Below are 237171 nucleotides of genomic sequence, written 5' to 3' on the forward strand. Positions count from 1 at the left end.
CTAGTCAGCAGCTCCCCACCCCACTCCTACCCGCCGTCACAGCCAGTTAAAAGGGAAGCTGACCGTGATCACACTCTTGATCTCTCTTGGAGATCAGTGATACTTAAGATAGTTCCATCCCTTTGCCATTATTAAAATCTGAGTTTCAAAGGTTATGGGGTCAAAGCTAATAACCAGCCTGCTTGCAAGTAGTTAACATTTTTGACGTTTCTTTAACTTAAATTTTTTCTATGTCACATAAACTTTTATGCATATCACAAATACTTTGTTACTTGAAGATAATTATTTTTTGATGCATCCCCCTCTCCCTTTCTTCCTCATCTTCCTCCACACTTGACACCAGCCACTGCTTTACTAGCACACGCCACCCGGACCACCAGTCAAATAAGCATTCACTCTTGTTTCTTTCTGGGTTCACAAAAATCATGTGTATAGATTTGCGGAAATCTCTCCCAGTCTGTTGGCTTAGGTTTAATTAATTCTTTTTAATGGCTGAATAACAGCTCCCAATGTTGGTACATCATAAATGATTCATTCATTTGCATCTTGTCACCACGAGTGAATCTGCCATAGCATGCGTATATGTGTGTCTATATGCTATTGGTTTTATCTCTGTGGGATAGACTCCCAGGCTTGCACCTGCTGGGGCAAAAGACTCATGAATTTTTCATTGTAATAAATGGATTGTCAGTTGCTTCCCTAGAGCCATCCCTCTTTTCCTCCTAACTCCCTACTATCCTTCTCTTTTCCCTCATTCTCCTGCTCCCTCTTTCCCCTGCTTTGTTTTACATAATTAAAAGGCTGAAATGTTATGTTACAAACCTGTATAGGTAGATTTGGTCTTAGTTGTGCTCATCCATAAAAACGCAAGAATGTACATTGTTGTAAAAGAATCAGAAGAAGCCCCCTTCTGCAAGGGACCAAATTCAGAAGGTGACTATGGGTGTGGAGCATGACACCTGTTCTCTCCTGTCTGTGTTTAATCAAGATATATGTTCACAAACTCTCGAGCACCATGGCAACTGACATCTTCAGCAGCAGATTTGTAATCGCCTGCCAATGTTTCCTAGGTAATTCATTACAAGAGGTACTGCTTTCCTGGGGCGCGCTCTGCCCCTAACACCCACTCCAAGGACTAATCATTCACTTGATGAATATCTACAGAGAAATAACCAGATGCCAGTCATTATACACTAGGTGGTAGATGTGTAGTAGCAAGTTAGAATAACAAAGTCCTACTCTCACACGGCTTACTGAGAAGCTGAAGAGAAAAATGTTAAACAACTGATTATATATGACTTTTTTTAGTGTGATAAAATATGCATAACACCAATATGTCATCTTAATCATTTTAAGTGCATAATTCAGGGGGCATATAGCTTAGTTACATTGTATTACAACCAGTCTCTCTCTCCATCTCCACACTCATTGAAACAATATCTTGGTGGGGGTTGCCCCAGCCAGGCTGACCCAATGCTGGGGACTCAGGCCATAATCACTGCCAAAGGGCAGTGACTGAGTTGTGGCTTTGGGCTGCCTGCTGGCCACCCAGCAGCAAACTCTGGGGCTTTTAGGATATGTTATTCCTGCCTAGGGACACCCATGGATAAGGCCAGTGTGAGTGTAGGTGAGGGATGAATTCTGGATGATTCCTAGCAATGGGGTCACAGAACTTTCTGGCAAGCATGGGGAATGACACCTGGTGGTTTGGAGGGGAGAGTCCATAAGTCTATTTGGGCCAGACTGATTCACTAGCCTAAGTGGGAAGCCTGAGATGGGCATAGAGCATCACTGACTGCCACACACCAGTCCACACCAAAGCTATGGATAGGGGCCTGTCTGGCAGGGCTAGGTACCAGTACCTGACTGAGTGGTGGAATAGTGGATGGGTCACACTTGTCAGGGTCAAAACACTAACCAGCATGCAAGAGAACCAGATCCGGAGTAGATTCTGTGGGAGAAAGTATGATCCAAACCCTGTGGAAATACAAGTCCTGTTGGTTAGCTTGTGAGCTGGGGTGGTGATGGGCCAAGCTAGGTGTGACCATGAAACCTGCCATCACTTATAGGTAAAGGAACCGACAATAGTCTGGGCAGGTCAAGGCAGCAGCACCCAAAAGTGCATCCTAAAATAGGATGTGGGGCGGACCAGGCATGGTTGAGCAAACCTCCACTCACAAGGAAGAACAGAAATCAGGATGGAGCACAGGTCACGCTAAACTAGGCTCTTATACACACTGGTCTGCATGAGCCAGGGATACTAGGCCACAGCATCGAAGGCAAAGGCTGAGACAGGTGAGGGGCTAAGCCAACTGGGTCAGAGCAACCACTGGCTCACACGCGCATAATCTAGGGTTGAGAATAGGCTCACTTGGGGAGCTGTGAGAGTATACCCTTGCTGGGTTGGGGTTCCCACGGGAGAGTGCGGGGGCCTGGGTGGGGGCTGCATTCTAGTCTGGATGTGGCTGCAATCTCCCTTGGCACAAGTGTGAACTGGGGCTGGATACACCTAGCCAGGCTAGATGCCAGCACCATCTGGTGTTCTGGAGGACCTGGGTAGATGTAGGACGGACTAGACTAGGTCTCTGTCCCTACCTAGCCATGTGTGAGCAGTGTCTGGGTATGGACAAGCCTTGGCTGGGATGGAATATTCAACAGTAAGAACCAGAATGGATTGAAGGCCAGCAAGGAGGGCTGGCCCATGGACCCAACAGTATGCACAAGATCTGTCATAGAGAGAGGTTTTGGTGGAGGAGTTTGGGAAACTCTGTTGGGACACAATCCCTGCAGGTGAGTGCAAGAACCACAATAGGGAGCAACCCAGACCAGGCCAGAGAAAGATACCCACTGGCATACATTTGGCATAGGTTGGGGGAAGACCAGGCTGTACCAGTTCACATCACCCACTGGCGAAGCCGAGCACCAGAATAGAGTGTGGGTCAGGCCAGATTCAGTCGCGACACAAACCAGTGCACATTACAGAATGCCAAGGTGAGGTGAGCTGTACCAGATGTGGTCGCAGCGCCCAAAAGGCACACATGAGAACCTGAAGGGAGGAGGCAAAGCCGGCAGGGGGAATGTGGACTCCCCTGTTGGACAACCACCCCCACTGGAGAGCATGAGTTGGGATGGGGGCAGACAAGACCAGGCAGGGCTACAACACTTGTGGGCCTCATGTGAGCCAGATCAGGGAAAAGCCAGGTTGTGCTGACTGTACCAACTGGTGCAAGAAAAATTAGAGTGGGTGAGAGCTGATTGGGCTTTGCTGCAGCATCAGCTGGCAACCATGACGAGACTATGTCAGCCAGTGGATTCTGAAGAGATTTCATCGTGCTTGGAATGGCGAAATTGGCAGCAATTCAGAACTGCTGGACTATCAAAACTGCTTTAGCAGGACCCTCAGAGCATGCCCAATATTGGGGACCTGGGATTGGTGGGAGGTTGGGTGGGGCTTCTCCTTTGTTTCTCCCCTTACCCCAGATACAGGGGGGAAAATAATATTAGAGTGGAAACAATGGTCATACCCACGTTCCGGTAACCCTTGACCCTTCGTACCCTAATCAACTATGTAAGATTATAAAAAAAAGAAAGAAGCAATAACTCTACTATTTCTTTTAAAAATATTTCCTTATTTTGCCACTTGAAAGGCAGAGAGAGAAGGAGGGAGAGCAAAAGAGAAATAGAGCCAAAATCAGTGGTTCACTCCCCAAATGCCAACAACAGTGAGATCTGGGCCATGAACTCCATTGGGTCCCCATGTGGATGCCAGGGGCACAAGAACTTGGGCATCATTTCTTCCCTCCCGGAATACATAAAGAGAAACCTGGATTGAAGTTTGAGAAGACAGGACTGGAACCTGCACTCTGATACTGTGTACAGATGTTCCTAGTGGCAACTTAATCGACTGTGCCACAACACCCACCTCCATTTCTGTCTCTCTCACCCCATTGGCAACTACCTTTCTATTTTCTACATTTAAGCAGACCCATACAGTATTTATCCTTTTATTTCACTTAGTCTAATGTTATCAAGTTTTATTTGTGTTGTAATATGTATCAAATTCTCTTTCCTTTTCAAAGCTGAATAATATTTCAACGTGTGTGTGTGTGTGCCTGTGCATATCACATTTTGTTTAACCATTCATCTGTCAAGGTACACTGAGTTTCTTCTACCTTCTAAATAACACTTGTCTTACTTTTTTTTTTTTTTAAAGATTTATTTGTTGTATTACAGAGTCAGATATACAGAGAGGAGGAGAGACAGAGAGGAAGATCTTCTGTCTGATGATTCACTCCCCAAGTGAGCCGCAACGGGCCGGTGCGCGCCGATCCGAAGCCAGGAACCTGGAACCTCTTCCGGGTCTCCCACATGGGTGCAGGGTCCCAATGCATTGGGCCGTCCTCAACTGCTTTCCCAGGCTACAAGCAGGGAGCTGGATGGGAAGTGGAGCTGCCGGGATTAGAACTGGCGCCCATATGGGATCCCGGGGCGTTCAAGGCGAGGACTTTAGCCGCTAGGCCACGCCGCCGGGCCCATTGTCTTACTTTTTGAAAAAAAAAAAAGATTATTAGGAGGCAGAGATACAGAGACTAAAGCATGCAGAGAGGTAGCGGATAATTCACTCCTTATTTTCCCATGACAGCCGGGACTGGGTTGGACAGAATTTGGCGACTAAGAACTCAATCCAGCTCTCACACATGGGTGGCAAGAACTCAGTTACTAGAATAATCACCATGTCCTTCCAGTCTCTACATTAACAGGAAGCCAAAATCAGGTGCTGGCACTAGGACTTGAACGTAGTCAATAAAATATGAGTTAATCAGTGGCTTGACCACTTGCCTGCTTTGGACAATATTTTTAATTAAAAAAAAATGTTTTCTCCTAAAGAGACTTACTTATCAAGCCAATGAAGACTAGTTAATTAATTCTTTCACACAACTTGTAACTACACATTCTCAGAGAGTAAATCTATGAGTGCGTTTAAACTACAGTCTTAAAGATATTGACCAGTGCGTTCTATTTCCTTAACTCCTGTTGTGTTCTCATTTCAATAGTGAGGCTGTGTTCATTGTCCCAGATGTGAATTTGCGGGATTAATGGCTTTTCCAAGGTTCTCCACGGCTCTTACAGATCAATAGCCTAGGTGCTCAAAGAAACAGAAATAAATAGGACTTTAGAATGGCTTAGTGGACTAATACTCTGCCTGCATGTACTGGCATCTCATATGGGTACCACTTCATGTCCCAACTGTTCTACTTCCCATTCAGTTTCCATGGCATGGGAAAGCAGTAGAGGATGGGCCAAAGCCTTAAGACCCTGCACCTGTGTGGGAGACCCGGAAGAGGCTTCTGGTTCCTAGTGTTGGATCAGCTCAACTCTGGCCATTGAGTCCACTTGGGGAGCGAACCAGTGGATAGAAGATTTGTCTTTCTGTCTCTCCTTCTCTGTGTAAATTTGCTTTTCCAATAAAAATAATCTTTTTTAATGGGTGTTTTTGTTATAAATTCCTTTTTTAAAGATTTATTTATTTTCATTGGAATGTCATATTTACAGAGAGAAGGAGATACAAAGAGGAAGGTCTTCTATCTGCTGGTTCACTCCCCAAGTGGCCACAATGGCTGGAGCTGAGCCCATTCGAAACAAGGAGCCAGGAGCTTCTTTAAGTCTCCCACGTGAGTACAGGCTTTGGGCCATCCTCTACTGCTTTCCCAGGCCACAGACAGGGAGATGTATGGGAACTGGAGCAGCTGGGACATTAACTGACACCCATGTGGAACTCTGGTGCATGTAAGGTGAGGATTTAGCCAATTGAACCATTGAAGAGGACTCTGTTGCTGCCTTTTTTCAATAGAATTGGGAAAAGTAAATCAAGTTTTCTTTCTTGCTCACCCAAGGGGTAAACTCAGAGCCCTCCCTTGCTCTGCTAATGATTTCATTACCTTAGTATTGCACACTGTGAAAGAAGGAGTGGTGTCCAACGGAGCCTATGCTGGTGGGGATCAGACCTGAATGGGTGAAAGAGTCTATGGGTAATCAAGTTCAATAAATATGCATTGAGATCTCAAGAACAGATATGAAATAACTTGATAAAGGCAAGTACTTGATGAAGTCACATCTCATCCCATATTGTGAGCAATAGCATTCCTATGCTCTCTCCACCCAAAATACATTCTCTACCATTGTTTTGTTACCTGAAAAATTCGTCCAGCTTCTCTTGGAAAAGTCTTAATTTCCATTTTTTTAAAAAAGAATGTATTTATTTATTTGAAAGTCAGAGTTACAGAGAAAGGGAAAAATATAAAAAGAGATCTTCCATGTCCTGGTTCCTTCTCCAAATGTTCACAGTCACAGTGACCAGGAATGGCCCAGGCTAAAACCAGGAGCCTGGAACTCTATTTGGGTCTCCCACGTGGGTAGTAATGGTCCCCAAGTACTTGGCCCATCTTCTATTGGTTTCCCAGGTATATTTGCAGTAAGTTGGGTTGGAAGTGAAACAGCCAGAACTCCAAGTGGTACTCAGATGGGATATCAGTACTTCAAGCAGCAGCCTCTCCAATTACTATCAGCAATTTCTTAAAGTTTAATTTACCTAAGCAAGAAACCGAATAACACAAACAGGTGGAGAGATCTTCTGTCTGCTGGATCACTCCCAAGATGACCTGGTAAAGAAGCCAGAAGCCAGAAATTCCATGCATGACTCCTCTGTGGATGGTCCAGGTCCAGGCACTTGAGCCATCTTCCACTGCCTTCCCAGGAGCATTAGCAAGGAGTTGGATTGGAAGGAGAAGAGTAGGGATGGAAATCCTCACTCTGATAAGGATGCTGGCATCATAAACTGTGATTTTACCCACTGTGCCACAATGCCAACCCCTTGCCAGCGCTATTGAGCACCGTGTGGAGATCAACATTTTCTAGGAGTTCTTCCCTGAGAATTCCTTAGGTGTCTGAAGTTGCCATCTTGCTGTCTACAGCATGTCTGCTAACCAGCTGAACATTCGTCATATGACACAGTGATTTTAACTCAAATATTTTTTCCTTAATAGTTGTCACATTCAAGCCGAACACTCCATCTCTCCCCATACAAAGCAATCATGCTGAGAAGCAAATAAAGGAAACATATTTTCCTACATCGTTAATTACTCCATTTTTAAGCAGACACAAATGCTTTTTCTCTTTGGCTTTGGACCAGCTACTATGGCTGCCAACTGGGGCTCCCAGGGGCTTGAAGAACATTAATCATCAGAAAAAGCTTTGTTCTTTTTGAAGGAAAATTAGTATAAATTAAAGGCATACCCAGATATCCCCCCAACACTCACATTAGACTAGGGACACAATTTGGTGATTAATTTTTCAATATCTGCTAGTGATGTTTTTTCAGTGACTATAATTTTGGTTAATTGGCAATGAAACATGGGCAAATTGTATATTTTTACATATATAAATATATATAACTGATTTCTGCTATATCATTATAATAGTACAGTCCTTCATAAGCAGTCATATGCCCATCAGTCTGCTATTTAAGTGTATCCTGACAATGCAGGTATGGATAATGGCAGAGTCCAACCAACCATTTTCTGAGCTCCAAACTCACATAATCAATTACCTAACCAGTATCTCCTTCTTTTAACCATGTCAGGGGCATCTCAAGGTAAAAACGTTCAAAACTGAGTTCTGTTCCAAAAATATTAACATACTTTATGTGAAAGAGAGAGAGAGAGAGAGAGAATGAGAGAGAGAGAGAGAACGATCTTCTATCCATTGGTTCACTCCCCAAGTTTTGGACTGAAGGAATTCTCAGAGCCTGTGATTTAAGGGACCCGTGATTACAGTGCCCGGGAGGAGATGTGAATGTGATTTTATGCAACAAGTTAAACTGCACAACCCTTATTTCACCAAATGTCTTTCAACATGAGTATTTGTGAACCATTTGGGAGAAATTCTAGCAATTGAAAATTATCTGGCATTTAATAGGTGCTCCTACTTAAAATACTTATTTAAGTTCTGTGACCATTATCTGAGCCTTTTTGCATCATCGTAACTACTTTCACAAGATCTCTAAGTTCTACATGATCTATAGAGTATCAAACGGCTGTGAGGCCAATGCGATGGTGCTGCAGGCTAATCCTCCACCCCATGATGCCTGCATCCCATGTGTACAACGGTTCACATCCCAGTTGCTCCACTTCCAATACAGCTCCCTGTTTGTGGGCTAGAAAAGCAGCAGAGGACAGCCCAAGTCCTTGGGATCCTTCACCCATGTGGAAGACCCAGAAGAAACTCCTGAATCATGCTTTGAGATCAGCTCAGCTTTGGCCGTTGCAGTCATTTGGGGAATGAACCAGCAGATAGAAGACCTCTCTCTATCTCTGCATCTTTCTTTTTTTTTTTTTTTTTTTTTTTTTTTTTTTTTTATTGTTAATTATTTTGCATTATGTGACAGTTTCATAGGCTCTGGGAATCCCCCCCTCCCTCCCCCTCCCCTCCCCCCTTCTATCTCTATAAAATCTGCCTTTCAAATAAATTTTTTTGAAAAGCATCTTGCTTTTGGAATTGATGTAGGAGGGGAGGTAGCTAGAGAGAGACCTAAGGTTTGACAACCAGGGCTCATCGAGCGACGCATGATAGCTCCAGGTGACACACACATGATCTGTGGATCCAGCCTGTCCAAGCAAAAGTGCTTCCTGGCTGATGCAGCCACTGCAGCCAGCCCCCATCTAGCAGTCTAGCCTGCCCCATATGACAGAGCAGCTTGCACCGTTCAAATGTACATCTCTGTATCTCTGTGCTCTACCCAAACCAGCCATCTCTGCAACCCCAGCCTCTGTATTTACCTGTAGTGGAAACTGCCAGTGCCACAATGTTGCAAACATACAACCAGTGCCATCTAGAAATAGCCAATATGGCTGCAAGATATGGCCTTGTGATGACCTTCATGTCATTATAAAAATTACTATGGCGGGCACCCCTACTCCCATCATGCACCTCTGGTACTTCCAGAAAAGGGCACCAGAACTGTTGGTACTGAAGCCCTGACCTAAGCTCCACCCTCTTTTGAATATTCAATTGAGCTCTACCCCAGATACCATCCCCTAGGACTCCTGTTAGTATAAAATGGCTGCAAGAATCTTCTTGAAGGAGTCCTGTATGTGTTTTGGCATTTTGTTCTTTCCCTCTTGCTCTCTCAAACTTGCCTACACTTTTCCTGGGCTTTGAATAAATCCTGTTTCCCTGTGTATCTCCATCCTGAATTCTTTCACGGCTGAAGGGAAAAGTCCTGGAATAAGCCCAGTTAGGGGCCCCATTGTCCAAAATTGAATTATGATGTAAATCTAGTTATTTTGAAGTGAGGTCTGAGTTCTTCATTACACTGCAATGCAACCTCTCGAAAATGTATCTTCTCCAATATCTGCACATGGAATGTTCCCAGGAGACAGCCGCAGTAAAACTACAAGGCAGTCTGACATGCCGAGTTTTCTCATGTTATTTGTTGTCTGGGCGTGTAGGAGATCTCCATTGTTGTCTCACAACTTGCCACAAACTTAGCTACTTAAAATCACATTCATTCCTGAGCTCAGGGTATTAGTGGCCCCAGGTTCTTTGAGTCACTTACAAATAGAAATTGACAAGAGGCCAATGTGCAAAGCAGGCAAGATTGATTTGAGGGCTTATGTTGAAACAGAAGGGAGACAGTGTGTGGGAAGCAGCTCTGTCCACTGGCTCTCCAACAAGAGCTGAACAGGTGTTTTTATAAGCTTGGGGAGGTATGCTGCTTTCCCCAGGGCACACATTGCTCCAATCTGTACCCAGCCTGCAGGTCTGGCTCCCCCTCTGGATACAATGCTCCAGGTTGCAGGCAGCTCAGGGCTCTATGCAGGCACCACAGGGTTTTGTATGTTTGTTCAGCACACAACATGCTCCAAGTAGCTATGGTGTTTAGTACTAGCACTCTATAAAACTTGTGTATTGATGACATTTAGCTGTTTTGGTCTGTGTGTGGGTTGCGAAGGCCCCAATAGGGCAATAGGGGGTCTTTTGCAGTTAGGGACCAGCTGGTTAGGAGACAGAGAGAGGCACTTGTGAGGTCAGGAGATGTTTGATTTAGTGAGCTCAATTCTTCTTCTTTTTTTTAATTAAAGACTCATTTATTTTTACTGGAAAGGCAGATTTATAGAGAGAAGGAGAGACAGGAGGATCTTCCTTCCACTGGTTCACTCCCTAAGTGGTTGCAACAGTTGGATCTGAGCTGATCCAAAGCCAAGAACCAAGAGCTTCTTCTGGGTCTCCCACGCAAGCTTTTATACTCATGCAAGCACGATACTCATTGCCCATGAATGTGCTGGAGACCTCTGCGTCGTCTTCTCTAGGTCGTAAATCAATCAAAGGCAAAGCCCGTGTTTTGTTTTTGTGACTTTTCTGTCAGTACCCAGCATCCAGACACTAACAACATTTTTAGATGGTTGGTTATTGCCACCCAGACATTGAATTGGTGCCATTGACGTGATGCCAGCCCTGCAAGCTGAGCCTCAGCCTACTACACCACAATGTCAGCCCCTCGTTTTGCTGTGATGCCTTTCAAAACAAAGACTAGAGAAGTTGAGTGATGAGATTCATTTTCTACCTTTTTCAGTAATTACTGGGAACTTTGGTTCAAAACTGTAAGACATTGGGAAGAGAGTTTCCAATTTCAATGGATTTTATAGAAGGTAGCTATGGATCTAGAAAACTCCATAATTTCTTTCTTTGTTTATTTCACGGTAAGGATGTCAGGAGATGTACTATTGTTTCAGTTACATTCATGACAAGTTTCTCTTGAGTAGATAAAATATGCTAAAATGAACTTAAGATCATAAACACTGAATATGTGTTACAACTAGCAGAGGGGTACATGTGGTACTTCCTGGATGACTCCAGCCAGGAAGTCTGGGGCCGACAACTGGATCCTTTTAGTTCCAAACTGTAGCTGTTCCTGTATTGTGATCAAGTGGCTCTCATCCCTGAATGACCCGCCTTCTCAGAAGTACTTTTCAGGACAAGAGTGTCCTTATTTGATGTGCAAAGGACCATCAGTCCCCAGCAATGGATTTTGAGAACAGGAAAAATCTGATACATCATTGTTATTATTAGTAGTAGTATTTTGCAAGTTTAAAGAGCTACATGGAAACTGCTGAGCTCTTACACTCGCAGCCTGTAGCTGCGGATCATACCCAGCCACATTCTTTTTTATAGTGCAAAAAGTGAGAGAGGAACGGAGACACATCACAAGGATAGCTCTCAACTATGACTAGGGCAGGTGAAGACGTAAGAAAAACGAATGGAGACCCTGAAGATGTAACTGCAAATTTGCATCCCATCCATCAAAGATCCCTGGTGCTCTTGAAACTCAGTTTCTCTGCTGTACCAACCAGCCTAATCCCGTCTCTACTCCCTCACATTTACCTGGGTCCTCCTAGTACCGTCTCCTTTTACTGGAAATAAATACGCTTTCCCGCAAAGACTAGTGGCACAGCTCGGTCTAGAATTAAGCCTCCCAACTCCCGACTCTGATAGCCTTGCCTTGTCTCAAGCCTTGGCTATAGCCTGAGCCATAGTCACTTCTTCTCAAAGCCAATGCAAGCTAAGGTGGACATTTTCAGGTTTACTCAATTCCTGGGGACTCAGGTCTATTTATGTTCTGCAAAGGAATGATGAAGAACATGAACTCTCAGGGAGTATATAGGAAAAAAGGAATTCGTGAAACCCGTGGAATAAGATAAGCAGAGAAAAACCAGTTTTAAAATGTTCAAGCTTTGGGTCTGGCATCCTGGCATAGCAGGTAAAGCCTGCTTCCTCCTGTGGCACAGGCATCCCACTGGGAACCAGTTCATGTCCCAGTGGCTCTAATTCCGATCTAACTACCTGCATATCTTGTGGGAAAGCAACGGAATATGGCCAAAAGCCTTGAGACCCTGTACTCATGTGGGAGACCTGAAAAGAGCTCCTAGCTTTGGATCAACTAAGCTATGGTCATAGAAACCATTTTGAGAGTAAACCAGTGAATGGAAGATCTTTCTCTGTATTTTTCTTTCTGCAACTCTTCCTTTCCAGTAAAAATTTTAAAAATCTTAAAAAAAAAAAAAAAAAAAAAAGCCTGGAACGGAATTGTACAATAATGGTCAACAGGAAAGGATAAGCTGAAGATGTAAAAGAAGAAGTGCAGAGTGACTGAGAAGGGAGGAGGTGGGTGACCTGCACAACAGGAAGACAGCCCAGCCCTGCATGGCACAATCATCAGCAGTCAAGCACGGAAGATGAAAGTCAGGCTTTAGTTGAAAGACTTAAAGAGGGTCAGACTAGTAATGCATCTTCCAATGAATAGGCATCTAGGAAGATATTAAAAGAATGATTAAACCAGAGGAGGCCAGTAGTACTAGGTGGAGGTATATTGGTTATCAGACAACATAGAACCAGAGTTCTATTTCCTATCCACTCTGGGCAGAGTCCCCATGCCCAAAGCCCTTCTCTCGTCCTGATATTTCCTCCTGCACTGACTGACTCTCGCCTGTGGTTATTACCCTGTTGTACTTCTGTTACGGACAATAACTGCATTGCGTTCTAATTGCGTGTTCACTTGCCTATCTCGCCTAAAAGACCGTGACAGCAATTAGTACAATCTTTGCATAAATTGTTGGTATATTTTTCTTTTCTTGCTTCTTAGATCTGCCAGCTAGTAATTATGAGGGCAAACTTTATGCAAAATCTTTTATTATGGAAATTTGTTTAAAAAGATTTTATTATTATTGGAAAGCCGGATATACAGAGAGGAGGAGAGACAGAGAGGAAGATCTTCCATCTGATGTTTCACTCCCCAAGTGAGCCGCAACGGGCCGATTCGCGCCGATCCGATACTGGGAACCAGGAACCTCTTCCGGGTCTCCCACGCGGGTGCAGGGTCCCAATGCATTGGGCCGTCCTCGAATGCCTTCCCAGGCCACAAGCAGGGAGCTGGATGGGAAGTGGATCTGCTGGGATTAGAACCGGCGCACACATGGGAAACCCCGGGGCTTTCAAGGCGAGGACTTCAGCCGCTAGGCCACGTCGCCGGGCCCGAAATGACATGATTTCTGTGACACGCTTTAAAAGAATCAGTGGAGTGGAGTGGGTAGAAGCACAGACGAAGGAGAACTGGCCATGAATTTATAATTATTAAATCTGCAGGGTGAGTCCATTCTGCTTTTGTAGGTGTTTAAAATTTTCCAAAATAGGGCCCGGCGGCGTGGCCTAGCGGCTAAAGTCCTCGCCTTGAAAGCCCCAGGATCCCATATGGGCGCCGGTTCTAATCCCGGCAGCTCCACTTCCCATCCAGCTCCCTGCTTGTGGCCTGGGAAAGCAGTTGAGGATGGCCCAAACCTTTGGGACCCTGCACCCATGTGGGAGACCCGGAAGAGGTTCCTGGTTCTCGGCATCGGATCGGCGCGCACCGGCCGTTGCGGCTCACTTGGGGAGTGAAACATCGGATGGAAGATCTTCCTGAACTCTGTCTCTCCTCCTCTCTGTATGCCCGGCTTTCCAATAATAATAAAAATCTTAAAAAAAAAAAAAAGAAATCATGTTATTTCATCTGAAATCTTCAAAAAGCTAATTCTGTTTTTGATACCATAATCATGACTCCATTGCCACATACATGAAATTAGCAATTCCTTCATATCATCAAATATGAAGTGAATGTTCCGGTGTGCTCAACTAGCTTACACAACTTTTTAGAGAATCATTACGATTGACTGATGTAGCTCCGAAATTTCCTTTAATCTATAGAATCCCTCTCCTGCTGTTTTAGTTTTCCGTGCAATTTTGTAAAAACTGCACTATTTGTTCTCTAAAGTTTTCCAAATTTTGAATTTTTAAAGGCTTACTTTATTTATTTGAAGATCAGAGTGACAGAGAGAGAGAGAGGGAGATCAATCTTCCACCCTGTGGTTCACTCTCCAAATGGCTGCGATGGCTAGGGCTACGCCAGGCCTAAAGCCAACAGCCTGAAGTCCATCAAGTGCCCTACATTAATTTAGCAAGTACTTACCAGGTGCTTGGTCCATCTTCCACAGCTTTCCCAGGAGCACTGGCAGGGAGCTGGATTGGAAGCAGAACAGCCAGGACTAAAACCGACACTGGTACAAGATGCTAGCATCACAGGCGGTAGCTTACCATGCTGCACCACAATACAGGTCCACATTTGCATTTTTGATGCTCGAATCCCCATTGTGTAATTTTATGTGTTTTTTTTTTAAGAGATCTGTTTCTTTAAAAATATAGCTCACCCTGCTACAATGGTCAATTTAGTCCTCATACTGTAATTATTGACTTGTTATCCTAGTATCCTGTGACTGAGAATCACAAGAACCAAAGTAAGCTATCTTGGCCACTGTAACAAAAATGCAATGGACAACTTCAACAACAAACACTTATTTGTCACAGTTTTGGACACTGGGGAAGTCCAAAGTCAAAAATAGAGCAGATCCAGTGTCTGGTGAAGACACTTCCTGGTTTATTGTCTCCCACATCCTCACAGAGCAGAGAGCCAAAAGCAAGCAACCTCTTTACCGACTCTCCTTAGGAGACCAATGCCATCACTACAGCATCACCCTCATGGCCTAAGGTCCCGCCGTCACATAGAATCACTTGGGAACTAGGGTTTCACAGCCAGGAATGAACAATTAAAATACAAATTCTGATGGCACTGAATGCTGTAGAGAAAAACAAAGCTTGGGCAGGGAGAGGGAGGCGAAGCTGCATGATTAAATGGAGTGGGCCGGGAAAGCAGAGGGCTAAGAGAAGTGTCATTTACATGACATATGGAAGGAGGGAGTGGGCTTCGTGAAGCAGTCTGGGGGAAGATTGTTCCGAGCCGAAAAACAAGAAAACAAACACATGAGCCAAAACCAAATGCCGAAAACAAATGCATGTAAGAAACAAGAAAACAAAATGACGGGTCACACTCGAAGACATCAATGAAGACTAAAAGCTGAAAGAAGATAGAACGTCAACAACAGTTACACATTCGGGAATGTCAATGAAACTAAAGCTCTCCTTCCTTAAAAGAGGACTGACAAAGCCTATCAAAGAGAACAACAGGCAAGAAGCAACTAAATCATCACGTGGGAGAAGTAATTCCCAACACAGCAAAATTTAAGATAGCAGAAGGAAGAAGAGTACTTGACAATCTAATTAAGTTTCTAAAAAGAAAAGCACATTATGCCAAAAATTATACCAACAGGAAAAGACACTTGAAGAGATTAAAAACCTGTAAAGAAACTGACTTGATGACAGAGCACATCTTCTACCTTGTCCTCAACAAACCCAGCTTTGTTTCCAGTAGTTGCACTGTAAAGTTTTGACAATTTTTGAAGAATGCATTATAGCCTTCTTACATAATAAGTCATTGCAAGAAATAGAAAAAGAGGGACAGTTTCACTTCTTGAAGCTGGTAAAACTTTGATTTCTAACCCAGACAGTGTCATGAGAGGAAAAAAGAAATGATCGTCCCTTTGTACTGCTGAACTTGGGTGCTCAGATCTAAAGAAAATGCTAGCTACCTGAATCCAACAGCGCATTCCAAATCAAATACATCAGATTCAAATAGGGTTTATGCTATGAAGGCGAGGATGGGGCAGGATTAAGACTGTCAGTGGGGGACCGTAACTGCTCAGTAAGTACCAGGGGTCTTCTAAAAGTTAACAAAAAGGTCATGTTTTATGTTGCTTCCAAAATGTTTTATACCAAAATAAACTTATAATCACTTGTTACAATCTGTCTGAAAAGGATCTAATTGGAAGTACTTAGAAGGATTAGATGTCATCAAGAAGAGCAGTATGGATTCTGCTAAAATTGAAGCCAAGACAGCCATTACATGTATAATAGTGCAGCCTCACTGAAGGACTGGTGAAATTGTCACTTTATGAGAAGCCGATGTGGAGGATGTCCCAAAGAAGTCACAGGGATGGACACTGTGTGACACAGCCTACATTCCTTATTAGAGTACCTATTCCAGGACTGGCTATTCCACTTCTGATCCAGCTTCCTGTCAATGCCCCCGGGAGTCAGTGGTTGATGGCTCAAGCAATTGAGACTTGAATGAATTTCTAGGCTTCTGGCTTCAGCCTGGCTCAGTTTCAGTTATTGTAGGCATTTAGGGAGTGTGTGAGCAGATGGAAGATCTCTCCTCTCTGTAACTGTAACTGTGCCTTCCAAATCAATCAATCAGTCGATCAGTCAATCTGCAAAGAAAAAAAGAAATCAGAAGTTCACAAATGGGGAACTGACTTTAAAAAGGGATGGAGCAGTGTTGAAGATGAATCGCACAGAGGCACAACATTCACATCCATTTCCCAGGAAAACACTTAATGTTATTTGTATCTTAACTGAATAGAAGTGATGATTAGTAGCAGAAAAAGGACAACACCATAGAAATTATAATTGGCTCAGCTTGTACAATTATGCTTGTCTGTTTCATTTTACTTTTTTCTGAGGCAAAGAGACAGATATAGAGAGCAACCAGGCATTGTTTCACTCTCCCATATGTACATAATGGCCAGGACTGTGTCAGGTTAAAGTCAAAATCAAGAGCTGGGAACTCAGTCTGAGTCTCAGTGCCAGTTTTGTGGCACAGTGGGTAAAATTGCCACCTATAATGCCAGAAGCCCATGTGGGCTCTGTTTCCAGTTTCAGCTGATCCCTATCTGGTCCAGATATCCTGTACTGCCCTGGGAAAAGCAACAGAAGATGTCCCAAGAATTTGGGCAACTGTATCCATGTAGGAGACCCATGTGAAGCTCGTATCTCCTAGCTTCTGCCTGGCCCAGCGCTGGTTAGTGCAGCCATATAGGGAGTGAACCGGCTGGATGAAAGATCTCTTTCTCTCTCACTTTGACTGTGTGTAACTCTGACTTTCAAAATAAATAAATCTTTTTTAAAAATCTGGTTCTCAGCACTTGAGACATCCTCTGATGTTCCCCAAGGTGCACATTAATAGGAAACAGATCACAAGAGGAGTTAGGACCCAAAGTCAGAGACTTTGATGTGAGTTGCAGGTATACCAAGTGGCATTTTTATTTAAAAAGATTTATTTTTGTTAGAAAGGCAGATTTACGGAGACAAGGAGACACAGAAAAAGGAAGATCTTCCATCCATTGGTTTACTCTCCAAATGGCCTTAATAGTAGGAGCTGAGCTGAGCTGAGCTGAAGCCAGGACCCAGGAGCCTCTTCCAGGTCTCCCACATGAGTACATAGTCCAGGACTTTGGGTCATCCCCCATTGCTTTGCCAGGCAACAAGCAGGGAGCTGAATGGGAAGTGGAGCAGTACCCATATGGGATTCCAGTGTTTGAAGGGGAAGGATTAGCCAATTGAGCTATTGCACTGGACCCTACTGTGTGGATTCTATATTGAGAACACAAATGGACGGAAGACAAGCAGGACAATGTAATAGGGTCAGGATGTGAAAGGTTTTGAATATCAGTCACTTGAGTGATCATAGGAAGTTTAAACCTGAAAGCTGGTGGAACATAGGAATGTTGCAATATCAAGCATAGTTTAGAATCAGAAATCCAACAGCAGTATGGAGGACTAAGCAGGAGTATAATTGCTAAAGTTCAGTGTCTAAAAAAAAAAAAAAAAGATTGATGACAGAAATCAGTTTTTGAATTTATTCTGGTATTCGACTTAATTGGTATTTATTGGCAAATATCTGAAAGAAAAAATCAGAGAAGTTGTTAAGCAATCACTGCCTTTGGCCGGTAAGCACTCCGTTTATTCACAGAAACCTCCTCCTCACCACCTGCAGAACAGAAGGCAGAACAGTGCACCGTCACCCCAGCATTGTTGGAGGACATCACAAACAAGGAGTATACAGAGAAGTTTCAGCAGGCTGCCCAAGGCAGAGGCAGCCTGACACGCTGCATTTACAGACTGCGCACGCACAGCAGATGCTCCAAAGGTTAAGTAACACAGGCAAGCGCCTCTAAGCAAGACACTCACAGTATTTCCCTGTCTTTGTTCTGTAAGGATGCTTTCATCCTAATCCATTGATGAGGCACCTTTCTGTGTGTTACTCTTGCTGCACTGAGCAAATCTGATGAACATGTGGTTTCAACAAGGGTTCAGGGCCCAATGAACTATCCAAAGATACTTTTCATAGAGACATGCAATCCATGTATGTATGAACTCTTCTTTTAGTGCATTTTCATTTAAGCAAACTTCACCATTTGTGTGCTTGCTGGGGTAGAGCTTGATTTCATTGTACAATCCTAAGTAGCTGAGGCACTGCCAGGTTTCGTAAAAGAAACAATAACCAGAGCGAGAACAGCACAGCCTTGGGTGGGCGTAAGGAGGAGGCAGTGGAGGTCCTTTGTGCACCACCTTGGCCCTTCAGCATATGTGGAAGGCTAGTGTGGAAGGCTAGAATAGACCTCCTCCAGGCTTGTTCCACAGTCTTTGTTTCTACCTGTCTTGGCAGAAGGGCACCCTCTTCCTTGCATAGTCAGGAAATTCAAGAAACAAAGACTGGAATGTTGAAACTGGATCCACCTTTCTTCTCAGCTCCCTGCTGTTAGGATGAGCAGATGAGAAGCTTGGAAATTCTCTCTTGTAAGAGCAAAACCTGCTCCTGCCAGAGCTTTGCCTGAAGGAAAAATCCTCAAGGACTCCTAGGGCCCTGAGATGAGGTCCAGAATGGTTGTCTGGCTCAGGGAGCTTTGCTGAGCTGGACCCATCTCCACAGACACCTGCTGTCTCTCAGTTGCTTCCCAAGGGGCTGTTCCTATCAGGGTCCCTCCCCACCCCTGTGGGCTTTCAATCAGGCCTGTGCCTCTTTCTTTCTCTTTTCTTTTCTTTTCTTCTTTCTTTCTTAAAGATTCCTTCATTTTTAAATAAGATTTATTTATTTTTATTGGAAAGGCAGCTATAAAGAGAGAAGGAAAGATAGAAAAGATAGAAATAAACAGAGAAATACCTTTTTGGCTCACTCCCCAAGTGGCTGCAATGGCTGGAGTTGAGCCAATCTAAAGCCAGGAACCAGGAACCCCCTCTGAGTCTCCCACATGGGTGCGGGGTCCCAAGGCCTTTACTGCTTTCCCAGGCCACAAGCAGGGATCTGGATAGGAAGTGGAGCAGCTGGGACATGAACCAGCACCCATATGAACAGTACAGGGGCCCCTGCTCATGCAAGGTTAAGATTTAGCCACTAGGCTATCACACCAGGCCCTCATTCATTTGTTTGAAAGCCAATGTTATAGACATGTGCAATGTTATAGACATGCACGCACACACAACCCCCACACACAGCATTTCCATCTGCCGGTTCACTCCCCCAGATGATCACAATAATCAGAGCTGGGGCAAACCAAAGACCGGGAGCCATAGCTTCACCCAGATCTTCCAGATACTTGCACTGTCTCTGCTGCTTTCTTACGAGCATTAGCAGTCAGCTGGATGGTAAGTGGAGCAGTCGGCTCTTGAACAAGCACCAACCTGGGATGCTGGCATTGTAAATGGTGGCTTAATCCACTATATCCAATGCTAGCTCATCTGTACCTTTCCTTCCCTGTTCCTTTCACCCTCATCTGCTGGGTGCTCTTCCTAAACAGGCCTTAGATACATGCACCCTCTCATAAGGCTGGATTTCTCAACAACAGCTCACTGGCATTTGCCTTTTCCTCTCCCTTTTTCTCACTCTTATGTTTAATTTTTGTTTGTTTTATTTGAGAGGTGAAGAGAGAGACATGGCCCAATACAGAGTGTGTCCATCCCCTGATCAGTCAGCAACTGCTTGCGGTAGACAGGGTTAGGAAGGGTCAAAGGAAGAAGCCAGGAACTCTACCCAGAGCTCCCTAGACTTCAGGAATCCAAGTACTTAAGCCACCATCACCGTCTCCCAGAGTCTGCATTAGCAGGAAGGTGAGGTTGGAAGGTGAAGCTGGAGCTGGGGTTTGAATCTAGTTATTTTGGTGTAAGACCTTGGCATCTTATAACTTTTTTTAAAAGATTCATTTATCTTTTTTGGAAAGGCATATTCACAGAGAGAAGGAGATACAGAGAGGAAGATCTTCCATCTGCTGGTTGAGTCCTCAAGTAGCCACAACGGCCAGAGCTGAGCTGATCCGAAGCCAAGAACCAGGAGCCTCTTTTAGGTCCCCCACAGAAGTGCGGGGTCCCAAGGGCCATTTTTTACTGCTTTCCAGGCAGACCACAACCAGGGAGCTAGGTGGGAAGTGGAGCAACCAGGACATGAACCCATGTCCATATGGGATCCTGATACTTGAAGGGAGAGTATTAGCCGATTGAGCTATTGTGCTGGGACTTTAACCAACATCTTACTAGCTAAACGAAATGTCCATTCCAACTCCTGACCCTTTCAGTGGGTCAGTTATTTGCCTGTGTGTGAGGGTCATCTTGTAGGGATGCAGCAGCAACTGCCTTTACCTACTTGGATGCCAGGAGCATACCCCTCCAGAACGGACAAGCAAAATGTCTCTAGCCATTGTCACCTGTTCCTTGGAAGCAATTTGTGCCAGTTGGAAACCACCATTCTGAGGCACTACCTAATTTTCCTTTCTCTCTTTTCCCTTTTCTTTCTTTCTTTCTTTTTTACTTGTTCTCTCTCTCTCCCTCCCCCCCTCTCCTTTTCTCACTCATACACTCTCAATGTAAGAGATGAACAGAGAGAGTTCATAAATATTGGCTTACTTCCCAAATATTTGCAACACCCAGGGCTGGACCAGGCTAAAGCCAGGAGCTAGGAATCCAATCCAGGTCTGTGACATGTGTGTTAAGACTCCAACCACCTGAGGTATTGCATACATTGGGGCCAATTGCAGTCCAGTTATCTGCATTTCCTTGCTCTAAATAAATATGTAAGTGCAGCTTTCTTGGGACAGGTGTTTGGCCTAGAGATGAAGATTCTGGCATCCTATATTGAAGAGTCTGGGTTCAATTCCCAGCTCCAAGTTTGATTTCTGCTTCCTGCCAACCAGGTCCTGGGAGGCAGCTAGCGATGCCTCAAGTAGTTAGGTCCCAACCACCCACATGGGAGTCCTGGATGAGTTCCCTGCAGTAGATGAGTTCCCTGCAAGTACTAGTCTTGCCTAGTCCTGGCTATTACAGGAATTTAGAGAATGAACCAGTGGGCGGCAGTTCTTTGTGTTCTCTGTCCCTCTGCCTCTCAAGTTAAAAATGCAGCTAATCGTGGTCTGACCTTGCTTTCATGCCACTAAGCCACCATTCTGTTGGTGACAGAAAACACTTGTTCTTGCTCATTTCAGGTCTCTTATTCGCTTCTGGCTTAAAACTTTCTATTGTGTAAAATATGAAAAGTTCCCTCTCCGAATTTCGATTTCATCTTTACTCATGAGAGCTGCTGTTTTCAAAAGTCGTTTATTTCTGGGTCGATGGTAAGTTGACCTCTGAGAACATAAAGGTCCTAAAGTTTTATTTTGTTCTGTGTGTCAGCAGCAGTGGGAGGGAATGAGCTGGAGCCTTATAAAGTGGCAGATGAAAAGGCCAGGCTGTGGGGTTAGTGGGGGGGGGGTCACCATTTCTGACCCTCCCTCAGTCTAGATCTGGTTACAGCATGCCCTCTGAGCAGGGTGTCAGACTGAGCATCTTTCTAAGGAATTTTCTATCATTGCAAACATGGGAACCTATCCCTGATCCACTTTCTCTGTGATCTCCCCCAAACATTTTTGCTTGTTTAAAATCTCTCCTTATGACTCTGAGGTGGACTATGTCAATCAGTGGATTCTGCAGCGATTTCATCATGCTTGGAACAGCGAGATTGGCAGCACTTCATACCTGCTGAATTATCAGATGAGATCGGGCGCGTTCAGGGTGGTATGGCCACAGACAACTGTTGAGTTATCAAAACCACTTGAGCAAGATCCTTGGAGCATGCCCCACATCAGGGACCTGGGATGAGTGGCAGACTGGGTGGGCTTCTCCCTTCATCTCCCTCTTTATCACAGATACTGAAAAAAAAAGTAATACTGTGGAAACAATAGTCTTACCCACTTTACTGCAGCCCTTGACCTTTTGTGCCCCAATCAACTATGTAAAGATTGTAAAAATAAAGAAAAAAAAAATCTCTCCTTATCCCGCAAGTCTGAGGAGGAAGCATGTGTGGGTTGCTCCCTATGCCTTATTCTTTCTCTGCATGCCCTCTTAGAAAAAACTGGAATCTTTTTCTCCTTCCCTGCCTATCTGGAAGGAATGTGTTACCCAGGGTCCAACCCCTCCCTTTTCAAAACTCCATTCTCTGTCTCGTTTTCCTGTAGCTCTGTGCTAGAAATGGCTGCAGTGAACGAAACCAGCTCACTGACCAGGAATATTTCCAAAGCACTGTCTCTTGATATATTCCTCAGACAAGATTTAATCACCGATTTCTTCATTTGTGGCCCCAGCACAGTAGAACTGTGCTTGCTTTTCAAGTCAGTGTATCCCCAGCCCTTAACTTAGGGCTATGGAATGAGTTACCAGGATCACCTAAGCTTGGGAAAACCTGTTTATTATGTGCAGTGAGTTTGGGTGGAGGTAGATCCACTCACTACTCAGGGGCTCACAAAGCTGCAATCAGGTGTCAGCCTCAATTGAGGCTCAAGGTCTTCCTCCAACCATCCAAGACTGTTGTTAGAATTCATTTCCTTGCAGTTGCAAAGCTCAGGGTGGCTCCCTGAGGATTTTTTTCTGATACCTTAAGACTTTCATGTAATATAGGCCTACCCAGGATCATTTCCCATTTGGTATAGTATGTATTAATTTTCAAAATCCTTTAAACTTGTCGTACGACAAGGACCACAGCCATCATGTTGATAGGGTCACATTCAAAGCAAGTCAATTATCCAAGGGCATGGAGTCCATGAGGAGTTATCTTAAAATTCTACCACCAAAAAACTTTTTTGAAAGAATGAAGTTATGCAATTGCTTGTGCTCATGCAAGAACCCTCGGCATAGTATTAGTTTAATTTACAGTGAAAGATAATCAATGTCAGAGACTGCAAATGATTTGTCTTTCTTTATTCAGAGGGAGAATAGCATGACCCACAGTCTAGGCTGAGGTTGGAATCCTTAGCCCTCAAATCCAGCATCCCTCCTAAACTCTAGGCTACCATGCTATACTTAATCAATGTTCTGACCTAAGGAGGCTTGGCTTTTCTGTTTCCTGTCAGTTGGCAAGGAGGAGACAGAGACCTCTGGGGCCAGGTGGTGCTCATCCTCCAGCAGGTGCAATCTCCAGAAACTTGGTTCCAGACCCCAAAGGCCATTCCTGGGTATGGTAGGGCTCCAACGGAGAGCCAGGAAGGAGCAACCTGCTCCGAGTACAGATTATACCTTCTGGTCCATCCTTAGATGCATTAACACTGTGTGACCACTCCCAGGATGGGGAAGGTGAAGACTGTGAGCCGTTTCTTTTAGTTTACACATTCCTCTGAGTATGTGGGTGGAGTGGACGGTGAAAGTTTCTTGGGGTTTTGACCTGCCAGCAGTGCCCCGAGGTCACTGAGGGTGGGGCAACAGTGCTCTTAGGTCACAGAAAACACCAGGAACAAGCTGGTGAGGAATGTCCATTTATTCAGTCCAAGTTCCAGGTTTATAAAGGTCTAAGAAAAGCAAGGTAAGAGGGCGTTTTCAAATAGTTCCTTCACCCAGCGATGACACTGTGATTGGATGAAAGGCATGCCTAATCCTGTTGACCTTCCAATCATATCAGATATCATGTTCTATATACAGGATTGGAAGTCACACCCTAGATCAGGGCATGCACGCTCTAGATCATGCCCACCAGGTAGCAATCAGAGACCTGGGGATGATTTCCCACAATAGTCAAGTCCAGACACGGAAAGGCAAGACTCCTGGGAAGCCCTGGCTGAGGTGTGGGAGCCAGTTTGAGCAGTAATGACAGCATTTCACACCGGGTCAAAAAGATCTGTTAGACCAGAGTCACAGATGAGGCTTCTCCAACTTGCTTCCAAATACCCCTTGCTATGTCTCTGGTTATACATGAGTTCTTCTTGTTGCATGCACCTGGCATACAATGGCTTATTTTTCCTGTCTGATTTTGATTTATCCCACTCTAGTTTTTATTTTAAATAAGCAATCCTGTTCAACTGTCTTTGTGTCGGTGGGTTTGCAGTTTTATCGAAGGGAAACTCCATCTTACACATGAAAGTCCCTCCATTCTAGCAGAATATGCATAATGCCAGCCCTATGCTCCTACAGTTTCACAGCATGCTAGCTGCAAATCCAAGACAGAGGATATTTGCTCGTATGTTTTCATACTCCTCTTGAAACATTAATTGCAAGGAGTCAATAAAAGAAAGATACAACTACTGGCATTTTTATCATCCACTAAAAGTTGAGGATTGCCATTGAAATTCATACAGTTCCTTCCATCAACAACTGCTCCTCAGCCAGCCGAGAGCATCCAAAACGAATTATCTGTGCCCTTAGGAAGATCTAGCTCATTCTGCCCTCCTTCTTTCTCCTGAGACACAAACAACAAAACCTTCAGGATATTTATGTGCTCAGAGGCAAACTTATCATTGGCTCAAAAAGTGAACAACTTTTTAGAGCAGCTACTCATTAGTCATGAGTAAATCTAAAATCAACTTTTGAAGAAGAACTGTTCACGTGTCATGTAAATAAACTTTCTAATTGAAAATTTATTTCTAATTGAAAACTAAATAGCAAAAAAAAAAAAAAAAAAAAAAAAAAAAAAAAAAAAAAAACCTTCCAGAGCTTAAACTGTCCAAAAGAAGTTTTTATAGATCTAAAAAAAAAAAAAAAAAAAGGAACATTTGGAACCAGAGCGTCTGTTCCCATTGTCTAAACCCACTCCTGGTAATCACTCCTTCCTATTGATTTCCCTTCTAGCACTTAATGAATTAAAACCAGAAGGGGGAACTACGTGGAGACATGGGAAAACCTTTCATTTTGGAGATGAAAGTAAATAATTGCAATTTGAGATCAGAGGCGATGGTGGCTGCCAGCACTGAAAAGAGAATTGGAGACATGATCCATCCAGGGTCTTTCACTAAGAAATTTGGGTTCTGTCCCAGGGGCCCTTCCTCCCAGGGAGCACTCTCTGTAGTGAAATGAATAGCCTCTCTGCAAAAGCTGTGGAAGCTTTTCTTCCACCCACCTTCTTCCCTACCCCCACTCGGGACCTCCCAATCCTAAGCAGTAGTCCACAAGGGTCCACAATCACCTCACTCTTATGATAAACATTAAAAAATTAAATTTAAAAGACATGTCCACACCCTAACCCCCAGAGCCTGTGGTGTGACTTTATTTGGAAAGAGGATCTTCCGTGTCTCATGAATTTAGGAAAGGAGATCATCCTGGGTTATCCAGGCTGACCCTTCATCCAGATGACCAGTGCCTTGCAAGAGACAGAAGAAGAGGTAAATACACCATGTGAGGAGGGAGGCAGCGATGGGAGGGAAGGGGTTCCAGCCCGAGGAAGCTAGCAAGCTTCAGACACTGTGACAGGTAGCGGGGTCTCTTCTAGAAGCTCCCGTAGAAGCACTGCCCTGCTCACGTCCTGACTTCTAGATCAGGGAGGGAATAACTTCCTGTTGTTGAAAGCCACCCAGTTTGTGGTCCTCTGTTGCTGTGGCTCTTGGAAACACACACACCCTTCCACACTCTGGCCTTTCTTTGGTGTTGGGTTCTTTATGAAGGCTCCTTGACCATCCCAGGTAGAGGGAGGTAAGGCCCTTTTTGTCTCTCTCTTATTAAAGATGTATTTATTTGGGGCTGGTACAGTGGCTCAACAGGCTAATTCTCAGCCTGTAGTGCTCTCTCTCCCTTTGTAGCTCTGACTTTCCAATAAAATTTTTAAAAATTAAAGAAATTTGTTTATTTATTATTGGAAAGGCAGAGTTATATAGAAAAAGGAGAGAGAGAGAGAGATTCAATCTGCTGTTTCACTCCCCAAATGGCCACAATGGCCAGAACTGGGCCAGACCAAAGGTGGGAGCCAGGAACTTCTTCCAGGTCTCTCACATGGGTTCAGAAACCCAAGGCCTTGAGTTAACCTCTTCTGCTTTCCCAGGCCATAAACATGGAGTTGAATAGGAACTGGAGCAGTTAGAACTTGGATCAATACCCCTATGGAATGCTGCAGGGTTTAGCTTGCTAAGCCACTATGTGATTCTTCTTCCCCACTGTCTTGCCCAAAGGTCTTCCACATTGGCTACAAACCTTTGCTGTACTGTTTCTGCTACTGCATTTGATGGTGACAACCAGCTGTCCACGGTCTTCTCTTTGGTACAGAGTCTAAACCCTACAGGGACTGTTGTCAAGGGTCCCTAGCTCCCTTGGCAAAGACTTGAATAAAAGCTTGGAACTTAGCTCCCGTTTACACAATTCCCTGCCTCCTTTTATCTATTTGCCTGGATTCTTGATGTGAGAGTAAAACCAGATTTAGATCTGTTACCTGCAAGTGTATCTAGAGCCAGACTTCTAATTAGCTCTCTTACCCAACAGGGGCAACGTCTCCTTACCTTCCACACATCTCACTGTCAGAAAGTGGCTCTCCTGGTGTCTCCTGGCTGCGCTGCAACAGCTTGTGAAAGCTGTACAGCTGCCTTCCCGGGAGGAAGGCCAGAACTAATCATCTCACAGTCTCTAAATGAGAGGTTAAGTACATATCCGAGGCACAAGGACACAGAATGAATTTCTGTGAACTACAGGGAATGCTGCACTTGCCTCCACAACTCCAATCCACTGCCGCTGGGACTGGGGTTTCTCTCTCTCTCTCTGTGCTTTCACCTCTTAAGTTCTGGGTCACTGGCATCCAGAGTCCGTCTTTCAGACTGTCCACCCTGAGTGCCAGTGTCAAACACGCTGCAACACGGAAGATGCTGTCTCCAGCTTTGTTCTGAAATGCAAGTTCTGAAAACAAAGAGGCCCATCTTCCTCAAGGAGCTCCTCACCAGAGCACTCCCATGTGATATCTGTTACCCACCCCAGCAGCTGACTCCCTGAATTTGACACAAACTTAGAGAGCGCTTTCCTTTTTCTTTTTTTAAAAAGACTGCAAACACACACAAGAATCAGGTCTGGGATCACCTCAGATGAGGTTTCTTTGGGGACCCCCCACTGAACTCAGAACTCCAACCACGGGGAAAATTGCAGGGTCCATGGTCTGACCATGGAGTGCTTGTGTTAGAACTGGGCCTCCTCAGTGGCTTAGATGAAACAGTGAACAGCATGGCCAGTTGCACATGGGGGGATACGATGGTACATTAGAACCTGCAGAGGACAGAGAATGGAGGACAGAACAAATTGATCAACTACCCCAGCCAAGTGTTGGCAGTGAAAATCTAGGCAAATGGAGATGCTAAGGTGGACTATGTCAACCAGTGGATTCTGGAGAGATTTCATCGTGCTTGGAATGGCAAGATCAGCAGCAATTCAAAACTGTTGAACTATCAAAACCACTTGAGCAGGACCCTTGAAGCATGCCCTGCATGGGGACCATGGAACAGGTGGTGGGAGGCTGGGTGTGGCTTCTCTGTTTATCTCCCCCTTTGCCCCAGATACAGAAAAAAAATGATATTAGTGTGGAAACAATAGTGTTACCCACTTTCCTGTAGCCCTTGACCCTTGTCACCCTAATCAACTATGTAACAAGATCATCAAAAATTAAAAAAATTTAAAGTTTTTAAATTTTCTTTACTTATCTGAAAGGTAGAATTACAGACAGATAAAGGCAGAGGCAGAGAGATCTTTCATCTGCTGGTTCATTTCCCAAATGTCTTATACCAGCCAGGGTTGGGCCAGGGCGAAGCCTTGAGCCAGGAGCTTCATCCAGATCTTCAATGTGGATACAGCAGCCCCGGGACTTGGGCCATCTTCCACTGCTTTCTAAGGCACATAAGCAGGAAGCTGGATAGAAAGTGGAGCAGCTGGGACTTGGACAAGCACCTAATTGAGATGCCAGCGCTGAAGGCTACAGCTTAATTCATTGTGCCACAGTACTGGCTACAAAAAGTGCTTTTCTTAGTAGCTCAAGGGAAAGAAAATTTTCATCTCTTGGAACAGAGAACTTCTATAACTAAAAAAAAAGTAAATAACATAAGGAAAATATAATGTGTATCACTTCTGACAGAAGTCTTTGGCATGGCTATTGTGAGCTTCAAGATTGGGAGCTTTCTTTCTCTTATCATCTCTGTCCCCGCATTTCAAACAAAATTAGTAAACACTTTTTTTAAAAAGATTTATTTATTTTATTACAAAGTCAGATATACAGAGAGGAGGAGAGACAGAGAGGAAGATCTTCCGTCCGATGATTCACTCCCCAAGAGAGCCGCAATGGCCGATGCGCGCCGATCCGATGCCGGGAAACAGGATCCTCCTCCGGGTCTCCCACGCGGGTGCAGGGTCCCAAAGCATTGGGCCGTCCTCAACTGCTTTCCCAGGCCACAAGCAGGGAGCTGGATGGGAAGTGGAGCTGCCGGGATTAGAACTGGCGCCCATATGGGATCTCGGCGCATTCAAGGCGAGGATTTTAGCCGCTAGGCCACGCCGCTGGGCCCAGTAAACACTTTTTAAAAGTGTAAATAACATTCTTATATTTTCTTAAGATTAATTTATTTTTATTAGAAAGATATACAGAGAGAAGGAGAGATAGAGAGAAAGATCCATGCGATGATTCTCTCCCCGGTTGGCCCCAATAGCTACAGCTGAGCCAATTCAAAGCCGAGAGCCAGCAGAAGCTTCTTCCAGGTCTCCCAAGCAGGTGCAAGGTCCCAAGCTTTGGGCCATCCTTTACTGCCTTCCCATGCCACAGCAGGAAGTGAAGCGGCACATGCAAGGTGAGGACTTGAGCCACCATGGTTCCACACCAGGTCACCATACCAGGCCCTCCACTACTGTCTTAAAAAAAGAAAAAATTCCATGGAAAAATCTTCAGAAGTGTTGACTGTAGCCAGGACAAATCATGCCTTGGGAATGTGTGTTCTGATGTGAAGGAATATTTACTCTTCACCTGGGTCGGTTTATAAATCACTACAGTCAGGGGAGCAAAGGGAGTACTGCTCCCCTGCATGCCAGTATGCATCTGATCTTAAAAACTGTCATGGCATGTGCTTACCAGGGTAAGAGTTAGTCAAATACCACAGTCTTAAGCCAATCCGAGAGTCAGCCATAGCAGCTGTTTTTCAACATGTTCAGCCTTGGCCCTGTCCAAGAAGTCAAGGTCCACGGAGAGGTGTGACTTGGGGAGCATACCCGACACTGGGCAGAAGGGGACCAAGCCTCCTGCTGTCCCAGGTAGGTAGGCTGGCGTGGGTCTGAGTCATTCCTAACTCCTCAGCCTCAATCAAACTCTCAAGTCCCAGGCCAAGCACCATAGACTAGCAGCCAAAGTCCTCACCTTGCATGCGCCAGGATCCCATATAGGCGCTGCTTCTAATCCCAGTGGCCTCGCTTCCCATCCAGCTCCATGCCTGTGGCCTGGGAAAGCAGTAGAGGACAGCCCAAAGCCTTGGAAGCCTGCACCTGCATGGGAGACCTGCAAGAAGCTCCTGGCTCTTAGCTTCGGATCTGATCGGTTCAGTTCCAGCCATTGCGGTCACTTGGGGAGTGAATCAGAGGATAGAAGATCTTCCTCTCTGTCTCTCCTTTCTGTATATCTGACATTCCAATAAAAATAAATAAATCTTTAAAACAAATAAATCTTTAAAGCAATTATGTCCAAAATGTCAAGTCCCTCCAATCTGTATTCCACTTTTTTTTTTTTTTTGCTTTTTAAAGATTTATTTTTTTGAAAAGCAGAATGATAGAGAGAGATCTTCTGTCTGGTGGCACACCCCCCAAATGGAAGCAATAGCTAGGTCTGGGTCAGACAGAAGCTGGGAGCCTGGAACTCCATCCAGATAGCAAAACATGGGTGGCAGAGATGCAACTACTTTGTGCTGCTGTCTCAGGCACTTTAACAGGAAGCTGGATTGGAAGCAGAGCAAGCAGGGCTTGAACCAACACTCCTTTATGACATGCTAACATCACAGGGGTAGCCTTCAGATGGATCTTTTTTTTTTTAATGTAAATCTAATCATGCCACTCCTTCACATAGCAAACTAACACCTCCCCACTTAGGAGACATACACAAACCTTAGCTCCAGCATAAAGATTGAGCTTATATCAAGCCTGACTTCCTCTCCCTTCTGATTTCCTGTAACCCCGTTTCTCACCCAATGCCCATTGTCCCTTCTTTTAATTTCTTGAATGTGTGCAGTTGCCCCAGCCATTCCTCCACCTCCACCTAAACTTAATTCCTGCTATTGCTCCAGATACATCCTCAAGGCTTCTCTTCATCTTTTCCGGGTTTTACATCACAATTTAACTTTTTCCAAAGTCCATATCACCACTGCAATGATATTGGTTTTCTTTTTTTAAGATTTATGTTATTTTTATTTAGAAGAGAGATCCTACATTAGCTGCTTTACTCTCCAAATGGCTACAAGATCCAGCGCCAAGCTGATCCGAAGCAAGGAGTGTCTTTTAGGTCTCCGTTGGTGGTTGCAGGGTCCTAAGGCATTGAATCATTCTCTGCTGCTATCCCAGGCCAGAAGCAGAGAGCTGGATGGGAAGCGGGCAGCCAGGACAAAAAACGGTGCCCATATGGGATCTCGGCACCTCCTGGTGGAGGCTTACTCTACTATGCTCCAATTGTATTGTTTTCAAGATACTTCTTGATGATGTTTAGGAAAGAATTGTTTTAATGTATGTATGTATATATGTATGTATGTATTTACTTGAAAAACAGAGTAACAGAAAAGCACACAGAGTTCTCTGTCTTCTGGTTCATTCTTCAAATGCCCCTGAAAACACTATGGTTGGATCAGGCTGAAGTCAGGAGCCAGGAACTCCATCTTGCTCTGTCACATGGGTGACAGGAACCCAAGCTCTGGGTCCATCCTGCTGCTTCCCAGGCTCATCTGCAGGAGGCTGGACCAGAAATGTGGAGAAGCTAGGACTCAAACCAACCCCAGCATGAGATTCAAGTATCCCAAGCAACAGCTTAACCCACTGCACCGCAACACCTGCTCTGTAAGATTACATGTATTCCGTTTGTGCCATGTATATGCACAGTGCAAGAAATGTATCAGATGTTCAATAATACAACCCTCTTAATTTCCTTTCTGGCTGATCATTTAGGTCTGTTTACCAGGTTGCTATTCCCACAGGGAATGCCTATTATCCAGCCAGTTTTTTTCCACTGCAGATAAATAAATCCAACTTCAATTTTATAAAGCAAGTGGAGAATTTTGGTTGTAATGAGTCAGTTCCCCAAAGCCCAGTCACGTAGGCCCTTGCAATGTTCAATTTGTTTCTTGACGGTCCCTGCCACAAATCACCACAAAAACAACACATTTATTCTCTTGTAGTTCTGGAAACCAGAACACTGAAATCGAGGTGTCAGCAGGGCTGTGCTCCCACTAAAGTCCTCGGGGAAGGAGACTTCCCTCTGTCTTCTGAACTCCTGGGGATTGCTCACAGCCTTTGGCTTGAAGACACATTGCAACTTTGTGACATCCTAGTCACCTAAAAGAACCTCACTTTGACTAGCAACACCTCTAAAGACCTTATTTTCAAATAAGGTCATGTACTGAGGTTCCAAGGGATAGATTTGGGGACACTAATCACCCTAGAACAAATATTCATTAAGTCATTATTAAATACAACTCATGCAAAGTGTTATTAATATACTTACAGCTAAAGCGGAGATAAACAAGGGATCACCCGTGAGATAATAAGAGAGGTTAAATTATGGACTGAATCTCAAAGAAAACTAAACTCTCCTTTTAAAGTGACACCCTAGGGGGTATCATCGCAGCGCCATAAAATAAGCTACCACCTGCAATGCTGCTATCCCATATGATATGAGCTCTGGTTCCCATCCAGCAGCTCACGTAAGCTCTCAGGAAAGTAGCAGAAGAGGATTCAAGTGCTTGGGGCCCTGCCGCCCTTTGGCAGACTCAGATGGAGTTCCAAGCTCCTGGCTTTGGGGTCTGTCCCTGGTTGTTGTGACTATCTGCAGGAAGAACCGGCTGATGAAATGTATCGTTCTATCTCTCCTGCCTCCACTTTCAATTCCAGCTTCCTGCTAACATGTAGCAGGGGAAGCAGATAATGATGGCTCAAGCACTTCAATCCCTGATACCCATAGATGACATGAAGTTCTAGCTCTTGACTTTGGCCTGGCCCAGCCCCAGCTGCTATGAGTATTTGGGGAGTAAGCCAGTGGATGGAGGATCTCTCTTTCTTTTTGTCTTTCTATGTTCAAATTGAATGAAATATATACATATACACATATAAAAGTGACAGCCTAGACCAAGAGTTCAGCCTAATGGTCAACATACCTTTTAGGACACCCTTGCCCCAAGTCAGAGTACCTGGGATCAATGCCTGGCTTTAACAATACAGACACTGGGAGGCAACAGTGATGGTGCAAAGAGTTGGATTTCTGTCATCCACATGGAGACCTGGATTGAGTTCCATCCTCTGGCTTTGATTCATGCCCAGTCTGGACTATGTCAGGGTATTTGGGAAATGAATTAATGGATGGAATGCTTTCTCTTTCAAGTAAATATGTAAATATTTTAAAACAAACACGTAAAATAGAAGTAATAGTGTTTGTATTTTGCTGACATAAAATAATGTTATTTTTTAAAAATGTGTTTTGAAAGTCAGAGTTTACAGAGATAGAGGGAAGACATGAGGTCTTCTATCTGCTGGTTCACTCTCTAAATGGCCATGATGGCTAAGGCTGGGCCAGCCAAAGCCAGGAGCCAAGAGTTTCATCCTGCTCTCTGACATGGGTGGAAAGAGTCCATGCACTTGGGCCATCTTCCACTGCTTTTCCCATGCCCTTAGCAGGCAAATGAATCAGAAGTGGACCAGTTGGAACTCTAACTGGTGCCCACATAGGATGCCAGTGTCACAGGTGGTGGCTTTTACCATTACATCACAATACTGGCTCCCTAAAAAGGTTCTCATTGTCCATCCAGGCTGCACTAACAAAAGACTTAGAAACTTACGAACAAATGGAAATTTGTCGTTCACAGTTCTGGAAAATGCAAAGCCTGATGTCAAGGCACGTACCCAGAATTGGTGTTTGGTGAAGTCTCATTTATTTCAAAGGTGATGCCTTGCTTCAATGTCACATGGCATGAAGGTCACACAGGTTCCAGTCAGTCTCTTCTCAAGGGCACCAATCCCATCATGAGAATGCCACCCTCATGACCTAGTTGCCTCCCAAAGTTCCTAGTTCCCAATACCCCGGCACCTGGCATTAAGTGGCAAAATAGGAATTCTGGAGTGATGCAAGCATTCAGATCCTAGCAAATGCTCATACAGTGTTGTTTGGTGTTTGTTTTCCTGTATTGGAGCAGAAAGGCCACTCCTACAACACTCGGATCTGCAAATATCAGGTTGTTCCATTGCTGTGTGCTTTAGCCTATGTCATCTCATGAACTTTTACCTGCTGCCAATGCTATAGAGAAAACAGTGAAAGGAAAAATTTTAAAATAAAACCAATGTTTTCAGACTGCAAACTTTTCTCCCTTTAGGTAATATTCACGATCTAATTACTTGTGACTTGAAGTTTTGCTTGCTTTTACATGTAACTTGTTATATTTAATACTTTATAAATGATCGGTGGTGAGCTTATTCTCACAGTACCTGGGTATCAGATTCTTTCTTATTTGTATTGCAAAAGGGAAAGCTAGAACTCAGAGAGGCAGTGATGTGAGGACACAGGGCAATTAAACAAGGCCCAGAGACAAGCCTAGACAATCCAGTTCTAAGTCACCCACAATCCTGTTCTGCTTCAGAGTGCGGAGGACTCTTGCTCCTGAAATAAGAATAACCCTTGAGCCCTTGGAACCTGTCAAATATCTCTTCTTGACAGAATCCTAAGGTCAGTGTTAGACTGGGCCTTTCTCACTACCGCATGGCCATTCCATATAATGCAGATTTTTGAGATAACAAAGGAGGCTGTAGGAGACATAGCACCAGTTTCAATTTTAGCTTTTTAAATGAGTTGGGTTTGGGGATATTAACTATAAAAGATATTTCTGAAGCATTTAGGGAAAACTGAAAGTGAGTATTAGATAACACTAAAATGTATTGTTAATTCTAAGGTGACAATATTGTTTCAGCTATGCCCTTAAATTTTCAATGATGCAGCCTGAAATAAACAAATGTATTTTAAGCCATATTTTGAAATTCTAAAAACTTTTTTAAAATAAAATGTTTAGCAGGTTACTTACGGTCAAGAGGTTGAAGGAAACAATTGTTTTTCTATGGACACATTTCAGTTGTCTGAATTCTTCCCATCATTTGTGTAATGCTTGGCCACTTTAGATTTTAAGTAAATATACTCCTTGGCTATATATGTAAGTGTGCATATGTATTTATGTATGTGAGTGTTAGTTATAGAGTCACATCCCAGTAATGCCATTTCGTGTAAGAACAGATTGCATACACAACAGTGATCCCATGAGATTCTAATGGAACTGAAAAATTTCTGCTACCTAGCACTTTCATGGTAACTTTTCTACGTTTCCATATACAAATACCATTGTGTTACAACTTCCTGCAATAATTGCCATTCACATTGGTAAGGTTAGAGCAACAGGTCACACGATATTACTTAGGCGTAAAGTGGGCCACACCATTCAGGCTTGTATTAGTATACTCTATGGTGTGCAAAGAAAGACATAGTCATCCCAAAAGAGTATTAAAACACATCCTTATTATAAAATGATACATGACGATAAATATACTGATGCTCATACATGCATACATACATACATACATACATACATACTTAAAAATGTGTAGAAAATGGAATTAAAAAGTAGGTTTGTTTTTGTGTTGTTACTTTTTAAAAACTTTTACATCTACTTATTTTTTATTTTATTTAAAAAAAGAAATGCGTAGAAATCTTTATTCCACCGGTTCATTCCCCCAAATGCCAGCAGCAAGGTCTGGATCAGACCAAAACCAGGAGCCAGGGGCTTTACCTGGGTCACACACATGAGTGGCAGGACCCAACTCCTTGACCCATCACCTACAGCTTCTCAGGATGGGCTTTAGTAGGAAGCTGGGATGGAAAGTAAGGCCAGGACTCACATCCAATCATTCCAATATAAGAATATAGCATCTAAGTAGCTTTTAAAATTATTATTATTTGTTATTGGAAGGGAGAGACAAAGAAGAAGATCTTCTGACCTCTGGTTCACTACGTAAGTGGCCACAATGGCAGCAGCTGAGCCATCCCATAGCCAGGGACCAGGAGTTTCTTCTGGGTCTCCCAAGCAAGTGCAGGGCCCAAGACTGTGGGCCATCCTCCTCTGCTTTCCCAGGCCACAAGCAGGGAGATGGCTGGGAAGCAGAGAAGCTGGCACACAAGCTCTACCTATATGAGATCCCGACGGTTTCAAGACAAGAATTTAGTGGCTATGCCACCATGCCGGGTCCCTAAGTAGCTTTTCAAAATTTAACTTGATCAATCAATTTATTTGAAATGCAGAGGTAAAGAGATTGAGCAAGAACTCCATCCAGCTTCTCCCATATATGTGATAGGGACCCTAGTCATCTTCCATTGCTTTTCCAGCACAATTAGTAGAGAGCTGGATCAGAAATGAAGCAGCTGGGATTCAAACCGGTGCCCATATGGGATGCTGGCATTGCAGGAGGTTGCTTAACCCACTGAGCAACAATTCTAGCCCCCAAGTGGCATTTTCAGTGCTGCACTAAATGCCTGCCTTACAAAAACAACTTTTCAGAAGAACAAAAACAGGATACAAAACCCTAGTCTCCTGAGTCAAACCCAGGTCAACCGAAGAGTTTGGTTTGCCAGTGTAGTAGCAGCTACCCCTGTCAGGACTAGGACATTTCAGACCAGGAAAGGCGCCACCACAGCTGCTGTCTGACTACGCCGCCTCTGCCATTCTCGAAAGCCGAGAGATGGCTAGAGCCTACCTTGCTCTCCAGAGTGTTCCAGGCGAGTTCATCCAATAGGAGATGAACCACCGCTGCACAGGAATCGGAGAATGTCATGTTTCCTTTTCCAGGCCATGTTACAGGGAAAGCCATACAGGAAGATGGCTGTGATGAGAGCGAAGGAAACCAATATCTTCAATAGCCCCCTTTGGAAGCTGTTTACTTTGCTTATATTGCCAAACAACCAAAGCTACTCAACACAGAAAAACAGTTCTCTGTACAATAGCTCTCTGCATCTCCCAAAAATGGGAAGCCCAAAGTCACATGAGTCCCGGAGTCTATCTCAAGGAGAGCTACATTCCTCGGCAGGAACAGTTACATCCATTCTTGATATCCTGGATCCTGCAAAATAAAGCAAAATTTAAACAAAATCAATGTGTATATAAAGAAAAGGGAAGAAGGGGAGGGTGCAAAGATGAGGAAACCTGCAGTTTATTATAGGAAACTATACACTGGCAGGTAGAGCTGGCTGAATGTTACTACACTCAATCTTAGCCAAAAGGCTGATGGGCAATTGATTTAACGTTTAGTGGCCAAGTGTTAAAACAAATTATTTGGTAAAGACAAGTTCAAAGTCAAATCCTACTATCACAGAACAAATCTTTGGAATGTGAATGTAAATCTGAAATGTTATTGTAACACTGCTTTTACCAGTATAAATTTTTGTTGACTTATTTAAAAATTATAGTGCGGAATTGGGCTCAGTTTCATTGGCTCAACTGGAACCTTCAAGCTCTGGGATCCCATATGGGCACCCGTTTATGTCCTGGCTGCTCCACTTCCCAGCCAGCTCCCAGCTTGTGGCCTGGGAAAGCAGAGGAGGATGGCCCAAGGTATTGGGACTTCGCACCTGCATGGGAGACCTGCAAGGGGCTCCTGCCTTCGAATCAGCTCAGCTCTGGCCATTGTGGCCATGTGGGGAGTGAGCTAGCAAATGGAAAATATTTCTCTCTGTCTTTCCTTCTCTCTGAAAATTCTATTCCAATAAAAATAAACACATCTTTTTAAAATTTTATTTTTCATGATGTTTAGATAATTGGTAAGGGTGGGAAAGGTTGAGGATTAGGGGAAAGTGGGTGAGACCATTGTTTCCAAATTTTCCTTTTCTTCTTTCTGTATCTGGGGAAAGGGAGGAGATTAGCGGAGAAACTGCACCCAGTCTCCCATCTGCCTTAGTACCTGGGGATGGAGATCCTTGTACCTGCTGATGTCATCCCAGCCTCCCCAATGTGAAGCATGCTCTGAGATTTCTGCTCAAATAGCTTTGATAGTTCTGAGATGTGTTGATTTTGCCACTCCAAGGATGAAGAAATCCTTCCAAGGCCAATTGGTTGACACAGTCAACCTTAGAGTGTCCATTTGCCAAGATATTTGCTGTCAATGCTTGGCTTAAGTAGCTGACCAATTTGTTCGGTCCTCATTATCTGTTATGATACCAGATGTCCTCTGCAGCCCCCAATAGATTGCAATATCCTCCATGTGCATTTGGGCATACTATCCATTGCTCCATCTTTGCCACTGAGTATACCCAACTCTGACACAAGCATTCCACCATGGTCAGATCACAGCTCCTGTGACTCTCCCAATGGTTGGAGCTCTGTGTCAAGGGGTTCAATTGGGTAGATTCCCAAAGAAACCTATTCTGAAGTAATATCAGACCTGACTTTTGTGTGTTTGCCAGAATGGATCCAGCTCTGTCCATCATCTACTTCAGCCTACACACACATTGGTAGTTAAATTGCTGTGTCAGTTCTTCTTTCAGCCCCATCTCTTACCTAAACTAATAGATGCTGCAGTCCAGTCCAACCCTGCCCACCACACACTCGGCCCTCATATACAGCAGGAGCAGCTGCAGCCCAGTCAGAGTGCCCCCAGTTACCCCCACTGGACACGCCCCCAGCCCTATTTCTCTGCTTGCTCATATGTGCAGCAAACTGGTCCAGTCTGTTCCACATCCCATTCAGCTTTTGCACACATCAGTGGGCACTGAAGCCTATCTCAACCCAACAGGCCCTACTATCCAGCCTAAATTCATACCAGTGGGTGCCACTGCCTGTCTAGCTAGTCCTGCCCCCCAAGACCTGGTTCTCTCTCTCTCTCTCTCTTTTTAAGATTTATTTATTTTTTTTTATTACAAAGTCAGATATACAGAGAGGAGGAGAGACAGAGAGGAAGATCTTCCTCTGATGATTCACTCCCCAAGTGACCACAATGGCTGGAGTTGCGCTAATCCGCAGCCAGGAGCCAGGAACTTCCTCCAGGTCTCCCACACAGGTGCAGGGTCCCAAGGTTTTGGGCCGTCCTCGACTGCTTTCCCAGGCCACAAGCAGGGAGCTGGATGGGAAGTGGAGCTGCCGGGATTAGAACTGGCAACCATATGGGATCCCAGCGCATTCAAGGCGAGGACTTTAGCCTCTAGGCCACGCCGCCGGGCCCCAGACCTGGTTCTCATTCTCACCAGTGAGAGTTGCAACCCACCAGAGAGGTGCCCATAATTTCCTGACTGGGTCCACTGCCAGCTCTGGATTTCTCCAGGTACTTCTGGTCTGGCTTGACAGGGCTTGCCCCCATTCCCAGCACTTGCCAGCTGATGCTGTGGCAAAGCCCAACCAGCCTGCCTGGCCTGGTCTGCACCCCCTCACTCCCTGTCCCAGTACTCAAGCTCGCCAGTGGGGGCAGTTGCCCAACAGAGGAGTCCCCCACAGGCCCCTATAAGTGGAACTTCCCCACTTCACACTCACGTGTGCTGGTGGGTACTGGAACCCAGTCAGGCATGGCCCGCCTTACCTCGGCATTTGCTGGTGAGTGCTGTAACCTGGCCCAGCCCGGTCTGCTCTCAGCTGCAGCTCATGCTGGTGGGTGCTCCAGCCTAGCCCAATCCAGACAGCCCCAATCCCAGCCCTAATGTGAACAGGCTGGTGTTGCAGCCTGATCCAACCTGCCCTGCACCCCATCCTGGTTCTCAGAGCTGCTAGTGGGTGTTATGAACTGGCCCAGCCTGGCCTGCCCCAGACCTGAGCTATGCATGTGCTTGTGGATACTGTAACCCAGTCTGGGCTGTCCCCAGCCTTGGTTCTTGTGCTCACCTGCAGAGACTGTGCCCTGACAGAGGAGTTCCCCAAGCTCTTCTATCAGGCCTCCTCCCAGTGGCAGATGTCGTGCACACCAGTAGGTCCTTGGCCCAGACTGGCTCAGTTCTCCTCCTGTCCTGGAAGGAACAGTGGCCAATCTGGTTCTTACTGTGTTGTTGTTTTGTTTGTTTTTAATTATACTGCAGAACTGCATCAGCCTTGGGTTGCTCCAAACCATGCATTAATGCTACTCAATTGTTGCTTTTAAAGAGAAGTTGTAAGGGCAGCAAAACATTTGTCTAATTCTGCCAAGAGAGTCTTTGGCTAATGGTGATGTTGCCAGTGCAAAACATGACTTTTTCTCTGTTTGTAACTAACCAACATAAAGACCTATTTTCAACTCTGGGTCTTGACGATGAATCGATCATGATAATACAATTTCAGTACTCAGCCTCACACTGTGAAGCTCTTGACACTGCAGAAAATGTTCTCTGCGTATGTCAGAGACAGATTTAAGACTACAAAAACAATTTGGGCTCTTTCTATTTTAATTTTTTTGCTTACTCTTGCTATGTGGTTATAATGTTTACTCAATCATGTTCTTTTGTACTTATTATGTGGAAGAGGATTCTGAGAATCTTAACTAAATAGTCCAGTGCTTTCCCTTAGGTTCCTTTTCTTTTTGTGACTATTTAGGTCTCTGTCTTTCAAGTTGGGACCTTCGTTAAAGATTCAGTGATCTCTTGGGCCTGGCGTGATGGCTCATTGGCTTAATCCTTGTCTTGCAATTGCTGAAATTTCATATGATGTCTGGTTCATGTCCTGGATGCTCCACTTCCCATCCAGTTCCCTGCTTGTGGCCTGGAAAAGCCTTGGGATCCTCTACCCATGCGGAAGACCAAGAGGAAACTCCTGGCTCCTGGCTGCAGATCAGCTCAGCATTGGCCATCGCAGCCACTTGGGGAGCGAACCAAAGAACGGAGGATCTTTCTGTCTGTCTCTCCTCTCTATAAATTGCCTTTCCAATAAAAATAAGTAAATCTTAAAGAGATATAATGATCTCAGTCTGTTCATTCAGGTTAAAGAATTAATCACTAAAAATTGCAGTCCTTTTTCCTGCTTCCAGATAGAGTAGAATAATCGTGATTTCATTGCTCTTCTATTTCAAAGAAACACAAAACCAGAAAAATACATTCAGTATCAAATAATACTGAGAATAGGAAAGCTAACAATGTAAATGCTATCTTAGCTCACTGGACTGAGCAATGTTACAGACACAAGATCAGCATCAAGAAATCAACTGTGTCTGTGTATATTGGTTCTGATCAGAAGTTGAAATAAAAACACTGTTTGTAGTGACATCACAAATATTAAATGCCTAAGAATATACAAGAACTGTATGCTGAAAATTCAAACTATTGACCAGAAAAATGAAAGACACAAACAAATGGAGGCATATACATTGAGAAGATTCAACATCATGAAGAGAACTCCTTCCAAATTCATCTTTGGAGTCCATGGAACTCTATTAAAAATCCTAATAAGTTTTGTTTTATTTTGCTTTTTTCAGAGTTTGGTAAGCTGTTGCTAAAATTCATATTGAAATATAAAGGACCTAGAATTACCAAAGCAATTTTGTAAAAGAACACAGTTAGATAACTTACACATTACCTAATTCTAAGACTTACAATAAACGATGGTTATCACAGCAGTGAGGTAGTTTAAAGACAAGATATTGGTGCTATATGAAACACTTGGTCAATTGATTTTTGACAGAGGTGTTCAAAGGAGAAAATATTTTTTCCCAATTAATTGTGCTGAAATAATAAGATTACCATATGCAAAACAAAAAGCAATAAACACCTTTAGCTAACATCAAAAATTAGCACATGTCTACATGAGAGTTAAAATAACGTTTCTAAAAGCAAACATGACAGGGTCCCAATATCCCTATATGGGTAAAGGATAAAGTAGGAATTACAAGATAAAGTTTCGATAAATTGGATTTCATCATAATGAAAGATTTTGCTCTTCAAAAGGCACCATTAAGAGAATGAAAAAGCAGCATATAGACCAAGAGATAATATTCACAAAACCCGTACTTGACAAAGAATAATGGTAGATAGAATTCTTATATGTCAAGAACTCTTTACAACTCAATATTACAAAACAAACAATCCAATTAAAAATGGGCAAAATATTTGAACAAGCACTTTACAAAAAAAGATGCTTGGGTGACAGATAAGTGCATGAAAAGATGTTCAACATCATTAGTCACTAGGAAAATGCACATTAAAATCACAATGAAATATCATTATACACTCACTTGAACAGTTCGAGGACAAAAGCTAATCATATCAAGTGTTGGAAGGACGCAGAATAATTGAAACTTTAATACAATGTTGGAAGGAAGACAAAATTAAGCAACTACTTTTGGAAGCAGTTTGTCAGTTTCTTTAAAAGTTGGATATATTAGCATATTCACCATTTGATTCAGTCATTTCAAATCGTGGGTATTTGTTCAAGGGAAACGAAAGTGTACATTCTCTTAAAGACTTGTATGTGAGTGTTAATAACATTTTATTTTCAATATTCCAAATATTTATCTATTGGGGCTTTTATAGACAAATCGTACTATACCTGTAGAGCAAAACAATACCTAGCAATGTACAGGAAGGAAAAAAAAAGAGAGAATATAGAAACGGTGATCTCACCCATCTTGACCTTTATCACCCTAATCAACTACGTGAAAAATCATCAATAATAATAAATAAAAACCTAAAAAAAACACCACTTACCAATGGATTGGATAACAAAAGACTAAGATAAAACATTTCAGGGTAACTCAAATGTTCATGACCTTGACAGTGACTTTGGTCTTATAAGTCTGTATATATACAAAAATAATTAAATTGTGAAATTTACATGTGTGCAACACATTGTCCATCACTTATACCTCACTAAAGTTGCTTTTTAAAAAAAATCCAAGTTAATTGAGTACTCTATAGGGGCAGGAGGAGTCAGGGACTCACTTTTGAACACTCTTTAGGGGTTTTTCTCCTAGAGAGAAATACTCATGTTTACTTGCATTTTGTCTAACCCAAATATTTTAACATTTAAACAATACTGTGCCTTTAAACATTCACACATGATTTATGTAACTGATGAATCAGTCGTAATTTTACAAACGAGTGTTTCCAAGCACCCAACACTAATCACAAATCTAACCAATTACATTCTTTTAAGTTTAATGCCTTACATTCCTTTAAACACAGTGCTTATTTTACAACCAAGCAAAACATTTATATACTTCAATTGTTATAAACTTGATCCTAATACTCATCATAAACAGATGAAGTATGGATTCACTTAGTACAAGTATAAATATATATATTTTTGCTTATGTGTATTCATTCTCCTTCATATTGCAACCTATCACTGTTTATTTTTACTTCTTCTGAGGAGTAGGGATTTAATTGTTTGGCTCAAGAAAGCAAGGCTTGCATTCAGACAGGCCAAGGTTGTGGATTTGGGCAGACAACTGGCCTCCCAGAACTAGGGACAGAGTAACTGCACGGTTCTGGCAAATTATTCAGTTTGTCACTCAGACACTCGGGTCCCTTAAAGGTTGCTGCATCTGCTGTTTGGCAATGATCAGCCCTGACCAACAGAGAGCAGTTGCTTTCTTTCACTCTGGAAAAAACGCCTTCTCCTGAACACCTTCTCCTGAGCAGACTTTATTGAAATTCATGTTCATTAGTTTGTTTCTAATTTAATTCAAAGGCAGCTAGAGACAGAGATTTAGATTTCCTCACTCTCTAAGTGCCTGCAGTGGCCAGCACTCTGCTGGGCTGAAGCCAGAAGCCAAGAACTCAATCCAGGTCTCTCTTGTGAGTGGCAGGCAACCAGATATTTGAACTACCACCACTGTCTCCCAAAGCGCACATTAGCAGAAAGCTGAAGTCAGGAGTAGGAACCGGAAGTAGAACAGAAGCACTCTATCTTAAAGCTGAATTTAAAAGCCTAGCTCACACGTGCTTGTTGCAAAATGAGGCCTGGTTGGCTTTAATAAAATCTTAAGCCTTTGGTCACTTCATTGTCCCTTAAGACTGAATGAGGATAAGGTCCGGCCTGATGGATCAATTGGATCAAAAGCCTGGTCTTCCCTTGCAAGTGCCAGGATCCCACATGGGTGCCGGTTCGTGTCCCAGCTGCTCCACTTCCCTTCCTGCTTTGATTGTGGTCTAGGAAAGCAGTAGAAGAGGGCCCAAAGCCTTGGGACCCTGCAACTATGTGGGAGATGCTGGCTCCTGGCTTCAAATTGGCTCAGCTCAGGTCATTGCAACTAACTGGGAGTGAATCAGCAAATGGAAAATCTTTCTGTCCCTTCTCTCTGTAAATCTGCCTTTCCAATAAAAATAAGCAATCTTTGAAGAAAGATTTCATTACGATATTAATGTCAGACAGTAACAGGAAAATCTGTTCCTTTGTCCAGGACAGGACACACTGGCCCCCTGATAGAAGCTATACCCAGCAGCTGGCAGGTGCTGGGCAATGCCCTCAGTGTACCACAATGCCACAGGCAAGTTCCCTCCTTTCAGACTGGATCGTCTCAGTTCTTCCCTCTGCACAATCCAGTATCACCTGATTTGGAGCATCTTCACTTGACATTTCCCTGGGAAATAATTCCTGCCTCCATAAAAGCAAGGGAGGGATAAAGTGCAGCTGGCAGGGTAGGGGTTGTGAGAAATGAGCAGCAAAGGTATTTGTCTGCCTTGATAATAGGTTCTTAACAAATTGCAAGGGTTTCACCCTGTTCCTCACCCTCCCTCCCACCATACCCGATGACTTTCAGGCAAATCACTCTCCTTGGGTCTTAACTGCCAACACTATCAGATACCATCATGTTAGATATCTGGTGTAGCCTCTTCCTTGCTCATAGGACATGAGTTATTACTTATTTTACTTGAAACACGGAACTACAGAGAAAGAGAGTGAAGGAGAAAGAGAGGGAAGGAGAAAGGGGGCTGAAGGATGGAGATCTTCTGTTCCCTGGCTCACCCCTTAAAACACTTCAGTGGCTGGACCTGGGCCAGTCTGAAGCCAGGAGCCTGGAACTCCATACAGTTCTCCCTTGGGGGTGACAAAGGTACAAGCACTTGGGTCATCTGCTGCTCTCCAAGACACATTAGCTTAAAACTATATCGTAAGTATAGCAAATAGGACTATAACAAGTACCTATATGGAATACTGACATCACAGGCAGGGGCTTAACCAACTATGCTATGTAGCCAGCCCCCATATGTTTATTTAATTTTATTATTATTTTTAAAGATTTGTTTATTTTTATTGGAAAGGCAGACTTACAGAGAGAAGGAGAAACAGAAAGAGCCTCCATCCTCTAGCCCACTCCCCATGTAGCCACCATGGCCAGAGCTGAATCAAACCAAAGTCAGGAGCCAATAGCCTCCTCTGGGTCTCCCACATGGGTGCAGGGTCCCCTTGCTTTGGGCCATTCTCCACTGCTTTCCCAAATCACTAGCAGGGATCTAGGTGGGAAGTGGAGCAGCCAAGACACAAACCGGTGCCCATATGATATGCTGGCACATGCAAGGCAAGGATTTAGCCACTGAGCTATCGTGTCCCCTCCACCTCCATCATTTCTTTTTAAAGTAGGCAAGGGCCCAGCCTCAGATGGGGTACTTCCTTCCTCAGACCACTTGGAACCATGAGAGAGCATATCTAATCATTTGTGTCCCTTAATGGAAGGATTCGGCTTGGCATGGCTGCAGCCATTTTGGGTATAACTGTCATAGTGCCCTTCAGGTAGCGTTGACAGTCATCTCAAACCCCATGGTCAAGTAAACATAAGCAAAGGATAACCTTCCAGGTCCTGAATGTCCCTTGTCTAATTCCTGGATTTTTTTTTTGTAAGTCAAGGTATGCTTAAGTTAGCCTGACATAAATCCCTGACTGCTGACAGGAAGCAAGGGGATCCGTTTGGCTCATGACCACCTAAGACCACACTGCTCTCTCTCCCCCTTCCTGTCCCAGTGAATTACACTTTGTGTACTCTTGGGTTTGGCCACTTCTTCAGCCCTGTGGCCCCTTCCACCTTTGTTGGCCAGTCCTCGGACATTGAATTTTCGCAAAGCAACAGAGAACTAAGCAGAAGTCTGCTGGAGAGACTTAGAACATATCTATTTTCTCAATAAGAAGGGGTGGATGTGACTGCCATGAGCCTTCCCCTTTATCTATTCTTTCTTGAACACAGAGATAATATCTGGGGCTGCAGGGAGCAACTTGGGACCTTGAGGTAAACAGAAGTCAACAAGCTAAAAATCTCAAGGCTCAAAGACAGAGCCTGGCGTGAGTGAATAGTTGAATCAGCTCTGGCATTTGCTTCCCCCTGAACCTCCTGGGATCTGAGAAAAACAAATCCTTCTCCACAGAAGTTTCTGTTTATTATGCACTACTTGCAGCTGAACACATTCTAAATGGAGGGAGAAGTCTTCTTCCCCAGGCAGTGAGACTGCACCTGTCTCCTCACGGTTAAATCTGTTTCTACTCTCCTGCTTGCTGCCTTTGAAAATGCTGCAGAAGTTTCTTATGTTGTTATATTTCTACACTACTCTCTTGATTCTTTTTGATATATTGAAATCCTGTCAGTGGTCATTTGGGGAAATTAGAAAGGATTGTGCAGTTGATTTACTGCCTGCACCTCCTAGTCCTTCCATGACCTCCCTGTTCCTGCTCCTTCATACCTGCTCCACGTGCTACTTTAAGTCTCTCTAAAGAACAAATCTTACATCTGCTTACAAGTGCTTACATCTGCTTACAAGTGAAAGTCTGTTTACATCCACATGCATTTGTTAAGAGATTTAGCATGTGGGGAGAAAGAAGACAGTGTGGTGGCTTAACTGGCTAATCCTCTACCTCTAAGTGTTGGGATCCCCACATGGGCACTGGTTCATGTCCCAGGTGCCCCACTTCCCATACAGCTCCTTGCTTGTGGCTTGAGTAAGCGGTAGAGGATGACCCACAGCCTTGGGGTCCTGTAGCCACATAGGAGACGCAGAAGAAGCTCCTGGCTTTGGATCGACTCAGTTCCAGCTGTTACAGCCACTTGGGGAGTGAGCCAGCAGATGGAGGCTCCTTCTCTGTCTCTTTTTCTCTGCCTTCCCAATAAAAATAAGTAAATCTTTAAAGAAAAAAAAAAGGAAAAAGAAGTAGTAGCAAGATTGTGGAAGCCGCTATAATAGGATACAGCAGGATTACCTGAACTAAACAAAGGCCAGGTCTGTTCCCATGGCAGCCCAGATGCAATAATGGAGAATATCTCAACTCAAGCAATTAAAATATCACAAGCTGGGTAACTTAAACAACAGACATTTCTTTACTTACTATCCTAGAGGCTGAAATCCAAGTTCAGGGTGTTAGAATGACTGGGTTTTTGATGAGGGTTCCATTTCTGGTTTGCACACAGCCACTTTACTATGTTCTTAGATATTATGTTCTTAGATATATATATTCCTTTAAAAAAAAAGATGTATTTATTTTTATGAAAAAGGCAGATCAGATTTATGGAAAGGAGAGACAGAGAGAACGATCTTCCATCTGCTGGTTCACTGCCCAAGTAGCCACAAGGGCTGGAACTGAGGTCTATCTGAAGCCAGGAGCCTGGAGCTTCCTCAGAATTTCCCATGTGGGTGTAAGATCCCAAGGCTTTGGACTGTCCTCAACTGCTTTTCCAGGCCACAAGCAGAGAGCTGGATGGAAAGTGGAGCAGCTGGGACACAAACTAGCCAGAGCCTGTAAGGCGAGGATTTAAGCCACTAGGCTATCGTGCCGGGGACTTCTTATTATTATTATTATTCTTTTTAAAGATTTATTTATTTTTTTCCTTTTATTATTATTATTATTATTATTAATTACATTGCATTATGTGGCACAGTCCCATATGCCCTGGGATTCCCCCCACCCCTCTCCAAACCCTCCCCCCCATGGTGGATTCCTCCACCTTGTTGCATTATCACAGTTCAAATTCAGTTGAGATTCTTTCATTGCAAGCATCTACCAGGCAAAAAGTCCAGCATCTTGTTGTCCAATATAGATCATCAGTTTCTTGGGGAAGCCATCTCTGATCTGAAGGTAGAGCCGGCAGAGTGGTTTTGTTAGTTCCACAGAACTGTATTGCTGCCACTCTTACCACTCCAGGCACGATGTGGTCTTTGGAAAATCCACAGACTGATATAGTCCATCATATAGTCTCCAGTTGCTCTGTCTTTTCATTGCCAACATATAGCTGAGGTAGTTGCTTGACTTGTTCTGTCCTCTGTCATTTGATGTTTAGCGTTCGGAGACCGAAAGCTCGATTGGGGGGAATCCCAGAAGAAACTTTGTGTGAGATGTTCCCAGACCAGATTCCTGTATGCACCAGCAGGCACAGGGCCCGGCACAGTCCATTGCCCCTATCAGCTGGTGGTTGCAGTTGCTGGGTTGGTTCCGCTTCCATCCCTGTTTCCACTGGAACTGATGGGTGTTTGCAGTCCAGCCTGGTTCTAACCATCACTTAAGATTTATTTAATTTTTGAAAGTCAGAGTTATACAGAGAGAAAAAGAGACACAGAAAGATCTTGCATCTGCTTGTTTGCCCCGCAAATGACCACAATGACTGAGGTTGATCTAGGCTGAAGCCAGGAGCCAGGAACTTCATCTCAGACTCCTACAAGGATGCAGAAGACCAAGCACATGGTCATCGCCACTGCTTCCCAAGCCATACTAATAGGGAGCTGGATTGGAAGTGGCAGCTCTGGAACTTGAAGCAACAGCTCTATGGGATGCCTAGCTGCAGGTGGTGGCTTAACTCAATGTGCCACAACACTAACCCCTTTTCTTTGTCTTAAGAAGGCATTAACCTAATCATAGGGACCCCATTGCCATGACCTTATCTAACCTACTTACTTCTCAGAGAGCCCCATCTCCAAATAGCATCACAGCAGGAATAGGATTTTAACATATGAGTGTTGGTGGGACATAAACATACAGTTCGTAACACAAGAAGAAGCGAAAGCTTGTCTTATTCAAGACAATCCTGTAGGAATGTTCTGGCCTCAGAGCAGATCGCCATATGGTTGGCCAAGGTGATTGTTGGGCCTGCACTCATTTAGACCTCAACCCTTCCCTCTTCAATTGCTTCCTTCTCTTTCCCTCCAGGAGTGCCAGTCCCTGGGGCCCTTACTACATTGCTGGTGGCCAACTTCCTTCACGTTTGTGCCCTAGGGGAATATTCATACCAGCCACAATCATTAAAATTTAGCTTGCAATTCACAGGTAGCTTTTGAAAACCTGTTCTCAGTATCCTCTTTAAGTCTTAGAACAACATTGCAAGATATTACAATTACTGTTATTTTGTTTTAGAAAAAATAAAACTGGGCACAGAGAGGATATTTGCACAGGGTCATACAGCTTGTTAGAAGCAAGGCTAGTATTTGGTCTTGGTCTCCTGACTCTGACTTTAAGGGGGTGGGCAGTTCTGTAAAAACAACATAACAAAACAAAAACACAAAACAAAGCAGGCCTGTGCCACATGCTGGATCAGAGAATTTGGATTCCAAAGCTGAGCTTGGATGCCTCTGTTTTCTGTAACAAAGCTTTATTGTCATTTCTAGAAGCATATTCTCATTTAGATGCCAACATTTTCACAAGTTACACTCTAAGGCCAGCGGCACACAAAACATTAAAGAGACCAGCAGAATCTTAAAATGTTGGCTACCTAATGACTTTTTGCTTTTCCTCTCTGGGAGAGTTAACAAGCAAAGCCGCTCTAATTCTTTCCAAGCAATGGGGCACCTAGGATGCAGAGATGCCAACAGTCTCCTTAGCAACCATCCCAAATCAGCTTGCTGGAAGATGAAATCCCCATCTCTATTCATGCAGAAGATCACATGGGGTCAGGTACTGTTTATCACTCTAGCTTTAGAAACCACTGAACACTGGGATTTTAACTGCATCGTTAAGATCAGTGGAAAAAGAAAAGTAAAAAGTAGGGACTGAAGAAATGAGAGCAGTTACTAATGAGCATATCGCCAACAAAAAGCATTCAGCCAGCTTCTTTGCAGCATGTGCTTTTGCAAATTGTGCTTCAGAAGCCACAGTGCCTGCTCTGTCTGTTTCACCAGAGGATGCTTACTCTTCATTATAATCTTGAGCTCACAAATCAAGCTCATTATAATTAGGTGCATGTGTGTTTGCTTGAGGAGGAATTTCCGGTCGCAAAGCTATTTGGCCTTATAAATGTGTCTGATTCAGCATTGCTTTTCAGCAATCTTGCCTTCTAAAAGGCCATAATGCTAACCCATCATGGATGCCAACGAAACCAAAGGCAGTAAATTAATGTCATCATTTTAGCTAGAACAGCTTTACTGAAGCAGAGGTGGTAAAGGGTCACCAAACCAATTGCCGGGGCCTCGACACACAGGGGTCTAAATGATATTTTCTATTGCTTTCCTGGAAGCTATTTATTATTTTAACACATATTTGTTGATATGTCTTTGATGTTAATACATGTCAAGTGCTCATGGAAAGTATCTGCACAGCCGTGTAATTAGTTAACAATGCTTGTTCACCCACAAGTCACTTAAAGTACCTGATTTAGCCACATTTATGTAAATTTTTGGTGCTAGAGATGTCCCTGGAAGACTAGCATCCTGCCTCTCATCCGCATAAAGCTTAATTTTATTGTAAGAACTCATAAAGGCGTGAGTTGTAAAATCCACATAGTCTTTCGTCTTATAAACCAATTTTGCCTTCAGCTTTTGAAAGCAATTGCTCTGAGAAAATCTAACCTCTCAGGGAAATGAAATGACATTTTAACATAATAGCTTTGGTTTGGCCTTCACTGGCTGCTAAATGAAGGAGCTAGACCAAAGACAGGTAGCCTGGTACACCTGGTGCCTCTGAACAGGCAGGTACAAGCAGCCAGCTCAGCCTGGTGGGATGTGACTGCTTGCTCTTTTCTTACTTTGTAGCTTTTTTTTTTTTCATCTTTCATTCTCTTCCCCATATTTTTTTCTGCCTAAGGGTTTGTTAATAAGATTTTTTAAAGGTTTCTGGTGGCAGGTATCAGCAGGTATAAGCTCACATAACTGGAGTTAAACCTCTATTACTTTTTCTAACGTACCCCATTGGCTGTTGTTAGAGAAACCTTGTACTTGTCAAATTGGGAAGTTACAACGGGACATACCAGACATGCTGTCAGAATCTCACTGTTTCTAAAATACTGCAGAATTTCCCAGGGATTTGTGGAGTAATTTTGGAAGTCAAGTCAATGAACCTCAGAATGCTTAGAGGGGGATTTTGTGGCAAGCTGCCAGTGGTGATTTAATGTGAGGATATGTTCTTTCACTCAGTCTTTGAAAAAAGATTTATTTATTTGAAATACAGAGTTACAAAGAGAGAGAGAGGCAGGGACATTTTCCATCTGCCGGTTCATTCCACAAACGACATCAGCAACCAGCATGAAGCCAGAAAGACTATTCCGGTCTCCCATGTGGATGATAGGGACCACAGCACTTTGGACCATCTGCTGCTGCTTTTCCAGGCTTGTTAGTAGGGAGCTGGATTGAAAGTAGAGCTGTCAGGACTTGAAGCTCTTGATCATATAGGATAATCACTTAACCTGCTGTACTACACTGCAATCCTTTCTTTTGCTCCAATCTTAAGGGCATAGGTTTCTGATCTTAATCAAAATTTTCCCCGTTTTCACTGGCAACATGTCTTCATTTTTTCAAAGATTTATTTATTTTTATCAGAAAGGCAGATATACAGAGAGGAGGAGAGACAGAGAGGAAGATCTTCCATCCGATGGTTCATGCCCCAAGTGGCTGTAATGGACGGTGCTGTGCCGATCCGAAGCCAGGAGCCAGGAACTTCTTCCAGGTCTCCCATGTGGGTGCAGGGTCCCAAGGCTTCTGGCCATTCTTGACTACTTTCCCAGGCCACAAGCAGAGAACTGGATGGGAAGCAGAGCTGCCAGGATTAGAACCAGAGCCCCTAAGGGATCCCACTGCGTTCAAGATCAGGACTTTAACCTGTTGCACCGGGCCTGCAAAATGTCTTTTTACACAAAGGTACACAATACAGTCATCACTGTCATGAGATGGTAGGTGAAAGGCCAGAGAAAAATAATTCTAATTATCAAGGAATCAGAGAAAAACACAACATCTGAGGTTGGCCAAGGCCTAAAATATTGATTTGCCTTATTCACTGTTCTGTGCTCATTGCAATGAGTCAATAAATGTTTACCGAACCGAATGAACATACAAATGAGCCATCTCACTCTCCTCTATTTTGCAGATGAACAATCTTTTGTTAAAACGATAAATGTATGCATCTACAAGCAGCACTCTAAAGCAGGCTTTTCTTTTTTCTTTTTTAAAGGGTCCCAAGGCTTTGGGTCATCCTTCACTGCTTTCCCAGGCCACAAGCAGGGAGCTGGATGGGAAATGGAACTGCCAGGATTAGAACCAGCGCCCTTATGGGATCTCGGCACGTTCAAGGCAAGGACTTTAGCTGCTAGGCCACACTGCCAGAGCCTAAACCAGGCTTTTCAACCATTCATGTGGACAGGACTCATGGAAAATACAACTAAAAGAGTGATTTATTTTGGTGCCAAAAAACTTTGAAATCCATGCACAATTTTTTAGAATATGTTTTTTCTTTGAACTTTAAAAATGTGTGTATTTGTGTGAGAGAGTTATTAGAAAGAGTACCTGAGACCTCAATCTGGGTCTCCCATTTGTGTGACAGAAGTCTAACTACCTGAGTCATTACTGCTGCTTCCTAAGGTCTACACTAGCAGAAAGCTGGGATCAGGAGTGGAAGCCAGGCTTGCTGACTGAGCTGCAGGTATCCTAAGAAGATAACCACTAGGTCAAACACCTACCGGTGCATATGTTCCTGAAAGACCTAGGTATTTTACTTTACTTATTAAAGTACAAGTTTAAGAATTGAATGATCTTACAATTGGTCCTTGTAGCAATACGAATGAGCATCTGGAAAATGAAATGACTCACCCAGTTGTTAAGAGGCACCATCAAAAGGGAGCGTTTTTAACCTGCTTGTCATTAGGAAATCATCATTTCCTATGTAACAAAATTTTGACTGATTCAGGTCTCTATGGGCACGTATTCCTAGAAGAAGCACATTTCCTCTCCTAGATGCTATTCCATTTGCCTCTTGCATTTTTTTTAAAAGATCTATTATTATTGGAAAGCCGGATATACAGAGAGGAGAAGAGACAGAGAGGAAGATCTTCCATCCGATGTTTCACTCCCCAAGTGAGCCGCAACAGGCCGGTGCTGCGCCGATCCGATGCCGGGAACCTGGAACCTCCTCAGGGTCTCCCCGCGGGTGCAGGGTCCCAAAGCTTTGGGCCGTCCTTGACTGCTTTCCCAGGCCACAAGCAGGGAGCTGGATGGGAAGTGGAACTGCCGGGATTAGAACCGGCGCCCATATGGGATCCCGGCGCGTTCAGGGCGAGGACTTTAGCTGCTAGGCCACGCCGCTGGGCCCTCTTGCATTTTAAGAAGAGATTTTTGAAGAGACATAGAAAGATGATTTTTTTTTTCTGTCTGTTTTTTTTTTTCTATTCATTTATTCATTAATTACATTGTATTACATGACACAATTTCATAGGTACTGGGATTCTCCCCTCTTCACCCCAAACCCTTCCCCCATAATGAGTTCCTTCACCTTGATGCATAACAACAGTTCAAGTTCCGTTGAGATTCCCTAATTAAAAGCTCACACCATACAGAGTCCAGCATCCCACTTGTCCAGTCAAGTTCAACGGCCTCTTAGGGAGGTCCTCTCAGGTTTGAAGGCAGAGCCAGCAGAGCGTCACCTCGATCAATTAGAAGCTCCAACATATCATCAGCAACAATCCAGGTACAATGAGACTGGTGCAGAGTCCACTGATTGACATAGTCCATCTTAGAGTTTCCCCTTGTCCAGGTTTTCGCTGCAAACATATAACTGAGGTGGTTGATTGATCTACTCCAACAGAAAGATGATTTTACATACACCAGGAAAGCCACATGTTGATAGGAGGAGTGTGTATAGGAGGTTCATGGAAAATATGTATTATATTTGCCTTTTTACTAAAATAAACATTTCTTTTTAAAAAAAAAGATTTAATTTGATTGGAAAATCGTATTTACAGAAAAAAGGAGAGAGAAAGAGAGATACCTTATATTTGCTGGTTCATTCTCAAGTGACCTCAATGGTTGGAGTTGAGTCAATCTGAAGCCAGGAGCCTGGAGCACCCTCCAGGTCCCCAACATGGGTGTCAGATCCCAAGACTTTTGGGCCATCTTCAACTGCTTTCTCAGGTCACAAGCAAGGAGCTGGATGGGAAGTGGAGCAGCCTGGACACAGACTGGTGCCATTTGGGGATCCCAGTGCTTGCAAGGTGAAACATTAGTTTGTTGAGCCATCATGCCTGCCTTATGAACTTCTCTTTAGATTCCATTCTCGCATGAATGTTTGTTACCCCTCACTGCTGGTCTCTGTGATGGCTGGGCTCTGCTAGAGGAGAGCTCCAACACAGAGGGTTGAGGTCCTCTGAAGTGCTGAGGCAAGACAGGCTGCTTCGTAAGGCGCTCACTCCCAGAGCTGGAAACTTTGGTGCTAGCAGCTTGGTTCGCCTCCATCTGGGCTCTTGACACATGAGCATCTCAGCACAAGGACTGCTCCACCGAGCTACTTGTGGTCATCCTCCCTCGCCCCCCCCCCCGCCCCAAATGAATGAGCTGACAAGGACAGGCATTTTCCCTTTAGCCTGAGTCTGCTGATAAGGCCAATCCTCAGCAGGATCCCCCAACTTTACAGAATGACAGGCTAGTTAAGATTAGAATTCTCTCTCCTCTCCCCCTCAAGTCCAGCTGACTATTGAAGGAAACCGTTCCTCTATTCAGATAACCGAAGCTTCCTCTGCTTGCAAATGAACCCAACAAGTAAACCATCCCCTAAATAACTTGTTTCTACACCAAGAAAAACATCTGTGGTACAAGCACCCTGCTGATGCACTCTGACCTTTAGGTTTAGACTGTTAGCCCCAATGTACTGGCCTGAATAAAATGAGAGAGAAAAAGCCATGTTTGTATGATGTAGCTATAGAAATCAGAATATCATTTTCACCTCTTCCTATTTGTTTCAAGTTAATCAGCAGGTTTATCCCACAACAAAGCTGCTAGGCTTCATGCTTTGAAAGAATATCAGAGACTTGGAACATTTGAAAACCACTCGATATTCATTGCCAATAGCAGTAGCAGTTACCCAGGAAGATAAGCCGTCACTCAGGCCCAATCATAGTTTGTTCTGGTATTCTTTCAACCTCAGTAGAGTAGTATAGTCTTAGTTTTCCTTCCTTGGCAGAGTTAAAATTATATGCAGGGAATTCATCTAAATTTAAATAGTACTGTAGCAGGTGCAACTTATTTCCTCTGTTTATCTCCTCACAGAAGATGATATTGATCAAGTCTGTTGGGAAATGGAGCCATTTTTATCCTAGTACTTGTCTTTCTAACACCTAACAACTTTGATGCCATAAGCAATGCAGAAAATCAGGACTGCTACATGCATTTTGGACAATCATCAGTGACCCACCATTTATGTTTAGAAAGAGGTTTTAGTCCCTAAAGGAGAGCCTGGATGAAGCCTCAGTGTTAACTAAGATCATGAATAAGCCAAGTGTGAGGATTCACAGTTGTTCTCTTTAGAAAATGTTAAAAGAAAATCTACTGAAAACAAATTTGCATTGGAATTAAATTTTTACAAAGGTCAAATTATAACTCTTGTAGAACTCACAGTCAATTCTTCCTCTTGGTTCTCTGTGGTTATTGGATTCATGATTTACAAAGAAGAGGTCTGATCCCAGGGAAAGCAATTAAGAGCACTTTCACAACATAACGTTCATTGCTCAAGGTATCTGAAAGCTGGAAGGAGTTGTAGAAGAATCCATATAACAAGATCAATTTAAAACTGTGATTTACATAATGCTCTCTGGATTTAGGAAATGGGCAAATTCTCATTATCTCGTTAATGAAGGGTACATAGGAATAAAACAATGCACAATAACAAGTAACTACTAACGGCTTTGTCTCCTGCCAAAGTTGAATCTGAGCCTTGAAGCTGGAAAAATAAATAGTAATGGAGCAGAAACACCATTAACTTCTGTTTCCTCTCAGGAGTGATTCCATCTTGATCAGTTCTGTCCTCGCAAGAGTTATCTGGTCCTGACACATAGCAGTGATGTGTCCCTGTTGGGCAACTGGAGATGGAGTGAACACTTGGGACTGAATTCTGTGTATTCCCTCTTGGTGGCCCCCAGGTAACGCATCCTTGTCCACAGCCTTGAGTGTGCATTCAGATAGAGCACTTACCTACTACCTGACTCTCTTGGTTTAACCATCCCAGAGGAGACCACCTCTTTTGTCTGAACTCTCAATGGGGTAAATGCTGCAGAAACCTGTTGTGGGCGGAGCAAAGGCACTTAGGCAATCAACCAATGGCGAATGTTTAGGTTTCAACATTAATGGGCAGTAGAGGCTTTTCTTGATGAGTGATCAAAGGATAGCATAGGGAGAAAATAAGCAAAAAGGACTGGTTTGGGGATATAAAGATTGCATGAGTGTGGGAAGCAAAGTGTTACGCCCAGATTGAGAGACGCTCTCTTTGGGACATCAATTGCTTATGTCATGGGAATATTGGTGAGGAAGTTTCTCTAAAGTAGAAATGTTAGGATATACTAACTTCACAGTGTCTATTGAATGATTAGGTTTAGATTCTAATCAGCGGTTGCCAATATCACAAAAAGAAAGTAAACCAAATTTTGTATACCTCATGCACAAGGCTATCTGTGTGGTCAATTGTGTCCTCTCATCCCCATCAGAATAAAACCTGAGCCTGATTGTTGTAGGCACCTGGCCTCCCAGCAGAGCTTATTGTAGGCTTTTTCCTCTGTGCTTGAAAGGTCTTGGGTGGAAATATACTGTATATAGGAAGGCAGGATTTATTTAAAACAAACAGTAAACACTCAAGAATTAACTGCAGGTGAGAGGGATAAATAACAAAGACAAAGCATGCAAAAAAGAGATCCGATCAATAAAGTTGGGGTCATCCATTTATCTATCTCATACTAACAGAAGGTATAGGAGGCAGTGTCTGGAATGGGACTTAACTGAAAATTCAAAAATCAATGGAGTTTGGGCAGTGCCCATTTCTGTTCCCTTTTGTGGAAATGTAAGAAATGTAAAGTGTCTGATGGGGGTGGGAGTGCTGGCCATGGTCATTATATTTTAATGATATTATAGTGACCTAAAGTTTCTCACAGGACACATCCTGCAGCCATGTTGGATCCTTTTGGCTGATGCTTGGTTGCTCAGTTTGCATTGTGGGATTTATGGTTTACTTTTGAAGGAAAAAGGAGGAGCTTGGTGGTATGCAGGGAAGGGGGTTTGGGCAATGCCAACCTGGCTGTCACATCAGCCAGGCCAGGATGCCACGCAGAGGCTGGCTGCAGCTGCTGTGCATGAGACTGAAGCCGTCTCACAGTGGATCAGGCTCCTGGAGCCATTACACTGCCTTGCAGGTCTCCTGGGGGCTGTCCTGGGGCAGCTTGGCTGGGGCTGTCAGATCACATCCCTTTGCTGCACAAATAGACTACAGCTGTCAAAGCTCAGCTCTTCTCTGTAGCTACCTAACCTCCCCCGTCGTGAGCATGCCTGGAAATCTAACTTATCATTTGTAGAAAATCTTGAGGAAAAAGAAATGCTATGTATAAGACTCTGAGGGTGGAACTGGAAAACTCCAGCACGCTGGAAACTGTGACAAGTAACCTAACCTACCTACCTCATTCTTTTAACAATGAGGGAAGGAAGGGGAGAGAGAAAGAGGAACTAAGAGACATGAACACCAATGACAATGTGTGATCTAATTTGGATTTCCATCTAAACAGACTGCAAAATGTCTTTCTTTTTAACTCTGGCCAAAATCATCTACAATCTATTTCCATTTTTTTCTTTTCCTGCTGGTTGAAAATGCAGACATGGTGCTCACCACATAGACAAGGACAACACAAGGATGGTAAAGGAATAGAATGGGAAGACACCAGCCCCCAGTAATGTCACACAAAAGAGCCACTGTGTCAGCTCAGTTGTTGGCACAACTGGAAAGAGCAACGCACACGGACAAGCCTAAGGCAAGAGCTCTACTTGTGGGAAGAGGCCTGTGACTGAGCATTTTTTAGCTGCACACAATGGCACTCACCTGTTATTCTCACCTAACACTGGATTTGAAAACCATCTATAATGTTTGTGCTACGTAGTTATGAATTCTGAACAATTAAAATGAAAGTTCCTAGCTTTTGCTCTTAGAGGAATGGAGCATGATTCCTTATTGATATTCAGCATGACTGGTTTCTTCAGCTTTGAAATCTGAACACTAGTAAAGATTCATCTGTTTAATATGATATTTTAGGACTCACTGCTACTTGTGATTTTTAATCTGGGCATTTTGATCAAGTATTCCAATGCTGGTTCTAACTATAATTTTATTTACTATATAAAGTGTAATAGAAATGTGTTGGTAAATTATACATGGAAATAAATTGGATTTAATTACAGCAATGACAAATTAGATTTTCTCCTGCTGTATTTAACACTTTATTCCCATAGTAATCCCCAGTGGGCAATTAAACTGATTTAGTGAGAACAAAGGCTTCTTGCGGACCACAGTAGCCATATGTTACATGAGACATAAGGCACTTAGTGGAAGCAGTCCAGGGCAATTGCAATTCATGTCATCCATCAGGCAAAATGCATGCAGGATCTTGTCTAATTCAGAAAGAGCAACACTGTGTGTGTGTGTGTGTGTGTGTGTGTGTGTGTGTGTGTGTGTGTGTTTTGCTTTGCTTTCTGGTCCTGAGTTGTCACTTCATAGCTGATGTTAATGTCCGTCCTTCCTTCCTTCCTTCCTTCCTTCCTTCCTTCCTTCCTTCCTTCCTCCTTCTTTCCTTCTCCTTCCTTCCTTTCCTTTCTCCTTCCTTCATTCCTTCCATCTTTTCTTTCTCTCTTTTCTTCCTTCTGTGCTTTTTTCTTTTTAAGGTTATAATTATTACTATTACTATTGGAAGGCAGATATAAAGAGAGAAGGAGAGACAGAGAGAAAGAACTTCTTTCCACTGGTTCATACCCCAAGTGGACACGATGGCTGGAGCTGAGCTGCTGCTTCTGGTTCTTCCCCACGGGGGTGCAGGGTCCCAAGGCTTTGGCCAGTCCTCCACTGCTTTTCCCAGGCCACAAGCAGGGAGCTGGATTGGAAGTGGAACAGCTGGGACATGAAGTTGTGTCTATGTGGATTCCTGGCACATGCAAGGCAAGGACTTAGCCACTAGGCTATTGTGCTGTGTTGCTGTACTGCAGCGATGGACTTGGTGCACAGAGCCAATAATAATGCACATGGACTCTGACTGGTGGTTGAAAGTCAAGGTTTATTAGGGGCATCAGACTTTATACAACGAGGGTCATATAGGATATGGGAGGAGGTATTGAGCTTATCAACAAAATCCATCAACTGTTTCTGTACTTTTGTTTGGAACTCTTGTTTTGTATATCCCACCAAGTGTTCTCATCACGTGTTATCCACTCAGCTGCTCTCATACAAATGATATCCATTTAGTTATGTGAATGGTACACACTCAGTTGTTCTCATATAAATGTTTTCCAATCAGTTATATAAAAGGTATCCATTCAGTTGTTTTCACACAAATATTATCCTATCCATTGTAATCCTGTAAATTCTGACGTTCTAGGGTCACAATGTCCTTCTACAGTGCTGAGTCAATGTTTGTTGTTGTTGTTTATTTGTTTAGATTTATTTTTATTTGAAAGGCATATTTACAGAGAGAAGGAGAGAGAAAGAGATCTTCCATCAACTGGTTCACGCCTGCATATGGCTACAATGACCAGAACCGGGCCGATCTGAAACCTGAAGCCTGGAGACTCTTTTGGGTTTCCCACATGAGTGTAGAGGTCCAAGGATTTGAGACATCCTCTGCTTTCCCAGATCAGAATCAGGGAGCTGGATTGGAAGTGGAGTTGCCAGGACATGAATTGGTGCCCATATGGGATGCTGGTGCTTGCAAGTGGAGGATTAGCCTGTTGAGCCACTGTGTGAGCTTTTTCTTCCTTCCTTCCTTCCTTCCTTCCTTCCTTCCTTCCTTCCTTCCTTCCTTCCTTCCCCTTTTCTCTCTCTCCCTCTCTCTTTTTCTTTCTTCCTTCCCTTATTTTTTCCTTCTTTTCTTCCCCCCCTCCCTCCCTTCCTTCCTTCCTTGACTTCTTTCGTGCCATGTTTATTTACTTAAAAGACTTACCGAGAACAGATAGAATATTCCATCTGCTGGTTTACTCCCCAAATGGCCACAACAACTGGAGCCAATTTGGTCCAAACCAGGAGTCAGGAACTTCTTCCAAGTGTCCTGTGTGGGTACAGGGGCCCAGGTCATCTTGTATTACTTATCCAGCTGCTTAGTGGGGAGCTGCATCTGAAGTAGAGTAGCCTGGATTTGAACTGTCACCCATATGGGATGGCACTGCCACAGGTGGTGGCTTTACCAGATTTAACACAGCACTGGCTCTGGTCCTAATCTTCTACACAACTAAGGATCAAAAACCTGGTCAATTCTGCCTCTTAAGTGTATCCCTGATCTATTTCAGATTCACCCATTTCTTTTTACCTGCACTGCTACTTGCCTAATCCAAACCACTGTACTATGCCACTTGGATTTTTAAAAAATTAATTTATTAATTAATTTGAAAGGCAGATTAGAAAGAGAGAGACAGAAAGGGAAAGTGATTTTCCATCCACTGAATCACTCCTCAGATATCCCCAATGGCCAGGTGAGGCCAGGCTTAAGCCAGGAGCGTGGAAATTCATCTGTGTCTGTCATATGTGTGACAGGATCTCAAGTACTTGGACCATCTTCCCTTGCTTCCCAGGAGTGTTAACAGGGAGCTGCATGAAAACGGAGCAGCCACGACTTGAACTAGCACTCATATAGGATGCTGGTGTTGCAGGTGGCAGCTTAGTGTACTGTACCGCAATGCCAGCTTCCTCTCACTTGGATTATTGCCAAAGTGTCTTTGCTGGTCCTTGGATTTCCATTCCAACCCGCTTCAAAACCATTTCCCCCTTAGCAATAATGGAGGTACTTTATAAAAATTTTCTTTTAAAAGAAGGGACCTTTTAAAAATGTAAGCCAAATTATTTTGTACTTAAGCTTAAAACTCTCCTTTGATTTGCATGTGCTTGGAATGAGGCTTTTATTGTCTGGCCCTCCTTTTCCAGGCCATGGTGCTGTCCCGGCCTCCCCACCTGCTCCCTGAGCGTGCTCACAGCATCCTCTCTGTTCTGCAGACACCAATACCCAAGGTCTCCCACCCTGGAGTTTGCCCTTTGTTTCCTCTTGATCAGAACAGTTTTGGTGAAATTAATTCTAATACCTACAAAAGCAATAAAGATGTATTGCTGCCTAGTTGCTTTGCCCATGGTTTTCAGGTTATGTTTAATGTAGCTATAGATAGGAAAATACTGCTTATTGTACCAGTATATTACATAACCCTATACAATATATAGATGATGTAGAACTCCACCCAATATACAAATTGTCTAAGGTACAGTTCATATCTTCGAACCTTAAGTTCAGTGATGCTTTCTTGATAGCTTGACATCACCTAGGTAGAAGTACTTACAGCATAGAAATTGGCAAACACTACAAATCAGGGCATTTTTTTGGCAGGGGGAGGAGGAAAGCAGATTGGGAAAGCCAACTGTTAAATACATTTCAGTACTGTACTTTCTTGGATAAAATTTTGTGCTTCCTTTCAATGACTTGACAATATAATTAATGCAATTAATTTATGTTATTAATTATACCAATTAATAACAATATATTCACTTTCAGTTACCAAATAGTTTTCACGTAAGAGTACTAAACTGCTTTGATATTTTCTCATTTAATTGCATAATAACGCTTCAGAGTGAAAATAATAATCCGTTGTTTAAGTAAGAAACAGGTGCAGAGAGATGAACATAATCAGGGTGGCATGTGGTAGAGCTGTGACTTCAGCACATTTTTGTCTCAAGGGCCAGCATCATGGCATAGCATGCTAAGCCTCCATCTGGAGTGCAAGCATCCCATATGGGTGCCAGTTTGTGCTCTACTTGCTCCACTTCCAATCCAGCTCTCTGCTAATGCCCTTGGGAAGGGAGTAGAGTATATCCCAAATCTTAAGGTCCCTGGATCCATATGGGAGACCCAGAAGAAGCTCCTGGCTCCTGGCTCTTGGCTCTGAAGTGGTCCAGCTTTAGCCCTTGTAGTTATTTGAGGAGTGAACCAGTAGAAAATTCTCTCTGCTCTCCTTCTCTCTATGTAACTGTAGCTTTCAAATAAAACAAAAAAAATGGCTCCAAATTTCATAATTTACACTGATCGATACAGAAGCTTGTATGCCTACATGTGACTGAAGAAGCAAGGAATCTTCCAAAGTCAGAAATTCTCTGAAAGAGAGAACTTAAGAGTTGGATGAAAATGTAGGGAGAATTCATAGGAGAGTTTTGGTAGCTTTGGGGTGATATTGAAGCAAAATTATCTACCCAGGGAACAGAAACATGATACAACAAATAAGCCACCACCACCAACATCAGCATCCCATACGGATGACGGTTCAAATCCCAGCAGCTCTACTTCAGATCCAGCTCCCTGCTAATGTGCCTTAGAATGCAGAAGACAGCCCAAGTGCTTGGGCTCCTGCACTCATGCAGAAGAAGCTCCAACCTCCTGGCTTTCTCTGTATTTAACTTTACCTTCCAAAATAAATAAACTTTTTTAAAGCTAGCATCTCATATAAACCTTGGCTAGAGTCCTCACTGCTCCATTTCTGATCCAACTCACTGTTAAAGAGCCTCAGAAAGCACCAGAAGGCAGTCCAAGAGTTTGGAACCCTGCCACACCGATGTGAGACCCAGAAGACACTTCTAGTTCCTGGTTTTAGCCTAATCCAGCCTTGACCCCTTTTGGGGAATGAATTAGCAGATGAAGATCTCTCTTCCTGACCTCTTCCTCTCTCTGTAACTGTGTTTCAAATAAATGAATAAATTACCCGTGACATCAAGACTATCAGTAAAATCAGATTAATTACTGCATTTCCATACTATGTAATTTTCAAGCTACAATATTTATTTTATTTTTTTAAAGATTTATTCATTTTATTACAGCCAGATATACACAGAGGAGGAGAGACAGAGAGGAAGATCTTCCGTCCGATGATTCACTCCCCAAGTGAGCCGCAACGGGCTGATGCGCGCCGATCCAATGCCGGGAACCTGGAACTTCCTCCAGGTCTCCCATGCGGGTGCAGTGTCCCAATGCCTTGGGCTGTCCTCAACTGCTTTCCCAGGCCACAAGCAGGGAGCTGGATGGGAAGTGGAGCTGCCGGGATTAGAACCAGCGTCCATATGGGATCCCGGGGCTTTCAAGGCGAGGACTTTAGCTGCTAGGCCACACCGCCGGGCCCAAGCTACAATATTTATATTAAGAACCAACAAATAATAATTCTGGTTTATAAGGAAGGACTTTCAGTGGTGGCTTTTGCTGATGTGAACTCCCTCTGAAATATTAGTTCCTTATGCAGGAATGTTCTTGAATGAATATAAACAAAAGGATTTAAAAAAATTTTTATTGAAAAGGCAGATTTACAGAGAGAAGGAGAGACAGAAAGAAGATCTTCCATCCACTGACTCACTCTCCAAATGACTGTAATGGCGGGAGCAGAACCTAGGAGCCAGGCGCTTCTTCTGGGTCTCCCATGCAGATGCAGGGTTCCAAAGTTTTGGGCCCTCCTCTACTGTTTTCCCTGGCTACAAGCAGGGGGCTGTATGGGAAATGGAAGAGTTGGGACATGAACTGGTGCCCATACAGCATCCTGGTGTTTGCAGGGGGAGGATTAGCCAATTGAGACATCTCACCAGGCTCAACAAAGGGAATTTGACTTGGAGAGACATCAAGGAGACCAACTCAGAGGGCAGACTCAGCCACCTGTTAATGTCATCCAAATTCCCTCAACTCACCTGTAGCAGCTTCTCTTACGGTTCAGCTACTAGAACTGTAATGGCTGGTTGATAGGACAGTGGTGTTCTGAATTTACAAGGCATGGAGGAAGTCAGCCATAAAGCAGCCAACAAAAAAAGGATTTGTCTTCAACTTTCTCTAGTGTCTGAAACCTGGGAAAATTGCCCAATTTCTAAGAAATTTACAGGTATGGGATTAGAGCAATGGTTGTCAGATTTTGCTGTGCTAAAGAAATAACCAGGAAGCTTGCTAAAATGTAATTTTACAAATGTACCTCTAGACATTCTGATTTCTTTTTTGGCAAAAATTTATTAGAAGACAATAGCAAGAGAGATGGAGAGGGAGGGAGGGAGGGAGGGAGGGAGAGAGAGAGAGAGAGAGAGAGAGAGAGAGAGAAAGAGTAGAGTAAGTCTTCTCTTTGTTGGTTCATTCTTGAAATATTTGCCACAATCATGACTGAGCCAGTTAAACCAGGAGCCAGGAACTCCATCTGGCTCTCTCCTATGAGTGGCAGGAACTGAAGTACTTGAGGCATCATCTGCAGCTTTCTGTGTGCATTAGCAGGGAGCTGGATGGCAAGTACAAAAGGACTGAGACTTAAACCTGTGCTCTCCTATGGGGTGTGGGTATCTCAAGTGGAAGCTTGCTCTGCTACAACACCTGATTTGGGCTCTGCATTTGTTCACCTGTACTAGGGCTCTTGTGTCTGACATCCCTGGAGATGGTCCAGGGACCAGACACTGGGCACACTCCTCTGACCAGAACAAGATTGGTTGTTGGTGGCAATGATGCTTGGAATGAGTTTCTGCTGATGTTACTGGTTTAGCAGACCCCTGAAGCAGGGGAACATAAATCTACCTATTTAACAGGGAGACCTGTTTAGGGTCTGGACCAGACTCCAAGCCTGAGATAAAGTTGAAGTTCACAAATTGGTCTAAACACCACTAGACTACTTGAAAACTTGTATGGGGCTTACAATCCAGCTCCCTGCTTATGGCCTGGGAGGGCAGGGGAGGATGGCCCAAGTCCTTGGGCTCCTGTCCCCACGCCAGTGACTGGAGGAAGCTCCCTGAGCCTGGAATTATATCAGCTGGACTGTAGCCATTGTGGCCATTTAGAGAGTGAATCAGCAGATGGAAGATTCTCTCTCTCTCTCTCTCCTATGTAAATCTGTTTTTCAAATAAATAAAAATCTGTTTTTATAAGAAAGAAAAGAAGATTTGTACTTGTCAGCAAGTTATTTAGCCCTCCAAGACAAGATTGCTTTTGTGCCCTAAATGATTTGATTAGAATTTGAAGAGTCAGTCCTCTGGTTAAGTCAAGAAGTATGGAATTAACTTTGATTGGGGGGTAGGTGGGAAGGCACTGACCTCTAGTATTGAATACTTGGCTGGGCACAATCCTGAGACATTGACTCAAGTTTTGAAAGTTTAGAATAACATATGGTGCTATAGCAAGTACAATAATTCCTAACCCAACAAGCTATTATCAGGACTAAATGAAATGATACGCATGAAACATCTTAGAGAGGAGCAGGTATAAATATATAGGTATGCAGGGGATCAGGCACCTGGCTGCAGTGTCTGCCATCCTGCAGATCTCTGGGGTGAACCTGTGGGTCTGGACCACAGAGGTCATGCTTTTGTTTCCTCTCATAGCACTGCAAACATCGTGTGTCCGGCTAGAAGGAGGTTTAGAAAGGACAGATGAGGGAGCTTGTTCTTTGTTCAATGGTGTATGCAGAAAGAGAGCTCAATCAATTGTTGTTCCGCACTCTATCCTTGTCCCTATAGAAAAACCATTTAAAAAGATTTACTTTTCAAACTGGGGCTGGGGACAGGCCTAGTGAGGGTTTGGCGGGGGGTTGTTCTGATTAGGCTCCACTTTCAGTTGGTACGTGTGATGGCTGGGTATGTGATAGGGTTAGGCTGGCCCGCAGCATCCATTTGTTTTTCTAAGAGATGGGGCTGGAGATAGAACTGACCAGGCAGCTCTAACCACCAATGTGCGTGTAGGCTTAAGTGGTTGATGAACTGAGCTGGACCCCATACTGGATGGCACAGAAAGGAGTCAGGTCTGGGGTCATCTATGTGAGATTTCTTTGGGGACACCCCCAACTGAACTGTTGGTCTCAAAACTCCATCACAGGGGAAATTACAGGATCTGTGGTCTGATCGTGGAGTTCATGTGTCAGAACTGGGCTTACTTGGTTGTTGAAGACAGTGCAGTGGATGGCATGCCCAGATGCCCTTGAGTGATATGACAGATCACTGAAGCCTGCAGAGGACATCTAGTACCATGTGTGGCAGAACAAACTGGACAGCTCTCCTGTTAAGCTTTGATAGTAAGTATCTGGGCGAGTGGAGACTATGACGGACTATGTCAGCTGATGGACCTAGGAAGGATTTCCTCAACCTAGGAACAAAGAAATCAACAATGCAGAACTACTGACACCACCTGGGCAGTGCCCTTGGGACATGTTCCATCCTGGGGACCCTAGGATCTCACTGAGTGGTCATCCCACATCCCGCTGATGCAGTTAGGCTGCTTGGAACCTTCTCTCCTCCCTTCCTGCAGATACAGGAAGAAAAAAAAATTCAGAAACAATTGTTTCATCCACTTTCCCCCCATTCCTCGACTTTTCCCACCCTAATCAGTGGTCCACATGGGCTTCCGTCCTCCTCAACCATGTAAACATTATCAAAAATAAAATAAAATAAGCTTTTTTTTTTTTTTTAAAAAAAAGTACATTTCCCATCTCTTCTAGCCTTTTCTCCAGCCATTTGATCTCTTGTAATCTCTATAAACACATGCTTGTATACTCAAATACACACACACATTTACAGCCTCCCATGTCTCATAGAGCAAGGCAGAGGTCCTAATCCTTTGCTCTTACTTCCATTTCTAAGACTCCCCAGATACGTCCCTTCCCTTCTCGCAGGATATTATATCTTAATTTCCCACTCTACTGATCATAGGTGAAAGCAATTACGTTTTACTGCTTGCCCTGTACACGTCGTAGGTCCCTTCCCAAGCTGTGACACAGGATGCCACATTCCTCTTCAGTCCATGCACGATCTCTCTCTCTTTCCTGTTAGTTCTGCAACGTGATCTCCTAGACCCGACAGCTTTTCCTGGCCCTATGCTGTGCAGAAATAGAATTTCATTAAGTGTGTGTAAAGCTTTCATGTGTGAACCAAATAAACTGTTATTTTTACAATGCCTTACTGTTTGCTTCTCTTCAACAAATTTGTTTCTCTTCAACAAATTTTCATTCAATCAAAGGGCCAATTTTCTGTAGAAATCTGACAATGTGTCAAACACTGTGCTAAATGTTGTGGGTATAAAATGAACAAAGTATTATTTTTTTAAAAATTATTAACAATTCCTCAATAAAGCTGGGAGAGATGACTATTTTCACTTAGGAGGAATTCATAGTCTAGAAAACAAAGGCAGACATGTAAAGGTGTTTATTACAGTACAGTGTGATGTGAAAAAAAATGAACTTCCTGGCACGGAGGGCTGATCGAAGGTTAGATAGTAGTTCAGGACCAGGAGGGCAGTTTTGGTTCTTGTCTCACTGTGAAGAGCGCATGCGCACGTGCACACCACAATGGCTCAAATGGTTTATCACTCACCTGCAAGCACTAGGATCCCTTATGGGTGCCAGTTCATGTCCGGGCTGCCTCACTTTCCATCCAGCTCCCTGCTTACGCCCTGGGAAAGCAGTAGAGGACGGCCCAAAGCTTTGGGACCCTGCACCCATGTGAGGGACCTGGAGGGGGCACTGTATTGGCTCAGTTCTGGCCTTTGTGGCCATTTGGAGAGTTAACTAGAGGATGGAAGATCTTTCTTTGTCTTTTCTCTCTGTATATCTTTGTTTCCAATTAAAAACAAAAACAAAACAGAATTTCCATACGGACAAGGACAGAGGCAAAGCAACACCACAGACTTCTGCCCCAGCAGCAGTTAAGTGGCCCTTCTGGGGGAAGGTTGTGAGCTTCGTTTTTATGCATAAAAGGTGGCTACTTAGATTTAACCAACTGGGGAGGAGCAAATAATACCTATCAACCAATAGAGGGTTGAAACATCATCCAATCAGAAACATCATCCAATCAGAGGGTGTGGATAATAACCAATCAGAGGCCAGGATAAAATCTCATCAGAAGATTGAATTGGTAATCCTTTCTAGCCTGCTCTCCCGGTAAAACTAAAAACCTGTCAGAGGGTGGGAACTGAAAATCCGATGCAGCCTATTCTCTTGAACCAACTGAGTTTGCTAAAGGCAATCTCTGGGAAGGAGCAAGCACTTTGCCCACTCATAAAGGATCATCTGTCTCATTGTGACAAGGACCTGACCTGTCCATGAGCTCATTTAACTCCTCACAATAGGAAGTGGCATTTACATTAATCTTCAAACACAGATAGGGGTTTCTGAAGTGGAGGACAGAGGCGAGAGTGGAGGGAAAACAGGGTATCTGAGGAAAGACTGTGAAATTGTTATGGACCTGGGTATCTTCATCTTTATTCCTGGCTCTCGCCCTCACAGAGATAAGCCTTCAAAGCAGAGGCGTGGACACGGCCCAAGCCAGAGCAGGACAGACATCCCCATGTGAGGGTTACTGCCCCCAGAGACAGCCGCCCTGCCCAAGCCAGAGAACATGGCCTCTAAGGAGAGTACGAAAGCGAGGTGCCCTGCTTGCTTAATCCGAACTCAGAGGCAGCCTGGGAGTTGACACCCCAGTTTCTTCTAGGTCAACATACTCAGTCCCAGTGCCAGAGGTCACTTGTATAAGTGGCCCTTGGCTCCAAGCGCCATTTTATCAACCTGACCCTGCCCTTCAAAAGCTGCCCCTACTTGGTTAGGATAGGACCCACATAGATAGCTTTCTTCCCTTTCAAGTTCCTTTTTGTTAATACTGACACTTTTTTTTTCCTGTTAGGCTAGCCTACCTTTGAAATGCTTTGCTGACCTGCTGACTCGGACCATCCAGAACTTGAATTCACCAGTCGCCACGCCCACTTGGAACTGAGCCACGCCCCTGGAGAGAAAGTTTGTCCACGCCAGCGCGCCGTACTGGGGTAGGCAGTGCGCAGGCGTGCTTCCGGCTCTTCCCGGTATAAAGTGCCCTGGCGGGTGAGCGGCACCAACTCCTGGCCGTCCGATCCCACCACGGCTGCCTCCGAGCGCTCGCCCCGCAGCGCCCCAGCTCCCTAGGACAGTGTCGCGGCCCACACGTCCGTCCACCGGCACCTGCCCCATGGCCGAGCGCGGGGAACTCGATCTCACCGGCGCCAAGCAGAACACCGGCGTGTGGCTGGTCAAGGTAACATCCACGAGCCTCCCGGCCCTTCCTCTTCTTCCTCCTCCTCAGCAGCAGTGGTACCAGGAGCCAAGACCGTCCCGCTTCTCCCCCGGACCGTGCCGGCTTGCGCTCCCGGGCCCCCCATTGCAGAGGTTGACTCCAGACGGAAGAATTCCTAGGGAGTCCCTGGTCTGTCAGAACACGAGGGAGGCTTGTGACACTTGACCCGGACTTGTTCCCGACAGAGACGCTCCTGGATCTGAGAGGAGAGGGATCTTCCATCCTCTGATTGACTCTGAACTCTCCGAATGGGCTGGGGCAGGCTGCAGTCAGGGGCCTGGAATTCCATCTGGGTCTCCCACAGGGGAGACAGAGGCCCAGGCACTTGAGCCCTCTTCTGTTGTTTGCCCAGGCCTATTAGCAGGGAGCTGCATCCCATGTAGGGGCACTGGAACTCAAGCCCGTGCTCAGATGGGGTGCTGGGGTGTCAGGCAGTTGCTGAGACAGCTGTCCCAGGACCTGGGCCCCTGATTCACTTTATCGTATTGCTGAAATTTCAACGTGTGTTTGAGAAATTTTTGGCACCCCAAGACTTTGATTTTTTTAAAACTTCTTTTTATTATTATATGATACAGCTCCAAAGGCCCTGGCATTCCCTTATCCCATCAACTATCCTTCCCCCTCCCCCACTGAGTTCCCCTGTATTTTTACTATAGTATAGTTCTTCATACACAGTCATATGTCCATCATTGCGGGCATGGACAATGGCAGAGAGTCCAGCATCCTGTTGTCAAGACATAGTAAACAGTTTCATTGCGAGTTCACCTTTGTCTAAAAGTAGAGATGCATACTGCATTGTATCCTCACATCTGGATATGACAGTTTACAGTTACTATACATCCCCTTAAATGAAAAGCCACAATACAAAATCAACTACAGGAAGAAAAATAGATCACTACTCGGCCTTTTGGCTAAGATCAAGTGTAGGAAGAAAAATAGAAAATTACAATGCCATGAAGTTAAATAACATGCTACTAGATATGTTAGTCTCCATTACACAGTTACTATACATCCCTTTAAATGAATAAGCCACAAAACAAAATAATAACAGCAAGAAAAAAAGAAATTAACACCATGAAGTTAAATAACATGCTACTGAATGACTAACGAAATGAAAAAATCAATCACTTTTTGAAGAAAATGATGCTTCTATATGATCTACGAGTCATTGAAGAGTTTATTCAAAAGAAAGTGTTTTGAAGAAATGAAACTCCTGTAGGCAACAAGTAGATGGGTTTTGTTTTTTAATCCAGCTTACTAATCTATGACGTTTGATGGATGAGTTTAAGACGGTCACATTCAGGGTTAATGTGAATGGGGATAATTTGATCCTGTCATCTTAGCAATGGGTTGTTCACTGATTTTGTCTTCTGTTGTTATTTTACTGGGGTGTTCTTTGCAGTTGCCTTTGGGTTTGGTGGGCATTATTCCTCTTCTCTGTCAAGAGAACATCTTTAAGTATCACTTGTAGGGCAGGTTTGGAAGAGGCATATTCTGTTATGTTTTTTGTCTGTGGAAGAAAATGATGCCACTGTATGACCTGTGAGTTAGTGAAGAATTTAATGAGAAAGAATTTTGAAGAGATGAAGTTAAAAAAAAAAAAAATCAGAATCCCTGAGCTGTAGTTTCCGCTAATCTTTGTTGGTGAGATATTTCTCCTGTAGGCAATAAATGGATGGTTTTTGTATTTTAATGAAGTCTACTAATCTGTGATGTTTGATGAGTTAAAGAATGTGTCACAGGAAATGAATTAAAAGAAATGAAGAATACAGTGCAGCAAATGAAAGTACAGTGGAGAGTCTCCAAAATAGAATGAAGGAGAAAGAAGAAAGACTCTCAAAATTAGAAGATATTTCTTGTCACCAGGGGGGAAACAATCAAAAAACTGGAAGCAGAGCTGCGTCAAGCTAAAAAAAGTATTCAAGAATTGAAAGACACTATTAAAAAGCCAAATGTAAGAGTTATGGGAGTCCCAAAAGGTGTACAAAGAGAAGCTGGGTTTAAAAATGTATTTAATAAAATAATAAGGGAAAATTTCCCTAATCTAGAGAAGAATTGGGAAACAACATCCAGGAGGGGCACAGAACTCCCAGTAGGCTTGACTGAAAGCAGTCTTCACCACAACACATGATAATCAAGCTCTCTTCAGCTGAACATAAGGAAAAGATCCTTAAATGTGCACGTGAAAAGAATCAACTGTCATATGAAGGAATGCCAATTAAACTCACAGGAGATCTCTCACAGGAAACTCCAGGCCAGAAGAGAATGGAGCAACTTATTCCAAATTCTAAAAGCAAAAAGTTGTTGACCCAGAATAATGTACCTAGCAAAACTTTCCTTTGTCTTTGCAAATTATTTTTTTTGTTTTAAACATATTTTTATTGCATTTCGTTTTTTAATTAATTACATTGCATTATGTGATACATTTTTTATGCACTGGGATTCCCCCGGCCCCTCCCCACACCCTCCCCCCACGGCGGATTGCTCCACCTTGCTGCATTTCCATAGTTCAAATTCAGTTGACATTCTTTCATTGGAGGTATTTACCAAGCATAAAGTCCAGCATCTTATTGTCCTGGTAAGTTCAATGGCTTCTTGGTGGGACCATCTCTGGTCTGAAGGTAGAGCCGGCAGAGTATCATCCCAATCAATTAAAAGCCCCAACATAATATTTCCAACCATTTACAACATTGTGGCATTAATTGACATGGTATTGATTAACCAATATGTTAACAGGAAAATGCAGGTTCTCAACCACAACCTGTGACTTCTTCATAGACATTTCAATTTTGGTTTATATTCAACCGTGTTCTATACACCGTAAAATGGCTTAGATTGCTATTCAGCTGTCTCATGCCTATTTTACTTTTAGTATTTAGCAGTTTATAGCATTGAAGCACGTTTTCACTGAACCTAACTATTTTTCAGGTGGTCTAACTATAATTCTAACATGATATATGTCAACAGTTTAGGTAAGCATGTTTAGGAGGGGTGTTACTCCTCACTGGGATATGGAAGATTTGTCTTTGCAAATTAAATAAAATTCTTCCACAGTCAAGAAAAACTAAAGGCAAATGCAGAGAACATCCCAGTAGACAAAATCAATGAACAACCCATTGCTAAGATGACAGGACCAAATTACTCCCATTCATATTAACCCAGAATGTAAATGTCTTAAACTTATTAATCAAGCACCATTGATTAGTATAACTGACTAAAAAAAGAGGTGTATTTTAACTTTATTGGTCAACCCTGTTGGGAGTTCTTTGCCCCTCCTGGATGTTGTTTCCCAATTCTTCTCTAGATTAGGAAAAATTTCCCTTATTATTTCATTAGATACATTTTTAAACCCAGCTTCTCTTTGTGCACCTCCTGGGACTCCCATAACTCTTATATTTGGCTTTTTAATAGTGTTTTCAATTCTTGAATATTTTTTTAGCTTGATCCAGCTCTGCTTCCAACTTTTTTTTTGTTTTCCCCTGGTGACAAGACATCATCTTCCAATTCTGAGTTCTTTCTTCTTTCTCCTTCATTCTATTATTGAGACTTTCTGCTGAATTTTTAATTTGGTCTATTGTGTCTTTCATTTCCAATAATTCAGCTTGATTTTGTTTTAGTGTTGCTATTTCCCTCATGACATACTCCTTAAATTCCTTGAACTCTTGTATGTGCTTTTCATAGTTGATCAGAAGCTTTGTAATGAGTTTTCTGGATACTGTATCCCCCATTTTCTTGATGTATTCCCCAGTTAATTCTGAGGTTGTCAAAGGTTTTGCTCTTTTGCAGGTGAGTCTTCAGTAACACTCATTGTTCTTCTGTCTCTTCTTTTGCTCTTAATCATTGTACTTCTGGTTGTAGGTTCTTCTCCTTGGGGCAGGTTTCTAAGCTGTGTCACCCCACAGATCTACAATTTTATTTTACTTATTGTGGTTGGTACCTGGTTCTTTGTTTGCAGTCACTTACGTCATTGCCACCATCGAGTGGGTATAATGCACTGAGCTCAGTGAGATTGATCCCAAATCAACACATGTGCAGCTCACTGTCGTCCTGCAGTCTTAAAACCTTTGCCAACTGTATAAAATGGTGCCTTATGTATGCCACTACTAGCGTTACCCAGACTTATTTGGGGTGGAAGATGTAGAATGCTACATCATTATAATTCACTGAGCCAGAAATGAGTTTACTCCCAGCTCGGTGCATGTGCAGTCCTGTCCCATAGCCTCTGCCTCCCTATACAAGATGGCATCCAATTTGGCTCTACGGTGCTGACTGGACTATGAAATTCACCCTGTTCTTGCACTGCCCGTTTGGGATCTGCTGCTCTGTTTCTGCCCCTGGTCAAATCAAACAAACCAGCAGAATGGGCAGTTTTTTGGGTTCACTTCATGTGTTCCCGGTGAACTCCTCTTCCCACCTGGTTGCTGGTAGAGTTCTGACCACTGGTGCAGTTACGATCGTCACTGGCTGAATGCTGCTGTGGCATCTGGTCACTGAAACACTAGACTCTTTATACTGCTTTCCCATATCTGTCAGTCTCCAGGTGCCTCTCTGCCTTTGGTCTGTGCTGTCCTGTTTGCTGGAATGCTTCACCCTTGCTAATGTTTCTCTGCTTAAATTTGTCCTTACCTTGTTTCACCATCTTGATTCTCCATGCCTTCTGTTTTCTTAACAGTGAGAAGATCAGAAAATGCCCCTTTGGTTACTGGCATTGCCCCCTACTCTCTTTAGGTGGATCTCTGAAATAGACTTACCTCTGAGAAGGAAATAAAGTATATTTAAAATTAAAGTCTGTATCCTAGGTACATTCTAAAATGGAATTGTGTGAATAGTAGCTAGATGCCAGGGATATGGCTGTAAATAAAACAGATACAGTATCTGCCCACACGTATTACATTGGAGGAAGAACAGCAAGTAAGGACATAGATAGTAGGTGGAAGGCGTAACAAGGCGAAGGATTTATTAAGTAACTGGGGATGCTATTTTATATGGGATAGGAAAGGGCTTCACTAATAAGAGGTAGTCCTTGAGCAAGACCTGAAAAAATTTACGGGACATGCCCTGTCTAGTGTGCAGATGGAAGGGACAGCAAATCAGAGGCCTCAGTGTTGACACTGCAGGGGATGATCACGGGTCTGTGGCTTGAGTCAGGTGAGGGAGAGCAGTAGCAACAGGGAGTGGATTAACAAAGACAGGGTTCTATTCTGAGACTCTGGGAAACCAGTGACCAAAAAGAAGCAGAACAACATGACTAGTAACATAGTTGTGGTGCTGGGCTAGAATCTTAGGCTTCAGGGCTAGTAATTGTCAGATGTTGAACAAACTTTTTTTTTTTTAAAGATTTATTTATTTGTAAAGCAGAGTAGAGAGAAAGAGCAACAGAGGATGAGATCTTCCATCCATGGGTTCACTCCCCAAATGGCCACAATGGGCAGAGTTCTGCCAGCCTGAAGTCAGGAGCCCCAAGCCTCTTCTGGGTTCCCTATGTGAGTGCAGAGGTCCTAGAACTTGGGCCATCTTCCACTGGTTTTCCAGGCACATTACCAGGTGGATTGGAAGTGAGATGACTGGAACTCAAGCTGGGGCCCATATGGAAGGCTGGCACGGCAGGCTATGTCTTTAGCCACTCTGTCACAGTTCTGACCCTTGTCTCTAATTTTTTTTTTTTTGGTGCTTCACTTTATTTATGAAAAAGGAATGACAATTGGGATTTATAGGATTAGATGAAGTAGTATAAAATGCTTAGGAAGTACCTAGCATATTTAGAATAAGCTAGTGGGAAGGTTTTGAGCAGATCAGTAGCATCTGATGGTCACTGTGTCCACTGTGCTGAGAATAACTGCGTGGGCAAGAGTGGAAACAGGAAATCAGGGAGGGTGCTGTTACAGTGATTATATAAGAGCTGTTATAGTGCTGACTTGGACTGCTGTAGGAACATTGGAATTGGTGAGAAGTTGAAGGTGTTATTGACAGGATGTCTGATTGATGTGAAGTGTTAGAAAAAATAATTCAGGGTTCCAGCCTGAATGCCTGGAAGAAAAGTTGCTTTTTATTGAGATGTGGAAAATTGCAGGGTATAGAGTTAATGAAAGGAGCATAAGGGTTTTAGTGTGCAGATGGAGCTTGAGATGCCTGCTACATATTCAGATGGAGCGTTGGAGTAGGCAATTGGATGTAGACTTTGAGGAAGAGCCTTAGCTGGGTATAAATATGGAAGTTGTCATTATATAGGATGGAATTTTTAAAAAAAACGATTATTTTTATTTGAAGGCAGAGTTACAGAGAGAAGGACACACACACAAAGACAGAGAGAGACTTTCCGTCCACTCTTCCACTCCCTATTGAGCTGATCTGAAGCCAGCAGCCAGAAGCTTCTAATGAGTATTGGGTGCAGGGGCCCAAGGACTTTATCCATCCTGTGCTGCTCTCCCAGGCCATAAACGGGAAGCTGGATGGAAAGTGGAGCAGCTGGGCCTCAAAATGATGCCTATATGGGATGCTGGTGTTATAGTTGGAAACTTAGCTTGCTACACTATGGTGCTTGCCTTAATTTTATAGATAGCAGTTAAAACCATGAGACTGGATAAGATTATGTAAAACTGAGTGTATATGAAGGAGAGATCTGAGGTGCATCATGGGCCTCTCAGAAGTTAGGATCTCAGGAAGATAAGAATGTAGATCAGAAAAGTCCAGAGAAGTAGGAAGATTGAAAGAATATAGTGACTCAGAAGCTCAGTGATGAAATGTGTGAAGGAGGAGAGAATTGATTCCCAAGTTTTGTTGATACGTGTGTAAGATGAGAACTAAGCATCGGCTTGACGACACTGAGAGCTTTGATAACTGCCATCAGTTTCAGTGGTGTGGTGGGAAGACCTATCTAGAGGGAATTCAAAACGGAATGGCAGAGCAGTAGATGTAGGCAGCCCATGGAGAGAACTTTGTCAGGGAGTTTTGCTGAAGAGAGGCAGAGAAATGGGATAGGAGATAGGAAGACTACAGTTATCCCTTAGAGTGCGGTCTTGAGCAAATCAGTTAATTTCCCTGTACCTCAGTTCCTCACTTGTAAAATGGAGCAAATAATGTATCTGTATAAGTATTAAATGATACGTTGGAAGTACTTAAAAGAATGTTGCTTAGCATGTTATCTACTGCTCTGAAACCCAGATCCACACACTTCATAGCTTTTCTTCATTGTTTTAAAAGGGGAAAGTAGGTAAGAAGATCTAACTGGCTGTGTGGTAGATGTAGGCAATTGTCCTTCCTCAGTGGAAAAGGAAGTTCGATTATCAGCACGGAGGGAAGCAGGGAAGAGGTGTTGTAAGTTGCAGGATGATGAGAACATTTGAATGACTTGGAGTCAGGAAAGTGAACTGACTAGTGATTTGTAGTTAAGTTGCCAGGTGTTCTCTTTGGGTTTGTTTAATGTTTAGAACCATGTATTTAAAGTGAGAAGTGTTAGCAGGATTGTGAGTTTTTCTTGTTCAAATGCAAACATGGTGGAAGAGGAAGAATAACAATAAAATAATAAATAGATCGAAGAGTAATCAAGTCGAGATTGGCTTAAAACAGGAGTAAGGCTCTAGAGGGCAGTTTGGAATGAGATGGAGCAAGGAAATGATTATATTAATGGATGTGGGAAGTCAAGGCTCACTGAAGATAGAAGAAATGAGGGGCGAGAGAGAGATTAGCTGCACTGAGTGAATTGAAGGGATAGAAGCATTGTTGGAGTCCTAGTTCTGAGGAGAGAACTGGGAAGTTAGGAGAGGGAGGTCAGAATGCTAGCTGGAAATACATATTATGGAAGGGATGGACTTACTGATGATAAGATTTTGGGAATATCTAAAAGTAGGACTCATTTGAGCCAGTAACTTGGAATACGATGATGAAAAGACAATTTCCTTACGTGCATAGTTATTAGGGAATGTAGCTTGTGATGGATTTGCAGAGTACACTGATATTCTGTAGAAGATAGTTTATCCACTACATTAGAGTAATTGACTTTGAAGTTCTCTGGAGTTAAAAATCAAAGACTGAGCAAGAAGCAAAGGCTGACTTGTTAGTCAGTTTTAAGATTGAGGACATTAGTTGAATAATTAATGTAGTCCAAGAATTTGGAGATTTTGTTTGATCTTACAACATTATACTTACACATCAATTTTAGATCCTGTATTTAGTTCTGACAAGTAATGTTTGTGTGTATTTGTTTCCCTCACCAAGCAGTATGTACTTACTCTGACATGATAACAGTATTTTGGTTTTCCTCAAAGAAGCCACTGCTTGCTTGATCTTTTAGATTGAGATGATGGTAACCACTCTCTAAAGATGTCATTGATAGAAGCTGGCCAGCGAATTTGTCGTATCATTGGCTTCAGTGATAGGGACAGATTGCATATGACTTTGGACAATGCCATGAGAGGCAAAGTTCGCTAGTAACTTTGGGAAGGAGGTTCTTGCTGTTTGGGAGTTGCTTGTAGCTCTTACTCTGCAAGGGGGAGGCCTAAGAACTGAGAACATGGAGAAGAAAAGAGATCAGAAGTCGTGGGATTCATGGTGGCATTAATAAAACCCTCATCAAGCCACTTTGATAAAGCGTCCTCTGAAATGTTTAGTAACTTGAGTCAGTAACAAACCTTCCCCCATTTTATTTTTTTAAAGGTTTATTTGTTTTTGTTGGAAAGACAGATTTACAAAGAGAGGGGGAGACAAGTATCTTCCATCTGCTAGTTTGCTCCTTAAGTAGCTGAGCTGATCTGAAGCCAGGAGCCAGGAGCAGCTTCTGGGTCTTCCACTTGGGTGCAGGGTCCCAAGACTTCGGTCCATTTTCTACTGCTTTTCCAGTCACAACCAAGGAGCTGGAAGGGAAGTGGAGCAGCCAAAACATGAACCGGCACCCATGGGGAATGCTGGTGCTTACAGTCATGGAGGATTAGCCGATTGAGGCATTGCACCTGCTCAGGATAGTACCTCCTTCCCCCTATTATCCTATAAACGTATTGAGTGAGTGAGTGAGTGAGGTGCAGTTGAAATCTTGTCAGTTGTGGGACTGACAAAATGCTCTTTCCCTGACATGTTTTATATATTCCTTTTTTTAGCATTTGTACTCTTGTGGTAGGCAGTATAGTGTGACAAAAGAGAATGTCAAGCCAGTCTTGTCTGGAATCAAGTTTTGTGTTTGATACTAGCTTCCTTTGTTGTCTCAATCCTCAAAGCCCCAGATTTCTCTTCTGTAGCATGAGGAGAGTGATAGTGATTTTGTAGGGTGGCTGGAAGTGTCAGATGGGACTATAGGGATGACATGTCTGGAGTGGTACTTGACACTGTTGGCTCCCGTCCCACTTTTTCTTTCCCCAGCCTGTAGCACAGTGCCTGGCACATAATAGTTTGTGTTAGTGGGAAGAATGCATGCATAATTGAAAAAAAGTCATCAGGGTTGTCTCTTGACTTTTCTGTTCATAAATTTTCACTGTGTTCAAGGCATTTGACTTATTTAACTAATAGGTAATTTGTTTTGCAGAAGAAATCTAAATCTGGCTAGGTAGAATTTTTCTTCTTTCTCAGGTTTGGCAGCTGTCTCTCAGCTATGCATGTATGTTCATGTTATTATCCTAAGCTCACTGTGAGATATAACAATGGTGCCTAAGTCACTGAGAACTTGTTTTGTGTAAGGCATCATGCTGCATAGTTGATCTGGGTTCTCATTTACTCTGCCTGATAGATAATCTTACAGGTGTGTACTGATTCTATGGTCCAGGGAGGAAAAATGAAATAAGGAGTGTGTAGTAGGAGCTCCGCTGACATGATTTCATTCTCCTTCTGGGGAATTAAAGCCTGTTTGATAATATGTATCTAGTATCTGGTTACAGGTATATATAGCATGTGGGTTAAAAAACAAACCCTGTTGGAGGCAGATTGTGTACATTGGAATCCTGGCTGCACCATTTACTAATTATATAACCTTTGGGGATTATTTAACTCCTGGGTACTCCAGGTTCATTGTCTCTAAAAGGCAGGTAATAAACTACACCTAGTTAAAGATGTAAGGGTTAAATGGGTGTTGATCTGTAGAATCCTTAGAACATTGTCAGCAAGGTGGTCCCACTTAAATGCTAGCTGCTATGTTTAACACTTTTTCTTCCAGATTCTTTATTACAATAGTTGAAGTCAACAATCTTCTTCTTCTTCTTTTTTTAAGATTTATTTAATTGAAAGGCAGAGAGAGAGGAAAAGAGATCTTTATCCTCTGGCTTACTCCTCATTTGGCTATGAAAGTCAGTGCTGGGCTAGCTAAAGCCAGGAGCCAGGAACGTCTTCTGAATCTCCCATGTGGGTGGCCGGGATCCCAATACCTGGGCCATCTTCTGCTGCCTTCCCAGGCGCATTAGCAGAGAGCTGGATTGGAAACAATTGCTGGGACTTGAACTGATGCTCGTGATATGGAATGCCTGTGTTGTAAGCGGTGGCCTAAGTCACTGCATGACGATGCCAGCCCCTGAAGTTACAGTCTTATACTTAATCAAACTTAACTTTTAAAAGTATCTTAAACTCAGATGTGTCTCTAAGTATCATAACTCTAGTCAAGACTGTTAATCTTCCACTGAGAAATTCTTTTTGGTAGTTTTTTTCTTATTTTATGAATCATTGTTATTAGGTTATTTGGCCTGTGGTTACTTTGTTCCACCAACTAGATTGGCTTTGAGCTCTTAGCTAAAATTATTTTTCATGTTGTCTTAGTATCATTCCTAGTGCAAAGCATACTTTATAATTAATGTTCAGTTATTAGACCAGGAAAATTAGGTAAAAGGAATATCTTTTCTGTTTGAAAAGTTCTGTTGGCATCAAAAGCGATCTTATTAATGTTTTGCTTCATTTTAGGTTCCTAAATATTTGTCACAGCAGTGGGCTAAAGCCCCTGGCAGAGGTGAAGTTGGAAAGCTGCGGATTGCCAAGTAAGTTACTTCTGTATTATTGAGATTTTGAAAAAGTGTTTTTGAAATTTTTAAATATCTTTGTATGTGATCATAGTTCTTGGTCAGGTAGAGAACTTACTTGGAAAACAAGAAGTTATGAACATTCCAGGCTTTTCCAGAGATGTCTTAGGTGCCTTGCTTATGTATACATACACAGGTCCATCCTACGTTGCCTCTCCAACTCTCCCCCCAGCCTCAGTGAGTAGCAGGTAGTATAGCTGTAATGTCATATTACAGTTGGTGAGGCTTAATGACCCTGGAGCAATAGAGTATGGAATTCCTCCGTCCTTCTCCTCTGTCCTCTGAGGGTCCAGTGTGCTTGGGTGGACATAACTGGATGCACCAAGGAATGTACTTCAGTAGCGGGACTTTGTCTACCTTGCCATTTATACTTATTTGTAGGATACTCAGAAGAAATAGGGAACATCTAGCACACAGTGTAATGGTGTCATTTCTTTGTTAGAAAGAGAAGTAGTCTCTGAAGCTCAGCTGGTGTTAGTGATTTCATTGGCTCTGACTATTAATTTTTTTTCAAAATTTATTTCATTTATTTGAAAGGTAGAGTTGCAGAGAAAGAGAGCGGGAGTGTGGCGGGGGAGAGAGAGGTCTTCCAAAACTTATGACACAAAACCTGCCTTATTTGCTTTTAATTTTATAGCTCATTGTGATTATGTGTAAAAGAAAAGATCTGGCTACCTAACATGATGCATCATCAGCCTGGTCTGGAGATTTAAGATCCTTTTAGTGGGCCCGGCGGCGTGGTCTAGCGGCTAAAGTCCTCGCCTTGAAAGCCCCGGGATCCCATATGGGCGCCGGTTCTGATCCCGGCAGCTCCACTTCCCATCCAGCTCCCTGCTTGTGGCCTGGGAAAGCAGTCGAGGACGGCCCAATGCATTGGGACACTGCACCCGCGTGGGAGACCCGGAAGAGGTTCCTGGTTCCCAGCATCGGATCGGCGCGCATCGGCCCGTTGCGGCTCAGTTGGGGAGTGAATCATCGGACGGAAGATCTTCCTCTCTGTCTCTCCTCCTCTGTGTATATCTGGCTGTAATAAAAAATGAATAAATCTTTAAAAAAAAAAAAAAAAAAAGATCCTTTTAGTAATGACAGTGGATTTATAATAATTGGGACCCCAGCGTGGCTGAAGAAATGCTTGAAACCAGCGTGTTCCCTAGTAGGTCTCCTGGCTGCATTTTCTAGATTGTTTTGTTTACATCCCTAATTTACCTAGTTTTCGTTGCTGTTGCTGAATTACCACATTCACAATTAAACAAGTGTAGGATGGGTGAGTGTAGGGATGCGTGTGGTTAGGTTATCAGCATTTTGATTTTGAGTGTAATATGAGTCATCACATTTATATGGCTATTAACAAAAGCCACTGGTAATAGAATTTGTTGTTGTAGAATGGAGTGAGATGGTGATCTCACTTTTTTTTTTTTTTTTGGCTGGTTTGCTCATAGTACAGACAGTATGTTCAGTTCTCAGTGCTTCTCTTGAAGAGACATGCACAAATAAGTTCCTCAGCAGAGTAAGACTAGAAAAATGGAAACGCTGAAAAATTGTCTTAAGGAACCTTTGCAGATACAAGGCTTTTAAGAAAAGTTTTAGGGAAGACCAGGTAAACTTGTTTTCAGATATTTTTAAAACTAGAAGATGTATAATCAGGTCTTGATTTTTGAATGCATTGACCAGTTTATAGGTTACCTGAGATTAAAAAAGAAATGTTCATTTGGGTAGAAAATATAAACACCTGAGGTTTTAGAAAGACAAGAGGATACTGGTTATGAGTATGGGCCTGAATATGAACTGATTTTGTTACTTACTAGCTGTCTTTGGGCCAGATGTTTGTTTAGTAGGACATGGGGCTGATGCAGCATAGATTCAATACATTTATAATTCTTATTCTGTAAGTCTTCGCCTGTGTCATTCCACACACACACAGCTGAGCAGAGGAAACTGCTGTTTGTGTAAGGCAACATGAATGTGAACCTCACCTTCCGACCAATCTCCCAGAGTTAGCTGTGTGGTGTGGGCTAAAAGCTAGGAGGATGTGCTGTGGGGTGGAGATGGGAGAGAAGAAATGGCAGCAGGGGGTGCAGCTCTTCCCCAGATTGGTTGTCTTTGATACCTGGAAAAAGGAGAATCCAATTATGAATAAGATGAGACAAACATAACAGTGGGTAAGATTTGGGCCATTATTGCCAAGCAACTTTCGTGATGTTCCTAAATTGTTGTACTTGAGTTATTTTTATAGTTTTGGACATTTGTGTGCCACGTTTTAATTATTCACTTACTTACCTATTTATGCTTGAGCTTGTTTGATTGTCACATCCAGGCTTCTTTGATATCACTATCCAGCCTCAGAATACTACAGTTCTCTCAATAGTTGATTCATGTCGTATTTGTTGACAATCACGAAGCATAGGCCACTACACTGGCTTCTCTGAAAGACTTTAATTTCTAGCTGTTTTTTTTATTTTAAAGACTTACTTTTATTGGAAACGTGGACTTACAGAGAGAAGGAGAGACAAAGAGAAAGATCTTCAAACCACTGGTTCATTTCTCAGATGGCCACAATGGCCGGAGCTAGGTGGATCTGAAGTCAGGAGCCAGGAGTTTCTTCCAGGTCTCCCACACAGGGGAAGGGTCCCAAGGCTTCGGGCCGTGCTCCACGGCTTTCCCAGGCCACAAGCAGGGAGCTGGATGGTAAGTGGAGTAGCCAGGACATGAACCAGTGCCCATATGAGATCCCAGTGCTTTAGGGGAAGGATTAGCCAGTTATACCATCACGCTAGGTCGTCTAGCTGTCTTTCTAAGCACAGTTAACAGACCCATGAGTAATATTTCTAGTGTGAAATTGAATTAGCTTAGAACAGGAATATGCCATTGATAATAGCAAACTTTTCCAAGCTAATCTAAAAATATCCATATACAGATATACTGATATATATACATATATACATATATACATATATATGTATATATAGCATTCATGCGACACATACATGGTATTGCTGCTCAAAACAAGGAAAGAGTAATCCCACTGTTTTCTGTGCCTCACAGCTCTAGCATTATGCTCTGTTCTTGGTGGTGTCTCTATATTGAGACAGAAATAAATGCATCAGCTAAGTGTGATGTGATAATGAGCAGAAAAGAAAAAAAAAATTGTACCTTGACTCAATCACTCATTAATTTTTAGGAACTATTCCACAGAAGTGGCAAGTTAGTGATACAAAGATATAAAATACATTAATTCAGCCTTGATTATAATACAGAAAAATAATTTATGCCTTCAGTTCTGTTACTAAAGGATTATTTAAGCTGTATACCCTTTTAAAGATATATTTTTATTGGGAAGGCAGATTTACAGAGAGGAGGAGAGACAGAAAGATCTTCCATTGTTCATTTACCAGATAGCTCCAACAGCCAGAGCTGAGCCAATCTGAAGCCAGGATCCAGGGGCTTCTTCCGTGTCTTCCACATGGGTGCAAGATGCCAAGGCTTTGAGTCGTCCTCTGCTGCTTTCCCAGGTCACAAGCAGGGAGCTGGATGGGAAGTGGAACTGCCTAAATTCTGTAGCCTTTAAAAACAGTGCTTTTATTAAAAAAAAAAAAAATCTGAGTATGAGAATTGGAAGGACAGTATAAAAATCTTTTTGCTTAACCAGCTGAAAGTCACCAACCTTATGCCATCACCCTCAAATATTCTAATTTTTTTTTTCCTACAAAGACACTCACCTGGAACCTGTGTTGTGATGCAGCGGGTTAGAACCGGTGCTCATATGGGATCCCGGGGCGCTCAAGGCAAGGACTTTAGCCGCTAGACCACGCCGCTGGGCCCGATGCAGCGGGTTAAGCCACCAGCTGTGACACTGGATTCCAAATGAGCGCTGGTTGGAGTCTTCACTTCCCTGCTTTAACCAGCTCCCTGCTAATGTGTCTTTGAAGGCAGCAAAAGATAGCTCTAGTACTTGTGCTCTTACCAACCATTTGGAAGATGTGAATGGAATTCCATGCCTCCAGGCTTTGGCCTGGTCCAGTCCTGACTTGGTGGCCATTGAGGGAGTGTACCAGTGGATGAAGACAAATTTACTCCATCTTTCCCACTTTCTCTGTCATTCTACCTTTCAAATCAATAAAATAAGTCTTTAAAAAAAGCATTCTCCAACCTAATCACAATATACCTCTCACAATCAGTGCTTTAACTGAATTCAGCTGTTACTACTACCTGATCCTCAGATTTCATCCATGGCTCATCAGTTGAGTAACACTGAGGGAAAAGGAGTAGAGTCTGAGGTTTCATTCTGTTATGTCTTTTTTAGTTTCCTTCACTCAAGAACATTTCAAAGTCCTCCCTTAACTTTTGTAGTGTTACTGAGTTGTTCTGTTGGTGCAGGGTGGTTTTGTCAGATCCTTCTTTGTGATCAGATTTGGGTTATAGATCTTTGGCAGGAGTATAGAAGTGGAGCAGTTAGGTTGTTGGTTCTAGCAACGTTTATGTGTCTTCAGCTTGTCTCACTATTATTAATGGGTAACACTTTTCGCCTGATAAGGGTTGTATTTTTTTTTATATTATATTTGTTTGAATGGCAGAATTACACAGAGACTGAGAGACAGAGAGGTCTTCCTTCTCGTTCACTCCCCAAGTGGCCTGAATGGCTAGAGCTGGGCCAATCTGAAACCAGTAGTTAAGATCTTACAGATCTCCCACATGGATGGAAGGCCCCAAACACTTGGGCCATCCTTGCTTTCCCAGAGCGAAGCTGGGAGCTGGATCTGAAGTGGAGCAGCTGGGACTCCAGCTAGTGCCCATATTGGATTCTGGCATAGCAGATGCAGGCTCAGCTTACTATGCCCTGATGTTTGCTCTTTTAAGGAATGTCTTCTCAGTTCCTTCACTGTAAATGTGCTCTTCCCTGTACAGTTAATGTATTTATGTGTGTGTGTGTGTGTGTGTGGGAGAGGGAGAAACTGTTTGCTTTTGCTGGATAACTTCCCAAATGCCCATAATCCTTGAGATTTGGCCAGGCAGAAGCTGAAAACCAGGAACTCAATCCAGGCCTTGCATGTGGGTGGAAGGGTCTTAACTACTTGAGCCTTCCTTGATCTGTAAAGAGCAGAAAGCTGGAATCTGGAAGCTGGGATCTGGTATCAAACGTGGACACTCCAATGTAGAACCCAAGTCAAGTATAGGACTCCAATATATAACACAATATAAGGACACAAATGCAGCTTCTTGACCTCAGTGCTAGACATAACTCCTACATAAATTTTAAGTATTCAAAAGTTGACTTTTCTTCCTAGAAAATTAATTCATCCAGGACTTACTACTTTGATTATTCTAGCTAACATGCTGTTCTATATAGATACAAGAATGAAGTTGTTTTCCTCTTGTGTTCCCTAATTTGCACTTGAGTGATTTCCAGTTACCCAGACTGTAAATGTCAACATGATCTGTTTTCTTTTCCTGCCCACTTCCAGTCATTTCCTTTTCTGTAGCCTCTCACAGGTCACGTATGACCCAGCCATGGACCCCTGCTTTGCATTTGACCACACTGTGATTCAAGCCTTCACCATTTTTATGTGGGTTTTTGTATTTACCTCCATATAGAATTTCGTTAACCTTATGAGAATGTCTTCTTTAGCATTGCCTTTGTTCTACTGCCCCTCTGTCATAAAGTTAGCTAAAATAAATGCTTCTAGAAACAAAAGTCAAAAGTGACAGTGTTGCTGAATGATATGGCAAACTGACTGGAGGCGTTGTAGAATCACAAACTGGGTCCACTCGCAGAAAAACGATCACTGGGCCTCATACAATGGCTCTGTTGGCTAATCCTCCCTCTTAAAGCGCTGGGATCAAATATGGCTGCTGCCTCATGTCCCAGCTGCTTCACTTCCTGTCCAACTTCCTGCTTGTGGTCCTGGAAGAGAGTAGAGGATGGCCCAAAGCCTTGGGACCCAGCACCCACATAAGAGACCCGGAAGAAGTTCCTGGCTCTAGGCTTCAGATCAGCTCATCTTGAGCTGTTGTGTCCTCTTGAAGAGTCTCTCTGTCCTCTCTGTAGATCTGCCTTTCCAATAAAAATAAGTGAATCTTTAAATTAAAAAAATAAAAGCCAATCACTTACATCAGGACATCAGGGCGGTAGAAGAAAGTAGGTCTTTATTTCAGTGTGCAAAGCAAGGAGCTTGGCAGCTGTTACTTAATTCCCAGGTTCCCTGAGGAGTTGGGGTGAAGGTTTCTGTAGACAGAAAATTGGGGCTGAAAGGTGCACACATGCAAGGTTCCTGATTTGTCAGCCATGCTGTGATCTATAAAGGACTTGCAATATTCTAGTGGGCTCCAACTCTTGATGTGAGGAATACTTAAATCTAGTTTCAGGATTTCCTTGCAGACCATACTCGCCATTAAGGTACCTATCTGTTGGAGAGGCAGATGACTCTTGGGGAATCACTCCCTTAAGTCAGTGACACCTTATGCTAAGGGGAGACAGACAAGGTCATGTGGGGCTAATGGAAAGGAAAGCAACTGTGATAAATTCAGTGTCTGACCTAAATGCATGTCAAGGGGATTGTTGTCATGTCACTCTGGGGACACTTGCTGCCAAATCTTCCAGTCTACACAGAGATGCTGGAAATTCTGAATTTTATATGAAATCTTAAAATATTCTTACTTCTTTTTTACATACTTCACCAACAGAAGGAATTTGACATTGCATTTTAACATAGGAAAGACTGAGAAGAAGTCCTACAGTAAACAAATCTGTTCTAAAATGTGGACTCCTTAGCCTTACCCCGAGAGATTCTTAGCATCCAACCCCAGGCTGTCATTCACAGGTGTCAGAAAGAAGGTGCTAGGCACTTTGTCATTTCTGCTGTTTAGCTGGGCTATTCTCTTAGGCTAGTATGCCCCTCACTCATATCCTCTTTTTCTGGCTTCAGATTCATGAAAGCTTGTATTCCTGTGTCCTGCACCCAGCACAATGGTGCTGGATATATAATGTATTTGTTCTTAATGATTGAGTAACAAAATGAGATTAGATTGGAACTAGCCTGGGTATTAGGGAGAAAGCAGTAGTTTCCTGATGGGTCTTCATGTCTATTTACCTTTAATCCATTATATGTATGTTTTCTGTTGCCAACTTCCAGAGGTACATCTTTGTATTGGTGTTTTTTTTTTTTCTAACAATGTCTGTGGATTTCTATGGCCCAAAGAATGAGGTCCATATTTTTGAGCCATGTTATTGAAGAACTTCCACGGTTTAGCCCTGGTTGTCCTTGGTAGTTCATCTGCTGTCCTTATTTCGCTCTTTGGCAGCCAAATCTGATCACTGACTTGTTGTCAGACCCATTCGTGGTTTTGCTGAGCTGTTCACTCCTGGAACTATATTTCCCAGTTGCAGTCCTTCAAGGCTCAGCTCAGAGCTACCTTTTAAAGTACTCCCTTCTAGTAAGAATGATTTACTTTGGAGGATTCACTTATTTATTTACGAAGCGGAACAACAGAAACAGAGATCTTCCATTCTGCTGGCTCACTCTCCAAATGGCTGCAATAGCCAGGTCAGGGCTAAGCCAAAGCCATAAGCTAGGAATTCCATCCTGATGTCCCACATGGATGATGGTGGCTCAAGTATGTGTGCAGGAAGCTGACATTTATTAAAAATATCTAGGAATCAAGCCAGTTCTGCAACAGTGTAATTGCTATACACTTTTTAAAAAATATGTTTTTTATTCATTCATTGATTGAAGAGGTAGCAAGACAGAAGGTGAAGAAGAGAGAGAACACACTTTTCCACTGTCCTGCAAAAGTCTGGAAACTGAAGCTGGGAGTTGAATATAGATGTTCCATTTCTACAGATGACTTTTGGGATCTGAGCTGAGCCAATCCAAAACCAGGAGTCAGGAGCTTCTTCCAGGTGTTCATGTAGATGCAGAGTCCCATGGACTTGAACCATTCCCTTCTGCTTTCTTAGTCCATAAGTGGAGAGCTGGATCAGAAGTGAGGACAAAAACTGGTGCCCATATGGGATGTCAACACCACAGATGGAGACTTAGCCTACTACACCATGGCGCTGGCCCCTAAATTGGGTATTTGTGAAACTTTTTTCTAAGCTAATTTTTACTTATTTGAAAGGCATGGTGACAGTTCACTCTTACATCTGCTGGTTCACTTGCCTAAGACCTTCAACAGCTAGTGCTATTGAACCCAGGCGCTTTGGTATCGGATGTTAGTGTCTTGAGTGTCATTTTTACTGCATGCCAGATGGCTGCTGTTCAATTTGATATTAAGTAGATGTTCAAATTCTGCTGAATGAAAAAGTTCTCAAAAATAAAGGTAAGTATTATAATGAGATAATTATTTGGACAAAGGATTGTATGACAGATTGTGAAAGCATTAAATGACACAGACTCATAATATCTACAGCGATCATGTGGAATTAGTATGACTTTGTTTTTCCTATAGAATCATAAGTAGGGTAGTTGGAGAGATCCCAGTGCAAATATCAATATATTACATGTAATGTTTTATGCAAATGTGAAGTACTGATATTTCTTTAGCTTTTAATTCTCATTTGAAAAGGAAATGAAAGCTAAACAATTTAAAAGATTTCTTTTGCTCTTTTTTTAGGAATCAAGGAAGGACTGAGGTAAGATTATTATTTTTATACAACTTATTTGAAGGATGAACTTGTTTTATTTTTCATTACATTTAGTAAAGAGAATTATTGTTTGCCTTCTGGAAAACTCTGTATCAGCTGAGTGACTGACAGCAATGCATAAAGATACAGATGCCACCAGTGTGTGGATGAGTGAGCTCTTTCCTAGTTCATTTTCAGCATTTTCCTCCCTTGCCTTCAGTATGTCTCTTGTCAGTACTGTGAAACAGAATCCGACTTAAGTAGTACTTTTGGCATTCCCTTCACTGAGGCACGGGCATTAACTTTGAATGTTTGAGGGCTTAAGATTTTAATGTGCTAAGTCCAGTTCATAATTTACAGCATATATCACAGTATTGAAGCTATTAGGTACTTGATAGATGTTTATGATCTTTGAACCTGGGCTGTAATTGTATGTTTAGCAATCATTCTAATGTAAAATTTGACAGGCCTTTAGAGAGATGTAGTGAATAGTAAAAATCTTTTTGAAAGAACACTTGTGTTTTATTCTAAACCTTAATGTTATATTTTCTTGTAAATATTTAGTTGTATTTGTTAAAGTGTTAAAAAATCAAACAGTACCATGTATGTTTCCAGTAATAATTAGAACTTGAAAAAGAACTCAACCCTCCATTTATGGGAGCATTTAACTTTTCAGAATGAATACCTCACTTTTTCTTTTTTTTAAAGTAAGCCTTTTAAATATTCTTAAAATACACAAATTCTACAAACATTATTTTCTTTCCATGTGCTAGGAATGTTATTAGGTCTTAGCATATGAAGATAATAACACATGAACTGAGAGCCCTTTGGAAAAACATAATTTGACTTCTGTTTTGAGAATATTTCTTTAGCCACAGACCAGAGAAAAGAAGCTGTGTTTCTTTATAGTGTTGGGAAAGCTCTGTATGGTTTTGAGAATTGGGAATAAATTCTCTTTATGACTAAGTATTAACGGTTTTAAAAATTCAAAAATGTTTACTAGACTAGCTGGAAAATTTATTTTTAAAAGTGTTTGATTTCTAATAAAATTTTTTGTACAGATACTTTCAGTTCTTGGGTCTATATTAAGAAGCTTTGGTTAATGTGACTCGTAGGTGTCCTTTACTTTGAATGAAGATCTTGCAAATATTCATGATATTGGTGGGAAACCAGCTTCAGTCAGTGCTCCCCGAGAACATCCATTTGTTTTGCAAAGTGTTGGAGGACAGACCCTAACAGTATTTACCGAGAGCTCATCAGGTAAGGTGAAATGGTTAATTCACCTGTTATTCTGCTTCTCATATCATGCTACTTTTCTGTTTCATGTGTTTTGTTGTGTTTCATGAAAGACTGTTTCTTGAGAAGGGTTTAACTTCTATCGTGGGTATAAACATACAGAACAAAGAAGGTAAGAGAATCTAGTTCATTCAGCTGCCTTCTGAGATATTCAAGAAACCATAATCTTGAGTTTTTCTCAAACAGGTAATCCGTGCTGATTTTGCTAAATTGACATCTAGCAAATAAGAATTGTAGAGGGTACTGCCTGATATTAGAGAGTATTTCACTCTGAGTTTTTGCTGTTACTGCTAAGGGCTTTTTTGTTGTGTAAAAAACTTTTAATCATGATCAGTTTCCAAATCATTCAGTGCAAATGTTTTAAACTGTGCATTTTTGTAATGAGGTGTTTTAATAGATCAAGAATACTTACTTGTAAATTAACTAGCTGGAAATTTCTTCCAGTTTATATTCAGCATGATGTATGTGTTTATTTTCACTTTTTCTTAGTTTATTATTCATTGCATTTAGAATATTACAAATTTTTGAAAAAGTTATATGTTTATTTGAAAGATACAGAGAGAGAGAGAGAGAGAGAGAGAGAGAGAGAGAGAGAAAGAGAAAGAGATCTTCTATTGGTTAGTTTTTTCTCCAGATGGTCACAATGGCTGGATGGTAGGCTAGACTGAGGCCAGGAGCCATGAACTTCATCCTAGTCTCCCATGTGGGCAGAAGGAGTTCAAGCACCCTGATACTTTCCCATGCACATTAATAGGGAGCTGTATCAGAAATAGAGCATCTGGTACTGCAGCCAGTGGTCAAGTGGTATGCTGTGTTACAGGCAGTGGCTTAACCTGCTGTATTATGCAGGCTCCTTGAGTGTTATTATTAAAGTAACACACTGTCTTAGTTTAGCCAAATGAATTTTTTAAAAAAAGATTTATGTACTTCAATTGGAAAGACAGAGGCAAATCCATCCGCTGGTTCACTCCCAAAGTGACTACAATAGCTGGAGCTGAGCTGATCTGAAATCAGGAGCCAGGAGCTTCTTCCAGGTCTCCCATGTGGGTACAGGGTCCCAAGTCTTTTGACCATCCTCCACTACTTTCCCAGGCGATAAGCAGGGAGCTGGATGGAAGGTGGAGCAGCTGGGAGCTGGATGGAAAGTGGAGCAGCTGGGGCGGGAATCCATGCCCATATGGGATGCTCACACTTTAAGGTAGGAGGATTAGCCATTTGAGCATTGCACTAGTCCTGAAATGAATTTTCTTACATTAGGTTTTTAAAAACTGATTGAGCAGACCTTTACCTTAACAGTGAAGGCACTTGGATCCCAGTTTTAGATTACCCTGGGGGGTCTAGTTCCTGGTCCTGACTCTAAGTTCCTACTCAGCAGACCCTGTGGAGTGATGGCGATGAGTCAAGTAATGGGTTTCTGCCACCCACATGGGAGCCCTAGACTGAGTGCTCAGCTTCCAATGAGCTTGGTCCAGCTCTAACTTGTGGGAGCATTTGGGGAGTGGACTGGTGGATGCAGGAGTCTCCTGCCCCATTCTCTAACTCCTCCCCATTTCCCTCTCCCCCTCTCAAATGTTAATAACATCAGTGTTTAAAGAATATGCTCATTAAAAATTTTATAGCTTAGATTACCAAAAGCCACATAAGCAGACTTAAACATTTATGGTGTTTTTTTTTTTTTTCTCTGATGTGACTAACAACTTTTTGATACTATTGGCTTTTTGGTCATATGGTTTAAAACAAAGGGTTAAAAAAAACAAAAGATGGATTTCACAAGCTTATTTTGGTGCTATAGTAATGTGTGGTATCGTCCTAGTGTTACAATTGGTAGAAAATACTAAAATAACTATCTTCAGTACATGCATACTTGAGTTGGTGAGCCAACCATTCAACAAGTAGTTCTTACGTGCTAATTCATGGCTTAGTATGCACATATCCAAGGATTTGAAATCATTGAGATTTTCTTTAGTTTTGTTAGTGTCCCTGGAGTGAAAGAGTCATGGGCCTCCCAGGTGGTAAAAAAGGAGGTGGAGTCTTGTTAAAATTTGAAGTAAGGGAAAAGAAATTTGTTACTGTTAATTTAAAAAAAGTACTTTTCTTTAAAGCATCTTATTAGGGACTGATTTTTCCAAAGCATAATCAGTTGTTAATAATAATACAAAAATCAGAGATTTGAAAGCTAACATTTGTTATCCTCAAAATTTTCACTTTGATGTTTTAAATTCTTTTACTGTTGTGCTCTTTTTGAACATTTTTAACTCCAGTTTCTGGTTATGGTGTAATCCGAAGTGAAGAATATGGTTTTGTACGGATTATCTGGCAGGGATGTGGAAATAGATAAAGAAGATTGTCATTTTTATTCTAGAGTTTGGACAGTATGTTCTTGCTTTGTAGAATTGTATTATGTTTTCATAGAACAAAAACTTGCTTTGTAGAATGGAATTTTTTGCTTCTCAATCTTGTTAATTATTTCTGTTTTCATGTCTTGTTCCTTGACTCTGTTTGTACCTATCTGTTTTAGTTTCTTCATCTGAGAAAGGAGAATGCAAGATATTTACATTTATATGTAAATGTATTAAAACTCTTAGACATTGCTGGCTGTATAGTGAATGTTCATTAACTGTTATTATTATTACCTCTTTATACTTTAGGTTTCAAGCTTAAGGTATCTGCATGCATTAAAAGAAGTGCACTTCATTTCATAAATCTCAATTGACAGATTGTTTCTGATCTGTGTTTCTTGACTGCCTGAATGTGTGAGAAGAAAACTCATAGAATTGTTAACGATTTATCTTTGTCTGAGGGGTATTATTTGTATGTTTGCTGCTTTTAGTCATTAAGGCAACAATCATGCAAGTGGGTTACTCGGATGTCCAAATGCAGATTGCAGGGACTCACTGGCTACCCCAGCATGTTTGAGGTGAAGTATACATGGGCCTGTCTATAGGACAGAACCGTGGCATTGGCTGGAGTCTCCAGGGAGCATGCTGTGCAGAAAGCTGCAGTTTCTCCTCTAGGTTTACTGCCTTGGTTGGTCATGGGCCTGCCAAAGTGTCAGTGAAAGCTGTTTTACTCTGAGCAAGCTGTTTTACATTGAAATGTAGGTAAAAAATATTTTGAATATTTAAAACATGTCTATCATTAGTAATAGTTGGGTTTTTAGGCTCTCCATTTCCTTTTAATGGTGTTCAGGTATATAAAATATTGGGATTTTGTAAGGAAAAGCTGTTGGAGTTCAGTACATTAGGCATTTTTTATTTTAATAACGTTATTCCTTCTGTGAATTTAACTGTGATAGATTTCAGAGGCTTCTTTGAGCCTGTTTGTGTATTAATGATTCAGTTCCACAGATTTGGGATCTTTGGAGATGATATTAGAGGAGATTGATGATTTAAAGTACTTTCTTTTCCTTTGATTAAATAATCTGCTCATTAACATTTTATGAAACCAATTAATTTGTTTCTAGATGCATATTCCTGTTGGAAAGTATGTTGCTTTGTAAGTTAGGCATTTTTCCACCTCTGCATTTCTGTGAGATTCTAAATGATCTGTTTTTCCACCAAATGTTTCATAGGGGAACTCTATTATCTAATACCCCATCTCTGTGGAAATGTTTCCTACATTTTGCCATTATTCTCTGTCCCTGAAATTTTACTTTAGCATTTTTAATCTACTGTTTATTGATAACTATATAGTTCCTAGTTTTTTCAGTCTCTGGTATCCATCCTAGATTTTATTGAAGCTTAGATTTTTCTTTGTAACTCCAAGTCATATACAGAAGCATTCAACAGATATTTTTGAAGTAAGGCTCTGTGTTAGAAACAGACTAGACTTCTGTTTAGTAGGGTAAATGGATGTGAAACAGATAATTAGCTACAATAAGTGCTCTAATTGAGTTGTACACAGAGAGGAAAAATGAGTGTATATTTTGCCTGAAGAAACTTGGAATGACTTCAAAAGTAGACATGATACTTGTCTGAGTTGAAGTATATGGAAAAGTATGTAGGAATAAGTGGAAAAAAAGCAAAAGTAAAATTAATTTACTAGCTTGCACGTATCCTGTTCTTTGTTTTGCTCTCTCCTGTCTGTCATACTCTGCCCTATCTATCCAAGACTCATTAAATTAGATTCATAGCAACAAAGTTTAGCTGTGGAGTTTGTCTGATTTGGGGATGGGGAAGCTTGAAATGGTGCTGTGGGAATACAAAAAAAACATCCTGTCCTTAGAAACAAAAGGAGTTTTGGTGATAAATTGGCTGTGAGGGAATTAGAAGAATGAGACATCTAGAATAGTTTCCAGGCTTCTTGGGTTTGAGCATCTGGGTGGATGGTGAGAACATACGGAGTTAGGAAATTTGGAAGAAATGGGCAGTTACACGATCTAAAATAAAAAGTGACTTTTTTGTTCTTAGTTTTCATTATCATTATTATCTCTGACCTCTTTGTAACAGTTTATTAATTCAACAAATTGATTTAAAAAATATTTATTGAAGATTTATTTATGAATTTGAAAGGCAGAATTACATATGCATAGAGAGACAAGAGGGATCTTCTGTTTGCTGGTTGACTCTCCAACAACAGCTAGGACTGAATCAGACTGGGATCCTGGAGCTTCTACGGGTCACCCACCAGAAGGTCAAGGCCTAAGCTCTTGGGTCATCTGCTGTTTTCCCAAGCCAATTAGAAGAAGCTTAATCAGAAGTGGAGCACCTGGAACTCAAACAGGTACCCACACAGGATGCTGGCATTACATGCAGCAGCATAATGTACTATGCTGCAAAGCCATTTATTTATTTAAAGATTTATTTATTTATTTATTTGTATTGGAAAGGCAGATATACAGAGAGAAGAAAGAACAGAGAGAGAAAGATCTTCCATCCACTGGTGCACTCCCCAAGTGGCCACAGTGGCCAAGGCTGAACTGATCCTAAGCTAGGAGCCAGGAGCTTCTTTCTGGTCTCCCACATGATGCAAGGACCTGGGACCACTTCCATTGCTTTCCCAGACCACAGGCTGGGACAGATGTGAAGCAGCTGAGATATGAACTGGCACCCACATGGGGTGCTGGGGCTTACAAATGAAGGATTAGCCTAATGAGCCACAACCTAACTGGATAGTTTCTAAAAGTGATAGCATGTCAGTGTCTCACATGATGAATATTTTTCCTTCAAAGATAACATTTTTTTTCTTAAGACACTTAAGATTCAAAATTGAATGTAGAGGTTCTTTTCCCCTTTATTTTTTGATTATTATACTTCTGTTTTGACACAAAGGAATTTTTCAAAACAAGGGGTTTTTGTGCTAATCAGATGAGCTAAGCAGTGTTTGGTAACACTTGGTTAACCACTGTATATAATACAAGTTGAATTCCCACTTGAATATAGCAGTGGTTGTGGCCTGCCTTTTTTTTTTTTTTTAAGATTTATTGTAATTTTTTATTGGGAAGGCAGATAGAAGGAAATACAGAGAGAAAGATCTTCCATCTACTGGGTAACTCCCCAAGTGGTTACATCCACTGGAGGTGAGCCTATCCAAAGCCAGTAGCCAGGAGCTTTTTCCAAGTCTCCCACATGGGTACAGGGTCCCAAGTGTTTGGATCAACCTCCACTGCTTACCTAGGCTATAAGTAGGGAACTGGATGGGAAGTGGAGCAGCCAGAATACGAACTGGCACACATACGGGATCTTGGCAAATAAATGCAAGGTGAGGATTTAGCCACCAGGCTATCTCACACCAGGCCCATGGCCTGTCTTTCAAACCTGAGTTTCATATCACATGGCAACACGTAGAGGTTTTAGAAGTTATCAGTTTGTATTTGAAAAAAGTAATTTGAAAAATTTCATTTGCTGGTTTGCTCTCCAAATGGCTGCAATGACCGGATCTGAGCTTATCTGAAACCAGGAGCTAGAAGTTTCTTTTGGGTCTCCCACATGGGTTCAGGGTCCCAGGACTTCGGGCCATCCTCTACTGCTTTTCCAGGCCACAAGCGGGGAACTGGGTGTGTTTGGAGCAGCTGGGACACAAACTGGAACCCGTGTGGATCTTGGTGCTTGCAAAGTGAGGATTTAGCCATTAAACCATCACACCAGGCCTTTCAAACTGAATTTTCATCTCCACTGCTGCATTTACTCTATAGCAGTATGTCCTTTAGTTGAAATATCTGAAGAAACGATCTCTTAGAAATACATTGTGGGAAAAGGGAAGAGTAATTAACTGTAAATGGTAGTTTCCTAAAATCTTTTTATAAGTTAGTTTTAGGGCCCAACGTCATAGCCTAGTGGCTTAAGTACCCACCTTGTTTTTTTTGTTTTGTTTTTTTTTTTTTAAAGATTTTATTATTATTGGAAAGCCGGATATACAGAGGAGGAGAGACAGAGAGGAGATCTTCCATCCAATGATTCACTGCCCAAGTGAGCCGCAACGGGCCGTAAAGTACCCACCTTGTATGTGCTGGAATCCCGTGTGGGCACTGCTTTATATTCTGGCTGCTCCATTTCCCATCCAATTCCCTGCTTGTGGCTTGGAAAGGCAGTTGAGGATGGGCCAAAGCCTTGGGACTCTGCACCTGTGTGGGAGACCTGGAAGACCTCCTGATTCCTCGCTTCAGATTGACGCAGCTCCAGCCATTGTGGTCACTTCGGGAGTAATTCATTGGTCTGAAGATCTTCCTGTCTGTCTCTCCTCTTCTCTGTGTATCTGAGTTTCCAATAAAAATTAATAAATCTTTTAAAATTAGACTTATTTTTATTTTATTTGAAAGACAGAGCTACTGGCAGACCTACACATATAGAGAAAGAGAAAGAATCTTCCACCTGTTGGCTTTAACAGCCAAGTCTGAGCCGTGTCTGTGCCAGGAACCTGAGAATCCATTCAAGTTTCCCCTGTGAGTGGCAGAGATACATGTAGTTGGACCAGTTTCTACTGTCTTCCCAGATGCTTTAGCAAGGAGCTGGATCAGAAGCAGAGCAGCTGGGATTGACAGCAGCATCACAATATAGCATGCTGGCATCAGGCAGTGGGCTTAGCCGGCTGCACCACAATACTGGCTCTAATTTCCCCCATTCTTCCAGTTGTAATGTAGAATGTAAAATCCTATAGTCTCCCTTTTATTAATCCACTGATATGTCTTTTGCTTGATGGAGTGAATCTTTCACTCATGTATAATTTTGTGACACCATGCATCGAGACTATTAGTTCTGAGAGTTATATAAGTCTTTCAAATATTGACACATCTCATTATACAATATCAAAAGTCTCCATCCATTGACAGCATCACGATTTCATCAGAAAGTCTGGAAGTATTGTCAAGCTCTTGAGCTCATGGTCATGAGTAAAGATTTTTCAGGCTTACAATTTTCACCTGAAAATTTTAATTTTGTTAATGGAAGTGATGTTGTTGATTGTTTTTTTTTTTTTTGAAAGGATGGATTTTTTTCATTTGTTTTTGAGAAAATGCCTGAGATATTTGAGTCAGAATGTTTTGTCAATCATTATTCCAGGTAACAGTGATTGTCTATGAAAAGTTACCTGATTTAACTTACCAACTTTCACACAGCATTTCTCTTTATGATCATTGTATTACAGTGGTACCCAGAAGCACTATGTGCTTAATTTTGATAATAAAGATTATTAAGGGAGGTGTACCTAAGTGTTGAAATCTTTGCTGTTCAGCCAGGACATACTTAGGGCTTTTTTTTTTTTTTTATTTGGTAAGGCAAATTTACAGAGAGAAGAACAGACATAGAAAGAGAGATCTTCCATCTGCTGGTTCATTCCTCAAAAGGCAGCCAGGGCCTGAGTGGAGCCAGTCCGAAGCCAGGAGCCAGGGTCGTCTTCTGGGTCTCCCATGTGGGTGTGAGGAGCCAAGGACTTGAGCCGTACTCTTCTACTGTCCCAGTCCTTATGCAGAGACTTGGATCGGGAGTGGAGTAACTAGGACTAGAACCAGATGCCAGCATTGCAGGTATAGGATTAGCCTGTAGAGCCGTTGTGCTGGCCCTAAAGAAAATTTTATTTTAAGCTGCAAATGTTCATTAGTGAAGAATACAGTGAGGCGTATTACTTGGTATCATTGCCTTGATTTATGGTGAAATGAACAGTTTTACCTACCATTGATTTTCATCATCAGTGCATAATGAGCAAAACAAATATCTGAATGAAAATAGTTTTTACCTTGTAGAAACCCAGATGGCTTCGGATACCACACAGGGACCTATAGACCACACTCTGAGAAATGCCTGATGCAGTATGTTGTAAAAGGATTCAATTCCTGGACCCAGCGCAGTAGCCTAATGGCTGACTCCTGTGCAAGGTAGAGGATCATGCCTAAGTGCACATGAAGAATGAGTTGACCTGCTGCCTGTAAAACATTTTGAGGTCCCTGGCTGCTGCATCAAAAGACTAAAAAAGGCCAGCAGCTTTTTGGCGTGATGATGATGATGAGGGGTACACAGCCATTGGCCCCAGCCTCACTTCCTGTGGTTTGTGGGATGGGTGCATTAGATGAGATCGGGAGAGACTTCTGAACCGGGCATGTAAGACCTATACCCCTCATCAATAGGAAGTAGTCACGAGAGATGAGATGAAAGTGTATCGGTTAGCAACCCTTAAGAAGGGTCACAAATCTCAGGAGGGAGTGAAATGGGACAGGCAGGTAGGACGCTTAGACCTCTACCTCCACCCTATTTCTGTATACTCATCAATCAAATGCCCCCTTCCTCAAATTATACTCCCCCACTGCTGGGCCTGGAGGTTGGTGTCCTGTAACTTCCCCTTCCCATGCTCACCAGAAGCAAGTCATCAGGGAGGGGCACAAGATGAAAGTTGGAACATCTCTCTGTCCTACCTTTCCCCTCTCTGTGCATTTTATCCCTGGATGTGTCTCTGTAATTTCCTCACCTTTTAAATAAGCTTGACAAAACAATGAAACAAATAGTATAATACACCTTTTTACTGGATATGAGCCACTGTTTAAAATTTAAAAAAAAAACAAAAACCTTTCAGTATTTATTACAGTTCAGTTGGTCTGCCTTGGCATTACTGTCTTATTTAATTCTCCCTTATAAACCTAAGAAGGACTTTTAAAATTTTCTCAATGCAAATAAGAGAACAAAAGCTGTAAGAAATTGAGTAACCCCTTGCTGTTTCCTCGTGTTTAGGTTTAGCTCATGAAAACAATGTCTTTGTACAGTAGATAACAGAAATGCCCTAGTTCTACCTGGGTAGATGCACTTCAGGTTCTGAGGTGCCCTGTTCCTGGTCTTACCGCTCTAAACTGGGTAGCCCTCTTCGAGTCCCATCTACCTTAGCAACCACACGGAGCTTCCTTGCTTTTGCATAGTGAATTATGTGCAAAAGCTTCTGCAGAAGAATGGAGCTCTGTGCTTTGGCTAGTCCTTCTAAGTCACAGCCCCACCATTGAACACAAGCTTACACTCATGAGGAAGAAATGAACTGAAACCAAAATATGTGACTAGAGTTTTTGTATTTCCTAAACTGACACTGAGGTTTATAGCTGACTTGGCAGAGGTTAAGTTTTATGTATTACAACTAGACTGCCTCAGACAAGTCTACTCTGAAAAATTAAGCCACACATGGAAATATTCTTTTATTCAGTGGCTAGCAAAAGTGAAAGGAGTGTCTGTGCTGTGCATGTTCAGCTGTACATGTACGAGTGCACTGTAGCTTTAGTCTGAGGATGGGGATAAGGAATATTAAGAAAAAAAGGGATATAGGAAAATGTTAAGGTTTGACATTATAAATTAAACTCATTAGAATATAGAATTTACTCTCCAGATCTCCCTCCCTCTCTTCTTCCTTCCTTCCTTTTTTTTTTTTTAATTTATGTTATTAGAAAGGTTTAATTACAAAGAGATATGTTACATCTGCTGGTTCACACCAGATGGCTTCAATGGCTGGGGCTGTGCTTGGCCAAAGCTGCTAGCCAGAAGCTAGGAGTATTTCCAGGTCTCATATGTGGGTAGGAACCCAAGCACATGGGCCATCTGCTGTTGCCCTCCAGATTATTAGCAGGAAGCTAGAGGAGGAGGAGAGTCAGGGCATGAACTGGGGTAATAATGGGATGCTCTCATTGCAGGCAGCAGCTTCACTGGCTGTGCCACAGTGCAAGCCACCCATCGGTTTTTAGGTAGTTTGCCAAGAAATCAGGATAACCTGCACCCAACAACTGGATCTCATACATATTGGCATTTGTAATATTTTTAAAATCTATGGAAACATTTCAGGTGCAATTGACATTTCATTTTCGTTTTTCTGATCCCACTCCCACTTCCCTTTTAAAGGTAATTGTTGGCTTGGAGTTGGCATGCACTATTGTGAGTCATTGTGACTTGTCTGCAGTTGCCTACAATAGTCTTTACAGTGTAACTAGGGGGAAAAAAACAAGTCCTAAAGAGTGTCTGCCAAACTGTTAGCAGTTTCAAAGTTCCATACTTGGATTGAGCAGAAATTTTCAATGTAGGGGTTACAAAAATTTAAATTTAGTCCCATGCTTTATGGTGAAATATTGACTGATTGGTGGAGTAGAAGAATGAATGAAGATATTTAAAGTCTGTTCCATCCTTCCCAGCCCTGTGTTTACTTAGTAATGTAATCTCTTCTTCATCTGTATTGTCATAATTGCACTGACAATGTTTTGAATATGAACTGGATAATATTTAAAGTATTCTTCTTCAGAAAACTTGATCTTTAATTTATGCAAGGAATATTGGCACATTTGTTTTTATTCATTTTTAGTCATTGCTATGAATTTTCAAATGTAACCTAGACTTCCAGTTCAGTAATTTTTAATTCCATTTAAATAGGACGGGCTGAAATTTGTGAAGTTTGGGTTGTGGTTTCTGTTACATAAGTAACTCTGTTTGGGGCTTGTTTTGGGGATATCCTTGTTAAGATTTTTATGGTCAGTGTTACGGAAGCATCATCAGGGTGTTAATGTTGAGAAGTGTTGTACATGTATTGGCCATCTCCTGAAGTTCATAATACTTAGCTCATTTTTCTGATTGGTAGAATAGTTGGAAGAAATAGGAAGTTTTTCTGGTTTTGTTGTAACTAGAGAGAATGACAGGCTATTAAAACATGTTTCTCTTTCTTCCGCTTATTTTTTAGTTTGTAGCTTGCAAAGTTGATTCTTTGTTTTGATTGCTGTAAACCTAGGATCTCAGAAAGAAATTGACTTGACATTTATAAACCAAACTCTGCATAGTAAAATCAGGTTACAAATCTGAATTACATACTTGAGGCATTAAGACTGTTTTAATATTGTAAAATTTCATTTTCTTTGGCTTTTTGAGATAGTGTTTTTACTGTTTTAAATTCCATCTAAGGTTTTTTGTTACACACTGGCATGATCTCTTCACTAGCTTTTGAGTAAAAGTTTGTCCTTTTTTTAAACCTTAAAGTGGAGAAAATGCCATGTAGCTGATTGTTTTTGGTTGCAACATAGCCTTATGCTGTAGCAACAGAAGACAGATTATTTGGTTGTTTTTAACACTTCAAAATGTGGTCTTGTGATATAGTGATAGTACTAATTTAATACTTCCCTTGAGTACAAAGAAAATAGACTTTAAATTAGTTTGTTATTTTAGAAAGCATTACTCTTTTTAAAAATAGGTAAAGCACTAAAGAATCTGTATAAGAAAAAAATAAGTAAGAAAATAGTCCCCTTCTTTCTGAGCCTCACTGCCCCACTTCCAGGATCCTTGATGTTGGCCCCAGGGTTACCCAGAGAGGGGCTGTATCATAACAAAATAGGAAGGCTTCCCAAAAGAAACTGAAGCTTACATTTGAATTGTATTCTTGGTTACATTGACTAATACAAGATGCTTTGCACCACTTTATATTGTCATAATCATTTGGACTGAAAGTTTTAAAAATTATTACAAATAAATATATAGTGTGTACATATTTATTAGGCAGTGGGCTTTTTTTAAAAAGATTTATTTATTTTTATTGGAGAGGCAGATCAAATTTATAGAGGGAAGGATCTTCCATGTACTGGTTAACTCACCAAGTGGAAGCAGTAGCTGGAGTTGAGCCATTCAAAGCCAGGAGCCAGGAGCTTCTTTCGGGTCTGTCACGTGGGTGCAGGGTTCCAAGGCTTTGGGCCGTCTTCCACTGCTTTCCCAGGCCACAAGCAGGTTGTTGGCTGGGAAGAGACAGAGTTGGGACATAAACTCAATGCCAATATGGAATTCTGGCACTTGAAGGGAGAGGATTAGCCAACTGAGTCATTGTGCCAGGCCCTAAGCAATGGTTTTATGTATTTTAAAGCAATGACCTTATTATCATTGAAACAAATAGATGAACTAATGAGTACTCATTTAGTTCATTATGTTGAGCACTCATTCATGTTATTAGTTTTTTTTTTTAATTCAACAGAAGACACAAGGAGATACAGAAAGAAGGAGATTTGTTAACCACTGGTTTACTCCCCAGAGGCCTATAGTGGCTGAGGGCAGTCCGAAACATACCAGGAGCCTGGAACTCTATGTGGGTGTCAAGGGCTGAAGCCTTCTGCCTGTCTTGTGCTTTCCCCATCATGCTAGCAGCATGCTGAATCAGGAACAGAGCTGCTGGGACTCTGAGCAGGCACTCAGGTAGGATGCTGGTATCACTGGCAAAGGCTTAAGCGTCTGCACTACAATGCTAGCTCCACAGATGGATGTATTAACAAGGGAAAAAAAGATGTCAACCCAATTTGAATAAACAGAGGACTTTTAAAATGAAAGTTAATAGTAAAATAGAAGTAGATTGTATATGAATGTATGTGATGGATGGAATAAAATGCTATTTAATAGAACGAATATGGATAGGGACTGTATTGATATGTCAGTATAAACAATAGGAGATATATACAACTTACATGCAGACCTCAAGTAGACTACCAGATTCTTGGAAAATTAAAACATTTGTCGAGAAGAATAAGAAAATTGATTATACATGTTGCATTTATTTTTTGTTTTAGAAAATTGCTTATTTGTTTGAAAGAGTTACAGAGAAAGAGAGGGAGAAACAGAAATCTTCCATCTGCTGGTTCACTTCTCAAATGACTGCTCTATCTAAGGCTGAGCCAGACTAAAAAAGCCAGAGGCCAGGAGCTTTCTCTGTGTCTCCCTAGTGGGTGCAGGGGCCCAGGCACACTTAGCCATCTTTTGCTGCTTTTGCAGGTAATGAACAGGGAGCCAGAGTGAAAGTGGAGCAGCCCAAACAGGAAGTGGCACCTTCACTGGATCCTGCCGTTGCAGGCTGCCGCTTTCCCTTCTACACTAGCACCCCAACCCATGTTTCAGTTTAAAATACATTTCTTGAAAGTTAGTTTACTTCAGTGCACTGATTTACTAAGTAAACATTTATGTTCCGAAATGGAATCTTACTCTTACGTGTTCCATCTAGCTATTAAAAACTATAATCTGGCCAGAGATGAAACGCCATTAGGGAGCATGTTCTGGAAGACTGTTGTGTTTGCAAGGATTCAGCTGAAGTCTGTGTGGTTGGTTTCTTTTTAAAAGAACTCTGTGTATGTTTGTGTGTCAGTCCACAGATCCTTGCTTGTGCCGACTGCATCATTAACTATTCCAAAAAAGGAAGAAAAAAGCATTGCAGAGGCATACAGTTTTCACTTTTTTCCTCTTTCCCATGAAAGAACCTTTTTTGAGAATTTTTTTATGGTTGAAATCATGGCCTTCTCTGCTTAGAAAAATTGCGTGGTGCCCAAGGCTGTTTACAGCTTTGGCTTCTTTTATAAAATTATGCAGAAGTAGTGCTTGTGTACCACAGATGGTTTCTTGAGGGTAACGCCTATACTGCCTGGTAAAAGAAAGAAGTCTGATTTAGAGTAGTTCTCTTCTGCTTCTAGGTAAGGTTACAGTCTTGCCTTCATAGATTAGGGTCTGATCCCCCAGTGGAGGATGGCCCAAAGCCTCTCTTTACCTCTTTTACTCAAAGAGGAAAAACTGATGCCTTTGTAGGCATAATTTACATACCTCAAATGCATTATGTTTCGAAATAGTGGACCAGGGTTGGATGTTTGGTGGAGTACTGAAGACAGTACTTGGGAACATTTGCGATCTGGCTGCTCTCCCAACTCCCAGCTCCCTGTCAGTGCGCATCCTGGGAGGCAGCAGTGATAGCTCAGTCACTCCTGCTACCACCTAGGAGAATCCTATGGATTTCTGGCTCCTGGCGTCTACTTTCTACTTGATTACTCCTTTGTGGGTAGAAGGGGAGTGAACCAAGTTATTTGGTTCTCAAATAAGTAAAGATTTTAAAAAGCTTGGATCACATTGGTGCTGTGATATGTAGGCTAAGCCTTTGCTCATGCCATTGGCATCTCATTTGGGCACCAATTCTTGTCTCAGCTGCTCCACTTCTCATCTAACTTCCTGCTTATGGCCTGGGAAAACAGGAAGAGGGCTCAAGTCTTTAAATCTCTATGCCTGCATGAGAGACCCAAAAGAAGCACCTGATTCCTGGTTTCAGATTGGCTCAGCTCCAATGTTGAGGCCATTTGGGAAATGAACCAGTAGATGGAAAATCTCTCTGTCCCTTCTTCTTTCTCTTTGTAACTCTGCCTTTCAAATAAAATAATAATAATAATAAATCCTTTTTGAAAAGCCTTCTGTGTTTGGGTTTTGAACATCCAAATGTTTTTGAACAGTACCCTAGGGGTATTGTATAAAAGATGTAATAGACTCAAATATGATTTCACTATTAGCTTATTCATGTCTGCTGTAGGGGACCTGTGTTCCACTGAGTTACACTCTGAGGTAACTTTTTGAAGGTAGAATCTGTAAGGACCTTGCGGCTGTGCCTGGGACTCCCTCACTCCATATTGGGAGGTCTGGATGGTGTTCCTGCTGTGCTGGTAGTCAGCTTCCTGTTAATGTGCCTGGGAAGGTGGATGATAATCCATATACACAGCTGACCTAAATGGAGTCTCTGCCCTCTGGCTTTGCCTGGCCTAGCCCTAGCTGTCACAGGCATTTGGGGAGTGAACCAGCGAGTTAATGGTCTCTTTTGGTCCCTCTGCCTTGCGAATGAACCAGGAATGGGAAATATCTGGTCTATGGAACTCACGAAACCATTTGGTCTGGCCTTGCCAAAGCAACCGTAGACAGAACTCATAATTTTAAGACATTCCATACCATGCTAGTCTTAAATATAAAGTTATATGGCTCACAAATGCTGTTATGAATATCCAAATGACCCTTGGCAGGAAAAAAAATTCGCATTGCTGAATAAACACATAAATAAATCTTTAAAAAAAGAGGTGATTAATTGTGTTTTTAAACTATTATTTTTTTTAATTAGCTCAGAAGGCAGAGTTAAGAGTCAACAGAGAGAGAGAAATCTGCCATTGTTTGATTAATTTCTCCAAGTGGTGCTGCAACAGTTGGTGTGTACCAGACTAAAGCCAGGAGCCAGGAGCTCCATCCAGGTCTCCCATTTGAGTGACAGGGATCCAAGCTCCTGAAGCAGCTTTGTTGCTTTCCCAGGCACATTATCAGGGAGTTGGGTTAGAAGTGATGTAGCTGGAACATGAATCAGTGCCCATATATCATGCTGGCATTGCAGACAGTGGCTTCACTGTGCCACAACTCCAGGTCCAGGAAGTTACAAATTTTAAAAAGGTAGATTTTGGTAGACCCTAATCCCTGCATTGATCTGATAAGAAGAGGAAATTCAACGAGACCTGCTGCTGGGCTTCCAGCCTCCAGAACTGTGAGAAAGTATGTTAACACTGTTTGAGTCTTCCTCTCTATGTTTTTTTATATGGCATGTTGTACAAATAGTACTGTGTGCTAATTCTGTGGTTTCAATTTGTTTTGAACCAACCAGATGGCTTTTGATAAGTGTTCTTAGAAAAATGTGGGTTTTGGCCATATTATGTCTTACTAAAATTTTTATTGCAGCATAACCTGTGTTTAGGAATAGTAGACAGATCAGATCTCAAGTTTGCAGGTTCCTTGAGTTTTCACAAAGTGACCACATTTCATGTAATAGGAATCCACCACACAGATAATATTACCAGCTGTACTTTAATTTTCAAATTTATGAGTCCAATGTTAAACTCTGTAGCCTCCGGTATTCTCAGTAACTGTTTTCTTCTTAAGGTGAATTATCACTTATTCTTTAACTTTCAAGGGTTAATTTTACATGAACATGACCAGTATTATTTAGAAATATTGCAAGGCTAAAAATATTAAACTCATTGAGATTTAACATGTTAAATAAACCGGAGAGTTACAGGTTCTCTTTTTTATTATTTTTTTAGTGATTTATTTATTTTTCTTGGAAAAGCAGATCACATTTATGGAGAGAAGGAGAGAGAAAGATCTTCCATCTTCTGGCTTACTCCCCAAATGGATGCAACACCTGGAGCTGAGCCAAACTGAAGTTAGGAGCCAGGAGCTTCTTCTGGGTCTCCCATGAGGGTGCAGGGTCCTGACACTTTGGGTCATTCTTCACTGCTTCCCCAGACCATAAGCTGGGGACTGGATGGGAAATGGAGCAGTGGGAACACTAACCAGCGACTATATGGGATCCCAGTGCTTGCGAGATGAGGATTTAGCCATTGAGCCATTGCGCCGGGCCATTTCTTTTTTCTTTCTTTCTTTTCTTTCCTTCTTTTTCCCCCATAAGATTCATTTACTTTTATTGAAAAGGCATGTCAGATTTACAGAGCATTGGAGAGACAGAAAGAGTTATGGGTTCTAATACACACACATAATGTGAGAGCTTGAATGAATTTCCATTTGCTGGTTCATTCAGTTAAATGTCCTTACAGCCAAGGCCGGACAAGGCTGGCGACAGGAGGTAGGATCTCCTTCTGCATTTCCCTTCTGCATGGCAAGGACCAAGTACTTTAACCATCATCATCATCTTCTGCAATATGAGATGCATTAACAGGGAGCTGAATGGGAAGTAGGGGAACCAGAACTTGAACCAAGAACCATATACGAGAAGGTGACGTCAGCTACAGCTTAAACCCTCACCATGGTACCCATTCTTTCAAGATCTGTTTTTGTTTTAAAAAAATTTTTTTGAGACACATAGTGTAATGAAGTTACCGTTACATAGGATCTAGTTTTTTTCTCTCACTATCTTAATATTTTTATCTGACAAGGCTTAGAAGGAGGTTAAGGTTTTTGTGGAAAGAGAATGTCAGTTGAATCAGTGATGCAGGTAATTTATTTGAATTCCTTTTCATGAATTTTACATTCTTGAAATCATTTCCAGCATATGACATTTCTTTCAGCTAATGAGGTACTCTGCACATCGAATAGTTTCCCCTTGCAACTGTCTTTCTGAAGGAATTATATTCTAACGGAAAGGTTTTGTGGCTTTGAGGTAGTTATTTTGGAAACCTGCAGGACTAATTTATAGAAAAACAAGGAATCTGCATGCCTGAAAGGCTAGGGACTGGTGTTATGGAAAAGATCAGCCTAGATACCAGAAAACAGAGCCACCTTGAGGTCAGCACTTTGATTCTTGGAAGAACTGGTGAGGTACAAATGAGGTAAGGGCAGAGCTGAAAAGGCCATGGGCAGTCCAGTGGCTGGAGGGTTTTTGGTCATGAGAATACAGTGACAGTGGTGACAGTGCGGTTATTTGAACTGAAAGGATCATGGAGGTGGTGGAGGAGTGCGATGGTGGACAGTCAAAGATGACAGGCAGTTGACTATTTACTTATTTATTTTGATGTAGCAGATTCAGTTTGCTTTTGATGACTAGAACCAAATAATCACTTCAGAGCTGTGTTCTGGCTTGTCTGCCTTGGAAACAAGTAAAGAGATGGCTAAGAGCTCAGTTATACTCCTTCAGACTTGAAACAGAATGATTATGTGCTCTAGAGGTGTCACGTCAGGAGTCCTGCCAAAACATGAAAAGGAACAGATTTTAAGTAACTTGAGGGTCTTGCATGACTGTTGCCAAGTATTCTGCTATTCATTTTGCATCTGTGCGACAAATAAAGCACCCCATTAGAACATTCCTTTTTTCTGAACTCAGGAGAAGCAAAACAAAACCTGGGATGGGAGTCTTTATATTCCTGAAGATCACAGGTTTGCTTGGATGTGGAATCATATTCTATCTGATTAGGTAATGAGGAATTTTTAACAGGAGAAATTAATGGGGTGTTTGTATCCTCCACCTCTAAATTGGCAATACTTGTATGAAGGTAAAATCATTTGATCCACTACCTAAAAGATAGGCAGAGCCTGCAAGAATATCATTTGTTCAAGTTTTAAAAGTGACCTGTGCAGTCTCTCACTTGAGCCTCAAGAATCCTGGGAGAAGATGAAAAAAATAGCATGAGGTGGCCTGAGCAGGTTTAATTTGACCAACTGCTGTGAGAATGTTTGGGCATGAAACCCTGAGAACCAAATGTGTTCAAGAGACAACTCTTGTCCTCAAAGAGCTTCCGTCTATAAAGAGGGGAAGGTGTATAGTTAACAAGTAAGAGAAGCCAACAGATTATGTTGGGTAAGTGAGAGAGGTCTCAGTGAGGAGCTGGCCTTTGAGTTAAGCATGTATTTTGAGGAAGGAAAGCTAATTGAAATCCTGAACAGACAGGGTTCAGTGAACATCATGGATTTACATCGTTGCCGGAGAGCAAGGGATGCACTGTGGCATGATTAGACACTAGGCTGGCCATATGTCTGCACAGGGGAGTGAATCCAGCAGTGGTGACTGATAAACAAAATGACAGCTCGTGAAAATTGTGTGAGTCTTGGAGAAGAATACATGGTGAGTCCTGAAAACTGGCCACAGCCTCACAGCCCAGGAAGTATGGACTGTGGTGGAGCACCTCACATCCCAAGCTGTGCCCCACTTGAGAGAGAAAAAAGTAGTACTTAATGTCCTGGGTATCACATTTACTCAGTTCTGGGGACTCGGCCTCTTTTGCAGGAGCTACCATGTTTTCAAATGAGACCAATTCACTTTCATTTTGGAGTTAATTTTTATATAATAAATGCTTTATATACATTTATAGCTTTTGTATTAAAGACTAGAAATGTAGGCCCAGTGTGGTAACCTAGCAGCTAAAATCCTCACCTTGCACATGCCAGGATCCCACATGGGCGCCGGTTCTAATCCCGGAGGCCACATTTCCCATCCAGCTCTCTGCTTGTGGCCTGGGAAGGCAGTCAAGGATGGCTCAAAAGCCTTGGGACCCTGTGGGAGACCCGGAGGAGGCTCCTGGATGCTGGTTTCTGATCAGCTCAGCTCTGGCCATTGCAGCTACTTGGGAAGTGAACCAGTGGATGGAAGATTTCCTCTCTGTCTACTCTCCTCTCTATATATCTGACTTTCCAATAAAAATAAACTAATTTTTTGAAGACTAGAAATGTGTCTGACATATTGGACATGGCATTTTTCATTCCAGCCATTCTCTACTCGTGACTACTTTCCAGAGCTATCTCATTATTTTTTTCTCAGATAATGCACAGTGCCTCATATTCCTTAGCAACTTGAAAATATGTAACTTTATAATATAATTTGCTTTAACTATTTTCTTGAAAGATTACACATTTTACCATTGTTGTTCCCTGCAGTTATTCTTCAGTCAAAAAGAATTGGCTTTAAGTATTGATAATTCTTTTTTAGTCCTCTGAGTTGTATTATTAGCCCTCGTTTGCAACCAGCTTTTAATTGATTTGGTTGATGTATTGCGTGATTGACTATGCAGATTGATTCATGGGTATAATGATGTTTTATAAATACTAAGAAACACATTTCTTCTGCATTAGTTCTGATTGGATGATATTGATACAAGTTAGTAAGGATTTCCATTTTAACGTGGCCTGCGTTGTTTTGTAGGATACTGTAGTGCTGTATATAAATTGTTAATGAAGTCATTTGATGAGCATTTCTGTGGAACCATTTGTAACTTTGGAAGGTTGATTTTATATTTTTTTTAATAAATATTCATCTGGAAGTTTGGGGCTTAATTCAGAAATAGAATAATATATGAATGTCCGTATACTCTATAACTCAGCTTCAAAAAAGTAACAAATGGCTGAACAAATCCTCCTTATTCATCTACTGCTGGGCAATTTAAAGCCAAGGTTGGTCACTGTGTCTGTACAAATATAAATTTTCATATAGTTTTCAAATCTTCTCACTCTTAGACAAGTGCTCTTCTCCATCCAGTTTAAGATAACAGTAATGTAAAATAATAATTACCTGCAAAATGAAGGCTATCTGCTTGCTTATGGAGTTGGATATTGTTGGATATTGTTGTTGCTGCATATTTCACATACTGTAGTGCTCTCCCATATATTGTATTTATATCAGTATTGACCTCCATCATCAGAATCAACTTTGGAACACTTCCATTACATCAAAAGGAGAAAAACCTAAACCTGTTAGCAATCATGTGTTATTCTTTGCCCCTCCTTTTTTATTTTTTGACTTTATTCATTTGTATCTTATCGGTAGTTCATATAAATGGAGTCATATAGTATTTGATCTTTTTTGACTTTTTTTTTTTACTTAGTGTGTTCAGGGTTCATCCTGATTGTTGTGTATGTTAGTACTTCATTCTTTGGTATTGCTAAGTAATATTCCATTGTGTGGAGGTATCATATTTTTTTGATTACCGTTGTTGGACAAATGGATAGTTTCTATTTTTTTGCTATTAATGGATAATGCTGTCAAGAATATTTGCACATTATGTGAATTTATGTTTTAATTTATTTGTCTTGGATATGTTTCCGGGTAGGATGCTGTATATTACAATAACTGTGTTTCAGTTTTTGATTAACTGCCAGGCAGTTTTCCAAGCATTCAAGCCATTTTTCATACCTACTAGCAACGTGTGAAGGTCCACGCTCTCTGCATTAGTCGCTGTCTGCCTTGATTGTAGCCATCCTAGTGTCTGTAGCATAGCATTTTGTTGTGGTTGGTGGTACTGATTTGCATTCCCTGGTGGATAATAATATTGAGTCTCTTTTCATGTGCTTGTTGGTCTTTTGTATGTCTTCATTGGACCTATGTCTATTCCAGAGTCTTTGTCCATTTTCGAACCAGGTTGTCTTTTGATTATTTGGTTGTATGACTAATTCTATGTGTATCAGACTCCCATGCATCCGATTCCTTACATGACACTCAGATTTTTTCTTCCATCCTATAGACTTCCTTGTTCACTTCCTGATGGTACTCTTTGAAGCATTGAGCCTAAGATTTTTAAGAATTTCAGTGTACCTATTTTTTCTTCACTAGCCTGTGCTTTTGATGTCTCATTTGGAAATGAGATAATGTGGATTTAAAATGTTTTCCTCTAAAGATGTGCTTTTATTTATTTTTTTTTTAAAGACTTTATTTTTGTTGTAAAGTCAGATATACAGAGAGGAGGAGAGACAGAGAGGAAGATCTTCCATCCGTTGATTCACTCCCCAAGTGAGCCGCAAAGGTTGGAGCTGAGCCAATCCGAAGCCAGGAGCTAGGAGATTCTTCTGGGTCTCCCACGCGGGTGCAGGCTCCTAAGGCTTTGGGCCATCCTTAATTGACTTTCCCAGGCCACAAGCAGGGAGCTGGATGGGAAGTAGGGCCGCTGGGATTAGAACTGGTGGACATATGGAATCTCGGTGCGTTCAAGACGAGGACTTTAACCACTAGGCCATGCCACTGGGCCCCATAAAGATGTGCTTTTATTTTTTATGTATTCGTGTGTTTGGCAGTCTTAGCTTTTTCATTTAGGCTATGAGCAATTTGGGTAGGTTTTTTATATGGTATGAAGTATGGGTCCAGTTTCATTCTTTTCCAGGTTATCCTGTTGTCTCAACACCAGCTGTTGAAGAGATTATTCTTTCTACCATTGAATTATCTTGGCATTGTTTTGAAAATTAATCAATTAAAAGTTGTTTAGAGAAGACAGGGAATTTTGGTATAGTAGGTTAATACAAACTTGGGACACCTGATCCAAAATAGATGTGCTGATTTGAATCCTGAGTCTTCTGTTTCTAATCCAGATTCCTGCTAATGATCCTGGGAAGCAGTGAATGATGGCTAAAATACTTGAATTATTGCCATTCATGTGGGAAACCCAGAGTTCTTGGTTAAAGCTTACTGCTGCAACCATATATTATGAAACTGTAGAACAAACATCTGTCACTCTGCCTTTCAGATATAGTGGGGTTTATTTCAAAGATTTATTTTTGTTGGAAAGGCAAATTCACAGAATAAGAGATAGAAATAAAGATCTTCCATTGCTGGTTCACTCCCCAAATATAGCTGCAGTACCCCGAGCTGAGCCGATCCAAAGCCAGGAGCTTCTTCCTGGTTTCCCACACGTGTGCAGGGCCCAAGGCTTTGGGCCGTCCTCTGATTTCCCAGGCCACAAGCAGGGACCTGATAAGAAGCAGAGCACCCAGCATGTGAACCGGTGCCCATACAGGATGCTGGCACCACAGGGAGGAGAATTAGTCTGTTAGCCATGGCTCTGTGTTACCTATCCTTATGTGCCTATAGCCTTGAGGACTTACAGCTTTGTTCAGTAAATTTCAACTGAGAAACTGAGCTCTTTATCTTTCACATGTGTGACTACTCTGATTCCCATAAATTTCCTGTAGATTTTAGGATTACCTTGCACACAGGCCAACTTGGTGTGGTAGGATTGTGGAATCCATAGATCAGTTCACAAAATATTTCCTTCTTATCAGTGTAAATTTTTTGAGCCATTAGCATGTCTTTTATTTACATACATCTTTAATGTTCAAAACTTTATAATTTTAAGAATATAAAACTTGTATTGCCTTTTTTTTAAAAGATTTATTTTATTTTTATTACAAAGTCAGATATACTGAGAGGAGGAGAGATAGAGAGGAAGTGGAGCTGCCGGGATTAGAACCAGCGGCCATATGGGATCAAGGCGAGGACCTTAGCCACTAGGCCACGCTGCCGAGCCCAATATTGCCTTTTTTTTAAAATGTACTTTTTTATTGGAAAGTCAGATATACAGAGAGGAACAGAGAGAGAAAAATCTTCCATGCACTGATTCACTCCCTAAGTAACCACAACAGCCGGAGCTGAGCCAATCCAAAGCCAGGAGCCTGGAGCCTCCTCTGGGTCCCCCATGTGGGTGCAGGGTCCCTTTAAAATAGTGGATGATGCTATTTCTTTATACAAAGAGAAGTATTATTAATAGGAACATATGTATCATCTGGAGTTCCCCCACCAAGAAATAAGCAGTTACTCTGTATGTCAGTTAGGTGGTTCTATCTATACTATGCATCGTAGAGATGCAGAGGTGTAGAAACAAGGTAATGGAGACAGAAACTGCATGTGTATGGGGCTTTTAAGGTTTATTGTGTATCTTTGGGAGGCAGAGCTTCAGGAGGAGGAGAGGCACACTGGTTCACTCTCCAAATGGCTGCAGTAGCCAGTGCTGGGCCAGGCTGAATCCAGGAGCTCCCCCATGTTCTCCTCACATGGGTGGCAGGAAGTCTAGTACTTGGGCCATATTCTGCTACATTCCCAGGTGCATCACCAGGCAGCAGGACCTGAAGTGGCGCCAGCCCTTGTTTTGTTATTTTTTTTAACTAAACTTTTTATTCGGGGATGATTGCAGATTCATATGCAGTTGTAAAAAGTAATAGAAAGATCCAGTGCTGTAGTGCAAACAGTTAAACCACTGCCCACAGTCCTAGCATCCCGTTGGGGTGCCAGTTTGAGTACTGACTTCTCCTTTTCTGATGTAATGTACCTGGGAAAACACAGAAGATGGCTCAAGTCCTTGGGTGCCTGCACCCTTGTGGGAGACCCAGAAGCAGCTCCTGGTACATGGCTTCAGACTGGCCCAGTCCTGGCAGTTTTGACCATTTGAGTAGTGAGCCAGCCAATTAAAGATCTCTGTCTCCTCTTCTTTCTGTCTGTAACTGCATTTCAAATAAAGCAATGAATTAAAAAGAGAGAGAGAGAGAAATCCAATATACTCTTTACCTTGTTTTCCCCATTGGTAACACTGCAGAACTCTATAATCTATTGTTCTGTGCAATCCACTGGCATTGATATTGACATCTGTGTGGTCTACTGATCTTATTCCCATATCCCCAGATTTACTTATGTTTATTTGCGTGTGTGTGTGTGTGTGTGTGTGTGTGTGTGTTTAGTTCTCTGCAGTTTGATCACATGGACTTTCATTTCCCTACCACCATATTCAAGGTTCAGAATACATCCATCACCATGAAGTTCCCTTTGTAACAGTTCTGCCTTCCCTGAGCCCATCTTTAACCCTTGAATACCAAAGATTTCTTTTTTTCCCCTATAATTTTGTGTTTTTAAAAAGTGTCATGCAGGTATTATGTGGACGAATATCACATTAGCCTGCATTCCCCAAGAATTCATCCGAGATTTTGTGTGGTCCAGTGAAAGTTCATTTCTCCTGTTGCTAAGTATTTCACGGTGTGGATGTACTACAGTTACTGGCTCCTCCTGAGGGGGTGTTTCTAATTTGTGGTTATTGCAAATAAGGGTGCTGTGATTTGTGAATAGATGTTTGTGTAAATGTAAGCTTTTTTTTTTTTTAAGATTTATTTCCTTTTATTGGAAAGTCAGATTTACAGAGAAAGATCTTCTATCCACTGGTTGACTCCCCAAGTGGCTGCAACAGCCATAGCTGAGCCAGTCCGAAGCCAGAAGCGTCTTTTGGATCTGCTGTGCAGGTTAAGGGTCCCAAGGTTTTAGGCCATTCTCGACTGCTTTCCCAGGCCGCAGGCAGGGAGCTAGATGGGAAGTAGAGCAGCCAGGACACAAACCGGCGCCCACATGGGATCCCAGCACATACAAGATGGGAACTTTAGTCACTAGGCTATGGTGCCAAGCCCAAACATAAGGTTTTGTTTCACTAAGATGAGTTCCTTTGCTAGATTATGTGGTAATTGCCATGTAAATTTTGTAAGTGGCAAACTCTGTTTCAGCATAACTGGTTTTAAAAGAAGAGTTAGATAGTTTTTAAAATATTCTTTTGAAAATGTTACCACAAAAAAAGATGGATTAGTTTAGTCTTACAGAGTCCATCTTAATCACAACTTACTCCTTTTGCTACACTGATAACCATTATCATTGACATTTATGATAATCACTATTTTTCTTTCATAGTTTCAGTACTAAATCCTTCATTCTTCTACAAGATATTTTAATTTGCCTGTTTTCAAATTGTTATATAAATAACCTCATACAGTGTGTGCCAGCGTTTTATCGAAGTTTTTGAAAGAGCACTAGTTTTTTTTTTAATACCAAATCCATATTATATGTAGCAGTGATTCATTCTGTTTCTGTGCTGCATTGCAAAGTATTATTTAATGTCGGTAACTGATTGTTACTGTTAGTGAGTGTAGTTTTGTTTACAATTTTGAGCTTATTAACAGCTCTATTACATTTGTACTTGTATACCTTTATGCATAAAATTTTTTAATTATTGATTTATTTGACAAGCAGAGCAACAAAGAAGTAAGTTGACATAGAAGGGGAAAGGGAAGGGACTAGAGAAGGAGAGAGAGAATATTTTCTATCTTGTTGTTCACTTTCCAAATGGCTGCAATGGTTGGGCTGTGCCAGGAGCCTGAAATTCACTCTCATAGTCTCCCATTTGGTGGCAGAAGCCCAAGTACTTGGGCCATCATCTGCTTCTTTCCCAAATTCTTTACCAGGGAGTTCAATCAGAAGCCAGCTCCCGAAAGTATTTCTTGGTGTACATAACTTATTTTAAAGATTTATTTATTTTTATTGGAAAGTCAGATATACAGAGACAAGGTGGAAAGTTAGATATACAGAGAGGAAGATCTTCCATCCAATGATTCACTTCCTAAGCAGCTGCAGTGGCCGGAGCTGAGCCAATCCGAAGCCAGGAACCTGGACCCTCCTCCAGGTCTCCCACGAGGGTACAGGGTCCCAAGGCTTTGGGCCGTCCTCAACTGCTTTCCCAGGCCACAAGCAGAGAGCTGGGTGGGAAGCAGGGCTGCTGAAATTAGAATCAATAGCCATATGGGATTCCAGCACATGCGAGGCGAGGACTTTAGCCACTAAGCTATCACACATGGCCCACATAATTTATCTTTAATGTACTCTAGTTTGTCACTCTTGATTTTCATGTTTTGTGCTGTTTGTTTTCTCATTTAAGAGACTTTATAGCCCCTGAGCTCATAAAGATATTTTTCTCTATCATGTTCTAGAAGATTTTTTGTATACTCTTTTATATTTATGTTTGTAGTTTACCTGAAACTGTTTTTTCTGTGTGGTGTGAAATGGAAGTCAAATTTTACATATTTTTCTTCCATGTGGGTGAGTGTTGTGCATTTCTCATACCATTGTTTCTCTCTTCTGTATGAGTATAGTGCCAGCTTTATTGTGAACTAAGTTTCCACCTGAAGCATGGATATCTTCAAACTCACTCATCATTGGGCTTATTAATTCATTTTTCCTTGTTTTGGCATCAGCATTGTACCAGCTTCATAAAACCAGATGAGGAAATGCCTTCTTACTGTATTTCCAGAAGAGAAATACAGAAATTTATGTAAGACTTGTCTTTATTTTTGGCTTAACTGTTTAGCAGAATTCACTGATTAAGCTAAATGGCCTTGAGATGTTCTTTGTGGGCTTATTTTCACTCTTGGTGGAGTATTGATGGACATACCTATGACTTTTCTGTGCATCTTGTGATAGTCCTTCCACCACCCCCACCCAAGGGTGGCTCAATAGCAGAAAAGCTTGAAAAGTAGAAATGACATCTTCCTACAGGGAGAAAAATGGATGGATGTACTTTTTAGCCCCTCTGTAAGATTGGGCCTTCCCTAATATTGGTATTCCCAAGCTGTTAGAAACCCACTCTGGCATGCCAGAGGATGACTCTGGCGTCCTCGTGGACTGCTCTTTCTCTCATGAAGACTTTGAAGGGCAAAAGGAAATGGCATAAACATGAAGTTCGTGCTGCTTACTTTGCTGTGAGTAAAAATGTCCTTTTTCCCTGACCTATGAATTTTATGTCTTGTCAGCATCTTGCAAAAACTAGAGCAGGCCAACAAGTAGAGAGAAATTTCAGAACCTTCACAGTGCTTGACATGGAGGTTTCCTTAGTTCTAAGACTATTTGAATTTTCTATATATTCTTGTGTCAGCTTCAATTTTCTGAAATTCCCTCATTTCATCTAAATTGTTGAACTCAGTGTTACAAATTTCTGCTTATTTTTCTTATGTCTAAAGAATGTGCAATAGCTTCATTTCCATTCCAGATACTGGTCATTGGTATTTTTTGTTGGACTGTTATTAGTATTGCTGCTACTCATACGTAAGGAAGCAGGGGAATGTCTCAAATCGGCCTCCTCTATTAGGGATGGGGAGCGGTTATACGAGGAGAAAGCTGATGTTGTAGAAAGGCCTGGCCAGGCTTCGATCCTCTGCACACACCCAAGCATCAGGGCATGGCCTTCCTTGCTCTGGGTTTTCTCTGGATGTGTGTGGCCTTGTCCTGAAAAGCTGGACTTTAAAACATGTTTTTGGTTAGATTTGTTGTTGAAGCATGAAATTGGGAAATCTTATGGAAGAAGGCACAGCAAGAGGTTTTCATCCTTGGGAATACCAAGGGGATGCCTAGTATAAAGGTAGTCTGTTATTGAGAGGAAAACAAGGAGGGAAGAATGAAACGGGGAGAGAGGAATCCCTGTACTTACAAAACTGTGTCATGAGAAATAATAGAGTTGAGTTGCAGAACTGGAAAAAAATGGTAGTTTGTTATCAACTGAAGATAGTCCGTAGTCTTCCGTGGTTTGGGGTTTGAAGTTCTGCTGTTAGTGTTGTGCTGCTGCGTTGAGGCAATGTGCCTTTTCTGTTTCCTGTAGCTACTTAAAATTCCCCCTGTGTGTCTATTTTTGGACTGTTTTTATTGAAGTTGACTGGGATTTATTGAACATTTTGTTTTATCTGGAAAGCAGAGAGATAGAGAGCTTCCATCTGCTTGGTTCACTCCCCAAATGGCTGCAAAGGCCAGGGCTTGGTCCAGGCAAAAGCCAGGAGCCTGGAATTTCTTCTGGGTTTCCTATCTGGGTGGCCAGTATTTGAGCCATTCTCCTCTGCTGCTTTCTCTGGCACGTTTATAGGGTGCTGGATTGGAAAGGGAGTCACCAGGACTTGAACTAGGGTTCTGAAGTGGGATGCCAGCATCACAGCTGGAAGTTTACCCATTTCATTGCAGTGCTAGGCCCTGAAGTTTTTATGATCTCTTAGTTGTGGATTGTTTCACTGGTACTTAGTTAAGTAAACCAGTTTTTCTTTATTTATTTGATGTGTACAGAAACAGAGAAACAGAAACAAAAGCATAACTTCCATCTGCTGGTTCATGCCCCAGATGACTTAAATAGCCAGGATTGGGCCAGACTGAAGAGCCCAAAATTGCATCTGGGTCTCTGTCATGCGTTATTGGAGCCCAAGTACTTTAGTCATCACCTACTGAATCAGGACATGTATTAGCAGGAAACTAGCTTGGAAACAGAGCCAGAGCAGGTGTTCCAAGCAGTTTACACACTGTTCTGTGGACCTGGCTTGGTAGCCTAGTGGATAAGATCCTCACCTTGCACACGTCAGGATCCCATATGGACGTTAGGTCATATCCTACCGGCTCTGCTTCCCATCCAGCTCCCTGCTTGTGGCCTGGGAAAGCAGCAGAGGATGACCCGAAGCCTTAGGACCCTGCACCCACGTGGGAGACCTGGAAGAGGTTCCTCGCTCCCGGGATTTTGAATCGGCTCAACTCCAGCTGTTGGGGCCACTTGGGGTGTGAATCATCAGACAGAATATCTTCCTCTCTGTCTCTCCTCCTCTCTGTATATCTGCTGTTCCAATAAAAATAAATAAATCTTTTTTGAAAGTACTGTAGTGAATACCCACCTCAGACTCTAGTTGTGTTTCACCTTTCCCTTCCTTTTCCATCCCTTCCTTTCCCTTCCCCTTCTCTTTCTTCTTCCTTTCCCTTTATTCTTCTCTTTCTCCTTTCCTTTCTTTTCTTCCTTTCAAGGGTTTTATTTATTTTCATTTTATTTTAGGGGTAGAGGCTTCCATCTGCTGGCTCACTTCTCAAATGGCCACGCAGCCAGGATCCTCTACCTAAGTCTCCCACTTGTAATTGAGCCTTTATCGCTGCCTTATGTGTGTGGCAGGAAGTTGGGTTGGAAGTAGAGTACCAGGGACTTGCACTAGGCACTCTGACATGACATGAAATGATACAGTGTAGCAGTGACTTAAGCTGCTCAGCTGAATGCCTAACCTCAGAATCTAGTTTCATTGGTATGTTTTTAAAGATTTATTTTTAGGGCCCGATGGCGTAGCCTAGTGACTAAAAGTCCTCGCCTTGAACACACCGGGATCCCATATGGGCGCCGGTTCTAATCCCGGCAGCTCCACTTCCCATCCAGCTCCCTGCTTGTGGCCTGGGAAAGCAGTCGAGGATGGCCCAATGCATTGGGACCCTGCACCCGCGTGGGAGACCCGAAAGAGGTTCCTGGTTTCCGGCATCGGATTGGCGCACACCGGCCCGTTGTGGCTCACTTGGGGAGTGAATCATGGGAAGGAAGATCTTCCTCTCTGCCTCTCCTCCTCTCTGTATATCCAGCTTTCCAATAACAATAAATCTTTAAAAAAAAATTTATTTTTATTTGAAAGGCAGTTTTAGAGAGAAGCTCAGGAAACAGAACTGCCGTCGATTTGTTCACTCCCCAAAGGCCACAACAACAGGAGCTAGTTGGATCCGAAGCCAGGAACTAGGAACTTCTTCCAGGTCTCCCTCATGGGTTCAGGGGCTCAAGGACATTGAGCCATCCTTCTCTGCTTTCCCAGTCCATTAGCTGGATCGGAAGTGTAGCAGCCAGAATTCAAACCAGTGTCCATATGTGATGTCAGCAGTACAGGTGCAAGTTTAGCCTACTGTGCCATAGCACTGGCCCCATGTTTTTTGATATCATATGTGTAAAATTATTTATATGACTAACATGTAACTTTCAAGGAAAGGATTTTCTTCTAAAGAATTTATACTTGCTTCCACTTGGTATTTGAGATCATTACCAAATCTGATGAACTGTTTTAATAATTGATTACTGTGTAACAAATCACACCCAAACTGGAAGCTTAAAAATAATGACTTGTATGAATATGTGGGTAGTTTGGACTAGCCTGGACTGGAGTACATGTGCCGTATCCAAGACTGACTCACTTATTCTTGGAGGCTGGGGCTGGGATGAGTGCACCTTGATTGTTCCCTCAGGGGCGCTCCAGTACACATTGTTCCGAAGTCTAACCCGTTTCATAGGAAAGCTTTTTCCAAGCTGTTTCCCAAGTGAGAGAAATGCTGCTGCTGGGTCTCGCTAGGGCTAGGTTTAGAACTCTTATTGCCTTATTTCTTCTGTAGTCAGTTGATCATAACTAGTTACCGGCCAACCCAGATTCAAGGAAAAGGAAAGGAAGTAGACTCCGCCTCTGCCTGAGAGTGTTAGTGCTAAGGACCGAGAGATGACCTTTAGGAGTGATCCTCAGACATCCTGTCCGAATCTCATTAATCCACGCACCAGGTTCTTTATAGTCCAGAGGAAAGAATCTAGGTGACTGTGTAATTTGTCGAAGCTCAAAACTTGTCCAAGTGTAAAAAGGAGCCCAAGTGTCTGGGTATGCCAGACTGCTGGAGTATATAACCAGACTGTTTGCAGCAAACTAGGAATAAATAAGAATTACAGGTCAAAGGTGCAAGAGTCCATAAGGGGAGAAAATTAAAGCGCTAAAGTCATCATGTTGCCAGTTTCTAATTTATGTTCCATGTTTTGACAATCTGCTGATTCTGTTAACAAAAATTAGAAAATTATTTTCCTTGAAACACGCTTTTCAGCTTTTATTGGTTAAATTATGGCATTATCAATGTTTTAAAGGTTAGCACTCTACAATTATTTTCTCAATTGTTTAATCTTAGTATTAATTATAAACAAATTCATACTGTCTTCTGATAATACTACTTAATTTTTATATTGTTTATTTTCATTTTTTGTCCAGATTTCAACTTTCACAATATTTTTAACATAGAAGTTATGGAAGTATTTCATAACGTATGCGTAGTTTCTGTTCCAGTCCATCATTTACAATTTTGATCTATACTTTAGATCTATCCTTGCTATTTCTATTTTAGATTTATAATTATAATATTCTTATTTTTTATAATATCATATGTTTTAATCCTTAAGGAGTTCCAGCTGCTTAATGTTTATTTTTCTAACTAGCTGTATACACTGAATGCTTGTTACGTATTGGGTTACTTATTGAACAATACCTTTGTTTTCTCTCTTCCTTTTATTTCCTCTATTTATTTCCGTTGTTGAAATCTGATTTTAAAAATAATACATATTTTTCTCTTAATTGTAGTCTTTGCTCTAATTTTGTCATATTGCTTATATCATGTAAAATGATTGTTTTTCTCAAAAATTGCATTTTTAGCAAAATGAATATTTTACTGTTAAAAATTATTTCCATAAATTGTTTATATTTGATATCTGTCATCCAAATTATCTTGATATGTTGCTTTGATGTATTTGCCCTAGCTGATTCTTCCTTGTCTGTCTTAATGATTTCTGTGGAAAGGTGTAGTGACTTAAAGAAGGCACAATTTTTTCTTTAAGTATGTTTTTGTATTAGCACATTGCCAGTCTTTTAGCCTTTTGTCACATTGTTCTGAGAACAAAAGTGTTATTTTGAATATTGTGGCATCAGTTCTGTGCATGTACCTTCCTCTCTTGTGTATTGGCAGCTTCAGAAAGGAAATGGTTTTTCATTTTGGCTAATGGTAATTTGAAATGTACTTGCTAAGTCACAGTAATTTTAAGGAGTGTCAGTGCTGTTAAAACACCTGGTAAGTCAGGGCTGGACCTTTGGCGCAGTGAATGATGCCTCTTTGTATGCCTGCCCCTGATACAGAGTGCCCGGGTTTAGTCTGTAGTACAGCCTACCCAGGAGGCAGGAGGCATTGCTCAAGTGTTTGGTTCCCTGACACCCACATGGGAAACCCAGATTGACATTTAGCTCCTGGCATCAGTATGCCAAGCCTTCGCTGTTGTGGGCATTTGGTAAGTGAAGCAGTAATTAGAAGATCAACCTTAAAAATAAGTTTTAGTTGGTCCAGGCATCTTACTTCTGAATTATATTTATGGTATAAATGGAAAACAATGCCTGTTTTGTGCTTTTTAAATCCAGGGACAGATTTAGGTTGAGGAATGTACATCTGTTATAGTTGTGGAGAGTGAGTCTTTGAGCCTCGTCTCCCCTCAGTCCCTCATTCTTGGTTCTGAAGCACTAGGCTCACTTCTTTGCTAAGCTTCAGTTTTCCCCTTTGTAAATCACACATGATTTCTAGCAAGGCACTTGGCACTAGTTACTGCTCTGTAAAAAATTAGTAACTCTGTCATCTTTTAAAATTTATTTTGTTTTATGCTTATCTTATATTTTTATTATTCTGCTTATAAAATACTTGTTCATAAAAGCCTGGACTAGAATTTTGAGCCGAGATGAACAATTAAAGGTTCTAGCCCAGGCTACAGAGAAAATTTTTAAACCAGTGATCAATATGTTTTTAAAACAGAATTGTAAAAATTATTTTCTCCTGTGTCACATTATTGTATACCATTTAGTGTTCAGGCAAAGATGGTGTTATTAACTTTAATTGGGTGTTGTTCTGTTCAGCAGTGTTCACTACCATTGGTGCTATAATTCTCTTTGGTTTTATGAAAGATTGGTAGGACCTAAATTGTCAGATGTTTCTTAGAGCACTTTAGAATACAAGCACTTTCCTATCTACCGCTATTTTGTTTTAGTTATTTAATGCAATGTAAGTAACTACTAAAAGATACTTGGGTTTCATTGTGATGGTCAGAGCTATTTATCTGTATTAGTCTTGTTGGATATTATTATTTATGTTTCTAATGGGCTCTGAGAGTATTTTTGTGTTTTGAGTCATTTAAAGTTATTGGAAAATACATGTTAGATAACTGTCCAAACAATAGTTCCACGTTTTGTCTTACAAAGCTGTGTGATACAAAAACAATTTTCAAAGGTAAATATGAAAATCAATTTATTAACCTACAGATAAAGTGCTGTTGCCTAGAGGGGTTGGTAATGTTCAGCCTCAGGGCCTTATGAGACCCACAGACTCATTTGGTCTGGGGCCTGCCAAGGCAACTACAGATGGGACTTGAAATTCAGTAAATCTCTAGCTAGCTTGCAAAAGAAGTTGGAAATATCCAAACAACTGTTCACAAAAGCGAGAAGTTCTCAATTTCTGTTTCAGGAGCCATCATATTTCAGCTGTTTAAGTCAGGAAAATTTACTTAGTATTGTTCTTTGGGTCATTTGTAATGTCTTTTTTGTTGTTGTTGTTAACAAAATAGTATGTAACTTTCAGCCACCAGAATTTTAGTTTGTGTGTACAAAATCGTTCTGCAGCTTTTCTTGGTGTTCCTATAGTCATACTATTGAGGCAAACTGCCCAATTGTTTTAAGTATTGACAAAAGTGTTTTGATTTGGAAAACTGGAGATAATAATGCAGCTACTTAGGGAGCAGATGAGTCTCCGACTGGTTAGTCTTGTGCACCTCTCTCTGCTTGGAAGGAGCTCTGTGAGTTTCTTCATTCATACCTTACTTTTTCTCAGAAATTGCCGTGTCTGTTCCCCTCCCTTGTACAAATTCAGTTGCTAGAACTACAGTTCTTTTCAGTATTCTTTTTTATTTCCAGATGACTAGAAAAAACTCAAAACACTCAAGATATTGTGGGTCCTTTAATATTTTTTAAAATTTGCTTGATGTGGTAGGGCCCGGTGCAGTAACCTACTAGTCAAAGTTCATCCCTTGCACACACCAAGATCCCATCTGGGTGCCTGTTCGTATTGTGGCTGCTCCACTCCCCATCTAGCTCCCTGCCTGTAGCCTTGGGACCCTGTGCCCACATGGGAGGCCCAAAGGAAGCTGACTTTAGATTGGCTTAGCTCCAGCCATTGTGGCCATTTGGGGAGTGAACCAGCAGATGGAAGATTTTTCTCTCTGTATCTCCTTCTCTCTATATAGCTGCCTTTCCATTAAAAAAAATAATAAATTTTAAAGTAATCTTAAAAAAATGCTTGGTGTGTTAGGAAAACAGGGTTATACTCTTTCCACATCACCACTTCCAAAGCAGGGACAGTAGATTTCTGAAATCTATAGTTATTCCCGGGCTTACTTAATACTTAAATGCCTTTCCTCTTCATATTTACTTAAAAGATACTCCTTTTTTCTTTGTTAGATGTTCTCTGGAAGAATTGTAGTTCATTTTTAGAAATCTATGTTAGTTACTCCCTGTTGGAAGATGTTCTCCCGGATTCAATCGAGTAATGATTCTGTGTGCATGAGGAAGTCTGGCCGGCTCACAGAGATGTCTTTTCTGGACAGAATTCCTCTCCCTCATCTTCCAGGCACTGTTCCCCTTTTCTGGTTGTGCTTCCACAGGTCTCAGAAATGGGCTGCATACTCACCAGGCAGGCCCAGCTCCCTTTATGTTAGCTATCTGTTCTGTTATGTTTAAAAAAAAAAAAAAAAGCTGGCTCTTTGTGCCTAGACTACGGAGTTGAGCTGCTGACCTGCCTTCAGCTTCATTTTGCCCGTTTTCAATGCCCTCCTGCTCTGCTGAGGTTCTCACTTCCAGTGCAGCCTGAAGGCAGTATAGCAGAATGGTTAAGAGATGGGCACTTTAAAGGTTTCTTCCTAGCTGTGTGACTGTGAGTCTCTCTTTTCATCTGTAAGATCTGGGTTCTCACACTACCTACCTCTGTCAGAGTTCACTATTTTAAGCGACAACTCAATTTAATGTGACTTAAACATAGCTGCCTTCTTTGCATGACTTAAACGCAGTTTTCTCTCTGTAAAGGACATTCTAAGGAACACTTGGTGCTTTCGTGGCTGTCAGCTCTCTGTTGTCATTGGCTTATAACTTCTCCAAGTGATCCAACGACACTGCTGTAGTTACAGGCATCACATCGACATCACAGGCACCAAAATGGAGGCCCCAGGAAGGCAAGGAGCTCAGCCAACTTTGTGACTCTTTACAGGAGCATGTCCGAAAGAATTTAGTACCTTGGTGATACCTAGCAGCCGTAGATGAATAAAAACACTCTGGGTGCTGGTGCCAGCACAAATCAGGCTGTGGTTCTAACCAAGAAGGTGAGAGAGTGCATCAGGTAGTGATTAGTAATCCCTACCCCAGGACCTCCTGAGAATGTTTTGTGTTGGGGGCTGTAAAGGGTATCTAGTAATTCTTCTAAGTGCTCAGTGCAGGGCAACACCTCAGCCCATACCAGACCTCTTCAGCTAAAGGATCAGATCCACCAGCACTTCGCACATAGCTCTTTCAACTCGCATCAAACTTCCCCCAGAGGACTGATCTGTTTAAAATAAAGCCTGGCACTTAAAATTAAAAATGATTTCCTGGCAGGAAAGATGTAGGTAAATAGGTGGGACTGTTCCATTCTTGGAAAATCTACAGTTTCTTAGAAGAGGTTTTAGCGTAATCCGTTAGTGGCATTAGTAACTTTATTTTTTTTAAACTTTGATGTTGAAATTTGTAGCTGCTTTTCATTGCCAGTGCCTTAAATCAGAAAACCTTTTCTTAAATTAATTGTTAAAAATCAACATTTGTTTGAAAGGCAGAGTGGCAGAGAGATCTTCTGTCGACTAGTTCAATCCTCAAATGGTTGCAACAGCCAGGTCTGAGCTAGGCCAAAGCAGGAGCAAGGAAAGAACTGCTTCCTGCTCTGCCATGTGGGTGTCAGGGGCCCAAGTTCTTGGGCCATCTTCTGCTGTCTTCCCAGGCACATTAGCAGAAAGCTGGATTGGAAGCAGAGCAGCTGGGACTTAACTTAATGATCCGATTTGGGATGCCAGCATTGCAAGCAATTGTTTAACCCATTATATCACAACTCAAGTCTCAGTTTACATTCATTTTTAAAAATAGAGTGAACTAAAAAAATTGCCCAAAAATTTAAAAATCCCATCTTTTATTTAGATGCTGGATGGAATTTGAGAATCTTACGATTGCTTCTCGGCCTTTTGGCTAAGATCAAGTGTGAGAATCTTACTTACTGCATACATAGCTTTTGGCTTCACTGAATATCTCAATTTTTTTTAAAAGATTTATTTATTTTATTACAAAGTCAGATATACAGAGGAGGAGAGACAGAGAGGAAGATCCTCCGTCCGATGATTCACTCCCTAAGTGAGCCACAACAGGCCGGTGCTGTGCCAATCCGATGCTGGGAACCAGGAACCTCTTCCGGGTCTCCCACGCGGGTGCAGTGTCCCAATGCATTGGGCCATCCTCAACTGCTTTCCCAGGCCACAAGCAGGGAGCTGGATGGGAAGTGGAGCTGCTGGGATTAGAACCAGCGCCCATATGGGACCCCGGCCGCTAGGCCACGCCGCCGGGCCCGAATATCTCAATTTTAACTGATGAAATTTTAAATTCTTTTGGTTTGTTCAAGCATAACTTTTATTTTCTCTATATCTGTCATCTAATGATTTTTGTAATATATACAATACTTTGTTTTGTAATTGCAAGATGTATAATTGAACTTCCTCTTTTGACCCGATATCCGAATTTCCTTTAAGACATAGAAAAAGGAGAGGGAAATTTAATTGGGAACCAAAACAACATTTTAGTAAAGCCTGCTTCCCTCTGGCCAGGTATTGTGGTGAAGCAGGTTGAGCCAGTGCTTATGATTGCATCCAACGTTGAAGTTTCTGGTTCGAGTCCCAGGTGTTCTGCTTCTATTCCAGCTTCCTGCTGATGTGTCTCGGGAAGCAGTAGCTGCTGGCTCAGGTGTTTGAGCCCCTCAGTCCACATGGGAGACCCAGATGGATTTCTGAGCTCCTGGCTTCAGTGTAGCACAGGCCTGGCCATTGTAGCCATCTAGGGAGTGAATCAGTGAATGGAAGATCTCCCACTCTGTTACTTTGGAGTTCAAATAAATAAATAAATCTTTTTTTAAAAAAAAAAATGTTGGTTAATAAATATATGCAAATATGATCTATCCATTAAATGTAAACAGATTTGTAAGACTAAAATATACTCTTAAGAATCTCCTATCAATTGTAGATGTCTTTGATATTTTTCTCTACTGATCATCTAACCTTTATTAACAATGTAGATCTTGAATCATTGTGTATTTTTGCAAGAAAATAAATAGGAATATAAATCACTTACTTATAAATAACCTCAGGCACATTTCAGATTGAATCTTAGATATTTATCTCTGCCCAGTACATACTTTTTTTTAATCATTACTTCATTGGTGTTTTGACAAAATTAAATTAATTTTAATGTTGGCTTAAGCACAACGTGATTAAGAAGATAAGCCTACTACAGAAAAAGCAACTATAGTTTTCAAAGGTAAATACAAGCAATTTCTCAGCTACATGCTGCTTTGGGTAGTCCTTATTACATCTGTTTTCATTAGCAAGGATAATTATGATTCAGGTGCTGTAATTTTAACCCTAATACCACCATTGCAGTTTAAGATATTTAATCATAGTTTCTTAGATAAGCATATCTTTTTTTAAAAAAAATCTGGTCTGAATTGTCAACATTTCTTTTTTTTTTTAAAAGATTATTTTTCTTGGAAAGGCAGCTAGATATACAGAGAGGAGGAGAGACAGAGAGGAAGATCTTCCATCCATTGGTTCACTCCCCAGGCGACTGCAACGGCTGGAGCTGAACCGATCCAAAGCCAGGAGCCAGGAGCTTCTTCCGGGTCTCCCACGCGTGGGTGCAGGGTCCCAAGGCCTTGACTGCTTTCCCAGGCCACAGGCAGGGAGCTGGATGGGAAGCAGGGCTGCCGGGATTAGAACCAGCACCTATATGGGATCGTGGCGTGTTCAAGGCGAGGACTTTAACCACTATACTATCACGCTGGGCCCAATAAGCATATCTTTAAATTTTTTTTTTAATTAATTTGAAAGAGTTTCAGAGTTGGAGGGGCAGAGAAAGAGAGATCTTCCCTCCAATGGCTTACTTACTACACAGGGAACCACAGTTACTTGTCCTGGACCTGTCTGAAGCCAGGATCTAGGAGCCTCTATCAGGTCTGCCACATGGGCAGGCGCCCCAAACATTTGAAACACCTGCTGCTTTTTCCATGCCATTAGCAGGAAGTTGTTTCAAAAGTGGAGTATTTGGAACATCAGCTGTTGTCCATATGGGATGCTGGTATGGCAGGTGGCAGCTTCACTATGCCACAGTGCCCTGCTCCAGTTAAACTTGTTTTAAGATTACATTAGAAGTATTACAACTGACAGATTTTAAATAGCTGATGAAATAGTAGCTATGGGTTTGTTTGTTTTTTTTTTTAAGATTTTAGCATGAAGCTAGAAAATAAAGTCTAAGGAAGCTCATAGTGTGTATTTTTAAACTAATGAAAATGTTTGCTTGATACAATTTACATTCTTGTGTCTTTTAATATTTGTCATAGAACTAAGCATGAGTTTGTTGAAAGTTCCCCTTTTTGTTCATGACCATGTAGAAAGCCTAATTAATGTAAATATGCAGTTTTGTCCATTATTTGTGTTTATGTCATGAAAGTACCAGATAACAATGCTTTTGTTGAAGGCCTGTGAATGGAAGTTCTTCCTATACAATTCTGAAATGAATTTAAATCTTACCAAAAAAACTATTTCCAATAACCATTATTATCCTCATTTTTCTGTGAAGATACAAAAAATTTTTTAAGCATCAAGAATCTTGCTTATGTGATCATGTAATGAAGTTGGTGGTCAGTAATGGGATTTTAACTTAAATCTAACTCCAGAATTCATGTGTGTTTCACTGTGCTGTATTTTTTCTCATAATAATCAGTCTATGGATTGTACAAGTCAAAGTTAACTCGTTTTTTTGCAAACTTGGTATGCAAAAATCTAGATTCATTAACAGACAAATCTGAGAGATGGATGATTCATGTTCTTTAAATGATAAGATGTGACATTAAAAAGATTATTTGCTTTTTCAGAATTCAGTTTTTCACTCAACATTTTTGGAATGTAGGCATTGTGGGATTGTTTCAAGTGAGACAAACCTTGATTATATTATTTTATTTATTTATTACAGGGTAGGAACAGGAGTGGAGGCCCAGGGGAGAGAAGACGAAGGGACACGTGTCCTGCCTAGGTGGCAGGATGAGGGGCTGCCAGCAGGGGAGGATGGGGGAGATCCAGGAAAGGGGAAAAAGGCAACCTTTATTTTGATATCTCTCTTGTATATCTACTTGGTGAATGACCGTTTTCAAGCAGGTTCTAGGAGTTATAGAGACAGAGTGATTCTGGTGTGGAAACTTAAACCTAGCCTTCGAACCTTGGTTCCACTTCATCTCATGGAAGGAGACATGAATAGTACCTTTCTCAGGCCTGTTTGAGCTTTTGAGAATTGAGATAATGTGTGCTTGCAAAGTGATTCTTGGCACATAGTAAAAAAGATTTAATAACTTACTTTCTATTGCTATCTTGAAAGTGTATCTGACTTTGTAATAAAAAATAAATCTTTAAAAAAAAGTAGTATTTGAAATTGGGTAATTAAAAACACAAACAACATGCTTATTCAGTGTCATCTGCAATGTAGGATGGTAATTTTTGTATTATTTGAAAAGTCTTGTGTTTCATATATTCTTTATGTTGCATTATGCATTTTAAAATTTAGTAACAGCCATTAGCTGGTTTTTTAAAATTTTTTTTCAAGATGTGTTTATTTTATTTTATTTTTTTTAAAGATTTATTTATTTTATTACAAAGTCAGATATACAGAGAGGAGGAGAGACAGAGATCTTCCATCCGATGTTTCACTCCCCAAGTGAGCCGCAACGGGCCGGTGCGTGCCAGTCCAAAGCCAGGAACCAGGAACCTCTTCCGAGTCTCCCACACGGGTGCAGGGTCCCAGAGCATTGGGCCGTCCTTGTGGCTTTCCCAGGCCACAAGCAGGGAGCTGGATGGGAAGTGGAGCTGCTGGGATTAGAACCGGCACCCATATGGGATCCCGGCGTGTTCAAGGCGAGGACTTTTAGTCACTAGGCCACGCCACCGGGCCCCATCAGCTGGTTTTATTTTTCATATTTTAAGGATGGTAACCAGAACCACTGTATGGAATCCGTATGGAAGAATTCCATGATTGGCTCATGGCAGCTGTAACTAAGAACAAATCACAAGGTGACTATCTTTTCTTCTTTTTAGAAAAGATAGTCACTTTGTGATTTGTTCTTTGAAACAATATTTGCTTTAGAGAAAAGATTGGAGCAATTTTTCCATGACTGCAAACAAAAATCTGTGTGGGTCTCACTCTGACACTGTGATTGATATTTTGTGTAGGTTTTTTTAAATGGTATTTTTGAATAGTTTTAGACAGAAAAATAAAAAGTAGGAATTTTCTATATGAACAGAGCATAGTATTTAGGTACTTAAATTTGTATGTCCAGGTAAATCAATTTTTAATTTAAGAGAACATTTATTGTAAAGTTGTGAATATCAGTTTTATCAAAAATTCTTTCTTCTTGGGCCCAGCGCAGTAGCCTAGTGGCTAAAGTCCTCGCCTTGCACATGCCAGGAACCCATATGGCGGCCGGTTCTAATCCTGGCAGCCCTGCTTCCCATCCAGCTCCCTGCTTGTGTCCTGGGAGGGTGGTTGAGGATGACCCAAAGCCTTGGGGCCCTCCACTCACATTAAGACCTGGGGAAGGCTCCTACCTCCTGGTTTCAGATTGGCTCAGCTACAGCCATTGCAGCTGCTTGGGAAGTGAATCAACGGTCAGAAGATCTTCCTCTCTTACCAATAAAAATAAAAATAAATCTTTCTAAAAAATTCTTCCTTATACCTTATTAAATTGTTTAATAATGTTGTGATTTATCAAAACCTTGGTGAGGAATTAAGTGCAGCCAGATAAAATGTTTTGAAATGCTACATAAAATTGAATCTGGTTTCCTTAAAAGTTTCTATCAGTAATAACTTCATAACAGTTAACTTCTCATTTTGTGAATCAATACAAAAACCTTATTTGTGATATTTCCAAGGAAATAGGTATAGTGCCTGTTAAAAGATATGTCTGGGCTGTTTTTATTATCTGTAAAGAAAACCTTACTTTGACTTTAAATCACTACCTTTTTTTTAATACCTATTTGAAATGTCAAGGAAAAATCAAATCATGAGTGCTGGCATGGCATCTAAACAACTCTAGTGATTTCTGAAATAAATTTGCCCTATTTTTATAGTTTCTTTAAGTCTTAATTAGGCCATTTAGAAAGTCTTAAGAGATAATTACATGTTTAGTAGAAGCATTCTCTGCTTAGTTTGCATAAAGAAAGCTGTGTGGTTAATGTGGAGTTTGTTGTTTTTAATATGAATTTTTATAAGAATTTTTTTATATAACAGATTTGGAAGGTTTGTTTATTATGTGCTGCCAGTTTTATGTTTACCTTAGTGTTACAACTGAAGTCAGTTACAGTTTTGGGAATAAATACTGACTTTATTCACGTATTCTAAGTTTTTACAAGTGCCCAAACTTAATTGACATATTTGCTAATTTAACATCAGTCAGGATTTTCAAAAAACTATTGTGGAAGTTTATTAAAAACTAAGGTTTTGTTACCAGTTTTAATGATTTGATTTTTAATGAAATTATTTTAAAGGGGGCTAATTTATGAGATAATTTGCTGTTAGAAGCCAGAGTAAATGGCAGAGACAATTTAGCTCTTTGTGAAGGGAAAGAAATACATTCTAATAAAGTTTATAGATTATTTTCTTCAAGCAGCCATATGTAAACTCAATTCAAAAATAATTTGTCTAACATGACATAATTAACTTGGTGCTGGCATTAAAATATTGAACAAAACTCTTCATATTTAGTGATACTCGTGTAATATTTTTGAGATTGAGAAGCAAACAATATTTAGTATTATTCTGAGAAAGAAATCTGTCATTCCACTAATACAACTTAGTCTACTGAGATTAAGAGTCGTGTTGCACCCTAGCCTGTAAAGAAATGGATTTGCTGATATTTGTCACTTGGAAGACCAGCCAGAGTTACTGTAGTCTGCCTGTGGACTACCGTAACATACACTGTTGTGCAAAAATCACCCAATGGTCTATTCATTTTTGAAATGACACATGTAACTTTTTAATCACAATGATAAATACAAAGAAGCTAGCAGTGTTTTTATTTTTTTTTTTATTGTCATCAAGCAGTTCTCTAGGAATTTTTAGCAGAATACCATTTCAGCCTATATCCTCTTCTGAAATACAGAAACTCTGAATAGGCTGTTAGTGCCTGCTAATAAAAATCAAACCAGTAGCTCCATTACTTTGTTACAATCCATTGTGCTTGAATATAGATAGGTTTGTTTTAGGTAGATTTGCACATCTCTTTAGCCCTCAGTGGTTAATTTTACCAAGTTCAATTTCTTTGTAGGTTTTTCTGATTAGTAAAGATTTTAAATCTTATGGCCCCTTAGAATGCTTTATTACCATTAACTTAAATCAACAATAGATCATGTACATGCTTGTTTTTTGTGCAAGTCCCCAACACATTCTAATTGAAAGACAGCTTAAGGAAAAACGAATAGCAAAGGCATTCCATCTTTATTTACAGTGTATAGATTACTGTTTTCATTGTAGGTGAACCAGTCTGAACAGCAGGAATACCCCCGGAGAAGGACATCTTTAGCGATAAGATTTACATACCGTTAGCTCACAGTAATTGATTAGCAGCAGGGCTCTGTAGTTAAGAGCTAGCTGGACACGTTATTTGGGATTCCTTGGATGCTGTGGTTTTCCAAAGCTTGCTGGCTGCATGCTTGTTGCTTTTGTCCAAGACACAGGTAATTACTTGATAAAATGAAGTGCATCGCTGTGAACAATTGACCCTTTGGAACAATCCAGGCTGGTCAGCAATCTAAAACCACACTTTAAAGCCATCATTATAGCTTCAAACTTTAGAGTTTCCAAGGTGCAGACAAAGGTGTTGTCTTCCTTTAGTACTAGTCGAGTGCCATTTTCAGACTTGATGAAATATTTGAATTGAATGATGTTTGATGATATGGAAAACTCCTCCGGAAACCCATCCAGCCTACTTTTGGACACCAGCACGATGCGAGATTTTATTTTGGATATGAAATCAGGAGCATTGCAGAAGATTCTCAGTCCCTGTGAGCGATCATGGTTATCTGTTATTTCTAAGAAAGTGGTCTCCCGGGGTGTTAACTGTTCTTTTTCCCACCTGGATTTCACTTCTTCAGCCAGTCCCTTGAGCTGAAAGAATTCTGCCTCTTGTGCAAGAAGTTGATTTTCTCGAAACCCTTCGGGCAATAGAAGTTCTCCATTTCGTAGGAAGTTTAGGACGTGCCTGAAAAGGAGCCCATCCCTGTCTATGAAGTAATGACCGTCAGCGTCGAACGGGCAGAGGATTTTTCCGTTGACTATACCTTCAAGGAAGGTGTCTGGGTACTTGGTCAGTGTTTGTTTCTGAGTAATGTATAGATATCCACCAACGTTGAGGGTCATCAGTGTGGATTTGCAGTTCTTTCCTTGGTCAGCATCCTCCAGGCTGTTATGTTTCCCTTCGTACTCCTTTTCTTTTTCTCTTCTGTTTATTTTACGCTCCATTTTTGAAGATGCTATTTCAGCTTGTTCTTCTTGGCTTGGAGATTTTTTAGAAAGAAATACTGCCACACAAACACGCCTTTATTCAGTCCCAGCCTGGCGAGGGAATGGAAAAGCTGGCAGCATCGCCTGCGCTGTCAGCTCAGCTTTGCAGTAGGTGGCGTATCAGCTATGTGTGCAGGAGCTTTCTGGAGTAAGACGGGAGGGAGAATTTGCATTTAACTGTATCAGGGAAGGGATTTGTTGGGAGAGGATTTTCATGCATAGTCCTTCAAGTGAGAGCTCCTCAGAATAAATCTAATTTCCTCTTGCCAGCTAAGCAGTTACAGATGTTTAATACTTCAGTCACATGTGGAGTATTTGCTAAATGGCTTTTAAATTATTTCTTAGGTAGGTTTAATACTGAATAATAGGGTCATCTTTTGAAAACAATGCACATTTAATTAGTGTTATTTTTAAAGTGAATCATAAATAGGAAACCTAAGTTGAAAGAAACTATAAATGTATAGAATTTGCTATCCTATAAAACAATACACATTTCACAGTGGAGTACTCATTTTTGAAACACAGCTAAGAATATTTAAAGATGTCATTGTGATGATGCAGTTGAATTTAATTGAGTTTGCATAGGAAACTGACTTGGACAATGTTTGATTTAAATAAATCAGAATAAATTTTCCTGACAGCTTCCATAACAAAAGGATATCATTTTTTTTAACCTAAGACAAAAAAAACCTCAACTTTTGAGTAATCTTTTTATTTCTTAGTTAAGATATCCTGTGGAAATTCACAAGTTTGTGTTACCCTAAAGCTGCTTCAGAATGGAACGAAAATGTGACTACTGTAACATATACTGTAACTGTGTTGTGTTTGTGCCTGTGCGTGTGTCTGCATATGTGTGCACCTTGTCTTGAAACAATAGGAGCAAGATGGAGAATGGAAGTGCCTGCTAGAAAATAATGCCATGGACGAATCCGTGTCTGTTTCTCAAAGGGTGAAAGAGAAGTCCAGCGCCTAACCTTTTTTGTTTTTTGACTTGGGAACCAGAATAGAGTGGGTGTGATGTCCTTTCTACCTCTTAGCCTCCTGTTGCTATAACTTGCCGTTCCAGGCATTTTTAAGGTTCTGAACTTTGATTTCTAGAACTCGGTGACCCAGTGATAAGAAATGTGGACGCTGTCCTCAGTACTTTGTTTTTTGTTTGTTTTGGGTTCCCCCCTCCCAACTACTGAATTATTCTGAGGATTGCTTTGTTTTTGAAGTTAGTCTACAGGGTTTATATTACTCTGATGTGTGTATATACTTTATTGCATTAGAGGTGTCTGAAAAATACTAAGCTTAATGCTGGTTGAAGTATTGGAGCAAATGTTTCCAAAAATACCCTTTATTTTCTTTAAATAATATTTTCTTCGTTTATTGAAATCTATGTATTATTAATTATGGCAGATTTTGCATTTATCATTTATCTGTTACTGAGATTTTCAAAAGCCCACTGAAATTAAACAAGAGAACTAAGCTGTAACATTCTTTTTTTTTTTTTAAAGATTTATTTATTTTTATTGGAAAGGCAGATATACATCGAGGAGGAGAGACAGAGAGGAAGATCTTCCATCCGATGAGTCACTTCCCAAGTGAGCACAACGGCCAGTGCTGTGCCGATCCGAAGCCAGGAACCCGGAACCTCCTCCAGGTCTCCCACGCAGGTGCAGGAACCCAAGGCTTTGGACCGTCCTCAACTGCTTTCCCAGGCCACAAGCAGGGACTGGATGGGATCCCCGCGCGTTCAGGGCGAGGACCTTAGCCACTAGGCCACGCCGCCGGGCCCAGCTGTAACATTCTTATAGCTATGTTATTGTTTGGTCCGTGAAATTTAGCTTACTCATTTTACCAAAGATAAAATTGCATCCTGGAGAACTTTTGGTGTTTTGTCTGGGACTTTACAGCTTTCTAGTGGCACAGCCAACACTTAGACGTGTGCTTCAGTTCTACAGCATTTAAGAAGCAGTAATTCCTGTGTTCTGACAATCTCGTGTATGTTGATTTTGCTCTTTTAAGGATCTTTTCTAAGGCTATGCCTTTTTGAGACACATTGTTCTCAACTTTGGAAGTGCATTTGTAGAAATTTTATTTCTCATCACAAATGGCTACTGCATGTCATTAGCATCATATAATAGGAAAATCAACACAGTCCTGGCAGTTTTATTTATAGATCTTTATGGGACAGAATCAGTATAACATAGCTGTAGTGTAATGGTGAAAACCTTGCTGGGGGTCCTTTGGTTTTTTTTTTTTTTTAAGATTTATTTGTTTTTATTGGAAAGGCAGATATACAGAGAGGAGGAGATACAGAAAAGATCTGTCCTGATTCACTTTCCAAGTGCACACAACGGCCAGAGCTGAGCCGATCTGAAGCCACTTAGACACGTGCTTCAGTTCTACAGCATTTAAGAAGCAGTAATTCCTGTGTTCTGACAAATGGCACCCAGTAGACCCCACCTTACCTCCTTTGCCCCACATTGCCCCCATTAAGGCAAGATTACTGCAGTTCACAGAAATTGCAGGAGTTTTGTTCATCATTGCTGCCTGTTATGGTACACATACCTTTCTTTAGAAGGCTAGCTTGACTTCTCTGTGGTCTTAAGTTTGTATTTAGTTGTAGGCCCTAAAAAGGTAATTTAGTACATGTACCCTGGTTTATGTGACTTTTTACTCCCCCACCTGCCCAGCAGACAGAAACTGCAATGAATCAGCTCAGTGGTTTCAGCATAAAGGTTTAATCCTGTGCATCAAAGACTAGCTCTCCTAGATGAACTTGACCATTAGATTTGAGGCTTTGTTCTGCCTTTTCACGCAGAAGGATTTAAAATTGTAAAACGTGGAGGCCTAAGTATCTTAACCTAATTTAGAGTTTGATCACCTTTTATTTATTTGTTTTTAAAGATTTAGAAAGAGAAGGAGAGACAGAGATCTTCCATCTGCTGGTTCCCCACCCTCACCCTGCCCCCCACCTCAATATGGCTGATATAGTCAGGGTTGGGCTGATCCAAGGCCGAGATCCAGGAGCTTTTTTCTGTGTCTCTCATGTGGATGTGGGGGTCCAAGCACCTGAGCCATCCTCTGCTGCTTTCCCAGGGCATAAGCAGAGAGCTAGATTACAAATGGAGCAGCCAGGACATAAACACGTGCCCATACGCAGTGCTGGTGCTGCAGGCAGCTTAGCTTATACACTCTAGTGCCAGCTCACCAAGTTTTATCACCTTTATCTGAGCCATCTAACTACTCATATAAAAGAGCCCATAAGCCACCTTTGAGTATTTAAATAGATCCATGGTGTTAGCATAGCCTATAGTTAATTGAGCCCAATGCCTAATCAAATTCTGGCAAAACTTTGTACTATAAGGTAATGCTGTTCTCTTACCATGTGGATTATTCAGACCTTATTTCAGGACACTAGGAAGAATTTTTGTCTGTCATTATCTACACATGACATCATCATAATATAGGCTTGCCATTTATGTATCCAGGCCACTTCCTTGTCATAGAAGGAAGTAGATCTTACCACAAAAGTATCTCCTGGTTGTAAGATAGCAAGATTTGATTATTTCTTTGGATTCACCAACCCTGCCTCCTTGAAATTCACACACTGCTTTTCATGCCTTTGGTAAGAACACAGTGCTTCTCTATCCACATTCTGTACTTCTACCAAATGATTTTTGTTTCTGTGCCAACTTTTTAAAAGATTAGTTCTATTTCTTAGAAAGAAAGTAAAAGCAGCCACAGTTGGAGAAGCACCTTTAGGTTTTACTGTTTCCCTGCCCTGAACTTCCTCACATTTTCAAGGTCATTGACCTGGGCTTTGCCCTTCCTTCACCTTTCACAAGCTGCCTGCCTGCCTGCCTGCCTGCCTTTCTCCCTTATTCCCTCCCTCCCTCATGCCCTCTTTCTGTCCTTTCTTCCCTTCCTTCCTTCTATCCCTTTCTTACTTCTTTCCTATCATCTACTCCCTCCCTCCCTTCAGATTTTTTTTTAAACATATGGCTGGTTTCTTCATAGTTTCCTTTATTGAATAGTATTGAGTGTGAGAAACATTTATTTTTGTATTCACATGAATATTTTACATTAGTTTTTGTGTATATTTGTTAAAAATAACATGTATCATGTAATATTGACTTATGTTAAGAATTGGGGATTTCTCCATGTACTTCAATTCTACTTCATTGGCAAAACTTCAGGCTCATTTTGAAATTCAAGATTCATCCTCATTAGTGTTGTCTGGGGCTGGTAGAGGACTAACACAAACACTATGGCAACTTTCTTAGGTGGCTGTCTACGACATCACATAATGCGTAGAGTGCTTGCACCTTTCTAGGATTCCTTGGACACAGCTTGTGGATAAAAACCATGTGACTATTTGATTCCACTCTGATGAATGCTCCGTCATTGTATTGAGATGTTGAACTGAGCTTGTGGATAAAAACCATGTGACTATTTGATTCCACTCTGATGAATGCTCCGTCAATGTATTGAGATGTTGAACTGAATGTTCAAAGAAACTCAAGAACCTTGGCTGCATAAGCCAATTTAAGCCTCATTTGAGGAATATAGAAAAGAATCAAACACAAATGACAGACTAGCCAAGAAGCTCAGATAAAATTCCATTCCACATTTCTTTCCTTTTCACTACATGGGTAAACTTGACAATTTACAAATTCTGTTAGTTCCTATTTTGAATGTACTTTGAAACAGTGTTTCACGGAGACCTGTTTTATAATTTTGTAAGCAGAAGTCATACATTAAGTTGTTTAAAAAATCATATAAACTAGCCTATGCTTAATTATTCACTGGAAATTTTCATTGTAACCCGATGAGCAAAGCACTTCTGTGTGCCATTTCAAATGAACATTGAAATTATAATGTTGCGCAGAACTCATTTCTATAGTGCTGTTTAGCAAATTGAAATTTTACCATCTCTGGAAAGAAGGTATTTTAGGTTAATACCCATTATTTACAGTCTCAAGATGAGGGACTGACAAGACGATAATACTATGAAGTCATTGACCAGGGAGGCTCTTTTCTCCTAAACGCTGAACCTTCCCATTGAACCTCCTGTCACTGTCTTCACACCCTCTGTGTCTCTCAGGGCTGGTTTATGTAAAGGAGAGAGAAAAGGACCTGGAGAGATGGAAAAGCTTTGTGGCTTACGGGAGCAAGTGTACTTTCTTATTCATCGAGTAAAGGAGTTTTAACTTAGGGTTAGAAACTCTAATGTATTTTACATTTTTTCTTTAAAAAAAATAGGTATAGATTTGTTTATTTTCATTGTAAAGGCAGATTTACAGGGAAAAAGATCTTCTTCTTGGTTCACTCCTCAAGTGCTGCAACAACTGGAGTTGAGCTGATCAGGAGCCAGGAGCTTCTGGTGGGTCTCCCACACAGGGGTAGGGTCCCAAGGCCTTGAACCATCCTCTACTGCATTCCCAAGCCACAGGCAGGGAGCTGGGTGGGAAGTGGAGCAGCCAGGACCCGAACTGGCACCCATATGGAGTCATGCCATGTGCAAGGCGAGAATTTACCCACTGAGACATCACGCCAGGACCTGTGCATTTTGCATACTTGTTTCTGATATTGAAGTCTATCTTTAAATGATTGACTTATTAAAGTTTAATAGTATTTTATCTTTCTTAGTGGTACATTAAATAATTGTGAATAGTACGATTGATGTCATCTTTGAGTTAATGAAATATTTAGGCAGCCCTATGAATTATCCCCCTCATATTATGAGAAAATTAAATTTATGGGAAGAGAGGAAAGGAAGACGTGTTTGTGTATAGGTGATAGGAAGTGGAGGGAGATAAAGAAAGAGTTAAAATGATCTGTAGGGGTTATAAAAATGCTCCCACAGCAGAGTAAACACAGAATCTTTGGGAGTGGGTCCAGTCAGTGTTGTGTGTATTTAAGTTCCACATGATGGATGGTAAAACAGAGTCGAAGCATCATATTAAGGAAATGAATGTGTTGAAGAATGGTGATTGACCTCTACCCTTTTATTGTGGGGGTCTTTAATTTCAGAGTACTTGAAAAACCATAAATAAATAAGCTACTACTACTACTATAACTAATTATGCACAGTAAAAAGAATAAGAGCATCCCAGATGGGCAACAGCTTGAGTCCTGGCTGTTCCACTTGTGATTCAGCTCCCTGCTTATGTATCTGGAAAAGCAGCAAAAGAAAGCCCACGTCTGTGGGTCCCGTACCCACGTGGAAGACCCAGAAGAGGCTCCAGGCTCCTGGGAACCTGCGCAGCTCCAAGCTTTGTAGATGGAAGGTCTCTCTGTCTCTCACTCTGTCTCCATAAATCTGCATTTCAAATAAAATTAAATAAATCTTGAAAAAAAAGTTTCCACTTTGTACCTTAGCTAGCCACTTTACTTTCTATTCCTGGGTCACTGTTTTTTTGGGTTTTTTTTTTTTTTTTTTTTTTTTTTTGCACAGTGACTTTTGTTAGCATTGCACCACAAGAAAGTACCTTCCTTCCCCTCTACTGCCATTCCAGAGTGGATGAGTTGATATGTTTTCTAAATCCTAAATTGCAGCTCTCAAATTATAGTTTCAATATTGGGTTCAAAATTGGGAACATCTGTCACACTGAACATATGAGAGACCTTCAAAAAAGTTCATGGAAAAAGCACATAATATGTGATTGCTTATTCATTACCTGTAAGATAATCAAGTGCTAACCTTGTAGGTTAGTTTTCTTTTTTTTTTTTTTTTTTTATATAAAACCTTTTTTATTTGGCTATTTTTTTTTAATTATTTATTATTTAACTTCAGTAATTACATTGTATTATGTGACACAGTTACATAGATACTTGGGTTCTCCCCACCCCTCCCCAAGCCCTCCCACCATGGTGGATTCCTCCAATAGGTTAGTTTTCTTAAAATTTGTTCATTATTGTTTATTCCTAAAATTCTTGAAGATTAAATAGAGATGCAAACAATAATTTGCATAGCTGAGTACAGATCAACTTATAATAATACAGGGGTAGGAAGTTTACCTCATTGCTTAAAATGCCAAGTGACTTACCATAGGCCTCATCTGAGAATCACAGGGTAACAATAATTAAAAAAAAATGTGAAGAAATTATGTTGCATGAAAAGAAAGCAAACAACTATGAAATATTAAAAATGGTTTACCTTTCAAATGTACTTGCTCTTAGAGAATATTACTTCTGTCTTTTTCCAGTGAGTGTAGGCACAGGTGTGATGTAAGGAAGAATCAGGGCAGTAACTTGAGTCTTGAGGATCTCTCCAGTGTCTTGGTTACCAGCCTTCTTGGTCTGTGTCTTCACTGGAGCTGGATGAGCTCTTGCCGACATTCAGCTGGATCCAGAATGATTTATGCGGAATTGAATGCCTCTAACCTCCTGATGTCTGTGACTTCCACACATACCTGATCTCATTGTTTACATGCCAATGCTAATAAGCACCCTTCTCCTTAGTCACTACTTGTTCAAACTAAGAATTTCCTTGACTTGTAAAAAAAAAAATGCTAGTCAGCCTTTTCAGTTGTCCCAAACGAGAATATCTTAAGTTCAAAAGCAGAGGAGAAAGATTCAGCCTGGAGGCAACACGTTAACCTTTGTCACTTCTTGGGCAGTTTTGGTTTTTGCAGTGGCTTGAAAGAAACATTTTCACTCAATTAAAATTTAATTACATCTGAGTCCTTTAGTATATACTAGAGCAAACCAAACAAACTCCACTGAAATAATAAAATGTCTTCAACTGATCAGGAAAGCCAATGTTTTTCTAGTTAAATATAAGTAGAAAAGATCTCCGAGGTTCCAGTAATTGCATTATATAGACACCGTGGCCCAGAATTTACTTCTCCAAAGTAACAGTGCTAATTCATAACAGAAACATAACTGGAAGCCTTCCATTCTTTTTATAAGACATATTTTATGTAACCTGATCTTTAAATTTTTCAGAAACTAAATGACAGGGTGTACATTTTAAAAAAAGATAACATTACCAATGGTGTTTGTACATACTTGTTCTTTTGGTTTCAAGGAGCAGAAATTTAGTTAGCAGACCAAGCTGGACAAACAGGGAAGGTGACCATGGGAAAATTTAGAAAGGATTCTAGAATATGTCCCAGAATCTAAGAATTGAACAAATGTCCAAGCCCAAACAAAAGTAGGAACTGAGCCCGTGTGAGGCCTTCAGTAGGATGTGCTTATGTAGCTTTTTTTTCGGAGCACTGGTACAGCCATGTGATTTGAGTCCCTTAGTTGAAAATTCCAGGTCCAGAAGACCATGAGAAGCAGCATTGGCACATACCAACAGCCTCCACCTTTCGCACCTTTCTTTCCGACCTTCTTCCCAGTGAAATCTTACATGTTTTCAAGTTTGGACATATGCTTGGCTTCTCTTTCGGAACTCTTCTTTGGGCTGTGAATAGTCTGTCTCTGCCTGCTTTGTTCTCCGTATTTTATAACCTTAACACATTCCAGTTTCTGCCATAGAATGCCTTAACCCAAATGAAAGGACCAGTAGTCAGTTAAATTAAAAGATAGGAAATTATTTTTTGAATCTCAATATGTGGTTCTGTCTGTCTCATTGGAACAACAACCAGGATCCCTGAGCGGTCCGCAGAAACAGAACAGTAAACTTCCTTCAGGACTAGGGAGGGGAGCTTTCTCTGGTCCTTGTCTGCTTCCAATTTTGGGTCCCCACCCCCTTTCGTAATAACCATCAGGAGCGCTCCAGAAACCCCTCATAACAAACAAACAAACAAAACTAGAATAGATAGACAGAGAACAACAAGGAAAGCTTAGAAACAGACAGGAAACGGTCAGCGGGGATGCACTTATAACTCACTGGGTGGGACACAAAGATTAGTTACTCCTCACTGGGATATGGAAGATTTCTCTGCACACCCCTCCTAAACATGCTCACCTAAACTGTTGACATATATCCTGTTAGAATTATAGCGTTACACCACCTGAAAAACAGACTAAAAGTAAAATAGGCATGAGACAGCTGAATAGCAATCTAAGCCATTTTAAGGTGTATAGAACACGGTTGAATATAAACCAAAATTGAAATGTCTATGAAGAAGTCACAGGTTGTGGTTGAGAACCTGCATTTTCCTATTAACATATTGGTTAATCAATACCATGTCAATTAATGCCACAATGTTGTAAATGGTTGGAAATATTATGTTGGGGCTTTTAATTGATTGGGATGATACTCTGCCGGCTCTACCTTCAGACCAGAGATGGTCCCACCAAGAAGCCATTGAACTTACCAGGACAATAAGATGCTGGACTTTATGATTGGTAAATACCTCCAATGAAAGAATGTCAACTGAATTTGAACTATGGAAATGCAACAAGGTGGAGCAATCCGCCGTGGGGGGAGGGTGTGGGGAGGGTAGGGGGGAATCCCAGTGCATAAAAAATGTATCACATAATGCAATGTAATTAATTTAAAAAAATGAAATGCAATAAAAATATGTTTTAAAAAAAGGAATTATAAAAGTACATTTACCAACTGATTGCATGTGCAAGGCCTTTGAGCACGGAGTGCTGATTGGCCATGTGTTTTTTGGTTTTTTTGTTTTGTTTTTTGGTTTTGTTTGTTTTTCTTCAAAAAATGAAACCTGTAATTTAGATTTTCAGTTTTGGTTACTTCAAAAAGGAGCAGGAACTTAAGACACTGGAACACAGTATAAATTCAGGTCCTTCATGCTTCTGTTTCAGTCTCTGATTATCCCACCCACACCTAATTTGACAGGTTTTTGTTTTGTTTTGTTTTGTTTTGTTTTTCTTGCAACTGATTAACAAAGCTTACCCCTTCGTAGTACTGATAATGTGGTGGGCTAGTATGTTATGTAATCAGATCCCATAATCATGGAAACTAGCATAAACAGATTCCAGTATACTGTGAGCAGAAGTATGTGGGAGTATCTGAGACTAACCCTCTACCCAGTATTCTTTGATTGACTTTTGGCATCTGTCCCTACGCTTGGTGTTGGGGAACTGAAAGCCCTGGTGAGTCTTAAGAGTTTAGTAGAGCTATATTGTAAATGCTTCTGTTGTATTAAAATGATTCATAGCATGCAGCTGAACCAGCACCTCTCAAAATGTTGCCTGGGAACCAATTGGCTTAGGATTCACGGAGACATTTTTCAGAATTCTTTGAGAGCAATATTATTTTCATAATCACATTAAACATTTTTCATGCTCATTCTCTGAATGCTTTTTAGTTTTAATTTCTACTGTGGTAGATTTTGATAGCTAAAAATTGAACAAAAATTCTTTAGGTGTTTTCCGAACTTTTCTTTAAAAAAAAATCAGATCCCAATTTATTTTGTATGCCTTGAATATTTGCCGCCGAAAAATGAAAAAAAAAAAATATTTGCCATAGATGATGTGTGGCATTTTAGAATGGCTGCACTTAACTCTACTTCTTGAGGGCAGGAGCCATGTTGCCTTTATCCTGATTGTTTCTAGTGCTCCCTTGAGTAATTTCTTACAAGATGGCCACTCAGTAAATAAATTTAATAACTGGATGAAAATAGAAATGAGTGTAAAGTGATTATGCTCTTTCAGGTGGGGCCAGCAAATATTTTAAGTAAGGATTCATAAGTAAGTGAATAATATCTATAATTAACATCTAGAGTGTGCAAGTGGGTTTTTTAAAATAAAATTTGATACCTAATATCTTAAATTTAAGATTGTAAGCAATATTTTGAAGAAGTCTGGTTTAAGGTGAAGTGTATGAGAATGTGTTTCTGTGTGGCTTTAGGAAGCATTTCAAGATTTTAAAAAAGAGCGTGTGAATCATGCCTGAGGACTGTATCACAAGTAAATTAATAGTTTTTTTTTTTTTTTCAATTACTTGGTAATGACCCAAAGATTGGGGTTAGGCTGAGGCCTGTGCCAGGAGCCAGAATTGAAGTCCGAGTCCCCAGTATGTGGGTGGCGGAAATCCAGTTACTTGACCTATCACCCCACATCCTAGGGTCTGCATTGGCAGGAAGCTGGAGTCTGCGCATGAGCTGAGTGTTGAATCAGGAACTGTGGTGTGAGCTGCAGGCAACTGAATTGCCGGGCTCAACTCCCACCCCGGCTTTATTTATTTGAGAGGAGAGAAGGGAAGCAGACTGTATATGTGACTGAATTATATTCAGGAATAGTCATCTGCATTTCTTTTTTCAAAAAAAGTTAGTTTATATTCCTTGTGCACTTAAGACGCCATGCCTCAAAATTTGCCAATTCTTGCCATTGGTATAATGATGGAAGAATTTTTATGATAATTTATAGTGCTAGTAAAAGGAAAAATTTGAATACAAGATACATTTTCGCTTTAAGAACAATTTAAGTTATAATCTTATTAAATCCACTAATGAGAAGTATGTTTAACTTTCTAAATTTGAATATGACAGACATAAAAATATGACATAAAAATTATTATGATTTTTTGTTATTTCCTTCCTGGTATATTTTGGTATAAAATAGACATGCTGCTTTTGCTAGCTACCTGGAAGCCTGTGTATGAGATTGTCTTGAGGGGTCCTGTAAATACTGAATATACCCAGTATCTTTATAATTAGCAGTTATGATTTGGAATATTCCTAGATTTGTAGAAAAAAGTCAAGAAGGGCCCAGCTTGATAGCGTAGTGGTTAAAATCTTTGCCTTGAACGCATCGGGATCTCATATGGGCGTGGGTTATAATCCTGGCAGCTCCACTTCCCATCCAGCTCCCTGCCTGTGGCCTGGGAAAGCAGTCGAGGACGGCCCAAAGCCTTGAGATCCTGCACCAGCGTGGGAGACCTGGAGGAAGTTCCTGGCTCCTGGCTTCGGATCGGCACAGCACTGGCCTTTGCGGCTGCTTGGGGAGTAATCCCCATCTGTCTCTCCTCCTCTCTGTATATCTGACTTTTCAATAAAAATTAGTAAATCTTTAAAAAAAAATGTTTATGTCAAATGGAATTAAAATACAGAAAATTTAAAATGTAAACTTCATTTTTCAACCCACATTCCATAAAGTTCAAGCCATGTTTATAAGCCATATCAACCATTTAGACCATCCGTAAGGTATATCCCTCATAATTTCCTGTAGGAAATATCCCCCTAAGTGCCCTTATTTGTTGAGAGGATAAAGTAAGTACCTGGTTGGAATGGAGAACTGTTAAAGTCTTCTTGGGTATATTTCTGCTAAATCTTTGGTTAACATTCTTAAGTAACTCTTGCGTTAAACAGATGTTCTGTTTGTGTCCTCCAGAATATCAGCAATCAAATGGCTTGAGTTTCCTAATTGTATAAGCTGAACCAGTTGAGGTGTCAGTGGTGTTGGCTATTGCTTCTGTGAGAGCATGAAAAAGATGACCTTTTTTTCCTTTAAAAGTTGATTTGTGTGTATGGTTTGCTGCTGCTACAGGATTCATATTCAGTTATCATGTTGTTAGTGTGTCAAAATTCTGCCTTGAAGATGATAAATGTTGTCTCTGAACGTAATTGTTATTTTTTTCCTTTTCATTCAAGATAAGCTGTCTTTGGAAGGAATCGTGGTCCAAAGAGCTGAATGCCGCCCTGCTGCCAGTGAGAACTATATGAGATTAAAGAGGTTGGTGTTTTCTGTACTTTCAAAGTGATTACCTGATAGTTCGCTTTCCAAATTGACATGCATATTTTAAATTTTTCCTGTTTACTGTGGGCATTGGTGAGATTGTTTGCCTCAAAGGTTGTATGGTTTTAGTACCAAGTAAGATTTCTTTGGTACTTTAAATACCTTGACTGTTGAAGGTATTTTAAGTTACACTGTTAATATATCCTGGAATCTGTTTTTAAACTGTTTTTTAGTTGTCTCTCTGAATCTTGATTCTCCAAAGATATAATAAGATCTATGTGCTATTTTATTTTCAAAAGCTGTAATTTTCCCATAGTTACTGTGTAATCAAAATACTACACTTTATAAAACAAGTATGGTTGCTAAGGTATTATCCTTTTTTCTTGATCTACATGAAACTTTCATGAAGGTGTGTGTTTTGGTAGAGATCTTGCTTCAGGATGCCATCTCTTCCTGCCCCTTAGCAACTTTTATATGCAGTTGGCGTTTTATAATTGATTACTATTCAGTGATGATGATTGTAAATTCCTGCTGCCCCAACTTTTATGACTCCAAAGCAATACATTAAACCTGTTTCATAGCTTAGATTTAATATATCTCAGCCTGGTGTGATTTAGCATTTTAAGTTTGTTCCTTCTTTCAGTACTCAATATCCTCTAGGGGCTTTTTAGCAGCTAGAGAAATTACTATTTCTCATTACTGTGAGCAGAACAGAAAATAACCTCTGTCTTCGTGGAGCAACCATTCTAGCAGACGGTGGCCACCCAGACTGGGGGTTGAGAGCACACTGCTGTGGTGCCAGCAGCAGCCTCCCCCGAATCAGAACTCCTGTCTGTGCAAGCGGCTGGTTGAACTACATTACATCTACATTTCATGACATCTCCCATTTTTACCTTTTCTCAATTATATTAGACTCCATCTCTTAGGAATGACACCTAGAGACCGGCATCCTTGTCCAATAATTCTTGTAATTTAAATGCCTCCCCAGGGCAAGTAAAAGGATAACAATAAAAATGCAAAAAAAAATTTATAACAAAAAAACAGCTTTTAAAAGCTGGCAGAAAAGATCTTTCTGGGTTTTAGTATGCATAAAGTTTATTATATAATTCAAAAAGATTTATCTTCTTCAAATAACTCTTGATATTGAAAAATGCACCAAGCTGGTTGCCAAGATCTTTTTCTATGGTTTTAATTTTCTTTAAAGGATTTCTAAAGAGTTCTGATGATGAGATCAGACAAATCACCTGCTGTTTCTATAAAATGACTGCTTTTTTTTCTTACTAAAAAAAATTGCTTAACTCTTTTAGTATGGTACAAGTTTTGGGAAAGAATGAGGGAAATTTAGGAAGTAATGATCATTTAAGTTTCATGAAATAGAAGATAGACAACCTAAGTCTTAAAGGCAGACTTTTTTTTTTTTGAGCAAGCGAAAATGACAGAGTGTATGAACATTCAATGTAAAGAGACAGATATATAGACATGGGAAGTCTTCGGGAACCTACATGAACTCCTAGGTATCTGGAATACAAAAATTTTAAGGGTATGGCAGAAGCTGTAACTTGGAACTATTTTGAACTCCAAACTTAAACACTAGGTGTACAAGAGCCTGCTTGAAGTTCCAGTAAACATTTCAAATATGGCAGAAACTGAATTCTAGATCTTTCTTTACAATCCTGCTCTACGAGTAATCTCTCGTTTCTTTTAACACCAGTGCCGTCTTTTCATTTTCTTAGTCCAAAAATCTGAGTTCCATCTTAGTGCCTCTCACACCCAGCATCAAATGTGTCAAAATCTTGTTGGTTGTATAGTCAGAATATCACAAATCTCTAGTTTGGCCATTTCTCACTGCCCGCATAAGCTACCATCATTTCTCACTGAGATTACTGCAGTAATCTCTTAATCTGACAGTTCTGCTTCCATTTTTATCTCAGTGCAGTTTCTTCATAACACAGTGTCCAGAGCAGTTCTCTTAAAACCGTATTAGCTCCTGCCATTCCTTTGTTCACATGTCACTTGCAGTGTTTCCTGGTTATTCAGAATAAAATTCAAGTCACTGTAGGGTCTACAGGAGTCTATGATCATGCCACCTCCTGTGCCCTGTCTCCATCGTCTCCCCTTCCCTCCCATTGGACCACACCAGTGTCCTAATAATCCACAGTGCTTCCGTCTCCTCTGACGTGGCTTGTTCTCTTCTGTCTGGCACAGCCTTTTCTAGGTAAGTGCATGGTTCCCCTCTTTCAGGACTCACCTTACATGACATTTTTGTTGATTGGCCTACATACTTTACTTATACTTTATTCATAGCATATTTAGCGTCTTCCTAATTTATTGTCAACTTCTCCCTGCCACATTTTAAGCTCCCAGGAGATCAGAGTTTTTTTGTTTTATTTTGTTTTTGTGTGTATAATGTGTTCTATTTATTTAATTGACACATAGGTATAAACATAGGATTATCTAAAGAATTTTCTTTGTGACAAAATAGGAGAGGAATAGAAAAGTGATGGTGTTATTTGGTGTAAAACAGGCAGATTTCCAGGTGAAGGTGATGTTAAAGCAGAAAAGATTTGGCAAATCAGTACTTGAAATATGCTGTACCTAGATGTTTTACACATGCACTCAAAATTTTTCTGCGGGATCGCCTTCTATCTTCCCACTCTGAATGACATTTACATATGTTTTTTTAATGTGGTTTCTTACCTAGTTTGCTGGCTTCATTTTCAGTTCTTTCCCATATATAATTTATCATTACAAGTTTTCTCCCACCTGAGATGGTCTCTTTTCTGTCTTATGCCTTTATTGTTTATATATACATCCTCTACCTGAGGTGTCTTACCTGCTTCTGCCAAGATCCTTCAGACCTTTTAAAATCAGCTCAAGAGAAAGCCTCAGAGCAGCGCCTAGCTGCTGGCTTCAGCCTGGCCCAGCCTTGGCCATGGCAGCCACCTGCACAGTGAATCAGCAGATGAAAACCTGCCCCTCTGTCTCTCCCTCCTCTCTCTGAAACTCTGTCTTCTGAATAAATCTAAAAAAAAAAAAAAAAAAAGAAGGAAGGAAGGAAGAATGAAAGAGGGAGGGAGGGAGAAAGGAAAATCACCCCACTTACCTTCTGACTCATTACCTATTCTTTTCTTGGGCTGTGTAGATGTTTATGCTGCCTACTGCTCAGGAAGTACAAAACTGCACCTTGGTTTTGTTTTGTTTTGTTTAAAATTATGAATGTCAGTAACAGTGGGTTTTTTTCTGCTTTGATTTATCCTCATTTCTTGTATTCCCAATATTTAGTACAGTATAAATGAATAATAAACATTCAAAAGTAGTTATTGGATTGAAATGGACAAAAATAGCAAAGGTTTGTACTGAAACATGAAAGTCATTCAGATTCTTAATTTCTTTAACTCAGAACTATAGTTGAAACCTAGACTTGTTTTGTCAGTTTCATACATACACTCTTACATGTATACACATGTATCCATATACACATTTTGCTCTGAAAAGGAGAAAGTTGTTTACAAGATGTAGAAACATTTCCTAAAATAAGATTTTCAAAATATAAAGAAATGAATAGTTTCTCTATTTACAAAGAGCCAGAAGAGAAAGCCTTTTTATCAGATAAACATTTTTAGCAAATAGCTGCTTAACTATACTCTTAGCAACATAAATGGCTATATTACAAAGAATATTTAATAGTTATGAATAACTTTCTTTAAGGAAAATTAGCCTTATTCCAGTGGGAATTTAATTTTAGTAAATAAATTCCTGTAATAGCTCTCAGCTATTAAATTAACCAAATGTTATAAGAGTTATATATTAATCAAATGAAATTTCATGAGATTCTGTCATTAATTTAGATAAAGATGGAAATTATATACATAGTAATATTACAGTAAGCCCAGGAAATAAGTAAACACAGTAATCCATAAAATTTAGGCCAAGAAAAAATGATTATATTATAATTTTTTTGTTTGTTTTGCTTTTAAAAATTTTATTTGACTGGAGCAGCTGGGACTCACACCATTGCTCACGTGGGATGCTGGTGTCACAGGTGGCCACTTAAACTACAGTACCACAACACTGGACCTTATCATTTTCTTTTGGCACATCCTGTCATAAAAATATCCTGTAAGAATTCAACTAGCCAGTCTTTGTTTTCCAGTCTTAAAATTGTAACCAGCTAATTCTAAATATAGAGAAGCAAAATGGTGCCCCTATTTCTGTTCCTTTCTTTACCAACCAACCATTAATTTGGGCTGATCTGAATATTTTATTAGTGAAAAGTTTATTTTGATTTGGTAAAATATTTCATATGCGGCCATCTCTTATGTACTCATTTTAATGATTTGAGTTCTATTAAGTATAACTTTTATTTCAGCCTCTTGAAGATTTTCTTGGTCTTTGAACTGTAAATTGTATGGCCACTCTATTTATAATTTGTATTATACTTCTTTTCTAAAAATAAGAGGACATAGATGTGACACTCATCTTGACATGCTTTCCTGCAGGAAAGACACAGCAGGTAGAAAATACAAGGCTTTTTAACTTCTGCCTATTTATGTCACCAACTCCTCTAAAAATACTTGTTTCAAAATTTTTTCTTTGAGCCTCTGAGTTTTCTTCCAAAGTCCTAAGAAAACCCATTCCCCACATGGGAACATGTGAAAAGTGGGAGACAACAAAATCTGAGCCTCCTTTTCAGACTTGGTTTCCAAGATCCCATACAGTAGGAACAAGTTGTGGCTCACATTCTTCCTGGCTGGAGGGGGCGTTCCCTGCTATCCTGCCTGCAATTTTTGTGTTGCTGTCTGGTTACAGATATCTTAGATTATCTTGCTCTAAAATTTGAGGAAAAGAAACCCAATATCACTAGATCTTTATTTGCTTTGTGGGCAATGTGATTCTTGCCCAAAGAAACTTAACATCTTACTTGAAAATAGTTTGTGGTTGATGTTGAGGTTAATTGTTAGCATATTTGAATCCATTTGTGTTTTCATTTACAATTGTAAAAAAAAAAAATCCCCATTGCAAACTGGTGTATTCTTAAGAGATTGTTTGGTTCAGGTAATCAAACCCAGTGTTGCCATGAGCTTTAGCCACCCCTCTGACTTCTTGAGTCCATCTGTCTCCAGCTTGACTATCCTCAGCATTACCAAGCCTTTTCCTTCTTTGTGTATATGGAGCCTTGGGTGTTAAATGATCTTGCCTTCAACTTCTGGTTAAACAGAATCTTCACTTCCTTCAGTGGGCCAGCTTGGGGTCCAAAACTATCCATAAACCGCTGAGTCTGTGAAGAGGAGATTACATGGACTGGTTAGAGTGCTCCTATGGCAATGTCCAAATGGCACGTTCAACCCTTAGCACCAATCCCAGAAAGCAGGTGTTAGTCACAGCCAAAGCAGGTGGCTGCTGCTCAGCAGGGGATGGGTGGAATGGGTGCTAGAGACTCAGTCATGAGCTGCTGAGCAAAACCTGTCACACCAGAAAAGTATCGTAGGAATAAACAGCATTCAGCAGGGCCAGTTGTATTCTTGATGACTTCCCTTGAGGAGGAACCATTTTGTCACTCCATTATGGAGTCTGGACTTCTATTAGAAAGCAATTGTCCATCTAACACAGTGCCCTGAAAATAGGATCAGGGAAAAAAGAAAAGAAAAAATCAAGTAGGATCAGGTAGTTAGGAAATGGGGCTCAGAAGTCTGCTGGGATTCAAAGACTGGCTTCTCCAGCACTCCCTGTGTGATCTGGAGCAAAGTGCGTACTCCTTCTTGCCTTTGTCTCCTTATGTGTGTGACATGACTTAATGAGATTTACCTAGGTACATTGTCAAGAATGAAGTGGAATAAGACGGTTTATTTCTAGGGTGCCAAACATGAAATATGTAGTCCCGTGTTCATAATCAATCTTACCACAGCACCGGAGTGAGAATTATCCTGAAAGTCTTCTGGAGATTTTCCCAACCCCATCTGTTTCTCCTGGTAAAAGAAATTTACACCTGGGAAGGATTTACTTCAGTTCCCTGCATTCAGGTAGGAAAATGGCTCTTGTGGGCACTGGGGTGTTAGCAGTGGATGGGCAGTCTCTCTTTCCCTCTCCCAGTAGACAGGTAATTCTCCTGTTCCCTCGCTGTGTGGTATCTGTGTGGGAGCATCTCCTTGTCAGTGTACCTTCTAGTTAAGTTTTTTTTAATGTGTGAAGGATTACGTGAAAAGAGCAAAATGCAGTCCCAGGGGTGGGTATTGGTTGCCTCTATTAAGTTGCTGCCTGAGATACCCAAATATATTGGAGTGACTGATCTCAAGTGCCTGGCTCCTCTATTGTCAGTCCAGCCTTCTACAGCCATACAACTGGGATGGTGGCTCAAGTTGGGCTTGAGCCTCTGCTACCTATGTGAGAGACTTAGGTTAAGTTACCATCTTCTGCTTTCTGCCTGACATAGCCCTGGCTGGTGATGGCATTTGGAGAGTGAACCAAAAAATAAATCTATCTTCCACACAGGTCTGTCTCTGTCTCTCTGTCTCTATTTTATTTCAAATAAAATAACTAAAAAATTTTTAAATGTAATGTACAGTCCAAAATGTATTATAAACAGCTGCAATATATGTTTCTAAGTACCGGTGAGATAGAATTAAAATAGCACAGAAAGGTAGGCTAGATGTTTTCATGTACTTAGTACAAGAGAGATTCCATAGGGAACAAAGAAGGTAAACATGGAGCTCCTGAGTTGCAAGCTGTTTCTAAAGATTAAGTATTATGGTAAAACAAGGATTGTAGACATTAATTAATGCAGCAGTTTTGTGGCATAGTAATAAAACCACCATCTGCAACAACACCATCCTATCCTGGCTGTTCTACCTCCAGTCCAGCTCCCTGCAAATGGCCTGGGTAAAGCAGGGAGGATGGCCCAGTTGTTTGAACCCCTGCACCTTTGTGGAGGACCTGGATGTAGCTCTTGGCCTCAGCCTGGACCAACCCTAGTTGTTGTGGCCACATGGGGAGTGAACCCCTGGATGGAAAATCTCTCTCTTTCTTCTCCTGTAACTGTGCTTTTCAAAATAAGCAAATATTTTAAGAAAGAAAATGTTTTTTAAAGAAATAATGCACTAACATACTCAGATAACGAACAAAGGTTTTATTTATATAATTTTCTCTTTTCAGGCCCTTTGATATTTTCACTTCGAGTTATGAAAGAGAATTTTCAGTACCTGAGCACTGTCTCACCCTGAACATTTTTGTCCTTGAATCCCCCTTGTCTTCTGCCCTCTTTCATGTGTCTCTTAGGTGTTGTCTCTCTTGAGACACTCAAATTTGTGATTTCTTTTTGAAAGGGTGGCCTGTAGGTCTTTTTAAACAATCAGAAATGTGTAAAGGGCAGAGAACAGGAAGTTCCTCTGGGTTGTAGCCTCCTCTTACTCTGCAGTTACCAGTATGCCGATTCACAGGTGCACTCTCAAACCCCAGTCCTTTTCATTCTGTCTCAAGTGTCCCCCTCCACCACGCTCTTTGTTTGCTTTCTGGTCACAGAGCCCTTATTCGTCCTGTAAGGCTCAGCTCAAATCAGCCAGCCATTTCTCACCATAGAAGAAAGCACTGTCTCTCCAAGCTCCTGCTGCACACATTTGTGATAGACCACTAACCACCTTTTGGTTTTCATTGTACTTTTACTGCTTTTGAAATCTTTACGGTTGTGAGCTCCTTGAGACCAGGGAATGCGGGCGTCTCGTTCATCCTTGTTCCAACAGCTTCGTGTTCCATGAGCTTTCTAGAATAACTGACAACAGATCCACATTTTAAAGAGTCAGTTTTGTGTTGATTAATGAAATCTACAGAATCAGTGCTCTCTTGAAAATGCATTTAGCTGCTGTAAAACTTTTCATTTAACATGGAAAAATTGTGCAGTTTTGTAGGGTGCCATGTGATGATGCCTACAGTTGGGGGTAAACAGATCTTCTCCTTAAACATTTTGATGGGTCCTTATGGTGAAAACTTTTAAAATCCTTTCTAGGAGAGTGAGAAAGAGAGAGACACAGCGGTGTTTAAGATTCCAGTGATTAAGTCCTGGAGAGAAGGGGGTTGGGGAAAGAGAGTTAGAACTGTGTTGAAGATTCCGATCATTAAGTTCTGGGAAACAGTATTGGCATGTGGTGGTGTTTCTACAAAGCCTCATGATAAAAATACCTCATTACACAGTTCCTCTTTGTTCAGTCACAGTTGAAACTCTGAGGGCTAACTGTGAAGGATGGAAAGTTTATCTTTTTTATCTGGGCATTGTTTTTTTGCGCTTTCCCCTTAAGCAGTGTCTGTCTTTAGGCATCTACTTTTTTATCCTGTTCTGATCGATTCTCGCCTCCCAGTTAAATATGTTTAAAAAATGAATTGCATAAGTCAAATCAGGCATACGATTTTAAACCCTTTACTACTGTAAATGATATATTGCCATTAGATTGCCTGTTCAAGGTATTTGACTTGGCATATTCTTCCCTGTGGAAAATGAAGAGATGTCATTGAAATTGTGCCATTTCTAGGTTGATCCCAAACACAAAATTGAGTAGTTGTTTTAGTTTGCTGTGGGGATTTGTCACCAGGACAACCATCTCTGCTTCCTGGGCCAAATGGGCAGATCTGGCCTAGCTGCATGTGGGGAAGATCTGTTCTGAGGATGTATAACTGCCTGCTGAAGGTGACCCCCAGAAATGGCAAATCCTCTTAGGACAGACCCAAGGACCATCACTGCCTAGACTGCTTAGCCCGTATGGTTCATGCCATTGCACTAATTAGAAGAGGTGCTCTTTTCCAAAGTATTTTTTATTTTTAATCTGCCAAAAAAAGTGGTAATTTATCAATTCTGTTTAAAAAAGATTTCACTTGCCATCTGCCAGAAAATCCACATTCGTTAATGTAAATCCTTGCTATCTCGGATGTGAATGTACCTCTTCAGTGCAGCACTGTTGTGCACTGCAAGACGACCTGACCTGGGATGGGGCTGTGCTCTTCAGGTAACTGCAGCCACCTGTCTAATTTTCGTAACAGTTTACTTAAAATGTAAATTCTCTGCGTGACTCTTACAGGCACTGGAAATTTTCAGATGTTGTTCTGTGTTTCTCTAAAACACGTGAAAAGACCTAGGAAGAATGCCATAAATTCCCTTGTTACAAAACAAGAGTAGCATGTAGTATATTGAATCAGTAGGCTGCTAAATGGTCTGGGATTGGTAAAAGCTGTTAGTGCAGTCTGTAATTTATAATTAGGAGGAAGAAGACTAGACTCATATGTTTCTCACGTACTTTGCATCTTGTTGAGATTCTAATGCAATTACTATAGGATGTCTTATAAAGCATTTTTGAGTTACAAATAAAGAAGATGGTGATTTAAAAAACACTACTTAGAAGAAATTACTTTCTTTTTCTAAATATTAGCTACTTTTTAAAAAGACTTATTTTAATGTTTTATTGGAAAGGCAGATCTACAGAGAAGGAGATACAGCGAGAAAGATCTTCCATCCACCAGTTCATTCCTTAAGTGACTGCAATGGCCAGAACTGAGATGATCTGAAGCCAGGAGATTCTTTTGGGTCTCCCGCATGGGTGCAGGGTTTGGGCTATCCTCTACTGTTTTCCCAGGCGACAAAAAGGAAGCTGGATGGGAAGCAGGGCGTCGGGGATTAGAACCGGTGCCCAACTGAGATCCAGGCGCATGCAAGACAAATATTTCAGCACTAGGTTATCATGCCGCTCCCTAGAAGAAGTTAACTTTCAAATGGTTAGCCTGTGTAGTGGGTTTCTTTTTCAAATGGCTTTGTATTATATTTTCATAAGCAAGAAAACTGAGTTGTGGAAAAGTTATTTGCAGAGCTGGCTTTGTGCTGCAGTGTGTTAAACATCCCCTAAAAGCACTGGTTCAAGTCCTGGTTCCTCTATTTCTGACCCAGCTCCCTGCTCTCATGCCTTTAAAGGTAGTGGAAGGTGGTCCAAGTACTAGGACTCCTGCTACCCACATGAGTGACCCAAGCGGAGTTCCAGGCTTATGGCCTCACCCTGGGCCATCCATGGCCTGCTTTAGTGATCATTTGGAAAGCAAGCCAACAAATAGAAGATCAATCCTTATCTAACTCTGCCTTTCAAATAAATAAATCTTTTTAAAAATAGAGAAACGTTATTTGCTTAAAATCACAGTTTGTAAATGACAAAGCTGAAGTTTGAACCCAAATCCAGTTTATTTCAAGGGCATGAAATGACATAGTGCTCTTTGGCCTTAACAGATTCGGAAGTTAGCCTGGAGAGAGAAGGAAGCTTGTGCTTTTTCAAGTACTGTAGTTCTGTTACATAGTGAAAATAAGCATGATAGCATTTAGGGACCGAAGTAGATATCTGTTTCATTGTTTTAGTTTGTAATTTTAATCTGGTTTTTGTGGTCTTACAATTTAAAATGAACTTAGATAACATAATTGAATTTCAAAACTTCCTACAGGAGAACAGTAAAGTGAAGTTTATTACTTTACTCTTATGAAGTTTAGGTGGAATATGTAATGCTCTGGGTAGTTTTGATGAAGTTGTACTTGTGTCATTTTGAAAATGTAGTGCTCTGTAACGTATTCCTGTTACCAACATCACCATATATTGCACACTGTTTTTTTCTGTGACCTGAAGGCCTGAACATGTCTTAAAATCCTTTCTTGTAATGTAATACATATTTGAGAAAAATCTCAAGGAAGAATTGATAATATCACTGTTCAAGGAGAAGTTTTTCAAACCAACAAACAGCAGATATGTGAGACGAAGAGGCAAGGATGTGGCTTCCTTAGCTTGTACAGAACAGCATATGCCCGTGATTAGTATTCCCGGTAGAATGCAGCTCCATGAGAGCACAGCTGTTTGGGTGCTTCATCCTGTTATGCGTCTTTGATGATTGTAGTCATTCATTAAAATGATGCTGGCTCTTAGTAGGTGTACAGTACTCACTAAATTAAAGAATGAGGATGTGAGGCTTGGGTTTAAGCTTTTGTCTTCGGTAGATGCTATAGGACTGATCACGGTGAGTCATTTTGTTTTAAACCATTACATGTCAAGTTGATTTATTCACTTCTGTTACTTCCCCATATTTCATAGCTTCATTGTCATTTAAGGGACATACATTTGATGTCATACGTAAGATTCCATGTGGGATGCTTTGGAATCTGAGCTTTGTTCGCAGTTTTAGCTCACTGCTAATGCCTTCTGTGGAAGGCAGCAGATGGTGGCCACTTGACACTCACATGGGAGACCCAGGTTGAATTTCCTGATCCTAGTGACAACCTAACCCAGCCTTAACCATTGCAGATATTTGGGGAATTGAACCAACAGATGGGAAATCTCTATTTCTGTGGTTTTCAAATAGATTTTTAAGTGTCATTTATTAATCTCTTGTTCAACAGATATTTGTGTAGGATCCTAGGTGTAACTGAACAGATAGTTAAAAAGCAACTAGAGTATATCTGTTCTGGAAAATGGATCATACTAATTTATTGCAATTAATAGTTTAGGACATTATTTCATGCTCTGTAGGAGTTTGGCATAGATAATAAATACTAATTTTCAGAAAACATGAATAGAATGAGTCAGAAGAAAAGCTTAGGCTTCTAGTAGAAGCCTAAGGGGAAAAAGTCCAGACACACCGTAACAGGGGATTGAGCAAAATGATCATCCAAAGCAGAGAGAGATGAAGAAATACTTTAATTTGGCTGGTGGATTAGGATGACTGCAGAGTATTTCAATCCCACAGTGTGCTGAGTAGACTTAATCCAGTAAGAGTCACAGCTTGAGTATACATTACTGTGAGTGAGGTTCTTCCAACTCCTCCAGAACTCTCTTCTTGGTATGATTCCCGTCCATTACCGATCTTCACCTTTGTAAACTCTTTGCTATCTCCTGAACTTGTACCATCCTACATTTTCTTGTTGAGTGCTACAGTCCACATTAAACATTTTATAAATGGATGCCCTAGAATGTCATGTCAAAGTAGATTTAAAAGACAATATGCATTTTCAGTGGTCCTTCTGAAGTCCCTTGTATATATGGAAACTCCAGCCTAGAGTTCACCATGCTTCATTCTGGGAAATTCCAACATTCTCTTGACAGTTCCACTTGAATTGTCCCACAGGCATCTTAACTTCACATGCCTAAAATTGAGTTCTCCACTGTTATCCACCGCTAATGTTGTCATCCCTGTTTCTACTCAGTGACTCCAATAAGAAATCTTGGGAGTTATCCATTATTTTTATTTTCTTGATGAACTGCACCTAGTTCATGATCATGATCTGTCAGTTGTACTAACACAGTACACTGAATCCTATTGCTCTGATCTCAGCTGCCATCTTTGCATCTGAATGTAGTTTCATTACTGATTGAATATTTACAAGGAATTTGGTGTGAAATTTAAATATGGGTCTTCTTGCTTATAAAATTGTAGAAATCTGAATATACTGATGATGAGACATTAAATCAGACATAAGTCTTCTAAATGGGACCTGGGGTGACTATACCAGGTGCCTGTCCATGAAGTTGACACTGCTAGAAGTTGACCAGGTTAGTGGCTGCGTGCTTCTACCCTATGAACTGTTCTACCCTGATTAGTCATTGGTGTAGATCTGAATCTGTCAATCCTGGTTTTTGCAGTTACGATTAGAAGATGCTGCGCAGCCTGCCTTTCTAACTCTGATCTGATCCTGAAGTCTGTTCAACTGCTGCTTTCACCACACTTGTCTCCCATTCAGTAGGCAGAAGCCCAAGTGCTCCCCTTTGTATCCATCAAATGAATAAGAACAGCCCACCTCAGGCTTCTTCTGTCTTCCTGAGCACACTTGTGTCACCAGATCTTCAAGTGGCAGGTTTATAAGGTTCTATCTTAGCTGTATCCTCACCACTCCTCTATGTGATTAAGGTAGCCTTTTTCCTCCTGCCTAGTTACTTGCTGTGCCATTACCCAGGTTAATTGTACTCATAACAGTTTGTTGTTCTGCTGTTGTTGAGCTCTCATTAAATTCAATGAGCAGTTTATCGAAAATTTTAGAATTTCAATGACAGAAAGCCTTTGCTCTTCAACATGACATGAGTCTGTTGACACTACAGTAACCAATGTGCTGTAGATTTCCCTCAGAATCCATGCTGGGTTCTCTTAGACTAAAGATCTCAAAGCCTAGTGTGACTCCTTTCAGTAAACCTTGAGCACCTTTGTGTACAGACACTCAGAAATGAAAAAATGAGGAAGACATTTTTTCTGTCTTTGAGTTGCTCACTGTGGGTGATTCGTTCTTTGATGTGCAACATTCTTTTTTTATTTTTGAGAATTTTAGGGTTTTGTTTTTTTTTATTATTTTTGACCATCTTTACATAGGGTAAAAAGGTACAAGGGCTATTGGAAAGTGGGTAAGACTACTATTTCCATATTGTTTCCTTCATGTTTAAAGGAGGATATTAAGGGAGAAGCCCCACCCAGTTTCCCACCCACCCCAGGTCCCGGATATAGGGCATGCTCCAAGGTTCTTGCTCAAGTGGTTTTGATAGTTCGATGTGCAACAGTCTTTAAGTTTCAAGATTCAGTCATATTTCATACCCCTTTAAAACCGCCCATTATAATCAAATGATGCAGTTGTATAGAAGAATCTCTCTCCTTTTCTCTCTCACACACACACTTAAACACACTGTAAGAAACAAATGTGAACAAGAAATATTTAAAATTAATATACAAATCTGTTGTTTGCCAGTGCTATCTGGTACACATGAACCAGTTTTGGAGGTGGTGGGTGTAATAATGGCCAAATGCTATTGTTCACAGACTTTTAAATTCTTATTACATAATTACATCGAATGCCATATGGCATTTTATCATAGCTCATTAAGTTACTAACAGTTTGTATTTTTATTTGTGTTATCATTTGTGCATTTCAGTAGCACTTTCTTATAAACTTACTCCTTTCGAACCAAAAAAATTGTACCTGAAAATAATTTCTGATATACAGTACCATGACTTCTCCAAAAAATAATCCTCATGTGAGCTTTCAAACTATTGCTAAGCACATTAAAGAAATAATTTAGCTTTTTTTTATTCAAGGGCATGTTGTTTTACAAATGACCTCTGTTGACTTGCTACATTGATATCTTTTCTCTTGCATAGGTAGCTGTTTCTAATAGTTGAATTTTCCAGGTAGCTGCTGTTAAACTCCTAAAAATTCTATGACAAAAATCATGAAGTTTAGTGAACAAAAATCATTCCAAACTGTGCTATATCCAATATCTATATTGATGCCTCATACACAGAGTTTATTGAGAACATAATTTAGCCTTCTCTAAGTTAGTTTTTCATTTGAGCAACTGTTTTTGAAGTTCTGAGGTACATGTTTCAAAGACCATAAAGAAGAGGCGGGTTGTTTACCCCTTCACAGGATCCCCAAAGTGTCGTAGTGTGCACGTTCTTTGGCTTGTTTTATGCAGTTCTTCAGTTCACTTTCATCTGCTGTCATTTTGTCGTGTTGATTGTGTTACTGTCTTGCAGCCCCTCTGTTCCTTCTGATTTAGTGTTTTTAATTTCCTGTGTGCTAGGAATCCAGTTTTAAAATTCCATTAAGATGAATAGTGTGTGTAAAAGAAGACCGAATAGTCTCAGAGTGAAGGTCTAATGGGTTCGCCTGTGAGTCAAGTGCCTGGTGCTGTCATGCTTGGCCTTGTAACATCTGTTTCGGTTGCTGATTTTTTTTTTCCTTCCCTGGTTCTGATTAGGGCAGAAGTCATTATATTTAATCAATCACAAAATATAGGATGTCCTGTTTTAGACCCCTTCCTTTGGATCACTTGGTCTTTTTTAGTGGTGTGATACACTTCTACCATCTATCTGAAACAGAATATAATAGGAGACTGCTAATTAAATTTTTCTGACATCTTGCCAAGTGCCTTGCTGTGAAACTGATTCATGCAAGTAAGTGAACTCTTATTAAGCTGTTGGTTGCCAAAGCTGGTTGCTCTACTTTTTATTCAGCTCTCTGCCATGATAAATCCTGCAGTTTCCAAATCGTTTGGGTGTCAACAAGATATCAGCATGCTCTGCAGAATATCCTGATGTATGCGTGTTCATTGAAACCCCCAACAAGGGCCCTGTGCAGTAGCCTAGTGACTAAAGTCCTCACCTTGCAAGTGCCGGGATCCCATATGGATGCCAGTCCTAATCCTGGAGGCCCTGCTTCCGATCCAGCTCCCTGCTTGTGGCCTGGGAGGGCAGTCGAGGATGGCCCAACGCCTTGGCACCCTGCACCCGCATGGGAGACCCGGGAGAGGCTCCCGGCTGCTTCCTAGCTTCGTTTCAGCTCAGTTCTGGTTGTGGTTGCCACTTGGGAGTGAATCAGCGGATGGAAGATCTTCCTCTCTGTATGTCTGCCTTTCTAATAAAAATAAATAAATCTTAAAAAAAAAAAAGAAAGAAAGAAGGAACAAAACCCCCAACACAAATGGTTGGACACTCTCATCAGCCATCCTGCTAAGCACTGTGTCTAAAGTGAACAAGTCAGTGTCTGTGAGACGCTTACTCTACCTGTGGTCATACTGCTGTGTACAAATCAAGTGAGGCCTTCATTAAAAATGTAGACTTGGGTGTGGCTCCATAGTTTTTGACTCAATAGACTGCAACTATGCATAGTAAACAGGCAACTTGATGACTCTAATGTAGGTTATCCATCAAGTGCCTTTTGGGTAAGACTACTCTAGCAGCTGGAGAATTCTAAATCAGGACATGAAATTTCCAAGTAAATATAGATACAAACAATATGATGGTATATTGCTGTTTCATCTGTAATTTAAACTATCCCAGAAATGTATTCTCCTAACCACTGACTTTTTTAAAACTTATTACCTATATATGCAGAAAAAAAACAAAATGATTTTTTAAAAATTTTCTTAATATCCCATCAACTTACTCTATTTCATATAAATAGCATTCTCTTTTGACAACATATCCCCAGAGACAGCAGTGGTGAGAGACTTAGAGCAAAGACATACTGTCTCAGCCTGCTTTAGGAAAGGTCATGGACTGAATGTTGAAATATGCGTCAGAAAGTGTCAGTGGTTACCTCCAAGGAGAGAGGATTAGGGATGGTTAGATGAGACTTCTTTTTAGTTTAGTATTTTGTATCTTACTTTTTCTTAAAATATATTTTTGTTTTGAATTTTGAATTATGTGGTACAGTTTCATATATGTATCTTACAAATTATATTGTTTGCAAATGCATGCTAACACTTAAAGTATTCACTAGCTTATGAAATTTAGGAGAGCCTAAATTAATTATAGTTAATTAATGCAAAGTAAAATTTTAGAGATTGTTAATCAGAGATAGCAACTTTTTTGAAATTCATTTTTGGTTTATTGATTGCTTCATAAAGAAAATTAAATTCCGCTTTGAGGGCATTGGCTTGTCTAGGCAGTTATTGATTCTACGAGTATAATGTAAACTAAGTTATACACTTCAATATCTGTATTTTGTTCTTCAGTTGTATCTCAGTAAAACTTTTTTTTTAAAGATTTATTCATTTTATTACAGCCAGATATTCAGAGAGGAGGAGAGACAGAGAGGAAGATCTTCCGTCCGATGATTCACTCCCCAAGTGAGCCACAACGAGCCAATGCTGCGCCAATCCAAAGCCGGGAACCTGGAACCTCTTCCGGGTCTCCCACACGGGTGCAGTGTCCCAATGCATTGGGCCGTCCTCAACTGCTTTCACAGGCCACAAGCAGGGAGCTGGATGGGAAGTGGAGCTGCCAGAATTAGAACCGGCTCCCATATGAGATCCCGGGGCTTTCAAGGCGAGGACTTTAGCCGCTAGGCCACGCCGCCAGGCCCTCAGTAAAACTTTTAACAAAAAACAAGTAGCTTAAGTTGCTTGAGTTAGGTTTCCTCTACTATTTTTGCCTTCATTTGCTTTTGCTCGCTGCTTCCCCTAGAGTTTTTCTAATGGACTTGAAAAGAGTGTAGATTAGTAGTTAATGGGGTCCCTGACAGGTAATAAACACTCTTGAGTGTATTAAGAATGTGATTGAGTTGCACGGGGAATCATTGGTTCTCCTTCAGCACAATGCTTGGGCCCATTTTTCAGGTTGCTGTGAGACTACTGAATCCTCTAGTAGGAATTGCAGTAGAATGAGGAAGGTTCATGGGGAACTAGGACAACTGCTTGGGGAGTAAAGAAGGACTTCCTGGGGAGTGATGGCTCAAGGAGGAGTTTGCAAGGGAGAGACTGGGAGATAACAAACAGGTAACAAGTTCCAGGGAAGAACGCTCAGAAGTTCCTGAGGCTCGTTGAAGTGGGTCTGGCTCACTGCTGCACTTTGGTTTCCCCAGCAGTACTTGGCACTGACTCAAGCTTTCCTGAAATCAGCCTGTTAGTCTGCTTGCTGTACCCATCCCTTAATTCCCTGCACCCGGCTGGTGCTTAGCAGCTTCTGAATACACCTCAGTTAAGTGTTCTCCCAGTCCGCTGATTATGGCTCATTCTCCTGCTTTCTGTCTGCAGACTGCACCAACCTTCATTTTAAAAGCAGCCCTTTCTTGGAACTCCATATTTTAACAACAAACTACTGTTAGCATAGTTTGTCCTGGAAGAGGTTTTTCAAAGCTGGATCTTCAATGTCATTCTTTCTCTGTGCTCCCTCCTCCCTTCTCTTCCTTTGTTTCTGTTTGACTCCCTGTCTCTGTCTCTGTCTTCTTGAACTTCTGAAGATTCCTCACCAGTACTGGAATCTGCCTGCTTGTTTTCTGCCACTTGGCCTCCCTCGTTCCTTTTGGAACAAGGCCATCACCTCCCCAGCAAAGCCTTCCCTTCCTCGTCCTGCGGTCATTCTCTCTTAACCTTGTGCTTTGCTCTTCTTTCCTTGCTACTCTTTCCTCGTTACATTACCTATCTCTGTAACTTGCCTCAGCCTGTTGAGAGAAAATAGAGATGTGAGGTAAGTTTGGAAGCAGACTTTTATTTGGGATGGAAGCTGACTGGTAAAAAGAGCACACATGCATTTGATAGTGATGTAATAAGTGTTGATAATTTGCTGGGAAATAAAAAGGTGGGATCACAAAGACTTTGGAATGGTGAAGGTGAGATGTTGGAGAACTGTTGATAGGAAACCTGGTCAAAACACATATGCTGATGATAGGAAGTTTTTTTTATGTCTCATATTTTACTTTAGAACTAGAACATTAGCTAGGCACTAGTCTGAGCTTACAAAGAAGGACTGCTGTCTATATAAGATACTGGTGACACTCACCACCCCCCAAAGAAGTCCTTTCCATTTAAAAAGGAAGGTAAAATAGGTAGCTAAGAATTAATGTTTAGCCTCTTCTGTGTGGTTAGGATGCCTTCTTAAGGAAAGAGACTTCCAGCACCAGTGTGTATGTTGTGAGCAATTCTGATGAGAAGCTAGAGAGGTGGGGATAAGGAGAGACTATTGTGGGGTTGTCTGCACAAGTCATTCAGGTGAATAAGTCAAGATTGCAATGATCTCTCCTATTAAGGAGAGATTAAGGCAGAGAAGTCAAAGCTAATAAGCATAGCATTTTATTATTAATGTGTTTCAGAGCAGAGAGATAAAGTTCCCATCTGCAGTAGTCAGGTCTAGGCCAAAATGAAGCAGGGAACTCAATTACTAAAGCCTTCACCACTGTCTCTTAGGGCCTGCAGTAGCAGTGAATTGGAGTCAGAGCTGACGCCAGGTGTTAAAACCAGGTACTCCAATATAGGACTTGGACATGTTATGTTAACCTGCATTTTAACTGCTAGATTAACTGTCTACCATGTTGTAACCATGGTTTTTACGCTGCAAGAGTCGTACTTAGCAAAGCAAGGTTTAAAACAAGCATAGCGTTGCCCAATGTTTACTAAAAGACAGTTTTGTATGTTGACAGTTGTTGGGTTTTTTGTTTGTTTTTAAATTTTGTTGATTTTTACTTACTTGAAAGGCAGAGCAGAAGAGGGAGGTCAGGCTGCTAACTAACTGCCCAGATGACCACAAGAGTCAGATCTGCGTCAAGCAAAACCAAAAGCCAGGAACTTCAGCCTGGTCTCCCACGTGGGTGGTAGGAATCTGAGTGCTTGGGCCGGCTCCTGCTGCTTTCTCAGATGCAGTAATAGGCGGCTGGAACTGAAACAGAACATCTGGGACTCAAAGCAGCACTGTGCTGTGGAACACCAGCAGCCAAAGCACAAACCTAACATGCTGTACCACAGTGCTGCCCCAGATGGTCTTCATTTACTTATTTAACAGTGATGGCATTTAAAAAAAGAAAAACCTAAAAAGAAGCATCATACCTAATGTACTTCCATCTTAAGATGTTATAAATGTTCCTAATGATAAGCTATACTTAACTAACTACATAGTATATAATTGTAACAGTGCTTCATTCTAAACTAGGATTTTATTTGTGGCATGGTATCATCAAATAACATCAACTACACCGTAAGCATATTTTTCACTTTTTTCTGTAAGAGGTCTGTTAAGTTCTTAGTGCTAATGTTCTTGAGGAAAAAACGAAAGCTTTTAGGATTGCAGTTTTCTTTGCATCTTTTTCTTTTTGAGACAAGAGTAGGTAAATGTGGAATGCTAGCTAATTTAACTTTTTCAGGGGAAGTCCAATTTTAGCATTTTCTGTACTCCAGAATTCATATTGAGCCCTTATTTTCATTCGTAAAGCCTAAATTGGTTGAAACATATGCAGAATTCATCCTGCCATCCATCTTCTTGAATGAGAAAGTGAGAAACCATATGGCCTAGCCACAGCACAGTCGCCTAACAGCTGGAGTCCTCGCCATGCACCCGCCAGGATCCTATGTGGGCACCGATTCTACTCCTGGCAGCACCGCTTCCCATCCAGCTCTCTGCTTGTGGCCTGGAAAGCAGTAGAGGAATGACCCAAAATCCTGGGACCCTGTGTGCACGTAGGAGACCCAGAGGAGGCTCCAGACTCCTGGCTTCAGATCAGTTCAGCTCCAGCCTTTGCGGAGTAAATCATTGGAAGGAGGATTCTCCTCCTTTCTGTATATCTGACTTTCCAATTAAAAAAAAAATACATCTTTAAAAAAAATAGATAAATGAGCCAACTGGCCTGCCACCCCGTCCACAGAACAGTGATTGGGTGTGGGGTCTTTGTCCCTGCTTTGTGGTTCAGAGTGACCAACTGTGACTTTTCCCTTCTTTACTGACAATGTTAAGAGCATAGCAACTCTTCCTAACTGAACTCTTTCCTTTGGAAGCTTGACCACACCACTTAACTTCTATTTAGTTTTCTCTTGGCTTGATTTTGGCTTTAAGTACCCATAAGAATTTCTCTTTTTAATTTGTCAAGCAGTAAATTACAGTTAACCTTATTTTTAAAGTTCTCTCTGAATTCTAGCCCTCCTTCGTGTCCACATACTGCCAGATATTCGCCATCTATTCTAGCATTTATGGTTTCATGGAGTTACTAATGAAGTCGCTATTTGCTGCATTTGTTTAGTCACCATAGCGACAGTGTCCAGATTAGTGTAAGCCTGAGTAGCTTCCTACGGTTTGGCATGATATGTAGCTAATGATCTTGATTTCTATGCAGAGGCAATGGGAATTTTGCAGGATAGTAGCTTAAAATGTGCTGAAAAGAAGTTGCTTGATTTTACCATTGTGTTCTCTGGGCACTCATCACATAGTCATAGGGTCATAGAAATTTAATTTGCAATAATGGTTTATATTTGCAATGTATAGCAAAACAGCTGGCTAAAGAAGTGTTGCTTCCATCCTCATTAGCTTCTTGCATTTTTAGGACACACATTGGTCAGAGAGTTGGAAGTTAGGGATGCTTAGTAATCTTAGGTATTCAAACAATTTCAAATGATTTTTACTATTAAGCTTTTAGTTGTTAATGTTAAGTATAAAATTGGAAATTATTTCATATCACAGTTTTCCCTTTTATTGTCTAACTTCTGTCAGTTCAGCCTCCTTGAACTATATTAGCTCATTCTTTCCCTCCTACACACTCACTTTAAGTTCCTTCAGTCACTACTTAAACAGTTACATAAGTCTATTTTCACCTTTTAAATGTGTTTCCTTCAGATTTCCCGTAGTGTACACTTGTGACTTACTGAAATACACATTCTGTAATATGCATATTTTGGAAAAGATAATGTAACCTATTCATGGTCATGGTGTTTATGGTTTCAGAACCCTTATTTAATCTTAATTAGTATTAAGATTAGTCCTGTACCATCTGGTATAAACACATAACGGCTCACATTAAACCACCAAGTTTATTTCATATCTTAACTGCTTTTATCAAAATTATTCCATACTTGAAAGCCTGCCTTGCATGTGAATTAAATCTATGGAAGCCCATTTTGCTTTAGTCAAAATTATTCTCATTTTGGCCTGTTATAAAAATCCAAGATGCTCAGCTCCTTATTAACTTCTTACTTGGCTATATACACTGAACTAGAAGCATGAGCATGTCTTAGGTTGTATTTATTCACATACACACGCAATATTTTCCGCTTGTTCCCAACTCAGTTGTTGAATGGATTATGTTAGGTGACCAAGGTTTTAGGTTCAGTTACCATTTAAGCATGTTACCTTGGACTGTTCCATGGACACAGGCCGCTGCCTTTCGCCAACAGTGCTGTGATGAACCTCTGTCAGTCTGGAGGGAACTGTGGGAAACAAAGTAGAAAGTAGAAAGATGTCACCCAAAGCAATGTTATGTAAAAATGGTTGTAACTGAATCAGAACTTTATACCAAATACTTAAAAATGGATTTCATCTGTTATTCCTTGAACATGCATCATAATAGTAAGTTGAATATTTTAAGTGTTAAACATACTTGCATACTGATGAAGCAATGGTCATAGAATGGGTCTATAAGAATAGTCTTTCTGTGATTAATGAGAGCTACATGGTATCTCTAATATTTTGTAGAAACTATAGACTAAAATCAAAATTGCCTCTTTTTTTTCATAAATCTATCCATTGGTTTTATGCAAGGTAAAAATTTGGATGTTAGCCAAATAACTTACTTTTTTTTTTTTTTAAGATTTATTCGTTTTATTACAGCCAGATATACACAGAGGAGGAGAGGCAGAGAGGAAGATCTTCTGTCCGATGTTTCACTCCCCAAGTGAGCCGCAACAGGCCGATGCGTGCCAATCCGAAGCCGGGAACCTGGAACCTCTTCCGGGTCTCCCACACTGGTGCAGGGTCCCAAAGCCTGGGCCGTCCTTGACTGCTTTCCCAGGCCACAAGCAGGGAGCTGGATGGGAGGTGGAGCTGCCGGGATTAGAACCGGCGCCCATATGGGATCCCGGTGTGTTCAAGGTGACGACTTTAGCCGCTAGGCCACGCCACCGGACCCTAGCCAAATAACTTAACGTTTGCATTGCATAGCTCATCAGATGATACTGCAAGTCTGGAGCGTAAGTCACTGGATCGGCAACTAGGAAATGTGTTAATCAGGCTTTTGTTACTTACAAGGAAATGCTTGAGACAATCTGCCACACAGTTTTGGGGGCTGAAAATCTTAACAGCGTGTTGCAGACATTGGTGAAAGCCACTAGGGAGGCCACTGAGAGGAAGAATCACATGGTGAACCTGGGAGCAGGGAAAGGTGAACTGCAACTTGGACTTTCTGTAGCCCTCCTCATGAGGTAGCCACTGCTTGAACAACCAGACGACCTCACACTAAGTCCCACACCCTGTTGTGTTCCACCAACTCCCTATTTTGCTGACCAAACCGTTAATATGTGGACCTTTCGGGGTTACTGAGGCACCTGCATTACAAAAGGAGTCATAGTAGAATGCTTGTCAAAAGCATTAGTGAACTAAACAAAATTGTGAAAGCAGAAATCCTTACTGTATTAATTATTCTCAATACTTTATGTCAGCATGGTAACCTTGGCATTTGTGTTTCTATGCTGAAGCTGAATTAATGTTGCCATATTATTGGTAATTCTCAGCAGGATTTTTTTAAACTTTTGAGTAATTTTGTCCATAAGGATAAAACTTGTGAGACTGAACTGTGATAACTACCTTCAGCCTTAAATTAATGAATTACACAGATGGGTGTTTGGTATCATGGTTAAGACACCTGCTTCCCACATGGGAGTTTCTGGGTGTAATTCCCCATTCTGGCTCTTCATGCTGTTTTGCTGCTGATGGAGACCCTGAGCGGCATCAGTAATGACTCAGGTAATTGGCTTCCTGACCACCCATAAGGGAGACACCTGGATTGCATTTCCGGCGGCCGTCCTTGGCTCTGAACCAATCTTAGCTGTTGTGGATTTTGGAGGGTAGACCAGTGAGTAAGAGTTCTCTGTTTCTCTCTCTATGTCAAAAAATTTTAATAATAATACATTTCAATCCTTAATGAAAAGATTTTTGTATTCTATATATTTCACAAGTAATGCATTATACAGTTTATCATATTGCCATAGTGAAAGCCATAATTTGAGTTTTCTTCATGATGCTTTATTACAAATTGAGGGGGAGAAAGGCACTTTATATTTATTTATAGCGTTGGCAATTCCAGGCTAATGCAATCAACAAAATAAATCTAAAAGCGTTTTTATGAAATACTTTTAAAAAGATTTGCTTAATTTGAAAATCAGATACAGAGGAAGAAGCAGAAAGATCTTCCATCTGCTGGGTCAGGCAGTGCCAGGAGATTCTTCTGAGTCTCCCATGTGAGTGACAGGGGCTCAAACACTTGTGCTATCATTCACTGTGTTACCAGGCAGCTTAGCAAGGAGCAAAGATCAGAAAGGAAACAGCTGGGAGCTGAACCAGTGCCCATATGAGATGTTGTCATCGCAAATGATGGTATTTACCGTAACACTATCCTGAAATACATTTTTTAGTTTTCCATATACCTTACTTTCTGTATTAGCTTTTAACTGTTGATGTAATGCTTTATTAAGTATAAAACAAAATTGCAAACATAAAAAATGAAACTGAAAGGAATTATTATTGTGGTGGGTCTTATCCCTAATGATACTTATAGAGTTCATTTAAATCCTAGAGAAATATCCACTTCTCAGATGTTTCTGATCAGGATGTGTATGATGAGAGTTCAGAATGTTCAAGGGCCAAGCACCCTCAGATGCGTCACGCCTAACTGCAGCAGTGTCTGCGACTGGCATTCCCGAGTCAGACCTGGCTCAGGCAGCTCCTTATGGGAATCTGTGGATAGCAGAGAAAATGTCAGCCCATGCAGCCGTGGATTCCTTGTCTAGATGGGACAGTGTAACAAGGGGGAGCCTGTAAATTAGCATGGAGGCACAACTCACTTTACCTTGATGAAGGGAATCTTGAAGAAATGGATGGTGAATTCTGAGTTGTGCTTAGTGAAATGATAGTGTCAAAAGATTGCAAAGGGCCCGGCGGCGTGGCCTAGCGGCTAAACTCGTCACCTTCAACACACCGGGATCCCATATGGGCGCCGGTTCTAATCCCGGCAGCTCCACTTCCCATCCAGCTCCCTGCTTGTGGCCTGGGAAAGCAGTCGAGGACGGCCCAATGCATTGGGACCCTGCACCTGCGTGGGAGACCTAGAGGAGGTTCCAGGTTCCCGGCTTCGGATCTGCGCGCATTGGCACGTTGCGGCTCACTTGGGGAGTGAAACATCGGACAGAAGATCTTCCTCTCTGTCTCTCCTCTCTGTATATCTGACTTTGTAATATAATAAATAAATCTTTAAAAAAAAAGATTGCAAAAATACCATTTAAACTGATTTCTCCCAAAAAACCCGCCTCCCACACACACACGCACGCACAAGTTCAGTATAGGTAAGTGTACCTAAGAGTTAGGAACATCTACAGTAATCTTTTGTTTTTATGAATGGAAGCAAGCCTGTTACTATTTAGTGTTGCTTGAATGTACTAACCCATTTGGTTACTGGAGTAAAATAATGACTCTATAATAATGCAGAGGTGTATAGAAAGTCTAGATAAAATCATTTTAATATGTCAGGGAAAGGGAAATTAGTAATACCAAAGTAACATGGTTATTTACAAGCAAGGGCAGGCGAGCAATAAAATACTTTATTCAGTTGTAACCACCATGCGGTTTATCTGACGTCACTTTGCTCTTAAAAAATTATATAACCTCTTGAGCCATATTTTACTGTGACAAGGAAGGTAGCGGAATGACTTTTATTGTAGTTTTATTGTAGTTGTTTTAAATGTGTTATGAGTAATCTGTGTAAGATGTTTTACTCAGATATATACGATGTATACTTTTGTTAAATTCAAATATACATTTTAGTCACTGCTGGTTGAAAGTCAAGTATGAAGGATTGTTTAGATTATCTTCAAGGGTTAAATCCCAGTATACGTTGCTCACAACTACTGCTCAGTGGATTTTTGAATCAGAGTATAAAGATAGTTACTCAACACTGAAAGCTCTCATAATTTATGCACTTTTGGGTTTTATGGTTAAATTATAATTAGTTCTAATTAGCAATTTTTGACCATTATATGTTTACTTGTAGTTGAGTGGCAAATAGAAAGAAATTCTGTTATCTTTGAAGATGTTGGATAAGATACAGAAAGTGTTTTTAATCTGGCACAGCAGAATATTTATCAGAGTAAATGCAGGATGAATACAGATTCTATAAGTGTTGATTCTAAAACCTAGTCTGTAGACAAAGTAAAAATGTGGCTGTGCAAATAACTCTCATGCATGTCTCTTCAGTGACTGTGGGAATGATGACAAGAGATATAATAATAGCCAACATGTCCTGAATGCATGCAGTGGGACAAGCTATCACATCGGCTCTCTTGCCTATTTCTGTTGTCAGCCTTGTTTTTTCCATGAGGTGCCTAGGAATTAGAGATGACTAACTTGATGAAGTTATGTCGCATCTAGTGGAGTGAATAGAACTTGAAAGCTGCGTCTGATTTCAGATTATGTTACACCGTGCTATGATAAATTTGCCTAGTCTTTGATATTTTTCTAATGTGAAATCATCAGTATGAATTTGGATGCCAAAGCTATTTCTTTTTTATTGTTTTTAATACAGTTATAAATATTATTGGTCCTTTTAATTTAAAAAAACACGTATACTAACCTTTCACCCCACCACCACCACTTGGGACCATGCCAAAATTTTTTTTTAAATTTATTTATTTTTATTGGAAAGGTAGATATACAGAGAGAAGAAACAGAGAGAAAGATCTTCCATCCGATGGTTCACTCCCCAAACGGCTGCAACGGCTGGAGCTGATCCTATCCGAAGCCAGGAGCAAGGAGCTCTTCCGGGTCTCCCACGCGGGTGCAGGGTCCCAAGGCTTTGGGCCGTCCTCGACTGCTTTCCCAGGCCACTGGCAGGGAGCTGAATGGGAAGCGGGGCTGCTGGAATTAGAACCAACGACCATATGGGATCCCAGCACGTTCAAGCATGCCACAATTTTTAAGCGTTTAACTTTTGTTGGAATTTGGAGAAGGGAAGTAAAATGTAAATTTCCTCAAGAATTAAAATCAAGTCTTTTTAGTCATTCATCATCCATTGCAGTTTAAAATAATTGCGTCTCTAACATTGAATGAAGAACTACTTGTTCATGTAGTGAGAAATAATAAGTAGTCCCCAATCAGCTCAACTTTTATTTTCCTCGTGTAATTCTACTTTATTCCTTGATACATGTATGAAACTAGTGAATAGAGTGTATTCATAGCATAAGCAATAATAGGGTTTCCTCCATTAGTTGTCCTTTACTTTTCTTCCCCTCTCGCTGTGTGTGTGTGTGTACCTGTTTCTCTCTCTCTCTCCTGTCTACACACACAGAGAAGAGTCCAGACCTTTCAGAATGTAAAACACTTCGCATTCATGAGACAGCATGAGAAATCAAGTCTGACTTGAGCTAAAGAGAAAAGTACTACAGAGGACAAACAGAAAGTAGCCCAGATTTATAACTTTTTAGTGAAACTTTAGGCTTTGTATACATTTGATATTTCGTGGCTCCCAAGTTCTTAAGAACCAGTTGTTTGCTCCAGCTGTAGGCAACAGCTTAGGTTGCCCTGTACCCAGGCAAGTGTTAACACTGCTAGGAGAAAAGCAGTCATGGCTGGCAGGCATTCTGGGCTTGGTCTGGGCCAAGACTGGGTTAACTACCAATGTGCGAGCATGGTTGCCGTTTTGATGTTATTGTAAAAGATGTCTAGGGAAGGTAGGGAATGCTGTGCCAGACAAGAGGCTGCAGATTGCTCAGGGAGGGGGTTCTAGGGATGAATTGGAGTGAAAACAGCTGGGGGCCTATTTGACAGGGGAAGGATTTCTGTGGGTTTCCACGGACCAAGCAACTGCACTTGCAAATAGGCAAGGGAGATGAGATGGAGTGGTTTAGAGCAGGGAAATTGGAGGCCACGTCTGGGTCAGGCCAAGGCGCCCAACCACGTGGAAAACTTGAGCTGGGCTAAATAACATCATCTATAGCCCACTGCCACATGCAGAAGCTGAGGTTGGGGAGCAATGCCTGGCTGAGCTAGGCCAAAGCACCCCCAGAATATAAAAGAACACATCTGGAGGAGATTTTGTAGAGCATTTGTGTGCTTGCCTCCATGGGATTGCAGCACCTGCCAGTTTGTGTGTAAGGCTGGGGGAGATGACAGGCTGAGCCAAGCTGGGTGTTAGGGAGAAAACAGTAGTTTCTTGATGGGTCTCACCAGTTCACATGAGAGCCAGGTCAGGGGATGGGCCAAGCTGGGTTAGTCTGTAGCATCCACTGGTGAGAACTGGGACTATGGGGCTGGCCAGTCTGGAGGCAGTACAGCTGGGTTAGACAACCACACCTGTTGGTGTGCAGGAGAGCCAGAGAGGGTACAGGACAGTGGGGCTAGCCCGCAGCACCAGCTGGCAAGTGCCAGGACTGAGAACATATGAGATCCCAGAGGCGGGTGGGCCTGGTGGGGGAAACTTGGGAAACTTCCCTGCTAGGTGGTAGCTCCCACTAGTGAGCACAAGAGCTGGGGCTGGGGGTAGGCTGGCCCAGACAGGGATACAGCACCCATCGATGTATGTGTGAGCCAGATCTGTGGGTAGGCTGGACTAGACCAATCCATAGCACATACTGACTTGAGCAAGAGCCAGGATGGAGCTCAAGCCAGATCAGGTTGAGCTAGGCTGCTGCACCCACTGATGAGTGGTAGGACTTGGGACAGACTATCTCAGACTGAGCTGCAGCACCTGATGACACACACAAGTCCTGGGGCTTAAAGTGATCCTGGTGTGGGAATTTTGGGCACTCCCTTGCTGAGCTGGTGCTCTCACCTGGTGAACATGAGACCAGGGTTTGGGGACCAGCCGGACTAGGCAGCAGCACCTGCTGGCAGGTACCGGAACTGGATACAAGTCATGTCAGGCTGAACTGCAGTACCACCTGGCAAGCACAGGATCCAGGACTGGGAGTGGGCCAAGTAGGAAAACTAGACATTGCTCTGCTAGGCTGCAGCTCCCTTTAGTGTGAACACAAGGTCTAGGGTTGGGGCAAGGCAGCAGCATCCACTTGACCTGCATATGGGCTAGGTCTAGGGTTGGGGCTGGCTGGTGAAACTACAGCACCTATTGGTTTGCACGAGAGTCAGATAGGATGTGGGACAGACTAGGCTGGGAGTGGGCCTGGTGGAAGTTACTGGGGGTATACCCTCACTAGGCTACAGTGCCTGTCAGTTTGCATGAGAGATGTGGCTAGGCCAGAAGAGGGCATCAAGTGCTTTGTCAGAGGATGGTGAGCAGAACAGGTTGAACAATTCTGCTGGCCAAGCTGGTAGCGTGTTCCTGGGCCTGTGGGTGCACTAAGGTGCACTTGGCCAGCCAGTAGACCTTGGAAAGATTTTTCTCAACCCTGGTGCAATGAAGCCAGCAATGTCTCAAAACTATCAAAACCACTCAAGTTAACACCCTCGGAACACTCTTCCCCGCATTGGAGTCTCTGAGGCGTCATCAAATGACCATCCTCTTGTTCCCAGGTGTTGTTTGACAGCAAGGAGTGATTCCCTTCTTTTCCCTCACTGCTGACACAGGAGCAGGAAAGAAAATTGGAGCATTTATCCCACCTACCTTCCTCTGTGCTTCAACCCTCCCCACCTTGAGTGGAGACCTGCATGGGCGTGCACCCCTCTCAACTATGTAAACAATGTTAAAAATAAAAGTTGTCTGTGGGTATACTGTCTCTCACCTCAGCGTACATCAGCTGTGCTTTCATGCAGCCACAGAGCCACTGAATTACACGTAATGCTGCTGGTTAGCATGAGGAAAGACTATACAAAAGAAAAGGAAATTCTATGAGATGATAAACATTTTCTGGCCATGAAATAATATATTTATATTTGAGACTGCGGAGATTTCATGTTGTCTAGCTAACAGAAGTAAATAGAATATTATATTCTTCCCAAAGAAGTGAAAATTAGAAAAGGAATTGACACAGTCTTTAGTGAAAACCAGAAGCTAGGCAGTAATTAAAAACAAAAGCCAGACATCTACAAAGAGCCTGCATTACCCTGTTGTTTATTTTGCTTTCTTCAGAGCATTGTGAAAACTGCTGGGTGGCTGTTGCTTGTAAGGAGAAAAATGAAGTCAACTCTGAGTCATCATTTCCTGGCTAGGTGCAGACCTCCCTTTTGAACACCTTGCTGGCTAATGTGGTAGCTGTTTTGTGGACATCATTTTTTTTTTAGAACATAACTACAGATATTTTTAATTGGGATTGCAAATATTTTTGGAAGTTTAAAAGCCAGCCTGAATTGCTTCATTTTATGTAAGTCACACTTATGATATAGATGGCAGCACTAGACAAGGAATCTTGGATTTTTTTCCTTTAGTCTGTCTCTGACAAGCATGAGGTCTTAGGCGAGTCACGGTTATACTAGGACTTAGTGATTGGAATTGTATTATTCTCACATAGGATAATTGAATTTAATATTAAGTATCTTGTTGAAAAAAAGTAAGTTGAATTATATGAAGTTGTTGATTTTTTAAATCGAAAATGATTAGATGCCTATATTATACTATATTATAGAAGGAGTGTTTTTATTCCTAATCTGAGCACCGCTGGAGTGCACTTCTCTTAAGTGCTGTCCAAGGTAGTACATCACTTAACTCAAGGCTTCTCCAAAGAAGGGTGTGGAATTAGGTGGCCATAAACATGCTTCCTTCAGTAAAACTATAGTCTTGATGCTGGAGGTTCTTTCTCACTTGTATCTTGACTTTACTAAGTAAACTAATAATTAGTAATAACTACTTAATCTTGAACTTGCTTTGAGTAATAATTACTAACTACTGCTTGCTTTTAAAAAAAAAATCCTGGAATGTAGATGCACAGATCGGAGAGGGCTTCTAAATAGTGATCTGATACAGCCAGTGCATGTGATTTTGGTTTTGAGGAGTTTGGGGTGTTAATTTGAGATAAGAAGTTACCCATCTGCTCAGTTGAGTTAGTTGATAATGTTTGATCAGTGACTTCACAGCAAAATTTGATGCCCTTTCATTTTCTTTTAGAGGATGTGGAAATACTGTGCGTTTCTAGAGTAGCAGTACCAATCAGCTGGAGCCGAGGACTTGTTGCTCCCCCATCCCTTTGGTGAGCCATGTGCTCCAGTTCTCATTCACCATAATTCCTACCTCTCACACTTGGTTTCTTTCTACTTTACTTTCAGGCCTCCGCTGTAGGGTCTCTCAGTCTGCAGTGACAGAAATAGTCTGTGTCTTTGCTCCTCACTATGGGGGCAACCAGCTACATGTGCCTCTTAGAACTTGAAATTTGCATAGTGTGTCTGAGGAACTGAATTCCTAATTTTATTTATTTTTCAATTAATTTAAATAGATGTATATGGTTAGTGATCACCAGCTTGGATAGTGCAAGTAGATAATGGATTTTTTTTTCCTTTATTGGGTATTTCCTACAGATAGAAAAGTAAACCGTAATACATCTGGTACCTTTTCTAGTTCTCAGGTCTAAATGTTACAGATCCTAACTGCTGTAATGTCTGATTGTAAATATAATTTATGGATGATTGGATTTCCTTCTGTGATTATATGCAACCTGAAATATTTCTTCTTTTTCTTTTTTTTTTCCTCATTTACTTATTCAAGATGGTATAATTCCATGCCTATCTGAGCTTGTGAACAAATTCTCTGTTCTCTTGAGGCTTACAAATAGTAAATATTTGCAAGAGATGTTTGTACAAATATTGTTATTCAGTATTTTCCGTCATTCTTCCAGTAGCCCTGCCAATTAAGGATATATTCAATTCTTGTAAATTCTTAGAGTTAAAATTTCATTGCCACTTAGATCTACATTCTGATAGATTAGCATGTTCTTATTGTATTATTCTGCCTGAGAATCTAGCTCTCTTTGTCCCTCTCCCTAAATATTGGTATTTACATAAATGCACTGTCTTAGAACCAGGCTTTGGCCAAGCCTGTTCAGATAAGGCAATCAAGTGGACCCTAACTCTTCCCTGCCCTGGCCTTTTCTCCCAGCCCTCTGTCTACCTGCTCCTTCTTGCAGAACTTCTTTTGCAAGCTTGCTTGGGCTGCGTGTGTGCTGGCCGCTCTGGCTGACTGTTCCTGCCCTGGGACTTCGTTCATCCTGCAGATGTCAGCTCTCACCTCCCACTGGGGAGGCACTGTCTACCTCCATTCACTACCCCACACTCTCCCTTTCAAAAATGATCTAAATCTGAAGGAAATGCACGTTCTTTTTGTAAGACATGGCATTTTAAGAACAACATAAATCATCATCAGATAATATTGTAGTACATACAAAAGATGGATGAATAGTAAAATGGTTTTACTCCTACATTGGCAGTTTCTGGTAGAAACATTTGTTGTTCAGTACTGTTTCACAATTGCCTAATTCTGTTCTTGTTAACCAGATTAGCAAGGCAGTATTGCTGAGAATTTTTGTTGAGGCATGAAAAGATTTTGCATGTATAGCATCAGGCTTTATTATGGTGCTTGTTAATATGGGATTTTTTGCTTTTTCCTTTGTCATCTAATTGTGCAATAATCATGTCATGTATTCATTTGCTCAATAAATATTTATAGAGCTGCTGTTGTATGAGAAAGATTATATTTAAAGTGAGGTAAAGGAAAGATTTGTTGACTAAAATTTGTAGGCTTCTGTTCCCATATCTGTGAGCAGTTTACAGAAGTAGAGCTGAGTATTTCCTTTTTTTTTTTAGTTTTAAAGATCTTGCCACTGTTCTTCCTTTATATATCTCTTGGTCATTTTTTAAAAAATGATTTATTTTCGAAATATACTAGGTAATTTGAATTGAATTCCAAGCATAATATGTGACTGCTAATAAAGTACAATAATGAGATATTTATGTAATTTTGATAAGGATTATGAACCTTGGCTATGGCCTAACTAATGGTGACAATGACTTACAGGAGACTGTTTTTTAGCGTGGTAAAGGAAAATACAGTGTGTGTGTGTGTGTGTGTGTGTGTGTGTAGAATTGGATTAGTCCCAGAATGGCTGATGAGTGCCACTGGGAAGTTGCTTTCTGAACTAAGTTCCATGGGATTTTAATTAGATTTTTTGAAGTTATGTGGGCTTTTGTGGGATCATGTAAGTGATGATTAACTTGTTAGGCTTTCTAGTAATGGGGTGAGGGGAAGAGATCAAGTCCCATTCTGTCTGCCTTCTGTGTGGAAAAGCTGACATCAAGATGACATAGATAAAGCTGTTAGCACAGCATACCTAAGAGCTTTTGCCGTCTATGTTATTATTGCTGTTACAGTTGTGACACTTTTCCAGCTGTTAGGTCATGTGAACCTTGAACATTTTCTTTCATGGGGAAAATATGAACTGAAAGTGATTTTTAAAAAATGAGAATCCTAAAAAAATAATAATTTATTAAATTGACTTTGACTTTCCTTAACATAGTAAAAAAAAAAAAAAAACTTAAGAATTTTACTCTTGATCTTAGCCAAAAGGCCGGACAGCAATTAAAGAATTTGATATTACCAAGGCTATATAATGATAGTGATTGTTAGTCATTACTTCCTTCCTTTTTTAAGAAAAAAAATATTTTTTATTGGAAAGGCAGATATACAGAGAGAAGGAGAGACAAAGATTCTCCATCCACTGATTTGCTCCCCATGTAGCTGCAACAGCCAGAGCTGAGCCAATCCAAAGCCAGGAGCTTGTTCTAGATCTCCCACACGGGTGCAGCATCCCAAGGTTTTGGAGACATCTTCTCCTGCTTTCCCAAGGCACAAGCAGGGAGCCGGAAGGGAAGTGAAGCATCCAGGATATGAACCACCACCCATATGGGATCCCAGCGCATGCAAGGCGAGGACTTTAGCCACTAGGCTGCTATGCTGGGCCCTAAATTTTAAAAAATATTAAGACTCATTTCTAAAAATGATTTACAACAGTGAAGTTTTTTGTTTTTCCAGTCCACCCTACCATCTCTGTAGTTTGCTATTCTGCTTTATTAGCCAATTTTTTGTAACATTTATTTATTTATTTATTTGAAAGGAATACAGAGAGAAAAAAGACAGTGAGAAAGATCTTCATCACTGGTTCATTCCTCAAATAGCTGCATCAGCCAGAGTTGGGCAAGTTTGATTGCCAGGAGCTTCATGCAGGTATCCTAGAGGAGTGGCAAGGGCCAGACAACTAGACCATTAGCAGGGAGCTTGAACAGAAGTACAACAGCCAGGACATGATCTGGGGTCCACATGGAATGCTGGTGTTGCAGACAAAAGGTTTATTTGCTGTGCTGCAATGCCTGCTGCACAAACCCAAGTATTTCAGAACTACATTATTTTCTGTAACCCTTAGCTTGACTTGGAAAACGTGTTTTATTAAAGTATATTGTTCCCAGGTGAAATGCTGCAAACTGTTCTGACACTTCCTGAGATGATGTCAAATACATTGTTTAGTGTTAAAGAACTGTGCCATTATTTTAAACAATTCAAGGTTAATTAACATATGTAAAGATTCAGTTCTCTAAAAAAATGTTATTTCCAGTCCAATGATTATCCTTTTGAGTTTTGAATCATAGGAAGTTCTCGTTAATTAAAACTCTTAAAAACCTTCAAACTTTATAATAGGTTAGATTTTTATGTATGCTCTTTATTTGGGGAAAAAAAAAGGCCAAATCAACTTTTTCCTTTATGTGAAAGATTAAATAATTGGAAGATAACAATGGCATGGCACTCTGGTGAAATTGGCTTTTCAAATTGTTGAATTTGAAAGCAAAGTATGCCACAGGGCAGTTCATTAAGTGCATAAAGAGTATGATAAAAAAAAAAAAAGTGAGCATTTGTAAAGAAGCTGTCTTTCCTGAGGTGGCATTTTGAATCATTTAAATTTAGGTGGAATCCTGCAGTAGTTCAAGACCGGTGCTCTTGCATGGAACTTTCTGTGGTAATGGAAAGAGTCATTCTTTATTTGTGCTAGCCAATAAGATAGCCACTCTTTACTAGATTTCAAGTACTGACACATTTTTTGTTTAATCTTTTTCTCTTCCTGGGTGAACGGAAGAGTTTGGGCAAAGGAAATAGAGAAGTAGGGGAGGAGAAAGAATTGATGTTGCCTTGTGGTGTTTCTCGTTTGTTTGAGAAAAAGACAGAGCTTCTATTTACTGATTCCCTCCCCCAGATGTCTGAAACAGTCTGGGCTGCCCTGGGACAGAGCAGGAGCCGGAAGCCCAGTCTAAGTCTCCCACATGGGTGGCAGGGACCCAACCACTTCAACTGTTGTTGCTGGAGCCAGGGATCACACCCAGCCACTCTGATGGGGGCATGGGCATCTTAACCAGTGTCAACCATTAGGCCGGATGTTCAACCTAAAGAGAAGTTTTAAGCAATACTTAATTATCTGTAGGTAATAATTTGAAATAATTAACATATAATTCAGTTTTATCTGTGATCTTATTTCCCTCCCCCACCCCAGAAATGCAAAGCTGACTAGCTTCCCAGTGTTAGTAGTTAAGGACTGCCTATACAATATAAAATTCGAAGTAAGTTTTAGAATTACAAGTAGATAAGTTTTATGTTTAGCTTGCAGCCCTTTTTTCTACATCATAAGCACCTATATTTGATGTGTGTTTTTTGGAATACTGTGTTGAGGCTAGGATATCTATTTCTGAAGTTTCTTGTTTATTTTATTAATCCACATTTACTGATTAAAAATAATTGTATACATAAATCTTCAGGTTCCAGCCTACTGAACAAATGTATTAATAATTAATGCCTTTTTTTTTAGGTTGCAAATAGAGGAATCTTCCAAACCTGTAAGACTATCACAACAACTGGATAAAGTTGTAACAACCAATTACAAACCTGTTGCTAATCATCAACACAATGTAAGTCTTATACATGTCTCTCTTCATTCTATTGAATCTTTATTCTTTCCTGTATTGTAAATTCTTGGGTTTTGAAAAGACCCCAACAGGCCTACACCTTGCAATCAGGTGCTTCAGTTGTAGAATTTCATATAGATTTAGTACAGAATTTGACAATTTGACAAACATATGAGAGATGCTAGCTGTGTATGGTAGATTATGCAATGAAAAAAGACAACTGTTCAAACTGCTTTTGAGAATGTTTTCCAAAGAAAGAAAAAAATTCACTTCTCAATGGTTACAGTGCTTTAATCATAGTATTCTGAGTAAACATTGTTTTACAAGTTTTTTTGTTTTTCTGTACATTTAAGACCGACTATAGTAGTTTTTACTGGTTGGACCAACAGCACCCACTCACCTACTGATTCACTCCCCGACGAATGTTCACAACAGCCAGTGCTGGGCTGGGTAGGCACCAGGTCCCCCACAGGAATGGCAGGGACCAGCCACTGACTGTCACCTGCTGCTGCCAGGGTCCTCTTTGGCAGGAAGCTAAAGTCATGAGCTGGGATTCACATTCAGGTTCTCTGATATAGCTGTGAACAGTAGAGCCTTGTCTTAACCACTGGACCAAATACCCCACTAGACAATAAAAGTTCAAAGTCATGAAACAATAGCAAATTTTTCCATTGATTACTAAGATTGTCTTCATTTTCACAAGTATTTTTTGTTTGTTTTATTTTTGAGATTTATTTCCCTGTTTGAAAGGCAATGCGACAGGGAGAAAGAGCTATCTTCCACATACCAGTTCACTCCACAAATGCCTGTGATACCAGGGTTGGGCCAGACCACAGCCAGGAGCAAGGAACTCCATCTGTATCTCCCAAGTAGTTGATAGGGACCCGAGTACCAGCCATTTTAGGAGGAGGTTGGATTGAAAGTGTATGTAGGTGTCCTGGATGGCAGCTCGACTCACTTTGCCAAATGGCCACCCCTTTAAAAGACAATTTTATAGTTTCATACTATCATGCAGAATAAAGACTACCTGTAGGTTTTTAAATCTTTTTATTGAAGTAAATTTTATATATACTGTACATGTTATACAATGCATAATATATACATCTATTGTCCATATATACTTTGTACCAGGCACTGTTCTGGGTGCCTCCTATAAATTCTGATTTTAGGGCCCGGTGCAGTGGCCTAGCAGCTAAAGTCCTCGCCTTGAACCCGCCAGGATCCCATATGGGCGCCGGTTTTAATCCCGGCAGCTCCACTTCCCATCCAACTCCCTGCTTGTGGCCTGGGAAAGCAGTCAAGGATGGCCCAAAGCTTTGGGACCCTGCACCCATGTGGGAGACCTGGAGGAAGTTCCTGGCTCCTGGCTTCGGAATGGCGTAGCACCGGCCATTGCGGTCACTTGGGGAGTGACTCATCGGACGGAAGATCTTCCTCTCTGTCTCTCCTCCTCTCTGTATATCTGACTTTTCAATAAAAATAAATAAATCTAAAAATAATAATAATAAAATAAGTACATAAATAAATAAATTCTGATTTTAGCTTCATAGTAACCCTATGAATCCTCATTTTACAGAGGAAGGTAACTGAGGCAGTGAGCATGGCCGACCTGAGGTCATACAGTCAGTAATGAACTGGTCCAGATGTTCAACCAAGGCACTCTTGCTTGGGAGCCATGCCTCTAACTACAATGTGTAGTGTCATTGTCATTAGCATTGCTAACAGTGCTAAGAGTTTTGAGTGTTATAATACCTGTGCTATAAGAGGAGCTCTGATTATTTCCTAAAAGTAAAATGAAGTGTAAGTTAAATACCAATTAGCAGTTGAAGTGTTATATCCCACCTTATTGCTTTCTTAAAAAATGTTTTTAGGGCCCGTCTGAAATGACTAAACCCTCACCTTGCAAGCACCAGGATCCCATATGGGTGCCAGTTCGTGTCCCAGCTGTTCCACTTCCCATCCAGCTCCCTGCTTGTGGCCTGGGAAAGCAGTCAAGGACAACCCAAGGCCTTGGGACCCTGCCCCTGTGTGGGAGACCCGGAAGAAATTCCTGGCTTCTGGCTTCAGCTCAGCTCTGGACGTTGTGGTCACTTGGGGGATGGGCCAGCAGATAGAAGATCTTTCTGTCTGTCTCTCCTTCTCTCTTTAAATAATTGATTTGCCTTTCCAATAAAAATAGATAAATCTTTTTTTAAAGGCATTTATTTATTTATTTGAAAGACAGTTACAGGGAGGGAGAGGCAGAGAGCGAGAGTTCCTCTATCACTTCCCCTCCCCAAATGACTGCAGCAGTCAGGGCCGGGCCAGGCCAAAGCCAGGAGCATCATCTGCGTCATCCATGTGGTGCAAGAGTCCAAGCACTGGGGCCATCTGCTGCTTTCCCAAGTGCATAGCAGGAAGCTGGATCAGAAATGGAGTAGCCATGACTCAAACCTGTGCCCATATGGAATGCTGGCACTGCAAGTGGCAGCTTTCACGCAAACTTCTGTGTAGCAACCTACAATAGTAAGACAAGTTCTCAAAAGATGTCTATACAATAAAATGTTTCCCTCTGTTGTTTAAAATAGGAAAAGATTGGAAATTAATGGCTAAAATTGAGGTGTGAGTGGAACATTTTAAGTCATTATTTTTTGATAGTAGACTCTAGAGTGATTTTCCCTAATTTTTCTTTTGAGCTGTTGGAATTATCTCATTGCGCATGTATCTGTCTGAGTTGTAGCAGAGCAGTAGCTCTTCTGTTGATGGGAAGGGGAAGAAAACCAGGGAGGAGCCAGCTGTGATAGTAATTCCATTCTTTTAGCAACAGATGCTTTTTAAATGCCTGCTTTGTGAGATTAGTAAACCAAACCGTTAAAATCCCTTTCTTCAAGGAGCTGCCACTTCTTTCATTCTTTGGTGTTGTGCCTTTTCAGATCTTGGTAGAGGAATGACTTGTATTTCCTTCAAAGGTGGGCAAGGAGTTTAGTTTTTATTCCAGATTCTTGCTGTGTGTGAAGAATTCTTATTGCTGACATATATAAATTATGTTTTATTTAAAAGGTGAGGAAGTGAGCATACACACACACACACACCTGAACATAGGTTGCCCCACCCAGAGAGATACCTGTCACGAGTGGGCAATGGACCCAAGCTGGGAGACACATTGAAGAGGGAAACAACACCCAAATGCCCTTCCTTAGAGATTATCTTCTGTGAAAATACATTAGAATGGCTGGTGGTGTTTTCAGAACTTTCAGACATGTCTTCAGTTTTATATTTAATAGCTATAGAAGCAGTATTAGAAGTAGGCATTTAGCCCAGCAGTTAAGATGCCCTGGTGCTACATTGAAGTACCTGTATTTGACCTGGTTCCTGCCAGTGAAACCCTCGGAGGTAGCAGTGATGGTTTGAGTAATGAGGTTCCTGATGCTTCTGTGAGACACTTGCTGGCATTCCTGACTCCTGGCTTTGGCACCATGCAGCCCTGGCCATTGAGGAGAGCTGGGAATGTAAGTGGAATCTAAGTTAGTGGGTAAGAGCTTGCACTCTCTTGCCCTGTCTCTCACTGTCTCTTGCTGCCCGTCAGGTAAATTTTTCAAAATAGTTATTTGAAGTGAACATTGAGTTTTAAAATATAGAGAAACATCAACATAGCTAAGTTGAAATGTTTAGATCAAGATGTTAAATAAATATAACAGTATAATGTTGAGCTGTTTCAAAGTGTTTCAAGGAGGAGCTGTAAAAATGTGAAATCCATCATTTTCTTTTAACAGTTAAGGTTCTTTGAATGTAATTTTCAGAATACAAACAAAGAGAAAAAATTGTACAAAAAACAGGAGGTGGAAATTTCATATATATTTGTGAAATTATAAAAAATATCCACCTTGCACTTTTTTCCACAGACTATCACCCACCCACCAATGACACATAGATATTTATTTCTAAAGATTTGGAGTTTTTTTTATTGTGAAGTCAGATATACAGAGAGAAGGACAGACAGACAAAGATCTTCCATCCACTGGTTCACTCCCCAAGTGGTCACAACAACCAGAGCTTAGCCAATCCAAAGCCAGGAGCCAGGAGTTTCCTCCAGGTCTCCCACATCAGAGCAGGGTCCCAAGGCTTTGGGCCATCCCAGACTGCTTTGCCATGTCACATGCACGGAGCTGGACAGGAAGTGGAGCAGCCAGGATATGAACCGGCACCATTATGGGATCCTGGTGCATGCAAGGCAAGGATGTAGCCACTAGGCTATCACTCTGGGCCAAGGTAGATAAGTTTGCATGTAAGTATTTATACAGAGAGAATATCTAAATATTCAGCTTCCCTGAACTCCCACTTTGTACGTGGAGCTATTCTAAGCATCATATTCTGTTCGCTGTCCTGCAGCAGTGGATTTGGTACATGGAGCCTGAAATAATGTGTGTGGATTGCCGTCTTGGTGAGATAGCCAAAGTTTATTGGTGGCATCAGACTTATAGACTGAGGGTCACATAGGATTAAGGGAGGAGATATTGAGCTTATATATCTGAGATATAACACCTGTTACACTTGCCATTCAGAACGCATTCATTGAGTCAAGAAGAAACAATTACCATTCTCTCCCTAATAGCCCTTCTTTTTAAAAAAAAAAAAAAAAGATTTATTTATTTTATTACAAAGTCAGATATACAGAGAGGAGAGACAGAGAGGAAGATCTTCCATCCGATGATTCACTCCCCAAGTGAGCCGCAATGGCCGGTGCTACGCCGATCTGAAGCCGGGAACCTGGAACCTCTTCCGGGTCTCCCACACGGGTGCGGGGTCCCAATGCATTGGGCCGTCCTCGACTGCTTTCCCAGGCCACAAGCAGGGAGCTGGATGGGAAGTGGAGCTGCCGGGATTAGAACCGGCGCCCATATGGGATCCCGGGGCATTCAGGGCGAGGACCTCAGCCGCTCGGCCACGCTGCCGGGCCCGTAGCCCTTCTTTTAACCAAGATGTTACGCATGAAGTTTCTCTTTTAAGTAGCTTTTCTTTGCCTTCATGAAATTGTAGAACTTAGCAGCTCATGTTGGTCAGCATTTTCCCAAGTTTTTTGATAACAATCATTTTTGAAAGTGTCCTTGAGGGGAATATTTTATGATAAAAGGATTCTGTGTTTAAAATTGTAGATTCTGTCTTCCTACTATTCAAAACTGGTCCTGTTAATGCTTGTGTTGTGGCACAGCACATTAAACCACTGCTTGTGATACCAGCATCCCTTATTAGAGTGCTTGATTCAAGTCCTAGTTGCCCCCTTCTCATCCAGATAACTGTTAATGCACTGGGAATATAGCAGGCAATGATGGCCCAGTGCTTGAGCTCTGTCCCTCACATGAGAGATCAACATGCAGTTCCTGACTCTTGACTTAAGCTTGGCCTAGCCCTGGCTGTTGCAGCTCTTTGGGGAATGAACCAAATGGTGCAAGATTTTTCTTGAAAAATAAAATTAAATTAAAATGTCACTGTATTTTAATACATTAAAGATTGGAAACCTTGAATATTTTGTTTAATCCTGTATTTTGCAAACATTGGAACCTCAAATTCTCCTTCCGTTGTTTTTTGTTATTATTATCATTATTATTATTATATTAAGGTGATTTATTTGTTTGTTTTTTTATTTACTTGAAAGATGGAATGACACTGAGTGAGTGAGAAAGGATTTCCATCCTCTGGTTGATTTCCCCAAATGGCCACAGTGTCTGGGGGGTCAGGACAAAGCCAGGAGCCACAAACTTCATCCTGGTCTCCTGAGTGGATGGCAGTGACCCACTTCAGTATCTTTACAGGAAGCTGTACTGGAAGCAGAGCAACTAGAACTGGGATTAGCGCTGTGATGTAGGGTACTGCTTCAGTAAGCACAGCGTAGCTGCAACTATGCCTTACCCATTCCCTTGTTCTTTGAGATAGTGAAAACAACCTTTGGAATACAACAGGGTTATCTGAGGAAATACAAGTCATCCTAATGGTTAAGAGAGGAACTCTTGGATCTTGTACTTATCTTGCTTTTAGTCCCTAATGACACACACAAAAAAGAAAAACAAAAACTTTACACATGTTTACTATGTGAATTAACTCAAGCACCCTTGTCACTCTTCTAGTCAAACTTTCCTCAGCAGAAGAGTAGTAGCAATTGTAGAACATGGAGGAATTGGTCATTGTGCGCTCACATTTTCATCTCATTAAGGTGGCATTAAATTCATAGATTTAGAGAACACATTATCTATTAACTCAGTCTCAAAGAATGAGCAGATGATTTTTAACAACCATTTAAAAGATTTAGTAAGCTGCAAAAGATTACTACAAAGAAGCTGTGAGTTATAGATAATGCTAATAAAAAATATAGATGTGAACAAGGCAGTCAAAAATTTGACACTTTTTATTGGTCTGTCAAGTAGAAGGATGATGTGATCAGACCTGATAAGAACTTGGCTCTCACAGGAAGGATATTATCAGTATTATTTTAAACACGGCTTGTCATTCCCTGTTTTAATGATGAGGCAGTTGCCTATCACAGAACCAAAACAATTCTAGATGTTTGAGAAAAGGTTTAATGTAGGGTTTGGTTACATGACTTGAGAATGCAAAATGGAAGGACTGGAATGCACAAGGGAGAAGGAAGTTGGTGACTGGAGGTCAGGGGGCTGCTACAGGAGGAAGTGCTCCTGCTGTTAAAAAGAAAAACTTTCCCTTCTTCCTGCTTTCCTTACACTCAGTGAAAATTAGTTAGCAACGGGATCTTAGCAATGTGGCCCACAGGGCCCAGCTCAATGACTTAAATGCCTAATCCTCCCCTTGGTAAGTACCAGGATCCCCAAGTGGACTGCAGACCCTGTGCTAAAGACTAGTTGCAGATAACTAGCATTAGTAACCTTTGATCTTTGTGGTTGTTCTGCCTTATGTCATATTAGCCATTGGTGTTTGCAACACATTTAAAAATGAAGCATCTCTTAGGGCTCACACCCTTACACAAAGTAGGCTAAACCTCCATCCACAAGCTCAGGCATACCAGGTGGGCACCACTTCACATCCAAGCCACTCAACTGCCCATCCAGCTCACTGCATATGGCCTGGGAAAACAATGGAGGATGACCCAAAGCCTTGGGACCCTGCACCCATGTGAGAGACCAGGAAAAAGCTCCTGACTTCTAATCAGCTCAGTTCTGGTTGTTATGGCCACTTGCAAAATGAACCAACAGATGGAAACTTTCTCACTCTGGCTATCCTCTCTGTAAATCTACCTCTCAATAAAAAGAACTATTTTTTAGATAAATGAAGCATCCAGAGCATGAACTCGCTATGGTTGCTTTTAATTTTGATCAGAAATTCACAAAGAAGTAACAAAACTTAGCTAGAAAGCAACAGTTTGAAGAAATTAAAATAAAATTACTACCTAAAACTTTGAGGTAAAGAAAAGCTATTTTTATAAATAAGTTTTGAATGTTTTTGATTGAAGTCAGTTCCTGCAGGACTATAGCATAAAGGTTTTTCAGCAGTGCTGTGTCACAGAGTGCGAGAGAGATCACACCGAACCCAGATGTAGGATGTTCAGGAGGAATCTTTATTGCGCAAGCCTGGGGACAACAGCTCCTGCTACACTCCAGGAAAGGCTGCACCGCACGGCAGACGCCGGGGTTTTTAAGCTCTCACCCTCCAATTAGTTTAAAAGGTACACAGAACAAGGTTTTAGCAGCAAGGAGAAAGGGAAGGTCCGGAGACACTGAGTACTTCTCACAAAGAATATAATTAACATTTCAGTGCTGTTAGGCCCCCGCTTCAGGAACTCTTTGTGAGAACACAATTAGCTTCACTGACTCCACCACACCAACAGAGGGTGGGGAACATAGCCACATTCCATTTGCCTAATGTCAAGGGGTGCTGGCAATCCAGGCTGCACCCCATAACACTTGTGTATTATTGAGTAAACTTGTACTGCATATGGCTTTGTCCATTTGAATTCACACAATGAGGACTGGCCAGTGCTAAAGAATTAATTTCTTCCCAAGAGAGGATGACACACTGAGCTGAAATAGAAGCATTGGTTAAAGACACAGGGAAATAATCTTTCCTAACAATTTAAAATGCAAATCTGTGATATTTAAGGCTGACATACGTCAAAAGTTAAAATAAAAGCCTTCACAAAGAGTGCCTTGACAAAGCAATCAAAGTATTTTTGCAAACAACAATCTAGAAATTTACAGACATCTGAATTACAATGTTTTAATTGGTAGTAGGTGGCATTTATAATTTTAGCCAGTGATTAAGATTTCGCTAATGACAGTTGAACAACTCAGTATGACATCCACAGTAGATTTTTGTTGTTTGGTTGCATTTTAGTTTTGAATGTTTCATTTTGTCTTGCGTAAGAATAATTAATCCTATATGATAGATTTTTTTAAATTTGCATATGGAGATCAAATTTAAAGTACTTTTTGAATTGACATTTCTGTGCAGTTACTTACGTAGTGATGTATGATCATTGGTGATAGACAGAAGAACAGCAGCTGGAGTAAACGTATAATAGCTTTTCTGTACCACTAACTATATTAGTAATGTTTTATATTGGTTGCCCTCATGTTAGGTATCTGATTACTCTTGAGTGTCATTTCCTTACAGTGCCTATGTACCAGTAAGAAAATAAACAGAGAGATAAAAACCAATTTCATCTGGAATCAGTTCTTTCATATCATAGTGTGTATTTACAATTAATTTTATTTATATAGGCAAGCTTGTATGATACTAAGGTTATCATTAGGGACAGGCATTTGGCCTAGAAATTAAGACACTGGTTAAAAAACCGGCACCCTGTAGCAAAGTCCCTGGGGACACTATTTGGCTCTAGCTCCTCCTGTTCTAGCTTCCTGCTGGCATAGACAGTAATGGCTCACGTGATTGGGATCCTGCCACCTACATGGCACGACCTGAATTGAGTTTCCTAGCTCCTGGCTCTGACCACAGCCAAGGCTGCTGAGGGATTTGGAGAGTGAAATGTCAAATGAGAGATGTTTTTCTTTGTGTGCCTCAAATAAAATAATTTTTTAAAAGCACACTATTTTTGTTAAAAAACACATTGAAACAAAAATTATCATTTGCATACTACTTTTTTTTTACAAAGAAAAACTTGTAAAACTCGGAGACCCTAGTTTTGTAAAATTAGGTGTTAAAAGTTTAATAACTATGGAAATATCTCTCACATTTGTGCTTATCTATACAATAGAACTATTTATATGATACCACAGAGAATTCTAATTATGAGCCTATATCAAAAAAGATCTAACTAATGCTGTATTATAAAACTAAAACTTTTTGTTTCAAGACAATCTTTGGTGTAGATTAGACATTAGTTAGACATGAAAGTGATGTTCCGTCTTACTTTTTGTTCTTAAATAAATAAGGATGAAGGGGTTATCTTTGATTCAAATTAGTAATAAATCCATATTTCAGAGGGCTCCATCCAGAAAACATGTTACCCCAAAATGCAAGTCTTCACCTTGGAGGTGGAAGGACAAGTCTCCTCATTGTCAACAAAAGGATTATGAATGTTAGTGCCAGCCCACCTCTAAAGTGGAAACCATCTCCTCGCTGCTAAGTCCTACTCCTGTGTGTCTTCGACAGCCTTATAAATAAGCCAGAATTTTGTTTTTGCTTTCCACATTTCCCATTTTAGCCATTAAACAAGTCAGCCATTGTACCCGTGATGAGGTTCCACACAGAGTGACATTCTCAATTAGGTCAACCCAAAGAGGAAAGATGTGCATCACTGCCTGCTATTTGGCAATTGCAGAAAGGTCTCAGCATTTCTTTAGGAGTCTGGACTCTTAAAATGGAGAAAATAGCAAAAACACCCAAGGGTGTCTCTTGATGGAGTGGATCTTGGGGGTATTTCACAAAGGGAAATTCAGTACTATTTAACATGAGGCTTTTAGACTTCTTCAGAAAGTAAATGTTGGAGAGATTGGTATTAAATCCTAGGTCTTTTTCAAAAAATAAATAAATCATTACATTTCTTTCTAATATTAATTTTATTTACTTAAAAGAATTACAGAAAAAGAATAGAAGAAATAGAGAAATCCTCCATCTGCTGGTTCTCTCCCCAAATGGCCACACAGCCAGGGCTGCGCCAGGCCAACTTTAATAACAACCGCCAGCTAGAACGTGCGCTCTCACTGAAGTGGGCCATCTTACTGTACCAGGGGGATATGGTTATTTGAGACATTTTTTTTCTGCTGTTAATCTTGTTAGCAACTTCAATCATTTTACATTAAAAATAGCCTACTACAGGTAGAACTGAATGTACCGTCACTTCTCCTTTCTATTTCTTGAATTTAATTTCTTATTTTTTAAAATATGAATTTAAAATGAGAAGAAAATACAAACAATGTTGTATAGCTAAGACTGCATACAGAGAGTACAAAAGCTCAGCTTTGGGTTTTAGAATTTGGGTTTTTTTGTTGTTGTTTTGTTTTGCTTTGGTTTGTTTTTTGGTTTTTGTTTGTTTGTTTGTTTGCTAGCGTACCCACACGCTTTGCATTGTCTTTTTTGAAGTGTTGGCTTTGGCTATAAATGAAATTCCACATCCCACTCAAGCCTGTGAGAAGAGAATATGCCCACCTCTCCTTAGTATGAATCTGTCTTCCACAGTTTCCTAGATCCCAAGTTAAATTTCTCTTACCCTTTATGTTACCAGAATAAAGGATTGCACTATCCTCAACCCTCTGCCCACACTTTCTGCTACTTTTTTAGCAGGCTCCTCTTCTAGATTGTCCAATGCAACCCAAAACATAAGCCCTTCAAGTACAGTACAACAGGGAAAATATAACGTATTTTAGTCATTGGTCAGCATGTTTATTTCAGAATGCATTCCACTTTTTAATGAAAGAAGCAGTGGATTTTCTTCTGATCTCTTTTGAGAATATGATCATTTTCTTAGTTCTATCTTTTGTACCCTAGAGAAAGAAAATTCTTCCTCAGGTACAATTCCTTCTGCTTCCCTCTGCTGAATCAAGGAAGAATCTGGACTTCTGCTTTAATTTTTCTCCCTTAAATGCATTATATAGTCTTTTTCTATCTTCCTGGATTTCTCTGGTCTCCCCACTCCGTTTGCTTCTGGCTCTTCTAGTCTGTTCATCTCCAAATCCTTTGTAACTGCCTGTCGCTGTTCTTTTTCATGCTGTCATCTAGAAAATCTTGAGAGTGACTGATGTCATTCCTTTCCGACACTACAATCTGTAGTTCTATTGACTGTGGCTACATTTAAAATGTTTGAATTGTCTATATTCATTTTAACAGATGAACCCTAAGAAAAAGATACCCTTTGAAGGAGAAGACTATCATATTTATCCCATACCTTAATGTAGTGCCTTACACATAATGCATGTATTCCTCTGCTGCGGGAGTAAATGAATTTTGAGTTTTACTTCCAGAATGTCCATACTAAAAAGTGATGATGATTGAGTTAGTGTTTTTTGTTTTTATTTTGTTTGTTTTGTTCCCGTTTTCCATGGATCCTAACTTTATGTAATTGAAAGCTTGGGGCAGGTGCCAGGTTAAGCCTCTGCCTATGATGCAGGCATCCAACATAGAAACCAGTTCTAGTCCAGGCTGCTGCTGATCCAACTCCCTACTAATGATTCGGGAAAGTAGCAAAAGATGGCCCAAGTCCTAGAGCCTCCTGCACCTTTGTGGGAGACCCGAAAGAAACTCCTGCTTTAGACCAGCCCAGCTCCAGCCATTATGGCCTTTTGGGGAGTGAACCAGTGAACAGAAGATTATCTTTCTCTCTTTCTTTCTCGCTCTGTGTTGTAGCTCTACCTTTCAAAATAAATCTTTAAAAGAAAGAAAGAAAAGGAAAATCAGATACTCTGTTGTCGACATTATCTTTTACCACTAAGTGAAAAGTCTCTTAACTGTGTGAGATATATCTTTAGTTTACTATCATCTTATATTTTTATGATACTTTTCTGTTGTTGAAATATGGAGAATAAGCATAAATACAAGACTGGCATTGATATGGTAATTTATGTGTAAGTTTTGTAATGCATTGTGTATTTATGAAGACAGCCCCAGATTATAAGCAAGCTCTCTGGTGGTTTCCACTCCACCTACTGATGATGCTTTGTTGGCTCTTGCAATTTATATGTATCTGAACTTTTATAGAAAGAAATCTTTAGAACATTTTAAAAATTAAGTGTTCTGAAAGAAATGAAGAGAATTCAGTTTACAAATGAAAAGTCTCAAAACAATAACAGTGGAAGAGAACCTGTCCCTTCTCTCAATGCCACTGCTTCCCAGAGAGGCCTGAATGCAGGTGCACAGAACTGCAGGATGTGCGTCCATCTCACCCTAGAGTGACATCTTTATTTGGATGAGACATTGTGGGGTGTGTGTGTGTGTGTGTGTGTGTGTTAGAAATACCAATGCATTACACAGCTGGATGGAGGCCACAGGAAATTTTAAGATGAAATGGGTTTTCAGAAAAAGGTCTTGGGCCCGGCACAGTGGCCTAGTGGCTTAAGTCCTCGCCTTGAACGCGCCGAGATCCCATATGGACGCTGGTTTTAATCCCGGCAGCTCCACTTCCCATCCAGCTCCCTGCTTGTGGCCTGGGAAAGCAGTTGAGGACGGCCCAAAGCCTTGGGACCCTGCACCCGTGTGGGAGACCCGGAAGAGGTTCCTGGTTCCCGGCATCGGATCGGCATAGCACCGGCCCATTGCGGCTCACTTGGAGAGTGACTCATTGGATGGAAGATCTTCCTCTCTGTCTCTCCTCCTCTCTGTATATCTGGCTTTCCAATAATAATAAAATTAAAAAAAAACAGAAAAGGTCTTGTATCTGATATTGAGTATACATTTATCCCTTTATGTTGATAAATTAAATTTTGTTTATTTGATATATATAAATAAATATATATTTTTTTAAGAAGCTTGTGGGTAAAGATGAGAAAAAACTTTCTGTCTCTGCCCAACTATTTCTTTATTATTACTATTTCTGAGCTTTTCACTCTCTGAAGAACCTATTCTGTGATCAGCCTATTACTGTGTTTGGTTAAACAAAAAGTAAAGGAATTCTAAGTTTCTGATCACCACAGAATAATCAGTTAGAAACACTGAATTGATAAAAATTTTGGCAAAGAAAAACCTTTCAGGTGAGAGATGAGGTAGGATAGACACATACATAAATCTATAAGAAATAATGCAGATGATTTATAGTTTATAGATCAGTATTGTTATTGTCCCAGAGCCTTGAAGGTTTGAGATCTCTGGGAGTAACAGGAACCCCTGGTTCCAAACCAATCTTCAGAAGCCTACTTCAAATCTATTGGTTGTGGAATGACTGTAAAAAGAATGCTTGTGTTTCAAACTGAACACATTGAATGGATGCCTTTGTTTCCTTTGTTTTTTCCATATAGATTGAATATGAAAGGAAGAAGAAGGAAGATGGAAAGCGAGCTCGAGCTGATAAGCAGCAGGTGTTGGACATGCTGTTTTCAGCCTTTGAGAAGCATCAGTATTACAACCTGAAGGACCTGGTGGACATCACCAAGCAGCCCGTGGTATGTGCATGTTCAAGTCCTCCAGTAACCTGTCATTAGAATGCATCTGACATGTGTTAGGTTCACATACACCATTGCTAATAACAAATCTTACATCAACATTCAGAAAATTTCTCTTATTATAGCCATTTTGTGGTAACGTGAGCTTCATTATTTTAGATTTTAAGTACATTTAATTTCAACAGTTTCTTATCTTCTTGATTTGTGCTTGCTTTAAGCCTCATGTCTTGGTTATACATCAGCCTTTCTGTTTTTACTAAGAAATTCATTTAAATTTCGAAAGATCTAAGTACTTTTTCTTTCTTTTTTTTTTTGTAAGTACTTTTTTCTTTGAGAAGAAGAAAATGCTTGTGTTGTAGTATTATTAACTCATCTTAATGACTTCATTCCCTTTGGCATCAAAGCCATACATAAAGGCATTCCAAGCCATAAAAATTTTGAAGTAGAACAGTTCATTAGCTGAGCTGTGTGTCTGCTGGTTTTAATGAAGTTTATCTTTGTATGCATGCATATCTACAAACATATCTGTATGAAAAGGCCATTCCAGAAACTCTGAAAGCATATGAGACACTCTCATGGAAGAAGGCACGAAATGATTTTGAAAGGGAGTGAGCATTTGTAGAGGGACATTCAGATGATGGGGAAAGCAGCTCCTTTGCCTTAATGGGGTGGAAGTTCTGTTCTTTCTGCATCAAAGGAAAGAAATTACTAGAATGTCATGCAGTTTTGTTTAAGCTTTTTATGGTGTCATTCAGTGGGTCTCTTATACTAGATCCACTTACTTAGCTCATGAGCCTGGATAGATTTTAGGGAGTCAGTCAGCTTTCTACCTATGGGTAAAAGTGTGTGGATTTTTCTGGGGGAGCAAATTCATAGTCTGTTAGATTCTTACAAAGGATAACTGAACTGAAAACTAAATTGTTATGTAATCATTTGTTATTTGGTACCTAAGTTCTCAGCAAGCAAAAGATTCTCGAAGGTAGAGTTGTATGGGCTCTCTAAATAGTCATGTACCTCACAGCATAAACAGTAAAAATTATGTAAATATGAAGTGAATTGCTTTGAAATATGTAATGAATTGCTTTGAAAAAGGAAAATTCTCAGACTCCAGGGACCACCGTATTTTCCTCAGGTGGATTTTGACAGGCCTTATGTGTTTTATGGTAAGGATGTAGACCAAAGTGCCAAGTACAAAATGCCTTCACCAAGGTAGGGGTAGTTCAGGGCTAGAGTTATTATCCCCAAGACAAGGACAGGAGTGGTCAACATGGTTTGCAGTCCTGCTGTTTTGACAGGGAGTTCATTCAAGTATGAAGAATAATGGTCTAGAGAAGAGGACTTGTGATACATGAGGATAAGACTGCGTTTGGACAGAGATCTCAGTCAAGTCCCAGCCCTAAAGTTTGGCCAAATAGTCCTGGACAAGGCACTTGCATATATTCACAATGTTATTTATATATTTAATTTACTCAACGGATGGCATACTTAATATAATGTGCATCATTATGTTCAAATTATGTTTACATTATAAAATTATGTAATAAATGTTTTAATGCCAATTTATCAGATCCTTGTGATAGTTAATGTTAGTGAAAAATATTTTGTCAACTGCATATTATTTTCTGTGATTTATTGGTCGTAGCATTAAATCTTAGAGCTCTGTAAAAGGGGAGAACTCTTGTATTCATTGGTTGTTTAGTATGTGCATTTAATGGCATGCTCATTCATAGTGTTTCATTTTGTGATGGTACCCACTTCCCACTTTGATAATAAGTTTCTGTGAAACCCTCACTTTAACACATCCTCTTAGTGCTACAAATCCCATCTGCATTCTGACCTTTATAATGTTGTTTTTTACATATTTTGAGTGAATTGGAAATACTCTCTTCATGTTTCATTTGCTTTGTATATTACTTCTGCTTCCCATAAAGCATTATTCCTACAGAAAAGCTATTGATGGAGATATTGTCCTTAGGCCTGGTCTTTTCCTCTTTGTTGTCTAGTATAGGACTTGCATAAGCAACCAGAAAGCACTGAAGTAACTCATTGAGGCTAACTAAGCCAATTTGAAAAGGCCAAGCTTTGATACTGCTATCACATCAGGACTGTGATATCCACTTAAAGGGGTGTTTTTGTAAGGCTTAACTAGGCATTTCCCTCCTCTAAAATGAAAGATCAGAGGATGCCTGTTAGTTCTCCTTTTTCACTCTTTGGTCTTCAACCTTGAATGTCTTTCTTATTATCATTTACAGAGTTGAGGGGGATGCATGTCCATGTGGACCTCTGATTTGGGTGGGTAGGGTCAGGTATGAAAGAAGGTAGGTCAGACAATGTTTCATTTTTTATTTTTCTTTCTGCATCCGCAGGGAAGGACGGGGAAGGGGTTGTTCCTTGCTGTCAAACTACACCAACACCCAGGGGTCGGGGGCAGTCTTTTGATGATGCCTTGAAGACTTTGATGTGGAGGAGTGTCACTTGAGTGGTTTTGATAGTTCTGAGATGTCATCAGCTTAATTGCACCAGGGTTGAGAAAATCTTCCCAAGATCTGTTGCTTAACATAGTCCACCTTAGTACATCCACAAGCCCTGGAACATGCTACAAAGCTTGGCCATGAGAATTGTCCAGCCTGTTCTGCTTTCCATCCTCTGACGAGGCAATCAACATCCTCTACTGGCCTCAGTGAGCTGGCCATTATGTCTCCTGTGTGCATCTGGGCATGCTGTCTGCTGCACAGACATCAGCAACTGAGGAGGCCCCGTTCTGATACATACACTCCAAGGTTAGACCACACATTCTGTGATTTTTCCCTTGAGACCTCAAGAAACCTCTCCAGGGGTAACCTCAGACTTGACTCTGTATACACGTGCCAGTGCAGGATCAGGTTCGATCTGTCACCTACAGCAGCGAACGCACATACTGGTGGATGGAACTGCTTAGTCAGTTCTGCCCCAGCCCCGTATCTCACGTGAGCCAACAGGTGCCTCAGCCCAGCCCAACCAGCGCAGCACAGCGTCAGTCTTTACGCATACCAGCAGGTACTGCAGCCTATTTGGGATGCATCCCCCTCCAGCCCCAGTTTTTGTGCATGCCAGCCTCTGCTGCAGCTTGGCTCAGCCCAGCCTGCCCCCAGACCCAGCCCTCATGTGTGCTGACAGGTACTGCCACCTTGTCCAGGCTGGCCTCCCCCCAGCCCTGGTTCTTGTGCTAACCAGCAGTGGGTACAACCTAGCAGAGAAGTGTCTTGCATTTAGTATCTGGAAAACCAAATGCAGCATTTCCTTTCAAAGTGCAAACCATTACAGACTTGATCTAATTGTTCTCTTTGAAACACCAAACTGCCAAAACCACTCTGAGTCCTGACACACTGTTCTTAACATGGCACTCGTATAGCATATACTGTACATGTTAACCATGCATTTCTGTTAGAAGTGTCATTGAAATTACCTCTGATTACAACTGAACCCCTTGTGCTGCATCTACTCAGATTCAGAACAGGACTCAGAAATTCAGCTTTAATTATTTATGATCCTTTCTAGATAAGTAGTACAGTGGATGATTTTTAAATTCAGAATGTGTATTTAAACAATTATTAAGCTTTTATTAGAGTAACTTTACCTTCACAGGAAAAACCAGGCATAGTTCAGTGTCCATATTAAAAATTTCCCAACTTGAAATAATACCCAATAATGTTTATCTGTAAGGTAGGCTTTCAAAAAATAAAAGTTACACTGCTGCATCAGCATTAACAAGTGGTATTAATCTAATTTAAGACTTTGCTACCAGAATAAACTCTGGAAGTAAGGACTTCAATAATAATAAACAAAATTTATTATCTGTAAGGTAGGCTTTCAATAAATAAGTTATATTGCTGTATCAGCAGTAACAAGTGGTATTAATGTAACTTAAGACTTTGCTTCCAGAGTAAACTCTGAAGTAAGGATTTCAATAATAATAAGTAGGGACTGGCATAGTAGCCTAGCAGCTAAAGTCCCTACCCTGAACATGCCGGGATCCCATATCAGCACTGGTTCTAATCCTGACAGCCCCACTCCCATCTAGCTCCTTGCTTGTGGCCTGGGAAAGCAGTTGAGCAAGGACGGCCCAAAACCTTGGGACCCTGCACCCATGTGGGAAGCCTGGAGGGGGCTCTTGGCTCCTGGCTTCAGATTGCCTCGGCTCCAGCCATTACAACCGTTTGGGGAGTGAATCATCAGAAGAAGATCTTCCTCTCTATCTCTCCTCCTCTCTGTATATCTGCCTTTCCAATAAAAATAAATAAATCTTTTTTAAAAAATCATTAATGTAGAGGTGGAATTTAGCTTTTTCTTGTTCTGCATTCAGAAGTAAAAACATTTTTTTAACATTTGATGCTCGTTCTCAAATTTGCAACTTAAATGCTATTCTGTTTTTTTTATTATTTTTTATTTTTATTATAAAGTCAGATATACTGAGAGGAGGAGAGATAGAGAGGAAGTGGAGCTGCCGGGATTAGAACCAGCGGCCATATGGGATCAAGGCGAGGACCTTAGCCACTAGGCCACACTGCCGAGCCCCAGTGCTATTCTGTTTTAATACTTTGTGCTCATGTAAACTTTTTCACTTAATTGCTTTTTCTTTTAAAAAAATCTGTATTATTTTAATTTTGTTCTTAAATTATCTTTCAATTCTCCTTTCCTTCTCCCTAGAAATCGTAGTTATTACTAAAACTTTAAAAATGGCCAGTTTCCCAAGAGTGTATTAATTAATGACAGCCCTTTTTGAGACTTCTGTTTTCAAGAAATAATTATTTGCTGACAAGGCAGAGCCTTAATTAAAAGTTTTAGAATATGAAGTGTCATACTGAAATAAATTACTAATTGTGTAGAATACAAGTAGATAAAATTAAAGCACATTTATGAAATTTTAAGACTTTTTTAAATAGGAGATTCTAATACCTAATAGATCTATAGAACATTTTCTCATAACTTCCTGTATGGATTTGCTTCAGTCTTTTCTCTTTTTAATTTCCAGAATTAGGCAAAATTTGTAGTGACTTTAGTAATACAAGCTATTGATTGAAGATTTTCAGTAAGCTATTATGTACATAAAAGCAGTATCTGAGACAGGCATACAGTCAATGAAAGTGGGATTTATTTATAGATTAAATTTATATACCACTTTGAATTAAATTATAGGCTGCAGAACTTATATCAAATCTGACAGTGTCATCACCAGCAAAATCTCCTTACCAACCTATTAATCCCATTTGATTTTAAAGAGAAGTATAGTTTAAAAAAATTTAAGTTTATTAACTGCCTTATGGTTTATCTATTTAGTGCCTGAACAAGCTGGGAAGATTTGTTTTTAGGCTTGCCATCTCTATGGAAATAATTCTCCTCAGGAAACGAATAATGTTCTTTGCCCTGGTCTCTGTGTTGGAGAAAGTGCCCTGTGAATTTGGCTCAGGGTTCCAAGACTCCCATTTCTCTCTGCAGGTAGATACGGCTGCCAGAGGAAAATCCTACTGGCATAGCACCTTGTAATAGCAACACTGGCCCTCCTCATATTCTAGAGCATTCTTTCTAGACTGTCCCAAAACAAATGTTTTAGTTATGAATTACTGTTCAGAGCCAGCCACTGTTTATTGGATATATTACTTCACTCAGATAATTTGGCAATTAAAAATAGCACTATCTTAATTTGTTATGAGTGAAAGAAGTCCCTTTTCTCCCTTAGTTTACAGTTAAGTGTACAGCCAAATGGATGTTAGTATACTCAGAGTTGTGCAACCATCATCACAGTCAACTTTAGAACATTTTCAGCATCTCTCCCAGAAAACGCATACCCATTTGTAGTCACTTCCCACCTGGGCAACCACTAGTCTATTTTTTTTGTATGTGGATTCATATGAATGACTTCTTTGACTTACATCTTGTGTTTTTGTTTCATCCATGTTATGGCATTTATCAGTACTTCATCCCTTCTTAGTGCCAAATACATCCCATGGTGTGGATATATTTTGTTTATCCATTCATCTGCTGATGCGCATCTGCGTACCTTCTACTTTTTGACTACTGTAATAAGGCTATTTGCTACAATGTAGGACTGGGTTAGGCGGTTGGATCTATGCCTTGACCATTTCCCTACCTGTCAAAGGGAGAAATGCAGCTTCAAAAGAAGACAAGACAGGCAGGGTCTAGCAGAGAAGAGGAAGTAAAACTAGAAGGGCAAGGAGCAGAGTAGACAAGTCCCCTACGTGCCTTTCCTCTCCTGTGCAGTTTTCTCTATTAGAAGGAGTGGAAGCATCTGTTGCCTTTGTTCATCATCGATTCCTCATGTGTAGCTTGCTTTTTTTAGCCTTGGAACCATTAACATTTTCATTGGTAAATCCTCTGCTCTGCTGATGTCTCTTATTAGAGAAGTCACATTTCGGGTAAAGTGATGCCTTAAAATTGTCACACAAGCAATTAGACCTTACTTGCTGTTGATTCACTTCATTAAAACATACAGCATATTTCTCGTTGATGAATTTTTGTGCCATCATTGGTATTAATTTGCATGTTACATATTAGATTTAACCCTTTGAGGAAGATTTTGTGTCTGGAAGCCTACTTAGGTTCATTGTATTATCTTGTTTTGAGCGTTAGTAGTTGATGATCAGCTCCCTGTCAAAGATGTTTTCTTTTGTTTTGTTTTGTTTTGTTTTATGGACTTTTTTTTTTTAATTGGAAAGGCAGATTTGCAGAGAGAAGGAGAGAGAAAGATCTTCTGTCCATTGATTTGCTTCCCAAGTGGCCGCAACAGCCAGAGCTGAGCCAATCCAAAGCCAGGATCCAGGAACTTCTTCCAGGTCTCTCATAGGGGGTCCCAAAGCTTTAGGCCATCCTCTACTGCTTTCCCAGGCCACAAGCAGGGAGCTGAGTGGGAAGTGGAGCAGGATGCAAACCAGTGGCCATATGGGATCCTGGTGCCTGCAAGGCAAGGATTCAACCACTGGGCCGGCCACCACACAAGGCCCATATGGCCCTTGTTCATGCAGCATCACCTCTTCGGGTTTCCTTCTCGGACACCTGGCACCAGTCTATCTCTCTCCTTCCCTAACAACCTCCAAAACTGTTTTCTCTGCATTAGTATGTTGAGTCTCCATGAAAATACAGAGGGAAGAGAGAAACATGTGAGTAAAAGATTATGATATCGTATATTAAGAGCCATTTTGTTACAGTATGTGCAGTGTGGAAATAAGAATATAAGGGCCATTGCGCTGAAGCAGTCAAGATGGCCTGGTTTTCCTGATGGCCTAATGACAGTTGCAACATAAAGGGTATAATCTTTGCAAAGGGGGCATGTTTTTTTTTTTGTTTGTTTTTTGTTTTTTTACCTTAAGTCACTTGGCAAGCCAGCTGAGACCAAAACTAGTTCCTGGGTTAATCAGTTTATTGTGATGCACACAAAAGTAGCATACGTAAAAGAAAACTATTGTATAGGCTGAAATAGGTACGAGTTAGTAACAAAGTGAATACCTTTGCATCTATGGAGGAAATCTTCCAAATAATACAGGGAAACACACCCCTTCAAGGACTGCTCCGTGGTTCCTGATGCTGTCAGGCTGGTAAGTTGTCAGCAAGAAAATAAAGGGATGTTTATTCCCGCAGAGCCTCCAGTATGCTGTTCTTTATCATAATGAAGTCTTGCATGGAATGGGGTAGTAGTGAGTTACATCTCCATTGGTGATTCGAAGGCACTAGGGTTTAATGCCCCAGCTGTAGTACCTACCTCCAGATATCAACCTTGGAGAAGAAGTACAGTTGCCTGTGTGGCTGTCCACCAGCAGCTTCCTTCCTGTCAGTCCACACTGCCTGGCCCTGGGACAGCTTATATTATAAAACTCAAAATGGAGTTTGTGCTCTTATTGCACAGTCATATTAATCATAATTAAAATAGCAATCAACTAAGATTCATAAGAATCAAAATATACCACGATAGGAGTGAAGTGTTCAGCTGAAGTTTGTCTGAGAAAATGACATTTGAGCCTGGGATTCTGGCCCACAAGCCCAGTGCAATGGCTCAGTGGCTAAATCCTCACCTTGCATGTGCTGGATTCTGTATGGGCACTGGTTTGTATCCTGGCTATTCCATTTCCCATCCAGCTCCCTGCTTATGGCCTGGGAAACCAGTAGAGGATGGCTGAAAGCCTTGGGACCCTGCGCCCACATGGGAGACCAGAAGCTGCTAGCTTCAGATGAGCTCAGCTGCTGCTCTTGCAGCACCTGGGGAATGAACCAGCAATCGAAAGATCTTTCTTTCTGTGTCTCCTTCTCTCTGAACTCTGTGTTTCCATTAAAAATAAATAAATCTTTAAAAACGAAAGAAAAGAAATGCTTTGACCTGGTCCTGCTGAGGCAAAGAACAAGAGAGAGAAAAAAGAAAAATCCTTTGGTCTGGTCCTGCAGAGAGAGAGAGAGAGAGGGAGGGAGGGAGAGGGAGGGAGAGGGGCAGGAAGGAAGGAAGGGAGGAAGGAAGGGAGGAAGGGAGGGAGGGAGGGAGGGAGGGAGGGAGGGAGGGAGGGAGGGAGGGGGAAGATGGGAAGGAAAGGAGGACTGAATAGAAGGGGAAGGGAAAGGAAACTTTAGTCTTTTCTTGCAACCACAAGTGAGACCTGAAATTCAGTTAATTAAAGCAGACTTTTTTTTTTAAGTTGACAGTTGTATATGGCCTGTGAATTATGTTATAAATACCCAAATGGCCTTGAGAAAATCTGTTTCTCCACTGTGTGACTTAAAGAACAAAACATTGGCTTTGGAGAGAACAGGAACCCCATGTGGTAAACCCCTAGATCGTGCCAACAGGAAGTTTAATATGGAAAGAGTCAGAACAGGAGCCAGGGAAAAAGCACACCTTTGGGGTGTTTGTGAAGAAGTTTGCAATTTCACCTGTAGGCCACAGGGGAAGCCACTTTAGACAGGAGAATGACATGATCGCACTGCTCTCTGTCCGTGTCTTCTTCCTTTAGGGATGATCTGACCTTACTTCTTACATCCATGATATTACTACCTGTGCTATTGCTTTATGCCTACTCCCTTGTCGAGCTAATTTATTTGACTGTGGTACAATGGAATTGAGTTGCGGGTTGAGATATTCAGAAATCCAATGTTTGGTCCCCTCCCCAAAAATCTGAACTATACATACCATGGCTACACATTGTAACCTCATTTGTTTGTTCCTTATCAAATGGGCAGACTTTGTATTATCCCATTCTTACTACTACAGAGGTTAAAGGTAACATCTGTACGTGAAACAAATGAAATTTGTGCACTTAACTTTCTTAGTATTTTGTGTTTAACTCTTTATAGGCTTTTAATTTGCTCTGCCTAGTTTTTAATTGAAATGCCAGACCTGAAGACAAGAGCTGTTTTTTCTCTTGCACTATCAAATTGCTCCTACCAATTGCTCTTTTCATTTTTGACCCATTGCAGTGCGTCCTCAATTGTGTGATTGTTTGTGCAACAGGATCTTAGCCAGTCTTACGATAAACCATTCTTTGGAATTTTACAAAGATGTCATTCTTGGCACCTAAACTGAGAATCATTTGTGCCTAGCGCGTCATTTTTCCATTTATGAATCCTGTTCAATTAGAAAGTAGTTTATAAACAATGTCCCATTTTTAAAATGTGACTTGAAGTAGCAGATGGCAGACATGCATATTACCTGGATGCCTCAAGCCTTTGCGCTTACTCATTCACAGTGGTCGGCTAGTGAAGCCAGCTGAAGGAGGTGTGGGAGGCAGGCAAGTGCCTGGGAGAACCCCGTGTCCATTTGATTCATTGCTGCCACCTGCTGCTTGGCTGGTGGAATGGGAACTCTGTCATTCCCAGCACAAGTCAGCTGTGAAGTGTCTAGAACAACCAACCCTTGACTGAAAGGACCTTAAAGCTGTGCAGCACCATAGCAGTCTGTGTCAGTATCTTGGTAACACATTCTCTCAACCTATAGTGAGGCTCAAGCAGCAGATCATGCCAAGGACTCCTGGTTCTCATAGAGCCTCATTCGAGCAGATACAGTACAACTTCAGTGGAATTAAGTGAGCCACTGCAGGTTCCTAGACCCAACCTGGGGCCGCCTTCCTTAGCTTCCCACCAGATTCAGATGCAGGTAATCTGGCATTGTGTCAGATAAGGGCACTGCCTATTATTATTATTATTATTATAGATATGAATGTCTTAGCCATTTTTCTAATTAGTGCCTGATTTCAGTTAATAAAATAATCTTCCATCAATAGGATGAGTTGTGATTATGTGACTGTTTCTTTGAAGCATACACAATTTATTCCTTTGTTGATTCTGTAGGGGGAAAAAAATCACTTTGAAATTCTTTCTCATCCTCCAAGGAAGTAGTATAATTTATATTAGCTTTACTTTTCAAGCTTGAGCACACTGACAGGCAATAATGGTATTTTTACAGTAACCATTGCCATCATTTCTGTGAACACAGGAGTACTTCAGAAAATTCATGAAAAATGGAGTCCAAAAGCACGGTCTTTGGGAACAAACATTATTTAAACCAAGCACATTTTGTCTGTAATACTCATTTTCTAGGAACTTTTTAAAAAGATGTCTTTATTGCAAAATCAGATTTATAGAGAGAGGAGGAGAGACAGAGAAGAGAGGAAGATCTTCCATCTGATGATTCACTCCCCAAGTGACCTCAAAGGCCAGAGCTAAGCTGATCCGAAGCCAGAAGCCAGGTCTTCTTCTGGGTCTCTCATCCAGGTGCAGGGTCCGAAGGCATTGGGCCATCCTCGACTGCTTTCCCAGGCCATAAGCAGGAAGCTAGATGGGAAGCGGGGCTGCTGGAATTAGAACCAGCGTCCATATAGGATCCTGGCGTGTTCAAGGCAAGGATTTCAACCGCTAGGCCACCATGCCGGGCTCTCTATACTTTTTGAAGACATGATTTGGTAATGTTAATTGAAATTTCAGGGGCCCAAAATACAATGTATTACACAGGCCAATCCCAAGAAAGTCGCAACCCTTGGGCACAGGGTGGAAGCCTATTAGCTACAAGTCCTCACTTTGCATGCGCTAGGATCCTATATGGGCACCAGTTCGTATCCCTGCCATTCCAATTCCCATCCTGTTCCTACTTGCAGCCTGGGAAAGCAGTAAAAGTTGGCCCAAAGCCTTGGGACCCTGCACCCGTGTGGGAGACCCTGGGGCTTTGGATCAGCTCAGCTCTGGCTGTTGCAGCCACTTGGGGAGTGAACCAGCAGATGGAAGATCTTTCTCTCTGTCTCTCCTTCTCTCCGTAAATCTGACTTTCCAATAAAAATAAATAAATAAATCTCTAAAAAACAAAAAGAAGTTGCAACCCTCTTGGATTTTAACAGGTCTTACCACTTTTTCCACACCCTGTGTTGGTAGGCTTGGCCAGTGTACAAATGACAATAATCTCAAGCAGCAGTGTTCCAACAAGATCTAATAGCACACTGTGAGCCTGACTGAGGGCTGAGCATTCAGGATGCCCATCATGTGCCTGTCTCACCGGATGTTTTCTTCCCAAGGATCTCACCCATGAGGCCACCACACTCCAGGGGTGATTCTGTTTGCTCTACTGTGCCTTCCAGTACACTCAGCACCAGCAGTTTTCAACTAAACTCTTTTTTTTTTTTTTTAAGCTTTCAGGTTGTTGGCACAACTCTTTCTGAATGTAAATGATTTGATATGCTTCCATGTTGCTCATGTGGAATCAAAAAACAGTTTTTGTTCGTAGAGAAATCCTGTCGAACTTTGGATTATCATTTTTATTGTGAATATACTTTGGTATATTTGTTTTAAATTGTTTCTTTACCAGCTCATCTGTTGGGATTTTTGTTTTGTTTTTAGGGCTACCTGAAGGAAATCTTGAAAGAAATTGGTACTCAGAATGTAAAAGGGATCCACAAGAACACGTGGGAGCTGAAGCCGGAATACAGACACTACCAAGGAGAAGAGAAGAGTGAGTAGGCCTACGCTGGGCGGACTGCAGAGCTGCCGGCGGAGCCGCTGCAGGCTGAGCGGAGGCCGCAGTCCTGGTTCTCCAACGCTCCGAGCACCTGGCTCGCTGCCAGCCTGTTTCTCTTGGTCAGTTTTTTAAGCCTGGAATTCTTGTAAAGTTTCATAAATTTTTCTTTTTAGAAGACAATTTATTTATAGATTTGTATCAAACCAGATTATCCAAGAAAAGGATATGTTTAGGGAGATTAAAAATGTTTTCTTTTTAAATAGTTGCTTTTAAAATTAAAATTAGGAATTGTTTTCTAAATTTAACTTTTGTGCTTGCGCTCACGATCACTTGCTTTCTCTCTCAGGAACAGAGATAATGGTTATTCAAAGTGAATGGTTTAGCAAGGCAGGGGGATTCAACTACAGAATCTATTAAAAAGAATAAAGGCAAAGTTCCATTCTGAAATTGTTGAAGAACAACCTGACATTTTTTTAACAGAAAAATAAATAATGTGACCATGTTTCACATTTAAACACAATAAAAAGAAGGCATTTACATTTGAAGTGAAATGTCAGTTTTCATCCTTAGCTCATTTCACACTACTCATATTGATAATAAAAATGGAGAAAAGCCAGCTAGGATTTCTTTGGTTTTCTGTTAAAATAGTTAACAATGTGCCAGGCAATTGGCTTTGTGGTTAGGCTGCTTGGGATGTCCTACCTTGAAGTCCCAGCTCCCTACTATCACAGACCCGTAGGTGGCAGCAAGTGACATCATCCACCTGGGTTCCTACCACTCCCATGGAATCCTGGCTGCAGCCTAGGCCAGCTGCAGCCATTGGATAGAGTTTGGGGGAGTGATTCAGTAAATGAAAGATTTCTCTGTGTGTCTCTTTCTCTTCTGTCTTTCCAGTAAATAAAATTTTTAATGTAAAAATTAAATGCACTGGGGCCCAGCGCAATAGCCTAATGGTTAAACTCCTCGCCTTGCACACACGGGATCCCATATAGGTGCTGGTTCTAATCCCGGCAGCCATGCTTCCCATCCAGCTCCCTGCTTGTAGCCTGGGAAAGCAGTCGAGGATGGCCCAAAGCTTTGGGACCCTGCACCCACTTGGGGAGTGAATCATCAGAAGATCTTCCTCTCTGTCTCTCCTCCTCTCTGTATATCTGCCTTTCCAATAAAAATAAATAAATCTTTTTTTAAAAAAGTAAATACACAACTCCTCTGGCAGGACACAGTCCTTGCAAGTAACTGCAAGAACCACGATAGGGAGCAGCCCAGACCAGCCAAGGAAAGGTACCCACTGGCATACATTTGTCATCAGTTGGGGGCAGACCAGATTAAACCAGTTCACATTACCCACTGGCGAATCCAAGCACCAGAACCGAGTGTGGTTTGGACCAGGTATGGTCACAACACATACCCGTACATATTACAGCTGGGATTGGATGCTTGGTGAGGTGGGCCATACCAGATGTGGCCACAGTGCCCAAACAGCACACATGAGAACCAGGAGGAAGGGGCTAAGCCGGCGAGGGGAATGTGGAGAGCTCCCCTGCTGGACCACCACTCCCACTGGAGGATGGGTGCAGGTCAGACCAGGCAAAGCTACAACACCTATGGGCCTCATGTGAGCCAGATCAGGGAAAAGCCAGGTTGGGCTGACTGTTCCTACTGGTGCAAGCAAAAATTAGAGTCGGTGAGGGTTGATTGGGCTTTGCCGCAGCATCAGCTGGCAGAGGTTGGCACTGGGGGCTAAATTTGTCAAACTCCAGAACCACCTGGAGAGTACATAATCAGGGAGTGGGAGTGGCCTAGTAGGGAAATAGTGGGCAACTCCCTCTTGGGTTACCACTTCGACTGGACAGCATGAAAACCAGGACAGGGGCAGGGGTGGCTAGACAGAAAGGCACCCGCCAATACGTGTGTGGGCTGAATAGGGCTGGTTGGGTTGAACTAGGCTTCAGTGCCCCTTGACAAGCACGAGAGATAAATGGGATGTGGGACAGACTGGCAAGCATGAGAAGCAGGGTAGGGGGCAAGCCTGGTGGGGGTAATGGGGAGTCGCCCTGACTAGGCTACAGCTCCCACTGGTTTGCTTGAGGGCTCAGTATGAAGTGGCAGGATCAGGCTGGACTGCAACATGCATCGGTTCACATGGAAGACAGGACTGGAAACAGAACTGACCCAGCAATTGCAACGACCAGCATGTGCATACGCTGATTGAGGCAATGGTCGGTGCCAGACCCTGCATTGGCAAGCACACACAAGAATCAGGCCTGGGATCACCCTAGACAAAGTTTCCTTGGAGATCCCTCCAACTGAACTGCTCATCTCAGAACCCCAACCATGAAGAGACTATGTCAACCAGTGGATTCTGAAGAGATTTCATCGTGATTGGAATGGCGAGATTGGCAGCAATTCAGAATTGCAGAACCATCAAAACTGCTTTAGCAGGACCCTCAGAGCGTGCCCCACATCGGCGACCTGGGATGGGTGGGAGGCTGGGTGGGGCATTTCCCTTTCTCTCTCCCCTTACCCCAGATACAGAAAAAAATAATAATTAACGTGGAAATATTAATGTGGAAACAATGGCCTTACCCACTTTTCTGTAGCCCTTGACCCTTGTGCCCTAATCAACTATGTAAAGATAACCAAAATAGGGCCCTGTGCTGTGGCCTAGCGGCTAAAGTCCTGGCCTTGAACGCTTCAGGATCCCATATGGACGCCAGTTCTAATCCTGGCAGCTCCACTTCCCATGCAGCTCCCTGCTTGTGGCCTGGGAAGGCAGTCAAGGACAGCCCAAAGGCCAGGAACCCTGCACCCGCGTGGGAGACGCGGAAGAATCTCCTGGCTCCTGGCTTCGGAATGGCTCAGCTCCAGCTGTTGTTGCCTCTTTGGGAGTGAATCATTGGATGGAAGATCTTCCTCTCTGTGTCTCTGTGTACCTGACTTTGCAATAAAATTTTTTTAAAAAATCTTCCTTTCTGTCTGCTCTTCTCTGTATAGCTACCTTTCCAATAAAAATAAATAAACCTTTTTTTTTTTTTTAAATGTGGGCTAAGTGTCAAGAAACCCTTGAATTTAGAGGATAAAGTACATAGAATAAATAAACTGTATGGTATAAATCTGTATAGAATTGAAAATTGAGAACATCTTGTTCTTGGTTCATAATGTGTATTTCCCTGCAAATCTCCTCTTTTTGGATGTGTGATTGTCCTGTATCTCCTCTACCCAAATCTTTGTTTTCATGGTGACAGTGCCTGCCATATATGCCTGGTGGCTGGGAAGTAGTTTCCAAGGCAGAATTGTGTCTTATATGAAGCTTCCTCACAACTGATTGTGTATGCTTGGTTCTCTTGAACATTCGTTGTCTCTTCAATATAGTAATCAGTCTTGGTGGCAGACTGGTGCCGTTTGTGATTAATTTTTGCGTTATGCCCTTTTACCTGATGTTAATATTTGGCTTTCCACACAGGTGTTCTTATTCTTTTGCTTCAGAACTCTTGCTCTAAAAATTACTAAAGCAGGAGTCCTAAGCCCTGTGGTTGCTGTGAGGGGTGCCCTGCTCCGCATTGCCCACAGCGGGGAAAGGCGGGGGGAGGCTTCCAAGGGAGATGCGCCCCCGTCCCAAGAGGACTGTATGTAACAGGTGAGCTTGTTAAGCTCAGTACATACGGGGGTGTTTTAAATGTCATGTGATTGTGGTTGCTCAGCCTTGGGAAGATCCGAGATTGTTGCCACAGTAACTTCTAGCATGATAAATCTCACCAGGTGAATGTTGTGCTCTGTTGTACTGTGGATGGCTCTTACAGGTTTCAGCAGAGTTGTGGTTGCTCATAATGGTCTGTGAATTTTCATAGGAATTTGTTCTTACCATTGCTTGTGAGAACTAGGAAATGTTCGTTATGAAACTTCGTGTTGTTCTTACTCAAGAAATGTTCGTGTTGTTCTTACTCAACATACGTCATGAGTGCTGGACCCTCTTGGGTTAAAATCTCCCCAAGGGACAAAATCGGAGTGTTCTTTACCAGAATTTTTGTCCCCACCCCCAGTCCAGCTCCCAAGCCAAGGTGATAGAGAAGCTCTCAGGCAAAGCCGAGCAATAGAGGGAGTTTGTCTTTGGCATCCCTGCTTGAGTCCAGATTCCCTGCCGCATACCCCAAGAGGATGAAGACTACACTTTCACCTTTAAAGTCAACGTCCTTTTGCTAAAATTTCTTCCTGTTCCATCCAAGTACCTGGGTAGAGAGTACCACTTGAGAGTGGACTCTGTGATAAAGCTCTCCTGTTGACTTAGATCTTTCTTCTCAGTGCACTTGCCTGTGGGAGATGATAAACTGCCCTTCCTCCACCCCTTTTTTAGTCCATTTTCTTTCTGACCCAAGTCTAGAGTAGGTTGCTAAGCCATGTATCATTTTCAAAAAACAGAGGTCACGTTTTAACCCCACTTTTCCTAACCTTCCTTTTGCGTCCTGTGTCCTTTCCTTTGAGCAGCAAGTAACAACATCCATGATACAACAGTATGATGAAACATCTGGCCAGTCTGCAGTATAAGCCTTTAATATTTGTTAGAAGCAAATCAGTGGCTTTTATCACATTATATCAGAAGCCATGTAAATCAGAAAAGGACTTTTCAGATTCTTCTGCTTCCAGTCTAAACTGACTTCTGTTAAGTCATTTAAGTTGTAGGACTTTGAAGAGTTTTCATGAGTATAATATATTCTGGAAATATAAATTGACCGAAAGAATATGTTGCTAGACTAAAAACTATCATCTGGTATCATCATGAAACAACAATTATTTGCTTAGCTGGAATATTCACTAAACATGAATATGCTCTAAGCACTGGGGATGTAAAAGTGCCAGCTTAAGAGCTGTTTGTAGTCTAGTGGGAGATGGGCGTAGCAATGGGGAACACACTGTGTGGGGACAGGCATGTGACCAAAGTGTTGCTCTCAACCTGAATGTTTCAGCCACATCAGCATCACCCCTTGTGCTCTACATGGATTTCCAGTTTTTAAAGCATTTAAACACGGTACCGGAGACTTAACTTTAAAGCGTCATTGAATATAATTTAACCATTGGCAGTTCCTAAGACACCAAAGGGGTTAAACAATACCTCAGTCGGCTTGTTATGAACACTCAGTTGGTGTTTGATATGCACAATCTCATTAAGTGCTAAATTGAATTTTTCCTAGGCGGGTCCTCTTGACATTTAAGCCTTACTTCTGATTGCCATTTCCAGTGTCTCTCCTTCAACAAAAGCCTATTAGCCTCTCTGCCATTTATTCATTCAGTGACAGGCCATTGGTGCTCACTGTGTGCTGGGTGCCAGAGGCAAAGGTGACAGGTATTTGTGATAATGTGTCTTAAATACTGAGTTCTCAGTAGATTTCAGCTGACAATGCTACTGAACAGGCAGGAAGAAAAAGACCCATTGGACCCATAGTGTGCACCAGGCACTGTGCTAAACATTTGACTTTTAAAACTTAGTTCCCAAATTGATACTCTGCTGGCTCTGTCTTCAGACCAGAAAGGGTATACCTAAGAAGCCGTTGAACTTGACTGGACAATAAGATGCTGGACTCTATGTTTGGTATACGCTTGCAATGGGGGAATCTCAACTGGACTTGAGCTGTGGTTATGCAACAAGGTGGAGGAATCCACCATGGTGGGAGGGTTTGGGGAGGGGTGGGGAAAACCCAAGTACCTATGAAACTGTGTCACATAATACAATGTAATTAATGAATTAAAAATAATAAATTAAAAAAAACTTAGTTCCCAAATAAAAATAGCAATAATAAATAAAATAAAAGGAAAAGAAATTTTAAAAAAGAATTTAATTTCCAGAAGAGCCTTATAATATGTGAGTTCTGGCACTTTGCAACTGTGAATCCTGGGATGTTCTGAGAGGTTAAAGAACCGTCCCAGGATCATACAGTAGCCAGAAGCAGAACCGGTTTCAGATTCCAGAATTGCACTATGGGGGGCAGGCTGCCACTGATTAGTGCTACATAGATAAGGGATGTTCCACTGTCCGCTGCCCATAGCTGTGGTGCAGCTGGCCAGACACTGCCTCACTTGCTCACATGGAGCAAGGTCTTGAGTGTTACCTTTCCTGGGGGTTGCTTCTTGGATGCGCCCTCTCTTGTGCAGGCTTCAGGGTTTGGGTTTCCAATTCTCATTGTGGAGTTTCTTAGTTTTCGAATGATGTTCCTGTCTTGTCTTAGGTTCAGATAAGAAGCTGTTTTCTAGAAATGCCTACAAATGCCATTTGATTTACTTACATGCTAGATCACCTAGAGACTCCTTAGTGCCAAGTTCACGAGGAGGTTGCTGGCTCAGCTGATCAGAGCTGGGGAGTTGTGCTGTAATCCAGTGAGCACAAAGCAAGGCCATCAGCTTCATGAAGAGACTTTGCCCACCCCCAGTAGTGGGGATACGAAGATGAATAAATAAGACATTCTTACAGTAAATGGTAACATAGGATATTAAATGTGGCAATAGAAATATTAGCAGAGTGTTTTAAAGAGCTACTGGAATTCAAAGCTTGTAACTTGGAGCAAATTTTTCACCCCCTGGGTCTTTGTTCCATCTCCCTGCAAAGCAGGGATGCTGGGAGTTACCTGCCTTGTAAAATTGTGCTGGAAATTAAACTAATTTATTGCATGGAGTACTATGTGATGCATAGAAAGTTCCTTATCGGTGCTAACCGTTAGCTTATATAAATTATACAAATATGGAAGTAGCAGGGAATGAACTCTTAACATCTTTGGGGAATCAGGAAAGCTGTTCAGATACCTGTGGTATCTGAACTGGGTATAGAGGAAGTCTTAAGAGCTCAGTACCAGTTAGGCAGCGAGAAGTACAAAAAGAACACAGGAAGGGACATAGCACAGCCTCACCTCACAGAATGGTGGGAGAGCATGCACACACAGGGCTGTGGCCCGACAAGCTGAGTCAAAGCTCAATCTGATGGAAGAACCTGGGGTCAGGATGAGGAATGGAAGAAGAGGAAGATAGGACTTGAGTGCTCCTCACTCCTCATTAGAGACGACTAGTTATCAGTTGGTGGTTGGTCTAATCTTACACTTGCAGGTGAAAAGTCAAACAGTGGAGTTCCCAGAGGCACAGCCTCAGACACTCACCCTATTGTGTGTGGGGATGGGGGTGGGAGGGAGTGCCTCCAAAGAGACACTTCAGAAACAACTCATACCAGTGTTGTTGGAAGGGGTTCTTTAAAACTATGTGGGAGAACATATTTGTAAAACACATGTAAAAGATTATATCTAGGCTATATAAAGATCTCCCAAAACTCCATAGCAAATTAAGACCTCAGCTAAGGAAGGAGCAGTAAGTGTAGAAGGTCTATTTCAACGAGAGGGTACAGATGGTCAGTAAGTACATGAAAAACAACATCACTGGTCATTAGAGAGATGCAAATTAGAGCCACAACAAGCCAACACTGCACACTCACCAGGATGGCTGCAGCTTTGGAAACCTGACAGTGTTGATTGCCATGAGACTGCAGAGCAGCTGAGCCTCTCACACGTTGCTCCTGGTGATGCACAGTAATTCGGGTTCTTTGGAGGACAGTTGGGCATTTTATGAAGGTGAACATGCCACCCTACGGTCCAGCAATTCCACTTCTAGGAGTTGACCTGGGAGGAATGAGGATACCGAACAGACCTTCAAACGCTGGTGGACAATCGTATTATGAAAAACCTGTGCATGGATTTCAAAATTATTTTGCATTAAAATAAACTTTAAATTCCATTTTCTTTTTTTTTTCTTTGTTTTAAATGTTTACATAGTTGAGAGAGATGCACTCTCCTACATGTCTCCATTTAGGGTGGAGAAGATCAAGATATGGAGGAATACCTTTTTTTATTTTGGGAGGGAGCAGGAAAGGAGGTCCTGTCAAACTACATCAGCACCCAGGGATGTGGAACAGTCGTTTGATGACACCTCAGAGAGCCCAACGTGTGTGGCAGGGGAGAGTGTTCTGAGAATGTTATTTGAGTGGCTTTGATAGTTCTGAGACTTTGTCAGCTTCACTGCACAAGAGTCGAGAGAAAATCTTTGTAAAGTCTATTGGCTGGCAAAGTGCACCTTAGTGCAGCCATGGGCCCAGGGACATGCTGCAAAGCTTAGCCGGTAGAGTTACCCAACCTGTATTACTTTCCATCCTCTGAGAAGGCACTTACTATCCTCTGCTGGCCTAGATCAGCTGGCTGTCATGTGCCCTGTGTGCATCTGGGCTTGCTGTCCACTGCACAGACATCAGCAGCTGAGGCGGCCCAGTCCCAACACAGGCACTCCAAGGTCAAAACATGTGTCTTGTGATTTTCCCTGTGGCCAGGGTTTGAGTCCATTTATCTAGTTACTTCTGCCTCAGACCCTGTTTTTGTGTGTACTGGCATGTGCTATGGCCCAGCCCAATCCATCCTGCATCTCATCTGACTCTTATACACACCATGGGTGCTGTGGCTTAGCTCGGCCTGACCTACCCCCAGAGCTGCCCACACTTAGGCCAATGGGTACTGCTGCTTTGATGAGCCTGGCCCGCCCCTGGCTCTGGCTGTTATTCATGCTCACCAGTAGAAGCTGCAGCCCAGCAAGAATGTGTCCATAGTTCCCGTACCTGGCCCACTCCAGAACTGGATCTTGTGCTTGTCAGAGGGTACTGTGGTCCAGCCTGACATGACTCGCACACAGTCCCAGCACTTGCCAATGGGTGCTACAGCCTAGCCCAGCTGTCTTGCAGCCATTCTGGCTCTCATGTATGCTAGGAGGTGTGGCAGCCTAACCCAACCTGGACTGCGCCCAGACTGGCCCGCCCCCAGGCCCAGCTCTCATACACATCCGTAGAAGCAGCAGGCCAGCAGGGCAGTCCCCAGAGTTGCCCAACCAGGCTTGCTTCCAGAGCTGTGACTTATGCCAGCAGGTGCTGCAGTCCCATCTGCATTCACCAGGGGGTGCTACAGCCTGGCTCAGCCCTTCTCAGCCCCAGTCCCAGCTCTTGCCAGTGGGTAAATGGCCTAGCCCAACTGGCTTGCACCCAATCTCGCTCTCTCCCATGGGTATTACAGCCTAGTCCAGCCTGACCCACCAACAGACCCAGCTCTCATGTGAACTGACGAGTGCCATGGCATAACCTGGCCTGTCCCCAGACCCATCTGGCTCTCACAAGCAGTAGTGAATGCTGGAGCCTAGGCCAGTCTAACCTGTTCCTAGACCCAGTCCACATGTACGCTGACAGGTATAAATTTGCCTAGCCTGGTCCGTCCCCATCCCTGGCTCTCACACTCACCAATGGGAAGTGCAGACTAGCAAGGGAGTCCTCAGAATTCTGCTACCAGGCCCATTCCCAGTCCTAAATCTTGTACATGCTGGAGGATGCGTCAGCCCATCCAGGAATGGCCCACACCCTGTCCTGCCAGGGTACCAGTGAGTGCTGTGACCTGGCCCAGCCCAGCTTGCCCCAGACATGCGCTCCAGTTTCCCCCTTTGTAAACCATTCTGTCACAGCTTTCTTATCTATCTGTGAGTGCTGTGGCCATGTCTGTGGAAGACCCCAGAAATCATTTTCTCCTGCCAGACATGCCCTCAGCCATTCCCATACATCCCTGGACAATGTACAGCACTCCCACCTGGGAGCCAGTGTGGCCTGTTGCAGCCTCGCTCAGCATTTCTTGCTTTCTCCATATATCTTAAAAAAAAAAAAAAAAGAATGGAAAAGACAATTATGCTGAGACACTGATCTGGTTAACATGAATTTGGCATTAGCCAGACCCAGAATGCCCGCCAGCTGCTGGCTGCTTTTCTACCAGCAATGTAACAAGGCAACCTAGGCAGTTGCCTATAGCTGGGGTTTAAATTCCATTTTCCATCAGCTTTCTGAAGCACCCCATTAATGTGCACTCAGAAGTGTTTATAGCAGCTATGATCGATCACTTAAGTGCCAAGAAAGTGGACACCACCTCATGTCTGTCAGATGTCAGGATGCATTTATGATGCTGCAGAAGGATATTAATCTGCCAGAAAAGAGAGAGCAGGATTATTTTGAATAACAGTTCAAAAAGCTTCCAGTGGAGCTCCCTTGGTTGGTTTCCTCCTGAAAATGAATGTGTTGATCAAAGCTAGAGGATTACAAGTATTAGAGAAGAAGAGAGGGGTACAGTGAGAGGATTAGCATTTGGTGTAGGGATTAAGATGCTGTATGCAGCATCCACATCCCATGTCTGAATTCCCGAGTTCAAATCCCAGCCCTGGCTGGTTCCAGGTTCCTGCTGATTTACACAAGGTAATGTCACAGGGCTTGGGTCCCCACTGTGTCTGTGGGAGGCCTGGCCTGATCCAGCCCTGGCTGCCTGTCCTGTCTCCATGCCTCTAAGAAAAGTGGACAAAAAGCTGGGGTTCACAGTCACCGTTCATATCAAACAGGTGTCTATTTTGCAAGGTGCTTCTCCTCAGTTGCTATCACTAGTAATTAGAGAAAGGGTGGGAAGAGAGCAAGAGAAAGATGTCTTTTTTTTTAAAGATGTATTCATTTTTATTGCTAAATCAGACATATAGAAAGGAAGAGAGACAGAGAGGAAGATCTTCCGTCCAATGATTCACTCCCCAAAAGGCCGCCACAGCTGGAGCTTAGCCATTCCGAAGCCAGCAGCCAGGAGATTCTTCCGAGTCTCCCACAAGGGTCCAGGGTCCCAAGGCTTTGGGCCGTCCTCGACTGCTTTCCCAGGCCACAAGCAAGGAACTGGATGGAAAGTGGGGCTGCTGGAATTAGAATTGGCTCCCATATGGATATCCCGGCATATTCAAGGCGAGGACTTTAGCCACTATGCTATCATGCCAGGCCCAAATGTCTTTTTTTTTTTTAAGATTTATTTATTTATTTTATTGGAAAATCAGATTTACAGAGAGAAGAAGAGACAGAGAGATCTTCCATCCACTGGTTCACTCCCCAGGTGGCTTTTTCTTGGGTGCAGAGTCCAAAGGCTTTGGGCTGTCCTTGACTGCTTTCCCAAGCCACAAGCAGGGAACTAGAGAGGAAGTGGAGCAGCTGAGACACAAACCGGTGTGTTCCCATATGGGATCCCAGTGCATGCAAGGCAAGGGCTTTAGTCTTTAGGCTACTGCACTGAGCCTGAGAACAGATGTTTTGTAGAAAGGTAGTGGATGATGGGTGGTGAACAAATCTTGTCCTAAGACCATCTTTAAGACTGTGATTCTATACACTGCACCCAGCTAGACTGATGTGTCCGGCTCACCAGGGAAACGCAGAAATGGATGTGCTGTCAGTCAGAGGTGCTGTGCATGGAAGAAGCCCACGCTATTGACCCCCTGCAGTAGGCAGGCGACCAGCTCTAGGCAGGCGTGCACATCCTGGAAAAACCCATCAATTCTCCTCTCAGCTTCCAGGCATCACCTGCCCCCTGCTGCGGGCCCAGCTGCTCTGCACACTGTGCGAGCACACAGAAGTGCCCGTCCCCATCACCCAGTCCTTGCTTGCCTCTGCCCTTTCAATCATGAGAAAGAGAAGTTCACACATGATGACTCAAAGCTGGGAGGCAGGGCTTCCTGGGGACCGCCCCCCATCTCTCTTAGGCCACGCTAACCGGTGCTGTTGGTGGCTGCTATGTGTCTGCTCTGTCCTGCTTTCAGCAGATTGACCTCCCTGGCCCTGCACAGTTCGCATGCCCTCATAACTGCGTGTACACTTTGCTCTCTCTGTACATGTGCCCAGCTTGGGCTTCAGTTTCATGCGACTTCTCAGCTCCTCTACAGCTGCCCACCAATGATTTAGAGTCCTATCACCAGATATCCCAGGGGAATCTGATTGCAGCTCGTTTGGTGGCAGGTGTCTAGCCCTAACCTGATCTCTGGGTCCAGACCAAGGAGCCAGGGGACACACACAGGCCCTTCTGCCCAGGACCTGTGGGGTTTTTTTTGTTGTTAAGATTTATTTATTTTATTGGAAAGGCAGATGTACAAAGAGGAGGAGAGACAGAGAGGAAGATCTTCCATCCAATGATTCACTCCCCAAGCAGCCGCAACGGCTGGTGCCACACTGATCCAAAGCCAGGAGCCAGGAACTCCTCTGGTCTCCCACACGGGTGCTAAGTCCCAAGGCTTTGGGCCTTCCTCGACTGGCCTCCCAGGCCACAAGCAGGGAACTGGGTGGGAAGTGGAGCTGCCGGGATCAGAACTGGCGCCCATATCAGATCCTGGCCCTGTGATTTTCCTGTAAAGATGAAAAGACAGAATACACAACCTATAAAAAAAAAAAGAAGACCTGGGCCCGGCGGCGTGGCCTAGCAGCTAAAGTCCTCGCCTTGAACGCCCCGGGATCCCATATGGGCGCCAGTTCTAATCCCGGCAGCTCCACTTCCCATCCAGCTCCCTGCTTGTGGCCTGGGAAAGCAGTCAAGGATGGCCCAAAGCTTTGGGACCCTGCACCCATGTGGGAGACCTGGAGGAAGTTCCTGGTTCCCAGCATCGGATCGGCACGCACCAGCCCGTTGCGGCTCACTTGGGGAGTGAATCATCGGACGGAATATCTTCCTCTCTGTCTCTCCTCCTCTCTGTATATCCGGCTTTCCAATAATAATTAAAAATCTTTAAAAAAAAAAAAGACCATCCACTTTGTATCTAAGTTAAATTGTAAATGATGCATCAAATTAGATGCATAGTAATCAGAAAGAACCTAAATTGTGGTGAGTAATTCATTTGACACATACTATTAGCAATGATTTAGAAAAATTAGGCAGCCAGGCACGAGTTTTGTGATGTAGTGGGTAAAGCCAACATCCCACATGTCTTCAGTTTGTGTCCTGGCTGCTCCACTTTCTTTTTTTTTTTAATATTGTTTGCGTAGTTGAGAGGAATGCATGCCCTTGTGGGTCTCTGATTTGGGTGGGGAGGGGCAGGTGCTAAGGAAGATGGGTAGGACATTATGTTTCAGTTTTGTTTTGTGTCCACAGGGGAGGATGAGGAGAGGGCTGGTCCTTGCTGTCAAACTACATCAGCACCCAGGGATGGGGACGGTCCTTTGATGATGCCTTAGAGACCCCGACAGCGCGGCTCCACTTTGTTCCCTGCTAATGGTCTGGGGAAAGCAGCAGAGGTCACTTAAGCACCTGGTCCCCTGTACCCACGTGGGAGACCCAGACGACGCTGCTGAATCCTGGCTTCAGCCTGTCTCAGCCCTGGCTGTTGTAGCCCCTTGGGGAACGAACCAGCAGTTGGAAGATCCCTCCGTCTCCCCTTCTTACCCTGTGGCTCTGACATTAATGCAAATAATCTTTTTTTAAAAATGGGGGGCCAGCAATAGTTCTTTGTAACTGGGAGCCTTGTAATCCTAAGGTAGTTATCCCATATCAGAAGCATTTATCACTGTAGTGTGTATAAGTTACGCACCAAACTCTGAGTCCCTTCGGTTGGGCTTACAGGTTCTTTGGTTCCTTTCTCATAATCTGTATGGCAATTTCCTTCCACTGAGGTTTGACTTGTGCCTAAGGAGGTAATGACAGCACTAGGTGTGGGTAGGAACAGATGCCTCTTCCAGCCACTGCTTGGAAGGTAGTCACCCTGATGGCTGCTGTTTGCTCTGTGGTACATTTGGTGTTCCAGGTTTCCCTTCCAGAATGTGTGTTTTAGCAATCATGACCTACAGGGAGGTATCTCTAAACTGTGACACTCCTTTCAATCAGAAACTCTGGGTACGTTTTTGTTGAGGTGTAGCAGTTGGTGTCCTAGTTGGTTTGGACTGCAGTAGCAAAGGTACCACACATGGGGCAGCTGGGGAACAAGAAAATCTTTTCCACAGCTTTGGACTGGAAGTTCAAGGCTCCGTCAGGTGCCAGAATGCCCACATTCTGGTGAGGGACCTCTTTCAAATTAATTTCTTGTTGGTGGAAAGAGGGCAAGGGCTATGTCTGGGTCCCCTCTTGAGGGTGCTGTCCCATGGATGAGGGCTCCATTCTCGTGATCCAGTCACCCTCCAAACCTCCACCTCCTAACACCGTCACCTGCAGGTATTGATTTTTTAATGCATTTAGTTTTATGTGGAAGGCAGAGTTACAGAAAAAGGAGAGACAGAAAGGTCTTCCATCTGCTGGTTCATTCCCCAAATAGGCACAACAAGTAGAACAATGTTGGTCCAAAGCCAGGAGCCAGAAACTTCTTTTAGGTGTCCTATGTGAATGCAGGGGGCCAAGGACTTGGATCAATATCCTGTTTTCCCAGGCCCTAAGCATAGAGCTGGATGGGAAATGAAGCAGCTGGGACTTGGATGGTACCCATTCAAGATCCTGCTGGTGCCACAGGTGGAGACTTGGTCTATTATGCCATGGCATCAACCCCAAGAATTTCAATAGGAATTTGGGGGACATATGCACACTGTATGTCTCTGGGGGAGTTTCTCACAGCTAGGAGGAACTTGACCTGAAAGCTTGTTCCATTCCTGTTTATTTTTTTTTTTTAAAGATTTATTATTATTGGATATACAGAGAGGAGGAGAGACAGAGAGGAAGATCTTCCGTCCCATGATTCACTCCCCAAGTGAGCTGCAACGGGCCGGTGCTGCGCCGATCCGATGCTGGGAACCAGGAACCTCTTCTGGGTCTCCCACGCGGGTGCAGGGTCCCAAAGCCTTGGGACGCCCTCAACTGCTTTCCCAGGCCACAAGCAGGGAGCTGGATGGGAAGTGAAGCAGCCAGGATTAGAACCGGCGCCCATATGGGATCCCGGGGCGTTCAAGGCGAGGACTTTAGCTGCTAGGCCACGCCGCCAGGCCCCATTCCTGTTTTTTAAAAGATGAATAGAATTTATTTTGCAAATAACTACAAGCTGCCTTCCATCCTCAGCTGAAATGAGTGCACAACTCTGTTGTTTTTCCAAGAAGCGGCTACACCTACACAAGATCTACTTTGGGGCTTGGAAGAGGGTGGTTAACAGCTCATGAAGACTGGCTTGCCACGTGAAGTCAGGCTGAATGGGAAGTCTAGCTTGTGGACTGAGGCAGATCAGCAGGCTGACCTCCAGCTCGGGCTGCGAAGCAGCCTCACTGCATGGAGAGCTAGCAGCAGGACCTGCCTGGAGCTGTCTTCAAGCATCTGCTTCAGGAGTCCAGCAGAGGATGGCTAGAGGCTGTGATTAGTCAGAGCTGCAGGGAGACTAGGGTGACAGAAGGGCTCCTTCTACCCCGGAGAGGGCATGGAGAGAGGGAACAATAACAGGCGAAGAAGTGATTGCCAAAAAATTTGCCTGCAAGTGAGCAGGCTGGTGGCACAGCCAGTACCCCCTCTAGTCATGGTCTCCTTTATGAGGTCTGGGTGCTACCCCCAGGCATGAAGCCACCTAGGAATTCTGTGGCACCTCCATGAGTGCCACATGGAGCTCAATATCCCTAATTCCCTGGGCTGTTTCCCTGAGGTCCTGGTTGAAGCAGCTCAGCAGTCCTGAACTGACTCCCAGTCTGTCTATTCCTGGTTTGCGCCCAGTAGTACTTCTGCAAAAGTTCCTACTACCTATTTCCTGGAACTCATGATCACCGTTATCTTTCTTGCGGCTTTTTATTATTCTTTATCATTTGCGTTCACTAAATGTGAAATACCTAACAGATCTTTTAAACTGCGTAGGCCCAGTCAGTTCCATGTGAGGACGCCCCTTCATCTCAGGGACATGATTTGTGATAAGCGCCCCTCTGTTTTCTCTCCCTCTTTTGAACAGGTGTCGGTCTGAGATTGGTTTCCACACTGATACTTTTTAAGTGCCTAATCTTCCCTTTTCCTCCTTTGCCTTTTTAAAATCTGTTCCAAAAGACCTTCCCTCCTCTTTATCTTCCCAACCTTCAGTTAGGGAACCACTTTTAATTACAGATGTTCATTTCGGAGAGCTTTTGTCCTTGCCTGTTTCTGGTCTCTGAGCCCCGGCTGCTCCTGCCAGCGGCTCTGCCTGTGCATTCGCAGCAGGTGCCTAGTGCATCCAGCAGGTGCCTAGTGCGGTTCATTTCTTGCTGCATTCTTTCCCCCTAAAGAATGCCTGTTTCCCATTCAGTCATCTTGGTCTTTCTGTTTCGTTCTGAAATCTCTGTTTATTAGTCTTGCCTATTTATCCTTGTTTTTAAAATGAGAGATTTGGCTGTTTGGTTAGGAGCTCTGTGCATGTGGGCAAGATTTGGCCTCAACAGATTTGCTTTCAGGTGGGCAAAAGAGAGCCTGGCCATGGCTCTGAAGGTCCTGAAATGCCAGCCTATGGAGGACGCAACATTGGCACATCACCCTTCTCGTTACCCTCAATTTGTCCTCTAGGAGAGTATGTTCGATTTTTTAAAGACAGAAATACTCTATACGGTTAGGGTACAGTGTATACTGTTTGGCCTGAGGATAAACACCTGACTTAGAGACCATCATTACACATTACACATTACCATCATGCCGTATTCCTTCCTTTTCCCCGTCAGTAACAATTACCACATACTGACCACCTAAGAGAGGCAGCCGTTATAGAAGGTATTATGCCTGTGTCATCTAGATACACCAGATCGCTTCACAACCACCCAGGGAGGTAGGTATTGGTACCTCTAATTCCACTGGCAGAAATCTAACCTTCAACAGGTTAAATGAAACATTCAGGGTCCCACGCCAATAGGTAGTAAAGAGAGAATTTTGAACTCAAGTCTGTTTAACTCCAAAAGCCATAGGCTTTTTTTTTTCCTTTGTTAAGGAATGTGTTAATATATTAGATTCTCAGGGTCGTAGCCAGTGCAGGAGAATTACAGCACAATTCTCATCTATTTTTATGTTACTGTGATGCTAATGCAAAGCAAACAGATTCAGCATAATTCATAGAGACAGAATTTGGAGACCGTAATGAGACCTCCCTCCTTAGCCATACACTCTTTGTCACTGGCCTGGCTGGTGTTGTACCTCAGATACACAGGTGGACAGTTTGGTGAACTTGGCTCATCCTCATCCCCACCCCTACCATACCCACCCTTCCCCACCCCCCGCCAGGAGAAGCTTTGTTCCCAGTAGGTCCTACATAGGAACTGCGGGCTCTCATTTGGGCAAGCTTTTGGCACAGCAGTGAGACCCTGTAGCGGTCTCACGGTGGAGTGCCTGGGTTTGAGCCTCAGCCTCACTTTTGATTCCCATGCTCTTCTCACACACATTCTGGGAGACAGCAGGGCATGGCTCAAGCCCTGGGCCCCTGTCACCCCCACGGGAGTCCCAGACAGAGTTCTGGTTTCCTGGCTTCAGCCTGGCCAACTGCTTCAGTGAGTCCCAATTGTTGTGAGCATTTAGTAAATAAACCATCAGATTGAAGATCTCTTTCCCTGTCTCTTTCTCTGCCTTTTAAAAGAAGGGGGGGGGAAATGAGGGGTCTTGAGGGATCACATTAGTTTCAGGTACTAGTCAAGCTTGCTCTTTATACCTGGGTATTTGCTAAACTTGACTCTGACTTGAAAAGCAGTTGTACTTCCCGTTCTCGTTGAAGATCATTGCAGGTGCAGGGGCGGGGGTCCTATACTCTGGTGTGTCTCTGAAGACAAGGGCTATTATTGGGAATTGTCCCAGCATCTGCATCGCACTGGCACCCACGGCATAGCCATCTGTGGCCTGAAGGCTTTCCCTGCTGGGTTACCAGAATCCTTCTCTGTGCTTTGCGATGTCATCCAAGGTCATCCAATAAATTAGAATTCTGAGTTCTCAACCTTCCTCTGGTTTTGAGGTTGCTTCATATCCGTTGGCCTTCGAGCCCTTGTTTGTCAACAGAGAATATGAGAATCATTCCTGCTGCCTTTCAGGGATGGTTCGGGTCAAAGCATATGAGAAAAGGCCTGGAATTGTTACCTATGAAGTAAGCCAGGAAGTTGCTGATCGGCTGGCGTTGAGCTTTCTTGTTGAGCACAGTGTGCACTTCATAATGAAGTCTGCACGCAGTAGATAGTGAGGACAAGATTTCCAGCCAGCACATTCACAGCTTCCCCTGAGCACATCAATGTTTTAAATAATACATGCCTTAGTGAATACATTATCGTCTCCCCAACTTGCGTCATCAGAAATTGTTCTCTGGTTCATTGAGAGACAACTCGGGACTCACAGGAAAAGAAGCCTCTCGGATACATGTTTTAAGTGGTTTGCGGGCCATTTTAAAATCTACTGACTGAGATGCTAACAGTCCACGTGGACACTGGCTCCAGCCATGATTGCTCTGATTCCAGCCCATCTCCCTGCTAATGACCTTGGGAAGCAGTGGGTGTTGATCCAGCTGGGCCTCTCTACGTATGTGGAAGACCCAGATGGACTGCCCGACTCCTGGCCCGGCCCTGCTGTGGCCATTTGAGGAGTGAACCAGCACGTGGAAGGTGTCGCTCTCCCTTCTCTTCCTGTCTCTCCTCTCTCTGTGTAACCGTAACCTTCAAATAAACAATTTTTTTAAAAATGTCACTCTGGAACAGAAATTTAGCTTATTTTCCAAGGTGTCAAGATGTCTGCCTCCGGGCCCAGATACACATGGAGGATATGGCGGCCCCCTGGGGCCTGCAGAGGACGTCTGGTACCATAGCAGACGAAAGAGAACAGAACAAATTGAACAACTATCCCAGCCAAACAATGACAGCAAAAAGATGGGCGTATGGAGACTCTGAGGTCGACTGTGTCAGCCAATGGCCATTGGAAGGGTTTCCTCACCCTTGGAGCAGCGAGATTGACAGCATTTCAGAACCATTGAGACCACCTGGGCAGGGCCCTCGGCGTGTGCCCAACGCTGGGACCCTGGGTTGAGAGCGGATGGCCGGCCCACATCCCCGGCTAATGGGGCAGTTGGGAGGCTGGGTGTGGCTTCTCCCCTTCTCCCCCTCGCCCCCCACCACACTTCAAAAACGGAAAGAAGAAATATAATATTTGGAAGTAATGATCACACTGATTTTTCCCTAACCCTGTATCCTTCTCACCCTGATCAACTATGTAAACATCATCAAAAACAAAAATTAAATATTAAAAAAAAAATTGGAATTCAGTATTCCTGCTCCAATGCTGTGACCTCTGCACTTTGTTCTGACCACATCTTTCAGTGAATATTAGAAATTCTGACTGGTGTTTTTGTTTACAAGCCCAATGCAGATTAAGTTTGCTTCTAAGAAATGTTTTAAAACATATTTTAAAAAGATGCCTGCCTCCCACATGACAGTACCTGAGCAGGGCCTGCAGCCCTGGCTCTCCTGCCAGCCTCCTGGGGTACCTGGGCAGGGCCCACAGCAATGGGAAGTAGCCAGCAGGCAGAAGAGGTATTCTCTGTTTCTTCTCTGTTTCTTCCTCTCTCGCTCTCTCTGCCCCTACGTCCTTCAAATGAACAGATTGTAAAAAAAATTTAGTCAATCCCCAAAAGACAAATACCATATGTTCTCTCTAATATAAGGAAACCATCATGTAAGCTGGAAATGTACAGCGATGGAGTAACAGAGACTACCATATCCAGATGTGAAGACACAATGAAGATGGACTCCCACTGGAACTGTCGGACATCTCTAGACGATGGGATGCTGGACTGTCTGACATTGTCTGTATCAGCAATGTCGGGGCACACTTCAGTAGCAGACTGATGGAATTGTAACTTCTTATGAAGAAATGTACTGTTGTGTCAATATGGGAAAAATCAATCGGGGTGAGAATTGGGGGGAGGGGAATCCCAGACTACATGGAATTGTACAATAAAATTCAAAATTTTAAATAAAAATTTTAAAAATTATTTTCATTGGAAGGTCGGATATACAGAGGAGAGACAGAGAGGAAGATCTTCCATCTGCTGATTCACTCCCAAAGTGGCTGCAACGGCCAAAACTGAGCCGATCCGAAGCCAGGAGCCTGGAGCTTCTGCATCTCCCACGCGTGGGTGCAGGGTTCCAAGGTTTTGGGCCGTCCTTGACTGTTTTCCCAGGCCACAGGCAGGGAGCTGGATGGGAAGCAGGGCCACCAGGATAAGAACCGGCGCCTGTGTGGGATCCCGGGCTGTGCAAGGTAAGAACCCCAACCGCTAAGCTACCGTGCTGGGCCCGATATGAACAGATCTTTTATAAAAAGATAAATGACTTTGGCTTGCTTTCTCTTGGATCTCTCACCCCGTGGAAAGTAGTGTCCATATTGTAACAACATTCAGACTGTCCTTTAGCAAGACCCAGGAGTGAGGAATGGAGTCCTGCTACCTACAGCCTGTGAGTGAACTTCCTGGAAGTGGATGCTCCCATGAGAGAGGCCCAAGCCGAAACCACCCAGTTGTATCATTCCACATTCTTGACCTACAAAAACATCAAAACATTTGTTTACTGTTGTTTTGAGACATCAAATTTGGAGACTATTTGTAACACAATAGGCAAAATAGAATCACAATAAACTCAAGGAACAAGATTCTACCTTGGATAAGGAAGCAAATGGGCTCCCTCTGGTGGTGTTGTAGTGAACTACACCAAACAACCAACCAAAACCCTTTAAATTGGTGAGTCATAAATAATTTAATGAAGACCCCCTTTTTAAGATAAGTACATTTTTTACTTTTTAAATATTTTTATTGGAAAGTCATATATGCAGAGGAGGGGATACAGAGAGGAAGATCTCTGTCTGTTGACCACAACAGCCAGAGCTGAGCCAATCTGAAACCAGGAGCCAGGAGCCTTCAGGGGTCCCTGACGTGGGTGCAGAGTCCCATAGCTTTGGGCTGTCCCTGCTTGTTTTCCCAGGCCACAAGCAGGGAACTGGGAGTGAAGTGGAGCAGCCAGGATACAAACCAGCGCCCGTATGGGATCCCGGTACGTGCAAGGCGAGCACTTCAGCCACTCGGCTATCGCACCAGGCCCTAAAGACCCTTTTCTATACTATACCATCACCGTAGCTGCAGATTGTGACTTCCACGAAGGGCTGCTTTACCTACATATTTCAAAAACTGAATTCAGCTATTTTGCATTCCTCACCACATTTGCACCTTAGCAAGGTGTCTGCTCTAATGGCTTATGGCTGGTGGTTGTACAAGTTGCAATAAAATCATTGCCACTCTTACAGTCTGGTCTGGGGATCCCTGGAGAAGTGATTGCAAAGTTTTCTAAATTTTGTTCAAGAGCTGTCACAGTGGGGCCAGCGCCATGGCTCAACAGGCTAATCCTCCACCTCCAAGTGCTGGGATCTCATATGGGTGATGGTTCATGTCCTGGATGTACCACTTCCCTTCCAGCTCCCTGCTTGTGGCCTGGGAAAGATGGCCCAAAGTCTTGGGACCCTGCACCCTTGTGGGAGACCCGGAAGATCCTCCTGGCTCCTGGCTTCAGATCGACAGCTCCGGTCATTGGGACCACTTGGGGAATGAACCAGTTAATGGAAGATCTTTCTGTCTCCTTCTCTCTGCAGATCTGCCTTTCCAATAAAAATAAATCTTTTTAAAAATATGGATGGATTTAACCAAATTAAGCTTCTCTTGTGGTGTCATGGACTTTCTGAAGTCCCTTCGTGCGAGGAGCGTAGATAAGTAAAAGCAACTCTGACAATGCGTGCTTCACTCACTGAATGAAAGAACGAAGTCGTAATTAACTCACACTTCCCCATGTGGGCCATCTTAGAACGCCTACACAAGTTAATAGCAGACTCAGACTGAAGGTTTCCCTTCCCAGGGGAATGCTGTGGTTCCGCAAGGTTTTGGAAGCCACTCCATCTCTCAGACCACCTAGCCATTGTAGGACTTGCTGGGCCCCTTGGGACACAAATAGTTAACGGCTGGTGAACAGAGCCCCACAGTGAAGATCGACCTTCAGGACATCACGATAAACGCCTGCGGGGGTCTCCTGCACACCTGCATGGACCCCCTCAGCAAGCAGCTCGCCAGGCTGCTGCCCGCTGCATCCTTTTCTCAGACCCGCGCTGGCCACCCCAGCCTGAATCTCACTCCCCCTGCCTTGCTGTCCTGTCTTCAGGCAGCGTCTTTTTTGCTCTTAAAAAAAAAGCTGCCTCCTTTTCCTTCTTTGAACTCCTGAAGAATCGTAAATTTAACGGGTATGGGGCATTTCAGCCAGGAGCTGGAGCGGCTTCCCTTCGCGAACGCTGAGACCCAGGTTGCTAGGCAACGCACAGAGTCCGGGCTCGTCTCCCACACTATTCCAGGGCCTCGGAGGGAAGTTCTTGCGCCTCGAGGCTGTTCCCAGAGTCTGCCCCCAGAGCCGCTCGCTCGCGGGGACCGACACCCGGGCTAAGCAGTTGCAGAGGCAGGCGCGGGCGCGCAGCGGGGCCCCAGTGCAGACTGCGCGCAGGTCTCGGGGAGCCCTGGGCCGCCAGCGGCCAGTGCAAAGACCCACGCTCTGTCCTCGGGAAATGCCGCTGCTTGTCACGAGCCCGGGACAGCAGCGTGCAGGCGGTGCAGGAGGAGGAGGGGATTGTGTTGACAAGCTGCTTTTGGGGGTGGGAGGGACACGTTCAAGTACGTTCTGCAGGGGCAGTGTGGGAGAAGGCTCTGCAGCAGAGGGTGGAAAGTGCGTCCGCCCAGGGCTTACCCGGGCCAGCTCCAGCACCAGGCAGCGGGGCTCTGCCTCTCCTCCCGGACCCTGGGGTACCCTGGACGGCAGCAGGTCCTCCCTAGGGGCGCGGGCTGTGGGGTGCAAACCCACCCGCCGACCCCAGGGCGATCTGGGAGTGGCTCTCCAGGGTGTGTGTGTGTGTGTGTGTGTGTGTGCGCGCGCGCGCGTGTGTGTGCGCCTAGGACTGCTTAGCCTGCCGACTAAGTGGAGGTTGGCATCTGCACTGAGAGCAAGTGTGGGCTTTAGAACACCCTCCCCGCGTTTTGTTCTCTCCAGCCACAGAATGTTTTGCCAACTGTCAGTGTTCTTGTTCAAAATGTTGTCTTTGAAAGGGAGGGGGGCTTTTTAAGATGTTGAATAAAAGTGGAAGGCAATGGTCTCCCCTCTGCTGGTTCACTCCCCAGATGCCCTTTAGGACCAGGGTTGGGCCAGGCGAGGAGCTGAGAACCCAGTCTGGGACCATCACCTGCTGCCTCCCTCCCTGTGCTATGGGAGAGCTGCTGGGGCGCTGCAGGGCAGGCCACTACCACCTTTCCGCCTCAGAGCACCAGTTCCAGTTCTGACTGCTCCACCTCTGACCCAGCTCCCTGTTAATGCATCAGGTGACAGAAGATGGCCCGAGGGCTTGGGTCTTTGTGCAATGAGTTGAGTAAACAGAAATGGATGGAAAGTAATAGAGGATGCTGATGGAGATGGTTTGGTTAAGGAAGAGCCATCTGAGAAGAATGGAGACAGACCTTAAGAAATCACAGTAGGGGGCCTGGCACAGTGGCCTAAACAGCTAAAGTCCTCACCTTGAACGTGCCAGGATCCCATGTGGGCGCCGGTTCTAATCCCAGCAGCTCTACTTCCCATCCAGCTCCTTGCCTGTGGTCTGGGAAAGCAGTTGAGGACGTTCCAATGCCTTGGGACCCTGCACCCGCGTGGGAGACATGGAAGAAATTCCTGGCTCCTGGCTTTGGATCGGCGCAGCACCGGCAGTTGTGGTCACTTGGGGAGTGAAACATCGGATGGAAGATCTTCCTCTCTGTCTCTCCTCTTCTCTGTATATCTGCCTTTCCAATAAAAATAAATAAATCTTTAAAAAAAATCACAGTGGGAGGACAGCTCAGTATCTCAACAGGCTAATCCTCACCTCCAAGCACAGGGATCCCATATCAGCACTAGATGTTCCACTTCCCATCCAGCTCCCTCTTTGTGGCTTGGGAAAGTAGCAGAGTATAGCCCAAAGCCTTGCAACCCTGCAGCCACATGGGAGATCCAGGAGAAGCTGCTGGCTCCTGGCTTCAGATTAGCTCAGCTCCAGTTGTTGCAGTCATTTGTGGAGTGAACTAGCAGATGGAAAACCTTTTTCTGTCTTTCCTTCTCTCTATAAATCTGCCTTACCAGTAAAATAATCTTTTAAAAAGGAAAGAAAATAAAGATATCAGAGTGGAGGCCACATGGAAATCCAGTGACAAAGAAAACATGGCCAGGAGGGGTAGGGGTGACCTTTGAGAACCACAGGAGGGGCCTGAACAACCAGGGCTGGGGGACGACAGCAGACAGCGGTGAGACAAGCTTACCACAAGAGCGTGGTCAGTGGTGAGGCAGACGTGAGCCAGGGGTATTAGTTCCAGAGGTACAGGGGGAAATGGGCACTGTAGCTGAGGATCAGGCAGGGTCAGTGGGGAAAGTTGCTGAGAGGACAGGGCAAGGCCAGCTAAATGCATCCCAGGGGATTCTTGCTGAAGATGGCTCCTGGTGAGCACACATCGCCACAGGGTCCAGCAGAGGACCAGGACCCTGATTAGACGGTGAGGAAGATCAAACACGGAGGTGCTGGCTAATAATCGGGCTGTGTGAGCCTGGCAAGAGGACTCAGAGGAAGGTCCCAAGGTGATGTCTTTGGAGGGAAGCCCTATTTCAGGACATAGAGATACAACTGAATACAAAGTGAAGTATGGGGCCCAGTATTTGGCATAGAAGTTAAGTAGTCACTGGGACATGGCATTCTGCATCAGAGTGCCTGGTTCAAGTTCTGGCTACTGTGTTTCCAATCCAGCTTGCTGCTGGTGCGCACCTGGGGAGGCAGCAGACCATTGTTCGAGTACTGGATTCCCTGATATCAAAGGAGACAACCTGAACTGAGTTCCAGGCCCCTGGCTTCAGCCTGACCCATCCCAGGCTGTCATAGGTACTGCAGAGTGTACTGGAGATGGAAAATATCTCCCCCGACCCTCTCCTGAAAACCAAGGGCCCCGCGTGGTGGCCTAGCCTTGAATGTGCCAGGATCCCATATAGGCACCAGTTGTAATCCCGGCAGCTCCACTTCCCATCCAGCTCCCTGCTTGTGGCCTGGGAAAGCAGTTGAGGACGGCCCAAAGCCTTGGGACCCTGCACCCACATGGGAGACCTGGAAGAGGTTCCTGGTTCCCAGCATCGGATCGGCGCAGCACCGGCCGTTGCGGCTCACTTGGGGAGTGAATCATCGGACGGAAGATCTTCCTCTCTGTCTCTCCTCCTCTGTGAATATCTGACTTTGTGATAAAGTAAATAAATCTTTAAAAAAAAAAAAAGAAAGAAACAAAGGAGAGCAGCTGCAGCACAAACTGGTGCCCATATGGGACGCCTACATTGCAAGCAGGCTTTAAATGCTACAACACAACACCAGCCCCAAGAGGTTTTTAAATTCATTAATTAGTTTATTTATTTATCTATTTGAAAGCTAAAGAGAGAGAAAGAAAGCAAGGTCTTCTGTCTAGCTCCCTAAATGGCTGCTACAACAGAGGCTGAGGCCAGGCACCAGGAGTTCCTCTGGACCCCCTATAAGGGTGGCAGAGACCCAAGCACATGGGCCATCTTTGGTTGCCTTCCCAGTTGCATTAGTAGGAATCCAGAGCAGCTGGGACTGGAACCAGTGCCCATGCACGATATTGACATCAAAGGTGGTAGTTTAACCTACCACATCACACTGCTAGCCCCTACAAGACGTTAGTCTTGAGTCCACAGACACCCTTTCCCAACCTGTAATAGGCCAAGTTCAGCAGGCATACTGGTGAGTGGGGAAAAAAATTACTTCTTTGTTTTCATTGACTACTATCTGAAATTTAGCATGTTCTCCCAGTGTGAACGTGTGCAACACACCACAGTAATAAAAGCAGTGCCTGTGCCTTGGTCACTACTGGAAGTAATTTAGGGCAATAAAGTAGTACAGGTCTCATGGACTAACGCTTGCTCTGCGTGCCACATTACCATAGCAACAGTTGTTAGGCTGTCAGGGATAGCTTTACTACACCAAGAGGCATATTACTGTTTCCTGAATTTGTTTCTTTAATATTATAACTACATTTCAATGTAATTTGTGCTTTCTGTAACCATGTGTATTTTATTTTATACCTTGACATTTTAAAACTTTTAAAAAAGATGTATTTATTGGGCCCCCCACCCTTCCAGTTGTAGCTCGGCCCACCCCACATTCGGGTGCCGCTGCCTTTACCTGCCCAGACTGTTGTCGGTTCCTTTACCCATAAGTGATGGCATGTTCCATGGTCACACCTAGCTCAGCCCATCACCACCCCAGCTCACAAGCTAACCAACAGGACTTGTATTTCCACAGGGTTTGGATCACACTTCCCCCACAGAATCTACCCTGGATCTGGTTCTCCCGCATGCTGGTTAGTGTCTTGACCCTGACAAGTGTGACCCATCCACTGTTCCACCACTCAGTCAGGTACTGGTACCTAGCCCTGCCAGCCCCCCATCCAAAGCTTTGGTGTGGACTGGTGTGTGGCAGTCAGTGATGCTCTACGCTAACAGCCCATCTCAGGATTCCCATGGGGGCTGATGAATCAGTCTGGCCCAAATAGATCTAATGGACTCTCCCTTCTAAACCACCAGGTCTCAGTCCCCACGCTTGCCAGAAAGTTCCGTGACCCCATTGCTGGAAATCACCCAGAATTCATCCCTCACCTACACTCACACTGGCCTTATCCATGGATGTCCCTAGGCAGCAAATACATATCCTGAAAACCCCAGAGCTCGCCACCAGGTAGCCAGCAGACAGAGCCTCGCGTCCAATAGGCACACTGGCCACTGTAAGCCTAGGACTCAGTCACTGCCCTTTGGCAGTGACTTTGGCCTGAGTCCAGCATTGGGTCAGCCTGGCTGGGGCACCCCCCACAGCTGCCACACTGCAGGGCGCTGCTTTTGCCCCAGCCCCATGGCTGAACGCCCTTTGCCCTTTCTATGCTGTCTGAAAGTAAATCTCAGAGATGGTGTTCTTTTAAAAGGTTAATAGTCTTAAAAATAACTGGGCGCAGCATTGTGTGTAACGAGTAAAATCACCTTGTATAGTGCCAGCATCCCACATGGCTCTGGTTCAAGTCCTAGCTGCTCCACTTCAGATCCAGTTGCCTGCTGATGAGCCTGGGAAATCTGGGAAGATGCCCCAAGTATTTGGGCCCCTACACTACTATAGGAGACCAGGAAAAAAATGTGCAGCTCCTGGCTTCTCTCAGGCCCAAGCTCAGACATTGCTTCCTTTGGAGAGTGAACCAGGGGATAAAAGGTCTTTCTCTCCCTCTCTCCCTCCCTACTTGCTTCTCTAATTCTGTCTTCCAAAGAGAGAACACAGACCTTTTTTTAAAATTAACTAGAATACTATCGAGTTACAAATGCACACATTCATTACAATTTCTATCAAGACCAAAATGAGATTGATCTGTCCTCATAATTATTTTTTTAATGCATTTGATAGGCAGATAGATTGACAGCACTTCCACCCACTGAGTTACCCATAAATGCCTGCAATGGCTGTGGATGGGCTAGACCAAAGGCAAGAAACAGGACCTTCATCCACGCCTCCAATGTGGGTGGCAGGAACCTGAGTACCTGAACTGTCCCCACAGCTTCCAAGTGCTGCTCCAGGAGGAACCTGGATCCAGGAGTGGCGCTGGGTGTGGTACGGGCCCTGGGCATCTTAACCCTGATGTCAAATGCCTGTCCCATGACGTGTCTTCTAGATCTCCTGGTCTATAGTTTTCCTCTTTACTTTTCTTTCAATGTGTGTGTTTCGAAGTTGAAGTGACTGACTGAGAGTCTATCACAGAAAAATGTAAAAGACACCGAACAAAGCATGACATGAAATATTAGGACATCAGGTACAAAGATCCTAAAACCTTTCAGGGAGGAGGAGAAAGAAAGTCACATGCAAAAGGAAGGGTGGACACTGTCCAGCCTCTGCTGACCACCAGGAAGCGGGCAGGAGGCCTGAGGGAGTCGGACCCGCTGGAGTCTCCTGAGACTAGAGCTGGGCCCCGCTCTGGCTGTCAGAGCCACTGGAGGAGTGACGCTCCAGGATGTCCAGTGAGAGAGAGAAGGGTCAAGGAGCAGGCCTGTGTCAGTCATAGTTCTGTTCTTCCCACCCAGCTTCAGCCCTCCTACGCATTGGCCACAGCCTTCCCGTTAGCATTGTTTCAGAGCTACACGAAAGCCAGACCGTGCGGACAGCCATCCTGACTGAACGGAACCAGGAGCCCACTGACAATCCAAGAATGTCTTATGATAAAGGCATCTGTGCAATGAATCAGCCCAGAAAGTAAATATTAGAATCTGTTTTCCTAAATGAAGATTCGGAGGCATGGACAGTTTTGGGTGCCAACACGAGCAAGTGGTGAGGTTTTAGCTGGAACCCCGTGTGCTACTCCAGACGCTGAAATATTTTTTTTTCCTATGTCTGCCAACCAGATGCAAAAGCAATATCACTTTTCATTGGTGTGAGCAGATCTAAAAGGGAATTTAAATTTTTTTAAGTATTCATTTAAAAGGCAGTTAACGCAAGGTAGCAGGGAGACAGCCTCCATTTGCTGGTTCACTCTCCAAATGGCAGCAATGGCCGGGGCTGGGCCAGACCAAAGCCAGGAGCCAGGAGCTTCTTCCAGGTCTCTCACATGGGGGCAGTGACCCAAGCCCTTGGCCCAGCTTCCACTGCTTCCCCAGGCAGTCAGCAGGGAGCTGGATTGGAAGTGGAGCATTCAGGACTTGAACCCATATAGGATGGCAGTGTTACAGGCTTTACCTGTTTCGCCAAAGCACCAGCCCCTGATTTTTTCTTTTTAAATGAATTCTAGAATTAAAATATCTATGGTAGGATGCTAAGACATATAGCATGCAAGGGGAGGTCCTACAATGTAAGTTCCTCTAAGTTCAGAAGATTTATTTTTTGTTTAAAAGATTTACAAAGAGAAGGAGAGACACAGAAAGATCTTCCATCTTCTGGTTTGCTCCCAAAGGGCCCCAAGAGCTGTAGCTGAGTTGAGCTGAAGCCAGGAGCCAGGAGTTTCTTCCCGGTCTCCCACACGGGAGCAGGGTCCCAAGGACTTGAACCATCCTCCACTGTTTTCCAAGGCCATTAGTTCCCTCACCCCCAATCCAAATTGGGAGTTCAAGGTTCAGTCCCTCAAATCTTACGGTGCTAGCACTGAGAGGAGAGATATATGAGCTAATTATGTTATGTACTGTGAGGTAATCAGATTAGATTAGAGGTCCTATGATTGAATTCTTGTGGCTTTATCTGGGACCACATCTGTAGGCAGGGCAGTGTGCACCTGTCTCTTGCACACCTGTGCCACCTCCGGATTCTGGAATCAATAGTGGCCAAAATTAGCATCCCCTACCCAGTCACGGACTGTGAGCCTCTAAAACCCTGAATCCTAACAAACCGCTGCCATTTTTTGTTTTGTTTTTGTTTTGTTTTGTTTTTTAAGATTTATTTATTTTATTACAAAGCCAGATATACAGAGAGAGGAGGAGAGACAGAGAGGAAGATCTTCCGTCCGATGATTCACTCCCCAAGTGAGCCGCAACGGCCGGTGCCACACCGATCCAATGCCAGGAACCAGGAACCTCTTCCGGGTCTCCCACGCGGGTGCAGGATCCCAAAGCATTGGGCCGTCCTCCACTGCTTTCCTAGGCCACAAGCAGGGAGCTGGATGGGAAGTGGATCTGCTGGGATTAGAACCGGCGCCCATATGGGATCCCAGGGCGTTCAAGGTGAGGACTTTAGCCGCTAGGCCATGCCACCGGGCCCTGTTTTTGTTTTTTAATTTATTTTACTTGTCTGAAAGGCACAGTTGTGGAGGGGAGCAGGGAAGGAAGGGGAAGAGAGAAACAGAAATCTGCCATCTGCTGGTTCATTTCCCAAATAGCTGCAGTGCCACAGGCTGGGCCAGCTGAAACCAGGATCTAGGAGCTTCATCCGGTGTCCTATGTGGGGGCAGGGACCCCAGCACTTGGGCCATTCTTTGCTGTTTTCCCAGGCCATCAGCAGGGTGCTAGATTAGAAATGGAACAACTGGGACTCCAGTGGGTACGCATACGGGATGCTGGTGCTGCAGCCAGTGGCATAAGCTACCATGTCTCATTACTGGCACCAACCACTTTTCTCTATCAAGTCATTTGCCTCAGGTATTTAATTATAGTGGCAGAAATCTAACTAATCCACCTTGGAAGATTTAGATACACACCTCCTCAGAGTTCTCCTTTCCGCCCTGTCCCCCAGGAGATGGCTCACCTCCCAGGGGAATGAGTAATGTCCCTGCTGGGAAGGGGTGGTGGGCAGATGTGCTCACATCTTTCTAAAAGCTCAGGATGGGGCAGGGGTGGTATCCTGTGGTGTACCCCACAGGGTGTCCAGTAGCATCTGGGATTAGCTTCAGGGAACCAATGCAAAATGCTGCTGTGGGCGATTGTTCTGGCTATAAAAAGAAATCCATCATCTTTGATTCAGAGGTTTTATGTCTTTCATCAGACTATGGAAAACTTGCAAGTCCACAAATAAGGTAATACAGTCTCAAACCTTGGGCCCAGCATGGTAGCTTAATGGCTTAAG

At 42.0% G+C, this 237171-nt stretch overlaps 2 protein-coding genes and 1 long non-coding RNA gene across 3 annotated transcripts; 1 reads left to right on the top strand and 2 right to left on the bottom strand.

The window, feature by feature from the left end:
- Positions 1–64590: 64590 nt before the first annotated feature.
- On the bottom strand, positions 64591–68438 carry LOC131481576 (uncharacterized). The gene is made up of 4 exons (XR_009246414.1): positions 68277–68438; positions 66532–66631; positions 65510–65718; positions 64591–65090 (listed from the first exon to the last, which is right to left on the bottom strand). It is a non-coding gene; the product is annotated as an uncharacterized LOC131481576 (long non-coding RNA).
- Positions 68439–68490: 52 nt separating this feature from the next.
- On the top strand, positions 68491–206769 carry GTF2F2 (general transcription factor IIF subunit 2). The gene is made up of 8 exons (XM_004577465.2): positions 68491–68630; positions 79539–79612; positions 88262–88280; positions 89387–89531; positions 145810–145891; positions 181123–181222; positions 194629–194772; positions 206632–206769. The coding sequence occupies exons 1-8, from the start codon at positions 68565–68567 to the stop codon at positions 206749–206751; spliced, it is 750 nt and encodes a 249-aa protein (XP_004577522.1). The 5' UTR covers positions 68491–68564; the 3' UTR covers positions 206752–206769.
- On the bottom strand, positions 131559–133449 carry KCTD4 (potassium channel tetramerization domain containing 4). Its single transcript, XM_004577464.3, has one exon. The coding sequence runs from the start codon at positions 133259–133261 to the stop codon at positions 132482–132484; it is 780 nt and encodes a 259-aa protein (XP_004577521.1). The 5' UTR covers positions 133262–133449; the 3' UTR covers positions 131559–132481.
- Positions 206770–237171: the final 30402 nt, after the last annotated feature.

The sequence above is a fragment of the Ochotona princeps genome, chromosome 12 (assembly GCF_030435755.1).
Source record: "Ochotona princeps isolate mOchPri1 chromosome 12, mOchPri1.hap1, whole genome shotgun sequence".
NCBI classification, from domain to species: Eukaryota; Metazoa; Chordata; class Mammalia; order Lagomorpha; family Ochotonidae; genus Ochotona; species Ochotona princeps.

Coding starts and splice junctions, on each gene's coding strand:
- KCTD4 (XM_004577464.3), bottom strand. CDS start 133,261: ATGGAGCGTAAAATAAACAGAAGAGAAAAAGAAAAGGAGTACGAAGGG.
- GTF2F2 (XM_004577465.2), top strand. CDS start 68,565: ATGGCCGAGCGCGGGGAACTCGATCTCACCGGCGCCAAGCAGAACACC. Junction 89,532..145,809: donor ATTTACCGAGAGCTCATCAG/GTAAGGTGAAAT, acceptor TTTTCATTCAAG/ATAAGCTGTCTTTGGAAGGA. Junction 194,773..206,631: donor ACATCACCAAGCAGCCCGTG/GTATGTGCATGT, acceptor TTTTGTTTTTAG/GGCTACCTGAAGGAAATCTT.